This window comes from Malaya genurostris, chromosome 3 (assembly GCF_030247185.1).
Source record: "Malaya genurostris strain Urasoe2022 chromosome 3, Malgen_1.1, whole genome shotgun sequence".
In the NCBI taxonomy this organism is placed as follows: domain Eukaryota; kingdom Metazoa; phylum Arthropoda; class Insecta; order Diptera; family Culicidae; genus Malaya; species Malaya genurostris.
Window position 1 is genome coordinate 226,530,420 of NC_080572.1, and position 257,074 is coordinate 226,787,493.

General features: G+C 36.7%; 9 protein-coding genes across 13 annotated transcripts; 6 read left to right on the forward strand and 3 right to left on the reverse strand.

Annotated features, from left to right (window-relative positions):
- Positions 1–466: 466 nt before the first annotated feature.
- Positions 467–3,812, forward strand: LOC131435744 (maternal protein exuperantia). Its single transcript, XM_058603918.1, has 5 exons — positions 467–682; positions 789–1,531; positions 1,764–2,181; positions 2,244–2,479; positions 2,545–3,812. The coding sequence occupies exons 2-5, from the start codon at positions 799–801 to the stop codon at positions 2,880–2,882; spliced, it is 1,725 nt and encodes a 574-aa protein (XP_058459901.1). The 5' UTR covers positions 467–682; positions 789–798; the 3' UTR covers positions 2,883–3,812.
- A 57-nt stretch (positions 3,813–3,869) lies between these two features.
- LOC131435745 (MIP18 family protein galla-1) lies at positions 3,870–4,931 on the reverse strand. Of its 2 annotated transcripts, XM_058603920.1 has the most exons (4): positions 4,628–4,931; positions 4,300–4,563; positions 4,056–4,185; positions 3,870–3,954 (listed from the first exon to the last, which is right to left on the reverse strand). In XM_058603920.1, the coding sequence occupies exons 1-3, from the start codon at positions 4,767–4,769 to the stop codon at positions 4,088–4,090; spliced, it is 504 nt and encodes a 167-aa protein (XP_058459903.1). In that variant the 5' UTR covers positions 4,770–4,931; the 3' UTR covers positions 3,870–3,954; positions 4,056–4,087. The 2 variants fall into 2 exon arrangements, with proteins under 2 accessions (XP_058459903.1, XP_058459902.1); XM_058603919.1 differs by having other exon boundaries at positions 3,870–4,185.
- Positions 4,932–12,098: 7,167 nt separating this feature from the next.
- Positions 12,099–36,194, forward strand: LOC131438411 (protein fem-1 homolog B). Of its 2 annotated transcripts, none has more exons than XM_058608425.1 (6): positions 12,099–12,762; positions 26,516–27,255; positions 27,359–28,054; positions 31,659–31,761; positions 35,641–35,782; positions 35,867–36,194. In XM_058608425.1, exons 1-6 carry the CDS (start codon positions 12,589–12,591, stop codon positions 36,022–36,024), a joined length of 2,013 nt encoding a protein of 670 aa, XP_058464408.1. In that variant the 5' UTR covers positions 12,099–12,588; the 3' UTR covers positions 36,025–36,194. The 2 variants fall into 2 exon arrangements, with proteins under 2 accessions (XP_058464408.1, XP_058464407.1); XM_058608424.1 differs by lacking the exons at positions 31,659–31,761; positions 35,641–35,782; positions 35,867–36,194 and adding exons at positions 28,355–28,457; positions 28,523–28,664; positions 28,737–29,297 and having other exon boundaries at positions 12,105–12,762.
- Positions 36,195–42,181: 5,987 nt separating this feature from the next.
- On the forward strand, positions 42,182–68,942 carry LOC131438414 (uncharacterized). Of its 3 annotated transcripts, none has more exons than XM_058608430.1 (3): positions 42,182–42,270; positions 67,880–68,225; positions 68,294–68,942. In XM_058608430.1, the coding sequence occupies exons 2-3, from the start codon at positions 67,889–67,891 to the stop codon at positions 68,521–68,523; spliced, it is 567 nt and encodes a 188-aa protein (XP_058464413.1). In that variant the 5' UTR covers positions 42,182–42,270; positions 67,880–67,888; the 3' UTR covers positions 68,524–68,942. The 3 variants fall into 3 exon arrangements, with proteins under 3 accessions (XP_058464413.1, XP_058464412.1, XP_058464414.1); XM_058608429.1 differs by having other exon boundaries at positions 42,206–42,965; XM_058608431.1 differs by lacking the exon at positions 42,182–42,270 and adding an exon at positions 63,576–64,770.
- Positions 68,943–74,692: 5,750 nt separating this feature from the next.
- On the reverse strand, positions 74,693–165,142 carry LOC131438410 (uncharacterized). The gene is made up of 4 exons (XM_058608423.1): positions 164,147–165,142; positions 75,844–77,683; positions 75,685–75,779; positions 74,693–75,615 (listed from the first exon to the last, which is right to left on the reverse strand). Exons 1-4 carry the CDS (start codon positions 164,329–164,331, stop codon positions 75,036–75,038), a joined length of 2,700 nt encoding a protein of 899 aa, XP_058464406.1. The 5' UTR covers positions 164,332–165,142; the 3' UTR covers positions 74,693–75,035.
- On the forward strand, positions 83,772–85,337 carry LOC131438415 (lysozyme c-1-like). Its single transcript, XM_058608432.1, has 5 exons — positions 83,772–83,868; positions 83,923–84,160; positions 84,256–84,344; positions 84,404–84,467; positions 85,132–85,337. The coding sequence occupies exons 2-5, from the start codon at positions 84,004–84,006 to the stop codon at positions 85,269–85,271; spliced, it is 450 nt and encodes a 149-aa protein (XP_058464415.1). The 5' UTR covers positions 83,772–83,868; positions 83,923–84,003; the 3' UTR covers positions 85,272–85,337.
- Positions 90,689–97,190, forward strand: LOC131438416 (lysozyme c-1-like). The gene is made up of 3 exons (XM_058608433.1): positions 90,689–90,948; positions 96,538–96,855; positions 96,919–97,190. The coding sequence occupies exons 2-3, from the start codon at positions 96,552–96,554 to the stop codon at positions 97,056–97,058; spliced, it is 444 nt and encodes a 147-aa protein (XP_058464416.1). The 5' UTR covers positions 90,689–90,948; positions 96,538–96,551; the 3' UTR covers positions 97,059–97,190.
- Positions 165,143–175,798: 10,656 nt separating the features above from the next.
- LOC131438412 (nuclear receptor coactivator 5) lies at positions 175,799–177,633 on the reverse strand. Its single transcript, XM_058608426.1, has 2 exons — positions 177,009–177,633; positions 175,799–176,948 (listed from the first exon to the last, which is right to left on the reverse strand). Exons 1-2 carry the CDS (start codon positions 177,500–177,502, stop codon positions 176,084–176,086), a joined length of 1,359 nt encoding a protein of 452 aa, XP_058464409.1. The 5' UTR covers positions 177,503–177,633; the 3' UTR covers positions 175,799–176,083.
- Positions 177,634–189,512: 11,879 nt separating this feature from the next.
- On the forward strand, positions 189,513–191,077 carry LOC131438413 (DNA methyltransferase 1-associated protein 1). Its single transcript, XM_058608427.1, has 2 exons — positions 189,513–189,753; positions 189,811–191,077. The coding sequence occupies exons 1-2, from the start codon at positions 189,656–189,658 to the stop codon at positions 191,009–191,011; spliced, it is 1,299 nt and encodes a 432-aa protein (XP_058464410.1). The 5' UTR covers positions 189,513–189,655; the 3' UTR covers positions 191,012–191,077.
- The last annotated feature ends 65,997 nt before the right edge of the window (positions 191,078–257,074 follow it).

Sequence of the window (257,074 nt, forward strand, 5' to 3'; positions counted from 1 at the left end):
CATTATCCATAATAACTGTAATAGATATCACAGCTCGATCCGCCAAATCCTTCCTCCAACGAAATGAACAGAATCGGATGTGTGTAAAATTTTCTATATTTCGACGTTACCTTGCAAGCCCTTGAAGAAAAAATGTCCAGATTTTCAATTAGTGCCAAAGATTCGCCAGACTGCGCGACAACTGGAGTAACTTAGAAGTGAAATCCTGATCTGAAATGGTCGTTTGTTTATGTTTACATGCTTGAATCCCGGCGCGCCATACTTAATTTCGTGAGAAAATTACCAACACAACCAAAACTGTCTTAACACGCCACCAGTGTATATTACGTCGTGACGCTATACCCCTCCCCCGTATAGCAAATTTGAAATTTACACAGGATTTAAAAAAAAATGTTCGCACCTATATATCTGTTAGGTTTCTACTCAAAATTAGGTAGCGGCTAGTAAGAGTGTAGCCACAACATTTGCTGGGTGCACTGCTAGTCTTTCTTTCTATCAAGAAACCAGGGCCATTTCTAATTCCACTTCAACATCATCAAGCGAGCATTCAACATCTTCTAGAGAAGCTGTAGAATTAACGTAAATTTCAAAAGTTTTATCATCATCTATTCCAAAGTCGGTACTCATTTTGTGGTAATAGCATAGAAGCACAACTTGTAACTTTAGAATTTCTTCATAATCGGTAAGTTCGTTGAAACTTCTAATTTCGTAGCCACGTTTTTAAAAATGGCGATTGATGGCCTACTTGATTAGTTTGATTGTTCGATTCCTTTGTATTTTAACTACAGCTGCACTAAAATGGTGACCGAAATCAATGATAAGCTTGAATATGAGAACCAAAATCTAGGCGAAAGCAGTTCAGATGAGTGCGATCCCTGCCCAGCTGGGGCGCTTTCATCTAAATTCGATCGGACAGATACGTCAATTAATACGAATCCGCTTCCGAACGGCAAGTATACGTTGATTGGCATCGATATAGATACGACTGGTCGTAGACTGATCGATGAGATTGTTCAGGTCTCCGCCTACACACCGGAGCACCAGTATTCGCAATACATTATGCCGTTGATGAATCTGAACCCGGCTGCTCGCCAGCGTCATCAGGTTCGTGTCATCACGGTCGGTTTCTTCCGCATGCTGAAAAGTATGCAGACGTATAGAGTAGTCAAAACTAAAACGGAAGTGTCGGCTTTGAACGAATTCATCACCTGGTTAGAGGAAAGATACCGAGAGGACGAAGGGTCTGATGGCGTCGTGCTAATCTATCACGAACAGCGCAAATTTGTGCCGTACATGATGATCGAAGCACTGAAGAAGTACAACTTGTTAGATCGGTTTTCCGCGACGGTAAAATCGTTTGCTAACGGATTCAAGCTGGCCGAGCAAAAGTGTACCAAAACGATCAAATACTTCTCAATCCGACAACTGGCCAAGCTGGTGCTGGACGAGACTGAAGCCAAAGATGGTTTCGAGGGTAATGCGGCCTATCGGGCTCGTTTGGCTTATCAGTTATCGCGACAATTGTCCAAAGGTAAGTAGACACCATTTTATCGATGACGGCCATTACGTTATAGTCTATTGTTCCTATTGTTAACAGTAATCGTTTCATTATTCCGTCGCCATGTTTCTTATATGTGGTTACATTTATTCTAGATTATATGATTACTGGAAAGTGTTTTTATTTCAAAATATAGATGTATAACTAAACGAAATTATTAATAGTTGAAACTATCATGTATATCACGTGTTTGTTCATTATAAAGACGATAGCAAAGTTCAAAATGGTGACGGGTCTCATGAATCGACGGAGCCCCTTAGCGACGAAGTTAGGCCGGAAAACGAAACCGAAGCTGAGAATCAAGCGAATGACGTTGACGATACGGAAGATGCCCAACCACGAAGCGATTCCAGCGAAGTCGACGAGGATGATCAGCAGCAGCTACTTAACTCGACCGACGTCGATGTGGTCACTGGGCAGTTGACATCGGTTCCTGAACCACAACCGCGTTCACGACCCACTACCGAAGCAGAACGGGAAAAGATGTGCACGGTATTATGCGAACTGGCTTCGCCGATTACCTGCGAAATCACCGAACTGGACGAACAGGAAAAAATCTTGCTGCGCCAGAATTCGCTACGACCGGTGTTTCTGCAGTACTTCAAGACGACTATCTACCATAGGTTTGATATGGATAGTAGAATCTTGTTTTAAAAAGGCTTCACTGTACGTTCATTCCTTGCAGGGTTAAAGCAGTGACGTACCGACGAGTTTTGGCCGAATACGGATACGATTTTGCCTCGTTACTACAGGTGTGGACCGAGGAGAAACGTGAGGGTTTGGAACAAGTGATTGCTAAGATTAGCGAGCTAAAAGACGACGAACGTTCTGAACTCATTGAATTACTTGATTGTCATTTTGATCCGGAAAAGCAACAGCTCAAGCCGGTGGTGAAACGAGTTCGTCATCGCACTTCAAGGGGTGAGTCTAGTTTGCGAAATAAATAAATTGCAATAAATATAAACGCGATTTTTCCATATTTGCAGGTCGTCTTTTTTTTGCTAGCAAAGACAGCAACACGTCTAACATGAACGGTACAAATTATAACAATAACAAAAACCTCAATGGCAACAACAACAAGGAAAACCGTAAGCCCATGGGTAGTCAAGGTGGAGGAAACAACAATCTCGGTCACAACAACCACAACGCTAACGTAAACAACAACAACAACGGTAAAAATTACTCTCAATCATCTTCACCGAACGGTGGTAAAAAAATCCGTCAGCGCAACCCTCCAAGACGTCGCCGAAACAATAACACCCAGAACAAACAGAGCGGCCAAAACTTTAACCAGCCGCCACAAATCATACAGGCATCCGTCTAAGATCTGTATTCTGAAGAAGAACAAAAAACGTGCAAACTGAAACATCATAGCGACAGTTGCAAAAACATATTTGAATAGAAGTAGAAATTCACCCGAATTGGATTTAAATAGTTCTGGAATAAGTGCTAAAATTTCTAACCATTAAAGCGAGATAAATATGCAGCATTTTTGAAGGAGGAGTACAGGAATCTTATGCAACTTTCGATGGAAAGCTTCATTTGACATGCAAAATGAAGCTTCTGTTTCTTTCTTTTTAGAATAATTTGCTAGATTTTAGGGGTGATATTAGTTGATAACTAATCATATTTTAAAATGTCTATTTTACCATTACCATTACACTATAGTAATCACAGCTTTTTTTATTTTCAATTTGCTGGAGTATTTTTGGTTCTGATCAAAAATGGCTCTTAAATTGCTTTTGGATTTTATAGAAAAGAAGATAGCTGAAACTCTGCGCTTCTCAAGTTAGGGCATACAGAAGTATAGTTGAACAAGAAAAAATATTCCGAAGAGAAGTAAGCGCGCGCTTTTCTTCGGACATGTTTTCAACTTATAAAAATTATGGAAATTGCTAATGTCTCTAACTAAATGATAGTTCAGTTAAATCAGTTCATCTCTTTGGTCCAGCTATTATGGCGTAAAGTTTAGAAGAGGAAAACATAATATGAAGATTGTAAACATTTGAAATGTAATGGATAGTGAACGTGAGAAGGAAGGTTGAAGCGCAGGTAGCGATAGGTGGTTTCCACGTTCCACTATTTCAGAAAATAAACACTATTGCATTGTATGAGGGTAGCAGAAGAAAATTTGGAATGATTGTGAAATGATATGAATTTGTTGGTCTAAGAAATGCAAGGTTCCGTCGTCTGCGATGTTCGGAGCTTGTCTATTTGAAAAATATATGGCGAAAGCAAACAAACTTTGTTCAAATTTTCATTGTTTTTGATTTTGTACGTTTGATTCAGTAAAAAAATTAAACAGCCACGATTTTCAAGTCCATAGTTATTCACAATTTTAATCAAGGTAATCGATCTTATTTACTAATTTTCCAAGTTTTCGACACAAATGACACCTGCAAAAATTGCATTTTCAATATAAATTTTAATACAAACTAGTACCTTAACGAATAATGTCGATTATATATATATAATAATAAACTGAGCTCTCATTTACCATAGAACCATTACTTGTACGTACGAAAATAATCACTCCTCCTCTTTTATGCAATTTTCAACCAGTTGTCGCAGATTAGGGTTCTCCATCGCAGCAGCTATTCGTTCCTTATCGTTGATTTGCTTGTTAACTGTATCAAATATAAAAACCATCGTTGAAACGCAATTAGAGTTTATCTTCAAATCTATCGCCCATCGTCAAACTTTATTGCAGTAAGGCACTACAGCTAGTGATAGCAACTTACTCTCATCTTCCGTCGAGTGGGCGCCCTTCTTGATGTAGATGTCCAGCTTAAGATGATGGGTGAGACTTCGCTGCACCTTAATTCGGATGCACAAACCAATCAACGTAGCTAACGAGCAATGCGGAACGGTTGGATTGAATTCTATCCGAACAACGTACACATTACCATCGGTTGGTTCCTGCACGAAGATGCCATCCTCGTAAACCACTTTCAGATCCTCCAATGTGTTTGGTTTTTCCGGATCTCTGATGGTTCGCAAGAAATCTGCAATTGATTAAGGTAGAAAAGTATTTATTTTTGCTCATGGTGGAGACATTTATCAACTAACCGAAAATGGTTTCCTTCAGATCGTTAGTACTGCGATAGCCAAGCTGAGATAAGTTGGGCGACGGTTCTACTTCACTGTTAGTATTTTCACTGCAGGAACCTGAAGACGGGTTCGAATCTTTTTTGCGAAAAAAAGATAACATCGTCGGGTTTATGCAATCTTCAACAAACTATGTCAGCCCAAGATATGTAAACTGAAGATTCTTCGTTTAAGCATGAAAATAAAAAAAAAGTCTTCTCTATTTACGTATCATTTGTTTTGATCTCGTAATCAGCTGATACCGACTTTCTCTACCGACTATCAAAATTTTTATCAAGCTGTCAAAATAATGAGTCGTCGCGTCTCGGTCCCAGTGAGAATACCGACAGAAGTGTTTCTAATATCGTTTTCGCTTGATGCCAAACCTAACCCAGTTTTCTCCATAACTGCTGTCAAACCGTTTGTTTGAAGCAGAGATGCCAGATATTTTCATAGGAAATCTGTATTACTCTCTATAAAAAATCTGTATTTATCTGTATTCACTAATAAAATAAATTTCAGCAATAAAATGATATTAAAAGATGTTATTCCAATACATGGTTGTAGAATGGTAAATTCAATGAGACCAAGCCTTTGCTTCTCGTCACTAAAATTAAATACTAATAGATTGCTCATGCGAAAAAGTTTTTATTTTACTTCTTGGGAAATTCGTATCAAATTTAGAAAATCTGAATCAAATCTGTATTCTGTATGCGTATGTAAAAATATGTATAATACAGATAAATTTTTACAAATGGCATCTTCGGTTTGAAGCCAGTTTTGAACCTAGTTCAACGCAAGTCAACTGAAAATCGAGCAAGTTTTGACCCTGGTTTTTATATCGGGTTTGCTCACACCCCCGTTGCTAACTGCGAAACCAACACAGTTTCGTAAAAGTGTTTGTTTGATAGAACTAGCCTCGGTCAGTTTCAGTTTTCTCAAGCAAAAACGACATAAATCATTAGCGGCCCTTACACGATCATTAAAAGTGTCATTAATAAATAGTAATGTAATTTTTAGTGAACTTGTAATGATGACTTCTTTGTATAAATTTGGAATACTTTAGTACTGATTAAAAATGACATTAATAATTCTCGTGTAAGGCCCGCTATTCAGGTTTTGCCATAAGGTGGATTTGTAACCATGTAAATAAAGAGAACAAGTGGGTAGGTAATGTCAGAGACATGACTGGATGACGCGAATACGAATAAAACTTCACATTTCTGAATGTCTAAAATCGTTTTTATTAGTTGATATATTGTGTGAATTGTTCACGGTTTCATTTCTTTACTTATAGAATTGTAACGGAGCACCTACACTAAAGTACGACGAATTCATGATACACCTATTCTAACATACAAATTAAGAAGGCTGGGCAAAAGAGAGTAAAACATTGTTTGCTTGCAGAAGTACACACGATACGAATCACAATAACTTCAATGAAAAATACTATCAAAAAGTTCTTTAGTAATTTTTTACTAAAGGTTAGAATGAATTAAACGTGTCAATTTTTACATTGCATTCCTACCCGAAAATCGAAAATGCAATGTCGCTCACTGCATTAAACCCGTCGTTCAAGCACGAGAAAGACAAACACGCGTCATGAGGTTTTCTTTTTAATACTGGTTGAATCGGGTTGGCGGTTCATTGCATAGGGCGCTGGTCTTACAAACCAGTTGTCGTATGTTTGAGCCCCGACCTGGAAGGATTCGTAGTGTCAGTAGAATCGACGACACGACCTGCCACTCGTCTATCAAAACTGTATCGTAAATTTAACTACCCCTCAGTAACTGGAAATGTCAAATCGGAAACGTTAGTGAATTTTTTAAAACTGGCAGCACAAGTTGATTTATTTATTGATTTTGAATTGCATATCGAAGGCAAGATGAATGTAAACAAAATAAATTTCAGATCGGTTATTATATTACGGAACATTTTAATGGATTTACCTGACTCGAGCGGAATGTAAAAATTTAGGAGTATGAGTTATGTCTTTTATAAAGCCAAATTCAAAATTCAGGTCTTGACTTGAAACCGTTGTGTGAGAAAGAAGACATGGAAATGACCGACAACGAGCTGAGCGAGGCTTGTGCTCTGCGGTACCTGCATAACGTACGGTAAAATGATTTCTTTGTGGAATTCCACTAGTAATCCTCGAATAGTGGCCAACAAGGAGAAATACTGTTTCCACTGCTGCGCAATCAACCGACACAAAACAATTTTGACACCGGCATATTACACCGAATCCTACTGCCCAGAAAAGCTAGCAGTGGAAGTGTACGGATGAATCGCTGGAAGTAGATCATTGTCCTCGTTCGTTGGTTTTATCCATAGTTTCGATTAAATTCCGAAAATGCATTTCTGCTAAATTTGGACAAAGTTTAACACTAATATTCCACCGCTTTCAAAACATGTTTATTTGTTTTGGGGTTCCTTGGTAACCAGTACATAGCAACTTAAACAGTGTTGCTCGAGAAGATTATTTTTCTCATTTTCAAGGGGTCGCTAGATTTGTGGTAACTGGCGGTGAATCGTTAGCGAACAGTTTTAATGCTGATTTTTCTTCTGAGTGCCTGATCGTGTCGTCGGTAGAATCGTAGAACTAGCCATGCAATGGTTTTGTACACTCTGAATCGGCTGCGAAGTCTGTTGAAACAGAAGGTCAAATTCTACAGGTATGTAATACCAAGGCTTTGCTTTTTTGAAACCAAACATTTTGTAAAACTATAATTTTAAGTAATTTGTGTTTATTTCATACTACTGAAAATTTTACCATAATTTGCTGATCATATTTACGATAGCATGGAGAAAAAATTATATTGTTGGTTTAAGTACTACAAGAAAAATTCGCGATTAAGTTTTACCCATCCTTTTACAGAGTAAATTTTGGAAAGGCGCCCCCATAATAAAGTAATTCGTATCCACAACAAAATGTTCAACATGAGTCCTTTGTTTGATTCTTTAATAATTTTGACGGTGATTTCGCATATATCTTCATTTGAGACCGTACTCGCATGTGCCTTGATGACGCCACATTACTTTATCAAAAGAGTTATCAGAATCATCAGTAATGTATTGATTTGTATACGTCTATGCGAATTTCTCACAGAATACAGGTTTAATAAACGTTATCAAAAATATGCAGAATTGTGTCTACTGCTCAAAAATAATAAAATTTTAAAAATCCTCTGTGTTATCTTGAAAAGTATCGTACATTCACACATAACGTCATCGTCACGGAACGTTTCTACGGCCAGCACGTGTGAACGTTCTGTCAAAGAAGATAGTAAACCAATTTTGTCGGATGCTGACGGTGACAGAAGGCGACGGAACCTTCTGAATCTTACATTAGATGGCAGTTCCATCGAACGAAGGCATGCGATTTCGACGGGAGAATGAATGCACATTTTGAAAACTGTCAATTTTTATTTTGTGGTTACAAATTCAATTGAACTGTCAAAAGAGGTTCCAATCTTATTTTTTATAAAAACCTTGTTGTTATTCACCATTAGTGGGAAATATTGATATTAAATGGTGAGTATTTAAAGTTTTCTACAAGTGTGATAGCTTACAAGCAAACAAACTCGAACCGACGACACGACCAGGCACTCAGAAGAAAAATCAGCATTAAAACTGTTCGCTAACGATTCACCGCCAGTTACCACAAATCTAGCGACCCCTTGTAAATGATAAAAATAATCTTCTCGAGCAACACTGTTTAAGTTGCTATGGACTAGTTACCAAGGAACCCCAAAACAAATAAACATGTTTTGAAAGCGGTGGAATAGTTCTATTAGTGTCCAACTTCGTCCAAATTAAGCAGAAATGCATTTAAATGAACTCGATTTTCGGAATTTAATCGAAACTGTGGATGAAACCAACGACCAAGGACAATGATCTGCTTCCAGCGATTCATCCGTACACTTCAACTGCTAGCTTTTCTGGGCAGTAGGATTCGGTGTAATATGCCGGTGTCAAAATTGTTTTGTGTCGGTTGATTGCGCAGCAATAGAAACAGTATTTCACCTTGTTGGCCACTATTCGAGGATTACTAGTGAAATTCCACAATGAAATCATTTTACCATATGTTTTGCAGGTACCGCAGAGCACTAGCTCGTTGTCGGTCATTTCCATGTCTTCCTTCTCACACAACGGTTTCAAGTCAAGACCTGAATTTTGAACTTGGCTTTATAAAAGACATAACTCATACTCCTCAATTTTTACATTCCGCTCGAGTCAGGTAAATCCATTAAAATGTTCCGTAATATAATAACCGATCTGAAATTTATTTTGTTTACATTCATCTTGCCTTCGATATGCAGTAACCAAGGATATGGTGACTGTTATTCAAAATCAATAAATATATCAACTTGTGCTGCCAGTTTAAAAAAATTCACTAGCGTTTCCGATTTGACATTTCCAGTTACTGAGGGGTAGTTAAATTTACGATACAGTTTTGATAGACGAGTGGCAGGTCGTGTCGTCGCTCGAACATTCAAAAAGTCACTCACTCACAAATATAAAGCAAGCAGTGCAAGGATTTTTGTTATGTTTATCTCGTTATCTGTTCAACAATTTTTGAACCAAATATGTCCATCTCCTCTGTGTGACGAAGAGCAAGTATAATTTCTCCCCTCGCACTGACGACATCAATGAGAGCTCTTTTCTTTCACATATATACACCACTGTTAAAGAGTGCACGCATCATGAGAGCGAATGTTTATTTTCTTTCAACTCAAGCACTGGATCACACAAAATTGCTAGAGCAGAGCTCTGAAATTCTCTGAGGTGGAAGAAGTGTGCACGCCGGTGAGGACTCTGGTGTACGGTTCGCATACCCGCACTGCCTTTTGGCTACTTGGCCAGCTTGAGAGGAATTCTGGCAACCGTCAGAAGGCTGGCTGCATTCCAGCTGCTGTCAAAATTGTCCAGGCGAAATTGCGGCAATATTTCGCCGTACGTGTCTTGTTTATTTCCCTCCTTTTTTTTCTTTTTTTTTTATTCGACTTCATTTGATATTCGTCAATCCCGCATGTACGTACAAAAAACGAATCATGAGACGAGGTAAATGAGATTGAAATATGGGTATGTTTGGTAGTGAGAAAGTAATGTTATTGGCAATATCATTTTCCATGATTAGTATATATGAAGGGCAATAACGTATTGCCTTTCATATGCATCTTTTATTGAAAAAATAAATCCAAGACGCTTAAAATTTAGAACCGATTCAAAACGGTTCTGCAAATTTTGTATGACAAGAATCCGACAGAAAAGAACCGTTAATAACCGCTAGGCGAAATTCTCTGCCGGAAACGGTTGTTGCACTGTTGCCAGACTTTTGCTGGAATTCTGGCAGAATTCCGGCAAAAATGGCTGGCAGATATAGCCAGCCGTCTGGGGGAAATCTGCTACCAACATTTATTCAGTAACGGCTGTCAATTCCAATTTGTCAAAACATAGTCGCATGTATCTTAGTTAGCCGAGCGTTTTCATCTCGATTCATTTCTATGTGGAAAAATCCTGGTAGATACGGTTGAATCACAGACTAACAGACAGGACACTCAAATTTGATTCTTCAATCATTTTAACGGTCATTTCGAATATTCCATTATTTGGGACAGTACTCACATGTGTCATGATGGCGCCACGTTACCCTATCAAAAACATCATGTCTGTCATCTAGACTGTCTTTATTTTTTTCATTTACCAACAGAGTTGCCATTCATACAGAATTACCTGTAATGTATTGATTTGTATACGTCCATGCGAATTTCATGCAGGATACAGATTTAATACATATTGCCAAAGATAAACTGAAGATTACAATGTTCCATACGTTTCATTGAAAAATGTTGGGTCAGTAATCGTGAACCAGTTGGTTCAGTAATAATGTAATTTTATTGACCCTCCGTTAACAAGCGTCGACTAGTTCCGACAAAATGCCATGGAAACAATACAAGTTAGAAAGGAAGCACACATATGTTTACATTCAGCATATAATGATTTCTTGCCACAACTGATGCTTCATGGGATGAGGCTATAACAAACTAAATAAATTCTAGACAATGGTTCTAAGTAGTTTTCACTTTCTTATTCTAAGAATCACTGATATAAAGCGAAATTTCTCAATATCGTTCATACTGTAACTTGATATTTTTCCAAACATAAACAATCATTGTCATAGTTACGACGCATCTAGTGATCAGACACTTGTTGTTTTGCTTCAAAATACTCAAATTGACAGTGAACCGAGCTCATCGAGGGGTCCTATTCAAATGATACCTAAGAAATCGCAGACTACTCTATCTTGAGTCTTTGATATTGCCTAAACTATATACATAATTGCGCCTACTTCTCATCCTCCAACTCAATAAAAAATCGAACCCGTTTTGTTACAATATTTACTTGCTTCTGGTCTGCCGCCACTTAATTTCGGGTGAAAACTACCAACACAATAAAAAATAGTCTAGATGAACAAATTTGAGTCGAATAAATGGTTACCCTCCAACATCAAGAAAAAGTTAAATATATTATCAACGTAATCCAATAAATCATTGTGACGATTCATTTTCAAATATTTTGATGAAATCAGGCATCCCTGCAAGCAGCTGATCGGTGTTGACAAACGAGGGGAAACCAACTAGTAAAAAAACTTTTACATAACACAAGGGGTGTACAGATAGTAAATAGTTCGCGCAGTACAATATAGGTGGAACTAGTGCATCACGAAAAATAATTTTTATTAGAATTTACTCATACTGTCATGTCTGTTAGTCTGTGGTTGAATCGTTTGAAGTGTATTTCTGGCAGCGGTGAGACAGTCGGTCACCAGAATATCTTCCAGTCATATTTTGCCACTAGCAGCGTTTAGTCAGCCCTCTGGCAGCCATGCGTATGCGGGTAAGGGAAGCATGGGAAGCAAAAGAGCAATTTATCTTTAAAATTTAGTTTTTCCTTGCTGCGAAAAAGATTGTCATAGCAAGGCCATCGTTACCTCCTATAAATTTAAAAATTAAATCACAGAAGTGTTCGCTCACACTCAACCACAAGCACACAATCAAATTCTGTCTATTCTACACTGATAAGAATGCGGTTTCCTTTTTGTGTGATGTTCGCTTTTTGCATCCCCTGTGTAGACATAAATCTTTCACCAGCGTGTAAGATCATTTCACTCTGTTGAAATGCCATCACTGGGTTGAACGATCATTATCCGAAGCCTCTGACTGTTGATCAGTACAGAAAAATTAAGGCAAATCTTAATAGTCACGTCACTGTTATCAGAATATATATTAAACATTGAATTTTTTCACATTTTGAAAGTTAGTTTATTGCCAGCAAATAAAACCGATTTCATCGACATGGAAGTAAGAAGAATTTTTTATAGGGTCATCAGCCGATATACAAGCTGTCAAATTTATTTTGTTTGTTTTTTCTCGTCTATCTTGGACACGCGCTTTTGTGTTTTTTTTTTGTTCATCAGCAGCATCCTCATCTACCGAGTAATTTTCTTTTTTCGCGAAATCCTTCCACCAGTTCCTACTCCGTGTACCGAGTGATTCCCACATTCACCGTTTCCACTGGATACGATGCTTGTGCTACGTTGCGTGGGCGATTTATTTAGCTGTTCCCATCTCAATAGTACTTTCCGATTGCAAACAGTTGGATGTTCAGCGGTGAAACTGATTCAGAAAGTTCACAACCAGCAGTAAAAGCGAACGTAGAATTTTCGCATCGTTGTGTGGAGTGAGAAAAAGCAGCGAAAAGTCGTAGTTTAGCTCACGTCGTGTGGTCGGAAAATTCCTCGCACACGCTTGCAAAGCTGGGTTCGTGATGAAAAAAGACATTATTTCATAACATTAGCAGCGAAAAAAACAGTAATTGAGTGCTTGGGTACTGAATTTGAATTCATTCGGGAGAGCTAGTAATTCCATTGCGGTTGTACAATGGAAACAATGACGGAATTTTCACCTGTTCAGCAGGATTTGGATCGAGGGTTTAGCAGAGGATCTTTGGTGCATCGAGTTTATTTTGCTTGCAAGGATGGATTCGCTAGGCTAGTCCTAGCCACTCTAATGCGTATCAAATGCGAAAACGATCGGAAAGCCATTGTGGAGCAGGTGAGCATTTCACAAAATGACCAGCAAAGCTTTGAATGCGACGGAAAGGATTTACGGCCGGGCCAATCTCGCCAAAGTGCATTCTCGAACATTGTATTTTTGCTTTTGTTTTGATACGCTAATAGGCGAGTTTTCTTCATCCGGTTATTCTACTTTAAGAAACTACCGTACAAGGATTTATGACTGGTTATTTGAGTGCAGAAGTGAATCTTCAATCCGGGTCTTGTGACTCGCTTCAGCAATTAGAGTGGTTTTAAAATCTTTACCTTTATTGGTCCGTTTTAATTCAACGCGTACCTCCTAGAAATTTCTTGTTACACATCATGAACTCTTGTTAATGGACTGTGCAATATCTGTCATCGTGTCTCGTTTACAGAACTCAGAACGTAATTTAAAATTAAATATAACGTCATTAGCATGATACCGTAGACGAATTTTCCCCTTGCTAAATCGAATGCGCATCGCTTCCTAGAACTGCGAATGTGCAATCGATTGGCGTACACTGATGCTAGTTTACTGTAACTTTATGCATGCTAGCTTGTTACTGTTATTGAATGTAACGCGAAGAAAGTTTTTTTTCTCTAATTCACATAAGTCCCGTCTTCCTTTGTTCAACCTTTAAAATGGAGCACCATAGCTTTCAGTGTCTAAGTATAAGAATTTCAAATTTCCGGGTTTGTGTTATTCCATGGATTTTGCGAGTCCACTCAATATAAACAGCTATCCTCGTTAAAATTAAGATAAGGTCGAATTTTGTTTCTACTAATATCTTATCAAATCCATGCGCAAATCGCAATACTAAAACGCCAATGTTGTTGAAACTATTAAAGTGAACGAGAAGATTTTTGCTGATCTAAGGTGTCAAGCAAGGTCAGTGACTCCGGAGATTTTGATGCGCACGCTATTCAGCGTCGACATGATTCGTATGTTATTGTAGGTTGAAGATGTTATGGTTGTTCCAATTCCGCTGTTTTTTTTCATCCGGTTTCGGCCAACGGAATTTTTCTTTGTCGAATCAAACGGGGAATTGGACGATCATCATCACGGTGACCAAAGTCCGCTACTTCTGGGTTGGATAATTACGCATCGAAAATCAAGCCCACGCCCGTCGCAATGTTTCAGTTTTGCGACTTTTCATCTCTTGAGTATGGAGAGTCGCGTCGCCATTCCGCATACCATTCTATATGAGAAAATCGCACGTGTAGATATTAGTGGAGTAAATCAAAATATTCTTGGAGCGGAATATTGTTCCATGAACAAATCCTTATGGCAGTGGTGAATAATTGAAGAACTGTTAGTGCCAACGTGACTGGTGCCAATTGCCATGCCGATGAGCGCATTTATTGAACTGCAGTTTCCATGAAAATTGTTCACAAATTTCTCTAGTTTGTAGATCTTGGCGGCAGTATAGTCATATGCAAAACACGTGAATTTAACCAGACCCGACTTCCTATTCCGGAAAAAAACAGGGCGATGAGACTTAAACTTTCTGGTTTTATTTTTTGAAGATTTATATTCTCAATTTAAATGCAAATTTCGCATAATCTTTTGCGTATATTTTAATAGTTCTAAAAAGAACCGATTAGTCATCATGTGTTTATCTACACAAGAACCCAAGTTCTGAATCACGATTCAGGAACCGAAACTTGATTCATTGCATAAATTCGAAATGTGGACCGCGCTCAGGATTCAGTTGCAAAATTCGGGCTCAGAATCCAGATCAGTTCAAAAATCTAGTTATAGAATACAAGTTTCGAATTTTGTACTAGTATGCAGGTTCGGAATTCTAAAACTGAATTTAGGAATTAAATTATGAAACTGAATTTTGAAATTAAATTATGATTCGGATGGCAGTTCCAAAATTCAAGCACGGAGCTTAGATCTAACATTTAGTTCCAGAATCCAGTTCAACTCATATTCTGATGTTTGTTTAAGAATTCTAAAGTTGAAATCCTAAACTTGAATTCTGAGTTCAAATTCCGAATATAAATTAAGCAACAAAACTCAGTTCCAAAATCTAGTCCAGAAAGCAGTTCTGGAAAACAAATAATAAATAACCTATCTACAGGGTCCGGCACTCGAAGTGTAACCAACTTCAGATCTTCGAGCCTGGCGTCAAGGCAAATGCGACATATTATCGGGAAAGTATTCTGGAGGTTGCTTTGAAGCCGTGGGTAGACAAACATTTCGGTGGCAGACCATGGACGTTTCAGCAGGACTCGGCACCGTCTCACAAAGCTCGAGTGAACCAAGAATGGCTGAAAAACAACGTTCCGAACTTCATCACGTCCACACAATGGCTCTCGAATTCACCAGATGCGAATCCAATGGATTATTCTCTTTGGGCCATTTTGGAGAGCAAAGTCCGAACTAAAAGATACACCAGTCTCGAGCCGCTGAAAAAAGTTATTGTCCGCGAGTGGGCCAAAATACACCTGCAAGTCACATTCGGGCAGCTTGCGATTCGTTTTTTGACCGTCTCAAGGCCATAGTCAAGGCAAAAGGTGGTCAAATCGAGCAAAAGTGAATTGATTCTGAATTTTGTATTATTTTTACACATTTTGTACTTTGAATTAAGTAAAAGTAATTTCCCAAACTGAATGTATAGCCTTTTTAATTGGTTACACTTCGAGTGCCGGACCCTGTAACTGATGATTCTCTATGTATCTAGTTCTATGTGTGCCTCTAGTTTTTGTTTTCTTGTTTTTTTTTGTGTCAGTGCAAGCAATTAGCATTTTAAGTAAATATTTTGGAAGATACAATGAGGGATTGAAGGAAGAAATTTTATGTGTCAAGTGAAAGGGATCATTTTTTTTACATATCTTGTATGATATAGTCTCATAGTTCGGTTTCAACTTCTGGCTCCGGAACGGTTTCAACTTCTGGCTCCGGAACCTTCAATTTCAAGGGAATGTTTTTTATAAGTGACGATGTAAAAAGAAGAATATACTTTGAAACTATTCAATAAGCTCTCCTAGTCTGCAAAATTGTTGATTATTCGTTGAACAGATAGCTGAACCGATTTTTATAAATTTATATTCAAATTGCATCAATTTTCAACTTTCGGTCTAGATCAGAGATGCCAGATCTACAGACGTGTCTGTAAATTAGTTGATTTCTAAAATAAGCTACAGACATGTATAAGTTGTAGACATATGTGCAGACTTTTGAAAATCACTTTTTTGTAGACATTTGTAAAAATTTACAGACTGTTTTTTTGCTCGCTAAACCAATTCCGTGTCACCTGCTTTATAAAATTCATGTGATTCCGTAGTTTTTGAGCCTGAATATATTTGAAATATCTCAGGTCTGGATATATAGGGTTATGAGCAGTGCGGTAAAATTTCATTTTCAATCGAATAATATAAGATGAAAACGAAATTTATGGCCGCTGACCATCAGCATATCCCTACTAATTCATTTGACTTTTGCTGCCATTTTCAAGTGAAGCTCCCGGAATTCATCGTCAGTTGAATAATCGTTGATAGTCATTTGAAGTTTTGCTTGCTCAGTTTCAAGTGCGGAGTAGTGTAACTTCTTCATTGCCTTCGCTCTTGGTAGTAAGCGAATTCGAACGAATAGAATTATAAATGGAGTAAAGTATTAAAAATGAAAACTGAAGGAGGATACAATTAATTTATGTGTATTCTGTGATTGATATTTCAGCAATCTGGTTTGTCTTTCATCTATTATCTTGAACCAATTGGAATGTTTACATGAACCTCATTTGAAGGCCGCTCTCACACTATTGAAAGAGATATTTTGTTACTTCAAGAGATCAACTGACGGTGGTTAAACTGAGCCTCGATTGAAGAGAAACGATTGATGACTGAATGCTGCCCGTTCGGGCCGTCAGCAAACATTGTGTGTGTCAGAGAGTGAAGTTTACTGCATTCGAGAGATCGTCAATGTGTTCCACATTCGGTTTCAATTGAATTGAATGAAGTTTTACAGCACTGGTTATGAGTATCAAAAATTTAAATTCTTATTTAGGAGTGACGATGCAACAACAGAAAAATCGAGATAGTCCTATTTAAAGCACCGATTTCATAACCATTTCGCTCAATTTAGCCTTCTTAGGCCGCTTCGGAGCACTAGTGCCGATTTCAGTCTATTGTTGGTTAATCATTCTGTTATCTGGCGTATAATAATGGATTTAGGCTTCGGAAACAGTAACCAACCGACACCAATCTGCATCAGCATAGCCGAACATGCTTACGAAGTGTGCTCGCGTTCGTCTTTTGAATCCTGAGTATGAAAGTGCGACATTCAGCGACAAAAAAAAAATCTTTTTCATTCGCAGAATCTTTTGCCTCCCAAAAATATTTTTTTTGAAAAACGAAAACCTTTTTGCTTTTCTCATATAGAAAGGGTATGCAATCGCTGTGAAACCGGCTTTTGAACCTAGGCCCAAAGGGTTGAATTCCATATACTACTCGAATCAGTTCATCGAGATAGGACAATGTCTATACGTGTGTGTGTATATATGTAACAGCGTCTTGTGATCAGGTATGACGTTCCAGAATACTTTCCGGATCCGACTTCCGGTTACGGAATTACAAGATTATTAGTGTTCAAAAGTGAAAATAACTGTCACAACCTTTGTATCAACTGAAATCAAATAGAAAAATCCTGAATTTCATACAGATCCGATTTCCGGTTCTGAGAATACAGGGTGATAAGCACAAAACATTCCATTGCAGAAAGAAGCGGGTTATCAAAATTGGTTGGTATAATCTTCTAACTAGCAGATCTGGTTTGTTGATGGTCAAATAACTGTCAACGAGTTGTGTTGTTTAGATATTTCACACGCACACTTGATCCATGTGATCCGTAATTTCGAGCCACGTGCTTAATTTGGTATCAAAATTATGGCTTACCAAATAACTCAATGACGGAATGCATATGACTGTTGTAGAAAACTGCTGCAGGCAGGAGAAAATGGTCTGATGTCATTTACCAGTTCATTGGCCATCGCGGGCGCATGTTTACAAAATCAGAAAATTTTCGGGGGGTAGGATCCAAATGATGCAAAAAATCATAATTTTTGAGAATTTTTTTTCAGAATTACCGTGCAACAGAATAAATTCAAATGTTTTGCTTGATAAAAAATATTCGACCAACATTTTGTAATTTTTTCGTGGAAAACTATTGAGAAATAAGCGAAAAGTACGTCATTTTGTAGCTGTAAACCCTCCCCAAAGTAACAAACAACGAAAAGGAAAACGTTGGGGTCTGGTTTTTTATATGAAGAAATTGTTTGTAAAATTTGAAAAAATTAGTTCAGATAGTTTTTGAATGACGTTGGACACGGATTTTCAAAAACAAAATGTTCTCATCCGATTTAGTATCAGAATGCGATTCTAAACCGTATTTACAGCTTATTTTTCCGTGCAGTGTATATCGAGAAATATTCCATATATTTATATAATTGTTTGGTTCAGTGTACTGGTTAAATACAATAAGAGATTATCACGATTAAAGTTAGATTCAGACGGTCCGGCTTCTTCCGTCACCGTCACCGGAACGTCACCGCCCGTCACCGTCATTCTGATTCACACGATCCGGTTTTCTATCCGTGTCCGTCATGTCATTTTCTTACACGCAGAATTTGAAGAACTTAGTTTCGCACAATTTTTTTCCACTAATACAAAATCTGGGAGCTTTTGAAGCCAATCGATCTGTTGTTTTCCTATCTTTTAATCGAATAAATAACTTTCAAAATTAACTAAAAAGAGGAAAAAACAAAACAATCAGTTCCACTCAACAACGTAACGTACTTTGCAAATCTACTGATAAGTTTAATTACTTATATCTGGTATATTTCGTTTAAGAGTGGGATCTTGACACCGAACACATACATAACAAACGTCAGCTCAATACCGTAATCATATGAATCGTGCATGTGCGCGATAATTGCAGTCCGTCAAATCGACAGTCCCACGACAAAAGTGCCTAACTGCAAATGACAGTTTCTCTTTGTTTACTTTTTCTTTCGCGATTTACTTATTTATTTTTTTCAAGGTAAAACTACAAGCTTTTGATTCATATTAGAAACTTCAAAGAATTTGCAATAATGGCTCCGTAATAATCAAAAGAGAAAGTAAACAAAGAGAGGCTCTCACGGTCAGTCGAAATATTCTTTTGGAGTAATGTTGACGGAGCTTGCCGTTGACGTTCTGGATCTCTGCTGGATCGTGTGAATGCGCAGAGGGAAAACTCATTTGACTTATTTTGACGGAGGCTGACGTTCCGGTGACGGAAGAAGCCGAATCGTCTGAATGGTACATAAGTAGACCATTCTTATACAGGATGAATTTTGAAAAAAAAAAACGCCCCATAGTAAAGTAAGTAAATTTTGAAAAAATGCCCCATAGTAAAGTAGGTTTACTTACTTTAAGTAAGTGAAGTAAGGTATTTTATGTGGATATTAATGTTCCACATCCCTTGCTAAAAATAGGTAGGTATACTCTATTTTCTGTATGTTTGAAGATAATTGAACTAAACATGAAATTGAAGTTAACCCTTCTTGTGTCCCATTTTGATCTAAAACAGTTTTTACAAGAATGAAATCGTCGATGTAGTAATTTCAAACAAGTTGAAATTATACACTTGTCAACATAAATTAGATAATATTCAGTGCGCAATGAGTGCAGCCTTCCGGTCATAGAAATGAGATTTATTGAGGTTTCAACGAAGTTTCTCATTGTTTTACACATTAAAACAAAACATACTATTCGCTTCTACCCAACGTTCAATGTTCAAGTTTACGGTTGACTCAGACATGATTTTCTTTCTCATGTCTCTTTCGATCCTAGAATAAAATAATAAACTGTTTTATAGTCGTTTCATCTTTTGATGCGAGTGTTGGTGGAGGAAAACCATATGACGAGTTGCTTGCATACGATCATTCGGCACCGGTTGAAGGGCGGTTTTCGATCCGAGTAAGATTTTCTCTTTGTATGGAGTATTTTTAGCTGGAAGCAGGCTAATAATAATCAAGACCGACTGGCGTCTGTACGCGAATCGTGACTGCGAATTATGCGTCAGCTGATTCCGTTGTGCGAGTCAAGTCAAAAAAAAAAATATTGACCTATGCGAACGCATGGTAGCTCAAGCGAAATCATGGAACGTGCCGAACACTTCATATCACTGAACAACTATCGGAAACGGTTTCCTTGTCCTGGGAAATCTTACTTTCCTCACCGAAGACAACGACGCTCAATTTTCAATAAGAGTATTTTCATACGTATAAAATAAAAGCCGAAAGCAAAAGTGCCAAAAATAGCACATCTTTCCGTGTTCTTGAATACATAACTCAGTTTACGGTTGTCAATCCGTCTTCGGCTCATCCACGTTGCTCTCACAGGCACAGGCAAAGGTGAGTAAATATCGTGATAAGCCGGACGTCAAGCTAAATGCTGCATTTTAATACCGTCAGATATTAATTAGGTTTTTTACCGTCACTGCTAACCTCAATCGGATGAACACATTTTGACAGTTCAGCAGTACTGTTTGTAAACATAAATTTCGTTTGTTTGTTTATTGACAAATTGGATCAGACCATTTACGGTTCGTAGTGCCTAAATAAAGTTGTAAAACATTTGTTCACGATTGAATACGGTTTGTTTTTGATATTTATTAAATAAAAGTGACTAGTTGCAAAGTGTGAAGATGATTGTTTTAGATGTGCTCTTCGATTTTTGTTTAAGTTTGTTTGTAAACAGTACCGCTGAACTGTCAAGGATGAATACTTGTTCATTTGTGTCGTCACGATAAAAAACCTAATTTAAAAGTGAAAGCCTCTGGTTTTCAAACGATTATTTTGACGAAGTGAATGTGTTTGTAAAGCACTTGTTCAAATTGCTTGTTTTGTTTTTTGTTTCTCTGTCGTTGTGGTGTGTCACCAATCAATTAAAATTCAAATAAAAAAGCCCCAAGATGTACTCATGTCAACAACGACGTTCGTTCACGGTTAATTTCTTTGTTGTTAGTTGTGGCCCATTTTCTTATGGTTCTTGAGCTAATTTTTTCATGTTTCGAGTACACAGGGGGGTCGAGGATGATAGTCACAAAAAAAACTCATGCCGCTCATGGACGTGCATTCTAGGGTTGTTGTTGTTACTGGATTTAAGGAACCAGATCAGATATTCTGTTTTTTGAGCATTTGTATTGTTTGTTTGTTTTATCATATATTTTCAGCATTTGTTTTAACTGTACAACCACAGACTAACAGACAGGACACTCAAATTAAATTCTTCAATCATTTTAACGGTCATTTCAAATATTCCTTTAGTTGGGACAGTACTCACATGTGTCATGATGGCGCCACGTTACCCTATCAAAAACATCCTGTCTGTCATCTAGACTGTGTTTATTTTTTCATTTACCAACAGAGTTGCCATTCATACAGAATTTCCTGTAATGTATTGATTTGTATACGTCCATGCGAATTTCATGCAGGATACAGATTTAATACATATTCCCAAAACTCTATACACTGAGGTCTTTTTTTATGCGGTTTTTTTTACGCGACTTTTTTTATGCGAATTTTCAGAGTAATGCGGTTTTTTTTTATGCGAAGTTTCAAAGTTACGCGGTTTTTTTTTATGCGAATTTTCAGAGTTATGCGGTTTGCCCTTCTGCGGTCTTTTTTTATGCGAAGTTTCAGAGTTATGCGGTTTTTTTTATGCGAATTTTCAGAGTTATGCGGTTTTTTTTATGCGAATTTTCAGAGTTATGCGGTTTTTTTTATGCGGTTTTTTTTATGCGGTACGTAAATTCGCATAAAAAAAGACTTCAGTGTACATAATTGTGCCTAATTCTCATTCTCCAACGCAATACAAAATTGAACCCGTTTTGTTACAATATTTACTTGCTTCTGGTCTGCCGCCATTTAATTTCGGGTGAAAACTACCAACACAATAAAAAATAGTCTAGATGAACAACGTTGAGTCAAATAAATGGTTACCTTCCAACATCGCGAAATAGTTAAATATATTATCAACGTAATCCAATAATTTATTGTGACGATTCATTTTCAAATATTTTGATGAAATCAGGCATCCCTGCAAGCAGCTGATCGGTGTTGACAAACGAGGGGAAACCAACTAGTAAAAAAACTTTTACATAACACAAGGGGTGTACAGATAGTAAATAGTTCGCGCAGTACAATATAGGTGGAACTAGTGCATCACGAAAAATTATTTTTATAAGAATTTACTCATACTGTCATGTCTGTTAGTCTGTGGTACAACGACAGATTGCTTTATTAGGCTAAACATTAAGCGTAAATATTAGTAAGTGAACAAAACTCTTTGACACAACGGTAATAACATTTGCGAATTTCAATGAGAGGAAATAGTAGGTAAAAAAACTGTTTTCATCCACCCAGTGGTGTAATTGTGCTTTTCTCATTAACATTTCACGAGAAATCGATGAAAGTTTCATATTGGACATTTCGAATAACTGTTTCCGAGATCGGGAGAGTGTCACAGTTGCAGTAAGTTTTTAGGGCCAAAAAATAGCCAGGCCTCAAATAAGAAGGTTAGATATTTTTATCCTTCACTATCATGGAAGTTGGATCCGGATAAAATCCAATCTCATTCAATGGAATAATAAGACAATTATTTGAATTGAAGCTCGACCGGTTCAGTCACGATTAGTTTGTTTGGTTATTAGCTTACAAGACCTGCACGCTAGAAGAATTTACTAACTAGTTTTAAGGAATTTGTTCCATTTCCAATACACACTAACAATAAATTTAATGAAAAGATTATTTCATTCTGAATATTGATTATTTCGATTAAACCAATTATTCGAGAATAGACGAACCAAGAACAATTGTGGTTGTTTAATAAATAAATAAATGCTTCAAAACACAATGATTTAGTATATAAATAAATCGAAACTTGTAATTCACCTCAACGAGAGCTATCAGTTAAGGTAAAAGTATAACTTGTTCTTCTGATTACTTTATTGCATTTATCATACCATTTATTTTTTTTTTTGAGCTAAACGAATTTTCTATTTGTTGAATTTTCGAACGGTTCGTCTGTTGAGTGGAATTCAAATACTTAGAAAATAAATATCGAAATTTCAAATTTTGACTAAAAGTTCAAACTATTTACAAAACAGTTCACAGCAAGGGGCAGATCGCTTAGTATATGAACTTTTAATTCATAGACAATTTATAAAAATGACATTTTTCCTTTACGTTCTAACTTTCCCTGAAAGAAAAGATAATGTGCAGATAATTTAAGTTCAATATCATGTACGCAATGAAAAAAATATCGCAATCAAAGTAACTTTTAATACACCGTTCGTTTCATTATAATTTTGTTGATATATTCTATATATCATAACAGATCGGCTGAAAAGTTCGTATCGTTTCTATGAGAGGGCGCCACTAGAATTAAATCCATGCCATTTTCAGTTAGTACCAACCTTCAAAAGATACGTGTATAAATTTGACAGCTGTCTGATTATTAGTTTGTGAGATATTGCATTTTGAGTGAAGCTACTTTTGTTATTGTGAAAAAAATGGAAAAAAAGGAATTTCTTGTGTTGATGAAACACTACTTTTTGATGAAAAAAAGTGCTGCCGATACCAAAAAATGACTTGATGAGTGTTATCCAGACTCTGCACCGGGCGAAGCAACAATTCGTAAGTGGTTTGCAAAATTTCGTACTGGTCATATGAGCACCGAAGACGATGAACGCAGTGGACGTCCAAAAGAGGCTGTTACCTATGAAAATGTGAAAAAAATCCACAAAATGATTTTCTATGACCGTAAAGTGAAGTTGATCGAGATAGCTGCCACCCTAAAGATATCAAAGGAACGTGTTGGACATATTATTCACGAATATTTGGATATGAGAAAGCTTTGTGCAAAGTGGGTGCCGCGTGAGCTCACAATCGATCAAAAACAACAACGAATTGATGATTCTGAGCAGTGTTTGGAGCTGTTATATCGAAATAAAACCGATTTTTTTCGTCGATATATAACAATGGACGAAACATGGCTCCATCACTTCAATCCGGAGTCCAATCGACAGTCAGCACTATTCATAACATTCATGAGCAAAGTTGAATACTACTTTATAACTCTTGAAAGTGAAGACAATAGGTCTTAAAAGCGTTATTCTACATTATTTATAGGCGATATTTAATTTCATCAGAAAAAACACACTTAAATATAAAAATGTTCACACCTCGATGTGGGCATCATGCTCAATTATTTTTGACATTTCACTTCTGGGTGCACGCTAAACGCAAACTGTTAAACATGACTGAACTAATAGCCTTTTCCGTCACGAGATGGTGTTAATGTGATGTCGTTTTAGATTTGTATTGGATTCGTTAACGTGATCCATAGTGTTATATAATATATTTGATACTACTACACCACCGTTTGTAAACATTTCATGTACATCACGAAGCAAACAGTTTCGATGCAAATTTCTTTTCAAATAAACTTGAATCCTTTGAAATTTCGCGCACATTTCGTGAAGTGGCGATGATTTGTCTCCACCTTAGCACCGTGTTCAACCAAAATCACGCACCGGTAACAGACATTCGTGCCGGTGCTGTGATTCTGTTTTCTTCAAATCGACTGAAAACTCGGGCTCATGTGTGCTCGGTGCCGATGGATTCGCTTGTGGTTTAGAAAACGAGCTTCGGTGTTGATTTTCGTTTTCTTTACCGCGTGTATGAAATCGAATACCATACACAGCGTGCTTCGTTCGTAGAGACGGAGTTGTGCTTTTTTCTTCCGTACCAGCGCTTGTACGTATCGGTGCCAGAGTTACCATATTCACAGATTTTTCTGTAAAACCACATGTTTTTTTGTTTATTTTGCCACACAGATTCTGTGACACATTCTGTAATTCCGGAACCGAAAGTCGGATCCAAAGGGAACTCAGAAGATTTGTATAGAACTATGAGACCATTAATTTGAATCTAAGTTTGTAAAAATCTGTCACGTCATCTCTGAGAAAAGTGAATAAGCGATTTGAAATTGGAATTTTTACTCTAATCAGCCTGTAATATCGGAACCGGAAGTCGGATCAAGATGTAGTTAAGGAATTTTCTAAAAAAAACACAAGAGCTTTCATTTGGATCTAAGTTAATAAAAATCGGTTCAGCCATCTTCTAGAAAAATAAGTATACATATTTTAATTTTTTTTGCGCATTTTACCCCATAATTCCGGAACCAGAAGTCGGATCCAAACAATATTCAGGAATTTTTGATGGGACCACAAGACATTTCATTTGAATCTAAGTTGTGAAAATCGGTTAAGCCATCTCCGACAAAAGTTACATATACACACAATACACACAGAGATATTTTGCGTACTCGACGAACTGAGACGAATGGTTTATGACAGTCGGCTCTCCGGGTCTCTGCTCAAAAATCGGTTTTCACAGTGATTGCAAAACCTTTCTATATGAGAAAGGCAAAACAGACTGCTGAGAATGCTATTCGTGAACTTCGTAAGCTGCTTAGGTCAAATCAGTCTCTTCTATCCGAACTTTTATGCCGGTTTTGTTTTCAAACTCCACTACACTGCTGCAGTGCTACACCTAGATATTTCGACGTGAACATTTCAAAAGGGCCTTAAAACAATTGACAGATTATATCTGCGTTATTACGCAATTGTTCGTTACATGTATGATACTATTACAAAGCTGAAGATATTTTCTTTTATTCTATATGAAAATTTGGTAAGTGAACGTGAAAATTTAGGTGTTATTAACAGAGGAGAAAGTAAACAAAGAGAATCCCACATTGGTTTATGTGCCCTTATGAAATGTTCACGTCGATTTTTGGAAAAAGATACGCTCAGAGACAGGACTCGAACCTGTGTTCTTTTGCAATCCGTGCATACGCGTTTTACCCTTTCCGCCACCCCAAGCTCTGATAGACACGGCTTTACCACACGACTAGGTCTGGTAAGCATACATCCGTACCATCGTTTTCAAACTGATTTTCGTTGTTTGTCTACGTAGAATGTTTTGACACTGATCGATTTTGAGGTTAGGTTTGTCGATCATCTGTTTATTATGGCACATCTGCCTGATAGCAATATGGCGAACTTGTCCCGTTATGAACCGATTGAAAAACATTAGTACTATGTTGCTAATAAATCAGTTATAGATATCAAATTTTGAACAAATGTTAAACTAAATTTTGATCTGACGTTAAAATGAAACCCAAACAAATTGAGAATAATTTAAAAACTTATTTTGTAAGATCTCGAGTCATTGTCAATGAGCAAACCCAAATATTTATATTGGTAATAAATGTTCATTCTATGTAAAAATGATCTCCTCCGGCAGTCTTGTCCCTATTAGTTGGGTTGATTCAAAAAAATTTAATGAACTGGAAAAAGCATTTGAATCAAATAAATATGAATAGTTTTTTTTATTCAAAGGTAGCTTTAATTGGTTCGAATGTAAGAAGTTGTATTCGATTCTAATGTGTGTCATATTTATCTGTCATCTATTTTTTCTGTCGCATAATCCTAACTGCATTCAACTGAAGTTTTCCCACACGGAATTCTTACCTATATTACTCATCACAACCAGTTTTGCGACTATCCCGCATGCAGACAGCAACATTCGACGCGTCAGATTTTACAATTTTCCGTCGGCTCTTGAATCCAACCGACGATCATAAATTATTTCAAAATACATGACTCACGCACTCTTTGCGCTGTTCTCTATTTCACTCTCTCTCTCTCTCTTCAGGAAATCCAAGAAGATGACGGACAGATCTTTACCCCCCTGATCGTTGCCGCCATGAATGGTCACTACGATGTGGTTCACGTTCTCCTTACACAGCTACAGCCCGATTTGGAGAGGGAAGGTTGCGTTAAATTCGATGGGCACCTGATTGAGGGTGCCACGCCACTGTGGGTAGCAGCCGGTTCCGGTCACATGAACATCGTCAAACTGCTGGTGGAACACGGAGCGGACGTTAATCATCACACCAGTAAACTATCCACTCCGGTTCGGGCAGCCTGCTTCGATGGGCGTTTGGATATTATCCGCTATCTGGTGGATCACAATGCCAATATTAACTTTGCCAATGCTTACAACAATACCTGCCTGATGATCGCTTCCTACAAAGGACATGCGGTGGTGGTAGAATATCTTCTCGAAAATGGTGCCCTAACGAATGAACAGGCGAACTGTGGAGCGACGGCATTGCACTATGCAGCCGAGTGTGGCCACGTTGATGTTTGCGACATTCTGCTAGACTGGGATGCTGTGTTGAAACGGAACGAGTACGGTATGACGCCTGTGATATGTGCTGCAGAGAGAGCCAGAGAACCCGTAGTGGAATTGTTCGTGAACAAACCGAATCTTTTATCGCGGGCTGAAAAGGTTGAGGCCTTAGAATTGATTGGTGCTTCTTTTGCTAATGACAAAGACAATTACAGTTTGGTTAAGGCTTTCCACTACCTCACTGTGGCAATGGAAATGAGGTAATCGAACGTTCAAGTAGCTCACTTTCTTCATCGTGGTCTTTGCTTAATGGAGACGCATAGTATTTTTTTCCCCAAAACTTAAACCATTTTCTCGTTGCAGATTTGAAGAACGCGACGATATCCTTCGTAAACCCACTCAGCAACCCGTCCCAGCTTATGAGCACTGGATTGAATGCCAAACGATGCAAGATCTGCGGGCAATCCGATACAATCACAACTCATTGCACATGGAATCTCTTGCCATTCGGGAGCGCATTCTTGGCCGCCACTGCCCGGAAGTAGCTCACTCGATAGTGTTTCGTGGTGCGGTTTGTGCGGACGATGGCCGATTCGATAGATGTGAAAGCCTTTGGTTGCATGCTATGCATCTAAGGCAGCACAATGCTTTCTCCATTCAGCGCGATTTGCTCCGGTTTGCTCAACTTTTCTCGCAGATGCTCTCTATCAATGTTGACTTAAGGTTTCCCAACGTGGTTGACGTACTGGCGGCTTGCGTTGAGGAACTCGCCACGAACCAGTTGAAACTAGCCAATCCCGGCCCGAAAGATGTGGTTGAGGTTATCTCGGAGGAGTACGAGCTAAATATCGTGACGGTGTTATATTTGATCACTATCATTACCAAATTAATGAAAATGAAAAACATTGAAATTATGGAGGACAACATAAAGGACGTATATCGGTTGGTTTATAAACTTAACCGGATGTCGGTGCGACTGAGAGACGATCAAACGTTGCTGCACCTATCAGTGAATGGAGTCACGCCGGTCGATGATTTCCACACGGATGATATTTGCCGGTAAGATAGTACATACATAAAATTAAAATTTTCTTAATTTGAAATGGGTTTCAAAAAATCCTGAATATATAAACAAAAATTCTCGCAGAACGAAACGTTCGGTGTGCATGTTGTAATTGATTACGAATGAATCAGAGCATCATCACTGACGCATGAATCCATCAGTTTAAAACTCAGATGATACCTATCTTCATCATAATTGTTTTACATATGTTGTAAATTATTCGAGTACAACATTCTCATGCTCCGGCATATACTTGGCTTGTACGACAGTACTCATTGCTTGTGTTGCATTCCCAGATTTCCGTGTGTAGACACCGCCAGGTTGCTGTTGCGTTGCGGTGCCCCTGTGACTGATGTTGATGTCGATCAAAATACCCCACTGCACACACTGTGTTCAACGGTAAAAACAAAATTTGTATCTTAGTTTGCTTTGGACCTGCACTAAAATTATCTTTCGTTGTTTAGCTTCAAACTGCTATCAATCGGATGAACGATAGTGATGTACTAAAAATAGTTAAGGAATTAACCGAACTCTTCATAGAAGCCGGCATACACATGGATGCGGTTAACAACGATGGTCTTAAAGCATCGCAAGTTTCTACTTTAAGTAAGTGAAACTCTGCGGTTAAGTCTATCAATCATTGTTATGCCTTTTCTTTCTTTCTCAATTTTCGATTAGAACCTGTGAGGACGCTCATCGAGGGCTACGAAGCACGTTTACTCAACCTACGGTGTCTAGCTGCACGCTGTTTAGCACTGCACCGGGTGCCCTACAAGAATGTTCTTCCTCAAACGCTGGAAAAATTTATGCAGCTGCACTGCTCGAAAAAATTATAACGGTGCTGACTATATACTCAACCATCCTTATAGCAAATGAAGGATTTATGGTACATCTGTGACGTGTATTTTAATTAAAGACTCTTGATCTGTATCTTGAAACCTGCCTTGGTAAATGGGTCCGGCAGTTGCTGTAAAAGTCTTCCAACGTAAGCAATCATTGTGTTAGCAGTAAAGCCGAAGGGATGACAGTGATATTATTTTTGCTTAAAAATTGTGCTGGCGTGGAATATTTTCTGAGCTAAAACAGTAAAACTGGATACAACAGTGATAAAATGTTTTTTGTAAATTTTGCTGACTGTTCAATTCTTGTACTAAAACAGTGGCAGGCATGTTTTTTTTTGCAAATTTTGCTGGCGTTAAACATTTATAGAACCTTAGAAAATATATCAATTGATCTGTCGCTAAATGCGTTTTTTTTTCTGACCGAAGTCCTTATCATTGAGTGGTGCACTGTTATTAGAAAACTTGACTTGAAACATTACCCAGTGATTCCTTATAAGATATTCTAAGATTAGATTGTTGTAGATATTTTAATCTTTCATTCTTCTTTTTATAATAAGTAAAACTGAAGGCTGAACCAAATTGAAGGCAGTCGGAACTGATCCAAACATAATTACCGAAAATAAAAAGATTGCCAACAGTATAGAATGTTGATTCCGGGATTAACGCATTTATAGTCTGTCCGATTCGTTTAGGTTCCTTATAGGATATGCTTTCAATCTGATGCATTTTTCGTGTAGGCAAAGTTTTCTTGAGAATCGTCCGCAATCTATACCTAATTGATCGTCCTGCAAAGGGTCATAAATCATAAAAATGTTCCTTAATGTTTAAAATCATAGCGCCTACTTTACATGCGGTAGTAATTCCGTTTGCCTAAATTGCACATTTCACTTTCCACATTCAAAAAATTCAAGAAAAATAAAAAAAAGTTATTCACATTTCTGAATTACGACGCTTCCTGGATCTTGGTACTCTAGGCGACCTTGTTTCCATCATCATCTCAAAGTTACGTATCACAATCAGTGCTGTAAAACTTCATTTAATTCAATTGAAACCGAATGTGGCACACATTGACGTTTACTTTACTGCAGTAAACTTCACATTTTAACACACAACCTTCGCTGACGTACAGACCAGGTAGCATTTAGTTTTTCATTCGTTTTTCTTACAATTAGGTTTTGCACGATGACTACACACATGAACTCTTAATGAATAAAGTTACGAGTGGTTTGTTTATATTTTCTATTAGGTTTTGCACGAACATGACATAACCTCCCAAAAATAAACAGAATGAACGTTTTTTGACAGTTGACGTGTACTTGTTTACAGTTTAAAAGTTCATCAGAAGTTCATCGTTCGAATGTAAAAGTCGCCTCACACTCAACAGATTCATACATATATCGCTCATTGATGCTGGAAACACATACAGGGCAATCTTTAGTTATTTTCACTGTGGAATACGTTTTTAACAGGCACTTTTTCGTCATTTTTTCAATTTTTAACTTGCAGTCGCAAAACAAAACAAGTACACGGCAACTGTCAAAGATGAACTTGATTCATCGGCAGTTCATTTGTGTCGTCATCGTGCAAAACCTAATAACAAATTAACGTAAACAAACTACCGATACTGTCAAATAATGTTCATTCAGTGAATTTTGTGAGGTTATGTCATGTTCGTGCAAAATCAAATCGAAGCTCAGTTAAACCACCACCGTCAGTTAATCTCTTGAAATAAAATATCTAACAATTGAATGAGAAAGCGGCCTTCAAACGTGGTTCATTAAACATTCGAATTGGTTCAAGGTAAACCAGTCATGATAACTGAAATCCCGATGAACATTAGAAAAGGTCCCAAGTGCAAATGACAGTTTCTCTTGGTTTACTTTTCTCGTAGTTGTCTTCAAATATCGATTACAAAGGAAACATAAATTAATTGTTTCCACTTTCAGTTTTCATTTTTAATACTGTAATAGTGTTAAGCCTTATTGTATCTGTTGGATCATTGTAATCTGTTGATACGAAATATGAAGGGGGTTTTATGCCTGCTGGGGAGAGAGATTGCCAAATTTCATCTCCATCGGGCTTTTTCCTGCTCCCAAAAAAAAACAAAATAAACTTTGAAACACATCTCAATACATTTCAAACAGTCGAAAATTATCGATTTAAACTTGCTGGTGATAATCGAAAACTCGAATGAGAACCGCCACCTTCTATGTCTAGAATTGATGTTTATACCTATTCATTCTAACTTGCTCACTACCAACAGTGAAGACAACGAAGCAGGTAGACTATTTGGCACTTGAATTTGAGCAAGTAAATCTTCAAGTTACTAGGTGCGTTGAAATCTGGGAGCTTTATTTGAGTATGGCAACAAAAGTCAAATGGATATGCTAGCAGTTTACGAACCATAAATTTCATTTTCATCGAATAATATTCGATTGAAATAAAGTTTTACCGCACTGATCACAATATTAACGTCTTCAGTGAAACTGAAGAATTTGATGTAGAAACTCTCGTAATGAAGTATTACGACTGATTCTAATGTTCACTATAAAACTATTAGAACCCGGCGAAAGACCATAGTAAGGTTGAAACCGGGTATAAATAAACTTTAAATTAATTAAATAAAAACTATTAGAAAAAGGCAATACAATCGGCATTGTTTATTGAATAGCAGCATCAATTTCCTAAAATTTCAATTACTAAAAATGATATTGACAATATCGTAAAACTTTTAAACAGATTATTTTGTTTGTTATAGATTTCCGTGCATCGACACTGTCAAGCTGTTGCTCAGTTGCGGTGCTTCTGTTGCCGTAGTAGATGCCCGTCAAAACACTCCGCTGCACACACTTTGTCTCACGGTAAGCAATCAATTTTTATAACGTAAAGAAATACTCATAGTTGAGTTATTTTCAATAAAACTTATTGGATTTTGTAACGTCACTGTTAACCTCAATTCATTTGACATAACCTCACAAATGGGTTGAATGAATGACGTTTGACAGTTATTAGATTTTTTATCGTGACGTCACAAATAAACAGAAATTCATCCTTGACAATTCAGTGGTACAGTTTACAAACAAGCTTAAACAAACTCGAGGTACACATCTCAAACAATCATCTTTACACTTCACAACTAGCTACTTTCATTTATTAAATCTTTAAAACGAACCGTAGCCAACGTGAACGTGAACGGTCTCATCCGTTTGTCAACAGACAAAGGTAAAAAAGTCTTTACAAACAGTACCGCTGAACTGTCAAAATGTATTCATCCGATTGAGCTTAGCAGTGACGACAAAAAACCTAATTAAGTTTTGCACAAACATAACATAACCTCACAAAAACTAACTTTTTTTGACAGTAGCCGGGTATTTTTCTACAGTTTAGAAGTTCATCAGAGGTTCCGCATTTGAATTTAATAATTGCAAGTCGCCTCACACTAAACAGATTTATACAAATATCGCTCCTTGACGCTGGAAACGCATACAAGGCAATCTTTTTAGGTCTTTTCACTGTGGAACACGTTTTTACCAGACACTTTTTCGTCATTTTTGAATTTTTAATTTGCAGTCGCAAAACCAAACAAACACACGGCAGCTATCAAAGATGAACTTGATTCATTGGCAGTTCATTTGTGTCGTCATCGTGCAAAACCTAATTAGGTTTTGCACGATGACTACACAAATTAGGTTTTGCACGATGACTACTCGAATGAACTACCAATGAACTGCCGATGAATCAAGTTCACCTTTTGACAGCTATCAGTGGTTTGTTTACATATCTATTAACACGTATTCAAATTAGAATGAACGCAATGAACACATAAACAAACCACTGATAGCTGTCAAAATTGATTCATTTTGTTAATTTTTGTGAGGTTATGTTATGTTCGTGCAAAACCTAATAAACTGTCGATTAATCAAATTTATCTTTGACAGCTATCGGTGGTTTGTTTACATGTCAAATAACACGCATTAGGTTTTGCACGATGACGACACGATTGAACTGCCAATGAATCAATTTCATATTTTGACAGCTATCAGTGGTTTGTTTACACTATTAACACTCATTCAAATTAAAAAGAACACATGAAAAAACCACTACTAGCTGTCAAAATTGGTTCATTTTGTTCATTTTTGTGAGGTTATGTCATGTTCGTGCAAAACCTAATTCAAAATAGAATAAATATATGAACAAACCACTGATAGCTGTTAAACGGGGCTCATCCAGCTCATTTTATGCGGCTATGTCATGTTCGTGCAAAACATATTGGATTTTGTATGATATTGAACCTATTTGTCTGACGAGGATGCAATCAGTCCTGCTGAATTATTTCAAAAATTGAGATTTGCTGTAAAAATGAACTTAATTTTATTTCTGTGAGGTTATGTCGTGTTAATCTAAACCGTGTAAATTGAACTGTCAGAAGCAGCCCTTACATGAGAATTATTAATGTCATTTTTAATGATCGCTAAGTAATGATATTCCAAATTTGCATGGAGAACTCGTCATTACTGCACCTTACACGTTCATTAAAATAATCACCCTCATTCTTGTTTACGGCCGTATGCGATACGTTCGAAAGTATAGCAAATTCGTATTCCCGTTTACGTTCGAATCAATCACACTTTTAAACATCGTACATGCATAAAAACAACGCCCATCCAACTTTAAACTATATGTTCTGGTACAGATTTGAGTTGTAAATAAAAATCTTTGACATCATTTGTTATTTGACTTGTTTTTTTCACTGATTTTGTATCATCATGTTTGCTTACGTCCGTATCGACCATACGACGAACACATGCTTTCGAACGAACATTCACAAGCCATTCTTGTTTTCACTCGAACGTGTACGTACGCGATTCCTGTGCAAAAGAAGGATCGGTAGCGCAGGTAGTTTTTTAAGGAAGATTGCAAGCATCAAGGAAGTGACGAATGCTACATAATAAATAAATATCGTACTCAGGACCAATTTTATTCAAATCGGTAAATGAAATTTTCAAATTAAACTTCGTGCAAAGTAAAAAAAAGCATTTGAAATAGCAGTCCGATCAGTAGTATCTGCGAAAAATATGTTGCATTTTTCTTGCAATTTTGTCATGTTTTCGATAGCCTACATATTTATTTCATTGGTAAAATCATTTATTTATTTCTTATTGGGTTCATCGGACATATGTCTAAATGAACCGACAGAGTGGGAAAAAGCCCATATGAGTTGAACAAATTTCATGCACTTCTCAGACAGGCGCAAAAACCACTATCTTTTAAACAACAAACACAAAACAAAAAGTAATTACAATGCGTCAAGTGAAATAAATTAACACATAGAAAAAAAACAGTCCTTATAATATAGTTCGTTTCATTCTTTCTGCGAAGCGACGGGAAGGCTCATCAAACTCAAAAATTGTTTCAACAGAAGAAAAAGCTCGTGTGCACGCAGTTATAGGTTCGTTACTTCCAAATAAAGTCCTGTGAAATCCGTTTTGAAGTAGAGTCGTATATCGCAATGGTCTGCTTGGTACTCGAAAACTAATTTTGCTACGCAATTCTGGAGCATCGATCTCCCCGTTTATTAATTTCGCAATAGTCAATGCCTGTTGAATTTTTCTTCGGCGCTGTAGAGTATCGATTCCCAATAATTGGCATCTGTCCGGGTATGGTGGCAAGTTTACAGGATCTCTCCAAGGCAAATGTCGTAATGCCATGCGAACAAAACGTTTCTGAACACGTTCAATTCTAAGGCTCCACGATATTTGATACGGACACCAGATTACTGAAGCATTTTCCAGAATCGGGCGGACGAGTGAGCAATATAAAGCCTTCAAGCAAAGCGGATCTTTGAAGTCTTTAGCAATTTTAGAGATGAATCCCAGCTGACGGGAAGCTTTCGAAATAACTAACGACCGTTGGACATCGAACGTCAATTTTGCATCCAGTTGTACACCAAGATCACACATCATGCATTTAATATAAAAGAAAGCATGTTTACCCATGGCGTATTTTCCATAAAGTACTTAATAGATGCAAAATTGATGCGTAAAAACTTTGAACCTCGCATACATTCAAAGGCTCCCCAGAAAAAGCAGCATTTTACTATACTGCTATGCTTTCTAAATGATTTATGCAAAACACAAATTTATGATTTGATTACAAATCACCTTTAGATTCGAAAATAATGTTGTTAGAGATTGGTTAAACTTTTTTCAATGTGTTCGAACGGTTGATTCGCAACATTAAACTGACGAATCGAAACCACGGCATTTCGTCTATTCGTCCGTAAACGGGAATGGGACATTTCGTTCGTACGAATGATGTTCGAATACACGTTTCGTTTGAAACTGAAATGGCATACATTCTAGCGTTCCGCATATGGTTAATCACATGAATTGGACTGATTACATCAAGCCTTAGCATTTATTTTAAGAAGTTTACTGATATTTGAATATTTTGTGGCAAACGAGTCGCGTTCGAATTCATTCGAGTGAAAACAAGAATGGCTTATTCGTATTCGTTCGAAAGTACCCGTTCGTCGTATTGCGGATACGGACGTAAACAAGAATGAGGGTGAATATTATTTTCTAGTAATGCCACTTTTAATGATCGTCCGCTAGAAGATTGAGGTTTGCTGTCACGTTTAAAAAAAAACCTAAGACGTGCATGTAAACAGTATCAGTGAACTAAAACAATTTTGGTTAGATAAAGCTAAAATTTTATAAAAATTTTCTCCCATCATTTAGATGCAAACAGCCTACATTCGAATGACTGACAATGACGTGAAGGATATAGTTAAGGATTTAATCGAAGTTTTCATTGATGCTGGTGTACATCTAGATGCGGTTAACAGTGACCGTCTTAAGGCATCACAAGCTTGTACTCAGCGTAAGTAGGGTTTTGCCATTATAAAGATGTATTGGTTTTAATATGCATATACTTTTGTGCGTTTTGCCTAACTTCATATTGCAGAGTCGGTGAGTTCATTTATCAAGCGCTGCGAGGCACGTTTTATCAACCTACAGTGCCTGGCTGCACGTTGCATAGGTCAACATAACATCGCTTACAAGGATATGATTCCACGTAGGCTGCAATCGTTTGTGATACAGCATTGCTCGGAGAAGTTATAGGTATTCAGGTAAAAACTTTAACTTGTTGTGTACTGTGAAAGTATTCCGATCTTGCAATCAAACATCGAAGCTTAGCGCCAGTGGAATAAAACGTGAGTTCCTTTTAGTATGATGATGTACGTTATACAAATAAATATGCGAATAAATTACGGTCGACTATATTTTCTCTATTCGAAATTTCTTGTTAAAACATGCCAATATCATACTAAGTTCAAATGGTATAATTGATTCTGAAGACTGAAAGTTAGGATATGATTCGTAAGAAATATGGATGCAGACTGAAGTATTGGTAGGATCAGAAAATGTTATATGTTTCTAATAAAAATTGAAGAACACTATCTTATTACGCAACGTATATTTGCCATTTGCAAGCTATCGAAAGTCTTTCTGCATTGTTGCGGTTCATTTCATGAAACATTGCATTGAGGTGGGACTGGTCGAACAACGGTAACCCCGGAACACGATGTACTCTGTGTATGAGATATGAAGAAGAACAAGAGAAAAGGTCCCAAGTGCAAATGAGAGTTTCTCTATGTTTACTTGTTCTTTCGATTATTACTGTCCTTCCATCTAAAACTTCACATAAACTAATAACAAAAACCATCAACTTTCGATATGCACTGTTGAATTTATTGGAAATTACTGGAATTTGTCGTAATAATTGAAAGAGAAATTAATCAAAGGGAAACTGTCCTTTTGCACTTGCAGGGATTTTTTCTAATGTTCACCAAGATACGTCACCGGTTTTGGATCGAGTTTATACCTTCCTGAGTCTTGAACTAAAGTTATTTGCATGTAAAAGCGGATCACAATGAATCCTATTTTTGTCTTTCTCTATTTAAATTTAAAGGATGAAGAATAGCTGGAGAAACCGACTTTTGATCGGAACTACGGAGACCATTCGTGTTATATACCATTCGATTCAGCTTGACGAGCAAATGTCTGTGTGTGTGTCCTTTTCACGTTTTTATTCTATACGCTCATTTTTCTCGAAGATGACTTAACCGATTACAACAAGCTCAAGGTCGAATATCAAATGGCTGGCATTTTCGGTTTCGGAGATATTATCGTAGATGTGACGTAATCGATACACCTCTTTTTATAAATATAAAAATAAGTATAGAATTCAATCAAACTTTATATACCAATCGATTCAGCTCGAAAAACTCAACAAATGTCTGTGTGTGTTGTGAACAAAGAGGTCGAGATATCAGAGATGACAGGACCGATTTTGATCAAACTAGTTGCAAATGAAAAGTCTCTCCCTCACCCTGAACGCTATTGAGTTGAGTTATACGAAGTTTCATGTCAAAATGTTCAGTTTTTTTTACAATATCTGTCAAAATTGATCTTGAAAAGATACGGATATATCTATTCAACAAGCCAAATATTGTTAAAATCCTTCTTATTTTAACGAAGATATCGATATTTTTGTGTAAGCGACTTTTCCCACTATTCCAGTAGTAGGAGTTTTACGCGATTGCTGATAAAGCGATGTTTCGGAGCAAAGTGAAACCCTATTTTCAATAATGTTTTATGCAATTGTTTCTTAGCACCTAAAAGACTGTGCACAGCACCTGACGTTTTGATTTTATCACGGTTCGTTTTTTGGAAACATAAGCGTTCGAACGTGACATATGTATGGCAGAATTTTCAAATTCAAAACAATTTCATATTTATATTAATTTATACTGCTTGTGACAATAATTGCTGAAAGAACACAATTTGTTACACTCTTATACCATTCAAAGAAGTTCTTCGAGATAAGCAAATTTGTGTGTGAGAAATAATTTCATTAATTTTTCTCGGAGATGGCCTAACTGATTTCTACAAACTTAGACTCATATGAAAGTAAGTAAAGGTTTTAAGGTCCCATAAAAATTGCTTGTTTTCAATCAGATCCGACTTCCGGTTTGAAAGATACAGGATGATTAGTGTAAAAATTTCAAATAAATTGATCTGGTTTATCGAGTTCACAGATTTTGAGAGTCGACGACCAAATAAACTTATTATAGTTTTAGAGAGAAGCTAAAAGAAGCCCAAAATTAATTTAGTAAACAAAAATTCAAATTAAAACAAACTTCCGATCCGATTCCGACTTTGGAAGGGACTTTTGAAATTGAAGGGCGAAAACTATCTCAATTTATTCGTCATACTAATTCATACGATGCATGGTTTATGCATACGAACTATTTTGGGTAATGCTGGTCTCAGAATACTGTTTCTGGAAGTACCATAATAATGACAAAAACTAATGAGGAGCTCACTTCTACATCTCATGGAATGCTTAATCGATTGTTACACGTTAAGAGTGAAAGGAATAATTTTAAGGTTTCATACAATTTCTATCTTCGATTTGTTTTGCAGATCCAAAACTTTAATTATGATTCATTTAAAACGACGGCCATCAAAATAATTTCATAAAAGCTAGACACAACAAAGAATATTCACATGAAAAACACATTCTGATTGATAAAAAGGGTATTATCTCACTCCTAGGTGGATTAAGAACGTTTTTTTCTCCAAGCTCACTTTTCACTTTAATGCTGATTTGATTTCCTTAAGCCCAGGCTCGTTTGAAAGCTACTATTGAATTATTGGTCATGTTTCAAGATCATATGACTAACTTTTTCGGTTCTGGAAATACAACCCGGGTAGAGATGATTTGCAAACCAATAACAAATTTTATTATTAAAACCGAACATCTCAATGGTAGAAATTAACATTATTTAGTTTGATATAAGAGTTGAAATATCAAAATTCATAACAAAGTATTCATGAGAAAATGTCAACAAAATATAAAATTCTGTCATTGTAATATCAAACCAAAAACAAAATATTTAGAGAAGAAGAATTTTTCAGTTATTTTATATTCTAGCATTCAGAATTAAATAATATAATAAGAATTCCTCTTATCTGATTCTGATGCAGTTTATTCAATTGTATTTTATTTGACGATAGAACTACTGGATCAATTATAATTAATAAAATTGTAACAACTCATCAATAACGAAATAAGATATAATAACTAATTTAGAGGCTAAACAGATATTGTACAATTTCTTGATTCTCTAGATGAAATATCAAGAAAATATCAAGTATCGCTATGATAGCACAGAAACGTCAAGACAAGATATGATGATAAAATTGGTTATTAATTTGATCTTTGTTTGCCATTTGCATCTACCCAGGAATCGTGTAAGTGACGAATAGCACTGTTTTCTTTTCGCACAAATTTATCAGATCAATGACCAATAATTCAAATGTATTATTTTTATAACATTTGATTAGAGTAATGTTTTCGAATATGTGAAGTAAGAGCTGAATCATATTACAACCAATCTGAATGAATTATCAAATTATCAAAAAATTAAATGTGTTTGAACAAATCTTTTAAAGAGACATTCACCACTAGCTGGATGAAAAATAGGTTTTGCCTTTCTCTATTTCGAACGGAGCCTCGGAGACCCATAGTGTTATATACATTCTACTCAGTTTGACGAGATCGGGAAATGTGTGTGTGTGCACTTTTCGAAGATATTATTACCGCTCAATTTTATCAGAGATGGCTGAATCGATTTGAACAAACTTAGGCTCGTTTAAAAGCTACTATCGGACCATTGATCAAGTTCAAAGATCAAATGACTGTGACTTCTGGTTCCGGAGATATGGTGGTATAAGTGACGTAACCGACAAAACACCAGTTTAAGCACCTCGAAAAAAGTCCCCATGCAAAATTTGAGCTAAATAGGACAAAGTCTTGAAATTGCATAAAACGTCGAGATTTAGTGCTATCTTGAAAAAAAGTAGCAGAAAGTCGATTTTTTCAAAAATATTTTTTCCGAAATGACACTAAATCTCGACTTTTCATGCAATTCTAACACTTTTGGCATCAACATTTTTTTCGATCTCGGAAATTTCATGGCGATTTTTCTTAGATTAGCATCACTCTTTTCATACAAATGGGCAACGCAAATGTCTAGTGCATGGTTTGAGAAATGATACCGAGTATGTGACATAAACACGAGAGCATGCATTGTTAACTACTCGAATTAATCTGAATGAATTGGTGTCAAAATTGAGCCTAAATAAGTGTCAGAAATTATTTTATAAAAAGATAAAAAAACTCATGAGACTGTTTTGAGGAAAGAGAAACGCATTATTACACTATTAGGTGGATTACTTGGGGTTTTCCAATGTAGGTATACAGAAATAATTTTTGAACATAATGTAACATCAAAACCACATTTGATCACATTTCAATAATATTTCAAACATTCTATAGCATAAATTTGGCATTTGAGCCCTAGAAACACTAAAGGCAATGTTCTTTAAATTAATATTCATCGGTAATAAAAGCTATGAATCTAGTTTTCTCATGAGCATCTAGAATATTATATTAGAACCATTCATCTAATGCTAACCTCATGAAGCATAGTCATCAACTGGCGTATATCTTCATGAATTAATAAACGAACGAAACAGCTTTCCTTGCTTGGCTTACGCTGTGAATTTTACCCAACATACGAATGTGTGTGAATAGCACAGAGGGTGAAACTCTTTTGTTAATATTCATTGCTTCAATTTGCATGCACTGATAGCGATTGCGATAACGATTGTATGTCCGGAACCGAATTTATTTTCCATGAGCATTAGAAATTTATCAAATAACCCAAGCGTCTATGATTTCGTCGAAATATGTTCAGGTTTCTTTGAGTAAATTTTGCAGATAATAATGCGGTCGGTTACGTCACTTTTAAGATTATATCTCTCGAATCGGCAATGTTTACCTTGACCTTCTTGATTAATTAACTCGTAATAACTTTTAAATTAACATAATCTGAAAGAAAACCGTTCAGTCACCTCTGAGAAAATAGAGCGAAGATTAAAGGACTATTCACACATATACGGTCCGGTTCAGTGCCTGCACGACACCGTGCACGGATACTGATATTATTTCATTCGTTTTCTATGCGCGCATTCACACCTATCCGGCACCGTGCCGTTTCAGTGCAGCTTGCCGTCAGTGTAGCGTCCGTCCGCAAACTCAAATTCGTCGTCACCGATATTTTTTTATTTGCACTGAGGTCGGTTTGTCTTTGTTTGCTGTGCCGGACCGGGAAAAGCACGGAAACGGAACGGAAAGGTTCCGACAAAAAAAGAACACTGACGGCGCACTGAAGGCACTTTCACTGAACCGTCACGGAACTGAAATGTGTGAATAGTCCTTAAAGATAGTGTCACTTCTACGGTTATATCTCCGAAACCGAAAGTGTCAGCCATCAAACCTGATTAATGACATATACCAATAGAAGGTTTTTCCAGCAAATGTATATCCATTCTCCAGAGCAAGGTAAAAATATTCACAACAATAAATGTCGATTTGTACGAGATTTATTTTCCGGACTCATCAAACTAACACAATAGTTTTGTTATGCATTTAACGTATGTCAAATAAAAATGGATGTAGTTCGGCTAAATAAACAAGTGAAAGAATATATCGTATGAAATATATACATAAAATAAACAAACTTCACAATTAAACTGATGCCCACCGTATCACGCGATTTTGTGTTATCACAAAGCTTGGAAATCGATTTGTTGACGACGATGACGACAGCGATGACGATGACCGGTGGCGATGAAATGAAAACTTCATTTCGACGTGCAGCTCACAAACGGACGCGTTAAAACGAATAGAACTGATCGTTTGCTGATAAGACCAGCCACATGGCAGCCGAGTAGGTAGTTGTGTGGCACAATTTGAATCGTGCATGTGAGTCGGTTAACAAAACGGAATAATAAGAAAGGGTGGTACATTTCGTAGTATGTACTTAATTTGATTGACCATCGTCGTATGTTCGTGTTCTGGCATCTCCGGGCACTATGAGACTTGGTCACCCCGCGGACGGTTTCGTAGATGAGGGTGTGAGAAATTCGGTCACTTCGCTAGGGTGGTTTGTGCTAATGCAAAGATACCTTTGAAAATTGACCGGATGCTTGAATCAGTTTTTAGAACAATGCAGTTTAGCATTTCGAATTATCCATCATAATAACATAATTTGTCATAATGCTTCGAAACTTATGAACGGATTAAATGTATTCCAACCTTTACAACAACCCTAGCGCAGCACAACTTATCACGAAAGTGTGTGGCTTAGTGTCCACCACTAATGGAACGACAGCAGTAGAGTAGAGCCTATCGAAGCAAATACACGTCCTCCGAACAGTTCGGTGTGTTCTTCGGTAAGGCAGTCAGTGTGACTATACTTCACCTTATTTGGTTTGCCTTTTTCATTCTTCGACGAGACATTCTCCGATTGTGACGTAGCCTTTCTCTCAAGTACATCTGCATCGGAGCTTTTGTTGCTAGTACCTATGTACTAATCGATATCGGTTTACTCAAGTGATGTGTGTCATTTATAGTTCAACGTTGCATCAGGTTGTTATCGAGCCATCAGCGTATGATTTCCATAAGTTTGATGGTTTTCAGTGAAATAACACAAGGACATCCGAACCGTTCAGGATTGATCGCCTTACAGCGGAATTCCAGTGGTCACGCGATTTCCAGATCAACGGTGCTTTAACATAAAGAACAAAAAAAAATAAGAAAATAAAAATTGAACCCAAGATGCAAACAGATTGTGACGAACATCAGAACGCAGACAGGAAATGCGGTTAATTGTGTAGTGTCCTTTGCTCCTCCACAAGTGCTCCCACCTAAATCGGGTGCTATTAGTTCGACATCGTGAAGATGGATTTGAAGCAAGACGGCCGCTAAAACCGAGAGTGATAAAACAGTGATAAGAGAAGCGAGCAAAAGTGTTCTTATTACTAATTAAGTACATCAGTTTGCAGTTCATTAGGCAGCCAACGCTTGTAACCTAATTTATGAATAGTTGATTCTGGGACAACTGGAGCTTCTAACATATTAGGATAAGGTGCACACTTAGAAAATGTTACATCTTTATAGATGCACATAAAAGGAGCGTCGCGATTCACTTACATTCACAATACAAAGCATGTAAAGATAAGTCATATCATTAACTTCACAGTTGATTTAGCTGAAACTTACATCGATACAGACGCAACAGTTATGTTCACATGTTAGTAGATGTAATATTGTGTCATCGCCGAAGAAATTACGGCATACTTGGTTTTACGTCAAGCGTAAATTTCATTTTTTCTAAGAGTGTGGTTACATGGTTCTAAAAATAAAGTAAACAGCCAAAATATTAAATAGGTATTGACGTGACCAACGTACAACAACGAGACGCAATTTATTCACTTTTATTGACAGAACAATCAACAGACAATGTATTTCTCTGGTACTAGTTCATTGATAAGAAGCGGCATTTATGACGCATAGCATTTCAAGACTTTACTGTATATTGCATGGTATGCAATATAAGTTTCAATACATTCAATCTAGCTGTCAAGATTTAATTGATCAGTTTGATTTTCTTATTCAATCTTCATTTGTTTAATTATTTTTTCCTATGTAAACAAGCTTACTCTTATATTCGAATTATCTCTGTTGGTCATACACGGAAAGGCATTCCATAACAATTCTACCTAAAACTATACTGAAAATTAGTTTTCGTGTTATGTTTTTACTGTTCATATTAATTGAATTCAGTTTCCTCATGCATTTAATAACCAAATATGTAATTTCTTTCAGTGCAGATATTTGGCTGTGCATCGCAATTACCGATAAATCAATTGTGTCGTCCAATACTCCAATGCAAGTGATTAAATTTGATCTTACACAGGAGTTTGGCTTTGAAAATTTGATTTTACTCAAGATTTTCTCTGAATTATTGCTTCATGATTCTTGCTAACTTGATGATTGGACTTGTTTGTCAAGCAAAACAAATCTCGATTTTTAAGATACTCTTCGAAGAAATACCCTGTTTCTCTTTTAATTTGAAAATGACAAATGCAAACGGTTGATTCATAGAGTAATGAAAATTTATCTTGAAAAGGCTCAAAACTGGGAACTGGTCTGCCAATTGATCCACCCTGTAGATGTGAGAAAATATCATTTAAAAAACCTAAACCTGAATCAAGAATGCTTTGTACATGTACAATGTGTACGGTTGGTGAGGTTTGCTTTTCAATCTTGATCCAAATAATGTATTTTTTTACTTGATCAATAAAATAATCGATCAATTGACATAAAAGACGAATATTTGTAACTCGAAAGTGTAATTAATCGAAAATTGTATGAACAACATTTGCTGTTTATTTAAAAAAATTGCGAAATAAATCCTGTATACTTTTGTTTGCCTTGCTCATATAAAAAGGCTATGCAATTACTGTGAAAACCGACTTTTAAATCGAGGCCCGGAGAGCCGAATATCATATACCATTCGACACGATTAATCGATTACACAAACTGTCTATATGTATGTGTGTGTGTGTGTGCAACAAAATTATCTACTCGATTTTCTCGGAGATGGCTGTACCGATTTTAACAAACTTAGATTCATATGAAAGGTCTGTTTGTTTTATAAGTCGGTATTGTATTTTACCCGAATCGGACTTCCGGTTCGGGCGAAACGGGATAAAATATGCAAAATGAACTCGATCCTCTCATCCAATTTTCACAAACATAGATTCAAATGAAGAGCCTTTCAATCCTATATAACCTTACCGAATTTCATTCGGATATGACTTCCGGCTCCGGAATTGTGCTCCAAACCGGAAAAAATTTCAATTGCTCAAAAACGGTCAGACCTATCTTTGCAAACTCAGATTAAAATGAATTGGTTTATTATGTTTTCATAAAGGGTAATGTGTATGAAATTGCAACCTGTCATATAGAGCGATAATGCAAAAAACGTAAAATTTGGCTCAAAAGTGAGTCAATTTCTAGGTTATGCTAGTTGCTGGCCAAACGAGCCGAATTCAGCTACACGGATGGAGAAAGTAAAACTCTCTTCATTTTCTCAGAAACAGCTGAGCAGTGGCGTAAGTAGAAAATTTGACGCCCGGTGCAAAATAAGATTTGCCGCCCCCATCGTTGGTTTAGTGAGAAAAAAAAAGCTCAACTCCATCTCCGGAAAGATGACTTGAACGAGCAAAAAAAACCAGCCCCAAGGATTGGTTTGCCGCCCCCCTAAAAATGTTGCGCACGGGGCAAGTGCCCCCTTTTCAAGCTGGAGTGTAAATTTACATATTTCAGCACTTCAAAATATATCAGAATGCATTGAACATGTGTTATATCAGCTGTATAAATGAGTTAGTTTTCACGCTCGAATGTGTCGGTCACAAAAGACGTAGATCTACGCGATTTTTCCTAGGTATAGGTAGTTGTCGCTATATCTAAAAGAAACACTTTTTTTGCGGTGAGCACGTTATCTAAAAAACAAATGAATCGATTAATTCCAAATTTTCAAGCCTTGTTCCTAATTGCTAGTTTGTAAACGAAGAGTTTTGAGACAAAAATTTGCATATGAATAATCGGCGTGTTTCGCGCATATAGCGACAATAACTTCATGTCGCTTCGTTTCATGCGTTACTTTATAATCCTGTATTGATGAGCTAAACAGAAAAAAAAACAAAATAAATCGATCTCTGTAAATTACACTCACATTGAGGAAAGAAAGAGATACGAATAAAACAGATCAGGGATCGGGTATAGAGTGATGGTTTAGTCGATGCCTTCCACGCAGTCCACCTGGGTTCGATTCCTAACCTCGCACTCCTTTGTCAAACTGGAGCCCCGGGCACTGCACGATCATTTTGTTATTTGCTTTGGAAACCAGGCTAATTTGATGAATTTCAAATGACTTTCCGTTTTTGAAGTTAGAAACTTGAATTCGTGTCTGTCTTCGGTTTGATTTTCTGTAAGAGTAAATATATAATACATTGAAATGGAGTGTGCTAAATTTTGCAAAAAAATATCGTTTTGATACAGCGCTTACCGCCGTTAATTTTTTTCGATTTACTTAAAATACTAACTTTGAGTTAAATGGGTGAAATTTATCAAACTTCATTCCAGCGAATTAACAGAAAATTTTAGGTTGTACTTCAATTATGAACGTAATTTATGTATTACTTACAAAAGAAGAAAAGTAATGTTGGTTCCAGGAGCTACGTGTTTACGAATCTGTTCCAAATTCAAGCGTTACAGAAAACAACCTCAAGAGGTTTGTGTTTTTCTTCTTCGTCTTCACTTCTGGGTGGCGTCACCTCACTTGAGATGACACCGATTGTTGGCACAGTAGCTTAGGCTATATTGCCAGTTAATATTCGTTTATAGTGAAAAACTCGCTGTGTGACAACGTGGAGTCGCCAAAGTACGGATAAAAATTCTTTCTTTCTCGCGAAATACTCAAATTTTCACCGCACTAACACGATACAACGTGTTTACTCGTTGAGGGTTTCACCGGAAGTGCGGAGGTTTTTGTTGATACGATGAACTTTAAAAGTCAATTTTCTGTAAAGATCACATTTTGTTCAGTTGTAGTGCAGGTATTTTTATCACAGAAGAAATGGCGGTATGTTCCAATCGGTACTATCCTTCGAATAAAACGTAAATCGTGTATGTCATTCCTGGGTTGGCGGTTCAATACATAGGACACTGGTCTTACAAACCAGTTGTCGTACGTTCGAGCCCTGACCTGGAAGGATTCGTAGTATCAGTAGAATCGTAGCACCAGCCATGGTTCTGTACACTCTGAATCGGCTGCGAAGTCTGTTAAAACAGAAAGGCCAAATTCCACAAAAGGAATGTAATGCCAAGACTTTGCTTTGCTTTGTATGTCACTCTCAATGGTATACTCTCCAGTTATGGCCAGTATTAAAAATCTATCCTAGTTGAAGCTTACCGCTATAGAAATATCATTTCATCATTTCTTTAACATTTAATTAATTTGGTTCAACGTTTTGACGGTTCATTCGATTACTTTTGGCTTCCTCTCTGCGCATCGCTGATGTTAACAGTTCATCGAAGCAACCCGGGTAGATGTAAATAACAAAGGAAGATCGAAATAATAAGAAATCAAAAAATTGTACAATATCTGCTACGTATCAAAATTAGTTATTATATCTTACTTAGTTATTGATGAAGTATTCATATTTCATTAAGTACAATTAAATAAATAAAAGACATCAGAATCAGGTAAGGAAAATGTTTATGATAGTGTTCTGTTCTGAATGCTAGAATATCAATAACTTAAAAAGGTAGGCGGGTAATGTCATAGATATAACTGGTTTTGAATTTTGAAACTGAAATTTGAAATAAAAATTTGGAAGAAGAATTCAGAAATTAAATTCTGGTTCAGAAGTCAAAGTCAAAATTCAGATCTAACATTTAGTGTCAGACAGAGACAACGATGGCTTTTATCGTATCAAAGAACGCTCACTAGCAACTCTTCCAACGATTCAATCAGTGCCATCAAAGAGAGACGGATATCATCGCAGCAACAAAAAACCGTCATGGTTCATTAACATAGAATGGACACCAGTGCGAGAGGGAATCAACGTCTAGCGCGCTGCTGTGGGGATCCTCTCTGAAGCAACAAACGGTCGCTTATTCTCGTTTCGCGATCCGATTCTATAAGGGCAGTTGATAATTGCGATAGAATCATGTTACTATTGCCGCTTATTCTAACTATGTGCATATAACCTTTGTATAAGTTGTGTCTATGAAAATGTATTTGAATGTTCCACACAAGGATTTTGAAATTTTGCAACCTAGTATGAGAATCATCAAGTCGAATCATCGATTCGATTTTCTGCGATAATTGTCAACTTGCGATTCTCTCTTGGTAAATTCCACACAGCTGCGATCATTATCAGACTGTGAATTTTTTAAGGGCCGTGAAATATGAGTATGAAGTGGAGCGAAGTAATGTAGAAAAATTCTCTCGCGGTTCATGCATTGAGAGACACGAGATCTTGTAGCATCTTCTACCGGATTGAAAATGTTGCATACGATATACATAAATATCGAGCAGCTTCTGTCAAATTTTCGGCAATCACCAACACTTCAGATATATAAATCATATCCTGAATTTCCAGAATATTTCAGTTTCTGAGTCTTGAGTTTCAATTGTTGAATGTGTAATCTGGAACTGAATTCTGAAAGTGAATTCTGAATCTAAATTCTAAACCTGAAATAAGATTCAGAATTGAGAATGACAAGAACTCAGTATCTTATTTCAATTTTAGAATCCAGTTCCAGAATCCAGATTCAGTATTCAGCTGATTGCGATTACTGATAATTTGTTGTTGTTGCTGCTAGTTGAGAACTGTTCGACGTGATGCCCGAAAAGCGCATGAGAGCGTTCGAGGCTTTAAATCACGCAAAAGATTTTTTGTCGCTCCAGATCTGTGTAAAGCACAAGATGAAATGATCGATTTTCGAACATTGTATGGCATAGAAAAAAAGTTATGTTGGAGAGTTTAGTACAAGTGGAGATATTAATGAATAAGTTCTGCCATTCTTCCAAAGGATGAATTTTAAAAAGTAAGACGCATTCACGTCAAAATTCGTCTTCTAAAATTATTTTGTTCTAGCTTTGATATTGCGATGACAGAATTTTATATTTTGTTGCGCTTTGCTCGTGCAGACTTTGTTATGATTTTTGATATTTTAACTCTTATTTCAAACCAAATAATGCTATTTTATACCTTTGAAATGTTTGGTTTTTATAAAAGAATTTATTATTGGTTTGCAAATCACTTCTTTCCTCGGGAAGATGGATTATTTACAGACTCGGGAGCTCCATGTGTGTGTTTTCCATATTGCCGATTAGTGTCGGCAGTTTATTTTTTGCGATAGCCGACCTAATGAACTGAGTGACGCAAAACATATATGTGCCGATAACAATGCAGAATCAAAAATTTTGCATTGCACATTATAGCTGAAAAATTTTCTTTATGTTACGGGTTTCTTGAGTAATTTCGCACTGGTTCAAGTTTAGAAGAACGTACGAGTACAAAACATCCGGTTCTCGATAACAACCTAAAAAATCGATTGAAATCTTCTGTTGAGCTGTTAGGAACACCGGTTGCATCCGGATAGAGGTAGTCTAACTAAAACCATCATTACACAAAAACAACATTTCGTCACATCATGCCAACGCAAATTTTTCACGCGAAGCGTGTCTGATGGGAAAACACCGGAAGCATATCGAATTACGGACCTCACCGGCAGGGGCTAGACAAGTTGTTCTATTTAATAAGTTAAAAAGAGTCACGAATCAATATGCATACGGCTTATGTTGCTGGACTATACATGCCAGAGCTACAATAAAAAGAGCCAACGGTATAAATTATTCTGATTGTTAGCAAATCAATACTTGGATTCAGGTAAAAACATGAATAACCGAGCGCGTCCATCGAACGAGCAGTTGCTTTTACCAAGGTTCAGGAACCTTTGCGGTTGAAAAAGGGGCATGATGGCTTTCAACTTACGTATTACTACGTACTGGTTCTAATGGAAAATAGGAACTAACGGCATGACGCAGAATTTACCAATGACATACATTTTTCTTTAGACAGAATGACTAGGACATACTGAACTGTACGGACTGTTAGCCTTGCTATGTGCTGTTTAAACGCAATTTATAGATTCAGCCATGGCGAGGATTTTAATCAAAAGGAATATTTTTGCTCATTGGTTCAATCATAAGGATCAAAAGATATGAAGTTACAGTGAAATTGTAACTCATTTACAGTCTCTAGAATGGCTTTTTTTATTTCATGAGAATTTCCGTGTTCTGTTCATGTGAGTCTCAGAAAAGTTACGGAAATGCTCGACAAATACACAAAAATTAGATATTATAACATGTGCTTCCAGTGGTGCAGAAATTGAAAAAGAACCCACAGACAAAAATCTGAATCTGTTCTTTTTAAGTCCTAGCCAATATTCGTGTCAACCTCGGACCGGTACTTGGGAGAAATTTACTTCAACGCGATTTCAAGTGAAAATAGTAAAGCTTCTACAGTCCTTGCTTTCACAATTCGAAATGTCAGCTGTGAATTATACCACCAGCCTTGAGAGCTAACCAGGAAAGCTGCCGGCCAGACCATATACTTCTCACAGCAAAGGTCATCACGGTTGCCCAAACAAAGCCCGTAACGACTGCACCATTTTCACCCATTTTCATTTCCTCGGTAGGGCACTGTCCAGGCACCAGTGGCACTACAAATAAGTATTTGCTTGTTCTCGTGGTACATTAGTGGCCTGGTAGTAGAACAATAATCGTATACATATAGCAGTGGCTAGAATATGGTAAATATTTTCCTATATTGATTGGTAGAAGGCAGTTAATTTGCATAAAATAATCCATGCGATCGGGATTTGTGGCTTGATTTGTTCACCGGTGACCTTGGTAGATTTTCGTCTTTTTAAGTATGCATCGTAATTATATGGAATTAAATTTAAAATAAGTGCTCGGAGCGATGCTTTGCTTGTTTCACTTAGTTCTATCGAAGGAAACAGACTGCGGTGTAAGCTGAAGCTTATACTCACGAAAAATTTAACCAAATGATACTGCTTCCATTAGTACCGTAATACTATTTAATTTAACAAAATTTTACAGTATAGCATCGTATTTAGTTTCGGTTGACTTCCCCATTGAGAACCACATGATAATAGCTGCTACTGGGTTCTTTTTAAAAGGTAGGGGTCTGTTGGAAACAAAGTCCGTTTTTGAATGTGTAATCGAAAAGAAATATGCTTCATCGTCTGCAACAACTATCTAAAGCAGTGATTCCCAAAGTGGTCCCTACAGCCCACTGGTGGGCTCTAGCTCATTTTTAGTAAACTCCAAATTGACAACAGGTGGGAATGTGTCGCAAATGGTGTGCTTCGCTAGTCAAAATAAATCTTTTTGAGATAGGCTCTGAGTAAATGTGGAAACCTTTTCAATATATCATTGCGAAAATAGCCAATCTAATATTTGTAAGAATGATTAGTGATTAGTGAAAAGATGAATATTTAAGTGGTGTTACGGCCAAAAGTTGGTCAAAAAAGAATAAATGTAAATAGTTTAAATATTGCATTATCATGTATTTTTTCCAATTTCAATCCATAAAGACTGTCCCAGAAAGTATGGACGCACTTTGATTTCGCTGTAAATAATTCACAAGTATTAGATATTAAAATTTTATTCGATATACTGATAATATTAGACTGCAACAACAGAATATTATTCTCAACATTTGCTACTTAGCCATTGTAGACTAGCCGGCGCACCTTCTTGCGAACGTTCCTCATTAAATTCCGTACATACTTCTTGGCGACAAGTTTTGACGCTTTTTTCCAATCTTTTTCGAACTGTTGAATGGTTTCGGCTGCCGAGACATGTTTCCTAAGATGTGCCTTCGTTAATGCCCAAAATTCCTCAATTGGTCGAAGTTGTGGGCAATTTGGTGGATTCATGTCTTTTGGGACGAAAGTGACATTTTTGGTAGTATACCATTTTACCGTTGATTTTGAGTAGTGGTAAAAAGCAAGATCTGGCCAGAAGACAACAGGATCCTTGTTGCTTCGAATCATGGGTAGAAGTCGTTTTTGTAAACATTCCTTGATGTATATTTCGCTGTTCATTGAAGCAGTGAAGCTTCTTATAGGTTCAAAGATTCAAACCTTTCTCATATAAAAAGGTTATGCAATCACTGTGAAAACCGACTTTAGAACCGAGGCCCGGAGGACCGAGTGTCATATATCATTCGACTCAGTTCGTCGAGTACACAAAATGTCTGTGTGTGTGTGTGTGTGTGTGTATGCAACGTTTTTTTGCACTAACTTTTCTCGGAGATGGTCGAACCGATTTTCACTAACTTAGATTCAAATGAAAGGTCTTGTGGTCCCATACAAAATTCCTGAATATCATTTGGATCCGACTTCCGGTTCCGGAATTATGGGGTAAAATGTGCAAAAATTGTGAAAATAAGTGCACTAACTTTCCTTAGAGATGGCTGAACCGATTTTCACAGATTTAAATTCAAATGAAAGGTCTTGAGGTCCCATAAAAAATTCCTGAATATTATTTAGATCCGACTTCCGGTTCGGGAGTTATGGGGTAAAATGTGCAAAAAAAGAAAATATATGTTCTAACTTTTCTCATAGATGGCGCGACCGATTTTCACAAACTTAGGTTCAAATGAAAGGTCCTGTGGTATCATACGTTATTCCTGAATTTCATGCGGTTCCGACTTCCGGATCCGGAAATATAGGGTAAAGTGAATTAAAAATTGTATACCATCACTGAAAATCTGGAAAAACCTTAAAAAAATTCTAAATCCACCTCAAATCTTTTTCAATTGATAGTTTTTATCAGTAGACGGTCAAACAAACCGATTTCGGTTATTCTTTCAAGAATCGCAGCGAATTATTTTGAAGAATACTACAGTATTATATATATGATAGTATGATTGATATGAGAAAGGCATCACTACACCACTAGGTGGATTAAAACAGGTTTTTTCGACCCGTTTTCGGTTTATCCTCAAAGGTCCTCACCGAACTTCCTGGTTGCATTTCGCACGGCTTTTTCACTTACTCTTACCATTTTTGCTATCTTTCTCAGTGACAGTCCCCGTTCTGTGCACCATTTGTATACAATTTTTCGACGTTGTTCTGCTGAAAGTCCACGCATTTCAAAACAAACTAATGAAAACGAATAAACAACTGCACAAGTGGTTAGAGAAGAGTGTAAACAACAGGACGCAGCCATAAAAATTGACAGATTCTGAACAATTGCGAAATTTTTTTTTTCATAAATACGTTTATTTCTTAAGGCAGTTTACATAAGTTTTTCTTCGCCGTAGTATCACTTTTACATAATATTCTTATCCTAATTTAATTCTAACATAGTCACAACGTTTTGAATTTATTTATTCTCTTATTACTTAAATATCATCTTAGGTAACTCGTCATTAATTATGAAATCTACTCGGAAATATTATTTGAACCAAACGATTAACTTCTATAAATTATAAAATAAGCTGTTATTTTCAGACATTTTGTTAATAATTTCATAAACTGTTCCGAGTTTGTTTGTATCATTACATTATTTTTATTCTAATTTAGCTATTGGTTGAACTCATGGACGCAGCTGGGATCAGAACTAAGTCTTGAAAGGGGCCTTTATTAAATTGAAACTCCAGTTTTCTTTATGAAATGATAAATAAGTTTCATGTATGAAAGGTCACGACAAGCAAGAATGTCTCGAACTGGGATATTGGATAGTCTACCTTGGGTACGCAAAGAATTTATTAGTTGAGATCTGACATCACGATACTCCACGCATGTCCAAACGACATGATCAATATCTCGATAACCTTCGCCACAAGCACAATGATTAGTCTCGGAGAGCCCAATTCGAAGGAGATGTGCATCTAACGTGTAGTGATTGGACATGAGTCTGGACATCACACGAATGAAATCTCTACTCACATCCAGTCCCCTGAACCATGCCTTTGTCGATATTTTCGGAATAATTGAGTGCATCCACCGACCCAGATCATCTTTATCCCAAGAAGCTTGCCAGCTGGCAAGTGTTCTTTGGCGAGACGAGCTATAGAATTCGTTGAAAGCAATTGGTCTCTCATAAATTTCACCCTCAATAGCACCACATTTGGCTAAAATATCGGCTCTTTCATTGCCAGGAATGGAGCAATGAGCCGGGACCCAGACTATAGTGATTAGATAATTATTGTTCAATATGTCGTTCAGGCACTGTTTTATTTTGCCCAGGAAAAACGGTTCAGTCTTGCCAGTCATGTTTGAGCGAATGGCTTCAATTGCACTCAGACTATCTGTGAAGAGGAAATAATGGTTTGGAGATAATGTGACGATTACACTCAAACTATAATGAACTGCTGCTAGCTCTGCTATATAAACAGATGCAGGTTCTTGAAGCCTAAATGATGCCGAAACATTATTGTTGAACATACCAAACCCTGTCGCTTCTTCAATTCGCGATCCGTCCGTGTAAAACATTTTCTCAGAGTCAATATGCCTGAACTTACTTGAAAATATTTTTGGGATTTCCGTCGAACGTAGATGATCCGGGATTCCACGCACTTCGCGCTGCATGGATGTATCGAAAAATAAAGTTGAGTCAGGGACATTTAGGAGGCTGACACGGATAGGAATATATCTTGAAGGGTTGATTTCCTGTGACATATGGTTAAAATATACTGTCATGAATTTTGTTTGAGATCGAAGCTCGACTAGTCGTTCGAAATTATTAATTACCATGGGATTCAGCACCTCACATCTTATTAGCAGGCGTGATGAAAGCTCCCAAAATCGATCTTTTAATGGAAGAACTCCCGCCAGAACTTCAAGACTCATTGTATGTGTCGAATGCATGCACCCTAAAGCAATTCGCAAACAACGATACTGAATTCGCTCCAGTTTGATAATATGAGAGTTTGCAGCGGAACGAAAACAAACGCATCCATATTCCATCACTGAAAGTATCGTTGTCTGATACAATTTTATTAGATCTTCCGGATGAGCACCCCACCAAGATCCTGTTATTGTTCGAAGAAAATTTACTCTTTGTTGGCATTTTGTTATCAGAAACCTAATGTGTCCTCCCCACGTGCATTTGGAATCGAACCACACCCCGAGGTATTTAAAAGTTAAAACCTGTTGGATCATTCTTCCCATCATATGGAGCTGAAGCTGCGCGGGATCATGCTTTCTTGAAAAGACGACTAACTCTGTTTTCTCCGCAGAGAATTCGATACCAAGATGAACAGCCCAATCGGACAAGTTATCTAAGGTATCTTGCAATGGTTTATGCAGATCAATAGCTTTGGGTCCAGTAACTGAAACCACGCCATCATCTGCCAATTGTCTTAGTGTACATGGGGTTACTAGACAGCTGTCAATGTCATTTACGTAAAAATTATAGAGGAGCGGACTGAGGCATGAGCCTTGCGGGAGACCCATGTAACTATTTCTGAGTGTTGCCAAATCGCCATGTGAAAAATGCATGTGTTTCTCTGACAAAAGGTTGTGCAAATAATTATTTATAACCGCTGGGAGTCCATTTTGGTGAAGCTTGTCTGAAAGAACATCAATGGAAACTGAATCAAATGCTCCTTTAATGTCTAAAAATACAGATGCCATTTGTTGCTTTTGAGCGAAGGCAATTTGGATGTCAGACGAAAGTAATGCAAGGCAATCATTCGTCCCTTTATTTCTACGGAAGCCAAACTGAGTATCTGACAACAAACCGTTCGTCTCGACCCAAGTGTCGAGACGTCGTAGAATAATTTTTTCGAACAATTTTCTGATGCAGGACAACATCGCAATGGGTCTATATGAGTTGTGATTGGAAGCTGGTTTCCCCGGTTTTTGAATGGCGATAACTTTCACTTGTCTCCAGTCAGGTGGAACAATATTTTGCTCAAGAAACTTGTTGAACAATTCCAACAAACGTCTTTTTGCGAGGTTGGGCAGATTCTTCACCAAGTTGAATTTAATTCTGTCCAACTTACTTAGTTCTATCGAAGGAAACAGACTGCGGTGTAAGCTGAAGCTTATACTCACGAAAAATTTAACCAAATGATACTGCTTCCATTAGTACCGTAATACTATTTAATTTAACAAAATTTTACAGTATAGCATCGTATTTAGTTTCGGTTGACTTCCCCATTGAGAACCACATGATAATAGCTGCTACTGGGTTCTTTTTAAAAGGTAGGGGTCTGTTGGAAACAAAGTCCGTTTTTGAATGTGTAATCGAAAAGAAATATGCTTCATCGTCTGCAACAACTATCTAAAGCAGTGATTCCCAAAGTGGTCCCTACAGCCCACTGGTGGGCTCTAGCTCATTTTTAGTAAACTCCAAATTGACAACAGGTGGGAATGTGTCGCAAATGGTGTGCTTCGCTAGTCAAAATAAATCTTTTTGAGATAGGCTCTGAGTAAATGTGGAAACCTTTTCAATATATCATTGCGAAAATAGCCAATCTAATATTTGTAAGAATGATTAGTGATTAGTGAAAAGATGAATATTTAAGTGGTGTTACGGCCAAAAGTTGGTCAAAAAAGAATAAATGTAAATAGTTTAAATATTGCATTATCATGTATTTTTTCCAATTTCAATCCATAAAGACTGTCCCAGAAAGTATGGACGCACTTTGATTTCGCTGTAAATAATTCACAAGTATTAGATATTAAAATTTTATTCGATATACTGATAATATTAGACTGCAACAACAGAATATTATTCTCAACATTTGCTACTTAGCCATTGTAGACTAGCCGGCGCACCTTCTTGCGAACGTTCCTCATTAAATTCCGTACATACTTCTTGGCGACAAGTTTTGACGCTTTTTTCCAATCTTTTTCGAACTGTTGAATGGTTTCGGCTGCCGAGACATGTTTCCTAAGATGTGCCTTCGTTAATGCCCAAAATTCCTCAATTGGTCGAAGTTGTGGGCAATTTGGTGGATTCATGTCTTTTGGGACGAAAGTGACATTTTTGGTAGTATACCATTTTACCGTTGATTTTGAGTAGTGGTAAAAAGCAAGATCTGGCCAGAAGACAACAGGATCCTTGTTGCTTCGAATCATGGGTAGAAGTCGTTTTTGTAAACATTCCTTGATGTATATTTCGCTGTTCATTGAAGCAGTGAAGCTTCTTATAGGTTCAAAGATTCAAACCTTTCTCATATAAAAAGGTTATGCAATCACTGTGAAAACCGACTTTAGAACCGAGGCCCGGAGGACCGAGTGTCATATATCATTCGACTCAGTTCGTCGAGTACACAAAATGTCTGTGTGTGTGTGTGTGTGTGTATGCAACGTTTTTTTGCACTAACTTTTCTCGGAGATGGTCGAACCGATTTTCACTAACTTAGATTCAAATGAAAGGTCTTGTGGTCCCATACAAAATTCCTGAATATCATTTGGATCCGACTTCCGGTTCCGGAATTATGGGGTAAAATGTGCAAAAATTGTGAAAATAAGTGCACTAACTTTCCTTAGAGATGGCTGAACCGATTTTCACAGATTTAAATTCAAATGAAAGGTCTTGAGGTCCCATAAAAAATTCCTGAATATTATTTAGATCCGACTTCCGGTTCGGGAGTTATGGGGTAAAATGTGCAAAAAAAGAAAATATATGTTCTAACTTTTCTCATAGATGGCGCGACCGATTTTCACAAACTTAGGTTCAAATGAAAGGTCCTGTGGTATCATACGTTATTCCTGAATTTCATGCGGTTCCGACTTCCGGATCCGGAAATATAGGGTAAAGTGAATTAAAAATTGTATACCATCACTGAAAATCTGGAAAAACCTTAAAAAAATTCTAAATCCACCTCAAATCTTTTTCAATTGATAGTTTTTATCAGTAGACGGTCAAACAAACCGATTTCGGTTATTCTTTCAAGAATCGCAGCGAATTATTTTGAAGAATACTACAGTATTATATATATGATAGTATGATTGATATGAGAAAGGCATCACTACACCACTAGGTGGATTAAAACAGGTTTTTTCGACCCGTTTTCGGTTTATCCTCAAAGGTCCTCACCGAACTTCCTGGTTGCATTTCGCACGGCTTTTTCACTTACTCTTACCATTTTTGCTATCTTTCTCAGTGACAGTCCCCGTTCTGTGCACCATTTGTATACAATTTTTCGACGTTGTTCTGCTGAAAGTCCACGCATTTCAAAACAAACTAATGAAAACGAATAAACAACTGCACAAGTGGTTAGAGAAGAGTGTAAACAACAGGACGCAGCCATAAAAATTGACAGATTCTGAACAATTGCGAAATTTTTTTTTTCATAAATACGTTTATTTCTTAAGGCAGTTTACATAAGTTTTTCTTCGCCGTAGTATCACTTTTACATAATATTCTTATCCTAATTTAATTCTAACATAGTCACAACGTTTTGAATTTATTTATTCTCTTATTACTTAAATATCATCTTAGGTAACTCGTCATTAATTATGAAATCTACTCGGAAATATTATTTGAACCAAACGATTAACTTCTATAAATTATAAAATAAGCTGTTATTTTCAGACATTTTGTTAATAATTTCATAAACTGTTTCGAGTTTGTTTGTATCATTACATTATTTTTATTCTAATTTAGCTATTGGTTGAACTCATGGACGCAGCTGGGATCAGAACTAAGTCTTGAAAGGGGCCTTTATTAAATTGAAACTCCAGTTTTCTTTATGAAATGATAAATAAGTTTCATGTATGAAAGGTCACGACAAGCAAGAATGTCTCGAACTGGGATATTGGATAGTCTACCTTGGGTACGCAAAGAATTTATTAGTTGAGATCTGACATCACGATACTCCACGCATGTCCAAACGACATGATCAATATCTCGATAACCTTCGCCACAAGCACAATGATTAGTCTCGGAGAGCCCAATTCGAAGGAGATGTGCATCTAACGTGTAGTGATTGGACATGAGTCTGGACATCACACGAATGAAATCTCTACTCACATCCAGTCCCCTGAACCATGCCTTTGTCGATATTTTCGGAATAATTGAGTGCATCCACCGACCCAGATCATCTTTATCCCAAGAAGCTTGCCAGCTGGCAAGTGTTCTTTGGCGAGACGAGCTATAGAATTCGTTGAAAGCAATTGGTCTCTCATAAATTTCACCCTCAATAGCACCACATTTGGCTAAAATATCGGCTCTTTCATTGCCAGGAATGGAGCAATGAGCCGGGACCCAGACTATAGTGATTAGATAATTATTGTTCAATATGTCGTTCAGGCACTGTTTTATTTTGCCCAGGAAAAACGGTTCAGTCTTGCCAGTCATGTTTGAGCGAATGGCTTCAATTGCACTCAGACTATCTGTGAAGAGGAAATAATGGTTTGGAGATAATGTGACGATTACACTCAAACTATAATGAACTGCTGCTAGCTCTGCTATATAAACAGATGCAGGTTCTTGAAGCCTAAATGATGCCGAAACATTATTGTTGAACATACCAAACCCTGTCGCTTCTTCAATTCGCGATCCGTCCGTGTAAAACATTTTCTCAGAGTCAATATGCCTGAACTTACTTGAAAATATTTTTGGGATTTCCGTCGAACGTAGATGATCCGGGATTCCACGCACTTCGCGCTGCATGGATGTATCGAAAAATAAAGTTGAGTCAGGGACATTTAGGAGGCTGACACGGATAGGAATATATCTTGAAGGGTTGATTTCCTGTGACATATGGTTAAAATATACTGTCATGAATTTTGTTTGAGATCGAAGCTCGACTAGTCGTTCGAAATTATTAATTACCATGGGATTCAGCACCTCACATCTTATTAGCAGGCGTGATGAAAGCTCCCAAAATCGATCTTTTAATGGAAGAACTCCCGCCAGAACTTCAAGACTCATTGTATGTGTCGAATGCATGCACCCTAAAGCAATTCGCAAACAACGATACTGAATTCGCTCCAGTTTGATAATATGAGAGTTTGCAGCGGAACGAAAACAAACGCATCCATATTCCATCACTGAAAGTATCGTTGTCTGATACAATTTTATTAGATCTTCCGGATGAGCACCCCACCAAGATCCTGTTATTGTTCGAAGAAAATTTACTCTTTGTTGGCATTTTGTTATCAGAAACCTAATGTGTCCTCCCCACGTGCATTTGGAATCGAACCACACCCCGAGGTATTTAAAAGTTAAAACCTGTTGGATCATTCTTCCCATCATATGGAGCTGAAGCTGCGCGGGATCATGCTTTCTTGAAAAGACGACTAACTCTGTTTTCTCCGCAGAGAATTCGATACCAAGATGAACAGCCCAATCGGACAAGTTATCTAAGGTATCTTGCAATGGTTTATGCAGATCAATAGCTTTGGGTCGAGTAACTGAAACCACGCCATCATCTGCCAATTGTCTTAGTGTACATGGGGTTACTAGACAGCTGTCAATGTCATTTACGTAAAAATTATAGAGGAGCGGACTGAGGCATGAGCCTTGCGGGAGACCCATGTAACTATTTCTGAGTGTTGCCAAATCGCCATGTGAAAAATGCATGTGTTTCTCTGACAAAAGGTTGTGCAAATAATTATTTATAACCGCTGGGAGTCCATTTTGGTGAAGCTTGTCTGAAAGAACATCAATGGAAACTGAATCAAATGCTCCTTTAATGTCTAAAAATACAGATGCCATTTGTTGCTTTTGAGCGAAGGCAATTTGGATGTCAGACGAAAGTAATGCAAGGCAATCATTCGTCCCTTTATTTCTACGGAAGCCAAACTGAGTATCTGACAACAAACCGTTCGTCTCGACCCAAGTGTCGAGACGTCGTAGAATAATTTTTTCGAACAATTTTCTGATGCAGGACAACATCGCAATGGGTCTATATGAGTTGTGATTGGAAGCTGGTTTCCCCGGTTTTTGAATGGCGATAACTTTCACTTGTCTCCAGTCAGGTGGAACAATATTTTGCTCAAGAAACTTGTTGAACAATTCCAACAAACGTCTTTTTGCGAGGTTGGGCAGATTCTTCACCAAGTTGAATTTAATTCTGTCCAACCCTGGAGCGTTATTGTTACAAGACAAGAGTGCTATAGAAAATTCCATCATTGAAAATGGGTTATTAATAAAACCATTATTTGGAGGAGATTCCCGTATAATGCTCTGCGTAGGAACAGAATCTGGGCAAACTTTCCTAGCAAAGTCAAATATCCATCGGTTCGAGTATTCATCACTCTCATTGCCCACGTTACGATTCCTCATTCGTCTGGCCGTGTTCCAAAGAGTGCTCATTGAGGTATCACTTGACAAACCTTCGACAAAATGTCTCCAATAGTTACATTTTTTGGCTCGAAGTATGCTCTTGTACTTGGTTTCTAAAACCATAAGTTTTTCAAAATTCTGAGGAGTTCCTCCTCCCCGTTTTAGAAACGTCTTGCAAGCATTTTGTTTTGCGAGTTTAGCCTCTGAGCACTCTTTGTCCCACCAGGGGTTGGGAGGCCTTCTGTTAGTCGTTGGCCCAGGAAAGCGTTTAGTTTGGGATTGTTCTGCTGCCTCCAGAATCGTACAAATGAGGAAGTCATATTCTTCAAGTGGAGGGAGCTCTTCCATTGAATTCAAAATACTAGAGATACTACTTTGGTATTTAATCCAGTCGATATTTTTTGTCAAATCATATGGAATAATAGCGGAAGTAGCAATGCAATTGCTACTGCTAATTGAGATGATGATTGGTAAATGATCGCTACCGTGTAAATCAGGCAGTATTTTCCAGGTGCAATCTAGTCGAATTGATGTTGAGCAAAGAGATAGATCTAATGCACTTGGGCGTGCCGGAGGTCTTGGGATCCGTGTCATGCTACCCATATTTAATACCGTCATGCTAAAATTGTCACAAATGTTTTGTATTAAAGATGATCTGCTATCATTGTAAACGGAACCCCACATCATTCCGTGCGAATTTAAATCCCCCAGAATCAATCGTGGAGCAGGAAGGGCTTCAACCATTTCATTAAGCTGTTGCTGTCCAACTTGTGCTTTTGGAGGAATATAAACCGAAGCTATGCAAATATCTTTGCCTTTAATGTTTATTTGGCAAGCAACAACTTCTATACTAGAAGTTGAAGGGATGTTTAATCTATAAAAGGAATAGCATTTCTTAATTCCCAAAAGCACTCCACCATACGGAGAGTCTCTATCGAAACGTATAATGTTAAAATCATTAAAATTTAAAGCTATGTTTGAAGTAAGCCATGTTTCGCATAAAGCAAATACATCACATTTTTGACTATGCAATAATATTTTAAATGAATCAAGTTTTGGCATGATGCTTCGACAATTCCACTGCAGGACAGTGATTGTATCATTTGCGACGGGTGATAAATTATCCATCAAAAGATACAAAACCTGAGACAATTGGCCATTGAGCTGATAACTGCTTCAAAAAGGTTCTAGCTATTGGAAGGAATGCCATTATGAGGGTCTTTAAGGGTTCAGATATATTGAATGCTGAGAAAATCCATTCAACAATTTCCGAAAACTTCAGTAATCCTGTTGGTGGCTGTGAAATGGAGCCCACTGGATTATTATCTTTTTCTGTACTAGATCCTGGATTGGTTTGTGAATTTGACAAACCAGGAGGCACAGTCTTTGGTTTTGACTTTTTTTGTTTAACACGGGGATCTTTTTTTGAAGATGAAATTTTAGGTGTCTTTTTTGGTAATTTGGAAGAAGACTTCTTTCTCTTAACTGACCCTTGGGTAGTGATAAACGAATTACCTTCACTATTTTCGTCAGAGTCAGAGTCCTCTGGTTCCTCTAGATTTGAAAACCCGTTTTCGGTTTCCAAAGGGGGGACATCAATGACCGTTTTAAGCATTTCTGCATATGTGCGCTTAGACCGTGCTTTTAAAGAAAGCTTAATTTTGTCTTTGTGCACTTTAAATGCAGTGCATACTGAAATATCATCATGAGGACTATTCCCACAATAAATACATTTTTCAATTTCCTTGTTGCAATCATTATCTTTATGAGGCCCTTCACACTTAATACATTTTGGTTTATTACTACAGTAAGTAGCTGTGTGGCCGAATTTTTTGCAGTTCGTACAATTCATTACATTTGGAACAAAAAGCCGAACAGGGAGGCGAATTTTATCGACATAGACATGGGACGGCAACGCAGACCCGGCAAATGTCACTCGAAACGAGTCTGATGGGCGATAAACTTTTTTTTCCTCTTCATGAACTACTGAGTACAGTTGTTTGCACTCCAGTATTTTCACACCCTCAAGCATAGAGTTCTTGAAACGACCAACACCATGCTTGAGTAAATCATCTACCGAAAGACTCGCTTCGGTAACAACACCGTCAATTTCGACATCTTTGGAGGGTATGTAAACTTTATACTCTTTATTGAAATGTTCCGAAGAGACAATATCATTCGCGTGTTTCAAATTATTTACCACAACACGAATTTTATCGTTATTTACTTTTATGATCTCTTTGATTGAAGAGTATCGTGATGTCAAACCTTTATTAATTTGAAAAATGTTTAATGGCTTTGATATACGTCTAAAAAAGACTATCCAAGGCCCAGAAGAGCTCTCCTGATATTTTTTCGTTCGTGGGGGTATCGGATTCATGCTAGGATTTACGTCCATGGATTCATCCATTACATTAAAATTTTTAACTAAACTTTAAAATAAAATTTGAAACCAACACTACACAGTACTCAATCAAAAGGAAAAGAAAAAACTTCTACCTTGAAATTGTTGTCTATCTCCGTTGCACTGCCGTGTAGATCCTCGTTGCTCTAGATGTTCTTGTTGGATGTATCTGGACGTTGATACAATGCTGAAGCTCACTGTAGCGATAGAATATGATGTGATGCTACTGCTACCTGACATCCAGCACCACTCGAATTCCGATTTGCTTTCGTCTTCGCCAGCTGTAACCAGCGCAGGTCACCGGTGTATACCTGCGTGTTGTATGGCAGTGGAAAGACCGAGTTGTCTTGTCTCCTTCTTCCTTGTGCTCCGCACCGATATGCTTCTGCACCGAAGTGCCTTCGCACCGGTGTGCCTTTGCACTCTCCTGCTTCTATGTGCCTTTGCACTCTTCCTCTTCGATGTGCCTTTGCACTCTCCTGCTCAGCACTTGTGGCTTTATATTGCGGCCTGGGTAGAGTTTGGGAAACGCCCTTTGTTGTTTCCTTCACCAGCTTGGCCCAGCACTAGGGCTCTCTTATGCAGCACGATTTTACGTTTTAACGGCTGCTGCCAACAGGTCTCTACCTGTAGTTCAACCGTTGTCGTATTTAACGCGTGTAAACCAACCAGCGTTATTAAACTGTACGCTTCTATACACAACCTTCTCGGTTGAACGGCTATTACTGAATGTACAATTGCGAAATGGCAGCGGTTTTTGCTATTACTAAAAAATCCAGAGTGGCGCCGAGATCGAAAGCGTGAAAAAATATGTTTCGCAATTGTTAAGTATTTTTCACGCAACAAATATATTTTCAATAAATTGTAAATGGAGTGGTAGAATCAAAAATCATTTGCAATGAAAATCCATAGGATCATTCTACCTCCGTAAGTATGACAATTAGAGGGTTGAAATTTTGGGAAGGTTGTCTCAAGTCCAAGCTCTTTTTTGTCGCTGCAGTTGAGGTCTGGAAAACGCAACCAGCGATAATCGTTTTTATCACGTTCATTGGCAAATCCATAACGTCGCTACTAGTGCGCATACTAGTGCATCACTACACGAATAAAGCGCGGTACCTGCGACATCATATATCCCACGTCGCACGTGATAATAATGGTTGTCGCTGGAAGTATTTTCCAGTTTTCAACTGCAACGAGAAAAAAAACGGTATATATTTTCTTTGGGGAAGAGCTCAGATTTTGACAGATCCGTAATTTTATTACCATACGCTATAACTTAATTTAATTATCGAACTAATGAACAAACGATAAGCTATTGAAAACTCGGTAAATAATTACAAAATCTAGTAAAAAATTTCAAATAAGTAAATTTTTTGATACCGTTCAGCATTTTTAATTTGGAGTGGTTAATACTTTTTTCATTAATTCATTATTTAATTTTTCATATTTATTTCATCCAAGCACAAAGCAAAACGTTTTGCTTCTGGAAATCCATTGCAATTTATCGTGAAGGAGGAGCTCGGAAAGTTCAGTAGTAATTTCTTTTAAGAATTCTACGAAATGTGCGATAAGCTTCATTATTTCGACCGAAAATGATGACATTGACACCGGGTTCGGTGAGAAGTGAGTACACGTGGTTGAGAGATAGAAGTGGTGTCTAATACTCGTTAATCGATTTCGATCGATTTTAAGTACTTTTTTGTAAAATAAACATTATTTGTGTATCCTGATTCCCGGCTTCCTGTTCCTGAAATAGTGGTCATATACTTAAAAATTGGAACTCACTCACTTTTCGTAGAGATTGCTTGACCGATATTCACAATTTTAGCACAGACTAACAGACATGGCAGTATGAGTAAATTCTTTTGAAAATAATTTTTCGTGATGCACTAGTTCCACCTATATTGTACTGCGCGAACTATTTACTATCGGTACACCCCTTGTGTTATGTGAAAGTTTTTTTACTAGTTGGTTTCCCCTCGTTTGTCAACACCGATCAGCTGCTTGCAGGGATGCCTGATTTCATCAACATATTTGAGAATGAATCGACACAATAAATTATTGGATTACGTTGATAATACATTTAACTTTTTCGCGAAGATAACCATTTATTTGACTCAACGTTGTTCATCAAGACTATTTTTTATTGTGTTGGTAGTTTTCACCCGAAATTAAGTGGCGGCAGACCAGAAGCAAGTAAATATTGTAACAAAACGGGTTCGATTTTGTATTCCGTTGGAGGATGAGAAGTAGGCACAATTATGTATATAGTTTTGGCAATATGTATTAAATCTGTATCCTGCATGAAATTCGCATGGACGTAAACAAATCAATACATTACAGGTCATTCTGTATGAATGGCAACTCTGTTGGTAAATGAAAAAATAAACACAGTCTAGATGACAGACAGGATGTTTTTGATAGGGTAACGTGGCGCCATCATGACACATGTGAGTACTGTCCCAAATAAAGGAATATTCGAAATGACCGTTAAAATGATTGAAGAATCTAATTTGAGTGTCCTGTCTGTTAGTCTGTGATTTTAGGTTCGAATAAAAGGCCAAAACTCCTAAACTTTGCGCGGGTGCAAGTGTTTAAAATATTTTAAATTATAAGCATTTAAAATTTAAACCGCCTTTTAAAGTACGATAGCCGAATCATATAAAATTATTTCGAAGAATACCACATTTATGAAAATGTGTATGTATGAGTGATACGAGAAAGCCATCAATACACCACGAGGTGGATTACACTCAAAAAAATCCACACGTTAACCTTATGTGAAAAAACACGTAGATTCCAAAAAATGGCTTTGTCATCAGAGTTTACGTGATTTTCTTAACAACCAGCGGATCATGATTGAATATGAAATGAACCATATGTCAGAATTATTGCTGTTGACACATATATTTTATGTGTCACGCACTTACTTGAATTCATTTTGTCATGTTCATTTTGTGCTCGCAATATGGCGTCAGTTGAAAAACCTAGAACAAACAACATAGGCCAAATCCCATTTGACCCTTCTACGGTATTTATCACAGTGATTTTAGGGTAAATAATTGCTTATTGATTTTATCGACAGTTATGAAGTCTAGCTAATTTTTATTATACTTTCAGATCTAATATTAGTACCAAGCAGAAGTATAATTTTTAAGTGAATGTACCATTTAGTGAGTTTACTAAATGGCTCTGCGAACCCAATTCTCAACAACTTATTTGTATGACCAAATTGGCATTACGCGAATTCTGTGCTCCAAAAATACGAAACTGAAACAGAATTCAATTTTGTTTTTTTCTACAACGGAGTTCAAAAGGCAAAACCTCTAGATTGTGTTCCAGCACATCAATCTCATCTTGAACCACTAGTTCCAGCTAAATGCATTCCTTAAAGAGAACAATGTTTGCTTCAGTTTAGTGCTCCGGAGAAAGGATTTAGGACAATGCATTCTGTATTTTTGATATTTTTCGCAAGTGATTCAACAGAAACGAATTTAAAAGTAAAATTTTCAGAATATCTGCGTGCGAACAAAATTTATCGCAATGTTATGTCCAACAGACTATGTAATCTATTAGTTTTTAATACCAATATACATTATTAAGATTCAATATAGAACTTTATAGTAACAATTACATGAAAATAATGTGACTATTGCGTAGAATTTTGGTAAAAAGTAAGTTCAGATGAAATAAATTTTACAGCACAATCTAAATGAACTTTGTATAAATTTCACAAAAGTATTCTATAGAATCTACGAAAAAAGTGACGTAGATATTACGTGATACAAATGTGGACTAAGAGTTCATGAGTTCATTCTGTGCTACCTGTACTTCACATAAGTATTACAAGATAAGTTCTATGGATAAAAATCACATACGTTTTCACGTAGCATTGAAGTGAGGATTTTTCAGAGTGTAAAACAGGTTTTTTATTACTATCTGGTATCTACACTGAAAAAATTTGATCACAACACCAAATCTCTGGGGAAAACCACGTGTACTCACTTCTCACACTGGTGCTGGAACGTTTTGCTTTGTGTTTGGATGAAATAAACAAGTTTTTGGTTGTCATAGAATCTGTGGCAGACAACTTCTGCACAACAGTTTCAGAAACAGTCAAATTTGTCTGTACAGTCCTCAACTGTTTGTCTGTCGACTATGATCACACTGTGATTACATTGTCACAGATAATCTGCATACTTTGACTGCATACAGATGAACAGTCAAGCCGATTTTAACTGCTTGTAGACAACTGCGAACCGATTACACTATATTACAGGCAAACTGCACAAGTTTGTGCAAATAAACTGGCTAATGTAATCGTAGCTTAATGTGTCATTTTTCTCGTATACACCCTTTAGTAGGCATTTAAAAAATGATGGCACTCATCAATCCTTGAAGGGGAGAATTACTTTTAGGATGGTTTTTAAATCATTCGTTGTTTGAAATAGTCTTAAACTCGCTCCAAGAAAATATTTGCATATTTGTAACATTTGTAGCTACTTTTTATATTGTCGGTGGAACTGAATAGATTCCTTAATTCTATACTCACTTGACGTAACCAAGCAGACCGAGCAAATTAATTGAAAGGTAAAAAAATCTTCTACGACGTTTTAGAAGAATGCTATTTTGTTGCCGATGCAATATCAAATCACTATAATGGATAATTCTCATGCCATGAATTATTATCTAAGGTCCAAAAATAGACAAATGATATCGCCTTTCTTTTCAGGCTAACACTATGATTATATTCTTATATCTGGTACTGGTGCTTGCGTGGGCTTTACTTATAATTGTTCTCAAATGTAAAAAAGCCCGAGCAAAACGGCTTGCCGAACTGGAGGAAGCAGCTCAGCCAGTCCACGTGGTTCAGATCGGTTCCAATCTGTACGACATCATGGCCATCCAACACCATCACCATCACAGAAGTCCGTATGGAACAATGTACGACTGTCTGGGAAGCGGTGATCACCATGTAACCGGAACCGGACACGCCCGTTCTACGACAACCAGTGTGACGCACTCAAACGCAGCATTTGTAGGAGACGACGGCAGTGTTTTTCCTAGCGGCAATATTCGTAAGTTTATCCAGCCCTCTATTTTTGGAAATCAGTGCGTTGTCTAAACGTTTCAATCTCATTAACAGCTCCACTAGAACCACCCCCATCGTATGACGAGGTGATACGATTGCCTGCTTACTACCCCAAAGTGGAAACCTTTGTGCCTGAAATGGTGGTGCCACCCGCTGAACCACCTCCTCCCCCAACGAATGATCAGTTGCGTGACGGTGAGGGCGGAAGCCAGCCAGTTATTACAACAGGGGGTGGACGAATCAAGACGATCTCATCAGTGACGTCATCAACGACGAATTCCTAGTCCTCTGTCAGAAAACGATAGGATGTAAGAATAAAAAAACACTGTTAGTTGTCATAGACTACTAAGCGCAAATTCAAGGGGATTACTTTAGGCACCTATGATTGGAATCTCCTTTTTTTGGATAAACCGACAAATGTAGTGAGGCATCCACGTCTCACAAGATTATTTATTGAAACTAAATCAAAACTGCACTGAATGTGATATTTCAGTTTCAAGACGGTTCAACCGGATGAAGTGGAATAATATAATTCAATAGCGTCGATTGCTCAAAACAAAACATAATATATTGTTGTCAGATTTATTTTGTACTTGCAAATTTTCGTTAATCGATGTTGAAAAACGTTTCAAGCTTGCTAGTTTTTATTTAGCAAATAAGTTCAGATTAGCTCAAAAACTAATCATTTAAGGAATTATGTACTGTAATGAATAAATGATACAAAAACAAAAACATAGAAAAATCTATACTTTTCCTTTTTTCTAGCGAACGTCTCCACGTAGCTCGATCTATGGCTGCTCTTCGCAAGAAACAACCAGACCTTACAAAATTATTTCTGGCCAGTTTCGCCTTGAGCTCCCCTACTATTTATTTAGAATGAATACAATTAAATTTTATTGCTGAATCATAAAAAGGCCAAGAATTGCACAGCCGAGTGCTCGGTGATCGTCTCGGCGAAATATATAATTATTGAGAATCTCGGCAATTCTAAATTTGTTAACTGTCAATTATTGCCGAATTCGCGTTAAATTATTACCTATTTTGCGTTACTATTAAATTGTCACAGAAAGGTTGTGAAAATTTTTTTTTTTGATAATGCTTATTTCAATTCAAATAAGAAATGAAAGCAAACCCAGAACATCACGCTCCAAAACATTTGTTCGAGAGAGAAAGGTGCTTTACAGAGATATCAGAATATTACTTTAATGAATCTCGGAAAAGAGCATGTGGATCGCTGGCATCAGGGATCAGGGTAATTTTGCCGATTTTTTCATTTATCTTAATATCGGAATTGGAATTGATTTAAAATAAAGACAAATTGTGATCTTGTTTACGCCCCTTTAGTTGATTTACAATCGTACTTTTGAAATATCTCATGTCTAAAAGAACGGATAAATTGATTTTCCCGAGTTTAATCTAGCATGACTACACGAAACCGAAAAACAACCTAATTTTAAGTACATTTCACCCAATTTTGGGGTTCCGTTCAATAACCTAATTTTTGGTAAAGTGGCTCTAGGTAGTTTGCATAAGGCACGTGCAAAAAATACTTAAAGATTAGTTATATCTACTCGATGGTAAGTTATATTTACTCTACAGTTGAGTCGTATTGACTCAATTTCAAGTTGATACGGTTTACCTAATTTTGGCTTATTGAACGAAACTCTCGCTGTTGGGTGTTTTTGCTCTTTGTATTTTGACAACAATGGAAGGAGCGAACGGAAGGAAAGATTCAAAAGAACTCAAAATTACGTAAAAATTAGTCAAATAATAGGTAGTTTTTATTTTCCGTGTACTCTCTTGAATATATATTTTTTAAATTGATTCATGATCCTCAGAACGGAACTCCCAAGATAACTTGCTCACATTATTAGCTACTTAGCACTAACCATTAGCTTTGGTGTATCTACCAGACAAACGTTTGCGATGTCTTCTGTTAAGGAACAACAATGTGTGCGTAAAAACAAGTTCCGGCTCTTCTTTTTCTGATTTTAATCAATAAATCTTCTATATGGTTGAAAAATAAACCAATCAGTTCATTCTGCTTAAAATTGCAATTCAAGAAAAGCCAAAATCGTAGTCTAATACTCTTCCGTTTTCCTTAAAACTGCCTGAAAAAATTATTTCAATTTCAGCTTACTTCCACTGACACATTTGATTAGCAACAAACACATTCCTATATGGATTTCCTCTTGCAGAAATTTTTGCGATATAAAGATTTACGTACCTTCTTTAAATAAACCCTCAAAATAGGAACCTTTAATTTAACACGCGAAAGGTTATAGATATGGAATGTTGTCGTGAAACTATTTATTTTTCCGGAAAACTGCTTTTGTAACATAAAATATTTAGTTTTGTTTATTGTTGTAAACTTTTTTATTAGGGAATTAAAATCTACATCCATAAAATATAAGCAATTTTTCATAAAACGTTGGTGAAAAATTTATCATAACTGGTATTTCGTCTAAAATCTCAGGCTTAACATTCACTTGAGAATAAATTATTGTTAAAAAAGATTGTTTGAAACTCAATCGTGCAAGCCACTTTGATAAACTGGTTGCACTGAATATATGAATACATAGATCCAAGACATACGTACCAAATAAAATGTACGTAATACACAAATTACCAACACAAGTTAACTTGGTTAATCTTGATCCTTAACTGAGCTAAAATGAAAAAAAAAATCTAATGCGACTTTGTCACACCGTTTTGTTTATGTGCTGTCCGACCTCGCTACCATTCTTTCGGACCTAACTGGGTCAAAGAAACCTAGCTCTGAGTAGATCGATCGGGCGGTTACTGGTTTGTATGCGAAATGTCTCTTGGCAATATTACACTTTCGATGAAAGAACCCCTTCGACGAAACGACTTACGGCGAAATTGAATTCGACGAAACGAGTTTCGGTTAAATGGCATTCGGCGAAACGACTTCCGGCGAAATGATCCGCTTCCGGATCACTAAACAATCAGTAAAATGTCTTGTTATCGATATAATTCAGTATTTCATTATGCTGCGCTCGAAAATCGATTTTAAGTGTACACACTTAAAAAAATCCCTGTGATTTTACATCTTATTAGATGCACATAAATGGAGCGTCGCAGCTCACGCAAATTTACGTGGAAGACCATTTAATATTGTGTCTAAAACTCCATACATGAAATTCATTGAAATAATAAAAAAAAAAAAGAATACTGAGAGCAACCGTCGCGACTTGAAAACCGAGAATCATTGGATCGCAAGTACGTCTGGTAATCGACCGAGCCACAGAAGCATACTTCTGCTTGGCTGGTAAAAGGTGCATTTAAATTCATACAGTCGCACCTGCTAGCAGAACGCAAGTTACAGTCGAAACCAGTAAAATTCAAGCTCATCTAACATTAAGTAATTACAAATGAGATTTTCCGTCATTTGACAAATTAGGTCTTTATGAATTACATCGTATGAGGGATTAAGTCACCTGTAAAATTAAATTTTTTTTTTGTGTGTATACACGAAAACTACATGGCAATTGTCGAATCCAGCACTACTCAAGTGACGAGAACTAAGAACCGGTGAGAATGTTCATAATTAGAAGACTTGAAAAATTTGTTAATTTTACATGTCTTTTGTCTTGGAAAAATCTTTGGACATAAATGGAGCGTCGTATTTCACTCAAATATATATTCAAGAACATGTAAAATAGTGTGATTTGAAAATTACACGGCTTGAAATTAAATGAAATATAAAAAATGTCGATGTAAAAACTATACAGAGAAAAATAATGAAATTTACATGACATGTAATTCAATGATACTTTGAAATAGACATCAATTGAATAAAAAATTTGATTGAAAACCATAATCGATGTAAAAGTAAATTAGAATGCCTTGATGTTTCAATTAATTATACAACAACGCTTAGTTTTGCTCTTAAGGAATATTTTTTTTTATTTTGTTTCGATTATAGAGGTTTTAACCTTAAGGTCATTCGCCTCTTCGGGCCAGAAAAATTTTCTGACCCTATGTGCGGGGATGGGAATCGAACCCAAGTGGGCTGCGTGATAGGGCATCGACTTACCCATCACGCTATACCCGTCCCCTTTAAGGAATATTGAAAAGTAAAGAAGAAACTTTATAATCAATATACTGCTCCAAATATGTGCATGAAAATGGATGTAATTTTTTTTATCTGTGTAATAAAATCCTTTGAACTAGTCATATAATTCTTATATTGTGTAGGTCTTGTTAGTTTGTGTCAAAAAATTGATTTCAGGTACATCGGTTCCCAGATTACGGTTTCGGAAGTACCGAACATAGTTTTCAGAGATGGCTTTAACGGTTTTTACAAATTAAGGTTCAAATGAAAGGTCTTTCGTTGCTGGAGTTATATCCTGAAATGTGTTTAAATTTTAAAACCGTAATTTAGATCGACGATACAAAGCAGGAAAAATTCTATTTCAATTTTTTTATCATGCTGACTTTGGTTAAATCCCCTTTCAGGTCGCGGTTCCAGAATTACCAAAAATAGTGGTCAAAAACTCCAAAACGAAATCTATTTCATTGTCTCCGAGATGAAGGATGTTCGCAAATTTCGGTTCAAACGAATGATCTTACGGTCTCATACACTGCTATTGAATTTTATTCAATTCCGCTTCGGTAAATATAAATTATCAACCGTCATTTAGAGCTACAACGCAAAAAATCTACTATATTTGGCTCCAATCTGTTCAGTTTTTAGGTTATGGTTTACGTCGGAATAAATTTTCTTGATTTTTGTCAAAATTCAACCACAGATAACAGATATACAGGCTCACATATGAAATGTGTGTAAAATTTGCTCAATTAGCGTGGCAAACACTTGCAGATGTCACCACAATCGACACGAGGTGCCACCACGATTTGGGCGTCGCTTTCACTGAGCCAAATTTGAAACTTGATCATGACTGTTCGTGGCACAATTGGTTAATTTATATGGAGTAATATTGATTTGATGAAAAGTGAATGGGTGCCGTTTACAACTTTGGGAAGTCTTTGTTTTTATGGTTGGTTTAAGGTTTAATCCGTAAAACATGATGAACATTGATTTTATTCGTTTGTTTGCGTATGTTTTACCGTCCAAATCAAATCCGTGTGTTAAAATAATTTCAAGTTTCTTTTGAAATTTTCAAATACACAGAATTGTTTGTAAACATACGTTTTAATATATGCACATTGGTAATCTTTTTTTACTCATATTTGTAAGATTTTGCCATTTGCAACCGTTCAAACTCTAGTAAATTGATAAAATCGTCCGATAATTTCCAAAATACGTCGAATAAGTCAAACGCCTCATCATCACGCTATATAATCAAGATGCTATTTCACCAGGAAGAAAACACTTCAAAAGAATGTACAATGAAATTCTGAAAATGATTTTGAAGCGTTCTCGTACAAATAAATCTCACAGTTGAATCGATTCACTGTTTGTGTTAGTTCGTTAGAAAGTTCCTCTTCCCGCATTACATATTATAAGTAGGTTTACAATTTTCCCGACAAAAAATCACAATATAAATTTCATTCATATTGCAATATATAATACATTGGAAAAATCACACTATCTCATGGTAAATTTGATGATTGGATTCTTCGATAGTTTTGTATGCAATTTGTTCTTCTAAAAAATTTAATACAATTAATTTAATTTTGAGCTGTTTAATCTAAGTGGGTCAAAATCGAAACAATGCCTTCCTATTCGCACTAATCTTTACTAGTTGAAAATTGCTCACGCACAATGTAATAATTCGGTGATGATGGCGGAAATGACGACTGTTGCTTGCTTCACTATATACATAAGACATAGTGCTGTATCGCAGCAAAAGTTATGTTATTTTGTCTATGCGATATGCATTTCATGATGAACACCTGTATGTAACATTGTCTGCAAGTAGACAACATTGAATACAAGTCGTTGTATAAAATATTGTATAGGAAATACACACGTTAAATATAATGGTTAACTTTTAGGTAATATATTGTTTTGTTTTTTGCGTGACTATAATTGCAGCAAATGCCGATCATTTTGAAATTTGATGTTTTTCTTAGTGAACAAAATAAGGCACGACTTGCATTTGGCCGAAACCAATGCTTTTTTTAGCGTGAAGATTTTTGAGTATAAAGGAGTGCATTTAGTATATTATTAAACAATAGAGAGAGAGTAGTAGAGTTTTGTTTTTTTTTAACTCTGACCCACTGAAAGTATTATTTTAGATGAATGGTCACTTTAGTATACTGGCAATATTCCACTCCAATAAACTAGAATATTGAAAACAATTCTCTGACTTAAACTGTCATTTGCGGCTTTTAAAATTCAATTGTTTAATTGTTGGATTTGAAAAATGCATTACTGAAAACATCGACATTTTCAGAATATTTAATTGACCAATGTATGAATTTATGTGATATACCTAAAACGACAAGTCCGTAATAGTACAGTTGATTTATTTACAAAACATTTTACACAAAATGGCACAAACAGTGAAAGAAATCTATTGTCAATAACGTGTTAATGGTAATCTTTCCATGTACAAACTTGGCAACGAAGTTTGTATTTTCTTATGTTCATAAATAACTATGTTTTCCAAAAGTATTTACACAACAAATGACCTTTAATGCAGGTCTCGAATCATTTTTAAGATGATTTAAGATTTTAAAGAGAATATCTCATCTCTAATTGAATCGTCGGATGATCCACTATCTTATTTTCGCAGACACTTTCGTATCGCAAGGAATGTAAGCAACTTTAACTCATCAGATTTACAAAATATTCCACCAACTATCATAAACTGGTCGTGGCCTGCAACTTAAAATATCGACTTCTGCTCTCGATTTCCTGTAACGTTCCCCTTCGATCGTCCACCGTGTAGCAGGTGCTCATTGACGGAATATTACGGTGTCCACTTTTTAGCCTGATGAATGCCCAAACGGAGGCCATCAAACTAGTCAGGACAATAACCGTGCCAAGCCCTTCTAGCACTATTCTGCTAACACCGACGGAGGATAACCGTGCAGCGGCCGCTTCCTCCAGTCGCATCCGGTTGAATGCCATCATGTCGGCATCTTCCGCTACCATCCTTCCGTCGAACATTTCGTCGTAGTATGCTCCAGCATCATCCGCTTCGTCTGCTTGTCGGTCGGCTTCTGCTATCCGATTCAGATTGGAGATATCGGTATCTCTGTTGATGGTCCTAGCTGGTATGGACGGTAGGCTGTGCGGTTCATTCATCTGTGCTAGTTCCTTCTTTTTGGATTTGCTCTTCGTTCGGTTAAGATATGGCACCGGAAGAATCATCACTTGACATGATCCGAGAAATTCATCCTTGGAGATGTCTTCCTTCAAAATAAGGCAGAACTTATAGCTGGAATGAGATTTTAATGGTTAGTTATGGTAGAATTTTCATACTATTTTTTTAGAGAAAATAAAATACCTTAGCTCACTTTGAAGATCATACGCTCCGATCAGTTTGGTAACGAAAACATAATCGCTGGCGTTCGCTACCTCTGGTGTTTGAATGCAGGATACCTAAAAGAAATAGTGCGTTGTTATAGTGCATACGGAAAAACATTTTCATGTTAACTCATCTCACCTCTGACTCAAACAGAATGTTTTCCGGATCGTCATCATGAAATACGTACACGAAACGGCACGAGTAGTCATCCGTCTGCATTCTCCAGTACAAGAACACATCGCTTTCGTCGGTAAAATTGATACTTCGGAGCTGGACGTCACCGCTAATATCCCGTATGTAGGATTCATTGTTCTTGAGTTTCAGCATTACTTCGATCGTTTTGTAGGTACTCTCATCAGTTTTATCCTTGCCATTGCCGTTGCAGTTCATGGATTCGATTGTTATCTGTAGTAGCGATGCTCCCTCCAGATGAGGCGGAGTTGCGCACACAGCTCCCAGGACATCCTGGGAGGCTATACGAGAAGTGGCCAACCATTCGGCGAAAGGTCTCATCGAACAATCGCAAGCCAGCGGGTTGTTTTCTAGTGACAGACTATGCAGTTCGGAAGCATTGTAAAGAGCATTCTGGGCAATGATGGATATGTCATTCCCATCTAGGCGTAGTTCTTTGAGTGAAGGCAAAGGTGATACGATATCGGACGTCAGCGCTCGAAGAAAATTATGGGTAAGATCCAGAACTATTAGCCTTGGTAAGTGTTTCAGTGATGATCCGGATATGGCGACGATTCCGTTGTGACCAAGATCTAGTACTTGTAGCGACGCCAGCCCAGAGAATGCGTGATCTTGAAGTACATCTATTTGGTTGTGTCGAAGAGACAACATCTGCAGATATGCAAGGGCTTCAAGGGCTCCGTTTTGAATACTGGAGATTGAATTTTTATCAAGGTTTAAGATCTCTAAGCCTTTGATCACCGGTAGGGTTGTGTTCCGTAACGGACCACGAATTGTGTTTGAACGGAGATCTAATTCACGGAGACTCAAGCAAGGCTCCAGTGATTTCAAGCTTCCGGGAGTCTCGCCGAGTCTGTTTCCGTTTAATTTCAAGTGTATCAAATTTCTTAGAGGCATGAAACTTTTTGGAGCTATTACCGAAATTTGATTCTCGCTTAATTCCAGGTATGATAATTTTGAAAGTGATATGAAATCTGTGTTTTGTATAGACTTGATTCTATTATTCGACAAATCGAGACGGTCCAGTTGGGGAAGAGATATGAACGATTGCATCGGTACTCCCAGCAGAGCATTGTTCGGCAATCCCAGTGCTTGCAAAGAGTTTTTGATTCCCGCAAATGCCAACCTGTGGACTCGTTTAATTTCTCCTGAAGATATGACTAATCCTTGAAGAGAAACATTTTCGAAAATATTTGCATCACTTAAAACAGTAACATTTTTCAATGTACAATCCAGTAGCGATACCGAATACTGGGACGCACGAAGACCTTCAGCTATCAGTTCCAGCCCGTGCAGGTCACCTCGACATCTCAACGTATGGGGCATATCACAGCCACATTCCAGATTGGCATTCTGACTAATGTTGGGACAGTGCCAGTTTGCCATGTCCACGGTTTGAGGTGTGATCACGGTTGATTTTTTCTCGAATCGCTTCTTTCCCAACTCTCCCTTATTAACATACTTAAACGCGTTCCACGTGACACCGAATGCTTCCGTTGCACTGTCTTGGCTCAACGCAGCCTGCTTTCTTTGGTTAGTATTTATGCTACTATTAGTGTTTACTGTACTACTACTGCTACCAAGAGTGCCGTTAACTGAAACTGGCACAGAATTTATCCTATCTAAACTAGACTCGTTGGATGGAAGGATAGAGCTTTGGTCCGTTTGCTGTGGAGTGTTGACACGGATCGAACGACCTCCGCCGGCAATGCCTGCTGTCATGAATTCGGCTCCGTAGCTGGGTGCCAACAGTTGACAGATGAAAAGGCTCAGGATGATGTGAAATCTGGAAAATGGAAAACAAAAATCGAAGGTTATTGACGTTGATTTCAAGAACAATTTTCATTGTAGTGTTAGGTAACGATCAATTGAAGATTCATTCTGAATTGAAGAAACAATTCGATTACATAAAAATCTAGAACATACATGAAACAGCTAAACAACTAGAGTTAATGCGACAACATCGTTCCGGTTTGGCGGTTCAATGCATAGGACACTGGTCGTATGTTCGAGCCCCGACCTGGAAGGATTCGTAGTGTCGTAGCACTAGCCATGCAACAGTTCTGTACACTCTGAATCGGCTGCGAAGTCTGTTGAAAGAGAAGGTCAAATTCCACTACAGGAATGTAATACCAAGGCTTAATGCGACAACATTTTATATCATGAGAATAGTGCAATAATTCTTTTCACAAAAGAGTCTGTGTTTCAGTTCAAAATATCAGTTCCTCGTGGTATTTAGTTCAATCTCTCAACAGGTTGAGCCCGGTCCTTTGAATTGTAGCTGTAAATTTATCGTTATGCGTTGATGTATTGCACACAAGATTTAGCGAAGTTCCGAAATACAATTTCCATTATTAGGTCGGTACCTGCTGAAATTGATCAGGGCGGACATGATTGACGATATTCTACAAGGTTAGTTTAAAATAAAATCATGCTAGAGCGAATGATTTAAAGGCAAGACAAGCAGATCAATGGAAACTATGCATTGATAACACGGCATCGATGTAAAATAGCAATTAAAGACTAACATGCTCTTGGGACAGTTGAAAGACCTCCGACTAGTACAAAACAGTGACAATAGAAAGTGACAGGAGATAGTAAAGGTACAATTTTATTCACTTATTGTAATTAAACAGCAACGTTTTCGATCAGTTAGAGCTTTCGTTTGAAACTATTTTTGAGCCAGCTTGCGGTAAATATTGATAAGGTAAGATAAGTAGGTTTCAATTCTGTAAAAATTGAAACTAGCGGGTAAAATCAATGTACAATGGTTTGATGTTCTATACATGTCTTTATTTTTAGCTTTCGACCCATTTTCATACAAACCGCTAAGAACCTCAGTAATGCTAAATTTGACGAATGACAATTATTGTCAAAATTATCAGTACAAATTTTACGGAGGAATAGTTTACTCAGTGATGATTGTTCGTAAAATATTGGTTTTCTGTTTCACCCGGTGAACGACCACAATTAGTTTAAAGGTGGGTTAATTTAAACGATATAAAAACCCTGTTTTAATTCACCTAGTGGTGTATGATGCCTTCTCATAAGCATTCCACGAAAAGTCGATGCACGTTTCATATGGGACATTTTACATAACTGTTTCCGGAACCGGCACCGGGAGACTGTCACAGTTGCAGTAAGTTTGTAGGTCAATTGAATAGCCAGGCCTACAAGTTCGAATAGTTTTACAATCTGATTCAAAAATTTCGTACTCTTTTGTGTCGTCCACTATATGAAGGATAAAATTCAACCTTATTCAATAGAATAATAAGACAATTATTTGAATCGAAGTTCGACCGGCTTAGTAACGGTTGGAGACTGTGTTTTGATTGGGCACTTGTAATTCCGGAACCCGAAGTCCGATCCGATATTTATGTTGTAAAAATCGGCTAAGTTATCGCTGAGACAAGTGAGTTTGTTCCATTTTAGAGTTTGTGACCACTATTTCCGGTGCTTCCGGAACCGGAAGTTGGGGACTGGTATAGCCGGAATGGACACGTTTAACCGTCAACTGACAAGGCCTATCGATTGAAGCTTATTTGAACCCCCAGCAACCCTATTTTAAGTGTTTTGCATCACAGCTCTGTATAACTGCTTGAAATTTCGGAACCGAAATCCTTATGAAATTCAGAAGATTTGTATAAGACATTTCTGCCTTTTCCGAGAAAAGTGGTTGCATACACATGTTATATAACACATGGATCAATAAGTCCCGAGACTAAAGCAGAGATGGCGCTCGTAGTAAACCAGTAACCACGTCTTTCTAGAGTACTAACCTTTGCTTGAAACGGGTCAAAATTTTAAGTCGATCCGACCAGAAACAGCTGAGTTATCGAGGTTGGAGTAAAGTCGTTCTGAAATTTGTTTAAAAAATGGAAAAGAACCGAGTTTCGTGTTTTGATAAAACATTGTTTTTTAATGGGTAAAAACACCGTGCAAGCGAAACAATGGATTGAAAAATGTTATCCGAACTCTTGTCCATCAAAAGCAACGATTTGTCGGTGGTTCGCGACGCGACGCGGAACGCTCGGGTAGACCTGTGGAAGCCGTTACACCGGAAAATGTGAGTGAAGTGACAAAAATTATAATGAAAGATCGTAAAGTGAAGCTCCGTGAGATTGCTGAGATGACACAGATAACATATGGAAGTGTATTTACTATCCTTCATGAAAAATTGAGCATGAAAAAGGTTTTTTCCAAGTGGGTGCCGCGATTGCTTTAGATGGAACAAAAACAGCAACGAGTCGATGATTCAGAAATTGAACGAATTAGGCTTTGATCTGCTTCCCCACCCCCCATACTCGCCAGATTTAGCCCCCCGTGACTACTGGCTCTTTGCTGATCTTAAAAAAAATGCTCCAGGGAAAAAGATTTGGCTCAAATGAGGAGGTCATCGCTGAAACTGAAGCTTATTTTGAAGCGAATGATAAATTTTTTTATAAACATGGTATTGAAAAATTGGAAAAACGTTGGAACCATTGTATCACCCTAAAAGGTGATTATGTTGATGAATAAAAAAAATTTTGCAAGAAAAAAGTTGTTTCCATTGTTAGTCTCGGGACTTATTGATCCATGTGTTACACACCTACACACACAGACACTTTGCGCACTCGACGAACTGAGTCGAATGGTATATGTAACTCTGCTCTTCGGGCTTCCGTTCAAAAGTTGGTTTTCACAGTGATTGTATAATCTTTATATATGAGAAAAGTAAAAAGAAAATATATCAGTTTAAAACCTGTTTTAATCCACCTAGTGGTGTAATGATGCCTATCTCATATCAATCATACTATCATATGTAATACTATGGTAGTCTTCAAAATAATTTTCTCCGTTTCGTGAAAGAATATCCGGAATCGGTTTGTTTGTACGTCTATTGATAATGACTATCAATTGGAATAGTTTTGAGGCCAGTTTAGCAAATTTGTTGCGTTTTTTGTTTCGTCTATTTTTTTTTGTAATGGTACAAATTTTTTAACACACTTTATCCTAGAATTCCGGAACTGGTAGTTAGATTCGAATGAAATTTAGATATTTTGTATGGGACCATAAGACTATCTATGAGAAAAGTGAGTATGTTATTCGAAATTGTGATTTTTATGCTAATTACCCTATTATTCCGAAACAGGAAGTCAGATCCAAACGAAATTCAGAAGTTTAGTGGAAATCTGTAGTACCATTCATTTTATGTTTGTAAAAATCGGTTACGGTTTAAGTTTGTAAAAACCGGTTACGCCATCTCTGAGAAAGGTTAGTACACATATTTTCTTTTTTTATACATTTTACCCCATAAGTCCGGAACTGGAAGTCGGATCCAAACGAAATTCAGGGGTTTATCGAAAGTCGTTTATTATGTTCGAGAAGTTTGAACCAAAGAGGAAAGTGCAGTTAGTTGAATACGTCACTTATGCCATCATATCTCCGGCATCAGAAGTGATAGCTATTTGATCTTTAAACTCGATCAATAGTCGAATAGTAGTTTTCGAACGAGTGTTGAAATCGATTCAGTCATTTTCAAGAAAATTGAGCAGCAAAAACAAACGCACTGTGTCGGTTACGTCACTTATTCTGAAACATAGATGGCAGACAGTTAAAACTACTGCACGGAGCGCCGGCAATCCGTTTAATCATACTTCTTGCCTTACTCAGAGTTTTACATAAATATTGATCAAAATTTGAAAAGAAATGGAGAAGTCACATGATAAGGAGTTCAGAAAAGTAGGTAAAGTGTAGTGAGACGCCGCACTTTTTTTATAAATTAAGACGAAAGGAATAGGCAATATCGAACCGCTACTGTATATATTTGAAAATAAATACTACAAACATCACTTATCAGTCCAATGTATTTTCGCCTTTCTCATATAGAAAGGTTATGCAATCACCGTGAAAACCGACTTTTTAACCGAGGCCCAGAGGACAGAGTTTCATATACCATTCGACTCAGTTCGTCGAGTACGCAAAATGTATGTGTGTGTATGTGCGTATGTGTGTATGTAACGTTTTTTGCACTAACTTTTTTCGGAGATGGCTGAACCAATTTACACAAACTTAGGTTCGAATGAAAAGTCTTATTATCCCATACAAAATTCCTGTATATTATTTGGATCCTACTTCCGATTCCGGAGTTATGGAGTAAAATGTGCGAAAAAAAGAAAATATATTTTCTAACTTTTCTCATAGATGGCGCGTCCGATTTTCACAAACTGATCCGACTTCCGGATCCGGAAATATAAGGTAAAATGTGTTGAAAATTTTATACCATCACTGAAAAGGGCCAAAAATCGTAAAAAAATCTAAATCCACTTCAAATCTTCTCTAATTGATAGTTTTTTTCAGTAGACGGCCAAACAAACCGATTTCAGTTATTCTTTCAAGAATCGAAGAAAATCGAAGAATACCACAGTTTTATATATAAGGAAAATTAATATTTATCATGGTGAATTCTTAGCAACGAAAAATGTTTTTTTTTCTGGGAAAGACGCTGCTTTGCAGGGTTAAATGCAACTTGTCGAGAATTAATTTGATGTGAGCGATGAAAGAAGGTAATACTCGCTCTTGACAGAAAACAAGGGTTGTGAATGTATTTTTGTTCACTATTATTCGTTTTAGCAAAATGTAGGATCAAAAATTGATTAAAAAAAGTAGCAGAAACTTTACGTCTGCTTAGCGATTCAAATTGAACTGCCGAGTTTAGCACTAAGCAGGTCAATTTGAACTGCTCTGCCCTGATGAGTCAAAGACGAAACGTAAAAATAATAAAAACGGTTATGTGCCCTAGCACAAAATTTGGCTAACCCCTAAATGATAAAAAAAAAGATAAATGTCTACTGTCCTTCTTTAACTCATTTGTGTCTGTTTCTAAATTTTACTGGCATTCACAAATTTTGCATTGTACCAGCCTTCCTTTTATGTGACCTTTCAATTTTTTTGGGTATTTGATGCATTTTACGTAACTCGTTCCATATCGAAAAAGCGTCTTCTCTTCCATAGTTTTGTGTGGAGTATTTACCTATTTGAAGGTATAGACGCCGCCTAATTCTAAATGACTATAGAAATAACATTGCATTTGATTATAAGAATTCCCTCGACAATGTTCGAATGAGATAACATCTTTTACGTGGCGCGAAATAAATGATTAAATCACTGCAACGGAACTAATATTATACCATCGATTATAAATATTTACAGAAAATTTGTTGTCAACTCATGAGGTAAATTCATACTGACGCATACGACTCTAGAGCACTTCTACTTATTCTTACAAACTCGAAATCACAACTCTTCCAGAACGCGGTGATAAATTAGTTTGCCCTGAAGTTCGTCTAATAATGCAATTTGGCTAACGATTACAAATGTGTCTGCGAACTCGGAGCTTCACCAAGGAAGAGCACTTGGAAAAAACTTTGAGCAGATTAGATACTTCAGTGATATTCTGACAACAGAGTGGATTTCATTGGAAAGGACCTCAACCCGTCCAATTGCCCTTAGTTTTCAGAAGTATAACACCTTTTCTCTGTGCTAATATTGTATTTCAAGGCGGGTGGTGTGCTTAAACGTAAGACGATGATCAGACCACTTGTGGATTCCAACAACTATTAAATAACAGTCTGTTTAATTTTATTCATCAGGAACTTGTCAATACATCTTCACTTTAAAAACACATGTTTACCGAATGCCCGGTATTGAACTTTTTTTCCTACAACCCTATCTTCTGAAACCATTTTACGGCTTAATGTAATCTTTGTACATTTTGTCGAACAGACACTCGTAAACAATAATATTGCAAAATATGGGATTCCCTGGAAACGTGTCGCGATAACTATAATGAGTTGCAAGAAGAACACCAATAAATGGTCTATTCATATTTGAGCAAGCAGCATTAATAACAATTTTTGCCGGATCGACGATCGTGGGATCAAACAATTCCTTAGTCAATTCTCACAATCACTAGCACGATTCGGTGATGCTGTGTGTCGTATCTGATCTATCTAATAATAATAATAATGTAAGCTCGTATTGCAGGAAGCGTCTAGCCTGATAACGAACGGCAAACTGCGACTGGTCAGTTCAGGTTAGTTTTTGCAACCGGAAAGTAGCTTCGGTATGATCTTCAACACACGAGGCCCATTCGCCGTGACATGCATGACGCTGATCGCACTGTTGACGGTAAGCAGGTCAGTGCAAGGGAAGATCTTCCAGAAGTGTCCATTGGCGAAACTGTTGGACAGTCATCAGATCTCAAGGACATTGATTTCGAACTGTAAGTATGCGTATGAGAATGATGAATTACTCGCGAGACTGGTTGAATTACCTTAGCTTCGAGACAAATCAAAATAATTGAACATCATTTCGCAGGGATATGCCTGGTCAATGCTGAAAGCGGTGGTGATACTTCCAAGAAAGTGTCAATGGATAATCTCACTTCAAGTTATGGTATTTTTCAGGTACTGTAGGGCATGCTTTTGGTAGGTAATGTAACATTTTAAAATAATTTTTCTTGTAGATCAACAGTAAGGAGTGGTGCCGTGCCGGACGTAAGGGAGGGAAGTGCAATAAAAATTGCGAAGGTAAGTCGAAAGGAAACCGAATTTTAACGTCCATGCAAATATCGAACAACAAACAGATTGAGAACCACAGCTGATTAATCGTTTTGCGAAAAATTTTACTTCCTACTTGATCTGAAAACCTTCTTCAATACATAGAACGGCACTGCAATTTAAATCAGTTCTAGTGGTTTTGTGATATGTTTAGCAAAATTTAAATCAAACATTTCAAATTTGATCAGTATCGGGGAAAACAGTTTGAAAAATCGACAAGCGAATTCAACTTTGTAATGAAAACTACAAAAATGTTCCCGCAGAGACGGAACTCGAGCCCGTAGCTAGCTCCTAACCGGGGAAATTGTTTTGCCAATTAAACTACCCTATATATGAAAACACGTGAAGAGAAAATCCAAATGACTAGAAGAACCAAGCTTGCTTCGCTGTACTTGGCCACCACAGAATTCACTCACAGTCCTATATCTATGGAAACCAAACACACACCGCAAGTCTATTTTTTCTTATTCTGCTTTAACACCGATACTGATTTGAGATTTTGTTCTTGTCTATTTGCTGCCTATGCCTAGGACTAGAACACAACTCGTTGATTAGAATTAAGATATTGAGTAATTTACGACGTTAGACAGTTTTTACTTTCATTAAGTAACAGAAACTTTAATTATGCTTGCAGCTTTCCTAACGGACGATATTTCTGACGACATCGAATGTGCTAAACTGATATATAAGGACCAAGGATTCTCCTATTGGAAAGGTTGGGTCAACAAATGCAAGCAAAAACCGTTGCCGGATATCTCCAGCTGTTGGAAATAACGCCTCGGAAAAATTACCGCATAATTGTTTGAACAAATAAAAAAGTGTCGTAAATAAATGGTCTCAGCTAATCTTAGAATATTTTGTGGTAGTCTTTAAAACAAAAGTCATATGAAGACACGAATGTCACCGTGTACACAGGGATATCTAGAGTTTCTGGAAACAACAAGTTGATATCACAAAATATCTCATTTTGTTAAAAATTCAATGCCTACTTTTCTAATCGTGTCCTACACTGAAATAATTTGCACGTTAGCATCATGTGTGAAATATTCAAACTATCACTACATGTAAAGTACATGAAATTCATGAAAATTCCACTCAACTCTCAAAATGAGTGTAAAAACAGTGGATATTTAGTGGAAATAATGCTACATTTATTTGAAATGCACACTAAAACGATAAGATATATCGTTAAGTCTAGATTTCGTACGAGTTCCTTAAGAATGTCACATTGTTCTCCGCATAGATTTCAATTGAATCACGGTTGACCGAATCAAGTGTTACATTTTGTTATACTCATTTTCACTAGAAAATGAAGTGTTTAACACATATAGTTTGATTCAATAGCAAAACACATCACATCCAAAGGAAAAGCACATCTTAGCTAAGTGAAATAGAAATTGATCTTGCATTTTAGCGAAATCTCAAAACAGATCGCTTTGATTATGTATTAAAATGAAATGAAGTGCTACTTACATATAAATCGATTGTGTCAATTTTTATCAGTGTAGTGCGCACCGGAATAAAACTGACGATTCGCTTGCGCAGTACACGTCAAGAGCAGCACGCGTCAGAAGCGCTAAATGTAAAAAAATTCGGAAACCCTATGTTTGTTTTCGTGCTTATTATGGAAGCTTATAATATTTCTTGGTTGATTTTCCATTAGGGCGTATAAGCAAGTGACAGTTTCTCTTTAATCACTCTCTCTTTCGATTATTGTGATGTGATTAAAATGATTTTCTTTGATATCACTATTCTGTTTGAAAGTTGAAAGTTTCGGGTATCATTTCATGCAAAGAGTTGAGTGATAAACGTGGAAACCGCTTGGTAATTAATAGAAGAGAAAGTAAACAAAGAGAAACTGTCACTTGCTTATACGTCCTTTCGAAAAATTAACCGAGATTTGGAACAATTTGCTATCTGAACGCAACAAAAATCGTGTGAAGAAGACACTTTAAACTCGTATTGTTTGGAAAATGTTAATACTAAATTCAGTAAAATATAACGTTTCAAAAAAAAATTTTTTTTTGAAAGAAAGAATTCTATATCTATTTGCAAAATTTTGTAAAAATTCGAGAAACAACTTCAGGCTACCTTACAGGTAAAAGAAGAATGTACATCCAAACCTCCGTTTACGAAAACTTTTTCTACGATACCTCTTTTTACGTAACTCTTTTTATGAAGAAAATCCCAAATAACGTAATCTGTTTTTACGAACCAAATCTCGAAGAACGAAAACTTTGTTTACGAGCCTACTTCGTAAAAAGAAGTATTTGCAAATAATAAAAATAACTTCCGGTTCTTTTATATTCTATGGAAATTACTACAACATGGGTATTTGGCATTCAAGAGTTATAAACAAACCGGAAGTCGCCATCTTAGAATTCAGAATCACCTCAAACATCTTTTTCTTACATCAACTCATTAAACCAGTTCCGAAAATACTCATGTTCTTATAGTTTATAAAGGATATCGATATACCGGAAGTCGCCATCTAGGATATTGAAGCGACTAATAACATTTCCCTACAAATACTGATAATGTTCGTTCAAAAATTATCTATTACATTATACATATCCAATAATACAAATACATAAGGAAAACTTACGTTGAAAATTCCAGATAAATTGTTCCAAATTGTTTATGCAATGCAAAGTTGATGATGAAACAGTTTTTCGAACATGTTTGTGATTGCTAGTACTCTAAAATAAAAACAGTTATGGCGAAATCGGTTATCTCGCGAAAAATGAGAGATACTTCAGAAATTTTTACTCATATGTTATTTATGAATATGCGCAAGTAAATAATGACATTATAAAGTATTTGTTATGGCATCGCTTTAAAGACATAGTGCTCTTGATTTTGTTTAAAAAATTCAAGATGACAGGATAAACTTGAAAAGATCAAAAATGATTTTGTGGTTTTGTGTCTGCTAAGCAGTTCTTGTTGGACTACTAAGTTGAATACGATACGAAAAAAAAAGAATTCGTACACACTTAAAACTGATTCTTGATCTCGGAATAATGAACTGTCGAATTAGATTGGCATCGCATTTTTTACTGATTGTTCACTTGTCTAAATGCTTTTTTCCGAGATTCGTTAAAATTATATTCTGATATCTCGATAAGGAGCATTTTGTTGTCGAATTTTGGTGTAATAATTTGTTAGTAAAACCTGTTTTAATCCACCTAGTGGTGTAATGATGCCTTTCTCATATCAATCATACTATCATATATAATACTGTGGTACTCTTCAAAATAATTTTCTTCGATTCTTAAAAGAATAATCGAAATCAAATTGTTTGACCGTCTACTGATAAAAACTATCTGGAGAAGATTTGAGGTCGATTTAGAAAACTTTCTACGGTTTTTCATCCCTTTCAGCGATGATAAAAATTAAAAATTTTAACACAGTTTACCCTATATTTCCGGATCCGGAAGTCGGATCCGGATGAAATTCAGGAAGTATGGAATCACAGGACCTTTCATTTGAACCCAAGTTTGTGAAAATCGGTCGCGCCATCTATGAGAAAAGTTAGAACACATATTTTCATTTTTTTTGCAGATTTGCGGATCCAAATAATAATCAGGAACTTTGTATGGAACCACAAGACCTTTCATTTGAATCTAAGTTTGTGAAAATCGGTTCAGGCATCTCCGAGAAAAGTTAGTGCAAAAAACCGTTACATACACACATACGCACATACACATACAGACATTTTGCGTACTCGACGAACTGAGTCGAATGGTATATGACACACAGCCCTCCGGGCCTCGGTTTAAAAGTCGGTTTTCACAGTGATTGTATAACCTTACTATATGAGAAAGGCAAAAAAATAAATATACCGAAATTAGCAAATGCGTTTGCTGAGATTTTCCACGCTGAGATAGCTTTTACCGAAATTCGGTAAAAAATTGTCATCTAATGTCACTTGTCGGTTTTGTATCGCACCACGACGTCATTCCTCGTGGAACGGGACAAAAAGTGTAAGAGAAAACCTTTCAATATTTGTTCAATAATGATCGAATGATATTCAGCGGCCTGCCGAGTAAGTGAAATAAAAATCTAAGAATCCACTATACTGTTTTTGCGTTTGAGTTTATATAAGTTTTATATTTTAGTATTACAAATTAATAAACATTCCTTTATCAACCCTAACTTTTGTGTCACTATTCCATAAAATAGTAAAGCATAATCCTTTTTACGCATGATTTATTTTTGAGTGCTTTCGCCGAACTAACAGCAATGCATTTGCTGACAATTTCGGCAATAACTGACATTTACGTTCCTTAGGATTGCTGAGATTATCAGTAATTATACATTTTGCCGAGACAATTACTGAACACACGGCTGTGAAAATCTCGGCATATTTTCACCGTTATTCAGCAATAGAATTTAAGTGTGTATATTGAGTATTTGCTGTGTGTGTGCGTGTTTTACCTATCTCAAACTGGTAGCGATTTACATTAAAAAACTGTTCCACATGCAAATAATTTTAGTCCAGGACTTAGGAAGGTGTTAACTTAATCGAATTTCAATTACCCATTTCGTATACACAGCCAGAGCACTTTGTGTTCTGAGGTCACCATTCTAACGATCAGCCCCGCCTCAATGCGATGTTTGCATCAAATGGATTCGAACAGAAAAGGTGAACCAAATACGCGAAGTAAACTTAATACGTACACACTTTGAAAAAACTCTGTGATTTTACATCTTATTACATTAATGGAGCGTCGCAGTTCACGCAAACTTACGTGGAAGAACATTCAATACTGTGACTTAATTTCCGTAACATCGAATTCATTGAAAAAACAAAACTGATTGCGACAGTCGCGAGACTTGAGCCAAGAATCATTGGATCACAAAGTACGTTTATTAACCGACTGAGCCACAGAAGCACACATCTGCTTGGCTGGTAAAAGGTGCATTTAAATCAATTTAGTCACACCTTCTAGCAGAATGCAAGTTACAGTAGAAATCAGTAAAATTTATGCCAATCTAACGTTAAGTCATTTCAAATTAAATTTTCCATCATTTGTCAAATTAGGTCTTAGGAATTACATCTTATGAAGAATTGAGTCACCTGTAAAATTCAAGGGACTTCCGATCCCTTGCAAAATGGCAATTAATCTTCGTGTATATAATTTGTGTTCTTCGGTTTTGTATAAACAATTTCAAATTTTCCTGTCTTATCATTACACTCTTAGAAAAAATGAAATTTACGCTTGACGTAAATTCAAACATACCGAAATTTCGTCGGCGATGACACAATATTACATCTCCTAACATGTAAAAATAAACTTTGCGTCTGTATCGATGTAAGCTTAAGCTACATTAACTGTGAAGTTACTGATATGACTCAACTGTACATGCTTAGAATTGTGAATGTAAGTGAATCCAATTCTTACCCTATCATTCTACTACTGCCGAAGGCGATAGTCCCAATCGACGCCGTTCTTTTGACCAAATGTCACCATAGGTCCCCGCGGAGGCATTGAGCATTTGCTGGAGCTACCATATGTAAATAACTTTGTCTCGTGTGCTATTGGAACAGCATAGCTATATTTGTCTACAGTTAGAATTCATGATAAATTATGTCTACAGTTAGAATTCATGATAAAGTGCTTAAATATCTCATTCAAGTATCATAATAAATTTATATTTGTCTCAGGTTTTAATGCTATGTGTAACATTAATTTCGTTTCGTCTTTGACTCACCAGTGAATAGCAGTTCATCTTGAGTTACCACGCCACTCAGCAGTTCAACATAAACCACTCAGTAGACATTTTTTTCGAGAACGTTTACTAACCGGTTACCGGTAACTTACAAACCAGAACCAATTCAATTTTTAGTTTAGTGTTCAATTCAATTTTATTATCCGCTCCCACAACATCACCGAAGGTAATCAGAAAGATCTTCCGTAAACAAATACTCTCCGAAAAAAAAAACACAACGTCAACAAAACTTAATAGCAGTATCTCTTTTTAAATACAGCTGTTCTCTCGGAATTATTTTGCTCTCTATCGATCGCTACCCGAGTGTTCTTCGTGAACCGGATAGAGTTGATTGCGCACGCGTTTATACGCGAATGACGGTCATTTACTGCGTTGGTTCCACGTCGCTCCGTGAGAGAGATAGAGAGCGGGATTCTGCTGGCGATTGAGACTTGCAAAGAGTGCGCGTGCCATTATCATCTTCACTTTCGATCGTGTTAAACGAGAAGGGACTGTTTACTAACGCCAGATTGCTATTAGGGCCAGAGTGGTAAACATTGTGTGAGGTGCCGGCTCGGCTAAATAGTTTGTGCCAATGATAGGCCACCCGATAGGTCTCGCCGAGTGGAACAAAAATCAATGGAAACTCGGTACCACCGCGCAGAAGTGAAATAATTATCAGTGCAATCGGATCCTGCAAAAAAGAGTTCACCGAAAGGAGGTAGCTCCACACGACAAGGTATGGAAAAACAAAATTCTGTAACGGATTGAATACACAGCTAATCCGAAACGAACACTAACAGTGGTGGTCGGGGATTTTGTCGACTCTAATGAATATTCATTCTTGTAGGCATGTCGGTTCGAATGCACGTTGGAATTGGATTTTCTGATTCGTGCGCTATCGTAAATTGCGTATGCGAATTTACGTGTTGAACTAAACTGTCACAAAATAGTAAAATTTCGATTTAATTTCATTTTGGATTTAATATTTTGAACATTCGTTAAACATTCTAAAGTTGATTGCAACACTTTCAGCGGTTTGCGAATGTTGTTTTCAATCCAGAGTGTTCTATTCAAGTAGTAGTAGATTGTTGGATTACTTTGTGCTTAAATTTGCTTCTTATCACAAGATCTTTTAAATTCAAGGTACAACTGTGTTCAATTAAAGTAAGTCGAATACGTGTATTTGTCTTCATGTGTGAAGAAAATAGGTGACTTGGAGTTTTATTCAGTAGTGCTAATGTAGAAAGCATTCCTGTAAACAACTTTATCTGATTTCGATAACAGTAACCTTATATCATTAACATGGTAGAACTTGAACCAACGCTGGTTAGTAACAAAATTGTTCATATGCTTTCATATTTGCGAAACCGTGGAGTTAAGTCTAGATTTGTGTAGGGTTATTGTATTAATAGTTATCGCATTAGTAGAGCCACCATGTTATTACTTTACTCGGATTACTCGACTTTCAATCAACGAATTGCGGTAAAATCGAATACAATATCTTTAGTTCGGCTCTAATAAGCAATAGCGCAAAAAAAATGTTCGACAATTGTGCATTACAAGAAATCGAAGCGAATGCACCTATTTTTACCTTACCCAGATCTCACTCCAACCTATGGTTTTGATTCATGGAATGAATCAGGGGTGGAAATAAGCAAAAATTTCTATTCACAGGAAATAAAAAAAGTCAGTATTATCTTTTCATATTTTCCATCGTCCAACATAAGGCCTCCAAACCCTTGGTGGGACAAAGAGTGCTCAGATGTTAAACACGCGAAACAAAATGCGTCAAGACGAACGAGGAACTCCTCAGAATTTTGAAAAATTCTTGACTTTAGAAACCAAGTACAAGAGCATACTTCGGGCCAAGAAATGTAGCTATTGGAGATATTTTGTCGAAGGTTTGTCAAAAGAAACCTCAATGAGCACTCTTTGGAATACGGCCAGACGAATGAGGAATCGTAACGTAGGAAATGAGAGTGAGGAATACTCGAACCGATGGATATTTGATTTTGCGAGGAAAGTTTGCCCAGATTCTGTTCCTACGCATAGCATTATTAGGGAGTCTTCTCCAAATAATGGTTCCATTGATAGCCCCTTTTCAATGATGGAATTTTCCATAGCACTCATGTCTTGTAACAATAACGCTCCTGGGTTGGACAGAATTAATCATTTTATATCACATATTTATTGTGGATATTATAATGAATTTTGAAATGAATGATTTTTAATAAGATAAATTTTAGTTCGACTTAGAATTTAAAATGGTTTTTAATTTCATTTCCCACAATTTAAAACATAATCGCAATTTTAGTTTTGTTATCCCATTTTTTAATTCACGGTGTTCGGTTTTTTGATTCACAATCGGAAATCTTGATTCTCAAATCCATGATTTCTCAATCATGGTACGGACAATGGATTTGTATCCGTGTAGTGAAAGTGAGCGTATCAATCAAACTCTCTTGCATAATGGTGTCCCGCTGAATAGTAATATGAGACCTTTGTTATTCTTTTGTATATCAATAATGTAGTATAATTTATTGAATTAATTTTATGATACTTCCTATGGAAAAAAATCCAATGGGACAGTCAAAATATTTTGATTGGAATAATTTGAAACTGAAATATTGAAATAATTTTTCGTGCTCAAACCGGGAGTTTGATATAAAACTCAACAACATCTAATGGCATTATGAGACATTTGAGATGAATTCGAGTATACGCAAACCGATTCAGCAATCTTTGAGAAAATTTATCACTATTTCCAGTGGTCAGTGGTTCCTTCATGAACCAAAAAACCATTCCCAGTACAACCGAAGTGTGAATTGTTTCATCATTCTCGTTACTTTCTCGATCGGATGTCGGATCCCGACGAAATAGCTGACTGTGTGGCAGTACGACTTTCCTTATAATTTTTTTTCATTTGTGAATACCGGTTCGATAAAGTCCGAGATGAGGTTTGCGTAGTAGCCAACGTTTCTTCTAAAAATCAGTGAAAAAAAATCGTTGAATTTTCGTTTTTCTTTGCAAGATTTTCATAGCAAGACGAGATCTACTCTCTATTAATTGATGATCACATAAGTGTTCGCTCGCCATCACGCGCCAGTGCACTTGGGTGCATTTATGCGAGAGCACATGAGAGCGATTCATGTGAAGAGGATGTGATTCTCTCGCCCCAGCTTCTTTCAACACAAGCACACACTCAAAGTCTGTCAAAGTGTGGTGCCCACCGAATGCATCCGCAGTGTAGGAATGAAACTTACACACTGGTGTACTATTCTAGTGAAATGCCACCCGTAATGCACATTTGTCGAACACTGGTAGTGACACAAAGGCTCATAAACAAATTGCAACGAAAATCGAGGTAATGTTTTCTTAAACAATTCGTTGTTTATATTATTAGTGTGTGTATGTTCCCGTTTTCCCGTACAACAAAATTCGCAAATTTAGCGGAAGCTGGTTGGTTGGAGGGTAAGTTGTTAACTGCAGCTGGTGTACTTTGTTCTTTGCGTAACAAACGTACGCCATTTAGAATACCGGGGAAAAAAATCTTCCACTTTTCTTTTTCGATAGAGAGAATCTCTCCGTATTGGGACATAGTTTTGCGAATATATGAATCGGTGACGCTTGAGGGAAGATCATGCACACGCACTTCTTAAGCACTATCTCCCATATATACTGGAATGTTGTACTTAATGTTCTCGTGCTCCACATAGTGCACATTGTTATTGTCTTTTGCGAATTGAATTGCATCCAACTCTTTATAAAACTGGATGTAAACAACATTATTTGTCTTATTGCATTGAAGTAAATGTACACGTTTAATATCAAGATGCATTTGCTCCTTAAGTAAACCTTCAAGTTCTCGTATCGAAGGTCGAATTTTGCACTGCCTGAAGTCAACAACGATTGTATTCTTTCGTGTTGCACAATATTTTTCGTCGTTAATACGACTTACTTTACTATGGGGCATCTTTTCCAAATTTACCCTGCACAAGAATGGGTAGAAGTCAATCGTGAATATCTGTTAATGAACTTATCCCAACAACATAATTTTTTCTTCATGCTACCGAAAATATGATCAGCAATTTATAATAAAATTTTCAGTAGTATAAATAACCACAATTACCATAAAATTATAGTTTTCTCAAATGTTCGGTTTCCACCAGTATTAAAGAGAAAAACTCATGACGCTTGTTTATTTTTGCCTTTCTCATATAGAAAGGTTATGCAATCACTTGAAAAACCGACTAGTGAAAATTGGCCCGGTGGGCAAGTGTCATATACCATTCGACTCAGTTCATCGAGCTGAGCAATGTCTGTGTGTGTGTGTGTGTGTGTGTGTGTGTGTGTGTGTGTGTGTGTGTGTGTGTGTGTGTGTGTGTGTGTGTGTGTGTGTGTGTGTGTGTGTGTGTGTGTGTGTGTGTGTGTGTGTGTGTGTGTGTGTATGTGTGTGTGTGTGTGTGTGTGTGTGTGTGTGTGTGTGTGTGTATGTGTATGTATGTGTGTGTGTATGTGTCAAATAATCTCACTAGGTTTTCTCAGAGATGGCTGAACCGATTTTGACAAACTAGGACTCAAATGAAACGTCTCGTGGTTCCATACGGAATTCCTGAATTTCATCCGGATCCGACTTCCGGTTCCGGAATTATAGGGTAAAGTGCGTTCAATATTGTACACCGTCACTTAAACCGGCGAAACAAAAAACGTAAAAAATTTTCTAAACTGGTCTCAAAACTACACAAATCGTTAGTCATTATCAGTAGGCAACTAAAAAAACCGATTCCGGCTATCCTGGTTCCCGGTATCCGGTTCCGGAAGTACCGGAAATAGTGGTCATATATACCAAAATGAATCTCACTCACTTTTCTCAGCGATGGTTTGACCGATTTCCACAAACTTAGATTCAAATGAAAGGTTCGCCGGTCCCATACGGAATTCCTGAATTTCATCCGGATCCGACTTCCGAATCCGGAGTTATAGGGTGCGTACTAGAAGAGTTTGTGTGTCATGTTAGTTGGTGGCCGTACGAACCGACTTCGATTATACCGGTTCTCGGGTTCCGGTGCCGGAAGTGCATATAATAGTGAACCCATTTCGTTCTCTTAAGGATGGCTTACGCAATCAAAGCACTGTTTTATTCTGTATGTTATGCATAAACAATCACTTGGTTTTTTTCAAAAATCGAATAGAAATTTTTTGAATAGAATACCACAATATTATATGTACATGAGAAAGGCATCATTACACCACTAGGTGGATTAAAACAGGTTTTTTCGTTCTCGGACGACGGTTTTGGTGCAGTGAGTGCCTACATTGCATTTTTGGGTTACCAACTGAGTAGGCATAAATTTTAAAAATTGACACTTTTAATTCATTTTAGCCTACGTAGTTGACTTTTAATATCAGTAAATTTATTATGAAATAATTTTTTTTGAATTTTTTTACCATTGAGATAGTAGTGTTTCGTATCGTGTGTACTCTTACAGGCGAACTATTCTTCACTCTCTTTTGCCTTGTCTTATTAATTTGTGTGCTACTTCCAGAATTGTAACGGTGCACCTATACTTTAGTATAGGTGCACCGTTACAATTCTGGAAGTAAAGAAATGAAATCTTGCACAATTGACACAATACATTAACTTATGAGAACGATTTTAGATACTCAGAAGTTTGAAGTTTTATTCGTATTCACGTCATCCAGTTATGTTACTGACATTACCCACCCAATTTTTTTAGAGAAATTTTTAATTAGTAGTCGGGACTTTTTGACCAATATGTTGGGTTGTTAGTGATTCGGGAAAAATTGCTAGCTTATAAAAGTAAATATAAATAAATTTGTATTTAGTAAAATATAATTTAAAGGGGAAAGTATCACCTTCTTGCCATTAATAGGATCGTAGCACTAGCCATGCATATTATAATTCGATGAATCTGTTAAAACATAAGGTTCCATACTTTCATCGTTGTAGCAATCGACCTTAAGAGAATTCTTTCATGAAGTTTCATTTAACAAATTCGAAGCGTATTACAGACGGGATCCGACACGGTCTAGTGTGAATATCGTTTGAGAGTTCATTAGACAAGCACCATACATTCAGGATCAATCACATGAATTATGACTAACTAGGAAATAAGATATAAGTTTTCTTTTGGAAAAATAGCAATGTTCGAGGCGTTCATCTATATTAGACAAACACTAGCTCAAGTTCATACTAACGGCAAACAAAAGTAAATTATGATAAGATCTAATGAAATTCGTGGACTGTTTGGTACTTTTTTATCAGAAAACAAATAGCAATAAATTTCTTTTTCAACATTTACAGCTCCTGCACAAAACATGTCTTCAAATCAAGCACAATTTATTGCAGCCGGCCTGTGCTATTTGCTGATGGTGTGTGCCGTGGTCGGCGAAGCGAAGGTTTTCACCAAGTGTGCCCTGGCAAAGGAACTGGGCAAGAATGGTATTTCCCGCACCTTCTACGGCCACTGGATTTGTCTGGCAAATGCGGAGAGCGGTTTGGACACGACCAAAGTGACTAAACTGCCCAATCTCACCAGTAGCTTCGGAATGTTCCAAATCAACAGCAAGGAATGGTGCCGCGAGGGTCGTAAGGGTGGAAAGTGTAATATGAAATGTGAAGGTGGGTAGAGTAATTCAGTGGATACTTTTATAATCTGATTATTAACACATATTGGTTCTGCAGATTTTCTGGACGATAATATTGCCGACGATATCGACTGTTCGAAGAAAATTCAGATGCAGTATGGATTCAACGCCTGGAACCTTTGGCAGAAGAAGTGCAAGGGCAAGGAGCTGCCCGATATTTCCAAGTGCAATGCTTAATTCCAAAGCTGGTATGGCGAATAGTTCCCGTAGGTTATGGCGTTAATTGCCTTTGCTCGTGTGATAAATGTTGATTCCTATTCTTGATACCAGTTATTTGCGTTTATTAACAATAAACATTTTTCAGCAGCAGTTCGATGAAGTTTTTTTTCAATAGCTATTTTCGGATTTTTTTTATAAAACGTAGATAGCAATGATTCTTTTAATTTATTTTCTTTTTTGATTATTACAGCCAAGCATTACATTATTGAGTTTGTTCAAATTTTAAAACGATTTTGAGTATCAATAATTGTTAAACGACATCACTATCAACAGATTATCAGAGCAACACATTTTCAGACTTACAGAACCCGTTCCAATTAATTTATTATAGACTATATTGATAAGAATACATCTTGAATTCGATGTTGTATGAAATTGTTATGGGCTAAACAGGTTCAAAAGTTTAATACTTATCACTCTGAAACCGGGAACCGGATCCTAATAAAATTGAGTAGCATTAGTAGAGTAAATGAACAACATTTAATATAATAATAAATCAGACTGAATTTACTAACATCTGAATCACTAACTTTTCTACAGAAAACACTAAGTAAACTTAAAGGACAGTCGATTGTAAAGCCTTAGAGTATGAAAGAAACATAATTATAAAATGTTCTAGAGAATAAGGCCGTACTTTCTCAACACTACCATTCGAATCTAAATTTTATTATAGTAATTGGTCTCCTCCATCTTATTGTTAACATAAAACGTATTTGAATTTGGAATATGAAGCATTACCGGGCTCGTAATATAATTAGATGTGAACTGTATGTGAAACTAATGTTGTTAGGGTAGAAACTGGGTTACGTTGGGGATTCATATAAAGAAAGTAATATAAAGCGCCCTACCTTAGTAATACCCTACCTCAGTAATAGTAATTTTCTATTTGAACATAAATTAAATCAGCAACTTAATTTTTTCATAGGATCTCTCTGGTATACAAGTGTACTATTTTTCTATATCACTTAACATCAATAAACTGGAAAAATCATTAGGTAGCTCTTCAATGTACCCCTTTTTAAAAAATGTGTTTTTCCCACTGTGCCAAACAAAAACATGAAACATTATGCTTATAAATGTTCATGCAACGAAGCACCCAAACGAAACACCCAAATTAAAAAAAAGTGCGAAAAGGTGTTTTCCACTGACGGATAAAAAATCAACACAGGCTTCGGCATCTTCAATCAGAACATCACCGCTTCTTACAAACTCAGTGATCCGGCTTCAGTTTATGTCGCAGAATTAGCTGCTATTCAGTACACCCTCGAGATCATTGAAACTTCGCCCAAAGACCATTACTTCATTGTCACGGATAGTCTAAGCTCAATAGAAGCTCTCCAGGCAATGTAGCCAGGAAAGTATCCCCCATATTTCCTGGGGAAAATACGGGAACACTTGCGAACTTTATCTGAACGGTCTTATTCAATATCGTTAGTCTGGGTCCGGCAACTAATTAGATCTCTGTAGTTTTCAGACATATTGTTTCCATACCCCCTTTTTACCTCGCTTTCCACAATATTTACTTTTTTTCATTCTCTTCCGTAACATCACCATCACCGCCCACGGAAGACCGCTCCAGTCGAAGACCAGCATGAGGGCCACCCGCCGGGCCTTCGTAGCCTGCGGGTGTTTCCCGCGGACCCACAGGAACCGAAGGAAGCGGCCATAGATATTTAACAACGTCATCTGGAAGACTCACGCAATATACAATTCACCGACCACTGCCGATCGCCAACTGAAAGCTGGATTTTCGAAAATCCGAGACGACATAATCTAATGATACTATTCTAGTTTTAAGTTAGTCGTTAGTTAAGATTAGAAAATACCCTTGGCATCTTAGAGCTTAAGCATTGTGCCTAAAAATATATTATATTATTGAAAAAATTAACGTTAAAAGTATGATCAAAACATTGTTAGGAAAATTAGTAAGCAGTCATAACTTAAATACCCTCAAATTTATATGAAAACAGACATTTAAAAAGTGTTTCTTAGCATTCCTGAATGCATAGTACCTTGATCAAAAAGTTCCCGGAATTTATACAGAAAATTAAAAATATCAGAATAATTATCAAAACCGATACTGTTCCCCTCAAAGTACTCCCCATCGACTGCAACATATTTATGCCATCGCTCGCAATTCTCGAAATATTTTTTATACTCAATTTTCGGTATGGCCATCAGAGTCATCTGTGATTTTTTCATAATCTCATCTCGCGTGCTGAAACGCGTTCCACGGAGCAGTTTCTTGAGTCGACCGAATAGGAAAAAGTCGCAGGGAGCCAAATCTGGTGAATTCGGTGGTTGCTGACAATGTGGCTCGAATATCAAAAATGCAACGAACGCCTATGATTTTCGTGCGCTTTCCTTCGCCTTTGTTCGATGATCACTCTGATATTCGGACTTGTCCGTATATTCGGGTGCGAACGAAGCCGACGCTTTTTCCTTGCTCGCATGAAGATCTATTTCTTGCGGTTGTTATTCGCATTAAACATACCCCCGAATGACTTAACGCGAATGTGTAACGAATATTCATGCTGCGATCATCGTCAAAACCTAATTCGCGATGATCGTTCGTGCTGCCTTTGAAACAAGCAAATTAAGACGTTTCCTTCTGTATTAGTACCATAGTCTTATGTGTATGTGATGAACCGCATCCCAGTACTCTCCCATTGCTTATATCTCACGAGATATGATATGAGATATGAGTTTATTAGATGAAGAATGCTACGCGAAGAACGGAAACCAACGATCATCGCAGTGACGCTATTCGAACCAATTTGAAGAGTAAATTAAATGTATAAAACGAACATGCACGATGTATACCAGCAACGAAGAATGTATTGGTAGATTCGGGTTCTCTACGATTATTGCTTATTCATTTTCACCCTTCTCGCTTTCGTGCAGTGAATAGTTCAACGTTGTTCGAGACGGGAGTAATAGTTATAGAAGAATATTCGCGGTAGATTAGAAGAATATGTGCAACTTTGTGCAATGTTCACGGATAACAATGGTATTGTGTGACAGTGCGTTATCATGTCTGTGTGTGTGTATGTATGTATGTTTGTGTGTGTGTGTGTATGTGTGTGTGTGCACTTTTCGAAGATATTTGAACGTGCTCAATTTTCTCAGAGATGGCTGAACCGATTTTAACAAACTTGGGCTCGTTTGAAAGCTACTGTCGGGCCATTGATCAAGTTCGAAGATCAAATGGTTGTGACTTTTAGCTCCAGATATATGATGGTATATGTGACGTAACCGACAAAACACGTTGATTTTTACCACTCTTATATATAAGGGTGCCAAAATTTTGGGATCACCTCTGTTTTCGTTAAGCTCTAGTGCTCAAAAGTTTAAGCACCTCGAAGTAAGCCTTCATGGTGCTGCCCGGTGGTAAAGGTTTGACAACTTTCGATCTTGAAAAAGCACCATAGGGGGGTGTACATGAAATTTCCAAAATCGAATATATTTTTTGATGCCGAAACTCTTAAAGCATGAAACATCGAAATTTAGTGTCTTCTCAAAAAAAATTTTTTTTTGAAAAAATCAACCTTCTGGGAAATTAAATTTTGATATTTTTAAGTTTCTGGAAAATCAAATTTTGATATTTTTAAGTCCCAAAAAGTCGATTTTTCAAAAAAAAAATTTTTTCGAGATGTCACTAAATCTCGACGTTTCATGCAGTTTTAATCCTTTTGGCATCAAAATTTTTTTTCGATTTCGAAAATTTCATGTACTCCCCCCTATGATGATTTTTCAAGATATATGAAAATTCCACTAAGTGGACTGAGAAGGGTTTTTCTTATTTTTAGATTAGCATCACTGTTCTCATACAAATACGCAACGCAAATGTCAAGCACTAGTTTGGAAAAATGATGCTGACTGTGTGACATAAACACTGAAGCATGCTTTTGTGAACTACTCGAATCAATCTGAATCAATTGGTGTCAAAATTAGTATCCGAAATTATTTAATAAAAGCATGAAATATATTTTCATGAGACTGTTATGAAGGAAGAGAAAGGCATTATCACACCACTAGGTGGATTAAGAAGGGTTTTTTCAGAATATCGTTGCCGAAACACTCTTCTAACATTTCCAATGTTGTCGCACCATTGTCAGCTGTTTTAACGCAAAATTTAATGCAAACTCGTTGTTGCAAATTCAATGCCATTTTGAAATTTGTACAAAATCGAGGACACACACAATCGCAGATGTACTCAATACAGCATAACTTTTACAAATGCCTAGGTATCAAGCTGAAAATTTGATTGAATATAAGTGACACATGTGACAACCTAAAAAAATAAAATCTTATAGTGTGACTGTTTGATCAAGGTAGTATCATAAATCAAATAAACATAGATTTCCCAGTGTAATACTAATGTAGTTGAGCAACCCGTGACAGCAAAAGCACCGTCTGGTAGAGAATGGGTGCGTAAATGCTCCTAAAATGCATGCATAAAGTTGCCTGCGCATTTAACAAAACCACAGTAGCTAATGAAAAAAAGTGCACCCTTTTCTCACTAGAGGCGCTGTTAGTGTCACCGTGCAGTGAGAAATCTATGTTTACTTAATTTATGGTAGCACCCAAACATACAGCATTCATTAACCCTGCACCTTTAATTCAGTATTCATCAAAGTAAGCCAGAAAATCGGAGCAGTTGAAAATTTAATTCGGAAGTAAAATAAATTCTCCAAAGATAGTCGAAGCACAAACTAATTTCCAGACATGACAGTCACGATCTTTTTTTGGCGCACATCTACGGTCCTCCGCGAAACTGGCACCAATGCTGATAAATTGGTTACACTGCTGAGTTCCCATCATACATTCCTAATGCAAATGTCAAACCGTGAGAACCCTTTCGATTCCACGATGTAAAATACCCTGGTGATCACATTTTTCTATGTGTTAGTGCGGTTGTCATTTTATTGTGGAATAACAGAGAGACGTGAAGAAGAAAAACATAAACAAATGTCGTTCCGGGAGTTGCTTTTATGAAAATATTTAGAGTTGGTTCTGTTTACGAAAACATTGACAGTGAAATACGGTGTTTTGTTCCGGGATGTTTCAATCGTTTTCATCACCAGCTTTTGAAATGCCACCCACAGCACAATCACTCCATTATCCATAATAACTGTAATAGATACTACAGTGCGATCCGCCAAATCCTTCCTCCAACGAAATGAACAGAATCCGATGTGTGTAAAATTTTCTATATTTCGACGTTACCTTGCAAACCCTTGACGAAAAAATGTCCAGATTTTCAATTAGTGGCAAAGATTCGCCAGGCTGCGCGACAACTGGAGTAACTTAGAAGTGAAATCCCGATCTGAAATGGTCGTTTGTTTATGTTTACATGCTTGAATCCCGGCGCGCCATACTTAATTTCGTGAGAAAATTACCAACACAACCAAAACTGTCTTATCACGCCACCAGTGTATTTTACGTCGTGTTTCGATTCGGTAGCTCATTTGTATACATTGAGATTTTATGGCACACTTTGGTTGAAATGATAACAATGCAATTAATCTCGCGCTCCACCAAGCGGTGAGTGCGGTCATTTCAGAAGGTACCGGGAACGAACCACATTTTTTCAAAATATTTATATGCACGTACATGTCTTTATTATTTATCTTTGGTCGAAGTATTCGACACCATTTGAAAAAAAAAATACTTAAAAAACTCTCTAGAAAGGTATTTGTTGCTGCACACAAAAAATCTTGGTTTTCATGACAAATAACACTATGGATACTCAAAACTATGAAAAGAAATGTCTGAGAATTTAATTCTTCCGCACATTAAAACACACAAAGGACTTAGGATGTTGTATTATCTGTTGGTACTAATAACTGAGAAGGTTTTGTGGCCTTTCGAGTGAATAGTAATATCCTAATGGAGGGGGTTTCCTGCCTGTAATAAACAATAATCAATAGACTTGTACAGTTCTGACCTGATTGGTAAACTGTCCCAATAGCGGAGAAGTGCTACAATGATATCGAGACAGCGGAGTGGAATTTTTTGAAAGCAGAATTTGAGTGCATTAATGGAGCGATTAAATACCGAAATCGCTGTGAAAGAACTTACATGATGCACATGAGCATCGCTACCATAGTTAAATCAACGGTTTAGGGTTCCAATTATTTGAATATCCACCTTGTTCACCTGATTTGGCCTCCTCGAACTATTATCTGTTCTCAAACTTCAAATCATCTCTAAGAAATCGGTGCGAGTTTCGTTGTGGAATTTTAGACTTCCTTCCACTACTTCCGAAACGCTGATAGAATGCGCACCGAAAATTATGTACATAAGCAATCTTCAGTAACATTTTTTTTTATCTGAGGGCCCCTCCCGAAATGAAATTCTGAGTACGGGTCTGATGATAAAATTTACATTTCGTTGGTTAAAGTCGCCTTAAATGTGAAACTTCGTTTATGGATTCATTTCTGAGGTGATAATTTGTTCAGTTTGGCAAAATAGTTCAAATGAATCTAATAGAAATTCTGGTGGAAAAAAAGAAAAGTAAAAATGTGTTCTTCTCTTGAAATTTATGATTTAACCCATACTTGCTCAAACTCTTCATGTTTTGGTGTTATAATTTATTCTGAAGCTATGCAAGGATTTATGGCAATTTAAACACATCCACCCGATTTTTTATGGCTGAGAGATAAGTCTTAAGTATTTAAGTACATTTCTATGCACGTTTGAAGTGCCTTAATCGAAACGCGAAGTAAAATGATTTTTTCGCAGTGTGTATGTTTTTTTATATCTCTTTCGGAAAAGGCGTTATTTTCACAATCCAAAAGAATTTAAGGACGAAATAATAAAGGCATGAATCTTTTTTTGGCAGAAGACCATATACATGCAAAATGCCCGAAGCAAGAATTGTGTGATTACAAAATGATATCAGTTTTGAACTTAGATAGAGCAGTTCCACCGATTGCAGAAGTATTGATCTGGTACTTGCTAATCTTCTATGTATTTCTATCTATCGATCTGGCCAAAGTCAGCGCAAAACTTACAGACTGTGAGTAACCTAGCAAGAAACGCTGTCCATCCATAATCAACTATACTGCGGTTTTTCGTAATATCCGAAACAAATAATAATGCCTGGTTAACTTCCGCTTAAAGCTGATGAATGCAGACGAGTTGAATTACGCTGTTCGCTCCCCTGGAACGGCACCAAACCGTAACCGTCGAAAAAAAAATCAACTCAATGGTGCAGAACAAAGAAACTATCGACGACGTGTCCAAAAGCTGCATATAACATGAGACAGGGCGAAGAATGATTTCCGTTTTCGGTGACGGATCACAACATGCACAAACTTATAAATAAATACATTTTACTGCATCAAGCTTCTGGCACACTTAGAGCCGACTCTATCGTAATAACGGCTTCAGCGTTTTGGGCAGGTTAACCCTTTTCGACTTTTGAAATTGTACTTCGTTTTTGCATCGTAGACTTCACTGACAAAATCATTCAATTGTTGTCGATGTTTTTTTCGGTGTCGGTTCTGGCCTGATACCATTCATGGTTGGCTAATTTACATTCAAAAGCTGACGGTGGATCATGAATAAATAATCGCGGTCGAGTGTTTCCGAATTTTATTTTTTATGGGTTGAATGAGTTGTGCCATCGTCGTTGTGTTCCGTGGGTGACATCACTCAACCTCGACTGATATGGATCGAACTATGGTTCTACGCGCCGAAGTACATTCGTTCGGGTTACGTAGTGCACTAATTATGCTTTGTAATTGTCTATGCGATCTGGATTAATCCTCATTCTTGTCAAATTAAATTTATTTTTAGTTCACGGGTTTGGTTCCGACAACCGACACCACAAATTACTGGAATTATTTTTCGCAGTGATTCCAACAACTAGAACCAATTTAAAGCCGTGAGAACACTTTGTAAGCGTACACATTCCGTTTCCTCGAAAGCAGAATACGCCCGACACGCTAATTACTCACCGGATGTAAAACAAACCCGCTTATATCAGCCACGCAAAACCTAGCACTTCGACCGGGAATTAGCTGGGTTTGAATGAAGATAATTGTGTTTGCACGATTAGACAGCGGAACGTCGCATCCAGGCAAAGCGTTATCAGTTTGTTCTATTCTTTCGGTTTTCATTTGGAAAATATCACACAAACAACAGTAGATTATTCATCTTATAAAATGTTGTCATTTTGCCTACGGGCTTGGGTTCAGTGTTCTTTCCAAGAAACTGACGTCATACAGTATCCGATGAATTTACCCAACCGTGTCCATCTGTCCGGCGGAAAACGTCTCAATTTCGTTTGGTTTGTCTATGAGATGATGCGTCTGGGCAGTGCAATAGTTTCATATTACGGTTCAACCGGAGTGCTTAGTTGGCATTTTTGCACTCGTTTGCAGACTTTGTGTAATCGAATCCGGTGATGTTCAATGAATTCAAAGTAAGAAAAAAAAATCTACCCACACGTACCTAAAAGCCGATTGTGATGGTTGTGGTTACAACGATCATTAATTATTGGAATTTTCAAGGTAACGATACGAGTTTGGTTTTGTGGTCATACAAAAAAAAAAACTGGAAAAGTCTAACGCCAAAGTATATTTCCCGAAATGGTGATAGCTTAACCGATGGTCGACCGATTATAGCTGTGTAGGATAAACTTGTCCATCACCAAGTTGAGTAATGATTGGCAAATTTAAAACGAAACAGACGACGAGTACGAGACTGGTGACTGCTGCGCTACAATGATGCTTGTGAAAGATGAAAATTCGTACCCATATGTGTTGGAAATATACTGCACTATTGCGGTCATCAGCCACTCCGTGCTAGTTCGACACGAGACTTGACTGAGAGGGCGCCATTGCAAGCGGCGAACTTTTCCGTTCAATCACTTCAATCTTGATCTTTGCGACATTTTAAGTCCGTATGACTCCAAAATTGCATTGGAGAATTGGAACGTGAGTCTTCGGAAAGACATGAACCAGTATCAAAATCGTCAAATCAATGCTGCACAACTGGGAGAAATTCAATATCACTATAGTGATGTTCCATAAACTCACACGTGATAATGAAATGATAATCATTCAAAATCATTTTCACGATTATCAGCCCTGCTGCGATTTGCACTGAAAAGCGTTCAAACCAGACCGGTAGAACGGCACTGCACTAAGCGCTATCGTAGCCAACATAGCTGGTTTAAGCGCTGAGCAAAATCCTACCCTCCTATTAACACATGGATCAATAAGTCCCGAGACTAAAGCAGAGATGGCGCTCATAGTAAACCAGTAACCTTTTCTTTCTAGAGTACTAACCTTTGCTTGAAACGGGTCAGAATTTTAACTCGATCCGACCAGAAACAGCTGAGTTATCGAGGTTGGAGTAAAGTCGTTTTGTAGTTTGTTTAAAAAATGGAAAAAACCGAGTTTCGTGTTTTGACAAAACATTGTTTTTTAATGGGTAAAAACACCGTGCAAGCGAAACAATGGATTGAAAAATGTTATCCTCTTGTCCATCAAAAGCAACGATTTATCGGTGGTTCGCCGAGTTTAAACGTGGTCGTACCGACACAAATGACGCGGAACGCGGAACGACCTGTGGAAGCCGTTACACCGGAAAATGTGAGTTAAGTGACAAAAATTATAATGAAAGATCATAAAGTGAAGCTCCGTGAGAATGCTGAGATGACACAGATATCATATGGAAATGTATTTACTATCCTTCATGAGAAATTGAGCATAGAAAAGGTTTTTTTTCCAAGTGGGTGCCGCGATTGCTTTCGATGGAACAAAAACAGCAACGGGTCGATGATTCAGAAAGCAGTTTATCGCTATTTACTCGCAACATAAAAGATTTCTTGCGTCGTTACGTGACCATGGACGAAACATGGATACATCACTACACTCCAGAGTCGAAGCGGCAGTCATCTGAGTGGCGCACAGCTGGCGAAAGCCGTCCGAAGCGTCCGAAAACGCAGCAGTCAGCTGGAAAAGTCATGGCGTCAGTTTTTTGGGATACGCATGGCGTGATTTTCATTGACTACCTCGAAAAAGGTAAATCGATCAACAGTGATTATTATATTGACTTATTGGTGCGTTTGAAGGAGAAAATCGCAAAAAAACGACCGCACATGCAGAGAAAAAAAATCCTTTTCCATCAAGACAATGCACCCGCCACAAGTCGATGAAAACAATGGCGACATTGAACGAATTGGGCTTTGATCTGCTTCCCCACACCCCATACTCGCCAGATTTAGCCCCCAGTGACTACTGGCTCTTTGCTGATCTTAAAAAAATGCTCCAGGGAAAAAGATTTGGCTCAAATGAGGAGGTCATCGCTGAAACTGAAGCTTATTTTGAAGCGAAAGATAATTTTTTTTATAAACATGGTATTGAAAAATTGGAAAAACGTTGGAACCATTGTATCACCCTAAAAGGTGATTATGTTGATGAATAAAAAAAATTTTGCAAAAAAAATGTTGTTTCCATTGTTTGTCTCGGGACTTATTGATCCATGTGTTACTTCTATGAATTCATGCTAAGTAGCGTTTAATTGGGTACAATCTAAATAGACCATGAGAGTAGATCGATCCAAGAATTAAAACAAAGTCTTGCTATTGCTTATTGCACTACCGACATCATCATCTACAAGTGAAAATCACTGCATGACTGATAATCGTAAGAATGATTATAAATTATCATATTTGAGTACCTTATGATCAAAAAAGAACCGGAATTGTCATTTTAAAATTCCCGCGCTTGTCCAATGGGTAAACTTTTATTCTCTCAACATTGGCAACACTTTTATACACATTCTGTCAAATTTTGGCGCATATCTTACGAAAAGTTTTTGTTTGGCGTCTATACAAAGAAGTTGAAAAATTTTCGTGTGGCGATTTTTATAATGGATGAAAATTTGGAAAAACGGCTCGACTTCGAAGCGCCATTCGATCGATTGTTGTGCGGTTTCGACGTCATATTCATAGATCCACACCTCATCACCAGTTATGATGCATTCGATGAATGTGGGGTCACTATCTGCGTTGGAAATCATCTCTTTGGCCACATCAACACGACGGTGTTTTTGAATGAAATTCAGCTTTTTTGGCACCAGCCGAGAAGCGACGCGTTTCAAACCCAACACATCAGTTAACAGATGTTGTTGGGCGGCCAGGGATCTCATCATGATCCAAGCTTTAACGACCACCTTTGAAGCGTTTATACCACTCGTATGCCTGTGTTTTTCCTAGACACGATTCACCAAAGGTCTTTTCTAACATTTTCAACGTTTCGGAACACTTAAATCCATTTGCAACACAAAATTTGATGCACGCACGTTGTTCTAAATTTTCATCCATTATAAAAATCGCCATTCGAAAATTTTTCAACTTCGTTGTATAAACACCCAACCAAAAACTAATCGTACGATATGCGTCAAAATTTGACAGAATATGTATAAAAGTGTTGCCAACGTTCAGAGAATAAAAGTTTACCGATTGGACAAGCGCGGTAATTTTTAAATGAAAATTCCGGTTCTTTTTTGATCATAAGGTAGAAGTTGATAAAAAAGCACAAAAAATTTAAAAAAAATTATGAAACCTTTATTGGAATCGATAGAACGATCAATATAATATAATGTTTTGAAGATAGATGCTAGCCGCGGTTCCGCTTTAGTTGCTTTGCGTAAAGTCCAATTTTGGCGCAATCTCTATAACATATCGGCCGGTATTTCACTAATAATGCCACCGGCCAATAATCCACACCAAACAGTGACTTTTTTGGGATGCATTGGTAAGCTGGTTTCACTCAAGATGCGGCACTTTTGCTTGTGGACGTATCTTTTCAACCATGAATGAGCTTCATCGCTGAACACTTTTCGATAAATTTGCCTTTTTTTAACTTTTCGATAAATTTGCCAGCACCCATTCATGATTAAATTATAGACGACAATTTTTGATTAAATTATAGACCAAACTAAACATTTTTTACAATGACACAAAACACGATTCGCGCGTGATCTGTCAAAAACAGTGTTGGCAAAAAGATACAAGCAAAAAAAATTACACTTTAAAATCGTTCGATGAGATCCAAACGATCCAGCAATGAGATGACAGCGGAACAAAAACGAAAAAATGCAACTCCGTGAACGCAAGAATGTTGAGGGATTGCTTCAAGCACAATCCGAACCTTTTGATTCAGGGTAAGGCCAAAAAGACCAATTCATCGGTCTGATTTATCCAACAGCCAATCAAGCGAGCCGGACTTGATGTCTTCAATATATCGAAGGGGTCTAACCGAATCAATATACAGATAACGATGGCCAAATCTTGTGTCACGAAACTGAACCGCGAGACGTACAATAAAGTGGATACCAAGCAGATCCCCGATCTGAAGTTTGTCGTAGGCAAGTTCCATCTGGATGTTCCGAAGAAGTTTCGGAAAAAGAAGGTCGAATAATTTGCCTAGGAAAACTTGGTGTGGTAGTCGAGGTGCGGGTCCGCTTAATTCAGCAAGCCGTACATAACGACCAACAACATCAACGGCTAGGGGACGAGTATAGTGTGATGGGGAAGTCGATGCCTTTCACGCAGCCCACCAGGGTTCGATTCCCAGCTCCCACACATAAGGTTAGAAAGTTTTTTTTTAATCCGAAGAGGCGAACGACCTTAAAAAAAACCTCTAAAACCAAAGCAAAAAAAAGACAACGGCTAAATATATAAAGAAGAATGTCTCCAAGAAAAATGCTTTTTCTTCAGTCCCACGAGATGCCATTCTGTTTTGGCTGGATCTAACATGGTGCCATTGCGTGAAACCGATGGAGTGGTTCGAAGCAAACGATATTGTCTTTGTACTAAAGGAGGTACGCCTAATTCACCAGAACTTCTCCTAATAGGAAAATTTACGACGGTTATGAAGAAAAAATTTCGAAAAACAGGGAAGGCCTGGGTCTCTTCAAAAATAACAAGTATTCAAAAAACTGAAAGTGTGTAAGAAAGATGGTTCAATTGTTGCACAGAATTTGGCGAATATTACAGGGAGGTTTGACAAACTAACTATGCGAAAGCATAGCTAATATGTGTTGTAATTGTTTCGAAACTATTAGAATTTGTAAGTCTTGTAGAAATTTTTTCGTGCAAAATATTGAGAACTAAGTCAAGAACGCGTTTTGGAAATCATGATTTTCGGTGTCTACTGTATTTCAGCGCAAAATGATCAGAAGTCATTAAATCCAAGTAACATAGTTTGTGTGGATATTTTTCTAGACGTTTTAATTTGATATATTTTTAATTATTCAAATTTTTGGTAACTGTTTAAAGTCAAACTGTGAGTTTCCACGAAAATATGAGCCATTTTATAGCTGTTAAATCTTCCTAAAGTAACAAGGAATTATTTATTCATTTATTTAATTATTTATTCATCTATTTATTTAATTATTCATTTATTCATTTATGTATTTACTAATTTCTATTTTCAATAATCCATGAGTTTATTGACTTATTTATTTATAGAATAATTTATTTATTTATATATTAACTTATTAATTTGTTTATTTATTTGTTCTTTTATTTATGTATTATTCAATAAATTAATTAATTCATTTATTGATTGATTTATTTATTCATTCATTTATTCATATGGGGCATTCCACGCAAAATCAGCCACCTAAAACTTTTCTTTTCATCTAAATATTTTTTTTGGTAAAGAAGTCGAAAATATTCGACACGTATTTTTTTATTTCAATATGGTACGTGAAATTTTCGAGATATGATTTTTTGAAATTTCACGTTTTCAAAAAAGAGCCTATTTTCAATAGCCTATACTGTAAAATCTAATAAAGGTACAAAAATTCGTCCAAGACATGAAATGTGCGTCTTTTCCATAGCTTTCAAATAAGTGATTTCATAAAACAATCTTTAAAGATAATATAATGAAAAAAGTTAATAATTAATAAACAAATAAAGAAATTTCAAGCTGATTTTTTTTCTTTTTTTTTTGAAAAAAGAAGCCTTAGTGGTTCTATTATTTACTAGGAGGGAAACCTATAGGAGATGAAATTATCTAATTTCATTCTCCAACATACATAAAACCTAATCTATTTTTATACCAACAGATTAATATTCAAATGGTACATAACGTTCTTATAACTTAATACTTCTTTAGACATTAAACATTACTATAACTATGTGAAAATCGACATTACTGAACAGATAAGGAATCATTGAATAATCGTTTTATCGTATTTCGAGTGAGATGAAAATCGAAGTTCGGAGAGTAACTGTTAAATAAACGACACATACTGAAAAACGTTTTTTTATATCCGTAGTTGGTGATATCTTTATATCCGTAGTTGGGGATTCATAAAAATGTAGAAGAACGAAGACTACGACGATGGATGTCGAAATTGACCAATCGTAAGAGATCAGGATAGTTATCAAGTTTTGCCCCGGGCGCAAATTTTCCTACGCCTCTGTTTCAACTGTATGAAGACTTGATTTTTTTGTTGTTCGAGAGTTCCTTTTCTACATTGAGGTACATTTTTTGCAAAACTTCAGTCTCATTTTCTGATGAACGGGTACCTCAACACTTGAAATCAGTGGTGGTCGACCTTGTTCACGAAGGTAATGGCTCTGAATATCGGTATTATTACACCATTGTAAGGTAAGAAAAATCTTTTCAATGCATCTATGTTGATTTGAATGATAATACATTTTCACTTTCGCTGTTCACTTCGAATCAAACGTTAAAAAAACCTGTTTTTATCCACCTAGTGGTGTAATGATGCCTTTCTCATATCAATCATACTATCATATATAATACTGTGGTATTCTTCAAAATAATTTTCATCGATTCCTAAAAAAAATAACCGAAATTAGTTTGTTTGACCGTCTACTGATAAAAACTATTAATTGGAGAAGATTTGAGGTCGATTTTGAAAACTTTTTACGGTTTTTTGCCCTTTTCAGTGTTGGATTACAATTTTCAACACACTTTACCCTATATTTCCGGATCCGGAAGTCGGATCCCATGACTCTCGAACCGGAAGTCGAATCCAAAAAATATTCAGGAATTTTGTATGGGACTACAAGACCTTTCATTTGTATCCAAGTTTGCGAAAATCGGTTATGCCATCTCTGAGAAAAGTTAGTGCAAAAACACGTTACATACACACACACACACACACACACACACACACACACACACACACACACACACACACACACATACACACACACACACACACACACACACACACACACACACACACACACACACACACACACACACACACACACACACACATACACAGACACACACACACACACACACACACACACACACACACACACACACACACACACACATACACAGACATTTTGCATACTCGACGAACTGAGTCGAATGGTATATGACACTCGGCCCTCCGGGCCTCGGTTCAAAAGTCGGTTTTCACAGTTTTCTATATGAGAAAGGCAAAACACGCGTTGCTACACTATGGACATCTGTAGAAATATTCGTGTAATTACTTGATTCAGAACATTTTTTCACTAATGACAACAATTTGCAGTTTGCTAATTTCTTCACCTTTCGTTCCTAAGGAGTAATATCACAACTAAAATGGTGCGCAAAGTTGACAATATTTATGTTATAGAGACGTGAAAATTCACTCTCCAATTTTCAATAGTTTTTTTGACCCAATGAACGAAAGCTAAAGATAATTTAGCTTACGGTCACCTTGATTGGTTGATCTTATCTGCTCAGGTCGATCTTGATCTTGACAAGTCGATTATATTGATCACATACAAGTAATCAAAAGATTAAGCTAGGACCAGTTTGTCTTGAATTCGCCTGCGCCATCCAGCAACCTTCTTGAGATTATTAGGTCGATTAATGCACCTAACTTGATACAAACTCACCGGTGTGGCAACCAGTATGTCAACATTTAACCTTATGCGTTAACGGCTAATGGACTTGAAACCACCTACACGGCGGAAAACACCCACGCGACCCCGGCTCAGGTGCATACCTATTTGAAAAGAAGGCGCCGTCCGGTTGTCCGAATCGGCGGCAGCACACAGAGGCAACTGAATGTCTAACGTTCCATCCATTGTGGCTGTCCCCCGACCGTGCCGTGAGCGATAAAAACATACGGCTATTCAAATTAAAATCCATAAGTTATCGCAAATTTATGTCGATTAAGGTCGATGAGGTTCACGCCACACTCATTTCTCACGTGTCCCTCGTCGCAGGTCCCTGCTTGTTCGGTGCGATGCAGGATAAAGTATCGAAGCGCTTCTTGACTTCAGCTAAGCTCAGATCAGTCGTGTTATTGCTTTACTAGCGGAGAGCGCCGCCGCCTCCGGCCGATTTGTGGTGGAGACCCTGTTAGCCTAACTTGGAGTAGACAACTTTTACTATCGAAACAGCTGTCAAAGCCACGGTTGAAACATCGTGGGCTGAACGTGGGTCGCACAAATCAGACTTAACTCGAGCTTTTTGGCAATTTGCTTTGCTGTGGATGGTGATGTGTGTTTTTATCAAATTGAAAGATTTGCATGCAGCATTTTAAATTTGTACTGCCAGGGTGTGGTGCGAATCTGGACGGACGTACTGAAGTGGATCATTATGCAAATGGCTTCATTGGGCTATATATTTATTTATTTTTCTTACTACATGCACACTCGGAATACGAAGAATAATTTATTGGAACTTAAGAAGTATTTTACTGCTCGATCTTATTAATTTTCAATACTATGGAAATCTTAAACGCTAAGAAACGAAACTTCATATTGATTTGCCATTACCTAATTGCAAATATCATAATCGGTAGGACTAAATTTACATAAACAGATTCTATCAGATAGATGCAAATCAAGTCAAGTAATTCGCTCTCTCACAAGTGATCTTTCCTATTCACGCTGCGATAATATCAAGCCCATTGACAGCAACCGCTGGCTGGGCCCCACTTAGCTTGACACACAGTTGTTGAATCTCGTGACGTTGAAAAATTAACATTCCTGTTCATACAGAGCAGCACATTTTGGTTCGTCCGCCTATCCTATCGGAGAGTTCGAATCTGTGCAACATTCAAAGCGAACCGTCCATTGATTGCTTCGGGCGCTTCTAGTTGCTGAATGGACACCGCAATGATCCAGCGCCCACAGGTGGATCTATGCCAGTTGATTGGGTGTGTGTGTGGTCTTTGTGTGGAACGCCTGGTTTCGCAAGTTCGACAGACATTAGCGCTTAGACAGGCTCAGGGCGACACTTTGGAAAAATAATTACTGTAGGGTGGGTGTTATCCTGATCGGGAAGGTATGATAAGATTCTAACAAATTTGTCTGTTTTCTCATAAAGTTGTATTCATCAAGGTAAGCATATTGAATTTATATAATTATAAAATTTCTAGCAAATATTGTAAATATTTGACACTTTTATCATGAGTTTTAAATTCGATGAGTTCATCTTATTTCGTATTTTTAAATAAGTGAGTAAGTTTTCGAACTGTAAGGAAATTTAGAGAATGAAATATGAGGCTTGTAGGCAAGCTACTGGAGAGTCCAACCCATACACAACATAAATGAGCCTGTTTCATATGTGTTTCACTGAATTCAGAACGGTGCTAGTGCACCTAAACAATACGGGTGCAATGAATCACGAAACAAAAAGATTACAAGAGAAACCAGTACTTCATTACGTTATTTACAGTCGCTGTGTATGCGTTCAGCAATATATTTAAAGGAGCGTAATTTTCATATTGTCACGCAAGAACTCCTGAATGAAATCAAAATATTGCGAATTTTTCTAACAGCGCTGCATAGCAACAAACTTATCAATAACATACGTCATAAAGCTTCAAACATGCGTATTTTGTAATCTTTCTATCTTTTAATTGACTCTGCCCAATGTCTTCTCTTTGGTCTGAAAAGATATCTATTGATAGTAATTGATAGAATTAGAAATGAAGACGACTCGGATAAAGATAAGAGAAACATAGATTTAATCTTGATTTGTAAATTAGTAGTATTGTTCTTCAAGATTCAGTAGAATAACTTACTTCACGTTCATTGTTCATTGAAATGTGATGAACTATTTTTAAACCTTCTATTGATGAAAAGAGAAAAATTATACTTATACTAAACCATAGTAACTAATCATCATAATTATTTTATAAATGTCAAGAAAGGCTAGCAAAATTTATTTTACTTATTTAAATATAAAAATCTAAACTGCAGATTGTCGAAAAACAGATACGTTATTTCCAAATGTTATTCTATTTACCACGCCATTGTGGAACCAGAGAACCAAAACTTTTACTTATATTTTCGATGTATGGGAGCTGTCAAGTTGTCCACGGGTTGGGAGAGACCTAATATTTTCGGTACCCATCTTCAATTAGGTTAGGTTAGCAATTCCATTTGAATCCAAAGGTCAATAATTATTTTGTATTTTTTTAAGTCGAATTTAGCATAAGCATTTTTCATAACCACAAAGAACAATGTTCATCATCAGTTCACAATTTTGACTCTGACCTAGGAAAACATTCTTAGGAACATTTCAAAAATATATATCTAAAAACGGTTGATTCTATTGTTTTGGTGTCTTCGGCGATGTTTTAGGTAACGATTGCGATTAGATGAAAAAAATATACACTGTAAAAAACTCGTATTTCTTTCAAATTGAAGAAAAACACACACGATTTAAACCCAAGTTATCTATACTGTTGTGTTGCTTTAACGTTAACGTTTAGCTCCAATTCCCAATTTGTGATTTGAAAAATAAATATGCATCAGATTTTGTACCGTCACGATGAAGTGACCAACTCAAACCCCAACCGGAAGCCGGACACCCTATGGGACCAATCTGAATTACAATCCTGCTCGTCGGTTGGATTAGTATTGTCTCGAAACTTGACGCCCTGCTGTACCACATCATTGAAACTGAAAATGACTTTAGACCAGCGCCGCTTTTACTTATATATGGACCCAGCGGCAAGATTTATTTGTGTGCCCCTAGCTAAATAAATATTTTTTTTTGATCGGTTGGTCCTGTCCAAGGCACTGTTCTTATGGAATTTTGGTACAAGCCATCGGATATATAATCATAATTTCATGATAAAATTTCAAGTTGTATGACATAAATTCAAATAATTAAAACTTAAACTTTTATGAAATGTTTGGTATCAACGAATTTCAAAGAAGAAAACTCATGACGCCTCTCTCGTACCTGGGTATGTATAAAAGGTTAGTAAACTTGATATATTTCGTTCATTCTAGCTTGCACAGTTGACTAATCAGGAAGTAAAGTGTGTGCATTATTGCGGTTGGTTCCGGTCCAAAGCTAAGTTCCAGTTCCAGTATCAAGAATTCAGTTAAGTTTTGAATCAATTTCGAGACGTTCACAAAACCAGTTTCCCTGCGAAGAAGAGCGATTGCGTCATCCTGCTGCTGGTCGTTTGCATTGGAGAAAAACAACGGTAAGTGGACAACGATGGGGAAAATTATGCAAAATCAGACCCTTTAATGGCTCCAAATGTTATCTAAAGAACTATTAGAATTACTGTGGAAATATGGAAATCGGAAGTGAATATAATTAGTTTAGTGAAGGTTTACAATCTGATGGATTCTGATTAGAAAATTGTCGCATTTTTTCTCAACTCTTTTAAATAGGATTTTGTGTGTATTAGTTTGAATGCGTTTTGCTGACTTCAGCTAGTGGTGTCAGATAATTTATTGTCCATTACATTGGCATAACATTAGAAGAAAATTTTCGACTGATATTGAATAAAGATTTTTTACTATAAAGAACTATACAAATTATTTCGTATTATTCAATTGTATGACAGAATGTTTGATGTAACTAATTCGTACTTTAATTGAGGTACATCGTTTCAAATTCTAGTAGTGAAGAAGGGGAAAGCCCACCTAGTGTTGTAGTGCCTTTCTAAACTGGGGGAAACCCATCTAGTGTTGTAGTGCCTTTCTAATATTACTCATATTATCAAAAGTATCACTAGTAGACTCTGTCAAGAATTTTTTTTAAACTTGAATAAAATTAGAAACTTTTTTGAGTATAAACCAGTGTTGCTAAGCTCGCTCATATTGTGCAGACAATTCTCACTCGTGGGCTCTCAATACATCTATAACTCCCGTGTGAGTGTGCTCCCCGTGGTTATTTCCATCCTTTATTTCGTTATAGCAGTGCTCTCCTGTGCATGACGATGAAACACCGCGCACTCCTATCGTGCATTTTCTACCGCTCATTTTTTCGTTGGCCAACTCGTCGGCGTGCACACTCTTACTGACGCTGTTTCTCATAAATACTCGCAATCTTGCTCCCACTCGTACTCTTATACCGTTTTTGGTTTTGGTCCTATGCACGGAGGATTAATATGCAATCTGATCAAGCTCGATTAAGCTGTGATTAATAACAATTATGATGACAATAAGAAAAAAAAAAACAAACCATGTTTCATGCAGCAGTTTCAAAAATATCAACACTATTTACTTGAATTTCATACATAGAAGTAACAGGAGCGCAGTACTTGGCTACAGAGATCACAAACAAGCTTTCAGCCCGGTGTCAAGAATAGAGCGTACTGCCAAGTACTCGGGCGTTTGGCTAGCGATCAGACATAATCTGAAATAGAGCGAGCAGACTCGCAGAAGTAACCCACTCCCAGTAAGTGTTTACTCCTGCTGACTCTCACTCAACGTACCCTAAAGAAAACACCACTCGTGTTTAAAATGCATCTTTTTGTGAGTGACTCATAAGCGTGCGCGGAGGAGTGCGAGTAAGATAGAATACGCCTCGCACTCGCTCGAGAATGTGCTGCATGCACTGGGTTCTCACTCTATTAGCAACACTGGTATAAACTGACATAACCTTTTCAATTTGTCAATTTGTTATGTCAAGTTAATAAGAATTTTTCTTTGAAATTTTAAACTCACTTTACTCTATAGCTCCGGAACCGGATGTCGGACCCGGAAGATATTCAATAGCAACTTATAAGCCTATAGGAACTTTCACTTGAACCTAAGTTTGTGGAAATCGATAAAATCATCTCTAGTAAAATTGAGTAAGCTTCGTTTTAGAGTTTTTGATCACTATTTCCGGTATTGTCGGAATCGGGAACTGGGAATCGGTATAACCGAGGTCGGTTCGTTTATTAAGTAGCTAATATGGTCTACGAATTGAAACAGTTTTGAGCCAAATATAGAAGAATTTTAGCCTTTTTCGCATCGTCGCTCTAAATGACCGTGTGCAATTTTACACACACTTTACTCTATAAAGGCATGATGAAATTCAATAGCGTTATCATGATTTTGTGATAATACTAACAAGTGGGCACAAATTGAATAGAAGAGAATATCAAAGATGGTTAACACTTCAAATGATTCCATCTGCCTATGACGACTTTTCTTGCAATTATTTTAGCGTAGTTTTAAATTTTTTCTAAAATTTCTTCTGATAAGAGTTAAAGATGGTGGCCTTGGTCATAAGGTAAGATTATAAAAAGAAATGATTGCCATGTAATACGCTACCTTTGAACAAAAAATATCTGTCATTTTCAGATTCAACTTAATAACTTTTTTATATCGTTGCGCTTTAATTTCTCATCATTTTCATATACAGATTTTCAATGCAAATCTGTGATCCTCCGATGCAGATTCATAAATTTTTTCTTCTGAAAAATAAAGATTTAAATGTGGCAACCCTGCACGCTAGACGAAATTGAACAAAGCACGCTTTATGCTTCGTTCGTGAAGGCGGTGATGTTTTCTTCTTCAACACCAGCACGTAGCGGTTTTGCATCGACATTTTGAGGGACGGTTTGAAAGTTTTGACACTCATCGCCATATAGTTTCGGAACCGGAAATCGAATCTGGACAGTATTTTTCAAAACAATAAATAACAAAGTCCTGGCATAACATTCCTTCCGTGGAATTTGACTTTTCTGTTTCAACAGACTTTGCAGACGATTCATAGCGTACGGAATCGTTGCATGGCTAGTTATACGATCCTACTGACATGATAATGAGAGCTATAATTTGAAGCATGAATTGTGAAAATCGGTTCAACCGTTGCTTTTCTTCAATATTATTCACTAGTTGTCCCAAAGTAGGTTTTTATATCCACTAACTAACAAGATCTGTTTACGTTTCGTATTAGAATCATCAATGCGTAGCAGTTCAGATTGAACTGCTTAATGCAAAACTCGGCAGTTCAATTTGAACTGCTAAGCAGACGTAAAGTGACCTAAGTGACCAATTTGAACTGCTATGCACTGATGAGTCTGAAACGAAACGCACGGAGAACCCTTCGATCATAAAATTGCGATATCGTAGTTTTCGATTTTTGCTATAGTTGATTTAACTAAATTCTTTTTGATTCAACCAATATGGTTTTTGATTTGCATATATTCAAGAAGTTGAAAAATATGTTTTGAATGCTGTCAAATATCGGAGACAGTTGAAAGCAAAACAATAATCGCAATGCAAAATCAACAACTTTTTTAGTTGAAATCTGTTCGCGTCGCTTCAAAATGTCAATGAAAACAACATCGATGATTAAAGCGTTTGGTGAAATTGTGTTCATTCGATTTGAGAGATTTATGATAACAAGTGTTTATCTAACAGCGGTGTCTCATAGAGATCAGATCAGTTCTGATTTCGTTATGATAATTTATTCCTTGGTTAAGATCACTTAAAATCAGCAGTGATCGGTGGTTTTCCCAGCCCTGTTATTACATGTCAATATAAAATACTGTTTATATTTTAACAACGATATGTATTTCATGTATCTCAACATACCGAACTTTTTTTTCAAATAGATTATGACGTATATTAGTAAGTATATTTTGATTATTTTCGCAAATCAATAACATTGTTCGAGTTGATTCAACTAATTGCAATGTCTAAAACAAATTTATTTTTCAACTAATTTGTTTCAATAATAACACCAGTTATTTCAACTAAAATATTTATTGAAATTGAAAGGTATGTGTCCTCACTAATTGACAGCATTTTTTTCCAAACAGTTAAATTAGTTGTTTCAACCATCGTTTCTGCTAATCGAAAAACAAAAATGACAGTTTAGTTAAAACAACAATCGATTAGTTGTACCGAATTTTATCCAATCGAATTCAACTAATATTCTGGTTGAAATGGGATCGCGGGTGGTCGGTTATGTGCCTTACCCATGAATAACAAGATCTGCCAATTAGATGAATTTACCAAAATGTTTTATCAAAATTTGCACCTTGTTTCGCCATTGCTTGTAAAAAAATACTCATAAAATTGAAATCTTTCCTCTTATCGTGTTGTAATACCGGAAGTCGGATCTGTATTAAATTTTCGGACACTTTTTGAAGAATTTCAAGACAATTTATTTACATCTTTGTAAATTGTGAAAATCGGATTAGAAATTTCCGAAAAAATTGAGTGCGCATTTGCTCATAGATTTGATAATATCTATCAAATCATCTTCTAGTTCCGGAACCAAAAGTCGGATAAAGATGACATTAAATAGAAAACTTTACGACCATGAGACACTTCGTTTTCTAAGTTTGTGAAAATCGGTTCAACCATCTCTGGGAAAATTGAGTGTCATTAATTGTCACATACACACAGACATACATACACGCACATACATAGACAGAGATTTTGTTATCTCGACGAACTGAGTCGAATGGTATATGAAACTCGGCCTCCGTTAAAAAGTCGGTTTAATTAAAATCAGGTGGACATTTTATAGTTGCTGAAACACTCTTTTCCGATAATTTTTAATCCCGTGTCATGAAAATCCGGAAACTATGTATCAATGCAAATTAAACTTTTACATTCGATTCTGCCTCATTTTCCATTCATTTTAATTATAAGTGTAAATTGATTCCAACTCTCATCTAGCATCAGGGGATTTGCTTTCAAAACCTTCATCCGAAGCCCATAGTTTACCGAAGTTTGTTACCGAAGTATGTTTGAAAATATAAAACTGTGTGTCATAATTTTTATTCCTTTCTGATCGGGATTGTATCACTGTGCAGGTCGTTTATGCAGGTTAGTGGAACACGGCGAAGTCATGCAGCACAAAGGAATATTTTCCGACCGGATGAGTTACTAGATGGTAGATTTGGTTGGGACAAAATCTAGATTTGTAGCTTTAGGGTAACGGTTTAGTTCCGAATCAGGTTTTATAATAACTATGCAAAATATAAGCTAAAACTAAGAACCTGTTCTTTAGAACTCGGTTTAATTTTGAACACTGACTTCCAGAGGCTCTCGAATGTGAATAAATTTATCAACAAATTCAGTTCTTAGGACCATTACTATAATGATTTTAATTTTTTATGTTTCATTGTTATAATCTTTTTCGGACTGGACAATGGATCAGTGCTCATCCATCAATTTTCAAGATTTGTAATTAAATTTCATGAAGGTTGAGAAACTGAAAGTAAGTTCTCAACGATGGAAAATTAAAACACCGATCACTCACCACTTTTGAACGCATCTGTTCTCAATCTGTACGCTAAACACACACTCGACATTAATCGGCGCGTACAGAAAAGTATTCCAAGGAGATTCTAAGGCATGTGTGCTGCTTCCTGAGACACGTACGCTAGTAACGACGTGTGAGGTTCCATAATCATTAAACAGTGGCTACAAAGTAATCGAAAAAAAACATCTTTCATTCATGGCGACCCAAAGTACGGATGATGGAAGCGGTCGTACGAAGAGATATGAATCTACGGAAATGAGCCCGCGATGAAAACAACCGAAAGCCGTGAACAAAAAAAAGGAAAAAATAAAATGTATGTATGTACACATACGCGCTACCTTTGCGCCCGGACGTAAATCGAGGTGAAAAGCTGTTCAAACGGAACGACGGGGGATGCAGACTGAATGCAACTGCCGTCAGAGCGAGCGTGGTTATGCAGAACTCGGATGGCATAATGGACTGCAAGAACATGCACAGAAAAACGTTTATTCAAATTCAGTTATACAAACAAATTCGTTGATGGAGTTTCGGTGAACAGCAGAATTTTTTTTTAGAATGCTTTTACGCAGTACGCGCCGGACCGGCTGGCGCATAGTATGGCGTAAAAAAACCCCGTACACTTGGCGCATAAAAACTACCGTCGGAAGCCGGGAGTCCAATGCCTTGAATCAATTCTGCATGCGTCTCGCCGTCTTGCGATCGGTGTCGTTTTTTTATGCGGGAGACCTGTTCCGCTTTTATGAACTCGATCGTTTGTCTGGAACTCCCTCCCGGATCGTCGTTAAAAACTGTACCGGATATTCAATTTGGAATCGACCAACGAGCGGTCGATTTACGACTGAGGAGCTGGTTCGTTTGATGGTTTGTTGACTGTTCCAAAGTGCTGTGAAGAGCACGTCCGAAATTGAAATCATTTATGTTGGTCAAAACCATACTTTCGAAGTGGTTCTCAGCCCTCGTGTGTTAATTTTTAAACTGTCAAACGTCTAAATCAGTTGAGCTTTTCTTATCTATTGATTCTCTTCTTTCCCTCCGCAAGATGTGTTATCTGCTCAGTGGTAATAGTATAATGCCCATACACCCACCCTTGACGCAGTGCCGGTCCAAACAGAGGAATGTTTGAATAAATTTCTAAAATTTTGTTTACCATCATCTTCAACCAACTTGATTTGCGTCTTGCCCCACCACTACACGCGGCACTGTTGTTGTTTGGAAACTCCTTCTGTTTGAATGTTTTTGTTGACCGTGCACGAGAAGTAGGTAATTTCCAAGAAACCATAGTAGGCTAAACAAACATACTATAATTTGCTGTCTATAGAGGAATAATTTGATGAATTCGTGCAATCAGATCGGAGCTCGGGAAGTTATGTAATCAAATGAAAATCTCAGGCGATGATGGAATGGATTGATGGCCAACTATGCTAGTAGTTTACATAACTATTTACATTACAATACCTTCAAAGTACGGCTTGGCCGACGACACGACCAGGCACTCCGAAGAAAAATCGAAATGAAAAGTGTCTGTGAGTGATTTTCCGTCAGTTGCCACAAATATAGCGGCCCCCTTGAAAATGATAAAATTATTCTTTTTAGGCAACACTGTTCTGGTTGCTATGCGTTATTTGTCAAGGAACCGCATATATAGAAATAAACAAACAAACTGGAAAACTATCCCGTTCCATTGTCAGTAGCCACGAAAATGCTAGAAAGAAGGATTAATTTCGGAATGAAGCGATTTATTCTTTTGTGTGTAGCCACATATTTCCAAATCTGTTGCAATAATATGGACACAAGACGAAACTGAATTTATTATAATGTGTATTTGCTAATAATCAACAAAAATTACTGTTTCTAAAACTCAAAAAAAAATCGTGGAGCAGGATGTTTATTTCGTTTATTATGCATTCAATTGAGACCAAAACATTATTTCGTAACACTAGAAGAACCCTTACAGAAGTTTTAATCAATGGGAAATGAACGATAATGAAATTGCTGCGCTCTGTGATGTCGTTTTGAAACACCAGTATTAAATTGAGGCTATTTTCAAATATCCTTTAAACATTGAGTCAGTAACAATAAAATGCATTTATTTATGTTATTTCTCTGCTAAATCATGCTAGAAAGCTTGATTGTTTTCCATGAAGATCTTTATTGGAGATGCGTTTCAAGTCTTCTCAAGAGAATTTCCAAGAATTATCCAGATGTCATACTAAAACTATTCTAGAGTTAGCAAAAGTCATAAAACAAAAGTTTGTCTCAATGGCGCGAAAAAATAGTAATGCTGATGATACGATCTTAGCAGAAATTCTAAGTCGCATAATTTAAAGATTTTATGAAAACTATGCAAAAGTTTCAATTTATTATTGAATTTTTCTAATGGTATGAGATGATGATGTAGTTGATTGGTAACTGCTTTGGTATCAAATTTCCGGTGCATACAATTACTGGTGGTGCAAATAAAATAATATAACTTATCCGTATCGCAAAAACATAGCGTTTCACTTAACTTTTAAGGGCCGATTCTTGTTTTTAGGCAAAGTAGTAAAATGCGCGACTGGTATATATCGATTCGGAGTTAGTTTTGTTTATCTACATAAACATGTTTTTGAATAACAGTATCCAAGGTATCTGTTATTCGAAATCAATAATTTATCAAATCGAGTTGCCAGTTTTAACAAATTTTCAAGTAATTTCGTTTTGACATTTCGAGTTACTGAGGGGTAGTCAGATTTGCGATACAGTTTTAATAGACGAGTGGCAGGTCGTGTCGTCGGCTTGGCACTGTAAGTTTACATTTGAAAAAAAAAAAACAAATCAAATTTCAATAATTCAGACCAACGTTTTATCTCGTTATTGAGCAATTCCATACTAAATATAAGGTTGATTTTTTCTTGTATATTTTGATTTGGTTAAAATTTTGCGTATACAATTGCATTCGAATTCGAATCATAAATATGCCATTTCTACTCTAGCCTAACTTTTGTGCAGGATCTAAGAAAAAAGTTACCCTTGAAAGTTTCCAATAATATATATCCCAGAAACTGGTCGACCGATTTTGTATCTTCTGCAATGTTTCAGTTAAATATAAAGACTATGTAAATTAAATTAATTAATGTTGAAAAATTTGTCTTGATTTTTTTTAATTTTAAAAATAACACATTAAAAATTCAGACGAAACGAAAAGATATTAATAGGCTAACACATATTTCGAAATTTCGGTAAATGCATTGGCATTAATAAAACACCTCCTTTCCTCAACCTTATACACTTAAGGCTTGATTTTAATCCCGGTAAAAAAAAAAACAAAAATACTGAAAAAACACGGCAAAGCATTATTCAGCCAAAATTTCGGTAAACATATTCGCTTATTTCCGGTGTCACTACACGGTGAAACCCAAGTGAAGAGACTGTGACCCTTATTATGGGTATCACTTCACGGTGGAAACCAAAAGAAGTGAATGTAGGTCCTTATTACGGAAGTCACTTCAGAGACAAAGGTATTTACTTGGATGAACTTGATGTCATTATGAACATCACGCCACCAAAATTTTGTTGAAAAAATTAGTTTTTTCCACCACAGTGATCACTTCACTATGCGTGATACTGGTAATAGGTAAAATCAAGTGAAGTGACATGTAAGTGAAGTGAAAGTGGAAGTGAGAACGGTAATAATAGCCATTGTGTTTCTCGAGATATTCGTATGACTAATCCTCAATTTTCAGTAATCCATTATGTTATTCCGATATATGTTTTTATTTTAAATTACAGTAGTTGAACAGCAATCGACTATTTGTTTAAAATCAGTGAATCGAAAATATCCATTTACCGAAATCTCGGTGTACAACTTTCGTACTACTGGAATTCAGTAAATCATCAAAGTAGCCATTTTGCATTAGATCAAAGCCAAGCGACGTAATAAATGTAGGGGAAAGTATTATAAAGCGCCCGTGCTGGCCAAAACGCCCCCCTTTCTTTTTAAAGTATTCAAAACTTTTTTAAACAAAAGTTGTATCACTAACACATTATTTTTTCGTAAGATCTTTCTACTATGGAAGTTGTCGTTTGCTGGAAAATATGAATAAACCGAAAATATCATTGGTAGCTTTTCGATGTACACACCTAAAACCATTTCTTGAGCTCGGCATAATAAAATGCCGAAACTGATCAGCAACACCTAAATTTGCTGATTGCTCAGTAATCAAAACGCATGTTTCTGAACTTCGTTAAATGCATTCACTGATATTTCGGTAAAATGCTTCACTTTGCCGAAATGTGGCATAATTGCTTGCTGAATTTATCAGTAAACAACAGATATGCCGACTTCAGCAGAGACGTTTGCCGAGATTTCGTAATATGCGCTAGCTGTTGCCGAGATTCAGCACGACAGCTGTCATTTATTGCCACGTTACATTTTCGCTACGCATTGCGCGATTATTTTCTGATGAATTTCTCGAGTGAAAAAATGGATAATCTTCGAAGAAACGTGGAACCACCTGCAAGTAAAAATATTGAATAAATATAGTGACATGTTTCGCTTTATAAAAAGCGACTTTATCAGATCACATTATAAGGGAAAAACACCCAACACGGGGCTCAAAGAGTCCTCGAGACAAAACTTTGGGGGATATGCGAAAAAATAACCCAATGCATGGACAAATTCAATAGATCAAAGTAAGTTTATTTTTTGAACAATACCGTATATGCATCATTAAATATTGAAAATTTTTGTATATTTATTTTTATTTTCATATTTCCAGCTCGACTCAAGGTGGCCGCATCCGGAAACGCCGCTTTTTATTATGCTACATATTTTAAGGTAGAGGCTTTAAGCACTACTGGCAACAAATTTGTAAGCCTTATTTAAGTGTTAATAAAATGAATTTTTGATCCTGAATGGTGTGTTTATAATGTTTAGAAATTACAAACAAAATTAATTGACTAGATTTTTAATTATTGATGATTCGGTAATTTGTTTTTTTTCATTTTTTCGTTTTATTGGATTCTATTTACAGTATAAACATCCAAAGAAATGAAGCCATTTCTTTGATATACAAATTTTCCCATAACAGTCACCTCTATGGACATTTTGCCCCACCTTCGATTCAACAGTATGTTTCGAGTAAAAATATTGTTTTAAAGATTTACAACGATTATTAAAACAAAATGTAGCGTTAGGAGGATCAAATATGTTGCTTTCTAATTGTAATTAATTGATTATGCAATTGATTTCGGATGCAAAGAATATCTTCGATATAGATATAGAAGAAAAGCCTACAATTTTCTTCTATATCGACATTTCTAAGTTGCGTGGAATCAAATTTTGTTGACTACGTGCAACGACATGAAGCCATAATTTATTCTATAGTATAAATGCTTCACGGTATTTGGGTGACGAAACGTGATCAATTGGTTTTTCTCATTTATTTCTTCTGTTATGTGGCACGCAGAACCTATTAGTGCAGCCACTAACATTTTTAACAACTAAGTATTACTAAAATTTGAAAACTGAAATGTGTTATGTATGGCCAAATATTTTTATAGTAAATAACTGAGCATCTTGGATATAATTAATACCGATAATTACGGTATTTTTCATCATTTTAACACTTTTTCCCACGAAATCAAAAATCTCGGTAAATGCAAATTGTCTGTCAGATTAAAAAAAATGAGAATTTCAGTTGCTATAAGCTTTGTCCAGAGAATTACTGAGCACTCGGCTGTTTAAATCGCGGTAAAGTTTGGCAGAGATTCGGATAAAATCCAAGTGTGTAACTTTTGCGGTAATGGTTTCTTACAATAAAATAGCAAACTACTTCCTAGGCTCGATTATTGATGACTCGTCAATTCACGATTCAATCGACGACATTCAATCCTAAACGCTTTTGCCGAGTAAACAGCAAAATTGTTGCTGACAAGCTCGGCAATAATTGACAGTAACCAAATTCAGGATTCCTGAGATTCTCAGTAATTACACATTTTGGCGAGACGATTACCGAGTTCTCGGCTGGTCGTCAAATGGTGAGATAACTAAGTCCTCACAAGTCCCTATCTCATGCCTCCCCGAGCGTCTATGATGACATTTGGTCAATAGAACGGCGTCGACTGGGTGCTATCGCCTTTTGCGTTAGTAGCAGAATGAGAGGGTGCGAAATGGCTTGTAGGTTGAAGCCCATCCTAAAGTGCAATGTTTATCATAGTATATTACAACATATAATTCTGTTGTTTATTACATCATCTATTATTATTATTATTATTAGAAGAGCGTAACTTACACTGCGACATTAACTGTTATATTGTATCATAGCATATTGTTTCATATATTATCGTCTTACACTATTTCATGTAATGATATACTATGTTGTATGGTATTATACTGCATTGCATTATATCATATTATATTGTAGGGTAACAGAGGTATTTTGGCCCACTTTAGGATTGATTTTATTTTGGCCCACTTTATAAAAATATCCACCAAATATTGTAATATCTTGAAAAACCCTTTCCGCAATAGGTAATTTAATGTGATTAGCTTCAAATTGATGCAAAATGAGTTACTTAACATCGATAAAATCCGATGAAATCGATAAAGTTTGTTAGGTGGGCCAAAATATATGAAGTGGCCAAAATACCTCTGTTACCCTATTATATTATATTATATTTTATTATATTATATTATATTGTATTCTATTATATTGTGTTATATTGTATTGCATTATGTTGTATTATATTATATTATATTATATTATAGGGTTTATTATGAGTAGTACTACGTACCTCTGCGCAAAATATAAATCAGTTTTCCTTATAAGTTATCATTTTTAAACTAATCTTTTAAATAACTATCAAGGTCGTCACAAGGCTAGCTTGATCCTCACTGGTTCCTGTTTCATGTCTACACGTGTGTCTGTGGTGACAATTGGTCGAGGGAATGCGTTGATGGCAGAATAAGAGGATGATAAATGACATATAAATTCAAGTAATATAATATCATAGCATATCGCAACATATCATTTTATTCATTCTATTATTTATTATATATTTCATTGTACTATATTATTTTATTTTTTATTATTATTTTCATTATAATATTTATTGTTATTATTATTAACTTGTCATCAATAATAATAACATATATTATTTTTATAGATGTGGATATTATTGTTATTAGAAGAGAAATATTCTACTTCCTGCAGTATTGCGAAGATAGAAGAGCGTAACTGACACTCTACATTAACTGTTATTTTATATATTGTTTTATAATATATTATATTATATTATATAACATTGTATGATATTATATTAAATAAAAATATATTATATTATATTATGTTATATTATATTATTTTGTAATCTATTATATCATTTTATGTTATATTAATTTCATTACACTATGTTTCATTGTATTTATCAATATAAAACATTTTGCACGGGGCGTAAAGGGGAGGGAGCATCAGGGCATCGGACGAATTGATGACTGGGCGAGGGATTGTGGATAGCCAGCCCAAGTTACTTGAAGGAAACTTTTTTTTTTATTCAATAATATATTATAATATTAAGGCACACTGCTTAAGCTCTAAGATGCCAAGGGTATTTACTAATCTTAATTACGACTAATTTAAAACTAGAATAGTATCATTATGTAATGTAGTATCGGGGTAGCGGATTCTCGACAATTCAGCTTTCAGCAGGCGAGGTGAATTGAATATTGGGTGAGGGTCTTCCAAATGGCGAATATCCATGTTGGCCGCATCCTTCGGTCCGTGTGGGTCCGCGGGAAACACCCCCAGGCTACGAAGGCCCGGCGGGTGGCCCGCATGCTGGTCATTGACTGGAGCGGTCTTCCGGTGATGGTGATGTTACGGAAGAGAATGAAAAAAAAAGAAGTAAATATTGTGGGAAACGGGGTAAAAAAGGGGTGTGGGAACAAAATGTTTGAAAACGACAGAGATCTAATTAGTTGCCATCGAGATGGTGAAAAAACAGGGAATGGGGAACGAAAAAGTTAGTGACAAAAAAAAGATCTTGTTAGTTCCAATGAAGATGGTGGACAGGGACGGGGATCGAGAGAATCGGGCGGATGTTAGTGTCGAGCCTGTAGGTGGAGATTATACTTTCTGAGCGAGGAATAACACATTACACTTGTATATCAATGTGTTTAAGGTACTGGTATATGAGAAGCATATATGAACTATCCCGACTCGCCAACACATCCCGAACCGGCACCTCAGGCGGTCTACCTCGGGCCCTGAGGGATTCCAGTAGCTTCGACCTGGCGTCACGATACTCTACGCACGACCACACGACATGCTCGATGTCCTGATAACCGTCGCCACAGGTGCAGAGCCCGTTCTCCACGATCCCGATACGCCGGAGATGTGCGTTGAATGTATAGTGATTTGACATGAGCCGTGACATAACGCGAATGAAATCACGACTCATGTTCATCCCCTTGAACCAAGGTTTCGTCGATACCTTAGGGATAATGGAGTGTAGCCATCGTCCCAGTTCGTCATTCGTCCATGAAGTTTGCCAACTTTCGAGAGTTTTCTGACGAGAAATACTGAAAAATTCATTGAAGCAGATTGGTCTTTCATAAATATCACCTTCCAGTGCGCCCACTTTAGCCAATAAGTCTGCCTTTTCATTGCCCGGAATGGAACAATGCGAAGGGACCCAGACTAACGATATTAAATAAGACCGTTCAGATAAAGTTCTCAAATGTTCCCGTATTTTCCCCAGGAAATATGGGGGATATTTTCCTGGCTTCATTGCCCGGAGAGCTTCTATTGAACTTAGACTGTCCGTGACAATGAAGTAATGGTCTTTGGGCATGGTTTCAATGATCTCGAGGGTGTACTGAATAGCAGCTAATTCTGCGACGTAAACTGAAGCCGGATCACTGAGTTTGTAAGAAGCGGTGATGTTTTGATTGAAGATGCCGAAGCCTGTGGACTCGTTGATGTTTGATCCGTCAGTGTAAAACACCTTTTCACAGTTGACTGTTCTAAATTTATTATAAAAAATATTTGGGGCCACTTGAGGGCGCACGTGATCCGGAATTCCACGAATTTCTTCTCTCATGGATGTGTCGAAAAACACAGTAGAATCAGAAGTATCCAAGAAATGAGCACGGTTGGAAACAAACGAAGAAGGATTACTATTCTGAGCCATGTAATCAAAATACAAGGACATAAAACGGGTTTGAGAGTTAAGCTCAACTAACCTTTCGAAGTTTTCAATCACCAGAGGATTCAGAATGTCGCATCGAATGAGCAAACGATATGAGAGATCCCAGAACCGGTTTTTCAGTGGAAGAACGCCCGCCAGCACTTCGAGGCTCATCGTATGAGTCGATTGCATGCAACCCAAGGAAATACGCAAACAACGATACTGAATTCTTTCCAGCTTGATGAAATGAGTGTTCGCCACTGATCGGAAGCAGAAGCATCCGTATTCCATCACGGACAATATCGTTGTTTGATACAACCTGATCAGGTCTCCTGGGTGGACACCCCACCATGATCCGGTTATTGTACGAAGAAAGTTGATTCTCTGCTGGCATTTTTGTTTCAGATACCTAATGTGACATCCCCAGGTGCCTTTGGAGTCGAACCAGACCCCGAGATATTTAAATGTGAAGGCCTGAGCTATGGTTTCACCCCCTAGTTGAAGCTGTAATTGTGCTGGTTCTCGCTTCCTCGAAAATACAACCAGCTCAGTTTTCTCCGTAGAGAACTCGATACCCATTTGAAGAGCCCATGATGATAAGTTGTCGAGAGTATCTTGAAATGGTCCTTGGAGATCGGCAGCTTTGGGTCCTATAATAGACACAACGCTGTCGTCGGCAAGTTGTCTTAGCGTGCAAGATGTGTTGATACATTCATCGATATTACTTACGTAAAAATTGTATAAAAGGGGGCTTAAGCATGAGCCCTGAGGAAGACCCATGTAGCTGAATCGTATTGTCGACAAATCACCATGCGCAAAGTACATGTGTTTCTCAGACAATAGATTATGTAAAAAGTTGTTCAAAACTGGCGAAAGACCATGCTGATGCAACTTCTCAGATAGGATATTTATAGAAACTGAGTCAAAAGCCCCCTTAATGTCTAGGAAAACTGACGCCATTTGTTCTTTACGAGCAAATGCCATTTGAATTTCTGTTGAGAGCAACGCAAGACAATCGTTCGTTCCTTTGCCCCTGCGGAAACCAAATTGTGTATCTGAAAGTAAACCATTAGTTTCGACCCAATTGTCTAGACGAAACAGAATCATTTTTTCGAACAATTTCCGGATACAGGAAAGCATAGCAATCGGCCGATACGAATTGTGATCGGAGGCTGGTTTCCCTGGTTTTTGAATGGCGATAACTCTGACTTGTCTCCAGTCGTGTGGGACAATATTACCCGTGAGGAACTTGTTGAATAAATTCAGCAAGCGCCTTTTGGCGGGGTCAGGCAGATTTTTCAACAAGTTGAATTTTATTCTGTCTAATCCCGGGGCTTTATTGTTACATGACAAAAGTGCAAGTGAGAGCTCTACCATCGAAAACGGTGATTCGTTTGTATTTGGTGTCGCGGCGCGGGTGATCTTCTGTTCCGGAACAGAGTCTGGGCATACTTTTTTAGCGAAATCGAATATCCAGCGGTTGGAGTATTCCTCGCTTTCATTCGTGGTGTTATGATTGCGCATTCGTCGGGCTGTGTTCCAAAGAGTGCTCATAGATGTTTCTTTCGTTAAGCCGTCTATAAACCGACGCCAGTAACCGCGTTTCTTGGCTCTAATCAAGTTCTTAGTTTTAACGTCTAACGCCGCGTAATTCCGGTAATTATCAGGTGTTCCATTTTTTCTGAATTTTTTATACGCGGAGGCTCTCTCCGCGTTTAAATTTGTGCACTCTTTGTCCCACCACGGGTTGGGAGGACGGATGTTAGTTTTTGCGCCGGGTACACGTTTCGTCTGAGCTTGAATCGCAGTATCGAGAATCAAGCCAGCCAAAAACGTGTACTCTTCCTCCGGAGGAAGTTGTTGAGTTCTTTCAAGTTTCTCAGATATCGAGGTCGCATAGCTATTCCAATCAATATTTCGTGTGAGGTCATACGAAACATTGATTGTCTTCGATGGTTTTAAGCCGCTGGTGATTGATATTACGATCGGTAGATGATCACTACCGTGGGGATCAGGAATTACCTCCCACGTGCAATCCAACCGTAGCGATGTCGAGCAAAGGGATAAATCCAGCGCACTTGGTCTTGCTGGTGGTGCAGGAATCCGTGTCATTTCTCCCGTATTCAAGATTGTCATATTGAAGTTGTCGCAAATATCATGGATCATAGCTGATCTGTTATCGTCGTGAAGACAGCCCCATCCCGTACCGTGTGAGTTAAAGTCTCCTAAAACCAACGTCGGTGCGGGAAGGAGCTCTATGATATTACTGAGCCGCCGATGCCCAACCAAGGCTCTAGGGGGAATGTAGATGGAAGCAATACAAAGGTCCTTACCATTGATTGTAACATGACATGCGACAACTTCAATACCTGGTATCGAGGGGAGGTTAATTCGATAAAAAGAATAGCACTTTTTGATCCCTAAAAGTACTCCTCCATAGGGATCATCTCGATCCAGGCGAATAATGTTAAAATCGTGGAAGTTTAAGGATATTTCAGAAGTTAGCCAAGTTTCGCACAATGCAAATGCGTCACATTTCAGATTATTCACTAGAAATTTAAAAGAATCTATTTTTGGGATGATACTTCTGCAATTCCACTGTAAAACAGTGATTAGATCCGTGACCTCGGTGGATGATTTAGCCATCGAAGGATACAATCGCTGAGAGAAGGGGCCAATTTGCAGTCAACTGCTTCAAATATGTTTTTACTGTTGGCATGAAAGCAATTAAAATGCTTCTAAGAGGGTCTGAAATATTGAAAGTTGTAAAAATCCAGTCCACAACATCAGAGAACTTGATAAGTCCAGCACCTAGTTGGTTCTCTGGTAGATTTTCTGGGACGCTTGGGGATTTTGTAGTCCCGGGAAGTCGTGGGAATTCCATCTCGGAATTGAGTTTTCCGAGACCAGGAGCTTTTTGCTTCGGTGTTGTGTCCCGATTCCCGTTAGCTGTAACTTTTCGAAGCCCTTCGGAAGACACTTTCGAACCCTTACTAGGTAGCTTATGAGAGGATTTATTTATTCTTTTCCTATTGCTATGAGGGACCGCCGAAGATGGACCTTCCAAAGGGTCGTCAGAATCGCTCTCGTCAGTTGACAAGCAGGCATATGGGTTCGTTGTCTGTTTAGGAGGGGTGGCACTTTTAAGCATCTCTGCGAAAGAACGCTTGGAGTGCTCCTTTAGGGAACGCTTCATTCGATCACCTCGCAGTTTGTAAGCGGGACAATCAGAGAGGTCATGCGGACCCTCCTTACAGTAGAGACACTTTTCAGCATCCTTACCGCAAGAGCCGTCCGCATGAGCTTCCCCACAGTTAGCACAACGTGGCTTATTGCTGCAATGGGTAGCTGTATGCCCCAGTTGTTTGCAATTAGTACAGTTCATTACTCGGGGTACGAATAGGCGAACAGGCAAACGAACCCGGTCCAAGAGGATGTAGTTGGGCAAAGCAGAACCGGCGAAGGTCACACGATAAGAGTCTGATTGGGGATAGGACTTTGTTCCATCCCCGGCGATCGATACTGAATGCAATCGCTTGCAATCCAGTATCTTGACATTCTTAAGTGAGGGGTCTTTAAAACAACCCGCCCCGTACTTAAGAACGTCCTCGCAAGTCAAACTCGAATCGGTGACCACACCGTCGATTTCTACTTCGCGAGCTGGCACGTAGACGCGGTACTCCCGCGTAAAAGGATCATTTTGAACGAGCTCATTAGCCTGTTTTGAACTGGTAAACAGGACCCTGAGCTTGTCTGGACGTATCTTATCAAAACTTTTTATAGTATTGTATCGCGAGGACAGGTCCCGCGATATTTTTAAAATATTTAATTTTTTTTCTTTCGATTTGGTCCGGAAATAGACCGCATAAGGACCGGCCGGTAGTGCGAGCCCATCCGGATAGCTCTTTATGCGAGACTTTTTACAATCAAGGGAAGTCTCCATTTGATCATCGGGAACGGGGGGGTCAGCATTTAAATTAGGCATAGCGGAACTACTTCCGCGCAGAAATAAATGAATCGGGGAGAAATAGAACAATCGAATGCAGGAAGGAAAAAAACTAAATAATATTACTTAACTTAAATCCAACGGGGGCCACCAAGGCCTAGCCCTCGTCGATCGGCGTATCGCCGCTGCGATGGTGTGCAAAAAACCTCCGAGAGGAAAAAGCACACTCTTTTGTAATCCGCACAGTGATATCACGTACACCGCTGGGCCTGTTTTGATCGATCGAACAATCACCGGCTAACGGTACTGTTTCGATCGTCCGCTCACAACAATACACTGCTTCAGTATATAATGTGCATAAAACCTCTCACAGGAAAAAGCACTATTGTCTATTACACAATAGCGATCTAGTTCTGATCGTCCGGTCACTTTATCACACACGGCACTGGTTTTCAACGCTTTCGCAGTAAACACAAAGCACGTCCGTTCACTCGGAAGGTTGAAACGGCAATGGACTTGAAGGAAACTTGTTTCCTTCTGAAGGTTTGAAATGAGTCTGACGCGCCCTTCTCAAACAAACCATCAGGCGGGTTCAAGCATGTATAGCGATATGTTTCATCCATGCACTGGATATTATGGTTGGAAGAGCATCTTTTATTCCCGCGGAATACGAGTAAGTGACTCTACTTACATATCCGCCCAACCCTTTTTGTTCGCTTTTCGGTAACAGCTATAGTAAGAAGGTGAATTGATGAGTCATATCGGGGCTACTGTAAGTCTACCCGCATCCACTGGCAAGTCCTTGAACTGATGGTGGCTTCACTTCACATCACATCACATCACATCACACGATTACCGAGTTCTCGGCTGTGGAAACCTTTTTTAACCGAGATTCAGCAGAATGAAAATTAGATGTGCGTGATGAAAAATCATCGTTTATTGACAATACTTTTGATAGTTCTTTGACCAACTATGATTTCGTTTCGGGAGGGGCCCAAAGATAAAAAATAATGTTACTGAAGATTGCTGATGGACCTAATTCTCGGTGTGCCTCTTACGGGTGTTTTTAACAGACACTTTAAACTTTTTTACTGGAACTGTTATTGTATTACATTTCTTCACGTTTACTATCTTGTTAATTCTGTAACACATGTCTGAGACCATCAAAAGAATTAAATATCTGTTTTTGATTTCGGGAGGGGCCTGGGCCCCCTCTCTGGGTAAGTGACTGCAACTAGAAGTATACTCAGTCAAAGACAGGCGACTCTTTTTGTTTTCTCTCTCATTAACCTATTCCCTGTTGAAGTACAAAAAAAATCACGTTACCGTACAAGTTATGTTAAAGCTTTCCGAATCGATTGCTAGTTCAATTATATAAAATTAGTTATTAGCGTTCAAAATTATGACTTGAATCTAACTTTTTATTGACACCCGGCCCCGTATAGTGAAGAGTAAGGCATTTTCAATGCCAAAAACAAAGAGAGTACTTACCTAAACAAAAATCGGTAAACTTCATTATTCTTTGCCAAAAGTCATCGAACTTGAAGTTTATTGGAGTAAATTTTAGGCTGTTCGATTATTATTTAGTCACATCGTAATCAAGCAAAGACAGGAGAGAAGAAGATACTATCAATTGTATCGGCAATCAGTAAACGTTTTGACATACCGGCTCTCAGACACTCAATACATGGTGAATGGAAGAGCCTGGTTGGCAGCTGTCCAGTGGCATATGCAATTTTTCCAATTATTATCGTACAATGTTACTAGATGATACCCGAATAAAAAATATTGAGCTTGAGCTTGAGCGACCACCCCTGGTTGCTACTCCGGTACTGATCGGGATTAGCTGAAATTGTACAGGAAGTCTTTAGATGATCCGACCTGGGACTGGTAAATCATCCTTCATGTCATGTACATCTTCTGGTAATCCTAGAATTAATTGATCAGTACCGGCGCTGGCCAGGTCCGAACGTAGATCGTCTAAGGAATGGGACGGGATTTTAGTCCAACACTTGTTGTTACTAGAAGCTGTATATACTACTGCGCACTCCACAAGTGTCACGGGAGAAGGATATTTGTTAGTAAAAATTTCAGTATTGGTATTATTCGCGCGCGACTCAGTTCCGGTTTCAAAATGCTCTGATGAGATGCTGGTGCACTAAACTCACTGACTTCTCGAGTGAACGTTTCAACAATATCCTATATTGAAGTCCCGGGAAGTCTTGATTCACAGCTCTTATTCGAGGAAACTGAAGAAAAATTTGCAATACTATCGCGTAAAGAATAAAAACTTCCCTATTTTTTATAAATGAAATTACGAAATAAACGAGTGAATAGGATTTATACAAAACAGTTGATTCATTGCATTGACATATTCTAAGCAGTAGTAATAAAATCATTTTAAATCAACAAACAAAGGTCAACAGGTCAGGTCACACGTGTCCTGATCCTTTATTATTTTAACTTTATTATTTTAGTCTGGGCAGCCGACTACCGAGAAAAATATTAATTTATTGTTTGAAATATTAATCATTCGATTTACAATCCTGAAAGACAATCAATAACATGGAAGAAGAAAACATTCCAAATAAAACTTTTCTCTGAAGCTAGATGGAAATTGATAGGTTGAATGAAGAGATAATTTAGTGAAATAGAGTAATCAGAAGTAATACATTGAAAATATCTGATAACTGAAAGGAAAAAGAAACTCCTGCAATTGTCACCTTTTACGACATAGAAGCAGGAACCCAGTGGATCTATTCTTGGTTCCGTCGGATTCCACACGGCATCTAGGCTGGTACTGTCCGGAGAGAGCTAATATGTACTATCAATCTCCTAGTGGACCCCAGCCCCTTAGATGATACCCGAATAAAAAATATTGTAGAAAAACAATACGATTTATTGTTACGAAACATTCCACAATTTTGCTTTATCCATTGAAAATTATTTTAATGTATTGTTTTACACCATTCAATTAATGCTTTTTACAATAGAATGTATAGGTTGTTAAGTATCGGAACAATTCAAATCATAAAATTTTGTCATACATTTTTTCTTGGAAAACAATCAAATGTATAGTTTGCATATTGTTTGAAACACCACGTGTACAATAAATTCTATTGTGAATTGTAGAAACCATATATTGAATAATGGGAAATGAAAAAAAATCTTGTCAAGATACAATAAAATGTATTGTTACCCATAGCTCTAATTGTGAATCAATTGTTTGTGCTGTAAAATCAATGGTTTATTTTTTTTACGGATAGTAACAGATATTAGTTCTGGTTGCAATTTTCAAATTTTCAAATTTTCGTCAATAAGTTTCCACTACACGATCAAATGTATTGTCCACTTCGGGTGAAACCCTCCACTAGTGAACATGTTGTATCGTGTTAGTGCGGTGAAAATTTGAGTATCTCGTGAGAAAGAAGAGATTTTCATCCTTTTTTGGCGACTCCACGTTGTTACGCAGCGAGGTATTCATTTGTAGTCCAGTGAAAAGAAAGTCCATTGGACTATAAACGAAAATTAACTGCCAATCTAGCCTAATAAGTGAAGAAGAAGAAAAAAAGTATTGTCAATACTCCTTGTATTGACAATAACTTTGTTTCGTGACACAAATTACCAAGCCAATTGGATTGACGCTATTGACAATACTTTGGAGATAATAATATTTTCACTTACAAGGGCCGCGGTTGTGGGTGTTGTGAAATAAAAATCTAAAAAATTATGAATTATTTTATAATGCGAGTTCCATGCGGACTTTCAAAGTAGTTTGTTTCTTTTTAAGGGTTAAAGAAGTTGTGTTATTTCCATCCGTTACATATTCCCTCCATAAAAAAAAACTCCCGTATATGCGCACTAAGTTCAAAACGCATAGTGGGACCAACATGACTCTTAAATAAAATATTGTGATTTGTTAACTAACGGAATCAAAAGTCCGACCCTTCTCCATATCTAAAATTCGACTCTTCTGATGTGCGTAATTACTCGATTAAATATTGGGTAGCTAAGTCAATCATCTTAAACTTTTGACGGGTGCTTCAAAAACCAGTGAAGCACCCTTAAGCATCTACAGCCGAGGCACATTGTGTCAACATTGACGCTTAAGTAAACTCACACACTGCACACTACTGTCCTCAGAAGGCTCTAAGCGGACAGTTCCCGCTTCGACCTAGCGATAATTTTTGTTAGCCTTACACTTCAACTAGTAGGTGACAACTTGGCTTGACAGTATTTATGGTAGGTTTAAATCGGGAGGAGAAAAGTCATCACGATGCATGCGTGTTTACTGACTCATAAGGTAGCCAGTCAAAAGTCAAATTTGGTTCACCAATTCATAACAGCCCACGCTGCGTCTAGCCGCCGCTTATTATTGGTTTGTGAAGTTTGTTTGCATGTTAATTCCCAAATCCACCTTTCCATCATCAGGTCATCTTCCTACGCACGTCGTTCACTGCGCGTCGATGTCGACATGCCCATTCATTCCTCATAACGAAGTGACTCGTGCGAGAGCTGCGAAGTTGTCTGGTGCCACATGCGGCCCTGCCTTGATGGCGCTGATTTTAATCGCTAGATACAGAGAGTCAGTCGTCTTGTATCTGCTGGCAGGACCGCGCTGGTGGGTGTCTGAAAGGTTTGCAAGTTCTGGAAATCTTAACACCTACGCTTGATTTGTTGAAGTGTACTGGAGAAGTTCTACTAATATGAACACAGACGTTCTGCGAACTGGTATATGGGCCGGACGGAGATCAGATTTGATTAATCATCGTCCAATGGATGCTGCTCTTGAAAGATTCTCAATGTTGAATTATTCTTATACTGGTTCCCAGCAATAAATATGTGATACAGTTCTCAGTTGACTTTTATCTTTATCAGTACAATTTGCAAGTATTTTAAAAAGTATGAAACCATTCTAAAAATATTCAAAAGATGTTCAAGAACCTGAGTCGAAATAAATTCCTTAAGTTGGAGCACCGTCATCCGCATCCTAGGAATGCATCTTGATGAAAGATTCATTCTTAGCGCTACTATTCTGAAGCTTTGTTTCACTTGGCTCTGTATGAACACACTAATTTAATTAGCACTTGCCAGAAGAATCGGTTTGAGCAGGCAATTAACGACACGAGTGTGAAACTCATTTCTTGACTCTACGAATGAAGTGGCTGTAATTTTATGTCGTTATCTAATTGAAAGAAATATATATTCAAACCTTCATTCGTTAATTGTTATGATTGGTTTGTGAGGTGAAACTTGCCATAAATAAATAATTAATCGTCGCGGATACGTACTAGAATCAAGAACCTTGAAATGAGGGAATAATAGCCAGCATGATTAGATTTTTTAAAACTTATGAAAGTTTTTGTTTATTGCATCCATATATCTAAGCTTTTCTCGTTAATGCGTCAATTCAGTTAAAAACGATTTGAACTATTTTTATAGGACTTGACGATTTGACGTAGTATTGAACGGTTGGTTCACAGAAAGCATTCACGTCCATTTTGTCGTTAATATTTTTATCATGTGGGTATTATTGAAGTCGCTGTGAGGCGTCTTTGGGAGGCTCTTCGCGTCGTGGATATTGTTCGTCACTATATGTGTCTTATTTCACCGGAACCAGATTGCGAGCACCGGTATAGCCGAAGTCGGTTCGTAGGGTCAGATACCTATTACATATGCATTGGAACTGTTATGAGCCGAATTTAGTGAAAAATTGTCCATGTATATATCGTCGCTTATACGGCGACTAGGAATTTCCGACACTTATCTCCCAGAATCTCCCAGAAAATCACTAGCCACCCTACAAATCCGTAACCGGAAATCGGATCCATATGAAACTCAAACATTTTCCATGGAACAATTGAATTTAAGTTTATGAAAATCAGTTCAGCCATCTCGGAGAAAAGCGAGTGCATATTTTCAACACAAACACATACATTTTATTACACACACATAAATCTCGACGAATTGATGTTGATGGTATATGGAACTGGGGTCTTGGATAAAAAATCGGTTTTCACAGTGATTGCAGAACTAAGAATCAATCTTAAGGTATGTTTCAAGAATTTGATAACAGTTCGCTTTCACATCTCATCCAAGTCAGTCGATAAAACAAAACCGCTTACGTTCGGGACGAAAGAAACCAAGTACAGTATTGTGTAGTGAACAATAGAACAACCTCGAAAATGAGTGAACCAAACGAACAAAAGCTACCGCCGACACGAAAGAATACAATTGTTGTTGACTTTAGACAGTGCAAAATTCGACCTTCGATACGAGAACTTGAAGGTTTGCTTAAGGAGCAAATGCATCTCGACATTAAACGTGTGAATTTACTTCAATGCAATAAAACAAATAATGTTGTTTACATCCAGTTTTATAAAGAGTTGGATGCAATTCAATTCGCAAAAGACAATAATAATGTGCACTATGTGGAGCACGAAAACATTAAGTAAAACATTCCAGTATATATGGAAGATAGTGCTATAGAAGTGCGTGGGCATAATCTTCCCTCAAGCGTCATCGATTCATATATTCGTAAAACCATGTCCCAATACGGAGAGATTCTCTCTATCGAAAAAAAAAAGTGGAAAAACTTTTTCCCCGGTATTCTAAAAGGCGTACGTTTGTTACGCATGCTCTTGAAGAGGCCTATACCTTCTTATGTAACTTTCGGTCGGGATACAAGAATCCCGTGAAAATCACTTGTTACCTATGACAATCAGATGGCCACATGACAATATTGCCAAAAAGCTGTTCACTACGGTAAGCCATGTGATAAACTGGACAAGGAGACAACAACACCAAAGGACAACGGTCTTTATTCACACCAACCCCAAGCAACCCCAGTACACCTGTGACAGTCACCAACAACAGTGAAGTATCCCCTTCAACGAAACCATCCAACGTATACCCTATAGAGCAAAGTACACCAGCTGCAGTTAACAGCTTACCATCCAACCAACCAGCAACTAGCAACGAAATCAACAGCTATACCACGGCAATGGATGACGAGACGAACAACGAACAAACTTTCCCTCAATCCTCGCTGGAGGGTAATGGAAGCTCCACTCCCCCTAGAAAAAAGGTGACAACGAGATCCAATACGAAAAAAAATTTAGATAAAAACTCAGCTCAATCGGCCACGTAAAGTTTGTACGCAAATAGGCCTGAATATAAAATATCATTTATATAAAAAAAATAATTTGATAAGAACTCTAAGTCGAAAATATTGTGTCTGGTAGAACCTCACTTTTTCAGCCCGGTTTAGAGCAAATTCAGCAGCTAGAAGTTCTATATGGGAGATCTATAATAGAACAGAAACTGGAGCAAACGTATCCCCAGCAAGCCGTTCTAGTTTTATTTATTCGACCAGTTCAAATTTAAAACTGGTCTACGATGCCGTTCTATTTTTTTTATATAAAAAACGAGTTAAGCACTGCTGGGGCTGCCAGTTTTTCTTGTTATAAAATCCAGATTTAAATTTTGTAACTGGCATAAATTATGCATCTAGAACTAAAACACTACTGAATATGCCCTTAGTCTCTCACATGCAATTCTTTTCCGAGTTGAATAATAATAACATTTTACACGTAATCGAAAGCATCGAAGCAACCGCTGGATTCAGTACGAAATAAACATTTGAAAATACTAAGGGCATGTTCAGGAGTGTTCTAGTTCTAGATGCATAATTTTAGTCAGTTTCAAAATTTACATCTAGAATTTATAACAAAATAAACTGGCAGCCCCAGAAGCGTTATATCTGTGTTTCAAATATAGAAAAAAAAAGAACGGCAGCGTATAACAGTTCTAAATTTGACAGTAGAACTGTTCGAATCAATAAAACTAAGACGGCTTGCTGGGGATACGTTTGTTTCAGTTTCAGTTATAATATAGACCACTCATATGAATCTTGCAGCTGCTGAATTTACTCTAACCAGACCGTCATTACAATGCACAGAAATCAAATGTATCAAGAAATTTTAAAAAAATTGTAAAAAATGCACACGTTTTGACACGAACACGAATGACACCATACTGAAATAACTCTGTGTCTTCAACTTAACTGACGTCTGTCTGTCATATGAAATCGCGTTTTATAGTCAATCTAAATAATTGCTGGTTAGAAGATATTCAAGCTGTACGGTTCAATCCGGTCTAGCCTCGTTCTCCCCTACAGGTTTCCGGAATCCGGTTCCAAAAGTACCGGAAATAGTGGTCAAAAACCTCCAAAACGGAATACATTCACGTTCTTCCGAGATGGTTTCGAATCTCACCTTAGATTTAAAAAATATGTCCTACGGTCCGTACGGAAATCCCTGAATTTGGTTCGGATTTGACTTCCGGCTCCGAAATTACCGAGTGATGATTGTTTGAAATATTTAGTTGTCGAATAGAGCGGCGAGGCAAAATAGGGAAAAGTTCTTTTACAGTCCCTGACCATATTATTAAACCCATGATGAAAAATAAAAATCGAAAATATCGTTCATTTTATTATTATCATTAAAATAAATGATTTTATCTACTCTGAATAATTGCTTTGCAAACAAGAATTAACAACCTTTGCCTTTACTTTCTGACAATTCAGAGACTCGGATGATTCGTATCGCTAAGATGTCTAAGTTCGACTCCTCTGGTAGTAGGCAAAAGTTTAGATCCGAGAGAAACCTTCTGTTTACTTAAATGACCCTTGTCACGTATCACTTTTCCGCACCTTATCTTCACATCATTGTTCTTCCTCGAGCACTATGGTTCTATAATTTCATAATCTTTCTCCTCACACAATCTCTAGTTAGTTTGATATCGTTAAAACCGAAAAGTAAACTTACTGACTGACCAGAAGTCATAAATAAAAAAGCAAAACAAAAATAAATAAATCGCTCTGCATCCACGAAAGAATGCTGAACGATCTGCAGGTACCAAAATGCACATTTAATAAGCAATCCTCGAGAGGATTTAGAGATTTTAGAGAATGCGACACCATTCTGCTTTCCTGGAAGTGTGGAGAATTCGCTATATGTATGAACAGAAGTAAATTCGGCACCCCAAAAGGGATGTCAAACAATCTGCTAAAATCTTTTAGGGTAGAAATAGAATGAATTCATTCACTCCAAGAAGAAAGATAAACTCTTCTGACTATTGCTGCTTACCACATTGGGAGAGAAGCGATAGAATATGCTTTAATTTTAGCTCACCATACTCAAATTCAACCATGTTTGGAGAACCAAAAACCTGGGTACGTATTTGCGTCAATGCAGGAAACTTACATAGCAGGTGCTATGAAGTACACAATCGCACTTACACAAATCACAAAAATAATACTCAGCACGCTTAATAGTATCGTTGAATAGTAGGTTGAGTTTGCAATGTCCAGTCAGAGCTCTGACCAGAATCCTGTAATGATGCTTGGAACAATACAACAGACATTTTAACATTTTCAGATTCAAATCTGGTAAAAATGCTGTTGCCTGAACACAAGTTTGCAAGCTGTGCCAGTAGATGACATGTTTGAATGCAACTCTAGAACGAATCCTGTGTTTTATCCAGCTGGTTGATAGTGATAAAGCTGGATCTTTCATGTGTGGTACTAGCTCTAGCCAACTTTAGTCCGAGATAGTTGATGACTGTCAATTTCCAGCATCCGAATTTTCAAAGGTGGATGAAATCTCAACTGCATCATCCATCTAATGAGGTCCTGTCTCGTAGGATGAAGTTGCAATAGTTACATCATCCCACATTTGAAACTCAGATACTCGAGTGAATTACGTAGTCATCTCAACAAGCCTCACCAAAAGCTTTTTGCTTTGAAGAACCAATAAACCACCCATAATCGTCAGTGTTCAAGAGATTAAGAAAGATTATGTAGGATAAGGAGTGTATCGATAAGTAGTTAGCAACATTCAAACAGTTATTACTCTGAAATGGCTTAATTTTTTGCAGCGTTTTTTGCGGTTACATGTTTGTTTACATGTCAATAACAGCTGCGCAATCGATTGGTTTCGGTACGGTTTATCGTTTCAATGATGAGTCGAATTGACCCGGAAACGCGAAAGAAAATTCTGCACACTTGGTGCTCAGAAAGTGGTGTCACGTACAACGAAATTGCAAAACCGGTGAAAGTGCACCACACCAGTGTCAGAAACATTATCGAGAAGTTCGGTAAGATTCTTTCCATGAAGGATTTGCCTCGATCTGGTAGGAAAACGGGTCCCAGCCAGCCCGGCCGGTTGAGTACATCAGGAAAAACCCATCGGCGTCGACGCGGGATTTGGCCAAGCAGTTAAACACCAGCATCGGGATGATTCAACGGATCAAAGCTCGGAACTCCCTGCCTGCAAATGTAGACCGCGGCTCCGCTTTAGATGGCTCATCCGCAAGTTTCAATTTCAGCACACTCTCTCCAACATATCGGCCGGTATATCACGAATAATGCCACCGGTTAATACATCTACACCAAAACAGTGACTTTTGAGGATGCATTGGCAAAACTCGCAATGCTTTTGGTTGGTCTTCATTCCAGATGCGACAATTTTGCTTGTTAACGTATCATCTATTCAATCAGAAATGAGCTTCGTCGCTGAACACAATTTTCCGATAAAAAAGTGGATCTTCCTCAAACTTCGCCAGAGTCTATTAATGATTAAATTATAGATCAAACGGCGATTCACGATTAAATTATAGACCAAAATGAACAAGTTTGACACTGACACAAGACACGGTTCGTGCGTGATCTGTCAAAAACAGTGTTGCCAAAAAGATACCATCAAAAAATCACGCTTCAGGTGTTTCCTTACACTGACTTTGAAATCCAAAATTTCAAAACCGAAAATAATTCGACATCGACACCAGGTTTAATTATGCACACGTTGGAATTCCATGGCCATTAACGATATGTCGAAAACCTGTACTGGCCGGTTGCCACTGCTGTCCGACTGATCGACTGATTGGTAACGTATCGTGGTTTCTTGTTTCATCTGTTGGTAGTAGCCTCGGTAGCCGTCGAAGCCCACGAACGGATAATATGTTTCGTATGTTGCGTTGGCGCTTCTGGTTGCTTTCGGATCTACAGGGCGAGATTGCTTCATATGAAAAAATCAGCAATCATCATCGCGCACTGTGTAGCCCAGAAGGAAACCCATACGTGCAATGACGGCAATCGAACTGCACGTACGGTACTGAAAGTCCACTCAGCGGCGCGCCTCCTTTGACGGTGGTCTATGATGATGGCTACTTACGTGTGCAGCACATTTGACTACTTGATTACTTGATTAGTACGGTGGCCTGCTTTGGGTTTGAGAGTATCTTGTGCAATTTTCAAATGCTGTTCTTCGTTGAAAATTGCAAGGGTTGTGAATGACTCTAGCATTTGCTCTTTCAAGTAGGCTTGGTTAGATGAGTGCCATTTCTACATTTGATATAGATCTGTCGAAAACCCCGTCAAGATAGATGGACTAATTTCTACAATTTCTACAACGTTACAGACTCAAACTGTTCCACGCTGTCACTGTCTGTGGAATCGGATCTGTGGCTCTATACCTCGGTTGCGTAGGATCGTGAATCGTTGTCTCAAAGTTGAAATCATACAAAAGTCATCGCGTTTGACACGCCACGCTACTCCGTGGAAGTAAGGGCCAATGCTGGATTCGAAAAAAATAATCATATTTTCGATGTCAACCCACGCATGAAGCTTCGATTCCTGTTTGCCATTCCACGAGTGGACCGTGGTGCGTCCGCACGACTAACAACAGAAATTGAAGTGTTTTGCGCCACGACAGATCGAGTTTTCCGTCCACTTCCCTCCCCCGTGTAGGTGTACTTCACCGAAGGCTCTCGGAAGTGCTCGAGCCCCGACGGAGGAGCTGAATGCATATCTAGAAATACATATATTGTCGCTTTATTATCTCAGAATGCGAACAATCGTGACAGTAAGTAATAAAAACGTTGAGGTGAAATGATCAATGCGGCAGTAAACTACATTATTGTGCACGAGCTTGAAGAAGAAAATAAAACAACAACATCGAATTTTGAATTTCCCCCGGAGAGATATATTTTTTACGAGTTTTTACGAATCGTTCCGATAACGGGTTTTCGGATGCAGATGTTCATGGTTCGGTATGACCCTATAAACGTGCCGAGTACTACGCACGAATGACATCGTAATTCGAATTTTTATTTTCTTACACGGTACTGAAAAAGTGAGAGTTGGCTTAGTTACGGTTGCTTATGCTAAGCGGATTTTATGGTGTTCCGTTTCGTTGAAAGCGATTTCATTTGCAGTTTAATTGATCAAAATTTAATCACCTTAAAAATCATTCTATTATATTTGAGTCAATAATTTATTGTACTCTTAATATGAAAGCAGTTAAAACGAGATTGCTTATGCAATATAATCGCCCTTATTCTAAATAACGTCGTATTGTTTTTACGATCGTATTTCATTAGTATTCCTAATAACGCTAGCAAAATCAAAGGTAGCTAGGATTCGATCGAACCATATTCGATCGAAAAATCAATACGTCGTTATTCAGAATAAGGGCGAACAAATTGTCAAACATAGATCTCTGTTTTAGTCTACTAATTATACGGAATCGTACTTGAACTCAAAATGAGCTTACAACTTTCCAGTTTGTTTTTGTTTGTCGTTATTCATCCATATATACTCATTTGATACTGATTTAAATGGTGATTTTTCAAGAGGTATAGGATTTGATCCGCAAAAAGAAAAAAAACACATAAAATGAGAAAATTGATGAAATCTTTATTGGAATCGATAGAACGATCAATATAATTTGATATTAGACGATGATTTCATGTAAATGTTGGCCGCGGCGCTGCTTTAGATTGCCCATGCGCTGAGTCCAATTTTGGCACACTCTCTCCAACATATCAGTTGGTATTTCACAAACACATGCTTCAATACTGACTTCCAGTGCGTCAATCGTTGCTGGTTTATCCTTGTAGACATGAGCACAAGAAAAAGTCCAAGTCCAGCGATAAATCACACGATCTAGGCCGGCAATCAACGGGCCCAAAACGTGTGACAAAGGCGAAGGCAGCTCTCAGTTTGGTCATTGTTTCGCGTGCCGTGTGGGATGTGGTACCGTCTTGTTGGAACCACGCCATTCACAGTAATGTTCCGCCCATCGTTGCCTTTGAAGAAGTACGGCCCGATGATACCACCGGACCATAGTCCACCCCAAACAGTGACTTTTTGGGATGCATTGGTAGCTTTTGCAATGCTTCTAGCTAGTCTTTACTATTGATGCGGAAATTGTGCTTGTTGACCAATCCATTCAACCAAGAATGAGCTTCGTCACTGAACTCATTTTTTCGATAAAAAAGTATATCTTCCTTAAACTTTGCCAGCGTCCATTCACCAACTGTTTGACGTTGTACGTCCATTCACGATTAAATTATAGACCAAACTGAACAAGTTTGACCATGACACAAGACACGATTCACGCGTGATCTGTTAGGAACAGTGTTGCCAAAAAGATGCCAGCAAAAAAATCACCCTATTTGAAAATTGATGTAAATTCACAAAATAGTTTTATCTGTGAAGTTACAATATGAACGCAATTGCGGAATTTTAAAACGTATCCAGGGGTTCTTGAAATGCAAAAGTGACAATTACTTGGAATTATTATTTAGAATTGATTTAGTTTATTATTTTCATATCGTACGAAGCATTAAAATCAATGGAAGTAACCAACTATTTTGTGTGGACTTTTCACACAAAATTATTTTTTTTGTTTTCTCCCTTCCAAACTTGTATTGTTAGCAGGTTTTTACCGACACGATTATTGTCAACACGTTTTAACGAAAGTCATTCAAATTGCACAGAAAAAATTGACTAATTTAACAGGAGTCTTAATTTTACAAACGATATAATTCATAAATACTTAACTTTTCAAATTACTCGTACAGAATTGTATAGGCTTCGAGTATGATATGCACTCGGTTAGCAAGTGCGACTATATGAATTTATATGCACCATTTATCAGCCAAGCACGGAGAACCCGCAGATCACGTAATTACAACATTGCAATTGTTGTTTCACGGCCTGGTTGTTTCAACTAAAATGCTGTTGATTTAACTAGCATATCTGTTAATTTTGTCATAACCATTCAGATAAACGAAATTGCTGTATTCAAATACTGTCACTTGGCAGAGAACGAAGACAGCAAAACGCAGAACAAAAGCTCTCTTCATTTCACCAGAATCGTTTTATATTGAAAATTTTCAATGGCAAATAAACGTCATTTATGTCAGTTACGTAGTGGCCGTTTCATGAAGGTGAAACTATGCAGAAGAATATAAGAGTTGATTGTAAAGCAAGTTTTCCATAGAATAGATATTACTACAGTATAACAGTTTTAATTTCATCTGCGAATAATGTAAAGTTCATGTCAATGTAATTAAACACGCTTAACTCTTAAAAGTTGCTGCTGAAGTAAAGTGATAGTATTTGTATTTTCTTGAAAGTGCATCTGTAGCATTAGGCTTATCAGCAACATTCTTGAAAACGGAATCAAAAAATTCTTCCAGCGAGCCATCCTGCCAGTTGGGGAAATACCTTGTGAACATTTTGCTTCTGAATTTCCTCTTTAGAATTATAATCTATCGTTGCATTTCTATATCATCTGTGAGTTTAGTGATAAAGCAATAAGCAGTTACTTAGGTAAAATTTCGAAATTCAAGCGGTGAATGATAAGCCGGCTCCCGAAAGATTACCAGAAAAAAAAATTTATTGCGATAGGCGTCTTAAGTTCAAATAACTAAATTATTAGTTGAAACAACTGAGACATTTTTTGCTCTCATGCATACAGGTTACTTTGCTGGGAATGTGTTATTGCTCAGTTTGCACGAGTAACATATCATTGAAACGTTTCATTTTCCGTTTAAGGTGTATGTCATTGCTCAACTGTAACGTTTCATTACTCGTTCGTGGTGTGTGTCTTTACTGGGTGTCTTTGTTAAACTGCCAGCACGGTAAACCGAAACTGACAGTTTGGTTAAAACAACATTCGATTAGTTGTACCAAATTTTAACCATCAAATTTAGAAAAACAACTAATATTTTAGTTGTTTTGCGACCGCTGGCTTTTCTGTGTATGGTTCAGTAGATTAACTGACGTGCTTTGTGATCTACTGTTTCTCGGTTCAAGTCGCGCTGTTGCTATCGATTTTTATATCATTCGATTTAAAGCCAAGTAATTTTCAAATCACACAATTTGACATGTTTTTGAATATAAATTTTTGTGAAATACGATGCTCTATTTATGTGTGTCCTATAAGATGTGAAATCACAAGACTTTTTCGAACTGTGTAAACTAATACTGAGTTCACTGTGTCACGGTTACTGATTCATCATTTTTCAATAGATCTTGTGAAATATTGTAACATGGAGTTTATTTTTGATAGTAATATAATTATATAAAATATATAGGATATCGGGTCCAGTAGTCATCTCATATACGAAAATCATTAGTTAGAGTAAGATCTGCTGTCTCTGTTCGATATAATGACAAGAGTAAGGTGAAATTAGGTTCTTTCGCTTCTAATTTTCTCGTCGCTATAACAGCAATATTGAACGATTTTCCAACTATTTTTGTGGTATCTCTTGTTAGAGCCGAAGCAAATATATTGTATTTGATTTTATCACAGTTCGATGATTGAAACTCGAGTAATCGAAAAAATAATATTACGACTCTACTAATGAGATGACTACAATTGATACAATTGCCCTACTTGATAAGTTTGTATGTTCTTTCTCTCAATTACAAGATAGGCAGGTTTACATTTTTCCTGTTTTGATTTCTCAATAACAATAATCAAATCATGTAAATAATAGAATTGAAAAGTCGCCACTCGCGAAATAATTTTCCACGGTGACGTTTTACAATCTGAGTATTTCTGGAATCTAACGCATATGTATCGAAAATTCTTGTTATTATAAAGGGTGATTTTTAAGCTGGTATCTCTTTGGCAACACTGTTTTTGACAGAATCAATCGTGTCTTATGTGATTGTCAAACTGGTTCAGTTCGGTCTATAATTTAATCATGATTCACTGTTTGGTCTATAATTTAATCATTAATTGGCGCTGTCAAAGTTGGAGGAAGATAAACTCTTTTATCGAAAAATTGTGTTCAGCTGCAAAGTTCATTTCTGGTTGAATAGATACGTCAACAAGCAAAATTGTCGTATCTGGAGTGAAGACCAGCCAGAAGCATTGCAAAAGCTACCAATGCATCCTAAAAAAGTTACTATTTGGTGTGAATTTTGCGCCGCTGGAATTATTCGTGAAATACCGGGCGATATGTTGCAGAGAGTGTGCCAAAATTAAACCTTGTGCATTGTTTACACCTCTTGGATGTCATCGAATTGAGATTGACTTAACTCAGAACTCCGAATTGAATCACGAATCAAGAATCATAAAAATCTGCTTTATTTTTATCTAGCCTCTCTTCTCCTGTTCTAACTTATTCTCTAGTTTACATATTTGGTAGGGGAAGTAATAGTACATAAGAATTAGCCAAACGCGTTGCTTCGCAAGGCCATGTTTGATGACGGAGGGAGAGCGCGAGAGAAGAGTATGAGAATCAGAGCCGAGTTATTTTAAGTTTGTTTAATCTGTTCTAAAGAGCGAGTGAGTGTCTTGTGAGTGTACGGGTGTACTTGACCTGAATCGGTGAGGTTCTGTCTTACGGTACATGTTTTGTTATGCTTAGGGCCGCATTTCTTGGTTGAAACCCGAAACCGTTATATCTGTTTTATGTCCGTATTTATTTTGTGACGTTTCATGTCCGTATTTATTTTGTGTGTCAAGAAGGTTGTTTACAAGTGGTAAGTGATACATGCTCACAAGGGTGTTTGGTAAAGTGTCGCTTTTTAGGTTGTCTGTTTAATTTCGATAAGCGGGTATAGTTCTCCATGGTTTTTAAGTGTTTCGATAAGGGTGGTCTTTGATGCGTGGGAACGTTATCTTAGATTGCGCGACGTAGAGTACTCATGTTACAATGGACAATTGCATGAAATTATCTACAAATATTAAATTGTATTGATCGTTCTATCGATACCAATAGAGATTTCATAATTTTTTTCATTTTTTATGTTCTACCATCCTCATTTAGAAAGGCTATACAATCACCGTGAATACCGACTTTTGAACCGAGATCCGAAGGGCCGAATGTCATATACCATTCGATTCAGCTCGACGAACTGAGTAAATGTCTGTGTATGTATGTGTGTATGTGACAAATAATGTCACTCGATTTTCTCTGAGATGGCTGAATCGATTTTCACAAACTAAGATCCAAATAAAAGGTCTTGAAATTATTAAAAAAATCACCGAATAGAAGATCCACACCCGACTTATGGTTTCGGTATTACAGTGCGGTAAGTGAAAATTTTTCAATTTCGTGAGGATTTTTTCAAAACTCATAGCGAAACGAGGTGCAAATTTTTATAAAATTGATTAATTATCATAGTAAATCCATGTAGTTTGCTGATCTTCTTAGTTAGTGGATATATAAATCTACTTTGGGACTACTAGTCCCCGGTTTCCGCTTCCAAACGTACCGGTAATATTGAAAAAAAAACTCCTAAAACGGAACTCACTTCGATTTCTCAGCAACGGGTAAACCGATTCTCACAAATCATGATTCAAATTAAAACTCTCAGCGTCTTAAAAGATACTGTGCAATTTCATCCAGATCCGAAATTATAGGGCAATGAGTACCAAAACTTTCAAACTGTCATACAAAATCGGTACGCATCGGTACGTGCTGATCCGGAAGAATAAAACACCACTGCCTAGCACACAGCGTGCTTTGCTCAATTTAGTATAGCGTGCAGGGTTGCTACATTTGAAACTATATTAACTTGATATAGCTGCTTACAAATTGCAAAGGTGATGGTAGTTTATACCAAAGAAAGTTTTTGATTTGATTCAAGTTTGAAAAAAAAATCTTGATAGAATGTTCTAGTGCAGTTTTTTTAAATATAAGTAATATTAGAAAGGCATCAATACACCACTAGGTGGATTTAAACAGTTTTTGAAAATCAAATCCTTTACCTCTTAAAAAATCACCCTTTAGTAATAAATCGATCCATTCGTCCCGGTTTATATCTTGAGGTTGTTCGCATCTAAAATCGATCTTTTAAGTAACTTTGAAACCATGCACGATGATTTCAAGTTGAAAAATATTTTTCAACTGCTTGACATTTTAAAAATTTTTGGAAAGGGGAACAAAATAGAATCAAATATTATGAAAAAACTACTTGTCAAACATTCTATGCGTTTAAACAAGAACAACGTTTTAGTTTTTTGATTTGATGCACCCACCATCATCTTTCTGTTTGTTGATGTGAACCTTTGAATTGGTTCGTTTCTAATATAATTGTGGTCGATCGTGTCTTGCATACAACTCTGTAATTTTTTGATTAATCAATGTAGTTTTTTAATTCATAAAAACCCCGTTATTCATCTCCTCAAATCTACATCTTCAGATACTCTGAGGGGAATTTTCTGCTCTGCACTATAAAATAAAACATAGACTATGCGAAGACCAAGGCGAAGACTCATATGAAGTTTCGTTTATTTTTGAATATCCATTTTAACCTTGTTTCCAGGTTAGGATTTTTTTTTTCGACACGGCTCTTATGAATCGCAGTAAAGCAAGCCACAACCATTCTATTAAATGGATCTCTTAGAGCAGTTTCAATTGTACAAACTATGAATGCAAAACCCGGATAAATACATTTGCTTTGGAAGAATCGGTTAAATTGTTGTCCGGTTTTGGCATTCGAAGTAATTTTGTCTGGTTCTGTTTCGCAAAATCCATGTGCAAAATGCATGTCCAGTTTTTTGCTCTCAATATTTTACTTAAACGGATTTTCCTAACTAAGTTGCACTTATCCGATTTTTGCTCTTCGCCGCTCAATTATGCAAACACTTTTATTATCGAAGATTGGAAACAGTGTTTTGTAACATAAAAACCTTTGCGATTCATGATAACAATTAAAACAAAATTTCGTTTAGATGTTTTTTTTTCGAAAACATGAAATAGAAATGCGCATTGAAAGAATCCGTTAGGAGTCTCGATTTAATATTTGTTTTAATAATCTATCGTAACAGTCACGGTTTAACGCCAACCCGAACAATCGAATACCCGGAAAAAGTGTGACTAATAAATTATGCTCGGTGCAACGATCACCGATTGCGAGATAGCACCAGAACGATGGAGAACACGCACTCGCCAGCATAAAAAAATCCGATGAAGCAGGGAGAAAAGTGAAAGATAAACACTTCTGGGTGCCGACCAGGGGAGCTTTTCCTGTCCCTATTACGAGTGTGGTTCGGTATGGATGCGATGTGTGATGTGCCTACCCACCTTTGTGCAGCATAATATCTTCGATCGTAAAAGGTATCGAAGTGGTTGTCGTCGCTGGTGGCTATACGTAGGTGATCATATTTACACACAATAACAGCTTCAATCAAGTAAAATGTAAACGATGGATTGGGGAGGAAAGTAGAAATTGTATGTAAATTGAATGCTCGCTTGGAGGCAGTCAGACAGGCAGGAATAGGCAATTCCGTTTTTGGAAATTATGTTGAGCCCCGCTCGATCGAAACACATAAAAATTTAAGTAAGAATTGTCACTCTTCCAATTCTACCGTTCTCTGAAATAGAAATTTCTTATTTGCGAAGCTAGTTCAAGTGTCAACTTGAATAGCCCCTGCATTTCATTTATCGTGACTCAATCAGTTCCCGTTTCCATAGTCCTTTACGATTCGCAGCACAATCCAATCCACCCACATCCACACACAGCTACCTCCAACGAAGTGCAAAAAAACTGGCCGACCGAGAAGACGTAATTGTAAATTTCATTCTATTGTTATTAGATTGCTCATATAAATTGGCTCAATCCCACATGCGAAAGATTTTTACAGCTTCTCAAACTCCCCTCGAAGTCCCACACATGCCCTCGGGTCGGGTGTCGGGCTGGGTTGAGTGGGCGAACAGATCAGCAGAACACCGACGTTTCTGATTGAAAAGAGATCACTGTCGCTGTCGTTGTAGGTTTTATTCGAACCACGGAAGACACGGACAACGTGCGGGGAAAGTTGAATTAATCAAACCCATTGTTTGCGCCACGCCACGGTTCTCTTCCTTTCCCGATGGCTTCGTTGTTGCGTTCAATCCTTCGCGCAACATTTCGTTTCATTTCAGACTCGTTTCAGGACCCCGCAAGAGCAGGAGTTTGTATTTTATTTCTTTGAACATTTAGTCCTACGCTACAAGCGTGATTCTAGTGCGGGTTCCGTCACGGTTGTCGGCATTCGTTCAGTTCAGGCGCGTAGCCAGAGAAAATTTTCGGGGGGGGGGGGGGGGGGGGGGGGTTAGAACATGGTGATAAATCAACACATGTACAATTTATATCACAATGTTTCCCATGGGTTATAATTTTTTGTTTAGGGGGGGGTTTGAACCCCTAAAACTCCCCCCTGTGTACGCGCCTGGTTCAGTTGATCGGTGGGTTGAAGGTGCCCGTCATCGAAATGGACCGAACGCATGGGTGGATGATGCATGGATTATCGCAATGAGCAAGGAGATTCCCACTTCCTCCTGCACACCACCAACAGTTTTATTCTTATTTCTGCTCCTCATGTTACCCTGATTGCTAAGAGGCTTGACAATGATCGACGACTGTTGGCGACCCGGTATGAGTCTTTACAAACACGATCGATTTTCGTTCGATCTCTCAGGAGAAATATAGATCGTATTTGTTTGTGTTTGCAATAGTTGTTATGGGTGGCAACCACAAATGAAGATGAACATTAAAAAAGATGCCAAAGGTAAATGACAGCTTCTTTTTGTATACTTTCTCTTTCGATTATTGCGGTCCAATCAGCAATTCTTCCATCTTACAACTTTCGATATGCACTGTAGAATTTATTGGAAATTACTAGAACTTGCCCTAATAAATGAAAGAGCAAGTAAACAAAGAGAAACTGTCAGTTGCACCTGGGACTTTTTCCAATGTTCATCGAGAAATGAAAGTTTCTAAAACAAGTTTTACCATTTTACTTCAATGATCGTGAGCAATCATGACCAAACTCTTCTGAAACCGACTCCTATATAGATCGTTTGATTATTCTGATTTTGTAAGAGCTCGAAATAATTTCCATCCAAAGATACTTTTTAAAGTGGTACGAATATCGCCGGGACGCCGGGTGCCTCCGGAATTGGAAACTGGGAACCAGGATAGTTGAAATCTGTTTGTTTGGCCGTCTACTGATAATGACTATCGAATGGAGTAGTTTTGAGGTCAGTTTAGAACTATGATTCCGGAACTGGAAGTCGGATCCAAATGAAACTCAGAAGTTTTGTATGGGACACCACAAGACGATTTATTTTAATCTAAGTCGGTCACGCCATCTCTGAGAAAAGCAAGTAAGTAATTTGAAATGGGAATTTTTACACTAATCATCCGACCGGAAGTCGGATCCAGATGAAATTCAGGAGTTTTGTGGAGGACCATAAAACCATTTATAGGAATCTAAATTTGTGAAAATCGGTCATGCAATCTCTAAGAAAAATCAGTGCACATATTTTAAATTTTTGCTCATTTTACCCCGTAACTCCGAAACCGGAAATCAGATCCAAACAAAGTCAGGAATTTTGTATGGGAGCATAAGAGTTTTTATTTGAATCTAAGTTTATGGAAATCGATTCGATTCATCTTTCAGAGAAGTTGGTGCACTTATTTTTACAATTTTTGCACATTTTACCCCAAGATTTCGAAACCGGAAGTCGGATCAGAAAAATATTCAAATAATAAAACAAATAATAATAAACAAACCTCGTTAATCAAAATTAGAAAATACCCTTGGCATTTTAGAGCTTAAGCAGTGTGCCTTTAAATATGTTATTATTGAATAAAAAATAAACAAATAAACAAATAAACAAATAAACAAATAAACAAATAAACAAATAAACAAATAAACAAATAAACAAATAAACAAATAAACAAATAAACAATTAAACAAATAAACAAATAAACAAATAAACAAATAAACAAATAAACAAATAAACAAATAAACAAATAAACAAATAAACAAATAAACAAATAAACAAATAAACAAATAAACAAATAAACAAATAAACAAATAAACAAATAAACAAATAAACAAATAAACAAATAAACAAATAAACAAATAGATAAATTTTTAAATGTACAAATAAATAAATAAATGAATATATAACGGATGAAAAGAAAGTTTTGCGATTTTTTTCGAGCTATCGTTCAACAATATAAATCCAAATGTTTTGCATGATACAAAGCGTTTTTCGAACAACAGTTTCTATTTTTCGTAGAAAAGTATTGAGAAATAAGTCGATGAAGACTTATTTTTGAGGACGCTTCTTAAAAATCTTTTTTTTTTGCGGTGTCCTCTGTATCTCAGTAAAAACTTATCAGAAGTCAACAAATCAAAGCAGCATAGTTACTACGATTTTTCACGAAAAAATCCGCCATTTTGTAGTTGTATAACCTCCTCACAGTAACAAACAACATATGGGAGATCAGTCGGTGTTGAACAGTCGTTCGCACCGCACGCGTATAGCTCTTGGCTCCTGGATTTTTTTTCTGGCTACCTAGAGTTTCATTGATTCAAGGCTTCAGTCTTTTTCAAGGCTACCTGAATCACTAACTAAGTGACTAAGTGATACAAAGAGTGATATTAGAGTGACTAAGTGATACAAAGAGTGATATTAGAGTGACTAAGAAATTAATCAGCCTTTTTTAAGGCTAGCTAGGAGTCTAATCGAAGAATAATTTAGCCTAGTTAATTTAATTTAAAATTTCATTAATTTCAAAAATGCCTGCGTTCAACCGGAAAGGCAACAAGCCTAAGGCTAAAAATAATTCAATACGGAATAAATCACAATCCGTTATTCAACATTTTTCTAATAACATTCACGATCTTATAGAATCTGTATTTAAAAATAAAAGACAACGGACGGATTTCCCTTCCGTTGATCCTATGCCGTCTAACAATATTTACGAGATTCTTCCTGAATCCGATTGTAGCGACATAGAAGAAAATTCTTCAAAAATTCCCAAAATGGACGCTTGTCGTTCTGGGAAGAAATAACAATCTATGCCACCAGTGACGGTGATGATTTCCGACTTCAAAGCATTCCGTACTGAGCTTTCTACTTTTCTCCCGGAAGTAAAAGATATTTGTCCGAGAAACTTCATAAATTTTATTCATATGACATAAAATCAGACAGACCCTTCAAGGCTGTCTTGAAAGGATTATCAAATGATCAAAGTATTGATGAAATTAAAAATGAATTAAAAGAATTGCTTGGTTTTGCCCCTTCCCAAGTAATACTTATGAAAAAAAGAGCGAATGGTACTTCTAAACCACGCTCTGGAATTTCCCATGAACTTTACCTAATACACTTCAATCGAAGTGATGTAAACAATTTGAAAACTTTAGAAAAAGTACGTTTCATTTCCCACATTAAAATTCATTGGGAACATTATAAACGGCATAATCGTATTGCAAACTTAACGCAATGTCGTCGTTGCCAAGGCTTCGGTCATGGAACCAAAAATTGTCATATGGATATACGGTGTTTGAATTGTGGTAAATCGCATTCGAAAGACGTTTGTCCAATGAATGAAACCACTGATAAATTTTCATGTTCAAATTGCAATGGAAATCATAAATCCAATTATTTGAAATGTCCTGTCAGGGAAAAAATTTTAAACGCTCGTTTGCTTCGACAACAAGTCAAATCAACGACCTTAAATTTACAGAACATACCTGAAAATCAAAAAACCGTTACAAATGCCACGCCTAATTCTTTTAAGGCACTGATTTCTTCGAAACAAAAAATAGGTACGCCTGTCAATTCGTCTTCTAACGAAAACAATTTATTGACAGGTAGATCGACCTCGTCATCATCTTCTTCTAATGTCAGTTATGCTGGTATATTAGGTAGAAATCTATCACCTATTTCTTCTAATGTAAATAATCAAAACACAGGACCGCCTTGCAGTTCTTCTTTTAACGAAAACAATTTATTAATAGGTAGACCGGCCAAATCATCTTCTTCTAATGGCAGTCTACCTACAAATATTCCTTCAATGCCATTCGCTTCTTTAAATGAAGTCCATTTAGGCGATATAACTGAAAATAAAATGATCTACCTACAAGATCAACTTTTTCAAATGATCATCCAAATGAATTCGACTTCATCACTCTTTGAAGCATTTCAAATCGGATGGAAATTTGCAAATAATATTATAATGAATTTAAAATTTAACAGTGATGCTAAATAATTATTTGAATATTTTAAATTGGAACGCTCGATTTTTGAAATCGAGTGAAGATGAATTTTATAATTTTCTCAAAGTTCACAAAATTCATATTGCCATTGTGACAGAAACTTTTCTTAAACCAAATGTAAAATTGAAAAGTAATCCACATTATGTGGTTCATCGATTTGACAGGTTTACTGGAATGGGTGGTGGAGTTGCCATTTTTGTCCAACGGCAAATTAAACATCGAATTTTACCTTATTTCAATACTAAAGTTATTGAAAGCTTGGGAATCGAAGTTGAAACCATTCATGGAATTTATTTCATCGCTGGAGCATATTTGCCATTCCAATGCACCGGCGAACAATTAAATTTCTTTAAAGGCGATTTGCAAAAACTTACAAGATATCGATCGAAATTTTTCGTAATAGGGGACTTAAATGCTAAGCATGTCCAGTGGAATTGTAGGCAAAATAACAGTAATGGTAAAATACTTCATAATCAACTCTCAGCTCGTTACTTTACAGTTCTTCATCCCAGTAATCCTACTTGTTTCTCTTCCGTGAAAAACCCGTCTACAATTGATCTGGTTCTAACAGATCAAAGTCACATTTGTAGTGAACCGATTACTCATGCTGATTTTGACTCAGATCATCTTCCTGTAACATTCAGACTTTCCAACGAAGCTATAATTAATCCAATTAGTTCTATTTTCAACTATCATAGAGCAAATTGGTTGGATTACAGATCTCACATTGAAAATCATGTGGATCATGAAACTATTTTAGAAAATTCTGCGGACATCGACACAGCAATTGATAATTTGAATCATTATATTATCGAAGCTAGACATCTTTCAGTTCCCAAAGCTCAAACTAAATTAAATTCTCCTATCATCGATGACAATCTTCAACTGCTCATTCGGTTGAAGAATGTTCGTCGACGACAATATCAACGTTCTCGTGATCCTGCTATGAAAAACATAGTTAAGGATTTACAAAAAGAAATTAAACATAGATTTACTCTTTTGCGAAATGAAAATTTCGCTAAAGAAGTTGAACAAATTAAACCATATTCTAAACCTTTCTGGAAACTTTCCAAGGTTCTTAAGAAACCTCAGAAACCAATTCCTGCTCTCAAGGAAGGAAATCAAATACTTCTTACAAATGGTGAAAAAGCTCAAAAACTAGCTCAGCAGTTCGAGAGTGTCCACAATTTTAATTTGAACGTTGTGAGTCCTATTGAAAATGAAGTCTCACTGAAATATGATCATATTTCAACCCAAGTGTTATCACACGATGACATTATTGAGACGAATTTTGATGAAATTAAATCAATTATTAGGAAACTCAAAAACATGAAGGCTCCTGGTAATGATGGAATTTTTAATATTCTTATTAAAAATCTTCCCGATGTTGCCTTGAGACTCCTGGTTAAAATTTTCAACAAGTGTTTTTCATTAGCTTACTTCCCAAAAAGATGGAAAAACGCTAAAGTAATTCCTATCCTAAAACCTGATAAAAACCCAGCAGAAACATCAAGTTATCGCCCAATTAGCTTACTTTCTTCTATCAGTAAACTTTTTGAAAAAATTATCTTGTTGAGAATGATGACTCATATAAATGAGAATTCAATTTTTTTACCAGAGCAGTTTGGATTTCGTCATGAACATTCAACTACTCATCAACTTGTCAGAGTAACGAACATGATAAAAGCAAATAAATCTTCTGGGTTATCCACTGGAGTTGCTCTTCTAGACATAGAAAAAGCATTCGACAGTGTTTGGCACAAAGGTTTAATAGCAAAAATGTCTGATTTCCAGTTTCCTATTTATTTGATCAAAATGATTCAAAATTATTTAACTGATCGTACTCTTCAGGTTAGCTATCAGAATTGTAAATCTGAATTGCTACCCGTACGAGCCGGTGTTCCGCAGGGTTCGAGTGTAGCTCCAATCTTGTATAATATTTTCACTTCTGATCTTCCAAATCTACCCGTTGGTTGTCAGAAATCGCTATTCTGTGACGGCACAAGTCTGTTAGCCACAGGTAGAAATCTAAGAGTGATCTGCAGTCGCCTACAAAGAAGTTTAAATATTTTCAGTGATTATCTGTCAAAATGGAAAATTAAACCAAATGCAGCAAAAACGCAATTAATTATCTTTCCTCACAAGCCAAGAGCTTCTTTTCTTAAACCAAACAATAATCACATTCTCAAATTGAATGGCTTGGAATTGACATGGTCTGATCAAGCTAAATACTTAGGTTTAACGTATGACAAAAAACTCACTTTCAAGGATCACATTGAAGGAATCCAGGCAAAGTGTAATAAATATATTAAATGTTTATATCCTCTTATAAACAGAAATTCTAAGCTCTGTCTAAAAAACGAATTGTTAATTTATAAACAAATTTTCAGACCAGCCATGCTTTATGCGGTACCAATTTGGTCAAGCTGTTGTTCCACCAGGAAGAAAACGCTTCAAAGGATTCAGAATAAAATTCTGAAAATGATTCTGAAGCGTCCTCCCTGGTTTAGTACAAATGAGTTACACAGACTCACAAATATAGAACCATTAGATGTAATGTCACATAATATTATAAGCAAATTCCGACAAAAATCGATGCAATCTTCAATTGAATCGATTCGCTCTCTGTATTAGTTAGTAAGTTAGTATATAAGTTCCTTTTCCCCATTACACAATACAAGTAGGTTTAGAATTTTCCCTACACAAAAATCTCAGAATTGCGGAAGCAAATGATGTCTTCATGGTAATAACCAAATCATATATATATATATATATATATATATATATATATATATATATATATATATATATATATATATATATATATATATATATATATATATATATATATATATATATATATATATATATATATATATATATATATATATATATATATATATATATATATATATATATAACAGGGCTGAAAAGTCACCACTTGTGGCTGAACACCCAATTTAAATCTTAATAATTTAATTTTAACTCATATTCCAATAAATAGTTATTAAAAAAAAAAAAAAATAAAAAAAAAAAAAATAAAAAAAAAAAAAAAAAAAAAAAACATATGGGAGAACGTTGGTGTCTAGTTGTTTGAATATAGAAAGTGTGTGCAAAATTTGAAAAAAAAACTGGTGAAATAGTTGTTGAATTACGATGGACACGGACTTTCAAAACCTGCTTTCTAGGAAAAAGACGTTCAAAGTTTATTGTCTATAAAATCGAAGGGGGCGCGTAGGGTCTGACATTTTCGTAAAATCATATTTTTTTTTCGCATTTTGTTATAAAAAACACATCAAAAATGTTTTGTCAAATTTTCAAGTCAATCAAAGCAGAACTCTTGGGTCTGGTCGCCGAGCCCCTACCTTTTCGTAGTATGAGATAAAATAGATAAAGTCTGATAACTTCCAGAGTTTTGTTCCGATAGGCTTGAAAATTTGACAAAATATTCTTGAAATGTTTTACTATTGGAAAGTACAAAGAACAAATAAATGACAAATGAATAAAAAATTATGTGCTCTGTACCAACCTCAGTATCATGTGTGTATGGATGAAGTTTTGTATGTTTTGTGATATGGCGCTAGTGCAATTGCACGTCTATAACGAAGCACAATCAAAGATAAACCCAAGATTACGATGTCTCATACGATCCATTGAAAAATGTTGGGTCAGTGATCGTGAACCAGTAGGCTCAGTAATAATGTAATTTTATTGGCTCTTCGTTAACAAGCGTCGATTAACTTCGGCAAAATGCCATGGAAACAATAAAAGTTAGAAAAGAAGCAAACAAACATATGTTTACCTTCAGCACATAATGATTACTTGCTTCAATTGACTTTAATACTTCGTGGAATGATACAATACAAACTAAACAAATTCTAAGTAATAATTCTATGGAATATTAATTCTTTATTTTAAGAATCACTGAATATACAGCCAAATCGCTCAATGTAGTTTGCACTGTAACTTGATATTTTTCTCAAATATAAACAAACGTTGTCATGGTTACGACACATGTAGGGAAAAGTGTTATAAAGCGTCCCCCTTCCTATTTATATTATTCAAGACTTTTCTAAGCAAAAGTTTTATCATCAACACTATCTTTTCGTAAGATCTTTCTGCTATGCAAGTTTTGCAGTTGTCGTGCGCTGGAAAATATGGAAAAACTGAAAATATAATTAGGCAGCTTTTCGATGTAAGATTTTGCTTCGACTAAACAAGCATTTTTACTGCATAAAACGTCTAATGGTCGGTTGCTACTTAGTAATTAACTTTTAGCAGTGTTAATGTCTCTATTTACAGTATAAAATTCCAGAGAAACAAAGCCATTTTATTTAATATACGAATTTTCTCACTACAGTCACTCTACGGACGTCTTCGATTTAACAGTATGTTTCGATAAAAAATATTGTTTTGAAGATTTATAACAATTATTAAAACAAAATTTGGCGTTAGGGGGATCAAATATGTTGGTTTCCAATTGTACATAATTGATTATGCAAGTGATTTCTGATGCAAAGAATATCTTCTCTATCTGCTTTTCTTCTATACCGACATTTCAAGGGGCATATTTTGAATCATTGTTGTGGGGCATACCACTGATTTGTTGTGAGACATTTTATACGGTTGCTGAGGCATTCTGCCTACGGCAAGCAAAAAAAAAACTGAGAATGTGGTCGTTTTGGAAAATGTGTTTGTATCAATCAATTCTCATCACTTCTACCGGGAGCATTGAAAATTATGTTCCTCAGGTGTATTGCAAAGAAATACCTACTTCCTCGAAGAAAATATATCAGTACATTTGGAAATATCTCAATGTTTTTTTTAGGGGGAACATATTATAACACTTTACCCTACATGAATCACGATCTAAATCTAAAAATTCTTGGGTTGATTTTGAATTATTTAAGCACTTAAACAAACCGAATAAATCACAACTTTATTTGCTTGTTTTGAAATTTCAATTTTCATAATAGATCATCAGTGCAATCTTGCACAACCGTTAGCGGTAATTTCAATAATTTGAATTGTGTGTTAAGTACTACTGCCTGTTAGTGCAACAAAGCAAAAAGTACAACCCACCTTGACTGATGTCCCAGACAGACGATGAAACTGTCTCTTCGTGGTTGAACTGCACCGTGATCCGATGCCGATCTCTGCGGAGGAGTTAATTTTTGGTACACCGTAGACCGGTTCTCCCGGTGCAGTCGATCCGCGATGGCCATATCTTGCTTTCCTATGCTAGTGGTGGTGGTGGAGGTATCCATCAATCAACGCCTCCTCCTCCACCCACGCAATCCAAATCACTCGCTCACTCGAACAAATAATGATGTTAAGGATGGTGTGATTGTTGCGAACGATTTACGTGCTAATTCGAAAGTAAATTTTTATCTTCCATTTTCATACTAAGTATCTTAACATTTGCTGTTATATTTCACTTTTTCATTTAACTCACTATTTTCGGCACACATTACATAGCTAAACATTGGAACTGATATAGCATGAATTGCATTTCATTACTTTCCCTGGCCGGTGGTAACGGTTTAACATTAGCATATCACGAACTGTAATCAACAAACCACCGAGAGAACCATTCCCTCCTTGTCACTATTTCGCTACCCTAGACTAACTACCATTCGAAAGTTGGCTCCATCACGAGTAGCATTCCGAGCACTTCTTGTGCGGCACTTCACACAACAATTGACAAACTACCATGCATTTGTAAAATCCCACTAACGACGTCTCATTTGTTTCACCTTAAACACATTAGTAGAGATGTTAACACCCCGCGGTGCGTATCAGCTGATAACGCGCACACCGCTTCTATTCCACCGAGATGTGCCTAACGATGATCGGATCGGACCCCCACCGGCGACGTTTCTCCCGGTATCGATGATCGCGGTTCAACGGCGCATTAGCGACTGACTGACTGACTGACTTCAGAGCTGTGGTGCTGGTTGAGCTGGGACCAAAGTTTTCCGTTCCGTCACTGTACGTAGGGAGCGCTGTTTTGTGTGTTGTATTTTGCCCTCTCGACAATGTTGTCCGCCGCGGTTCGTGTGGGCTTGGCCGGTTTGGTTGTTGGTTTTGCACCGTCGTCATACATACGTCGTCTCACATGGGCTGACTCTCTGCGATTCTCTCCGTCTGTTTCTGTTTCTGGTGCTGAGACTGTTGACTTCGTTTGACTCCGGAGCGTTCCAAGAGCACAGTGGGACTTAAACGAGCACGTTTGGCGGGCGGGTCATCAGGTGGTGCGCGGTTGCTCTTCCAGCAGCTCAGCAGCTTCACAACAATCGCACGGATGTAAATATACACAAACCCACCTCGGGGAAGGTATTTCAATGTTGGTAGGTGTACGACCACGCACGTTTTGTTGTTACAGATGGTTTATCGTTTGAATGACACTGTTTGCATTTTTGCAAGCGCTATTCGTTTCCTCTGGTGATTTTTTCTCCGTTGCACTGCCGTTACGTTATGGGATGTGATTGATCATCAAATTTACAATTAGCCATAGGTCGTTCGTGGTGTTAGGTCCGAGTAATAAATACTCTGTGATAGTGGAATGAATTTTTCAAACAGGTTCAATCTTCAGCTGGCAATCCCTTTCGATAAAGTTCATGGACCGCGAAGGCTAAAGACTTTTCTAAAACTTTCGCTAGACTAAGCATAGTAAATGATTTTCGAAACAGTCGTTCTAGTCAGTTGATTGATTGTTTCTTCACTTTTCGAATCGTTATGATTCTTCTATGAGTCAGAACTCGTAAAATCGCTCCGAAAAAATGACAATTTTCATTTTTTGTTCAAGAATTGATAATTTTGATGCATTCGATCATTAAAATGATTTGTCAGAAAAAAAGATTGAAAAATTTGTTATAGTGAGATCAATTTTTTTTTCAATCAAACAATACCATTCTTTGAGAAATAAATATAGGGAGGTGCAGGCACGCAAACAAAAGTTTGATAAATATAATGGAGCTATTGATCCTGTAGATAAGTTCTGTAGCATCTTTGCAGTTATTTATGCGGAACAAACTTAGATTTTTTTGATAATTACATATGCATATTTCCTCTATCATAAAGAATGTTTGGATGCATTACCACAGCAGTGTATGTTTCACAAAATTTACAGGGTTGTTACAAAAAATTTCAAAATCAAAACGCGCGAAATCCGCGCAAAGTCGAAAACTGAAACGCGCGAAATCCACGCAAAGTTTAAAACTAAAACGCGTGAGCGAAGCGTTATACAACTATTTTTATACAGGTGAAACTTTCCGCAGAACTTGAAAATTAATTTTATTATAATTTAAAAATCTGCATAAGTTTGTCATATGAAAACAATAAATAAATTCATTTTTATTCTCTGTCTTTTTCGATGTCCTTAGTTAATTAATACTCTCTGATGTACGGAAAATGTAACAGTAGAACTAAAAATGCTTACAATTGTGATTTTGAAAGAAGTCAAACAGATTTCATCGAAGAGATTTTTTTTTGCTACAACATTTTCTTGCTCGGAAAGCATTTCCATTTCTGGATGATCTTTTTAATTTCAGTTTCAATTATAATAGCGCCTTCTCCTGTTGTCAGATTTGAATCTAAATGTCTTTCTTTTCCTCCTCATCTTTTATTCTTTTATTTTGATCAGGGAAAAACCCACTGGTGTTAGTTTCTGTCGAACTTGTTCTCCAGCAGGCATAAAACCTCCTCATTTTTTGCATCAATAGATTAAAATCATCCAAATGATACACTTAAATCTAGTGCTTCTACAGTAACTAAATCTAATGATACAGTAACATAAGAAACGATTTCTTGATGATATTACGTGATAAATGAAAGCCGAAAGAATTGATATGCGGCACATGCTAGCAATGGTCTCGTTATATCCATAATTAGTTCTAACATAGGGAATCTGAAGAAAAAATAGGATCAAAGATTACTACGTCGAATGTCTAATTGTAAATATTGCAATAGCTCGGAGCAATCGATTAACGACTGAAGTAGGTCTGCCACAAAACAAACATCGCGATGGACAGATAATAAATCGAGACCAATCAGCTTGCAGCGGTCATGGTGACTCGGTTTAAAATTTTAAAGGATTTCTCCATGGAAGACGTCGGAGAGCTAATCGGACAATAAGCGTTGAATCGCTTCAATTCGTTGACTTTTTACTACTAAAAGAGATGACGGAGCATTTAAAACCCATTTAAAATATGAAAGTCATCGACGAACGATAGTTTTATACACTTAATCGAAGAATTTAGATCGTTGAGATATAATAAAATTATAAACGGTCCAAGGTGACTTCCTTGAAGAACTCGACAGGTAACAGCAAATGGTGAGGTTGTACAGGCTCCTATTTTTACTATCATTTCATTACCAGTTATATATGATCGAAGCCAATTCAAAAATGATCTATTTAATCCCAGTCTACTTAACTTGGAGATCGTTATGTGATGATTGATTTTGTCGAACGCAGCAGCAAAATCGATGTGTATAAAATCTACTTGTAGTCGTGCTTGTAAAGAACGTATGTTGAAGGAAGTGTAAATCTAAGTTTGTGGAAGTTGAACGCTTTGGCATGAATCCATGCTGAGTCTCAGATATGTAGTCAGAGCAACTATGTGTTATAAAATCCAAAACTATAATTTCAAACAGCTTCGATACAGCGCATAAAGCAGCAATTCCACGGTAGTTGGGTACTATATCTTTGCTCAAATAGTATTTCTTCCATATTTCAGGAAATATTCCAGAACGCAAGGAACAATTGAAAATGTTGGATAGTGGAATCAACAAACTATTTGAACAATTTCTTATCACCACGGATGAAATCACATAACTTCTTGGTTTCTTCTCTTGTTCAACTTCGCTTCGTAAGCCTGTCGTGCAAATTTTGCTTTAAGAATGCAATGTTTGTCATACACAAAATTTGTGACCATATTATTGAAAAATAGCATTCCATTTATTACGTCCTTTGCATTATTTAACGCGTTTTCACTGAAACTTCCATCAGACATCAATATCCATGAGTGCGAAAATCTTCTTTCGATTTCCGCATTTAAATGGAAAAACGCAATCACTTATATCGAGAAGTTTTTGTAATTCCTGGTAACAGCTCTGTTGAAATAGCAATTTGTAACACTCGAGTTCGAAGATCATAAAATTCAAATTTTGTCCATTGAAGAAAACATTTGCTAGAGCCGCCTTCTAGTAAATTCACCAAATTCACCAGCTCGACCAATTGCTGAAACGTTCGCCCATCTTTAATTTTTTGGGTTTCATAAAACTCACAAGTTTCAAAAATTTGTAAAGAAAAATTTAATTCGAACAAATGATTCACCAATGTAGAATGATATTTTTTGAAATTCGCGCGAAATCCGCGCCATAGCATCAAAATCTTAGCAGAAACCGCGCTAAATCCACGAAAACCACAAAATCAGCGCGACCGTAATAACCCTGAACATATGCAAATGGCTTTCATTATGACCAGTAAATGATTTCTCACACCCATACATACACACACAGACATTATTTAGTTCGATGAACTGTGTCGAATGGTATAGAACACTTAACCCTCCGAGCCAATTTTCACTAGTAAATTTTTCAACTGATTGCATAAACTTTCTATATGAGAAAGGCAATAAGTGTACTGCATCGTTATCATCGTAAGCATCGTTGTCATGATTTTTTGATAATACTAACAAGTAGGTACAAAATTGAATAAAATATTTACAAATTAAAAATTTTTCACCTGAAAAATAAAGATTTAAATGTGGCAACCCTGCACGCTATACAAAATTGAACAAAGCACGCTGCGAACGGATCAAAGCCGGAAGTCGGATCTGGATGAAATTGTATAGTATATTTTAATACAATGAGAGCATTAATTTGAATTATGATTCCTGAAAATTGGTTTAAAAGTCGCTGAGAAATCGAAGTGAGTTCCGTTTCTGGAGCTTTTCTTCACTATTATCGGTGCTTTCGGAAGTGGACACCGAGGACTAGTAGTCTCAAACTAGTTTTATGTATCCACTAACTAACAAGATCTGCCAACTAGATGAATTTAGAAGTAAGTTTTATAAAAATTTTCGCCTTCGCATGTGAAAAAACACTTATGAAATTGAAAACTTTCACTAATCGCACTGTAATACCGGAGCCGGAAGTCGGATCTGGATCAACTTTTCGGGGACTTTTTAATGAATTTCAATGCCTTTTATTTGCTTCTTAGTTTGTTAAAATCGATTAGGAATTTTCGAAGACGTGTGCTACTTGGGAATGGTATATAGTCGTCGGTATATAACACTATGGGTCACCGGGGCTTCGTTCGTAAGTCGGGTTTTTCGGCAATACTATTACCTTTGTATAGAGAATGGCAAAAACATTGAATGCAAGAACCGGATAAAAATATTTGTTTTAAAAGAATTGGCTATAGAGCTGTTGTTCAGGTTCGGAGTTCAAATGACGGACACTTTCGGTTTCGAAGGTATGAAGGTATAAGTGACATAACCTACAATCCGCACTTATCTGTACCCGATAAATTTTATCGGCAATGGCGAGACCGATTTCAACAATCTTAAGCTCGTTTAAAAGCCACTATAGAGCCATTGTATCAGCAGCTCTCATTATAGCCGTCTGTTTTACAATCTTCTGCTCAAATTTGTTGGGTGCAGAGCTGCTAAATGTCACTATCAACTAGCAACTTTGCACGACGAAGATTGGAAAGCTTATGTCACTGGACTGCTGCCAACCAGGTTCTACCAATCATCATATATTGAATGAGTGCCGATCTGTCATAACTTAAATTCTCTTGATATTACATTCACCAGGACGCTCATTGATTGCCGATGCGATTGATGTTATCTGTATTTCTCCTGTCACTGCTTGATTACGATGTGACTAAATATTAATCAAACAGCATAAACATTGAATTATATTCATTTACACGAATAAACTCCGAAGTCCTATGATTTTTTGCAAAGAGCAATGAATTTTATCAATTTATACTCTCATTGATTTTTTTTACTTCAACAGGGAATAGGAGAATGAGAGAGACAAACAAAAAAGTCGCCTGCCTTTGACTGAGTATACTTCTACTTGGTCATAGAACTATCGAGTATCTCATTTGACAGCCACTTTGACCGTACCAATTACAGTTGACGATGATTTTAGTCAGTCTGTCATGGTCATTTGACATGACTGACAATTGAGCAATTTGACGTCTCTGTTACTCACACCGATACAGAGTGCACAGATCTATTCATATACGAAATTGGAATGTGTGCGCTCCGAAGTCAAGGTTTGTTGTGGGTTCAATCTTAAACTGAGGTAAAAGCATTTTTGACTCGTAATCATACACTGCGGAAAATGCATATAGAGTTTGGTAAGCTATGAACTTATGAACCAAGTAAAAGACAGCTCCATTACGTGTTATAGAGTTTCATAAACGGTTTTATGCCTTTCTCAACTGTTCTCTTGGCATTGCAGTATTTTTTATTGCATTTATGTCTTCAATAATTGGCACGATGCAGCTCGACATAATTTACTGGGTTATTTCGACAGACTCACACTAGCAATCACCACACAACTGAAAATAGCCACACAAACACATTCACAAGTGGTTTGGACTATTTGCAGCTCTGGTTGGGTGATTATACCTATGGACGATGCAACCTGGACTTCCGGTGAAACTCTCAATGGGTGAGCACGTTGCATCGTGTTAGTCCGGAGAAAATTCGAGTATTTCGCAAGAAAGAAAGGATTTTTATCCGTACTTTGACGATTCGACGCAGCCACACAGCGAGATTTTCACTTGTAGTCCAGTGAAAAGAATTAAGTCCATTGGACTATAAACAACACAGAAAAAAATAAATTGTGATATCACCTCAAAATCGCTGCACATCATTGTTTAAGTAGATTGTTGTAATATAGCACACCCATGAGCCTTATTGAAACGACGTATGAGTATTGATGTGATTAAGGAGATGTACTGTACTTATTGCAATGTAGCACGACGTAATGAAAAATTGCGTGACGGCAATCGATGTGACCACAAACAATGTGATTAAAAACAACGTAATTGCAAACGATGTATTTCGTGAATATACACACTTAAATTTTTTAGCTGAGTCTCGGCAAAAAAATGCCGAGATTCGCACAGCCGAGTAATCAGCAATCATCTCGGCAAAAATAAAATTACTGAGCGTCTCGGCACCCTCAAATTTGACAAACGTCAAATATTGCCGAAATCGTCAGCATAAGATTTACTGTTTGCTCAGTGAAACGTTCACTGAATATTCGGCAATCCAATAAAACGAAAAAATGAAAAAATAATTACAGAATCATCAGTGATTAAAAATCTAGTCAATTAATTTTGTTTGTAATTTCTCAACATTATAAACACGCCATTGAGGATCAAAAATTCATTTTATTAACACTAAAAGGAGGCTTATGAATTTGTTGCCAGTAGTGCTTAAAGCCTCTACCTGAAAACATGTAGCATAAAAAACAGCGGCGTTTCCAGATGCGACAACCTTGAGTCGAGCTGGAAATATGAAAATAAAAATATATATTGATTTTTGGCTTACAAAAATGTTCAATATTTAATGATGCATATACGGTATTGTTCAAAAAATAAACTTACTTTGATCTATTGAATTATTCCATGCATTGGGTTATTTTTTCGCATATCCCCCAAAGTTTTGTCTCGAGGACGCCTTGAGCCCCGTGTTGGATGTTTTTCCCTTATAATCGCGAGTGCTCTGATAAAGTCGCTTTTTAGAAAAGCGAAACATGTCACTATATTTATTCAATATTTTTATTTGCATGTGATCCATTTTTTCACTCGAGAATTTCATCAGAAAATAATCGCACAATGCGAAGCGAAAATGTAACGCGGCAATAAATGACAGCTGTCGTGCTGAATCTCGGCAACAGCTAGCGCATATTCCGAAATCTCGGCAAACGTCTCTGCTGATGTCGGCATATCTGTTGTTTACTGATAAATTCAGCAAGCATTTATGCCAAATTTCGGCAAAGTGAAGCATTTTACCGAAATATCAGTGAATGCATTTAACGAAGTTCAGAAACATGCGTATTGATTACTGAGCAGTCAGCAAATTTACGTGTTGCTGATCAATTTCGGCATTTTATTATGCCGAGCTCAAGAAATGGTTTTAAGTGTGTAGGTATATTATGAACCTATTTTAAACATTTACAAAAACATAAAATGTGGGATTTTATATGAAAACTAAACATATAAGGTAGGATTATTTTTTGTTTCAACTACAGATTTTCATTTGATTTAACATTTATTTTGTAACCGAAAAAATCTCAGTTTCGAACTTTACTGCTATCAACTGCAGTGGGTTGAGAGCTCAGCTACAAGTGGACACTCGTAACTTGCATTCTTTTAAATGCATTACTAATGCAGTTTTTCATTGAAAAGTACTGGTGGCGTAGATTGCTCTGGTTTTACATTTTCGAGCATAAATGCAATATTCTGACGGATTGATTGAAAGAAAAACATCGAACTCTGGTACCGGCGCTGGAAATAGAGGTTATATAAGGGAAAATTAGTTTGAATAATTTTTTGAACATTAAATCCGTGGCAGTTATAGCGTTAATGATATTCTTCATTACAAAATATTTCATATTACTACCCAGAAAACGGAAAAATCTTGTAAGTTTTCCCCGAACTTACGAACTTAGATCTTAGCTCAGGAATGGCCAACAAAGTTTGACAATAACAGCATTGCACTGGGGAAAAAAACACTTTAATTTATTAATGCGCGAAAGAGTGTAATATCACACAATTTTAAGGGAAGTATAGGTGTGCATTAATTTCAACGTGTTAATAAATTCAAGCGTGTAATAACATGCATTTCATAGGACAGAATTTTACGCGAACAGAATTATATCAACGTTCTAATACTTTATATTACATTATTTGATGAAAATTGTTTACTACATAACTTCGATTGTGATATTATGTCATTTTGCATACAAGATTCAATCAATTTGATGTTTATAAATTCAGTACGTTGTTTTGTTGTAATAATAGAAGATTAGGGTATTATCACTTATGAAAAAACGCAATATTGTATCCAATTAACGATTACGTCTTTATTTCAAGCACATTAGTAGAAATTACATCGAGGATTATTACAACTTTTTTGCTGTGAATAATTAACTGGCAATATAGCCTTAGTTGCTGTGCCATCAAATCGGCGTCATCTCAAGTGAGGTGACGCCAACTAGAAAAGAAAAGAAGAAGAAGAAGACGATGCAACCTACGTAAGAGCCGATGAAGGTTGTTGTATGTAATGTTAGCAAGCTTCATATGCCAGTTAGTATTCAAAAAGCTGTTTCCGGTCTCTCTTTTTTAACATTTGTACGTTGTATTTTATAGTAACAAACCAAGCAATAATTCATCGCATTATTACAGGTAAATAGTTAGTATTTTGTAATTTTATATCAGCTTTACAGTAGCATGTAGCATGTAGAACTTAAAGGTCTGCATTACACGGAATTAGATAAGACTGTTTGCATTGGCTGGTTCTATATGCACTATTTACAAGAAGGGCTACGGACTTGAATGTAAAAGCTGCAGACAGTTCTGTTTATCGGAGAATACCAATGGGGTTTTCGAGAAGAACTATCAACGAGAAGGGCAGTATCCAGAAGGGCCTTGCAACAAATCTTTGATGAATTCCGGGGAAAACAAACATTAAAGCAGGGTGATACGTTTTCTAACTTGCTGTTCAATATAGCGCTCAAACCCGCTTGTGAGAAATTCTGGCACACGACAGAAACCTGGCAAGATTCCGGCAGCAGCTGTCAAAATTGTGCAAGCCATATTGTGTCATTCTCTCACTACGCCACGTCTTGCAAGATCACTCTTCCTTTTTTTCTGTTCAACTTCAATCTATTCGTCAATCCTGCATGTACATCCAAAAATGAAGACGAGTCCGGAGACCCGGTAACGCAAGACGTGAGACCCGGTAACGCAATTTAAGATATTGGTATATTCAGAAATGAAGCTTTGCATATCATGTTTGGTAGTGCAAATACCCGCTTGTGAGGAATTCTGGCAACCGTCAGAAGGCTGGCTGCATTCCGGCTGCTGTCAAGATTGTCCAGGCGAAATTGCGTCATTATCTCGCCGTACGTGTCTTGTTTATTTTCCTTCTCCTTCTTTTTTATTTTTTTATTCGACTTCATTTGATATTCGTCAATCCCGCATGTACATATAAGAAACGAATCTTGAGACGAGATAAATAAGATTAAATTATGGGTATGTTTGGTAGTGAGAAAGCAATGAAGGGCAATAACTTATTGCATTCATATGTACTTTTTATTGAAAAAATAGAACCAAGACGCTAAAAATGTAAAACCGATTCAAAACGGTTCTGCCAATCTTATATGGCAAGAATCCGACAGAAAAAGAACCGTTAATAACCGCTAGGCGAGATTCTCTACCGTAAACGGTTGTTGCATTGTTGCCAGTTTTTTGCCGGCAGAATTTCGGCAAAAATGGCTGGCAGACATAGCCAGCCGTCTGGGGGGAAATCTGCCCACCGCGTGCAAATGGGTACTATGTTATTGCGCTTCAAATGAAAAAAGTAAAACCAAAAGCGCTGAAAATGAAGAACCGATTCAAAACGGCCCTGCCAGTCTTCTATGGCAAAAATCCGACAGAAACAGAAGCAACAATAACCGCTAGGCGAAATTCTCTGGCGGGAACGACAGTTGCATTGTTACCAGACTCTTGCCGGAATTCTGCCAGCATTCCGGCAAAAACTTCTGGCAGACGTCTGAGAGAAAATCTGCTAGACACATGCAAGCGGGAAGGGATGATATGAAGATCCGGCATGCAGAGAAACGGTACCATCAGAAAGTGAGATTTATACTTCTAGGTTTTGCAGACGATATTGATATTCACCCCTTTTCTGTATTTCGATCGAATGTAAAAATTTGCATTCTGTGATTCGATCGAGTGATGCTTTTGTATGGAAAACCCGAACTCGTTCGAGCTACAGCCTCGTAAATAAAATTAAGTAATTACGTAAGAACTTCCATCATTTCTTCCTGTGCTTTACATGGAACTAGACGCCGTGGTGAAGAACTTCCTCCAACAGCAGCAACAACACATTATCAGTAATCGCATTCAGCTTCTGAGTACTGGAACTGGATACGGAAGCTGAATTTTTAATTGGATTCTCGAACAAAATTCTATAACTGAATTCCGAAACTGAATTCAGAACCTGTATTCTGATCCACCTGAATTTTGAACTTAACTTCCGGTTCAAGACTTCAGGGTTTCAGTGTTCAGCTTCAGAATTTAGTTTCAGATTACAGGTTCAGAAAATAAAACTAAGACTTTGGGACTGAATCCTTATTTTGGATTCTGGCAGTGGTTTCTTGACTAGATTTTGTTACTGCTGAATTTAGTTCCTTAATTTATATTCGGAATTTGAATCCTGAATTCTGATTTAGAATGTCAACTTCAGGATTCACAAACAAATCGGGAATCTATAACTAAACGTAAGATCTGAACTCTGTACCTGACTTCTAAACCAGAATATAATTGCTGAATCCCGTTTCATGATTTTACTCCTTTGCTTAACTCAGTTATAGAATTCAGGACCTGCATGCTGAATTATAAGGCATCTCTAAAACCTATAAACATATAATTCTTCATGGCATTTCGATTAAACAGGCTGTCGAGAAAAAAAATCGTTTAAATACACTTGGTTTCTGACTTTAATTTACCTTGCGTAAAAAACAGGTTTTTATTATATAATGTAATCATTATTCGTATCGTTAGATTCAGTTTTATCCGAATAGACTGATATATTTCTATCGAATGCGTTAGTGTCGACCACACACCGCGTAACCGATATGTGGAATAGTCGTAGTATATTCGAACACTGGACCGACTCACGATTATGAGAAAACATGTATCAACCTTACACAAGTGGGATAGTATTATTCCTAAGTTTTAGCAGCGAATATCTTTGAACTTTAAAACTTGAGCCCACCACCCAATCCGGACATCAGTAGCGAATCGAGGGCCTTTTGAACCTTAGGATCATGGAGCAGTTTTGGTGCAGCGCTATCAAGTGCGCTGCTACTTATCGATTTAGGGGCGGGTACAGATGTCGAAGATGCATTAGAAGCAGAAGCTGCCATTGCTACTGTGAGCCCGCCGAAAGACGAAAAAGTACTGGAAACGCTTCGTGTTTCTACTTCTGGTTCCACAATCTTAGCCTTTGGAGCGACAATCGACGGTTTGTTCAAAATATCCATAATCTTGCGTTGCAGAAGTTTCTCGTTTTCTTCTTTGGATTTAGTTTCCATTAGTTTGCTGGCACCGACAGAATCATAGTCCTCCCCGAGTTCATATTTGATCTGCATTTGCTTGCGTTCACCCAGGTACTTGATGAGTCGATCATACTGCAGAACGGTCAGTTGGCGATTAGAAGCAAGAAGATTTAGCATGTTTTGTATAGGTTCGGGATGTTTGTCCTGGAGAGGTGGTGCGTTGAATCCCATATGGGTATTATTGCTGTTTGTACTCATCATTGAAGCTCTGTATTTAGATGTTTTTTCTTGTTCCAATCGAAGCTTATCTTCAAAATCTTTGCAAATGAATACAATTGCATCTTCAGTTGGCATGTTGCGATGCTCAGCTGGAATTCCGTACAAAACATTAACCGTTATGCTGTTTCGTTCTTCGTTTTCCGGCGTAATCAATATTGCGTAGTAGCTCCCACGAGAAGCAATATTCGATAAAACTTTGCCAATGGGAACGTCATCGTTCGGAAATAGAAGATCTACAGTTAGGCCATTTCGCTTCAACCTGGCTTCGATGTTTTCTGCATAGGTTCTAAAAATTACAAAAAATATGTAAACCTGTTTTATTTCCACCCAAAAATCAAACACTTACGTTAAATCTCTGGACACTACAATAATTTCGCAATCGTTACTCTCCGGTTGTGTTGGTTGCGCCGGTGGATGTCCTCTCATCATCGGATCGGGAAATCCACCCATTTCCATACCAGGATACATTCCATGATAGCCCCGAGGAGGGTATCCCTCAGCAAAACGATTCCCATCGATGGGCGATCGATCTCTAATCGTATTACCCGGCATCTCCTGACCGCCTACTCCCCTCGGCAAAAGACCCTTCTTCGCACGATTGTCATGTGCAATTTTTACTGTCAATTTTCTTCCATTCATCATCTTGCCATTGAGTCCATCAATTGCGAGTCGAGCCGCTTCCTCTGAGGGAAATTGTACAAAACCATATCCCCGTAATAAGTTCAAATCTTGATACGGTTCGTAATCTTTGAAGAGCTCTTCCATGTCTTGCCGGGTCGCTTGTTCACCCAAGCCACCAACGTAAACACGAGAATTAACGGGTTCCATGACAGACATCATTTTTACTACTGATCTTAGGTGTGATGTTTTTCGTTTTGCTAAATAACCTCACGATATAATATATATAAAGCGTTTATTGGTGATTAAACAACAGTAATGTCGGAAAACAAAGTTTTGACAAAACGAAGACTTGTTCAGGGATGCCAGATAAATTGTACACAGAAAATAAAAAGTACCTATTGTTAGACTAATTTTTACTTAACTTTAAGTTGTTTGGATCTTTTCTTTCAATCGCTCTTTTCATTGCTGTCAAAACCCTCCGCAAGGCGTTTTGGCTACCTTGTTAGCCAAGCGCACCAGATGGCTGCCAGCATCGATTCAATTACGGCATTAATAATGAATTCTCCATACAAATTTGGAATGTCATTACATACTCTAATCACAGACAACTGATAGGATACCCAACAAATATTGTAGAAAAACAATAGGACTTGCTGTTACAAAACCTTCCACAATTTTGCTCTGACCATTGAAAAATATTTTAATGTATTGCTATACACTATTCAATTAATTGTGAACATTCTTTTACAATAGAATGTATAGGTTGTTAAATCATAAAATTTTCTCATACATGCTTTCTCGAAAAACAATCAAATGTACAATTTGCATATTGTTTGAAACACCAGGTGTACAATAATTTCAATGGTAGAATCGCAGAAACAATATATTGAATGGTTGGAAATGAAAACTATCTTGTCAAGATACAATAAAATGTATTGTAACCAATAAATCTAATTGTGAATCAATTGTTTATGATGAAAATCAATGGTTTATTTCTTTGATGCTGGGCAGAGAGATGGTCGAATAAGCATTTTTTCAAACCCATGCCTGATTGAAACTAAAAAACTTTTACTCGTACCCGAACTCATTTTTTATACTTTGTGTGGACATGTGTTACTGAATTAGCGTGTTCCTGTTTGTGTTTCGTTTTCATGCTGTTCCACATTGATATTCAGCTGTCATTGTGTTCTGTCAGTCAGCCTGTCTGATGCAGCGGGTTGACAGTGAATCGTATTTCCATAAGTTTGTTCGTGGCTGACATCGCGGACTATCGGTGCCTTCAACACCTTGATAACAATATAGCGGACATTCAACGAACAATCAATATACGACGAACTCTGCACTGAAATGAACAAGTAATAATCGGAAAGGTTGCGTATCTTATTGATGGTATCTAGAGGAGTTTCAGCAACTTAGTTCAAAATATCAAAATTACACTATACATTGACTCATTGTTTTGATGGGTGCGATGGGTGCTTGTCACTGTCACACGGTCGGTGCAAGTAAAGGCTTATGTGAACTCACCGACTAAAGCTCTCACCGACCAAAGCTCTTTCACCAACCAAAAAGCTTTTCCGAAAAATCGGACTGCCACCTTAATAGCGACCAACTAAAAAGCTCAGAACAATCGATCTACCAAAGGCACTCTAGTGGCAGGTATCGGAAGCAGGAAAGCAAACCAGTAAAACGTGAACTCACCGACTAAAGCTCACCGACCAAAATGTTCTTTTGTAGCATTGTCGAAAATCAGGATAACTATTTTTAAAACATTGTATATGAAAAGTGCATGAACATAAAAATTGTTACAGAACTTCTCATTTTTCTATTTAAGAAGCAAATAAACAATGTATGATTATAGTTTTGAGCATATTTTAAGTAACATCTCAATTAAGAGAAGAATATCGCGTACAAGAAAAATAACAAAAATCATTAAAATATTTCCTCATTAAAGTGTGAAAACTCCTCGTTTGCTCTCAAACCGATAATCAAAAGTAAGTATATAATAGTAACCATCTCAAGTTGCAAACACCGGCGCTTATTTTTTTTTATGATAGTATAGAAGTATTGCGCACTAGATCCAATAAGAAAACCAGCAATTTCCAAAATAATATATGAAAAAATTAACCATCTTAGCTTATTATGATATATCTATAAATCCTTCACTAAACCACATAGTTGCCTAAGTCCATAGTAAAAATTCAATATGTCCATAGTAAAAATTTGTTTTCTCAAAAAGTTGCACTCGTATCAAAACGAATTAAACCAATTCTGATAGGCCTCAAGTTTCTCTACTAAACCTATAGTAGCCTATGTTACTTAGATTACTTTAAGTATTTTTCAGGATTTTTAAAAAAATGATCGATTTCAGTACCGTGGAATAAGCACCGATAGGAAAAGTCATTTTGAGAAAAAGTGCCCACTCGAAAAACAACGACACTAATTAATTTCAATAGTCAAAAGTGTCTGCTACAAAACCTATACTAGCCTATATTGCTTAAAATGATTCAAGTAATTTTTAAGATTTTTAATGTGGAACACATTTCTGTTTTCTTTATAGGGGTGCAAATTAGAAACTCAAGAAAAATACACGTAGAAATGTGGTCAGGTTTTAAACAATTACAGCTCAGTCGATATTATATCAATTATTATTATCATGTCACAATTTGATTGGAAATATTTCTACGTATTGATTTGAATGTACATAGCCATGTATTTTTAATTGTAAATCATTGAAATGTTGATTATTAGCTAGCAGTGTCCAATTTCGTCTGCAAAAAATCTCCGGCATACCGGATTTCCCTGTCATAGTCGACGGTTTTGAAGGAGTAAGCGATATATCATACGGAAAGCATCGCTCTGATTGGTCAATCGATGCAAAAGCGAAGCTGTTGGAAGCACGCGAAGCTATAAATATAAGTAAAATTATAGCTAACGTTTCAGTCGTACGCGTAGCTTGCAAGAGGTGGGTTGTAGCCAGACCGCAAGACAAAAAGTGCCATAAAACGATATGAAGCTTATAATGAGAAAAAGTTTATAGCTTCAACCGAAATCGCAGAATGGTAGTAATGGTAGAGAAACGCTATAAAAATAACTGCTTGCAGACAAAACTTGAACACAAGCTTGGCGAAGGAAGCTTAAATATCGATATCTGTATCGCAAGCATGTACAAACATATAATTGCATACATTTGGGCTATTGATGTAATTTCGTCGGCTTCAAAACAAATTTAAATCACGACAAATAAAATCTATATTCTGGGTTCGCGTGTTCGGTGTTGGTTCCTAATAAAGATCAATCTAAGCAGGCTCTCGTCATTTGCGGATTCAAAAGTGTAACGATTAATTGAAAATGTCGATCATTTGAAATTTTGGTTGCGTGGTTCCACATCAATGGCTCGAACAACCCCATGGGGCTGATCCTTGTAGTTTTTTCAAATATTATCGATTTCGGTACAGTCGAACAAGTACCGATAAGAAAGATCATTTTGTGAAAAATTGCCCACTCGAGAAGCCTTGACATTATTTAATTTTAATAATCGAAAATCTTGCTTAAACTGCCTTAAGTATTTTTTTATATTTTCAAAGAAAATTTTGTTTTTGGTACCACGAAAGAAATGTCGTTCGAAAAATTTTCAGGGTGGCAAGTGAATTGCCGATTTCAATTTCCCGGTTTTTTCCCGGTTTTCCCGTGTTTTTTTAGATAAAAATTCCCGGTTTTTGGAACAGGCTCAAACCGCCCCTGTTTAGTTTTTTATTAATTTTTAGTTTAAACTTTAAACAGATATCCCATGTCCAAGAAGGATCATTGTAATAGGCCCGCTAATTGAGGATTCAATTACTTTCCAGGCATTTCGATGAATAAAAAAAAATATTAATTATAACATGTGCGTATAAGAAAAGCATAAAGCCTTTTCCAAGTCATTCAGGGGTTTTGGCTACACGTAATCGATTTCTTCCGAGTGCACATGACTGTTTTTATCATTTTTTTTTGTATACATATGATTGAAAATAAATCAATTAGGAACAACAATCCCAATAACGGACGCTAGCCACTCGAAAAAAACAACAACAATCTGTGCTTGCAACTTCAAATCATTTTGTACAGAACTTTCTTCGCTCCTTCCGAAAGTAAAAGAGGAAATCTCATATTAGCGGGAAAATTATAAATGGCAGAATGGCCAAGGATGGCTTTTATCGTACCAAAGAACGCTCTCTACCAACTTTTCACAATATTCAATCATTGCCATCAAAGAGAGACGGATATCATCTCAGCAACAAAACACCGTCATGGTTCATATAACATAGAATAAACACCAGTGCGAGAGCGAAATTCTCTCGATGACCTGTCTGAGCATCACGGGTTAGCACGCTGCTGTGGGGATTCACTCTGAAGCAACAAACGGTCGCTTATTCTCGTATATATTATATACGGGCAGTGGATAATTGCGACAGAATCATTTTACTATTGCCGTTTATTCTAACTATGTACAATTAACCTTTGTATAAGTGGTGTCTATGAAAATGTCTGTGAATGCTCCAGATCAGGGTTTTGAGATATTGTATATTGTAACCTAGTATGAGAATCATCAAGTCGAATTACCTGCGATAATTATCAATTTGCGATTCTCTTGGATCATTGCCGGACTGTATATATTTTGTTAGGGGTGTGAAATACTCAGAGTATGAAGTGGAGCGAAGAAATGTAGAAAAATTTTTGCACGGTTCATGCATTGAGAGACAGCGAGTTCTTGTAGCAGCTTCTACCAGATTCAAAATTTTGTATACAATGTAGAAAAATATCGAGCCGCTTTCTGCCAAATTATCGGCAATAAATTGTTATATGGACATAAACTGTTTAAATTATGTCGCTTGCAAGCACATCTGTTCAATGAACGATACCCTCAGATGAATTTACACGTGATAGAATTGAATATAAAATCATTGGATATATGTATATCTAAGATTTCGCAAAACCGTTGACTTGCTCTTTTAAAACACCTTTCTAATATATCTGTTAGTCAATAAACAATAATTACGATTTCAATGCGTTGATGGGCAAATAAATCAAATTATAACTATTAAAATGCACAATATATCGATGTGTTTTTTTAATAGGATTCTAAATGCTCGCAGAATAATCAGAAAGTACGAGTTCTTCATGATATACTCTCCGCTGGTTTTAAACCAGTTTTATTTCCAATAGCTTAACTAATTTATCTTCTATGAGAAATCTTTCTACAATTGATCTGATTCTAGCAGATCAATCAATAACATTCAGGGTTTCAAATTAAGCAATGATTAGTTCAATTAGTTATATATTCTACAAGTTTAGAACTAATCGACTAGAATACTATCGAATGTAAACCCTGAAATTGTTTTGGGAAATATAGATATAGCCGTAAATAATTTAAATAATTACTTTATTGAAGTTCCAAAAGCTCAAACTTGATTCAATTCACCTTCATCTACATCCATATCAACGTTCTTGTGATCCTACTATGGAATAGTTGAGGACCTTTAAAAGAAAATTAAACATAGATTCACTGAACAAATCAATTAATTTTCTAAATCTTTCTAAGATTCTATACTGGTTCTCAGAAACCAGTTTCAACTCTTCCAATTTTGCGAGTCCTTTTGATCTTATGCTTATATTTATGTGAGATCCCCTTTTGCGATCTCACATAAATATAAGCATAACAACACAAGTATTGTCTCAAGATAACCTTACTGAGACAAATTATGATGAAATAAGGGCAATTATTAGCAAACTTAAAAACTTACATATTTTCCCTATGCTACCTAGAGATTTTGCCATAAATTTTGCAGGTGTTTTGAATACTTATTTAAAAATTTAATAAAAATCCAACAGAAGCATCCAAATTATCCTTATTTTTCAAAATGAGCTTTCAATATGCTGTTATTGATAACAACTTAAAAAACCCTTCTTAATCCACCTAGTGGTGTGATAATGCCTTTCTCTTCTTTCATAACAGTCTCATGAAAATATGTTTAATACTTTTATTAAATAATTTTGGATACTAATTTTGACACCAATTGATTCAGATTGATTCGAGTAGTTCACAAAAGCATGCTTCAGTGTTTATGTCACACAGTCAGCATCATTTTTCCAAACTAGTGCTTGACATTTGCGTTGCCTATTTGTATGAGAACAGTGATGCTAATCTAAAATAAAATACCTTTCTATAGAGAAAGGCAAAAAGCCTTCTTAGTCCACTTAGTGAAATTTTCATATATCTTGAAAAATCACCATAGGGGGGAGTACATGAAATTTTCGAAATCGAAAAAAAATTTTTGATGCCAAAAAGCTTAGAATTGCATGAAACGTCGAGATTTAGTGTCATCTCGAAAAAAAATTTTTTTGAAAAAATCGACTTTTTGGGACTTAGAAAAAATATGAAAATTTTTCTAAGTCCCAGAAAGTTGATTTTTTCAAAAAAATTTTTTTTTGAGATGACACTAAATTTCGATGTTTTATGCAGTTTTAAGAGTTTTGGCATCAAAAAAAATTTTCGATTTTGGAAATTTCATGTACTCCCCCCTATGGTGCTTTTTCAAGATCGATAATTGTCAAACCTTTACCACCGGGCAGCACCCCTTAAGCATGTCCGATTTAGGTCAAATTTTGCATGAAGGCTTTTTTCGAGGTGCTTAAACTTTTGAGCACTAGAACTTTACGAAAATAGAGTTGATCCCAAAATTTTGGCACCCTTATATATACAAGAGCGGTAAAAATCAACGTATTTTGTCGGTTACGTCACTTATACCATCATATATCTGGAACCAAAAGTCACAACCATTTGATCTTCGAACTTGATCAACGGCCCGACAGTAGCTTTCAAACGAGTCCAAGTTTGTTAAAATCGGATCAGCCATCTCTGAGAAAATTGAGCGCGTTCAAATACAACGCTTTTTGTCGGTTACGTCACTTATACAATCATATCTCCGGAACCAAAAGTCACAGCCATTTGATCTTCGAACTTGATCAATGGCCCGCCAGTAGCTTTCAAACGAGTCCAAGTTTGTTCAAATCGGTTCAGCCATCTCTGAGAAAATTGAGCGCGTTCAAATACAACGCTTTTTGTCGGTTACGTCACTTATACAATCATATCTCCGGAACCAGAAGTCACAGCCATTTTATCTTCGAACTTGATCAATGCCCCGATAGTAGCTTTCAAACGAGCCCAAGTTTGTTAAAATCGGTTGAGCCATCTCTGAGAAAATTGAGCGCGTTCAAATATCTTCGAAAAGTGCACACACATACACACACACATACACACATACACACACACATACACACACACACACACACACACACAGACATTTTCCGATCTCGTCGAGCTGAGTCGAATGGTATATAACACTATGGGTCTCCGAGGCTCCGTTCGAAAGTCGGTTTTTCCAGCAATTCTAATACCTTTCTATAGAGAAAGGCAAAACTATGATGATTCCTGTTAGATTTAAAACTTTCTGCAAGCCTCTAAAAATCGTTGGACGAGATATGGGGTGTTGGCCCAATTTCCAATGGACAATAAATTATTTCAACACTTGTACTGAACATTTCGCCCAAACGCAAAATTGGGAATTGTCTCTTACTCTTCGATTGCTGAAAAAAAATCATTATGCTAACAACTGTTACTCATAGGTGAGCTAGTAATATTTTTCCCGGTTTTTCACTAAAATTCCCGACTTTTTCCCGGTTTTTCCCGGTGAAATCAAATTCCCGACTTTTTCCCGGTTTTCCCGATTTTCCCGGTCACTTGCCACCCTGAATTTTATTTCTCAAAAAACTGCAAAGTTTAACGTCACGATAAAAAACCTAATTAGGTTTTGGACGAACGTGACATAACCTCTCAAAATGAACTAATTTTGGCAACTATCAGTGGTTTGCTTATGTTTTAATTTTTATAGAATACATGTTAATAGATGTGTAAACAAGCCACTGACAGCTGTCAAAAGATGAACTTGATTCATCGGCAGTTCATTCATGTCGTCATAGTGTGAAACCTAATGCAAATTAAAATGAATTACAAAGAACCTGAATGAATGTGTTTAGAAAAACCAGTTGTAATTTAAATACTATAAGGAACAGTTTTTGCGATTTTTACTTTTTTAGTTCTTAAGGTGAAATGTAGCGGAATGCGAAAATCACGTTTTTGATCAATTATTCAAAAACTAGACCGATTTTCGAAAAACCAAAAACACTTATGTTTTCGAAATCAAATTTATCATAACTAAGTATTCTTAGAATTTTGAAATTTTGCTTTGACAAGCCGTAATTGGTTTTTGAAATGTATAAACGATTACTGTTCCGTTCCACGGGGATGATTATAGAACTGAAAAGTAGTGTTTGTAGCAGAATTTCACAAAGAATCTGAAAATGCAACTGAAAATAATAAAATTTCAGCTAAAACAACCGAAAATTTAAAAAGTTTACATAAACTTTTCTGCATTTTTTTTATTGCTTGCGCGCTGCTGTTTCGTATTGAGGTGGTGTGAGAAATGCACGGTGGGCACGGTGGCATTATATCGTGAGAAAAAATTACATATCAAATAATGACGCGAATTTATGCAGTATTGGGTTTTGTGTTGAAATAAAAACGAGTTGAATACAATAAAATGAGTATTGTAAGAAATCGTTTATTTTCTAAAGTAGCTGTTATTCATAATGCTAATAATGATGTTTCTGAAGCAATAATACTTGGCTGTGTAATATCGTAAAACAGGTATTATTTAAGATTGTAGCAATTTTTATAGCAAAACTAAAACTTCAACATTGACAAGCTACTGAATGAAATGAATACAAACCTAGTATTATCGTTCATCCTGATATACAAACAAAGTGATAAACATTGAGGGTCAGGGAAGGGCCTGGTGAACGACTGGCAGAGATATCGAAAATACTTGAATGTTCTCTTGTCTTCAATCGTTCTTTTGAAGGAGAATCCATGCTTGCTACTAAACTCAGGCATATACATGGTTAGCAAGTTAGTCAATCCATATACATATAACCTCATGTTAATCATTCATAATTTCTCATGATTTATAGCTCTAGTGTAAGAGTAATCACTAACAATAATGATTGAATTAGCATATATTCAAAGTGTGAAGAATTCAAAAATCCATTACGTCCAGTCTTTTTTACAAGCCAATATAACGAGAGGTAAGCCCACTGCGCTCAATCATTGAAAAAAGTTAATCCGTTTTTCTTGGTACGCTTTGTGCGACGGTTCGTTCAACTGAAGCGGGTAAAATTTTGCGCGCATTTTATGACGCTACATTTCACCTTAAGGTTATTTTTTGGAAAAATTTTCTTTCAGTGTGTACCTGTTCTGCTTTAACGCAATGAATCGGTTACTGGTAAGTTAACCCATTCATTGCAATGACTAAAAATTAATTTATATATTTTTATTTTTCAGTTTTGTCCGTATTGCGCTCACATGTTGCCTCAAACTACACCGATGGGGCCGTAGTATATGATGCAACCTGCAATACCAAGGCGATTCAGGCGTCGGCGACCACTACCACAGCCACAGCCACAGCCGCAGCCGCAGACACAGCCACAACCTCAACCAGAGCAATAGCAGAAATGTAATATGTTTAAATATAAAGTGATTTGAATTGGAATAAATATAAAGTGAATTGAATTGGAATTTGAATAAAAGATGTGTTGAATTACCCTTTTTTTAATTCTTATTTGAGAAATGCCTGGTTTGTACGGTACTTGTTCCACGGTATCGAAATCGAAAATTTGAATGCGTCTTCTCGCCCCGACGTGTGCTTCCGTCCAACACACAAGAAGAAATGATCGATTTTCGACCACGGTTCCCCTTTTATGCGCAGTCAGTTGAAGATATGTGCCTGACTACCTCAAAATCGTCGTCCTTGCGCGAAAAACCCAAGCAAAAGTAAAGAGTTTTCCGCGCTGTTTTAAAATTTTCAGAATACGTAATTTTCTCACACTGTTCAAAATATTATCCTAAATTTCTGATCATATTTTTGATGAAATACTGAAAGTTTATGAATTATGTTGCTGCCTTTAATACAAGTCGAGATATTCACGATTAAGTTCTGTCCATTCTTCCATATGGCTAATTTTGAAAAGGCACCCCATAGTAAAGTAAGTCGTATTCACGACAAAATCTTAAAAATTACTTAAAGCATTTTAAGCAATATAGGCTAGTATAGGTTTTGTAGGAGACACTTTGGACTATTGAAATTAATTAGTGTCGTTGTTTTTCGAGTGGGCACTTTTCCACAAAATGACTTTTCCTATCGGTACTTGTTCCACGGTACCAAAATCGATCATTTTTTTCAAAATCCTGGAAAATACTTAAAGCAATCTAAGTAACATAGGCTACTATAGGTTTAGTAGAGAAACTTGAGGCCTATCAGAATTGGTTTAATTCGTTTTGATACGAGTGCAACTTTTTGAGAAAGCAAATTTTTACTATGGACGTAGGAAACTATGTGGTTCAGTGAAGGATTTATAGATATATCATAATAAGCTAAGATGGTTAATTTTTTAATGTGGAACACATTTTTGTTTTCTATATAGGAGTGCAAATTAGAAACTCAAGAAAAATACACGTAGAATTGTGGTCAGGTTTTGAACAATTCCAGCTCAGTCCATTATGTATCAATTATTAAAATTATGTCACCATTTGATTGGAAATATTTCTACGTATTGATTTGAATGTTCATAGTAATGTATGTTTAATTGTATATCATTGAATTATTGATTAATAGCTAGCAGTGTCCTATTTTGTCTGCAAAAAATCTCCGGCATGCCGGATTTTCCTGCCATAGTCGACGGTTTTGAAGAAGTAAGCGATATATCAAAGGGAAAGCATCGCTCTGATTGGTCAATCGATGCAACAGCGAAGCTGTTGGAAGCACGCGAATCTATAAATTGAAGAGAAATTATAGCTAACGTTTCAGTCCCACGCGTACCATGCTAGAGGTAGATTGTGACTAGACAGCAAGGCAGCAAGTGCCATAAAACGATTTGAAGCTTTGATTGGTATGCTCTGATCTTGTGTCATGCAAGATCGGATAAAATTCTATGTTATGTCGTTTCGCCTGAGAAATCGACAATTACCCCAGGGTAAATTTTGAGTGCATAAGATAAATTTCTAATTTATATAAGATGAACTCGATTAATAATGAGAAAAAGTTTATCGCTTGAACCGAAATCGCAGAATGGTAGTAATGGTAGAGAAACGCTATAAAAATAACTGCTTGCATACAAAACTTAAACACAAGCTTGACGAAGAGAAGCTTAAATATCGATATCCGTATCGCAAGCATGTACAAACATATAATTGCATACATTTGGGCTATTGGAGTAATTTCGTCGGCTACACAACAAATACAAATCACGACAAATAGAGTCTATATTCTGGGTTCGCGTGTTCGGTGTTAGTTCCTAATAAAGATCAATCTAAGCAGACTCTCGTGCAATTGCAGATTCAAAAGTGTGACGATTGATTGAAAATGATGATCATTAGAAATTTTGGTTGCCTTGTTCCACATCAATGGCTCGAACAACCCCATGGGGCTGATTCTTGTAGTTTTCATATATTATTTTGGAAATTGCTGGTTTTCTTATTGGATCTAGTGCGCAATACTTCTATACTATCATAAAAAAATTAAGCGCCAGTGTTTGCAACTTGAGATGGTTACTATTATATACTCACTTTTGATTATCGGTTTGAGAGCAAACGAGGAGTTTTCGGAAAATTAATATCATCGCTTTAGTGATTTATTATATATTTAACGATGACACTTTAATGTGTAAATATTTTAATGGTTTTTGTTATTTTTCTTGTACGCGATATTCTTCTCTTAATTGAGATGTTACTTAAAATATGCTCAAAACTATAATCATACATTGTTTATTTGCTTCTTAAATGGAAAAATGAGAAGTTCTGTAACAATTTTTATGTTCATGCACTTTTTATATACAATGTTTTAAAAATAGTTATCCTGATTTTCGACAATGCTACAAAAGAACATTTTAGTCGGTGAGCTTTAGTCGGTGAGTTCACGTTTTACTGGCTTGCTTTCCTGCTTCCGATACCTGCCACTAGAGTGCCTTTGGTAGATCGTTTGTTCTGAGCTTTTTAGTTGGTCGCTATTAAGGTGGCAGTTCGATTTGTCGGAAAAGCTTTTTGATTGTTGAAAGAGCTTTGGTCGGTGAGAGCTTTAGTCGGTGAGTTCACTCACATAAGTCAAGTAAAGTATCATTTTTGTTTTCATTTACAGCGTTGTGCGTTTATTGCCGATAAAAATCCTTTATAAATAAAACAATTTGAAATCTGTGAGCTACGCTTCGGTGTAAACTTGTTTCGACATGGCCGACGTACGCGATATCCTGGACCTGGAGCGTCCGGTTACTCCGGAACTTACAAAGGAAACATTGCTTGCCAAAAATAAAAAGATCTATGAGAAGTACGTATTTTGATTTTTTTTGCTCTGTTTTCGTAAGCTTATTTCGTTTGTTCTCAGGAAAATGGCTGTTAAACGTCCAGAAGGTATGCACCGTGAGGTATTTGCTCTACTGTATAACGACAACAAGGATGCCTCACCACTGCTTCCGACGGACACGGGGACCGGTTACAAACAAGCGAAAGCTCGGCTTGGAATGAAAAAAGTTCGTCGGTGGGAATGGGCACCGTTTTCAAACCCCGCACGAACCGATGGAGCAGTATTCCATCACTGGAAAAGGGCCTCCGACGAACAAAAAGAATATCCTTTTGCAAAGTTCAACAAACAGCTGGACATTCCAAGCTATAATATGACTGAATATAATACCCACTTGAAGACTAATCTTACCAAATGGACTAAGCCACAGACGGATCATTTGTTCGATTTGGCAAAGCGATTTGACGTACGGTTCATTATTATGGCTGACCGGTGGGATCGAGCTAACTATGGAAGTAAGACTGTTGAAGATTTGAAGGAACGATATTATGAGGTGGTAGGCATTTTGAGTAAGGTTCGTGGAACTCCGGAGAAAAAGATTTTTATGTTCGATGCTGAACACGAACGCAAGAGGAAAGAACAATTGAAGAAGCTGTTTGATAGAACGACCAAACAGATTGAAGAAGAACAGATGTTGTTAAATGAGCTGAAGAAAATTGAAGCTCGCAAGAAGGAACGTGAACGAAAGACTCAAGATTTGCAGAAACTGATTTCACAGGCAGACCAGCAGCAGGCGGAGCAGCAGCAACAACATGCTGCAAGTTCGCACAAGAAGCATGACAAAAAGTTAAAGAAGAAAATCCAACAACAACCCCGTCCATCAAAAGTAGACTCGGTAGTTAATGCCGTTGAAACGGCGGGCATTAAATTTACGGATCTCCGGGGAACTGGGGTTTCTCTACGATCTCAAAAGATGAAGCTTCCTGCCAATGTGGGTCAGAAAAAGGCGAAAGCACTAGAGCAAGCGCTGCAGGAGTTTAAGGTTGATCCCAATCCGCCGCCAATTGAAGAAATCTGTGTCGCTTTCAACGAGTTACGTTCCGATATGGTGCTACTGTGTGAACTGAGAACTGCATTGGCAACGTGTAATTTTGAGTTGGAAAGCTTGAAACATCAGTATGAGGCACTTTGTCCCGGTAAAACTCTGAACATCCCGGCTGCACTGGTAAATCCTAGCGGTGAGGAAGCAGTGGCGGACATGAGTGATGTCTCTGGACTAGTGTAGGACGTTTCGGTGGAGTACTTGTAATGAATTACTTATTATATGTAATAAATTAGTGTGCATTGGTGATGTTTTCCTATGTGTTCAAATAGAATTGAAAGAAATTTTCGAAGATATTTTCTTGTTTGAAATTTTTATGTTGTATTGTGTCTGGAAAATTGTTAATCGTCGTGACTTTTTGCCTTTCTCTATAGAAAGGTATTATGAGGTGGTTGAGAATTGCTGGAAAAACCGACTTTCGAACGGAGCCTCGGAGACCCATAGTGTTATATACCATTCGACTCAGTTCGACGAGATCGGAAAATGTCTGTGTGTATGTGTGTGCACTTTTCGAAGATTTTTGAACGCGCTCAATTTTCTCAGAGATGGCTGAACCGATTTTAACAAACTTGGGCTCGTTTGAAAGCTACTGTCGGGCCATTGATCAAGTTGGGTGTGACTTTTGGTTCCGGAGATATCTCGATGAACATTAGAAAAGGTCCCAAATGCAAGAGACAGTTTCTCTTGGTTTACTTTCTCTTTCAATTATTACGGCAAATTCCAGTAATTTCCAACAAATTCTACAGTGCATATCGAAAGTTGATGGTTTTTGCTATAATCCTATGTGAAGTGTGAAGTGTGAAGAGAAAGTAAACAAAGAGAAACTGTCATTTGCACTTAGGACCTTTTCTCGTGGTTGTCTTCATATGATTGTATAAGTTATTTAATAAAAGTACGAAATATGCTTTCATGAGACTGTTATGAAAGAAGAGAAAGGCATTATCACACCACTAGGTGAATTAAGAAGGGTTTTTCATTTCTTGACACTATTTCTACCTATTTCGACAAAAAGAACGAAAAAAAAAAGACCTTTTCCATTCCCATGATAGCATTATTAAACAAGTATTTTAATATGATTTAATATGATGATGATATATAATTTCAGTCTCATAAGTTAAATTTCAAACTAAGTAAAAAAAAGAGTTGAAGCAATATTTTTATAACATTTTGCCTTACTCAGAACCACAGTTTCCACAAATAAACGTCTTGTTTGTTATGAAAACCTGCGTTTTTGTCCGCAGCTGCAAATATCTACCCAAATCATGAGCTTCTTGCAAATTTATCGGCAAAACAAATTCTACACATGGCCGCTAATTTCAGTTACCAAAGTTATTTTCAGTTCTCGATTTACTTCAAGTACAACTTCTCCGGAATACAATGAATCCTGTCGAAATGTTTAGCATTGAAAGAGGAAATATTTCCTCTGTTGTTCTTCTTCTTGCGGTAAGCGTCACCTTACTTGAGATGACGTCGATTTGATTGCAACTTAGGCTATAATGCTAGTTAGTTTCTGTCAATAGTTCAATGGACTTTCTTTTTACTGGACTACACGAGCGAAAATCTCACTGGCTACGTCGAGTCGTCAAAGTATGGATAAAAAAGCTTTTTTTTCACGCGAAGTACTCGAATTTTCTCCTCGCTAACACGACAAAACGTGCTCACCCGTTGAGAGTTTCACCAGAAGTCCTCCTCTGTTGCTCGGTTACGTCAGAAATATTTTATTTGGTTTTTTTGCATGCTTGGAAAGGGTATATTTGTGCTGGTGACTGATCAATCAGTAAATTTAGTAAGATTCTACTTACAATCTGGAAATCAGTCATTGTTCACCCTCCTCTGCTAGTGTTTAAAAATTGTTTTTTAATGTGGAACACATTTTTGTTTTCTATATAGGCGTGCAAACTAGAAACTCAAGAAAAATACACGTAGAAATGTGGTCAGATTTCGAACAATTACAGCTCAGTCAATTTTATATAAATTATTAATATTATGTCACCATTTGATTGGAAATATTTATACGTATTGATTTGAATGTTCATAGGCATGTATTTTTAATAGTGTATCATTGAAATGTTGATTAATAGCTAGCAGTGTCCTATTTTGTCTGCAAAAAATCTCCGGCATACTGGAATTCCCTGCCATAGTCGACGGTTTTGAAGGAGTAAGCGATATATCAAAGGGAAAGCATTGCTCTGATTGGTCAATCGATGCTAAAGCGCAGCTGCTGGAAGGACGCGAATCTATAAATATAAGCAAAATTATAGGGACCGTGCACGAGGGCGTGGTTTAGTGGCCGGCGACGACAGCGCACGAGGCGGCTAGTAGAAAAAATAATGCTACCATAGCAAAACTTGTAAACTGAGTTTGAAAATACTTTCTAGCGTATTTTCTCTGCGGATTTTTTTTCCGAACCCTATGGAATTATTAGCGTGTGGTGCGAACGATTGTTCAACATCAACTGACTATTAAATTTTGAATCGAATTATTCATTCTGTATCTAAATACGGCCACGTCATTTTCAGTCATTGCAGTTGGATTTGTGTCTAATATTTGTCATATTCACTCAAATTCAAACACTCAAACGATATTATCAGCACATTAAATGATTCTAAACTTTTTGAAATGATTGTAAGCGATGCCATATTAGATCGAGTGAGGAATTACGTTTCATTTGATCAGCATGGATTCATACCAGGAAGATCAGTTTCGACGAATCTGTTAACATTCACGTCTAAGTGTATCGCTAGCATGGAGGAAAAAACTCAAATGGATGTTGTCTACACTGATCTAAAAGCAGCATTTGACAAAATCGACCACGAAATACTTCTTTGTAAATTATATCGTCTCGGATTCTCTGCGCAGCTCGTGTCCTGGTTAAGATCATATCTGACTGGTAGAGTATTACGAGTGAAATTGGATAACTGCACATCATCTCAATTTACGAACAATTCAGGAGTTCCTCAAGGTAGTAATTTGGGACCATTACTTTTCGTACTGTTTTTCAACGATGTCTCATTTGCTTTGCCAAATGGCTGCAAATTGATCTATGCAGACGATTTAAAATTGTACCTCGTAGTTCGTACCGTAGAGGATTGCCAGCGGTTACAATATTTACTAGAATTGTTCGTAGATTGGTGTCACAGAAACAAGCTAATTATTAACGTGGCAAAATGTCAGGTGATTACGTTCCACCGTACTTTGAATCCTGTGAAATTTAATTACAGTATTGGTGGCTCTGTTCTGACTAGAGTTAACCAGGTGAGCGATTTAGGAGTATTGTTGGATGAAAAACTGACCTTTGATTCACATCGATCACTGATCATTTCAAAAGCTTCACGTCAATTGGGATTTATTTCAAAAATCGCTAAGGACTTTAAAGATCCTCATTGCTTGAAGGCATTATATTGCTCACTCGTTAGACCTATTCTTGAGAACGCTTCATCAGTTTGGTTACCGTATCAGCTCTCGTGGTGCATGCGAATTGAACGAGTTCAAAAGCGGTTTGTTCGTTTAGCATTACGGAATTTACCGTGGAGAGATCCCTCGAATCTCCCACCATATCCGGATAGATGTCGACTAATCGGAATCGAATCGCTGTTACGTCGCCGTAAAATACAACAGGCAGTAGTTATTGCAAAACTGATCAACGGAGAAATCGATGCACCGGAATTGCGATCCGAAATTAATTTTCGAGCACCGAACAGAACCCTGCGGAATGGCACTCTACTTCAGCAAAGATTTCATAGAACTAGTTTTGGATGTAATGAACCGATAACCGCTGCCATTCGATCATTCACTGCTGTAGAAGATCTTTTTGAGTTTGGCGAATCATCCAGCCGCTTCGCTAGTAAAGTCAAACGATCTTCTGTGTTTTGATATTTTTTCTAGTCTTTAATTTTTGTTTTTAATTAAATTATGTGTATTTTGTTTTTAATAATGTTATGTGACTATTAGTTTTAGATGTATTGTGATAATTATTATATGTTGTTTTTTTAAAAGATGGTGGTTTTTGCGCCCGTTTGAGAATGACATATTTTATGTTCAACTCAAATGGGTTTTTCTCCACCCATATCCATGTAGATTTCGTATCCGATGGATATTACAATAATAAATAAATAAATAAATAAATAAATTTTTCAATCGACTTGACCGGAAACACTGAAAAATATCTTGCTAAAACATTCTAATTTCAGACCATTAGTAAAAATTGCTTCTGTGTAATTTCTTTTTATACTTTCACTCAAAGAAAATGCCCCAATAAAATGTTTAAATATTTTTTAAATCAAGTAAGTTTATCTCGAAGTTATTCTTACTTTCACTGAATTGCAAGTATTACACCACTTGCTATTACTTTATTTTCAGAGCAAAATAGACCCAAATAATTTTCCATCCGTCAAACTTTGAAATGGGCCACAGTTTTAGATAAATTTAACTACTCGATAAAAAATAACTGCCCGACTGTCAAATTTTAACTAAAAGTTCGAATAATTCGCAGGATGGTCCATACTCTTAGAATGGAGGAAGAAAATAAATTGTAATCGTAAAAAAGCTAGCAATCTCGCGAGTAGCCAGTTTGACGTATATTGAAAATACGAGTCACGAAGCTAACAACAAATAATCATTTTATTGAAACGCTGAACTGTTTTGCCTTTCTCATATAGAAAGGTTATACAATCACTTGAAAATCGACTAGTAAAAATTGGTCAAGTGTCATATGCCATTCCACTCAGTTCGTCGAGCTGAGCAATCTATCTTTGTGTGTGTTTCTCGAAAATGACTTAATCGATGTTGACCAACTTAGATTCAAATGAAAGGTTCTACACGGAATTCTTGAATTTCATCCGGATCCGACTTTCGGTTCCGGAATGATACGGCAAAGTGTGTTAAAAATTGTATACGTCACTTGAAGAGTCGAAACGAAAAAAGTAAAAAGTTTTCTAAATTGGTCTCGAAAGTATTCCCGGTTTTCGAATAACGACGGCAGATAATAGTCCTACACTCAAAAAAGGATCTCACTTACTTTTACACTTAGTCCGGTATTCCTAATCTTAGGTTCAAATGAATGATCTTGTGCTCCTACCGAAAATTAAACACATTTTTCGGTTGCAATTAAAATCATGTTAGTTGATGGCCATACGAATCAACTTCGATTATACGTTCTCGGGATCTAGTGCCCGAAATACCTACAATAGTGGAACTCACTTCGTTTTCTCATCGATGTCAGAGAACTGTTCCATTCTGTAGGTTATACTAGTTATTGCACAAATAATCTCTTTGGTTTATTTTAAAAATCGGAGAGAAATGTTTTTAATAGTCTACCACAGTATTATATATGAGAATATGATTGATGTGAGAAAAGGATCATTATACCACTATGTTGTATTAAAACAGGTTTTTGACTGTTTTATTTAGCGAGAACATATGGTAACAGTGTAAAGCTATGGTAGAGTTATTTCGCCTATTCGCCACTAATGGCGCTACTTGTAATCGTGCACGGTCCCTATAGCTAACGTTTCAGTCCAATTAGTAGCATACTAGGGTTAGGTTGTTGCTAGACAGCAAGACAAAAAGTGCCATAAAACGATTTGAAGCTTTAATTGGTATGCTCTGATCTTGTGTCATGCAAGTTCGGATGAAATTCCATGTTATGTCGTTATTGACAACTACCCCAGGGTAAATTTGGAGAGCATAACCCAACTAACCAAAAGTTCGGATAAAAGGGACTGATTTGGCTTAAGCAGCTCTCAAAGTTAATCAATAGCATTCTGAGCAGCCCATTTTTTAAGTAATTATCCACACTTGAAAGTTCACGCGACGTAGCGGAACGAACTTCTAAGCTGCTTCTAGAATACATTGTTCAGCTTCTATGCAGCGAAAAAGTTCACGCGGAACTAGTTCTGTACTTTCAAGTTGCTAAAAGTACCACGTGCACTCTTAAGCAGCGAGAAAGTTCACGCGGAACTTGTTCTGTACTTCGAACTGTTAAAAATTGCCACGTGTTTTCTTAAGCAGCTAGAAAGTTCACGCGGGACTTGATCTGTACTTTCAAGTTCTCAAAAGTTCCGCGTGTACTTTTAAGCAGCAAGAAAGTGGACTTTTTAAGTAATTGTGGAACTTCTGGTTGCTTGGGTAAGATTAATTTCCAATTTATATAAGATGAACTCGATTGATAATAAGAAACTCGCTTCAACCGAAATCGCAGAATGCTTGCAATGGTAGAGAAACGCTTTAAAAATAACTGCTTGCATACAAAACATGAACACAAGTTTGGCGAGGGGAAGCTTAAATATCGATATCCGTATCGTGTACAAACATAAATTTGGGCTATTGGTTTAATTTTGTCGGCTACAAAACAAATACAAATCACGACAAATAAAGTCTATATTCTGGGTTCGCGTGTTCGGTTTTGGTTCCTAATAAAGGTCAATCTAAGCAGACTCTCATGCATTTGCGAATTCAAAAGTGTGACGATTGATTGAACTGTTTGATTGTAGATCATTAGAAATTTTGGTTGCCTTGTTCCACATCAATGGCTCGAACAACCCCATGGGGCTGATCCTTGCAGTTTTTTTCAAAAAAATAAACTAAACTGATATTTTTGTTTTGAATTTCTCAGCTTGAAAAAAGGACAATAACAAAACAAAAATAACGCGCAGTAATATACAGGGTCCGGCACTCGAAGTGTAACCAATTAAAAAGGCCATAAATTCAGTTTGGAAAATTACTTTTACTTGATTCAAAGTACAAAATGTGTGAAAATAATTCAAAATTCAGAATCAATTCACTTCTGCTCGATATGACCACCTTTTGCCTTGACTATGGCCTTGAGACGGTCAAAAAACGAATCGCAAGCTGCCGAATGTGACTTGCAGGTATTTAGGCCCACTCGCGGACAATAACTTTTTTCAGCGCCTCGAGACTGGTGTATCTTTTAGTTCGGACTTTGCTCTCCAAAATGGCCCAAAGAGAATAATTCATTTGAATTCGCATCTGGTGAATTCGAGAGCCATTGTGTGGACGTGATGAAGTTCGGAACGTTGTTTTTCAGCCATTCTTGGTTCACTCGAGCTTTGTGAGACGGTGCCGAGTCCTGCTGAAACGTCCATGGTCTGCCACCGAAATGTTTGTCTGCCCACGGCTTCAAAGCAACCTCCAGAATACTTTCCCGATAATATGTCGCATTTACCTTGACGCCAGGCTCGATGAAAACGATTGGAAAGCGCCCATCTGCGGTTACAGCGGCCCAAACCATTATCTGTTGCGGGTGCTGCCTCCTGGTGGCCAATCGATGACTCAAATTCTCGTATGAACGGTCGGTCAAGTAAACCCTATCGTTTTGAGAGTTTACGAATTGCTCAATTGGAAAAATTTTCTCGTCAGAAAATACAATGTTCGGAAATTGACCGCTTCCGGCCAAACGAAGCAACTCCTTCGCTCTCTCAAGTCAAGATTTTTTTTTCGCGTTCATTTTTGGCAAAATGCTTTCTTGCGCTTGTAAACAATACAACTCCGAACTGTCATTTAGCAAATTTCCAGAGAGCTTATGCCCGTGCGTCAGCTGCGCGAGCGATCTGAAGTTGGTTACACTTCGAGTGCCGGACCCTGTACAAGCGAAGAAGGCAATAAACTATACTAAGCAAGAGCTCCCAGTGGAATATAAGATGCTTTTTAAGGGCTCTTTATGATATTAAATAAATAATAATTTCTTATTCATCATTCTGAGCAGGGAAAAAGTCCCGTTGAGATGACTGTAACACAGCACTAACTCAAAAAGGCAATAAACCTACTCTTCTTCTCATATCGTACTTAATGATTGGTTTAATAAAAAATTTAAATAATTATTTAAAATTTAAACAATTAAATGAATGGTTGAATAAGGAGTTTATCGAAAATAAGCTATCCACCAATTTTTCTTTCAATTTATGATAAAAAAACCGATATTTTATTCAAACTAAAAATTTATCCTTTCTTGTACAAGGCTAAACTTGAGCATAATGAAAACCGGATCTCTCTTCATCAAGTTCCGGACAAGTGTTGCATTCACAATTTCCGGGCCCTTGTTACTGCTCGCTTCTTCTGTTCTACACGCTGTTTCGCTGCCGTTCTATGACCGATAGCGGTAAATTACTATGAGGTCCTTGTAGGTACAAGCAAAGACATCATATTAACAAGATATCCAGCTCTCACATTTCCTGAACTAATCATTGGCAACATCCTTTTTTGCGAGCATGTCGCCCTCAGGTGAGTCCGCATCGAATCTCATACATATAAGTAGGGGAGAGAAATGTCAAATTCGTGCGCGCCAAAATAGCAGGGCTGCGCACCCATACAATTGACATGATATGTTGAATGTGATACCGTGCGATGGCGTTGTTGAACTGAAGATTGATTTTGCTCCAAGCTAACAGGGTCTGAAGCCTTATGAGCCAACATAATTGTTTGAACGTCTCTTAATACCAACTTTGGAAATATGCAAAGACTAGGAGTAGAGTACAGTAGAGCTCTAGAAGGCAACTTAAAAATGGTTTTAAGACATCTATTTTGCAATATCTGAATTTTTTTTCAATCTGGCCTTAGGTGCATGGTCCCAGGCAATGATTAGATTCTGAATGTGAGAATGTATGCAGATGAAGAAAAAACTCATTAGAGCCCTTCTTGGTACAAGATAACTAACCTTCCTCAATACTCCGGATTATTACGATAATTTTTTTTCGATAGCCTTTATATGCGCATCCCAAGAAAGTGTTGAATCGAGATGTAGACCAAGGTATTTAAATTCATTTACTTTTTCTATTCTCGTTGTATCAAGGTGTGGATGACAATAGACTGGTAGTTTCTTTCTTGGAGATATATTTAGTTTTTGATAAGTTCGAAGATAACAAGTTACTATTAGTTGAGGGACGGGTATAGTGTGATGGGTAAGTCGATGCCTTTCACGCAACCCGCCTGGGTTCGATTCCCAACCCCGCACATAGGGTCAGAAAGTTTTTCTGGCCCGAAGAGGCGAATGACCTTAAGGTTAAAACCTCTATAATCGAAACAAAAAAAAAGTTACTATTAAAATAACTGGATAGGAGCTGAAGGTCATACTCAATCAAGAAGATAAATGTTTGTATGTCTTTGCACGGATGAAATAAAGCAATATCGTCAGCCAGCAACCTAGATATTCCTTTCAATTTTAAATTCCCAATATCGTTAATATAAATCATAAATAATAGCGGCCCGATATTACTGTGTTGAGGTACTCCTACACTAATAGAGCGATAGGAACTGGATGAATGACCAATAGAAACAAACTGTTTTCGGTTGGTTAAGTAACTCTTGACTATTCGCCACCGTTCTAATACCATATCGATCAAGTTTTCTAAGAAGAATATTGTGATTTAATGTATCAAAAGCCTTACTGAGATCTAGGAATAATGCATCAACAAGTTAGTATTAAAATAACTGGAATATTGGCACAACAATCCGAAGCAATACAGAATGTCGCCCTTTACTGGAATTAAGTGATCGCGCCAACAAATAGTTCCACCATCAGTTTTATAAATTACATTTGAAAATCTGGATTTATTTCGGTCATCAACCTGAAATAATACAGATTTAATATATATTTAAATATAATTTAACAAACAAGTGATTGCATCCATCTATTGTTAAGATGAAATGTCGTAGAAAGAATTACTGAATAGTTCGAATAACGAAGCATCCAGACAAAATTGACTCCAATTTACTCACTTTGCTAAAATTCAACTAAAATACAAAACAGTGTGCTAGGTGTTTGCGTATAGCAATTGGATTCGGCAATTTTTACCGAATGCCAAAAAAGGGAAAGCTATCGACCTTGAGTAGAGCAATCAATTATATAGTTTAATGTGCTCTTACTAATACGATAGAAGCTAGCACAATCATCGTATCGAATATATGGATAGAGTTATATAGCTTTCATGGATAGTTCAGACTCTTGGCTCACGTTCAGTATGTAGACGATTTTCACTGCGAGTCACTATGCTAGCCTATATTACTTCAAGTAAGTATCAAAATGTCATTTTATAAGCATACGGTAATCTTGATGTATGATCATGTGATACCACAAGTATGTTAGGGAAGTAGGGTAAACATTTGTTCGCATCGTTCATCTTTATTGATTTATGGAAGAGCATATTGCTTTACATAGTTTCTACAGACCAAAGAAAAATTCGAGGTTATAGCGTACGGAAGTTTTCTCTATTATGAATGTGCGGCGTTAGTTCTTCGCAAAGGTAGATGATGTAAAATGAAAAAAAAGAAACATTGCGCTAGGGTAATCAACTAATTCATTTCTTCTCCAACATTCATCTAATCTATCAGAAACATTAGTTAGAGCACACATAACAGATATACAGTCTCGAGCAAAGTTTTTCAAAAACCTGTGTAAATTTAAAATTTACTATACGTTGGAAACACTACTGCCATCTACTCGACTATTCGCCGCGAACTTTCAAAACGTTCCACTACATTCCGGCACGATAACAAAATCCATTCCATTATATTTCCATGTCGCATAAATCACACGAGAATTCGATCGGAATAAAACAAAAATAAACTTGTCATTTTAACCAACAGCAAAACAAAAATCTTGCATGAACTTCACGCCGTGAAGTGAATGTTGCAGGGATGCCAGGTTATTTTTTCAAAAATCTGTGATCAAGCCAAAAACCTATCTGTGAAAATCTGTGCCCGTTTCCCGTACCATAATAGCAGATCAAAATCAATTTGATGAGCAGAAAAAAAAAGATCTCACTACCAACACTCCCTGTGCCATTTTCCTCAACCGCTCTGTACTTTTTGGTGCTAAACTGTCCTCGATTTCAAAAATCTGTGAAAATCTGTGATTTTTTCCAGAATCTTTGAAAATCTGTTATCATTTTCAGAAATCTGTGTCATTTTTAAAATCTGTGCAGAAAATTGAAAATCTGTGAAACACAGATTAATCTGTGAACCTGGCATCCCTGGAATGTTGCACCCGAAATTGTGGCTCATGTGAAATCGGCATCCAAATCGTAGTGGCACCAAATACAAATTATAATACGGAATACTTCGACAAATTTTCAAGGACACATTTTGCATCGTGCGGTACCTGTCATGATACACTGTCAGAGTGACAATGTACATTAACGAGTTTTCTATAAAACTAGCAACACTGAAGGGTAAGAACAAGTTCACCATAGTTACTGTTTATTATAGTGAAAAATAAATAAACAAACCGTTTTTATCTGATAATCAAGATCACAAGCGAAATGTAAGTTAAACAATAATCTAGAGCAGTTAAGTCACCATGAATATACTACTAGCTGTATTGATATTTGTAGATTCGTGGGTGTTTGTGTTCATTTTTCATCTTTTGTGTTAGTGCCGGTGATATTTATGTCGTTTTCGCTTGAGAACACTGACACTGACCCAGGGCAGTTTCATCAAACAAACACTTTTCACGAAACTGTGTTGATTTAGCACTTAGCAACGGGGGTTTGAGCAAACCTGATATAACAACCAGGTTCGAAACTGACTCGATTTTCAGTTCAACAACGTTAAAACTAGGTTCGAAACTAGCTTCAAACAAACGGTTTGACAGCAGTTAGAGTGGAAACTGGGTTAGGTTTGGCATCAAGCGAAAACGACATTAGACTGATTGTTGCGGTTTAATACATCAACGATAAACATAAACAAACAAGTTTGTTTTGCACCGTAGCAACTAGCATAAAGCGTTGCCAGAAACGATCTCCTTCCACATCTTCAAACTATCGCAATGAAAGGAAGTAATTTGCTAGGCTTACTTGTTCAGGCTATGAACCAAACATTGGCGGTTCGTTTGTATGGGACTTAGGGGTATTATTATTTGTATTTGGTGGCACCTCGTGTCGATCGTGAACATCTGCAAGTGTTCGCCGCTCTGAACAAATTTTACACACATTTCATATGTGAGCCCGTATATCTGTTTTTATGTGACAGAACGAAAAAGTTATGTAAATTTGCGTGTCTTTGGATGTACCTAAAAAAAGCGTTACAATAATCAATTTACAAATCAAAGAATGAGAAACAGTTCAATAACGCAAGCTGGAATTTCCGATTTCAATTTTCATTTTTCGTTGGAGTTGAGTCGCGAGAACGAACGATTATAAATCTGCTGCATATTAGTTGATTTTCTGAATTCGATTGGTTATAAACTGTCATTTTTGTTTTTCGATTAGCAGAAACGATGGTTGAAACAATTAATTTAACTGTTCGAAAAAAAATGCTGTCAATTAGTGAGGACACATACCTTTCAATTTCAACAAATATTTTAGTTGAAATAACTGGTGTTGTTATTGAAACGAAATTCTCTTAGTTGAAAAATTAATCGGTTTTATTTGTTTTAAACATTGCAAATAGTTGAATTAACTCGAACAATGTTATTGATTTGCGAAAATAATCAAAATATACTTACTGATACACGTCATGATCTATTTGAAATAAGTTCGGCATGTTGAGATTCATGAAATAAATATCGTTGTTAAAATAGAAACAGCATTTTATATTGACATGTAATATCATTAGGGCTGGGAAAACCACCGATCACTGCTGATTTCAAGTGATCTTAACCAAGGAATAAATTATCATTACGAAATCAGAACTGATCTGATCTCTAAGTGATTTTGATTTTTGTATGATCATGATCATGTCAAGTCGAGATCAGTAAAGATCTAAGTTCTAAAAAAATACTTCTGATTCGATCGGAAATGATTGATGTAGAAAAACGTTTTTAATCAGAAAAAGTGCCCGGAAATTAGCGAAATTATTAAATTTACCTGAAATGAGTATTGAAAGATGATGCCTTCAAACGGTTGAACTAAAGTTATGCACTGATAATTTTAGTCAATTTATATGAGCTTGTGTGCATCAACCGCTGGGAATTGGAATTTTGCGACGGCAATTCAAACGCGCCATCCAATCGCAGCGCGTTCTGTGTGTTTGAAACCCTTCGCTCCTGTTACTTTTATAAATTAAATTCATGTCAAAAAGCGTTTTATTGCTAATGCATGAACATCATCATCGGTATCAAACAGCTGGAAGTAAAACAGTCTGCTGGAAGTAAATCAATGATCGAATTTGATGCATAAAATTTTTGCGCATACCTGAAAGTTTTACGAGATGATCATTCATTAACATTTTCTAATTTGTCACCAAATCTTTTTCATCTTAAACAAGGTTAACTTTATCACAACTCTGCTGTAAGATAAACACTTGTTATCATAAATTTCTCAAATCAAATGAACAAAATTTCACCAAACGCTTTAACCATCGATGTTGTTTTCATTGAAATTTTGAAGCGATGCGAACAGATTTCAACTAAAAAAGTTGTTGATTCTGCATTGCGATTATTGTTTTGCCTTCAACTGTCTCCGGCATTTGACAGCAATCAAAACAACATATTTTTCAACTATCTGAATATATGCAAATCAAAAACCATATTGGTTGAATCAAAAAGAAATTAGTTAAATCAACTATCGCAAATATCAAAAACTGCGATATCACAATTTTATGATCGAAGGGTTATCCGTGTGGTGCGCAAAATAAAGCTAGAAGAAAGAAGAACATTACTTATTCTACTAATTGATCCGTTTTCATGCAGTAATTTCTGTTTGACATTTAATTAATTCGTGTTCATTAACTGCCAGTTACTCTGCGGTAGCGTTCGAAGGACACACACGTTGGTATAAATTTGCATTTCTCCTTCCCCTTCCTGTGGGTGCTGGGTTTTTCATTTCAGTGCGGTTCATTCGCTTTTCCTGATGTAATATGCTTTGCATTCGAAGAGAAATGCAATGCTCGTTGCACATGCAATGGTCATGGACACTTTCCATCACACCGCTACCTACCGTGCGGAAAGGTGGTATAAATTGCTGCGTAGAATAACTGTAAAATACCATAAGTTCAAAAGGATTCAACGATGAAAAAGTTTCACTTCTGCCGTGGAACTTCAAAGTTTCGCACAATTATTAACTAACTAAGAAATTCCTTCTATCCTCGTGGCAGAATAGTTTCCACCTTACTGCCAACTTTACCAGTCGCATGCAGCGGATGAGTCGAGAATTGCTACCAAAATGGATCAAAATTAAATATTCATTAGTGGAAGCCAAACACGTCGACTCCTTTTCTAAGCCGTCGCTCTTGTAGTAACTTGTTCTTCTGACTGAAGTTGGTTACATGCAACTGCAACAACGCCTCATACCACCGACAATCACCCGATATAAAAGCCATTTCGAACTTCTGGAAGAAATAATCGTTTCTTATCTTAGTTCCCTAGATAAAATTAAAAAGTTGAATCGTTCAATTACAACGTCATACGTAACGAACGGAATATACAAAACTAAATGTTGTTATGTAATTTAAAGCACACAGCAAAAAATTATGAAATTTACAGATGACGCAAATCCACATATGACACATTTCATAAGAACGTAATCCGTGAAACGACTGAATTTTACAAGAATAATATAAATATACGTCAAATACACCTCGCCTTTCAAGCAAACGTGTAAATTTACATGTTTTATCCCTTAAAAATAAGTCAGAATGCATTAAATATAAGTTAGATTTGCTGTAAAACTGAGTCATTTTTGACGCTCATATATGTCGGTCTCTGAAGACGTAAATTCACACGATTTTTTCTAGGTATGAGGCTTATCGTTTGTTAAAAACAGTATTTTTGAGTGAGTTAACTAATGATATTAATATATAATGTGTTGAATTAAAAACTAATCGTTGAGACTATATTGAAAATAAAATAATAATTAGGTGTAATGTACTATAAATGGGTAGGGTGCCAATATTTTAGGGTCATTTCTAATTTCGTACAACCAGACTCTGTCAGCTTGAAACGAAATCAATCTTCAGTTCAGCAACGCCATCGCACGGCATCACATTCATCATATCATGTCAATTGCTATTTTGGCGCTCACGACTCGCCTGAGAGCGCCATGCTCGCAAAAAAGGATGTTACCAATGATTTGTTCGGGAAATGTGAGAGCTGGATATCTTGTTAATATGATGTTTTTGGTAAAACGGTAGTGCTCAAAGGTTTAAGTACCTCAAAAAATCCCTATTTCAAATTTAAGCTGAATCGGAAGATTTTTTATCTACAAATCGAGAGTATGTTTAATTTTTTAAGATAAAAAAATTGTATAAACACGTAACAACCAGCGAGTTAAATCGTATTTGTTCTCGTAAACGTAAACACAAACCCTGTACAACCGACCTGCTGAAGTTGTTCATACGTTTTCGGCGTACTCTGGTATGATACAAAGGTACCACAAGTGTGCACGCGCATACTCCTTGTACTCTTGTCTGAACATTTTCTCATTTTTTTTCTTCAGATTTGGCTCCCAATTTTTAGTAAGCTCGACAAAAGCAGTCGATTGCGTTCAGAAATAACGTCAAATGCAACTCGGTAGAAGGAAAAAATATATTGCACGGAACGACTGAAATCAGCTCTGCGCCTAATTCGTAGTACAGTTTTTGAATTAGTTGATTTTAATAACAAAATTTTCAAAATAACTGTTAAACTAGTTAAACTGTTCACGCAGAGAAATAGACCACATTTTATTCTAATATATTGAGTCTCTAAGTCAATTTCAAACAATTGTTTGAATCAAATAAAACTATTTTTGAATTAAAATTTGAATCAATGTGGCAATGCATATTAGATTCAATTATACTGTGATATGGATTCAAATTTCGTTCCAGAGAACGGTTTCACAGTAGAGCTGTCTGAAATTATTGAACGAAATGAAGTAGAGGAATCAATACCGCAACCATACTTAGCTGAGTGCACAAAATGCATTCAATAGTAAATAAAAATTTAATAATAGTTATTATTCAAAAAAAAATTCAATAACAATTTATTGTATTTAAAAAAATCCATCATTGAATCTACACACAGTCGCTCGAAAGCCTGGTTTTAGAAAAAAAACTAATTTGCTTTGCATCAAATAACAATTGTATTTGGTTCTAAGTGAAATTAAATTCAGGTGGAAATGAAATATATTTGAATTCAAAGCACAATGAATTCAATGCTCAAAAAAAAATTTACCTTGCAGTAAATATTAAATTACAGATAACAGATATACAGGCTCACATATGAACTGTGTGTAAAATTTGCTCAAATAGCGTGGCGAACACTTGTAGATGTCACCACGATCAACACGAGGTGCCACTACGATTTGGGTGCCGCTTTCACATGGGCCACAATTTTGGGTGCAACATTTACTTCACGTTAGATTTTTGTTTTGCTGATGGTTAAAATGACAAGTTTATTCTTGTTTTATTCCGATTGAATTCTCGTGTGATTTATGTGAAATACAGTTGTCTTTAACACTTAGATAAATCGTATGATAAGTGTTAACATTGTTGTAGTTGGAATATTTCTATGCGAGGTAGGATTTTGTTATCGTTCAGGAACGTAGTGGAACGTTTTGAATGATCGCGGCGAACAGTCGAGTATGTGACAGTAGTGTTTCCAACGTATAGCAAATTTGAAATTTACACAGGATTTTGAAAAATTTTGTTCGACCCTGTATATCTGTTATCTGTGATTAAATGTATTTGAATCAAAGGAAAATGAAAATAAACGCGGATTCAAAATAAAATATCTTTGAATTCAAAGTGGACGCACTTTGATTTCGCTGTAAATAAAGTGTTAGATATTCAAATTTTTTTCGATATACTGATAATATTAGGCTACAACAACAGAATATTATTCTCAACATTTGCTACTTAGCCATTGTAGACTAGCTGGCGCACCTTCTTGCGAACGTTCCTCATTAAATTCCGTACAGACTTCTTGGTGACAAGTTTTGACACGTTTTTCCAATCTTTTTCGAACTGTTGAACGGTTTCGGCTGCCGAGACATGTTTCCTAAGATGTGCCTTCGTTAATGCCCAAAATTCCTCAATTGGTCGAAGTTGTGGGCAACTTGGTGGATTCATGTCTTTTGGGACGAAAGTGACATTTTTGGTAGTATACCATTCTACCGTTGATTTCGAGTAGTGGCAAGAAGCAAGATTTGGCCAGAAGACAACAGGATCCTTGTGGGTTCGAATCATAGGTAGAAGTCGTTTTTGTAATCATTCCTTGATTTATATTTCGCTGTTCATTGAAGCAGTGGTGATGAAGGGTTTCGAAATCTTACCGCAGCTACAAATTGCTTGCCAGACCATAGCTTTCTTACCAACTTTTTCGACTTCAATCGATGTCTCGGACTGGTTTAACACTTGCTCTTCTCGCACCGTATAATATTGTGGTCCCGGAAAGGATTTGTAATCGAGTTTCACGTAGGTTTCGTCGTCCATGATTATGCAGTTCAAATTTCCAGCAAGAATCGCATTGTACAGCTTTCGAACCCTCGGCCTGATCGATGCTTTTTGTTTCGGACTACGTTTTGGTTGTTTCTGCTTTGGTTCGAAAATTTAAACGTTCTTTAGCATGAAGAACATTTGACTTCGAAGTGCCCACTTTTTTGGCCACATCCCGAACTGAAACCTCCTTCTTTTGCTCGAACGCCTTCAGTATACGTGTATCCAACTGAGGGTTAGCAGGACCTTTTTTTCAACCCGTTTTCGGTTTATCCTCAGAGGTGTTATCCTCACCGAACTTCCTGATTGCACTTCGCACGGCTTTTTCATTTACTCCTTCCATTTTTGCTATCTTTCTCAGTGACAGTCCGCGTTCTGGGCACCATTTGTACACAATTTTACGACGTTGTTTTGCTGAAAGTCCACGAATTTCGAAACTGTTATATACATCGTAACTTACTATATCTCCAACTCACCCCCAAGCACGGCGCATAAAGTCCGATCCTCACGGTCCAGCTTCCAACGGTAGAGACTCGAAAAAGTCCAACAGCAGGAAAAAGGCAAGATTACCGACAGGCGCTTCCAAACGAGTAAACTCCCAAAGATCTAACAGCAAGAAAAAGGCAGGAACACAAATAGGCTTTCGGAATTATCACTTTTGTAAAAAAAATACTGAATCTTGTGATTTTACATATTATAAGATGCACATAAATGGAGCGTCGTATTTCATACAAATTTATATTCAAGAGCATGTAAAATTGTGTGATTTGAAAATTACATGTCTTGAATTCGAATGAAATAAAAAACATAAGATCGATAGCAGCAGCGCGACTTGAACCGAGAAACATTAGATCACAAGCACATCGATAACTCGACTGAACCACAGAGCTAATATCTGTTCATTGAATAATTGATAGATATAAATCCATACAGCGGACTTGCTGGCCGAGTGCAAATTATACTCGGAGCGTGTAAAATTCTGTGTGAGTGGAATATTCCGTCATTTGAAAAATTAAGTAGTTGTGAATTGCAACGTTTGTAGAATTCTGTCACCTTTAAAATTCATAATTTTTTTCGGTGCGGGAACGGAGAGGTTAGAGCAAATAAAAAACAATCATGTTTAGTTTCATTTCCGAATGTCGTGACACGATCACAAACATTTTCCTTTTTATTCTAGTAATATCAAATATTCGAAAGTGGTAAAGTATAGCACATTTCACATTGTAGTAAATTAGTTTACAACTTTTAGTAACTTAGTTAGAAATATGAACGATTACGGAGATGAATTACGGTGGTAACAGAAAAAAGTGTTATATCATAAGATATTTCTAACAGATTTTCAAATATTTGATAGTCTGGACTTTCCTACCAGAAGCAGATTGTTACGGAAAATCAAAACGCAATGGTTTTTAACGATTCATTAATTTTAGTTGGTTTGCCGTAAAGTCGCCATAACTAAGTTCATCAATACAACCTTCATAGGGCTGACGATGTGCAGGTTGCGACTGGCACCAGTAGAGAAGGTGACAAGCGATTTGAAATACACTCTCTTACTCAGTACTTGAGCGGAAAATGGGTATAGAGCGAGCATACTAGTGTTTGATGGACAGAGAAGATGTTTGGATGTATGGTATCGGTCGGGTGACGTTTATGTTAGTGCACCCTATATCTGCAGGTTTCAGAAGCCAATTCACCCATTCATGTTGGTTGAAAACTATATTTTATTTTTATAATTCAACTAAAAAATTAGTTGAATGGATAAGGTGTATGCATTAGATAAGAAATTTTATTATTATTAAGGGAATCAGAATTAAAAAATCTAAATTAGCAATAGTAAGATTTTATAGTTGTCCCAAAAAATAACTAATTTTTTCGCCAAAATGCTGATTTCAGTCTTTCCGTGCGTGTACAAACATCTAGAAAATCCAGAGTAGTTTGGTTCCAAATTGGCGAAAGTGCTGAAGATGCCGACAACAACAGTTTGTCGAGCGTTCGAAACCTACAAGAAAACCCAAAGAGTGGAAAGTAATTAGCGGATCTACGAAATTACTGGAATCAGCTGCGATAGAGCCAACCCCGTGTTTATTCGATCTGTGGCCAGAAGGTACAACACTCACTTTCAAATGGTGCGGAACATTCTTGTCAGGTAGTCGTGAAAAGTCAGTAAACATTCAAACTGATACATGAAGCAGAATTCCGTGGCCAAAAATCAGCCATCTGGCACCGGTATGCTAGCACCAGTTTCCAAACACTGCGATGTTTTGATACTCATCGCGATCCTTATTATAAAAAATTACTTCCAGTTGATATACAAAACACTAGCTGCTGTATTCTAGGTACACCGACAAGTTATTGTGAGAGAATGGACCCAAAATCTCTAATGTTCATGCAATAAACAAGGGAAACCGTAAAACTTCTTCTTCTTTCTTCTGGTTGGTGTCACCACTTGAGATGACGCCGATTTGATGGCACAGCAACTTAGGCTATATCGCCAGTTAATTTTCGTTTATAGTCCAATGGACTTTCTTTTCACTGGACTACAAACGAAAAACTTGCTGTGTCGCTACGTCGAGTCGTCAAAGTACGGATAAAAATCTTTTCTTTCTTTCGAAATACTCGAATTTTCTCCTGGCTAAGACAATACAACGTGCTCACCTGTAGTGATGTCTGATGGTAAATCCAATGGGTAAATATTAATATATCGTATTAATCGATTATTAGGTATTCGATTAATAAAAAAGGAGTCGATTAGTGTAATCGATTACTATTGAGCATTAATCAATTATTGTAATTAATCGATCAAATTATTCTAAACAGAATCAGAGCTGCCAAATGAAAATCTGTGATGGATATCAAATCTTTACCATTAGTGTATCATACAGCAAGCAAAAATATGAGAAAATTTGGTTGAAATGTCTAGAAAATTCAATAAAATTTATGATCAAACGGATGGTAAAATGTATGATCCTTGTAACCGTGAGCAGAATGGTTAAAAATCATTAGTTAAATTGAAATTCGTATTTCCTTGAATTATGACAGATGAAACTGCAACTCTCATCATAACGAGAGTTGAGCCGAGCTTGGTGCTGACCAAAGCAGGAAACGTACTTACAGCAAAACAGAGGGACCTTGTCAGAGTAAAAGCTGAGCCGATTTCTCACTTGTACTCTAAAAGAGTCCTTTTGATTTGCTACTAGTATCATTCTCGCTTTTGATTTGCTAATGTTAGTCACCAGCTCGGCTTCGCTTCTCGCGCCCACTATGTCTGCAGCCTAATGCTAAACGGTATCTACTAAGGCTGTGCACCATTTCGCGGTTAATTTTAACTTTTGGTTGAAATATGACACTCAAGCAATTATTTTGATGCTGTCAAAAAAAAAACACTGTTCGAGAGCATGGGTATTTTTGACAGATCGATGATTATTTTCCGACACTGAAAAAAATCTTGCAATGAAAATTCTAATATTAATTCTTTAGTTGACATTTTTTCAATGGAAAATAAACCCAAATAAATTTCCGTCCGTCAAACTTTGAAATGGGCTGCAGTTTTAGTTAAATTTAACTACTCGACAAAAAATAATCACTCAAGTGTCAGATTTCGACCAAAAGTTAAAATTAACCGCGAAATGGTTCACAGCCTAACTGATATAAATCTCGATTAATTGATTGCTATTAATCGATTAGCTCGATTAGTGGCACTGTCTTTAATCGATTACAAATACTCGATTACTTTAGCCTTTTAATCGATTATTTTGATTAATCGAGTATAAAAATACATCACCTGTTGAGAGTTTCACAGGAAGTGGAAACCGTAAAACGATTATATTACTGATTGATTATTTACGTTTCAATCAGCTGATTTTGAAGTTCCGATTTTGATCTAATCAAGATGGCCTCGTGACAGGTGACCATCAAAAATCGACGACTTCGATGAAGCGACGGGACAGTCTTCTTCTTGTGCTTCTGGTTGGCGTCAGAGAAGCCAGATTCACATATTAATCTGTGTTTAGCAGATATTTTATTTTCTGTACAGATTTGAAAAATGACATATTTTCACAGATTTCTGATATCGACCGCAGACTGGCAATGAGCCCCAAAAAGTTTTCTATTTGCTAGGGGAAACAGAGAAAATGAAAACAAATTACTGACAGAGCGTGTTGGACTGATCAGCTAATCGGAATCATTTTGTTGATTAATAAAAAAAAAGTGTAACGGGAAACGTTCAAAACTAACGTTTATTTAGAATGGAGCATTATACTTGGTTCAATATCATTTTTCAAAATCCCCGAAAATCAGTATCCAAATTAATGGTACACTATCGCTGAACACGATAGTACTCGAGAAATCAACATTACACTGGTTTCTGTTTAAAAAACGTGCTTAATCCACCTAGCAGTGAGATGATACCTTTTTTTTATCGATCCGAATGTGTTTTTTGCATGAATATTCTTCGGTGTTTCAGTTTTCATGACATTATTCTAATGTCCGTCGTTTTAAGTGGGAATTTGAGATTTTAATCACTCATTACTCTGTAATGTCGAAACTGAAAATCGGATCGAAATTGAATCTAAAAGTGTAACTATCGATTTAACATTCCATGATATGTCGAAGTAATTTCCATTGTAGAGTTTACGGTAATTTAAGGGACTTCCAGAGCCAGTATTCAGGAACCAGCATAACCCAAACCGATTCGTATGGCCATATGACGAATAAATTGCGATATTTTTGAGTCTAACTTTAAAGCTTTTCGGTATTGTCATCTTCTATATCGCTTTGAATTTTAAAAATTCATCCTACAATTCCAGAATCGGAAGTCAGAATTGGATAAAATTGGATTTATTTTAATTTGAACTTTTGTTTCTGAAATTCGATTTGGCTTTTTTTGAGAAAACGATTGACCTTTGAGAAACGATTCGATACTGGAACCGGAATTCGAAATTGGGTGTAGCCGAAGTCAGACAAATTCACCTGGGTAGCTGTATAGTTTACATTTGTTTCAAAATGTTTAAAAATTAGTGTAGACATCTTTGAGAAATCGTAGTACGAATTAAATCCGAATCAAAACCTGAGTACCACTAAAACTGAAATAAGTTTATTTGGTTATCGACTATCCAAATCTGCAAACACGATAAACCTGATTAATTTACGTGAAATAGACATTTTTATACACATCACCTAAACCAGAAGTTGGATCTGACTGAAAAGCAAGATGTTTTATAGGATCCTAAAACTTTTCATTTGAATCTTAGATGATTCTTAGATATCATTTGAATCTTAGATCAGTTCAGCCATCTACAAGAAAAATGAGTTACACAATTTAAACTTCGTTTCACATATTATCCTGTAGTTCCGGAACCAGAAGTCGGATTAAAACATAATTCAGGAACCTTGCTTGGGAGCGTACGACTTTTCATAAGAATCTGAGTTTGTAGAAAACGGTTGAGTCATCTCCGAAAAAAATTGAGTGAAATTATTTGTCACACGCGCATTAGCTGATCTCGACGAACTGATTCGAATGGTATATGGCTGTTATGTTCTTCCAGCATTTATTGCTGTAAGTAGCTTAAATCAATATAATTATGGAATTGCTTTCAACTCGAAAAATCTGCCATCATCTGGTTTACATATGGCATATTCGAACGATTATGTTGCCGAAAACGAACCGTGCTAAAATCGGTCCGAGGTAAAATATCATGCTGTACACAGTCTTTTGGGTATTTAAAAACAAATGTAACAGTATAAAAAATCTTGTCTTATGTTGTTTCCAAGCATTTCTTTGCCAGACAGCGCCCAAAACTTCTATAGGGGAAAAAGTCGCTTACACAAAAATTTCGATATCTCCGTTAAAAATGGACGGATTTTAACAATCTATGGCTTGTTGGATAGGTATTACCGTGCGGAATCTAAGTCTGAAAATATATACTGTTTTCAAGGTCAATTGTGACAGACACTGTAAAAAAACTGAAAATTTTGACATAAAACTTCGTATAACTCAAAAAGTAAACATCCTATCTCAAAACCATTCAATAGCGTTCTGGGTGACGGGGAGACCTTTCATTTGCGACTAATTTGATCAAAATCACATCACATACAGACACACACACACGGACATTTGCTCAGTTCGTCGAGCTGATTCGATTGGTATATGACATTTTTCTAAAGTTTGAGCGAATTCTATACCTTTTTTTTATATATATAAAAAAAGGTAAAAATGTTGGTCCGAAAAAAAAACTAACCTTACCCAATTTCACACATTTTAGAAGAATTAACATGTTTAATCGTAGTTTACACTAAAAAAAGTAGATGTAATTATATTGAAATTGATTTTCTTCTACACCGAGTTCGATGGAATCCATCAAGAGGAAGGTTCGAAATATTTTTTGAACTGGGGAAATGTAACCATTTAACACTGTAATTTTGAAGTTTTTATAAAAGTACTGTAAAGCTATCATTAGTTAACTTTTAAAACTCCTTGAACTACGAATTACAGGTCTTTTTGTGCGTACCAATTTATTTTTATTCTTTATGTTACATTAATTGGAATTTACTCTTTTGGTGCCAATGCCGCCCTTTCGAATGTTATACAATATAATACTCATTAATCGTGTTTTGAAAATTAAAATCAAGCATAACTTATGTAGATTGCTATTCTATGTACGAGATCAGATCGATTTTTTTTATTTATTTAAAATTTTAGATCGTGCAATGAGCATTATTTTTGCAACATTTGCAGGGCCATATTGGACCGTAAGTCCATTTCACATGTTCACGGATTTACAACCTTACCCACATAATAAATTAATTGAATGGGTACAATTCGGTTGTGTTCGCTTTTTTTTCGTGGTGTCAGCCTAAAGGCTTAGCTGTTCTATTTTTGGTATGCATGGAAAATCAGAACTCGAACGGGAACAAAGCACTAAACCTAGTTTGGTTTACGCTCCACAAACCGAACAAGTGTTAACCGGAACTCCCTCCAGGTCCCGTTTGCTGAAGCATTATCCCACATCTACAACATTCCCGGTCCGAACTGAATGTTGGTTGATTGCAGTATGACATATTTCATCCTGACTAGGAAAACGACGGATAGTACACCGAGTCCTGGGACCAATAATTCATCGGTTCGTGACTGTGATGGTCAGCAGAACACTGCAGCTCGAAAGGATTACGACCAAATTGCTGGGATTGGGCTGCTGAGCACAAGTTGGATTTTGCCGTCTGGTATTTTTGAACTTCCGAGCTGCCGATTCAGTTATTGTTATTTGTTTTCCATAGTGCCGGTCCACCGAGAAAAAGTTATGACTACTAAGCTACACGCTCGTTCAATGTTACTCTAAAGTGAGTACAATTTCACTCACTTTCGTTAAAAGTGGAACTACTCTATAGAGAGTAAAGCTTGTTTACTCACTTTTGAGTGAATATGGTATTTGTCAAATTATGAGCAACATTTACTCAGTGCTACAAATAGGAAAGTTAGCACGAGTGAGTAAATATTACTCAATATCATTCGATTTGAATAAGGGATTCGTATAAGGAACTTTTACTTTAAACAAATACTGACTTACTTTTATCCAACGAATGAAGAAAGCCGCTACCTGTTCATCGGTCATTGGAAAGGATCCGTCTACCTTCCTACGTTGCCCACGTACTGGCATTTTGTACAGCATTCGTACAAATGCTCTGATGTATTCTTATATAGAAAAAATAAATATAATACTTGCTATATGACTGAACACTTTCTTACCGTCTTCAACCTGCGCAGTTTGCTTTGAGGTGTACAGTAAGCATTTCGATAATGTGCTGTTATAACATGGTTCCGCCTCCGACAAAGGGAAAAGTTCAGTGAACGTAAATTTTCACACAACGTTTTCAAAGCACTGTGAGTCAATTTAAAAATTGAGTAGAAGTTACACAGTCTTCTAAATCAGTATTACTCACTTTTTGACATTTGAATTAAATAAGCAAAAGTGAGTACAAATGACTCACTTGAGAGTAACATTGAATGAGCGTGTAGTGGAGAATATATTTGGTGGCCAGTATGTATTTCGACAAACCGGTTCCTTTTCTAGGGTAGAGTTTACAATTCAAGCGCAATTTTAGAACTGATAAAACTGAAATCTGTTGAACGAAAATTTCACTTTGAACTCCGGCCCACCGTGAAAATAATGTCATAGTTGCACGATATAACTGCAATGCAATATTTTTTAAAGGTTTCCTCCAGAGGCACAGCCTTTTGAACCTCGGGTAATTGAGGAACATTGAAAAATCACGTTCGATCATTGTAAATTTCTGAAATTTGTTTCACTCTTTCTTGAACATACCTGTCCCATTTTTCATCGCCAGTCAGAAGAAGACTAGTAACTATCCATCGGCTTCGGAAAGGGGTGCTGCGGAAAATAAATTGACAGGCGAGAATTTTTCCGCTGCTTCTTCATCGGCTCCTCGGTGGCGTTGCTGACCGTACGCTCGACGAACAATGTTGAGACGGTCAGCTTTAGTCGTTGGGGATTCAGAGCACGTGGATACAATCGAGCATTACATCATAAAGTAAATAATCCTAGAGACGCTTCTAGAAGAAATTGCCAGATACAGTACATGTACATTCGAACCGGTGGTGGTTAGCATTTTAGCATTTTTTAGAAGCATTCTATATCACGCAGTCAGCGGCCACTTAGAATCTGCAGAAAGAGCAGTAACTTGATTCCGACACGTTTGCCCTCCATATTTTCTCACCAGATAGCTATTTTAACAACGTTGGAAGCTCTATGGGAGTCGAGTCTCTGTGTGATGGTTACTTTTTGACTACCTGTTATGGAAACTTCAACCACATGTGAACCTATCTTGATTTCCATCAAGTTTCGTCGCTGATGGTAAAATGACACTTCTCTGAAAAGCGAGTATCCTGCAAAGTTATTCAACTGATGCACTAGGGCAGGGAAAGAAGTAACTTTTAAGCATTTTTGATTTCAGGTTTCATACATCTTTAAAATGCTATAATGTGTCGTATGTAACTTATAAAAGGACTACGAGTTTCTGCTGTTCATTTGAAGGTTGATACTACTTACCCAGGAAACTAGTAAGCACTAATAATGGCATTAAAATAGCCTTTTATGAGCACCAAAAATGGTTATAGCTCAATATCTGCAATCCGGAAGCTCATCTGTAGTAAATCGACCAGAATTCAGCTTTCAGAATGCACATCAGCCATAAATAAGCATTATCTATGAATAGCCGTATATTTTGCCAAAGTCGGCCTTAATTTAGTGTCAAGTGCGATTGGCATTTAGCGGTTATTTGCTGTCATAATGCGGCATTAGCAGTACCGTAGCGAGGGTGAGGTGACCGCCTCGGGCCCCAACAGCGTGAAATTGAAAAAAATATGTAGGGGAAGATGTTCGGTTACCGGCACCCCATGGTAACTTTTGACAGAAAGCAGGTAGCGTAATTCCGACAAATGTCATGTGTGTGTGTGCAATAGAAGCACGTTCTTTTTGAGCCGAATACCAAAGCAAACAGACGCTTGTACTTTTTGCTGCGCTTAAAACAAATTTTAATTGCGTGAAAATCAACACAAAAGTTTTCTATGACTTTTTTTAATATGGTAGTACCATAAATTGAAAAGCATCAATCGGAAAAGTGAGTGGATTGAATATTTATGAGGTGAAATTGATCTATTCCGTGATTTAATACCAGATGCTATCAAAATTTTCAGTTTTCATCAACCAAATTTTATTTTAGTAATTTTCAAAATGTCTACCGATTTCGGTTACCGGCACCCCAAGGTGTTCAGTTACCGGTACTCCATTTGACAATTCGCGAAAAATTGTCAGTTATATGCAGAGATGCCAAGTCTGCAACTTTGACTGTAAATTATCAAATTTCTTAGTTAACATGCAAACCTTTTTTCGTCTAAAGGCTTTTTACAGACTTTTGAAACTTCGATTGTTTGCAGAAATTCGTCAGAAATTACACACTTTTGAAAATTGACGTGATCTTTTCGTTTGTGCTAGATAAATTTATTGTACTACCTGGCATATCGGATGATATGTAACACGTGGACAACTTGACGGCTTCAATACATCCGTCATATATGTAAAAACTTTGGTTTTCTGGGTCTGTTAGCCATGGCGACTTCAAACAAATCGTCCAAGTCAAGAAAAATGAACTTTAATGCACTGATTAATGCCATTAAACGTTGCTTAGTGCAGGCCCGTGCGCAGGGGGGGGGGGGTTTGGGGGTTTTAACCCCCCCCCATGAAGAATTTTTTTTAAATTAAGTTTCATGAACAATGGAGTACTTATTATATTAAAGTGCAAATAACTTGACAATTCATATTTTTTTATAAATTTTTTATCAATTTATGAACTGACATAATTTGAAACCCCCCCCCCCCCCCCGCGCACGATCCTGTCAGAATTCGTTTTACATTTTTGGACTCCCCCCTCTTCCCTTGAAACCCCCCCCATGGATGATTCCTGCGCACGGGCCTGGCTTAGTGGATAAGAAGCTAATAAATTCGACTACAGCAACGTATTCGATCCCGCGAAACCGGTGGAAGATAGTTTTTTCATGAGGTGTTTTTCGGGAAAACTTTTTAAACTAGACTTTAGGATCTAGAATTCAAGTCCAGAATCCAGAATTCTGGTCCAAAATCCATTTCCCGAATCCAATTCTGGTCCAAAATCCATTTCCCAAATTCAGGATTCAGGATCAGAATTCTACTCCGAAGTTTATTTAAGAATATAGGCCCAGAAAGCAGGTCCAAAGTGTAGAATTCAGACCCAAATTCAGACCCAAGGTTATGTTTAGAATCAATTTCCAGAATTCAAGAGCAAAGTCCAATTACATAATTCATGTCCGAAATCCAATTCCGGAATTCAGGTTCAAAATACATTTCCAGAATCCAAGTACTGGTGCAGAATGTAAAATTCGTGTCCAAAATTCAGCTCCTGATTTCATGTCCAGAATCCAGCTCTATAATACCTTTCCAAAACACAGGTCTTCATAACTAGTCCAGAAATCAGATGCAGAATCCAGGTCAATTTCTATAGTTCTAGTGCAGAATCTAAAATTCAGGTCCAAAATTCATTTCCAGAATCAAGATTCAGAATTTAGGTTCAGAATTCTGTTTCGAAGCTCAGTTTAGAATTCAGGTCCAGAATCCAATCCCAAAATCCAAGTCTAGAATCCAGAAGTAAGTCGAGACTTCAAAATTAGGGCTCAGATTCATAATTCATTTCCAGAATTCCGCTTTCAAAGTTCTGACCGACAATTCAATTCCAGGATTCATTTCCAGAATCCAGGCCCTGAATCCAAATTCAGAATTCGTGTCCCAAATCCAGTTCATGAATTCAGGTTCAGTCGTAATTTTAATGTTGATCGTAAAACAGGCCCTGAAACATTCTTCAATTTTGAACCATTTCGAAATATATTTAACGCAGGGGTATGCTGCTTCTTCCTTTCGTTTTATATGGTAAACATTATGAAGAACTGTCCATTTTTTTCATTTAACAGTATATTTTATTGAAACACATTGCCTTAGCTCTGAGGTGTCGAGAGTGTTTCTTTTTTTAATATCGTATATATATACCAGACTTCAACCTAATTTTGGTCGTTCACCGGGTTTAGAGTATTTCTTAACTGTACTTAAGGTGAAATGTAGCGTCATAAAATGCGCGCAAAATTTTATCCGCTTCAGTTGAACGAACCGTCGCACAAAGCGTACCAAGAAAAACGGACACATAGAAACAAGAACTTTTTTCAATGATTGATGGCGCTCACCACACGATTATGATGAGGCTCATCTGAACCCTACGTTGTGTTTAAATTGTACGGAAATATGAAGTCTGGGACGGCTTCCAACTTAAGCCTGGGACGGCTTTCGTGCAGATTGGGACACTGCGGACACTTCGAATACATTAAGCCATGGTACGGCTTTCGCACGGGAACACTTCGGATGTGATGTAATAAACTGGTACGCGTTTATTCTTGAGCAACTGACTAGTATATTAAAATGACTATGACAAACAATTACTATGACTACGACAATCACGACGAATATAAAAACTTAATATACTATCGAAGTACCGTAGTACTGTAGTACCGTAATACCACAGTACCGTAATACCGTAATAGGTATCGTAATACCGTAATAGGTATCGTGCCTGATCTGATCTACACTGCCCTTATATAGTCTGCGTACATTATTATATGAACAAAGTTTGTCTCTACCGGAAAACATATTATGCAGAATATGCCGGAAAGCCTACATCGCATGAGGATATGATCGCAAACTCTGTCTACCACTATCATAACTGCTCGAATGATAATACTGATCTGTTTCTGCCGAATGTGCAGTAGAGCTCGGTTAATTTGTCTTCAGATATGTAAATTGGCATCAACACACCTTTATTATTCCGATATTTCAACAAATGAAATTATTGAAATTTGCACTGAATGGGACTGATATGCGAGTATTTTGCATATGGGACAGACATGAGTTGATATTTTTTTCACATTTGACTGAACAAACCCTCAACTTTTATTGCAATTTCTGATAGTATATTGAGGATAGACTTCATTCCTCAAGCTAACTCAAAATTGGCGAAAATCGATATGGGACTGATATGCGAGTATGGGCAGTATAAATCATGAGTAATTATGAATGATTAACATGAGGTTATATGTATATGTATTGACTAACTTGCTAACCATGTATATGCCTGAGTTTAGTAGCAAGCATGGATTCTCCTTCAAAAGAACGATTGAAGACAAGAGAACATTCAAGTATTTTCGATAGTTTTGCCAGTCGTTCCCGCCGATGAGATAAAATTTACTTAAAAGTATTCACCGTTAACTTTTTTTCGGAAGCGACTTTCGGAATTATATAGCATGATGAGTCTAGAAATGTCTGTTTCAACGATAACGAACCGAAGACCAAACAGCCTCTGGCCTCCAGTGCCAGAAATCATCAATAGTTTAATAATTTCTTAGATTACATTATTGGAATATATTCCAATTATTACTAATAGTTCATCATACCATGCAGTTAAAATTATTTAGTGAATCTGTGAAGCGCGCAAGCAATAAAAAAAATGCGGAATAGTTTATGTAAACTTTTTCAAATTTCGGTTGTTTTAACTAAAATTTAATAATTTTGAGTTGCATTTTCAGATTCTTTGTGAAATTTTGCTACAAACACTACTTTTCAGTTCTAAAATCATCCCCGTGGAACGGAACAGTTACCGTTTATACATTTCAAAAACCAATTACGGGTCGGCAAAGCAATATTTCAAAATTCTAAGAATACTTAGTTATGATAAATTTGATTTCGAAAACTTAAGTGTTTTTGGTTTTTCGAAAATTGGTCTAGTTTTTGAATAATTGATCAAAAACGCGATTTTCGCATTCCGCTACATTTCACCTTAAGACTAGGATAATTTCATGAATATTAACGTGCACATTGTCGTATGCTGACAACCGAAACTCTGAGGGATCCAGTCTTCAGTTTTAGTCGGCAGTGGCTGAGGGGATGAATCTTACATAGGGATTGTTCAGATGATGTGGTAATCGTATTCTTTTGTTCCTGTGGGAACTGTCCACTTGGCTGCAATATGATAAAAAAATGGTTTTCAGAATGCTTTTGCGGCGTTAACAGTTTCAATACGGGATTTATGATGTAACACTCAAAAGAGCTATAAGTATTTACTAGAATTGAAAATGTTACTTGAGATAACCTTACAGGTAAATGAAATAATGTGTGTTCGTTTTCATGGTGTTTGTTAAAAAATTATAGGAGGCGATTATTTTTGAGTTTGCCTCGGGCGCCAGAAATGCTAAATACGGCTCTGTGCATTAGTATGTGCTTATTGGTTACCAGAGTATCGTCTTCAAAATATAATTTATTTGTGAAACGAGAGTCATTACTTTATTTTGTAAATTTAATTTTTGAGTTTGAGTGAAATTAGAAATGACGCTTTATCCAAACGGAAAAACGGAAACGACTGCTCCGTTTCCGTTTTTCCTCATTTTTTCGTTTCCCTATAATTTTCTATAAGTGCTTCGGCCTTTTCTCTGTGCCGAAGAAGTCAACATTTCATCACGGAACAATTGTTATTTAAAATAATTTGGTGGATTGATGTCTTCCGACACAAAATCCCCGGAATAGTTTGGGAGAAGTATCATGCAGCCAAATCGTTCAAAAACAGCGGTTTTTGATCCAGCTGTCTATGCTTTTGTTATGTTTGCAACAATGGTTTGGGTAAATTGAACAAAATTTTGTTTCTTTATTCCGTTTGAAACGATAATTTATATTCATATTTATATATGTGTCCTTACTCATGAAATATTACTTTTCCGGTAAGGGCTTGACATCCGTATTGAATTTAGTCTCATCCTCAATGACGCAGCAGTGGTACTTTATTAGTGCATGTCATTTCATCCACGTCCCTTGTCACCATTTTTCAAGTAGCGATTCGTCAGCAATGCTACTATTTTCCATCAGTTCATATTTCATTGCCAACTTAAATTGTGTTGAAATTTCATCGTAAAGACAAAAATGATAAACTTGAAAATGAATCATGTAACAGTTCTCCTGACTGCCGACTGTCTGGAGTTTAACGAATTCCGGAAGTATACTGTATTTTTATGGATATCGTATTGTTCACCAAGACATACCCCAGATCTCCCATGCGGTACTTGTTGAGATGCAGTGTTACCTGCGGTATCTAGAAACTATGTGTATCCAACTAACATTCCTTTCCATCACTCAGACAAAAATACTAGCGATGTTCATTATTTTGCTTTGTTGTTTGGCCACAAGGAATAGGTACGCTTTTCATTGATTTTCCTTAAGAGTTTCATGATCAAATTAACGATTTCTAATCTATAAGTGTTATGCCAGTCATAATTTTATCATACAAACATTATCAATTACGAAATTGCTGATGAGTTGTTAAATACAGAGTTTTCTTATAAAATATTTATTTAGAAATTTTGTTTTTTTTTCATGAATGCGTTTATTCCATAAGGCAGTGTACATAAGTTTTTCTTTCACACAGTTCGCTTTCACATCTCATCCAAGTCAGTCGGCGTTCGTTTGTGACGCATGCCCTTGAAGAGGCCTATGCATTATGTGACTTTCGGTCAAGACACAAGAATTCCGTGTAAATCACTTGTTACCTATGACAATCAGATGGCCATATGTCAATATTGCCAAAAAGCTGTTCACTACGGTAAGCCATGTGATAAACTGGACAAGGAGACAACCACACCAAAAGACAACGGTGCTTCCTTCACACCAACCCCAAGCAACCCCAGTACATCTGTGACAGCCACCAACAACAATGAAGAATCCCCTTCAACGAAACCATCAGTATCCCCTATAGATCAAAGTACACCGGCTGCAATTAACAACTTACCCTTCAACCAACCAGCAACTGTAACCAATATACAACAAGGTGCATCTCCAGCAACTCTCAACGAGCCCAAGACTACGATCAACAAGGTAAACGAAAAGAAAACGGAAATCACACACCTGACGACGATTTTCGCATTTCCCCTATCATATTGTACCATAGTCATACAGAGTGACGAGTTTTGGAACCTTCAATTCAAGAATGTATTTTTAGAAGTGTAAAAGGAGCTACTACTGTTAAAATATTGAATAAGCTCTTGTAGTGTGCAAATGTTGTGAATTATTTGTCTAACAAATTTAATTCAAATTTTGCGGTTCCGAAAGCACCAGAGATAGCGGTCAAAAATGTCATAATATAGCTCACAACAGTTTCTCAGAGATGACTAAACCGATTATAAAGAACTCTTAAAATTCAAATAAAGAGTCCTAGTCCTCTAGTCTCACATGGGACAAGTGTGATCCCTTTTAAATTCTTCGAGATCCATCTTCCGGGTCTGAAAATACAGAGAGACGAGTACTGAAAATTTTAATTCGTCACCAGAAGTGACGATTATAAATTACTCAGAGATGACTAGGACGATGTTTATAAATGTAACAATGAATTCAAATGAAAGGTCTTAAGGTTTCATTGATTTATATGCTGTTTCGATCGAATGCGACTTCCAATTCCGGAACGGGCAAAGGAATGCTTTATGTTTGAATATATCTCATATGTTTATGTTTCCTTATTGTGTTCGATTAAAGTTAGCCTATCGCGTACATATTGTCTATGTAACTACACAGTTATGCTTAACAATATTTTTAGTTCAAACGAAGATTTTCATTATTGAAACGGAGTTAACGCATATCCATGGGACTGTTATGGCAGCATTGTATGCGATAAATTGAGCTTTGAAAAAAAGTCTACACAGAACGTTGAAATTATTGTTTTTTCAATAGCATGGGTCGTTTAATGTTATTAGTCAGCGAATTAAAAACAACATAAAACTTCATGAGCTTTCGTAGTAGCAAAAACAAACTGGATGATGCGATATTTTTTTAGATCATCTACACATACACCACTTCAAATGACGACAATTCAATGCATAGATCATTCACGAATAGGATTAGAAGAAGTGGTCCGAGGTGGCATCCTTGTTTCGACTCGTGAAGAACGGAAAAAGTCTTCTTAACGCGCATCAAAACTATTGCAATTTGAAGTCACAGTTTATGGCATACATAAGCGGTTCCTGGTTTCCTGTTCTGGAAGTAGGGGTCAAAACTGCAAAATGGAACTCATACGATCCTCTTTTGTCTCGAAAACACGATTTTTTTCAGTTTTCAATCGCAACAATAATGCACACTTATACTTGCTGTCGATGGTGTTTTTCCTTTTTCGAGATAGTTCACGAAAATTATACCAAGACATTCATGACCTTTCCACCTCATTCAGTCTACCTAGACCGCTTCAAAGCACTCGTGCCGACGTCAGCCCGTTATCGGGTAATCTTTCTGTTACCTGTTGTATAAAAATTGATCCTGGTTTTGTCAGCAGTTTCCAACTGAAACCAAAGGTATAACCGAATCTAATCATCATAACCGAAAATGCTTCCGAAGTGTGCTCGCGTTCGTCTTTTTAGTCCTGAGTATGCATGTACATCACTCAGCAGCAGGATATCTTTTTTATCTGCAGAATCGAAACCATTACTTCACGGTGTAATCTGAAGGAAAATATTCATCAAACTTTTGCCTCACAACAATGTTTTTTTAAAGAACCAAAATCAGTTTGTCTTTCTCATATAGAAGGGTTACGCAATCACTGCGAAACCAGACTTTAGAACCGTAGTTAGAATAAATTTCAAATTTTCATTTGAGGTGACGATGCAAATTTCGTGGAAACTGTTTGGAAATATGGGTCATTTTAGTAATAAATTCTAGAGTAAAACTTGCATAAATTGCTTGTATTAACAGTAGCTGGAAAGACATCATTTCACCAGTAGATAAATCAAAACAGGTTTCAGTAAAGTATTAAAATTTGTTCCAAACGAATAAATAAAAGTGTTCGGTTTCGGGAGGGGCCAGGGCCAGGGACTCCAGCTCTCGATTTTCCTCCGGTTTACTCTTCTTTAATTTGCAACAGTCACATTTTTTTCATCTTTACAACAAAGATGGCCGCAATAAGCGTTAATCCTATTATTTGACTGACACAATTCGTTACAAAAGTGCGTCGTGGTAATTATGAAATAAAACTTTGCTCTCGGTTATAGCAACTGGGCGTGATTCGACGGATGATTCTGAAATAATCGTTGTTTACACTTTTCTTCCCCATATCTTCTTGTTTTTCCGAAAAGTTGACAACCGCACTCACACATAGAAAAATCTCGACACCTTTACAATCGTGGGATACATGCATGAAAAGATCGGATGAAAATACGGCTTGGAATTTTATTACTGAGTTACTATTGGGTGTTTTCGGATATGTAATTGAAATTTATAAACTATCAAGTATTACTATCATGATATCAGGTGTACAACTTTGCTTTCCAATTTTTTTTAAAATTTTTTTTTGCCCACCACACTCCCCCACACCAAAAAGCTTCAATTTGAAGCCCCCTGGTAGTGGACGCAACTAGTCTCAGCGGAAAAACAAGAAACAAATAGACACTGGCAATAAAAATACTAGAAATACGAATTTAATTTTGATACAAAGTCCACTGAGATTCTATTTATTCATGGTTTGATGTGCAATTTATTAAAGTGGAGTCCCAGGGGAAAAGATTTTCTTTTAAGGGATCCACAATTTAATTACTACGCTATGTTGGAAAGAAAGTGCAAATATTTTAGGTAATTAGTTATTAATATGAAATACTGTTGACGATAAATATATTACATTATAAAACAAAAAACTAAATTAGCTAAATATCTCGTTCAGTCTGAGCTTAAAATGGTACTTTAGTCTAGCCGCAAATGTGGCACGATTGCTTATTCCTCGTATGTCAGGCGGAAGTGCATTATATTTAGTTGGACCAACAAAAAGGATCCGTCTTTGACCAAGGCTTGTAGCTGCTCGAACACGAAACAAATTGTTACTACGGCGTGTTGTTCTAGAATGGGATATAGTTGGGAACTGTAGGTTATGGTGTACTGTGGATTTATACAAATTATCATGGATGAATAGCAACGTTTGGACACCACATAAGTATGTTATTGGTAAAACATTATGGTTTCTGTCAGAGTATAACAATAGACTCGATAATAGTAAGGGTTTATTGAAAATGATTTTTAGACATCTGTTTTGTAGAGTTTGGAGTTTCTTCAGATAAGAACTAGCGGCTCGCCCCCACACCGATACCAAATTAAAAAAATTAAATTAAAAGCTTTATTGCGAAAAAGTGCTTACAGATGTATTATTCAAAGTATTGTCCGTCGATAGCGACAACTTTCTCCCATCTTTCCGGCAATCTTCGGATCCCGACTCGAAAAAAGGAGTCCTCTTTGACGCTGTCCATGAAGCAATCCATTTTTCCAACTCTTCGAAGGATTGAAAATGTTGATCTGCCAGGCCGTGTGCCATTGAACGGAATAGGTGGAAATCAGAAGGGGCGATATCTGGGGAATACGGCGTGTGGGGCAAGACTTCCAATTCCAGCGTTTCCAGGTACTTTTGGACCACTTTTGCGACGTGAGGCCGAGCATTGTCGTGTTGGAGGATGACTTTGTCATGTCGCTCTTGATATTGTGACCGCTTTTCTTTTAGAGCGCGACTAAGGCGCATCAGTTGCATTCGGTAGCGATCTCCTGTGGTGGTTTCACCCGGTTTAAGAGCTCGTAGTAAATCACACCGAGCTGATCCCACCAAATACAAATCATGACCTTGGCGCCGTGAATATTCGGTTTTGCCTTCGACGAAGTAGCATGCCGGGGCTTTCTCCATGATTTTCTGCGTTTAGGATTATCGTATCGAACCCACTTTTCATCACCGGTTACGATTCGATGTAAATTTTGTCTTTGAAGCAGTTGCTCACATACAAATAGACGGCGCTCGATGTCCCTCGGTTTCAACTCGTACGGCACCCAGTTTTCTTCTTTCTGAATCATGCCCAGGGTCTTGAGACGTTTTGAAATGGTTTCTAACTCACTCCCAATGATTCGGCAAGCTCTTCTTGGGTTTGGCACGAATCTTCATCAAGCAATGCTTCTTGTTGTTCATCTTTGAAGGTTTTTTCTCTTCCACCACCATGTTTGTCTTCGACATCGAAATCACCATTTTTAAAACGTTGAAACCACTCCCGACAAGTTTTTTTACTCAGAGCAGCATCACCGCAAGTTTCTGAGAGCATTCGATGCGCTTCATCTGAATTTTTTTCGAATTGTAACAGAAAAGTAAAACCGCCCTAAATGGCGATAATTGGGTACATAAACAGACATTTTCGAGTGTGAATAATACGAAAACAAAAACAACTGTCACTGAAACGGTGATGACAATCCGTTAGGCACTGTCCTCTCAGCAGGCCGTTCAATTTTGTTGATTTTTGATCGCTTGTTGAACGATATATTGCACGAAATATTCGTTCAATTTTTTGGAACGGTTTGTTGTTGTTTTTTTCTCTTGCAAAAATAGTGTGAAAATTAAGTGTTACCTTATCCTAGAAAGAATATTTGTTGTTATTCTACGTGAAGTAGAAGTATTGTGCAGGTATGTATTTTTAGTTTAAACAAATAAGTGGAAAAAACTTCAGAAATTCTGCAGTAAAACTAGTCCAACGGGGCTCCAACTCCTCATGTTAAAAATGGCTCACACAATGGACCTCTGTCTGCCGGGTTTGTTGAACGAAAACAATAGCATTCGGGTCAACGGTCTGTTTCAAAATCGGTAAACGAAGGTCCCGTGTTGGCCTTCCGTTGAACGATTGATGGGACTTTCATTGGACCAATGATCCAACGTATTGGACCAATGAAGGACCACCGTTGAACGTTTTTTTCTAAGTGGGTGTACACACTCACTTTAAAGACATTATCATCTATTATATTTTGACCAGCCTCAGTCGGTACGGGCCACCTATCGGAAAACGGCCCTAGCTCCAACTAGACGTGCTTCGGCTGCTGATTCTGTGACGGCCGATGTTAACATTGTTCTACCTCGCATCTTCTTGTTTTTCCCAACAAAAATGATAACCGCCCTCTCACATAGAACAATCTCGCCACCTGTCCATTTACCATCGTTCAAAAAGGTCTATAGTGTCAAGCAAAGTGACAAATAAGTTGAAAGAAAATCTTCCGGTGGAACTATTATCGTTAACGCTAACCTCCGGTGAAATTATTTTTTTTTTTTTAACAATTTTTATTCAGGCCAATTTGCGTATAGCTTTACGTGGCCGATTTACCCATGTTTTTGTTACATAAAATTATTTTTTTATTGTTGGATCTCGTTGTCACCCTTCTTCTAGGGGGAGAGGAGCTTCCATTTCCTTCTAGCAAAGATTGGAGGTCGTTTTGTCCGTTACTCGTATCATCCATTGCTATATCGTGGGAGTTGTGAGCGGTTTCCGTTTCCTTGTTTTCGTTGTTGATCGCCGTCTTGGGTTCATTTGCAGTTGCCGCAGATGCGCTTTGTACATTGATTGCAGTTGATAGTTGGTTAGATGGTGAAGGTGTTTTTGAAACAGGAGCACTGCATTCACTAGTTTCCGTTGTTGAGCGGTTGTCCTTGTTTTTGTTTGTTTTGTTTGTTTTCGCAGTTTCAGTGCAAGGTTTGCCGTAGTGTGCAGGTTGTTCACAAAACTGACATGTAACCAATTGATTTTCATACGTAATCAACGTTTTACACGGATGTATCCCGTCTTGACCACAAATGATGTAAGATGGAATTGCTTTACGTAGTTGCATACGTACCACTCGCACGCCATTCCGGATACCCGGGAAAAAATTCCGCCATACTTCCTTTTCGATGGAAAGAACTTCACCGTACTGCGACATACATTCCCGAACATACCCCTCGCTGGTCTGCGGGGGAAGGTCATGCACGCGTACTTCTATGGCATTGTCCACCATGTACACAGGGATTTTATATTTAACATTGTCATGATCAATACTGTGCACCCCGTTATTAACCGAAGCAAATGCAATTGCATCTTTTTCACGTTTAAACATAATGTACACACAGTTCGACGCCTTGTTGAATTGAATCTCACTTACATCATTAACGTTTAGATCCATTCGTTCCTTAAGCAAGATTTCAATTTCGGTTGCTGCAGGTCTAACTTTGCAGCGCTTGAAATCAATACAAATTGAATTTGGCCTTGTAGGCCAAGTTTCAGGCTTTGTTAAATCGTATTTGCCCATTTCGTACACTCTATTGTTCACTGCACTGTATTGTCTTTGTTTCTGTCGTCGCGACCGTAAGAAATTTTGGACTGCGTCGGATGCGATGCGAGCACGAACTGAACGGTGAAATTATTAACGAGTAGTCACGTTGTATCGTGTTAGTGCGTTGACTATTCAAGTATTCAGTGGGAAAGAAAGAATATTTATACGTTTTATACTTTGGCACGTTGCAACACAGCGAGGTTCTAGCTGGTAGCCCAGTGAAAAGAAAGTCCATTTAACTATAAAGGATAATTAACTGTCAATATAACCTAAATCAGGCCCGTGCCCAGGGGGAGGGGGAGTTTGGAGGTTTTAAACCCCCCCCCCCCCCACCCCCTAGGAAGATTTGAATCCCAATCACCCTTGAACACCCCCCTCCTTTAACCCCCCCTTATTAATCCTTCTTTGAACCCGACTCGATTCGAAGTCATATTAAGTGAGGTGACGCCAACCAGAAGAACGTAAAAGAGAATCCTCGCAGTATTTTCGACTTATTCAAGTTATACAATAATGTGCATTCCTAAGAACAAACGATTTGTTTGCGGTATGAGTTGTTGAGAAGTATGAATATCGTAGCGTGGTACAATTAACGACATAGTATATCATTACGGTTACGGCAGGGACAAAACCATTTGTTCCAAGTGACTCACCCTTGATCGAGACCAATATGTTGAACTCCTTGCACCTGAAAAAATTCTTAGCCTAGCAAGCCACTAATGGTTGAATAACTACCATAATGTAGAAATATTAAAACCGGAATGGACGGTGGATTTTAATAAAATCGAGCAGGCGATAACCTTTCATAATCAGATTTTATTGCAGCAATACACTTAGTAAGAAACTACAATCTACCAACCAACAAAATGAAATCTATGCCATTAGGAGCGGTAACAGTCCTAGCGTGCCGACTGCATTTCATGCTTTTCTTGTACCAGTATTTTTTATTTCAGTTCTGTACTTACGAGTTCAACAAGTTTTTCGTCGCCTGGTGAATTCTTTGCGTTTTCGGTTGCGGGTAAGCTAACTAAATTGAACTCGAAGCGTGATAAATTATTTAAGTCGTTTCCTAGTCAGGCAATGCCACGCTTTTTTGCTTCACTCTCCTGAAATTTGTTCATCTTCAATTTGCGATTTGTTTGTTTGGAACGATGAGAATTCAATTGAAATAGCGTGAGTGATTTTCGGGACACGTCTACGATTTTTTCACGACCAGATAAAATATGCGAAAAGCCATTTTATGATTTTGTTATTTTTGCGTCGGGTGAAAAGACAAAGTTTATCTCCCGACAACAGTTTTTATTGATTGTGAAAATTTTACAGAAATGCAGAGTTGACTAATTCGTTATTTAAATTTTAATTCGATTTTATCCAGGGCCATGGGAACGATCTGAAAGAGTAGAAAATATCCAACAGCGAAGCTTCACTGTTTCACCATTCATAAGACGTGTCGTGTTCTATAAACATGAAGCAACATTCTGTGGAAAAACTAAAAAGGGAAAAAATTCGAACACTTTCTCACCCTAAACTCTTCTATGTATCCCATAAATAAGCTCGAACTTTTGGCAGAGTCCCTACTTTATTACGCGTGGAAAAGTTCGTCGGAACTGAAAGGTCTTTTTTTTTAGATATTTCGCTTGCCACATCCCATAAACACAAGTTCCACTGCTGCTTTGGGTATGGAATTTTCCCGCAGAATTGGTAGTGATTCTGCTTTGATTTGAAGCAACGCAATAGAAGAGCAGATCACAGCGATAAATTGGTATTTTATGAGTTTCCACTATTACCAATTTTTCCTCGCTTGAAGTATTTATGGCCCACTCGTAGCACGAATCGTAAATTGCGGTTTCTTAGCTCATGCTATCACAGATTTTTTCCCTCTATCCACTGGTCGGGTGCTCTTTTACAAGGAATGGCTTCATTGTTGGTGTGTTTGAACTTTAGAATAAAAAAAATCACGGTCATGAATTTATCTTAGTCTCGTTACGTTCTTTTCTTCGCCCTACACTCGCGGAGGGAAATAGTGCTTCAAAAGATAAACATAGGATGGTGTTCTATCAAATCGTTTTCTTATCGGAATCAGTCTGGTTGTGGAATCCTTAATAAGAAAGAATAATCGCTAGAACGGAGACGGAATTTCATTGGAATTTTCATTTCATGTTCTTGTACGTTGCTGATTGTAATGCTATGATCGAAAGTAGTCAATCAAGGAATCAGGGAGACAGAATCTCTATTCTGAAAGAGTGTGACCGTGAAGGATATAATAAACGAACTAGGTTCTAAGAGTTCGATTTCTCAATTAAATTCATTTTCGATTCAGTTTCCTTGGATCTAGAAGCTCCAGCATTAACAAACGATGGCATCGTTTCCAGTGTTTCACAAAAGATGGCGCCCACAGTAGATTTCGGGTGGAAATGTCAGATCATAAGTGTCACATTTAAAGTTCTGACATTCGTTCCACGTCCTATCGTTTGTAAATTTCTTTCGGCGTATTATATTTTTGACGTATGACTACGTCTGTCTGCACTATGCTCAACTGGGTGCATTTTAAAAATTTCACGACACGAAAGAGTAACGAAATTACTCCAGATTTGATTTCTAAATAACTTTGCCCCTGTTTGAGTATTTTCTCTAATTCTTTCACGAAACGAATGGAAGAAGGTGTAAGATTGTTATTAATATTATGTTTATTTTGTATTTGTATTTTGTACATTGTTTAAATAGTGAAAAAATAGGTCCAAAAACGAAACATCAAAATCAATTGAATCTATAAATACACCCTGTTGCTAGTTTGCTAGCTTCGCAAAATAACTAACAATTACATTGTTAAACAATAATTATTGCGAATAGCAGAACAAAATGAAATAACTAAAAAGTAATAAGACATACATCAAAGAATGAAAGGCGAAAGCTGTACCACTTACATTGTTAAATTATTGTAAGCAAAAAATAAGTACAAATAAATTCAAATGTAACAGCAACATGTTTGCTAGGTTCAGTCTATGAAAATCCATTAACGGAGACACATCGAGTGCGTAGGCTGCCATCAACGCCAAGACAGTGGAACTACACCCGTGACCCGGCATTATTCAGCTGGTGTTTCAGTCAATGGCGAATATGAGGTTCCGTTCATCCAACCTAAACGCAAAAAAACAACAACTAGTTCTTCTGTGAGTATATCTGCTGTTGGACATTTGCAATGTGAATTTCGCTTCAAACAAGCGTCATCCAACTGCTGGTGGTTTGCATTGGAGAAGAAGAAAACGAAAAGTGGACAACGATGGGGAATATTATACAGAATCAGCTCTTAACCAAAATTGGTTCAGTTTGGAATTAATTTGCAGTGTGAACAGGCATGTGGCGGTTCGTTGGCTAAGGCCAGTTTCGCTTCAAACGAGAGCGATTGCGTCATACAGCTTCTGGTCGTTTGTATTGTAGAAAAAGAAAACGAAAAGTGGACAACGATGGGGAACATTATACAAAATCAGCCGTTCTAATAAAAATCAGGAATATTTTAGGAATTATGGGAAACCTTTCAGATTTTTTTTCAGAATTTTTCAAAATGTATTTCATCTGAAAAAAAAATGTTCAAAATTTTCGAATTTTTTTTAAGTCGCACTTACAATTTGGTACCCCTCTAGATTTTACATAAAATTAAATCATTTGTGAGTACATTACGCTGTTTTTTTTCAGATTTTTAAAAAATGTGGACGAGTATAATATCAGACTTTAAAAAAATAAATCATTCGGAAAACCATGCGTCTCCATCTAATTCAAATCATCCGATGTAGACGCATGGTACTTAGTTCTAAAATCATATATCACATGTCCTTAGAACTAAATACCATCTACAACTTGAGCTCAGCGCTTGAGTATTGACGTAATTAATAATGATAAAGGAATTTCATTCCGTATGTTATTTACACACGCCCGCACGTCTGGGTCGATTTACCAAGCAATGGTGTAGGGATTGCATTAATGAACATGTGTACCAGCGGACGGTTGTAATTCGTTTGTAACTTCAACATCTTGCGGAATAGTCTGGAAGTTTCGAGGTTAGCTATTAGCTGTCCTAAGAAATACTATAAACCAGATAGAAATCAAGTCGAAGCGCCTGCAGCAAGTCCCGATGACCCAAAAAGAACGTATTAATTCGCAACGTCGATTTTCCATACAAACAACATGTTCTTTTAAACTTAACATTTTCTGTTTTTTGCTATTTCCTGAAAAGGACCCCTTTATTGAACAACATGGTTTTTTGAAAAATTCGGAAAATCGTTTTGTTTTATTGCTTTAATCGAAATTTAACCAAAATTTTGAGCGCGATTAAAAAAATTCGAAAATTTTGAACATTTTTTTTTCACATGAAATACATTTTGAAAAATTCTGAAAAAAAACAAAAAACAATATTCCTGATTTTTTCAATATTTTTGCTAAAAAGGTTTTTGAAAAATTTAAATAAAATGAAAATCAGAAGAACCACCCTAACTCAATCAATATGGCAGTTAAAGGGTTAAAGTTTTGGGAAAATCATCTCCAATATAAACCCTTTCAAATAGCGTATATTATTTTTTTTCTGTTTGGGGGCAGTTTTTACATGCAAACCAGGCTACACCCTTTGCACTAAACTGATGATTTGACCTTCGAATAAAATATTAATATTAATATTCTATTGCCTTTTTCAAGGGATATGCATTTATTATACGATATTGTATGGACGTTTATGGTATATGGATTATTCTAATGTACGAGGTCTGTTCAAAAAGTTCCCGGAATTTTTTAATTGCGCGCGTCTGGAGAGTCTGGTGGTCAATTTTTTTTTATTGTGTTGGTACATATGTCCCTAATGTATGGTGAAATTTTCAGCTGTATTCATTGTTTACATTCTGTCTTGTAGCGGCTGGTGTAGACGTGTTTTTTTGAGCTCGGCGATTTTCGTTAGTTTAAACAATGGAAGAATTGAAGAGTCGAAGAATTTGTATTAAATTTTGCGTGAAAAATGAAATAAAGTGTAACCAAGTGTGCGAAATGTTACAGAGAGCCTACGGTGAGTCTGCTATGAAAAAAAACAAGTGTTTACGAGTGGTATAAGCGTTTCCAAGATGGCCGTGAAGATGTTGAAGACGACGAACGCTCCGGTCGACCCAGCACGTCAATAATCGATGAAAATGTGGGAAAAGTGGAAAAAATGATTATGGATGATCGCAGAATCACTATTAGAGAAGTTGCTGATGAAGTTGGCATATCAGTTGGCTCATGCCATCATATTTTTTCAAATGTTTTGGGCATGAAACGAGTGGCAGCAAAATTCTGAATTTTGATCAAAAAAAAACAAACGCATTACCATCGCTCAGGAGCTGTTAAACGACGTCAACGACGATCCAAATTTACTTGAAAGGGTCATAACTGGTGATGAAACATGGGTGTACGTTTATGATGTCGAAACAAAAGCACAATCGTCCACGTGGAAGCACCCAACGTCACCAAGACAAAAATCACCGAGCTCAAAAAAACACGTCTACACCAGCCGCTACAAGACAGAATGTAAACAATGAATACAGCTGAAAATTTCACCATACATTAGGGACATATGTACCAACACAATAAAAAAAATTTTGTTCATTGTTCGCTTCGCTCGCAATTCGACTTTCGCTCGCAATGCGACTTTCGCTTCAAACTAGTACGGAAAAATCATCAAAGTATGAACACAACGGAGAAAATACGTCTTCAAATCGACAGTTTTAAGGGCCATAAATGATAGTGTTAAAATCCGCAATTACGGTCAAACAATTTAGTTCTATACCATTTTCAGTGTCTCTACATAGACACAAGTAAAGGATTAATTGGATTTCCGCATATACATTAATTTGATTTTATAAAATCGATTTTCAATCAGAATACTGACTCACACTAATCCATACGACGTCCAACTTCATGGGTGCCAAGACTTCGCCAAACGAGAGGCAACCGATTTGTTCGGAATTTTGCTTGTGGAAATAATTGTCAACTGTGTTGAAAGTTGGAGAAATGGTAACCTTCGGTTCTTTCCAGAATCCAAAGCATTTTACAAAGATCTAATGAGATTTTACTTGAAATGCATAATTTATTTGTAGAACATTGCAATGTACCAAAATAAAAGTCCTTTGTTTTTTAAATGATCTGCCCTTTGTCGACAGTAGTCCTACGTCAATCTTGCGGTTATGTCTCTAACATTACCTACTACAAGTTCACCTACTACCTAGTGCTCATTATCTACTACAAGTTTTTTTTAAGCTTGGTAAATCCTGTACAATCCTTACTAAACATTTTAAATCCCACTAATCTCACACAATTCTTTAAATTTTATAAATTCACTAAATCTTTTCCTTCATGTTTCGCCCATCAGTTTCGTCTCATTGGTGCTTTAGCAGTTAAAATTGAACTTCCAATGCCACCTAGCAGTTAAATTTACACCACTATGTAGATGCTATGGTATACCGTTTTGAGCTGCTAAAGCACTGATAAGCCGAAGGAGAAACGTGAAGAAAATCAAATGAAATATGAAACCTTATTATCGAAAAACCCCTAAATGTTCACATTCTGCTTCGACCAGTCAGTCATCGCTCGTTAACGTTCGAGACATTAGAACCGAGGTGCAATATTCTTAAAGTTTCGTTTTGACCCGTAAGTGCAGAGTAGTTAAGTTAATGCAAACGTGTTTGCTTAGCGGTTCAAATTAAACTGCTTAAGTTTGCACTAAGTAATTCAATTTGAACTGATCTGCACTGACGAGTCTAAGGCGAAATGTAAAGAAAAGTAAAAACAGTTATGTGCCCTACGCCGAAACATAAAGGCTGTCCCAGAAAGTATGAACGCACTATAATTTTGCTGTAAATAATTCACAAGTGTTAGATATTCAAATTTTATTCGATATAGTATTAGTATTAGACTACAACAACAGAATATTATTCTGGCGCAACTTCTTGCGAACGTTCCTCATTAAATTCCGTACAGACTTCTTGGCGACAAGTTTTGACACTTTTATCCAATCTTTTTCGAACTGTTGAATGGTTTCGGCTGCCGAGACATGTTTTTTAAGATGTGCCTTCGTTAATGCCCAAAATTTCTCAATTGGTCGAAGTTGTGGGCAATTTGGTGGATTCATGTCTTTTGGGACGAAAGTGACATTTTTGGTAGTATACCATTCTACCGTTGATTTCGAGTAGTGGTAAAAAGCAAGATCTGGCCAGAAGACAACAGGATCCTTGTGGCTTCGAATCATGGGTAGAAGTCGTTTTTGTAAACATTCCTTGATGTATATTTCGCTGTTCATTGAAGTAGTGGTGATGAAGGGTTTCGAAATCTTACCGCAGCTACAAATTGCTTGCCAGACCATAGCTTTCTTACCAAATTTTTCGACTTCAATCGATGTTTCGGACTGGTTTAACACTTGCCCTTCTCGCACCGTATAATATTGTGGTCCCGGCAAAGATTTGTAATCGAGTTTCACGTAGGTTTCGTCGTCCATGATTATGCAGTTCAAATTTCCAGCAAGAATCGTATTGTACAGCTTTCGAACCCTCGGCCTGATCGATGCTTTTTGTTTCGGACTACGTTTTGGTTGCTTCTGCTTCTTATGGGTTCGAAGATTCAAACGTTCTTTAGCACAACGAACATTTGACATCGAAGTGCCCACTTTTTTGGCCACATCCCGAACTGAAGCCTCCTTCTTTTGCTCGAACGCCTTCAGTATACGTTTATCCAACTGAGGGTTAGCATGACCTTTTTTTCGATCCCTTCTCGGTTTATTTTCAAAAATGTTATCCTCACCGAACTTGCATTTCGCACGGCTTTTTCACTTACTCGTTCCATTTTTGCTATCTTTCTCAGTAACAGTCCGCGTTCTGTGCACCATTTGTACACCATTTTTCGACGTTGTTCTGCTGAAAGTCCACGCATTTCGAAATAAACTTATGAAAACGAATAAACAACTGCACAAGTGAGCTGCATTGTGGCAATGGTATTTTAATTTGAACTGTTAAAGCACTGATAAGCTGAAGGCGAAACTCTTTAATGTTAACGATTTGGTTTTAGTCTTGTTAAAAGGTAGAGCCGTCTTGAGCTAGTTCTGGATTTGATCAGTAGGGGAAAGTCTTATAAAGCGCCCCTGCTAGCCAAAATGCCCCCTTTCCTTTCTTAAGCATTGAAGACTTTTCTGAACCAAAGTTTTATCACTAACACGATCTTTTCGTAGGATCTTTCTGCTATGCAAGTTTGGTGGTTGTCGTTTGCAGGATAGTATGAAAAAACTAAAAATTTCATTTGGCAGCTTTTCGATGTAAAGTTTTGCTTCGACTAAATAGATGTTTTATCCGCCATTTCTCTGACATACTGATTATCTCATAGCAGTAACTTTATGGACATTTCAAGAAGCATAATGCATCATTGTTGTGGGATAAAATGTCTTTTGTTGTGTGTCATGCCACTGATTTGTTGTGAAACATATTTTACGGCTGTTGGGGCATTATGTCTGAGGCGAGCGAAAAAAATTAAGAATGTGGCCGTTTTGGAAAATGTGTTTATATCAATCAATTCTCATCTTTTCTATTGGAGTCATTGAAAATTATGTTCCTTATCCGTATTGCGTAAAAGCTACCGCAGAAACCGCTGAACTCCGTAGCTTACTCCTAGCCGGCGAAATAAATATGTTGTCTAAATTTCTCATTCACACACAGTTTAGGGTGATTTTCCTCCCATTAAAGTTTCACCTATTCTTTTTTTCATTATTTATTACATTTATCTTTTTCTCTAAATCTAATTTTCGATATAGTCAAAGTTTGTTGACGGTCGATTTGCAAGATAGATTGAAAAAATAAATGTATATATTAAATAAACAAACAAAAATGTAATGTAAACTCTGCTTCTCAATCGATCCACTGTAAGATTTATTCGTGACTCAGAAAAGGTTAACACATTTTTAGCGAAAATTTTGAAACCACAAAATCACCTTGGGAATGGCTTAGGAATCTGATGAAGCAATTCTGATATCTTTTGACACTCTTGAAAGCTACAAATTAATTGAGCCAGCACAGTTTTATGGGTCTGTTGTCACTAAGAATGGCTTTTTGTTAAATCAGGGAATCGTGAAAAATGGCATCCAACCGCCACACAGTGGTTCGTATCAATAAAAACGTGGACATAAATCAGTAGCTGCCAAACCGTTCTTTTAATGCATATAGTTGCTTTGAAGAAATTATTTACAAATATATACCGCGTAATTTGATCCTAACATTAATTGTTCATGGCCTACTTTGACAAAAAATGTAACCTTAACTTTTTTTGCTGAAGAGATAGAAATTTTTTTTCTTGTACAAAGTTTTAGAACTATTAAAAATAATTTACTTTGTTAGATATACCAAAAGTCTAGACCGCACCGTTTCGGATATACAAAGCGTTTTTATGGCAACCCCCTTAAAATCAGTTTTTTATTCATAAATTGTTTCGAGTTATTTTGTTATGCATACTTTGTTTGGAATAATTGTAGAATTTATAAAATCGCATATTTTTGTTGAAGATAGTGTATAGGTTTGTTCTTTCCTGGCAAAGTTATGCAACATTTTACCTTTTTTTTACCTAGGATAAAACCTTGCACCGAAGCGAAATATGCAACTTTATGCAGCTGATTTTTACAAAATTTGTAGGAAAAGATGTGTCCAATATCATAAAAAAAAATCTAAGTGGAACTCGGTGGAACTTTTTTTTTTAGGTCTTAGTTAGTTTTAATTACTGAATTATGGCAACCCCCTTAAAACTAGTTTTCTAGTCATAACTTGTTTCGTGTTATTTTTTTATGCATACTTCGTTTGGAATAATTGTAGAAAATATAAAATTTCATAATTTTGTAGAAGCTAATGCATAAGTTTATTCTTTTCTGGAAAATTTATGCATAATTTTACTTCTTACTTAGAAAACCTTGTGCCGAAGCGAAATATGCAACTTAATGCAGCAAACTTTTATAATACTTATAGGAGAATATGTACCTTATCAAATTCATTTTCCAATGAGAATATCTTGAGCAATATTCGTGTGACTCATTCTCACTATGGTCATGCTGAAACCATGAATGGTTAAGAAACAGAGGGCGCACAGTGGTCCAAAACTGGAAAAAGACGGTTACAAGTCTGTACAGACTTTCACTGATTCTTAAGAGCTAACGTGTCTTCGAAGAAGTTTTACAAAATTATATAACGCTTCTTTTGAAAGTAGCACCTTAATTTTTGTTAAGGGGGTAGTACCGATTTCGAAAAAAAATAATTTTGTTTTTGACGAAAAATTTTTTTTCTATCTCATTTCAAAGAAAAAAAACATTTCAAGTATTTTTGCTGAAGATATGAATGATGTAAAAAAAAAAATTTTTTGAGATATTCGCTTTATTTTAAAAATAGTTTTTTTTGGATTTACCTACGTAGAATTTATCTCTATTACCTAAGTATCTACTACAAAGTTAGCATTTAAATGAGTAACTTTTCCCAATACCTTTCACAACCTAATCAATCAACTAGGTAGTTAATGTTACCTAATAAATCATTACAATATGTCACTTAGTCGCATTGCATTCGATCAATCAGTATCAGTCACGCTATCGTCCGAGTTTTCCGTATCGCTAATTTCTTGTTCTGTTGTAAGTTCTAGCATATCAATTGCTTCCAGTGACAATTTCTTTCCAGTTTTGATAGGTTTGTAATAAATATTCGAAATCAGTGTGTCAGACGCTACTAGGAGTCTACAAAAAACATCTGTCATCGTTTTTTCACGGCTGTTTTTTCTCGTACCCAAGTTTGGATTTTTTTTATTTGTTTATTAATTTTTAACTTTTTTCATTCAATAAACTATAAAGGTTGTTTTATGGAATCGCTTATTTGAAACCTAAGAAAAACCGTACATTTATGCCTTGGACGAATTTTTGTATCTTTGTTATATTTTACAGGTTGTTGAAAAAAGGCTTTGTGTGAAATACCCCATAGATTATTACTATACATGCTATGCACGTATGCAAATATATGAAAGATATTTCTATCCTATTTCCGACTACCAGTCTGGATGCGCGTAATACGCATAAACAAGTTCAAAATTGTTGCGATTTTTATTTTGTTACTTTTTACAATTGACAATATTAGAATAAATCTAAGTGGAACTAGATGCAATTTTAGGCCTTTTCAAATTTAGTTTTAATTATTGAAAATCCGAAAAATTATCAAAACTTCAACACATATATAAAAAATGGAAAAATGTTTTCTAGACAAAATATGATAAAGTATTGTTAAAATACAAACCTTTACGAAGAGATTTCATGTTTAAACGTGTAAATAAATTGAGTTATCGCGAAGCAACACGATTTTTAAGACGAGATGTTGATCGGGCGACGCTCACTGCAAAAGTGAGTTACATGAATAGCAGACGCGTGGCGCCCTCTGTTTCTTAACCATTCATGGTTTCAGCATGGCCATAGTGAAAATGAGTCACATGAAGAGTACTCAAGATATTCTCATTGGAAAATAAATTGGATAAGGTACATGTTCTCCTATAAGTATTATTAAAGTTTGCTGCATTAAGTTGCATATTTCGCTTCGGCACGAGGTTTCCTAGGTAAAAACGTGATTAATCCACTTAGCAGTGAGATGATACCTTTTTTTATCAATCGGCATGTGTTTTTTGCATGAATATTCTTCGGTGTTTAAGTTTTCATTATATTATTTTAATGACCGTCGTTTTAAGCAACAATTTGAGATTGTAATCACTCATTACTCTGTAATGTCGAAACTGCAAATACAATCGAATTTAAATCTAGAAGTGTGATAATCGATTGAACATGCCATGATATGTAAGTTCCACTTTAGAGTTTACGGTAATTTAAGGTACTTCAAGAGCCGGTATTCAGGAACCAGCATAACCCAAACCGATTCGTATGGCCATATGACGAATAAATTACAGTTTTGAGCACAACTTTGAAGCTTAATTGGATAAAATTAATTAATTTTTGTATGTATTTACAAAATTAATTAATTTTGTATATAAGTTCATTTTAATTTGAATTTTTGTTTCTGAAATTTGATTTGGCTTTCTTAGAGAAAACGATTGAGCTTTGAGAAACGATTTTATACTGGAACCGGAATTCTAAAATCGGTATGGCCGAAGTCAGATAAATTCACCTGAATAGCTGTATAGTTTACATTTGTTTCAAAATATTTGAAAATCAGTGAAGACATCTTTGAGAAATCATAGCACGAATTAAATTTTTAGGTGCCTTCTGAATCAAAAACTGAATACCACTAAAACTGAAAAAAGTTAATTTTTTTTATCGACTATCCAAATCTGCTAACCCGATAAACCTGATTAATTTATGTGGAATAGACATTTTTATACAATCCCCGAAACCGGAAGTTGGATCTGACTGAAGAGCAAGATGTTTTAAAGAATCTTGAAACTTTTCATTTGCATCTTAGATGATTCTTAGATTTCATTTGAATCTTAGATCGGTTCAGCCATCTACGAGAAGAATGAATTACACAATTTTGATTTCGTTTCATATATCATCCTGTAGTTCAGGAACCAGAGGTCGGAACCAAACATAATTCAGGAACTTTGTTTGGGAGCATACGAATTTTCGTATGAATCTGAATTTGTAGAAAAGAAATTTTCAGAGAAAATTGAGTGAAATTATTTGTCACACACGCATTTGCTGATCTCGACGAACTGATTCGTGTTTTCCGTTGCTCCCAAGCATTTCTTTGCCAGACAGCGCTCAAAACTCCTACTACTGGAATAGGGGGAAAAGTCGTTTACACAAAAATTTCGATATCTCCGTTAAAAATGGACGGATTTTAACAATCTATGGCTTGTTGAATAGGTATTATCGTGCGGTAAAACGCAAAATTTCAATTTTTAATAAATTTCTTTATTATCGCCTTCAAAGTACTCTCCTCCTGCGGCAATACATGCATGCCAACGCCTGATCCAATTTTCCATACAAGTTTTATAGGCCGCCGAAGGTATGGCCTTTAGTTCACACAGCGAATTCTCTTTTATGGTCTCTATGGTCTCAAAACGCGTTCCCCGCAATGGCAATTTGAGTCTGGGGAAGAGGAAAAAGTCACACGAAGCCATATCTGGAAAGTACGGTGCTTGGTTGATGATATTGGTTGAGTTTTTGGCCAAAAACTGCGACACAACCAACGCTGTGTGAGCCGGCGCATTCAGCTTTTTTGGCACCAGGAAAGGAATGTAATGCCAAGACTTTGCTTTGCTTTTCTAACATTTTCAACGTTTCGGAACACTTAAATCCATTTGCAACACAAAATTTGATGCACGCACGTTGTTCTAAATTTTCATCCATTATAAAAATCGCCACAAGAAAATTTTTCAACTTCTTTGTATAGACGCCAAACAAAAACTAATCGTACGATATGTGTCAAAATTTGACAGAATGTGTATCAAAGTGTTGCCAACGTTGAGAGAATAAAAGTTTACCGATTGGACAAGCGCGGGAATTTTAAAATGAAAACTCCGGTTCTTTTTTGATCATAAGGTATATCTATTTTTTCTGTTTGGGGGCAGTTTTTGTAGGAAAACCCCTTCGGTTATGTGCCCTACGCCGAAACATAGGATAACTTCTAAATGATCCTTAAAGTGGTATAATAGTTGAATTAGTGTAAAATAGACAAAACTTTGCGCGTGCTTAGCGATTTAAATTGAGCTGCATTGTGGCAATGGCATTTTAATTAAAGCACTGATAAGCTGTAGAGTCGCCTTGAGCTAGTTCAGTAAGATTTATTTGTGACTCAGAAAAGGTTAACACATTTTCAGCGTTATTATCAATATTGGTGAATTTTTAAACCATCAAATCACCTTTCAAATGGTTTAGGAATCTGATGAAGCAATTTCGATATCTTTCGACACTCTTGGAAGCTACAAATTAATTGAGCCAGCACAGTTTTATGGGTCTGTTGTCACTAAGAATGGCTTTTTGTGATATCAGGGAATCGTGAAAAATGGCATCCAACCGCCAGCCGGCACCAAAACAACAAAAGTATCGTTTCTGGTGATAAAATTTTATTGCGACATTATGGAAACCAGTTGCGAGCACGGAAAATTACTTAAGTTCGGATATGTACGGTTACGTACAGTACACCCACCACAGAGGATATGAAAGAAACGAGCTGTTGCGTGTATGGAACATATTCAGAGGTTCTGGTAGGGGAATTTGGAGACAGTTGCTTTTCGAGAGTTTGAGGAATCCTATGTTCGATTTGTAAGACAATAATTAAGACATCGTAAATGTGGATTCGGTGTATTCACAGAACTTGCCTGGATTGACATTGAAAACAAATCAAACATTAACTTTTATTTCCTGGAACTCAAATGTCGAATCAAAAGTTCACCCTGTTTCCCCTAAAAGCCGGGTGTAAGAACAATCGCACGCACGGCGCTAAAAAGGAAAAAAATACGACTTGCACTTTGTTGTGTCTGACATTTCCCTACACTCTGGAGGCTCTCGCGCTGATTTCAGTGAAAGGAAACACTAGCTAATGGTAGCAAGAGCGGAATGAAAACGGAAACATCCTGCATATGCAAATTCAATTCCATCTTGATATTGAAGTTTACCACTGTAAGGCACTTAGGGGTCATTCACGGAGCACGTATACCGGAATGTAGCCCTTTCTTGGTTTCTCAATTTTTATTCTACTTACGAATTGAGTGCGAAAATCTACGGGTTTGATAACGTCAAAAATTAGTGTTATATTGAATAATTCAGTAATTCTTCTGATCGGCGAAAATTCGTATTTGACCGTACTCTAGAATTGAAATCGGTTCAATCAAATATATCAAATATATATGGCGAGACAGACAGCAAAGAAACCTGCATGTCTTGACTTTTGGCAATGAATCACTCGGAAAACAACAGTGACAAAAATCAAGAGATAAAAACATCGGACTGTAAGTCGAAGCTAGGCGAATTTGGCTGGCTATATACCCAAGAAGCAAACACCGTTTGAATCTTCGAACCTATAAGAAGCAGAAACAACCAAAACGTAGTCCGAAACAAGAAGCATCGATCAGGCCGAGGGTTCGAAAGCTGTACAATACGATTCTTGCTGGAAATTTGAATTTTTTAGATATTCTATGAGAAAATATGCACTCAATTTCCTCGAAAATTTCTTAACCGATTTTTACAACCAAAGATGCAAATGGTATTGACATTCTTAAAAAAATCCTCGAAAAGTTGATCCATATCCGACTTTTGGTTCCGGTATTACAGCGCGATTTTTTATAACAATCACTGGTAATTTCATCTTGTTGATAGACTTTGTTAGTTAGTCGTTACTTGAATCTACTTTGGGACTATTAGTCCCTGGTTTCCGTTTCCGAAAGCAATGGTAATAATGAAGACAAGCTACTAAAACGGAACTCACATCGATTTCTCAGCAACGGTTAAACCGATTTTCACAAATCATGTTTCAAATTAAAGATTTCATTGTCTTAAAAGATACTTAGCAATTTCATCCAGATCTGACATCCGGTTTCGAAATTAGATGGCGATGAGTGTCAAAATTTTCAGACTGTCATACGAAATGATGCAAAATCGGTACGCATCGGTACGTGCTGGTGCGGAAGAGAAAAATACCAAATATACCCAAATATACCCAAAGAAAATTTTCTAGTTTATTTAAGTGTAAAAGAAAAAATTGTTTGAAAAAAGGATCTTCTAGCGATGTTTTCGAAAATATAAGTAATATGAGAGAGTCCTTTTTATACCACTAGGTGGATTACAAAAAAGGTTTTTTAGATAGCCTCAGATCTCGACGTTTCATGCAATTCCAAGGTGATTTTATAAGATCGGGCGGCATCGCTGACCCATATCCGATTTAGCTCTAATTTCGAAGAAGGACTTTTCTTGAGATGCTACAACTTTTTAGCACTACCGCTTTACGAAATTAGAGATGATCCCTTTTTAGTGGTTCCCACATAGATTTAGTGTTGCGATTTACGTGAATATATTTATAAGCAAGATTTGCGTCTTTTGAAAAGTTTGGCTATAAATTAAATTAAAAAAAAATATCGGCAAGTGGCCACGGCTTGAACCGAGAAAAATATTGGATCAAAAAATCATATGTTAATCGACTGAGTCATAGAAGCAGGTGTCAGTTAATTATTTCTTCTCGGATCTAAGAAATTCGTATATTCGAGTCTGGCCACTTAGAAATATAGAAAGGCTTCTCATATAGAAAGGCTATAAAATCACGGTGAAAACCGACTTTTGAACCAAGGTCCAGAGAGCCGAATGTCATATATCATTCGACTCAGCTCGACGAAATGAGCAAATTTCTGTGTGCGTGACAAATATTGACACTCATTTTGTTTAGAGCTTCAAAAGAAAAGTATTAGGTCCCGTACAAATTTCCTGAATTTCATTTGGATCCGACTTCCGGTTCCGGAATTACACGTTGATATGTAGCAAAAATGTGCAAATAATGTCACTCACTTTTCTCTGAACCGATTTTCACTTAGACTGAAAGGGCTTAAGATGCCGTAAATAGTATACTGTAATTATTGATAATCCAAAATCCAATCATAAATGATTTGCTATGCTGATATCCAGCTTTCGGTTCCAGAAGTACCGACAATAATAATCAAATGCAATAAAATGGAGCTCACTTCACCTTCTCACATATGACTGAATAGACTTCCACTAACTTTAATTCAAATGTAGTATATCAATGTAGCAGTATTATGCAACAGAAATCTTCAAAAATTTTTTAGATTGTTGTATTTCGATGAATTTTTGCTGTAATATATATGAGAAAATGAATAATATGAGATAGGCATGATTACACCACTAGATTGTTTAAAACAGTTTGTTTTTGTTTAATTATACCCCGGCTCTGGATGTTTTTCTCCGCATTTGATTGTTAATAACTATTTTCCTGATTTTCATACAGGAATTAAAAAAATAACACATGTGCTCAAAAGGTTATCAATTTATCATCAAATCAATCAAGCGTTTATCAAAGTGTCTAACCAGAAAGCGAAACACGGTCAACCAGTCCCGGTCTCCCCTACATCATAAAATTCAAATTAAACACATTATTGATTACAGTTGAATCGATTGGAATTTGCAGTAAAAACTATTTTGAGATTTCAGAAACAGACTATTTGAAACTAAATGTAACACTGCGTCCTCCTAGGATGAAATCCCATTCATATTTCGTGAACAAACTTAGACATTTAGGAAACTGCTTCCTTTTCCAAAGGTTTCTACGTGCTTTATGAATGGCCCCTGACAGATATGTTGATATAGAAAGATGAAATAGTAGATGAAAGAGAATATGTGCTACAGATTTCAATTCGGTTCAGTTACGAAGAAATATTTTGCCAGCTGCATTTTTTTTCAATCGACGTCTGTGAATTACCTTGATCAAAGAAATCAGAATATCATCAGTTTTCTTTTGACATGAAGTAATTTCATCAGACCACGCCGGTCACAGTTTCACTACTTCGCTATACTTAATTTTTAAACATACTTGTTTCTGCTTCTGTTTCTGTGTCTGTTGACTTGATAAAATACCAGCTGCACGCTGTATTAGTTCTTGAAGTTTTAGAAAAATACTGAGATGGTTGGCAATCTGTAAACCGTTAATAATTTTATTTTTGATTCGAAAATTAATTGCAACCCCGTCAATCAGAAGTTCAAGTTCCATCGGAAGAATGGTTGCAATTGTTTTATTGATTCGTGATAGTGTTTTTATAACATTAAAAGTTATCTAAAATAAGTAACAGTTAGTAAGTATTATGACGATGTCCATCTATTGACAAGGGTTCCGAAAGACAGAGTATTAAATATAAAGGCACAAAGAATAGACATTCAAGCTCATAAAAACATTTGTAAAGCATACAAGTGAAAATTTCAGTGCAATTACCATTGCATGCAAGCTCGAACTCAAGAGACCAGAAGCGATTGCTGGGCTGGTCATAGCGCCTCTATAGGTGATCTGCAATTTGGTGTTCACTTTGTCAAACAACCGTTAAATTTCTTACGCACAATCAATTCTCGGCTTGGATGTCTGTTTTCTGTGATGAAAGTGAGAGCGAATTATTTTTACGTCATATGCTTTCTGTGCCGCCTAGAATAAAATTGAAGACGTAATGCATTTTCTCTAATTCAATAAACATACTAGTCAGTAATCTATGTTGTTTTTTGTAATGTAAATTCATCGTTTCAACTGAGTAATTCTGATAAGTCGTATCCCGTTTGTTATTCTTAGAAATGGAATTTTTGATGATCGTTTTGAAGCGCCTTCGAAGAAAAGCGAATCTGATATCTTCTGCTGCGAAAAAAAATTAACAATGGCAACGGATCAAAACTCGTTATTATATTTTTACAGCATTTATGCTAGCATATTTTTTTCGGGTAGAGCTCTCCCTAGCAGCAACAAGGAAATGACGGAGAGTCTATCCAGACAGCTGCATTCTTCCGGTTACTTCTGTACTCCGACCGTGACCGTGTCCACGTACTGGAATTAATTGGCCGAGCTGCGAAGCAGTGTGAAAGTCAGCTAACAAGAACAAACAAATGCAAGTATTTTTTACCTCTGAATAGGAACGGCACTTCAATTTACTGAGTAGCACTTACGGAATATTAACATTTCATGATAAACTCATTTGTGAGTGGGTTTGGTCACTCACTGAAATAAGTTCATTTATTATACATTTTTTATCCAAAGAGTTGAGTATTATGAATATCTGATAACGTAACTAGTTTCAGAAATCTGGTCGATGAGAAATAGTTGATTCTTTTGGTTAATATTTTAATTCTTCGCAAAGCTTTCGATTGTTTTTAGTGTATATTTTTTCGATTGTTCAATTGATTTCCCGCGACTCCTTTTCCGACTGCATTTTTGTACAATCAACTTTTTCCGAGCTACAACGATTGGAAAAAATCGTTGCAAATCAACAACAATCTGAGATTATTTGATTTTCATACCAGGGATCACATTATTATAAAACTCAAGTGAACCCTAAAAATTTTTCACTAAAGTCATTCTTGAAAATATAATTTAAAAACATTCTGTAGGTGAAAAAATTAATCAATTTTAGTCACCCGGAATCGGCCTAAATTCAAACCAGTCGAACAATTTTTCCCTGCCAATTTACGTTAGAAGATTAGGAGATAAACTTAGTAAAGTTGAAGTTATTCGGCACAGAAAGCAAAGTAGCTTTTTAATTCATTGATCAATTAAAAATATGAACCAGTCACGTAACCTTTTTCTGTCATAATTTTAAACGCTTATAACTCTGTCATTTTTTGATGGATTGATAAAGTTTAACAACCAACCAATTCGGAAACATTAAACTTAAACATTAACGTCGTTTCAGTATTTCAACGGCATATTACTGAAAAATTGCTTTGAATCGACCTATACTCTCACAAGCCAATCACAGCGTGCCACCATGGTGGGACAGAATTCGTATATTCGCAAAAAATAAAATATTTCCGTTTTTTGTCGTGTTGATAGTTTCTTTCTTAGAAAAACATTGAACAAAAACTTTTCTGAAAGTTATTGTAAAATAAATTTGTTTCATCAAGTTTTCAACAAAGTCATGTCATTCTTGAACAAATAAACATATTTGAATGAAAGCTCCACAGATCGTAGATAATAAAATAAATTTAAACTAATTGTTTAAAAATAACAAAAACAAATTATTTGGTATTTTTTCTTTACAACCAAACAATCAACACTTGAACAAACAATAGAAATATTAATTGTTTTTGGCGATTTAACGAATCCCGACCGTTATATCATCCGGTTGATTTCTCTCGCACGGCCGACGGTTTCGAGCGTTGCTTTACACCTCGCATTTTATTTAGTAGCAGATCTGCTTCGATCGGTATAAGAAGGATTGACGTCATGCAAGAAAAAGTATTGCTCCGTTCTGCATTGTATGAACCTTCGCACAAAACGGAAGCTAAAAATGAATGCCATTTTACAATTTTCACTTTAGTCGGTGGCTGTCTGTCAACGAAACAGGTAGCTTGTTCCATTCGCTCGCAAGATACACGATTTTGTGCTGTATGTGGATGCCATTTTCCGTCTGCTGCACAACGTGTTCGCTGGAGTATATTGAATACCGATGAGCTGTTGATTCTATGGTAACTACACAGCAAAAAACAACAATCTCAATGTGATTATCAATTGATGTGAAACAAATTTAGACGTACGTAAATTTGGCTAACCCCTAAATGAATAATTTTCTGTTTTCGAAAAATATTGCAAATAAATCATACGTTGTTACATCGAAACAACGTATTGAGTAGATTACATCAGCTTGAATAAAAACTGTATAAAATTCTGATAGGAATTTATGTATCTTTTCGTGTAATATTACAACCTTTAGAACGACACCAACACATTTGTGATATTACATCAAAATTGCTGCACATCACTACTCACTAATGATGTGCAACGATTATTATCTGCAATATTTCTCGAAAGCAGAAAATTATAGAAAATTATAGCCTGCTTTCGAGAAATATTGCAGATAATAATCGTTGCACATCATTAGTGAGTAGTGATGTGCAGCAATTTTGATGTAATATCACAAATGTGTTGGTGTCGTTCTAAAGGTTGTAATATTACACGAAAAGATACATAAATTCCTATCAGAATTTTATACAGTTTTTATTCAAGCTGATGTAATCTACTCAATACGTTGTTTCGATGTAACAACGTATGATTTATTTGCAATATTTTTCGAAAACAGAAAATTATTCATTTAGGGGTTAGCCAAATTTTGTGCTAGGGCACATAACCGTTTTTATTATTTTCACGTTTCGTCTTTGACTCATCAGTGCAGAGCAGTTCAAATTGAACTGCTAAGTGCTAAACTCGGCAGTTCAATTTGAACCGCTAAGCAGACGTAAAATTTCTGCTACTTACAGAATACTTGCATCGGTCAGAAATAGTCGAAAACACGTTTTCGTTCGGCACGTCAGAAAAGACATTGCACTCCGTTGCAAAACAAAAAGTATTCTTTAAGTAGCAGAGACTTCACGTCTGCTTAGCGGTTCAAATTGAACTGCCGAGTTTAGCACTAAGCAGTTCAATTTGAACTGCTCTGCACTGATGAGTCAAAGACGAAACGTAAAAATAATAGAAAATTATTGCATTTGAATTTGAGCACGTCTAAATTTTTATCACATCAATTGATAACCACATTGAGATTGTTACAATTGTTTGGTTTTTGCTGTGTAGCAGGCCAATTTAAATTTATCAGCGATAGACTTTTCGGATCTAATTTGAAGTGCTTGTATCTCGGTGATTTGTTGATGGATTTCCAACATTTAACTTGATTCGAAAGCATTACTTCAATATTGTACGCCTAAAAATGGATCGGTTTGTCGAGGGGTCATGTGCATACTGGAATCTCCCTTTACGAGCGAAACGGTGGTTTCCAGAAAATGGCATCAGTTCAAAATTGTGTCATATAAATAATCATAGATACTTCTTTTCCGTTAAATCTTAACCTAATCTTCCAGCAGAAGCCCTTAGCTACTATCACTGAACCGTACAATGATCATGTAACCTAATTGAATGAATTTTATCAGTATCTAACGGGGAAAACAAATTTGACACTGTACTTACAGAGTAGGCTTAGAATTACCGTAATTCTAAACGCTTCTAGCTGGGTGATTTAAAGATTGAGTTTATATTATTGACAGATTGTTGATTGAACATACAGTATAAGAAAATGGATCGTTAAGTACTATTTATTTCTAAGAGATAAATGCAGTGTATCCAAAAGTAGAAATGGTTGTCAATTAGATTGAAGATTTATGATAAGGAAAACCGGAGGGAAATAGTTTTTTTTAAATTTGGCATTCAAAAATTATATGTTTATGATTGAATAGTTCTTAATTTAAATTTTCTGTAGTTTTACTAAAAAATAAACAAAAACACAATAGTTTAAGGCTTTGGAAATTTTCATATAGGCTTATCGGAAACACCAATCGGTTGTGGACTTCACGTACGACCATTATTCAACGTTACACAATAACATGCACCAAACATATCAAACGAATCACCGGTTGCGCTTGTCATGAACAGAAATCTCTATTTGCGAACGGAAGCGAAAGTTTGCCAAAAAAGTTTTTGTTATGAATATTATTGTAAATACTTATTGCACTCACTTGACGATGTATTAGTATCTGAAGGCTCTAACTTTCTAAAATTAGCTTCGGAATCCTGGATAGTGTTTCACAATTTGACGTAGGACTACGTCTTTTTTACTATGCTCACCTGGATGCATTTTCAAAATTTCACGACACGAAATCGCTCCAGATTTGATTTCTTAATAACTTTTTCCCTGTTTGAGTATTTTCTGTAATTACTAAGATGAATGGAAAAAGATGTAAGATTGTTGTTAATACCACGTTTATTACGAAAATATTGTTTAAATAGTGAAAAAATAGGTGTTGCACGTTTCCTAACTTCAGTCTATGACAATCGATGAACGGAGGCACATCGAATGCGCCGGCTGCCATCTACACCAAGACAGTGGAACTACACATTATTCAGCTGGTACTTCAGTCAATGGCGTTCATATTCGTTCCTCAAGCCTAAACGCAGAAATTATTGTCTTTCTGATGGTGGTTTGCATTGGAGAAAAGGAAAACGAAAAGTGGACAACAATCGAGAAAATTATACAAAATCTGTCGTTCTGATGGTTCTAATTGGTATCTAAAGAACTAATAAGATTGCTTCTTTGCAAATCGAATGTAAAAATCATCAGCTTAGTGCAAATCTTTATTTAGCTTTTACACTTATCGCTATGCGAAATTTACAGTAAACGAACGTTAGCTATCGTTTTGCTGCATCGCGTTCGAGAAAAATGTTCCGAACAGTATATAATATCGTAGAGAATTCTACGATTTGGTCTCTGGCATTACCTACTCCAAGGTTTTGCTTATTTTTTTAAATTTAAATCTGTTGAAGAGAAAGTTTTAAAACTGCATTTTTAATGCCATATGATCGGTCGTGTCTTGCACTCAACCTTTTTGTTTCTGAATATTACAGTTAGTCATTAGTAACTGTTAGTAGGAAACGAATTAGTTTGTGCTGATAAGCTCTAAAAAATTGTTGACTTGGCAGGCGATGTGTTCCTTCGGACTAAAGCTTTATGATATGATTATAAAAGAGCCTACGAAAGACAACAGGATGAATTATATCGAAAAACAATTCAATTCGAAAATTACTTATAATTTCACCGAATCGGAAGCTAAATAAGACTGAAAAAATAATTTGAAATACTTCAGAAAAACATTTTATTTTGACTGATTAACTTCTGTACTCTATCAAGACTATTCCGAGATAAAGGTTTTTTTTTATAACGTCCAGCTTAGCCCAGCATTAACCTTTTTCGCCGAGATAAAACAAATCCCACCTGGTAGCGGTAGAAACCCTTTAACTTTTCAATCATTCTTCTGTAGCAGGCAAGCTTGCTTTTGGTGGAATCGTGGGTGATCTGAAATGTGCGATTGCCTTTCCATTAATTCATGGGTGGTAAAGCATGATTTCACGGCCATCGGAACCTTCCTTAGTTCTAGGTGAGACGACGATGGCGGCTCCTGACAGCTCTACGGTACTGAGTCGAAGGGGAATTCGGAAAAATTTATTTTTTCACGCTTCGAAAAATTTATTCGTAACCAATGGAGCTGCTCCGAGGTAGTTGCTGTTAAAAGGCGTTCAAGAAAACTGAGTTATGCTAATGATGGCAAACAACTTTTGCGTGCAGACTTTGCACTGCCATCAATCACAGACAGTGCGGGACAGAAGTGAGGTTTTCACTCCTACACAGTCAGGAATACTGGAAGACGAGTTTTCGGGAGGAATTATTTCATCATTTATTTTCATGTTTGACGTCATTCATTTAGTCAACGAGGGTAGCGAAAACCGGTGGTGAAAAGTAAGTGAGAGCCTTGCAAAAAATGATGGTAAATATTAAACAAGATTTCGATGGGTTTGAAGCAAAATCTTACTTGATCTATTTAACCATTGAAGATATGATTTTATGACTAAACGTCAAGCCGATCGAGAAGCTTCAGAAAAAAAACATTGTCAATAGAAGGCTTCCGTGGAAGTTTTCCCAGGCAGTGGTGAATCGTTCAGCGGAAAATTGTTTTTTAAAGGCGAAAATTAATCTCAAGAGCATTTTTCACGGTGGAGCTGCTTTATGTTCAGTTTGTTTCTAGAGCAGATAAATAATTAAGACGAGTGCAAAAATTCACATCACCATACACAGAATGGTGAAAAACACATCTGATACGATCATCGTTGACGAACAATTTTAGTTTTCCAACTAGCGTCAGCGTTGGGACTATCTTTTAATAGGATATTGGATAGTGGACTAACATAAAAGTTTCACAAATACGGAAGTAGGGTTTCAAGGGAGTATTTTCGTTTGCGAAACAAATTTAGTATTCTGGCTATGGCATTTATTTTCGTTAGCCAGTTCAGAGGATTGAAATACCCAAAGACCAAATTTTGGTCGCAAACGTGTTTGGAAGGAATAAATTATTGTAAAGTTTTTAATGTTACCTGATAACCTTCTTTAGAAAAACTGAGCTATTATTGTGTTTTCTCTTTAAGGGCTGAGGACAGTACGTTTGAGACATAAGTTTTTTAAATATTTTCTCGTTTAAAATCAGATTTTCTTTGAAAAAGTAAAATCGGAAAATCCACCTGATGATGTCTTTGAAATTTAGTGAAGAATATTCAGCGAAATTTTTAGAATGATTCATTAAGTTTATTGCTCGAGTTGTATTTTTTCGGACTAGAGAACTGCTAAAAGCTGCAACGCTTGCAGTGTTCATCGAATATCTCGACTTTTAAGGCTTATATCATAAATATACGGTGACGAAGTCTAGATAATTTAGTTTAGAGAAGATAAGTACATAAAACATGTATGCTGTCGCTATACAAATTTTCTGTGAAACACAGACAGTTTCAATGCGTTCGCCATTTTATCCGTTTTAATTTTCTGACAGAGTTCGGAAAAAGGAAACAAATACAATCGGATCTACAAGGTTTGCTAAACTTACAAATCATAGATCAATAATAAATATAGGCCCTTACACGTCTGCTATTGATTTTTATCCCGATCCCGATATGCACGAAAAAATCTGTTTCAATTCACCTAGTTGTGTAATGATACCTTTCTCATATCAAACAAACTATCATACATAATACTGTGGTATTCTTTAAAATAATATTCTTCGATTCATTGAAAGAATAACCGGAATCGGTTTAGTTGACCGTTTACTGATAATGTCTATCGATTGGAGTAGTTTTGAAGCCGATTTAGATTTTTTTCACGTTTTCTGTTTCACACTTTACCCTATAATTCCGGAACTAGAAGTCGGATCCTGATGAAATTCAGGAATTTCGTACAAGACCACTGGACCTTCCACTGGAACCTAAGTTTGTGAAAATCGGCCAAACCATCACTGAGAAAAGTGAGTGAGATCTATTTTAGAAAATATGACCAATATTTCCTGTGCCTCCGGAATCGGAAACTAGGAATCAGAATGGTCGAAATCAGTTTGTTTGGACGTCTACTGATAATGACTCTCGAATGAAGTAGTTTTGAGGTCAGCTTAGAATTTTGTTTTCGTTTTTTGTTTGGCCCTTTTGAGTGACGTTATGAAAGTTTTTACACATTTTACCCTATAATTTTGGAACCGAAAGTCGGATCCAAATGATTTTCAGATTTTTTTTGTATGGGACCATTTTTTAATCTAAGTTTGTTGAACTCGGTCATGCCATCTCTGAGAAAAGCGAGTATTTTGAAATTGTAATTTTTACACTGATCACCTTATAATTCCGGAACCGGAAGTCGGATCCAGATGAAATTCAAAAATTTTGTGAAGGACCATAGAACCATTCATTGGAATCTAAATTGTACCCCATAACTTCGAAGCCGGAAGACAGATCCAAACGAAATTCAGGAATTTAGAATGGGACTCTAAGAGATTTCATTTGAATCTAAGTTTGTGAAAATCGTTTTAGCCATCGTTGAGAAAAGTTTGTTCACCCATTTTCACAATTTTTTGCATATTCAACCATATAATTCTAGAATCGGAAGTCGGATCCAGATAATATTCAGGAATTTTGTGAAGGACCATAGAACCATTCATTGGAATCCAAATTTGTCAAAATCGGTCACGCAATCTCTGAAAAAAATTACTGCACATATTTTGATTTTGTTTTTCTACATTTTACCCCATAACTAAGTTGATCATGTTAATGATCTTGGTGTTTTGTTAGATGCTAAGCTTACCTTCAATCTACATCGTTCATCTATAATTTCAAAGGCAACACGGCAATTAGTTAACTTTTCGTTTGAGTGTTTGAACAGAATGATTTTACAAGGATAAATTTTTTAATATTACCATTTAATTCTGTTATAAGATCACGTCACTATACAAATTCACTATGTATTTCACAACACTATAAATCATGTATAATAAACGTCACATTACATATACGTATTTCGATACAATTTGTATTCATCCTCAGTGTATTAGCGGTTTTTTAAATTATAATTTATAATTATAATTTAAAATTATAATCGGTTCAGCTATCGTCGAGAAAAGTTATTTCATATATTTTCACAATTTTTTGCACATTTAACCACATAATTCCGGAACCGGAAGTCGGATCCAGATAATGTTCAGGAATTTTGTATGGGACCACAAGACTTTCCATTTGAATCTAACTCCAGCCATCTCAGAGAAAAGTTAGTGTAAATAAACGTTACACACATAAACTTTGCGTACTCGACGAACTGAGTCGAATGGTATATGACATACGGCCCTCTGGGGCCGTCGGTCAAAGTCAAAAAGTCGGTTTCACAGTGATTGCATAACCTTTTTATATGGGAAAGGCAAAAATGAAAAAAATAGCCACACACATTTTTCAGAGATCGCTGAACCGATTTTTACAAACTTAGATTCAACTTATGGTCCGATTTCCGGTTCTGGAATAACAAGGTAATATGTGCAAATCTATGAGAAAATACGCACTAATATTTTTCG

Coding starts and splice junctions, on each gene's coding strand:
- LOC131435744 (XM_058603918.1), top strand. CDS start 799: ATGGTGACCGAAATCAATGATAAGCTTGAATATGAGAACCAAAATCTA. Junction 1,532..1,763: donor ATCGCGACAATTGTCCAAAG/GTAAGTAGACAC, acceptor TTCATTATAAAG/ACGATAGCAAAGTTCAAAAT. Junction 2,182..2,243: donor AAGACGACTATCTACCATAG/GTTTGATATGGA, acceptor CATTCCTTGCAG/GGTTAAAGCAGTGACGTACC.
- LOC131435745 (XM_058603920.1), bottom strand. CDS start 4,769: ATGTTATCTTTTTTTCGCAAAAAAGATTCGAACCCGTCTTCAGGTTCC. Junction 4,564..4,627: donor TCTGAAGGAAACCATTTTCG/GTTAGTTGATAA, acceptor AATCAATTGCAG/ATTTCTTGCGAACCATCAGA. Junction 4,186..4,299: donor CCACTCGACGGAAGATGAGA/GTAAGTTGCTAT, acceptor TATTTGATACAG/TTAACAAGCAAATCAACGAT.
- LOC131438411 (XM_058608425.1), top strand. CDS start 12,589: ATGGAAACAATGACGGAATTTTCACCTGTTCAGCAGGATTTGGATCGA. Junction 28,055..31,658: donor CACACGGATGATATTTGCCG/GTAAGATAGTAC, acceptor TGTTTGTTATAG/ATTTCCGTGCATCGACACTG. Junction 35,783..35,866: donor ATCACAAGCTTGTACTCAGC/GTAAGTAGGGTT, acceptor TTCATATTGCAG/AGTCGGTGAGTTCATTTATC.
- LOC131438414 (XM_058608430.1), top strand. CDS start 67,889: ATGATTATATTCTTATATCTGGTACTGGTGCTTGCGTGGGCTTTACTT. Junction 68,226..68,293: donor TTTTCCTAGCGGCAATATTC/GTAAGTTTATCC, acceptor TCTCATTAACAG/CTCCACTAGAACCACCCCCA.
- LOC131438415 (XM_058608432.1), top strand. CDS start 84,004: ATGATCTTCAACACACGAGGCCCATTCGCCGTGACATGCATGACGCTG. Junction 84,161..84,255: donor AAGGACATTGATTTCGAACT/GTAAGTATGCGT, acceptor ATCATTTCGCAG/GGATATGCCTGGTCAATGCT. Junction 84,345..84,403: donor CAAGTTATGGTATTTTTCAG/GTACTGTAGGGC, acceptor TTTTTCTTGTAG/ATCAACAGTAAGGAGTGGTG.
- LOC131438416 (XM_058608433.1), top strand. CDS start 96,552: ATGTCTTCAAATCAAGCACAATTTATTGCAGCCGGCCTGTGCTATTTG. Junction 96,856..96,918: donor GTGTAATATGAAATGTGAAG/GTGGGTAGAGTA, acceptor TTGGTTCTGCAG/ATTTTCTGGACGATAATATT.
- LOC131438410 (XM_058608423.1), bottom strand. CDS start 164,331: ATGGATACCTCCACCACCACCACTAGCATAGGAAAGCAAGATATGGCC. Junction 77,684..164,146: donor TGTCTGGGACATCAGTCAAG/GTGGGTTGTACT, acceptor TCCATTTTCCAG/ATTTCACATCATCCTGAGCC. Junction 75,780..75,843: donor ACATTCTGTTTGAGTCAGAG/GTGAGATGAGTT, acceptor TATTTCTTTTAG/GTATCCTGCATTCAAACACC.
- LOC131438412 (XM_058608426.1), bottom strand. CDS start 177,502: ATGATGTCTGTCATGGAACCCGTTAATTCTCGTGTTTACGTTGGTGGC. Junction 176,949..177,008: donor GTAGTGTCCAGAGATTTAAC/GTAAGTGTTTGA, acceptor TGTAATTTTTAG/AACCTATGCAGAAAACATCG.
- LOC131438413 (XM_058608427.1), top strand. CDS start 189,656: ATGGCCGACGTACGCGATATCCTGGACCTGGAGCGTCCGGTTACTCCG. Junction 189,754..189,810: donor AATAAAAAGATCTATGAGAA/GTACGTATTTTG, acceptor GTTTGTTCTCAG/GAAAATGGCTGTTAAACGTC.